The sequence below is a fragment of the Dermacentor albipictus genome, chromosome 8, assembly GCF_038994185.2.
Source record: "Dermacentor albipictus isolate Rhodes 1998 colony chromosome 8, USDA_Dalb.pri_finalv2, whole genome shotgun sequence".
Taxonomy (NCBI): domain Eukaryota; kingdom Metazoa; phylum Arthropoda; class Arachnida; order Ixodida; family Ixodidae; genus Dermacentor; species Dermacentor albipictus.
In genome coordinates, this window is record NC_091828.1 from 95,148,778 (window position 1) to 95,415,000 (window position 266,223).

Sequence of the window (266,223 nt, forward strand, 5' to 3'; positions counted from 1 at the left end):
TGTCAAGAAAAAGACATCTAGAACTTCCGCTGGCTAAATTGGGGTTAATGTTATCATCAGAAATCGTACTATCTTTCGCTGCGTCAATTATAGGGGTCAGCCACAGGGACGCGTTTGATGCCTTTTGCGGTTACATACAATCAACAAAACGAATAACTTTTTGATCGTTCTTTTGTAATGTAATTTATTAGTTTTTGTAGGTTTTCTTATCTTTCTTTGTTCTTCCATAGAATAAGAAACACTTGAAAAGAATAGGTAATCGATGAAACCATAGTTGGAATTCATGCGGTTTCACAACTCAAGCAAAGGATAGTTATCTCAATGCAGTAGTTGACAGTGACATAGTGACCTTGCCACTAAAAGCCATCAAATCGACACTACCAATTGGGCGCTTCTTTCTGACCTGCATTCTCTCCCCTGTTATCCTGTCGAGTGTTGAATGATCTGTTTTCGCAGCATGGTCATAGTGTGTGTGTATGCGTCCGTTGTGTCTGGTACCATGAGAATATTCCACACCGAGTATTGGAGACATGAATAGACTACTCTTTCACATTCAAAACCGTACTACACTTCGTGCACGTTTTGAGCTGTAACACTAAAACGTAATGTATTAATTAACATTTCTATATTATTAAAGAAGTAATTGAGGCTTCATGGCATAATTACTGAGTTCACAGCTGTCCATTCTTGGTAATATAGAAACGAGACAAAACTTTTGCGGTGTACTCGTAAAAAAACTAAGTACTCTACCGTCAGCACAAGCAATCACAAACAAACTTATCATCATTGTTTTGATGTAAAATTAACATTGGATATCGTAATTTCAAAATGGAAAGGCCATTTTTCTTACTGACAAAAAGCAGAACATAAAACTCCCCTTTTCTGATGACGACTAGGCATTTAAACATTGCCATTTAGCGATGTAGAGTTCAAAGTCATATTTATAACTAAATTAAGAAGCTAGAGCTTCCCCACCAATTAATTCAAGAACAGCTCACTTTCATGTATGCCAAAAAGCACTAAGAATTTTATGTAATCAAGGTTATAAAATGCATAATATTTACCTTCGAGGCACAGGTGACATTCAAGCAGCAATGTTGTCAGGCAGTGTGCCACTGTTTTGATAAAGTGTGACAGCATATTAGCTCACATTTTGTCATTCCTAGCCACCTCTGAAATTCGGAAAACATTGATCAGCTGATGCAGGCAACACTGTGGGGATGCGCGACTCTCGCGCGTCCTCTGATACGTTTTTCCCGCATAGCGCGTCTCCTGTAATCCGGCTTCGCCGCGTGGCCTGGCGCCCGCGGCGGTCGGAGTGGTTGAGGCGCAGTACGAGAGATGGCGCGAGTGTTGCGCTGCTAACGCCGCCGACAGGCGGGGTTACTTGGGCGCAAGGGGGAACACGCTCGCTCTTGGGCGGCGGGCCGGCGAACGCGGTGCACGTCCCGCGCGTGCGCCGATCCATGCTTCTGCAAGACCGTCTCGCGTGGCCGCCTTCGAACGCGCCACCGTTGGCGTGACCGTACACGCGAACGACCAGGCGTTGGGATCCAGCATGGGGCGAACATATTCGCTCGCTATCTGGTCGCGGTGAGTCGGACTTCTAGATTTGTCGCGCGCCCATCGACATGTCTGTGGATAGCAGCTCGGCTAGCAGGCACTGATCTATGAAAGGTGCAATAAATGCCCTTGTGATTGTTTGCACTACTGTGTTGTCGTTCCTTTGTCCCAAGAGCACGGAGGAGAATCCCACAACACAAAGGACTACTTAAATTAGAATGGCAAAATAACAGCTCGTTGGCTATTAAGAGGCTTAAGTTGCACGGGCTTATGTAAAGTAAACAGTTTAAATGTGATAGCACACTATTTAAAAAAAAGAGGACCTTGTTTTTAGCCTTGTTTCTTGTCTCAAATTTATTGTCATTGCTTTCCCTATACAACCACATTAACTCTACATTATTTCAAGGTCACATTCAATTACAGCTATGAATCGCTTCATCTAAGGTTTTCCTCTTGCAATGAGAAAGGTAGGATGTCATACAGTAATGGGACGTCCGTGTGAAGACGGGTGCCCCGAAAGAAAAAAAAAAGAAAACGATTCATACGCTTGGAACAACGAAAATGGAAAGAGATGCAGACTACTACACACTACTCTGTGGCAACACTGCAAGTGACACAGCTGTCCTGAGTTACATGGCTTAGTGCACGCAAAAATTAACCAGTAACAACAGAATAAAGGCCAACTGGTGGTTGTCTTATTTAAAGAATTTTTTTAAAAACAAATTATAGTCATTCAACCCAAACAATACATGCAAAAGTAACTTAAATTTCACCACGATTTGCGCATAGGCCTTTTACATTTCACAGAGGAAAACGGAAATCGCAAGTTTCGTTTAGCTAATGTGTAAAAGTGATAATGTTGTTGCCCTCAAAGTAGCATGCAGTGCCTGCCAGATTATTGAATTGCTTTAAATGTTCAATTTTCGTGAAATGTCGCATAAGTATACGCTTGTGAGCTGCTGCTGATCCTGTTTTACTCCCTTGTGGCTTCCCTTGAAACAGCATCATAATCTTCTGGTCTTTAATTACTGTCATCGTTGTGCAGATGAGACCTCAGCTGCAGGAGGCCGTTACCTTCGGTAACCGCACTTGTTTGCTGTCTGCCGTTGACGTCATTTGCATTGCCGTGATGTCTAATAGTGGAGTGGACACATTTCCATGAGCTAAATGTGGAACCAATAACAGTTTCCTTTTCCCGATTAGGAAGGTCAACGTACAGTGCTGAGGCGGTTTTCATGCGATATTTTTGTGCTTTCGCTTAGTTGCCGTCTGTAGTCGCAGCCCGCGAGTGTTATTTTCACGATCGTGTTTAATCACAGTGCACAGTGGTGAATAAAGTATCGCAACCGCATATCGAACCGGTAACTGAATTACACAGCTCCCGTCGTAGCCAGAAAGCCTGGGTACCACATTCAAGTTGCAAAGAGGCAAAAGAAAAAAAAATCCCTGCTAACAAACTTAAACAAATCTAGCAATCTGTAACAGGCTCCGTCAAAAAATTGCATGAACGCGACAATCCGAAATGTTAAGCGCCGTTCGTGCAAATGATTTCCAGCAAAGTAGGAACCCTTAAATCATGATAAAATGACTTACCGAACCGAAATAAAGCGTTGTTGTTGCTGCCGTTCTTGCAAACACGATTTCTAGTTCTCCACTCGAAAACTCGCTTCACTTTTAGCAAGCGAAGGCACGAACGAACCTGCGCCAACGCTTCCAGAAGTTTCAAAATCGACGAAAAAGAGCGCGAAGCCGCACTGCTGCGTGTGACGCAACCTTCGCTGCGCTTGAATAAAGCTGTCTAATCTTCTCTCATTCTTACATATTTTCACTTTTAAAACAATGTTATTGCACGTCAATGTTTTTGAACAGAATACATTTGTTTTACACGCTCTTTATGTTGATTTTAAATTGCGCGCATCTCTGCGGGCTGCAAGTCGCAGCGTGCTATCAATGTGGCGCCAGATTTGAACCGGAGAAGGTGCGCGTTTCACGGACGGGAAAAAAACTTTAATGGGAAAAGGACCTGCGAGGTTGCCAGCCCGGGCTCAAGCCACCCGGGCATTATGTGCGGTGAGGCATAGCCTTTCCACCGCTGCCCGGGCCCGCTGGATAGCCCATAATTGGTCGTGTAGTTCTGAGCTAGTCAGAGCGCTTAGCCATCGCTCCTCGAGAAGGTCCGGTTCTATCTTGTCCTCTACGTATACGGATCTGATCTGTGTGCACTTCCATGAGATGTGTGCCATGTCTGCGTGTTCGCGTTTGCAGAGCTTGCAGCTCGCGTCTGGATATTGTGTTAAATTTATTCTGTTTAAGTGCACTGCATGGGTTTCGGAACGTTCTGGTTTGCAACCTTCTCCAATCTGTTTCTAGAGACCTGTCGAGTTGTTTGTGGGGTTGTGGGCATGCTTCTCTTTGTTTCGTGTAGTGTGTCAGTATGTCGTGGTACGTGACCAGTCGGTCCCTGTCGTCTTTTATCGCTTCTTCGTCGCACACTCTTAAACAAATGTACACCCTTTGAGGTGTATATCTGCCACACAACCACAATCGTCATCTGTCTTGCTTGCGTTTCCTTTCTTGAAAACTCGGCGCTCGCTACTTTCCTGCAGAGTATGCCCTGTCATGCTGATAACGCGCATGCCGTTCGTGACTTGGAAGTACCGGGCTGGCGGCGCTGAAGAAAGAAAATGCGGTCAAGACAGATGACGACTATCGTTGTGTGGCAAGATACGAACCTAAAGGGTGTATATTTTTGTGTGTGTAGGAAATCTATACGATGGGTCGGTTTCCATGCGCTCTATTTGTGGTGTTAATTACGCTACAAGGGGTTTCATGTGCCTTGTCAACGTAACTATCCCTGATCAACGCCACTATCCCCTCATCTTTTCCGAAGCATGAAGACAACATCTGCGATCAGAAAATTGACCGTGTCGATCCACCACCACCCCACCCCCCCTCCCCCTCACCCCCCATTTCGTTGAGGCTTCCCCGGACTCGACATGTTTTTCTAATTCTCTTCACAATGGCTAGAAGCGTATGGCTTGGAGATATCAAGTGCTGGCCATCTTGAAAGTGTCTAAACTTCTGAACTATTGATTGGTATAGCTCTAGCTGCTTCTAGCCTGCTCAAACTGTATAACTAGCTGCTAGCCAACTTCAGACTCGGTGAAAATAGGAGAAGTGCTAAGGGGATAAGCTTTAGCTCGGGCCCAACTCCGCCGCCTATTCAAATACGCGTAAAACGCAGAGACGCTTTTCTGAGATAACCACTGGGCCGATTTTAATGAAGTCTGTTGCATTTGACAAAGAAAGGTGAATTCTAGTGACAGTTCAGAGCGAAATTTCCATTTGGATCCTTGAATTAAATTACGCGGTTTTACGTGCCAAGACCACATTATGACCATGAGGTACGTACGCCGTAGTAAGGGACTCCGTATAATAATTTGGACCGCCCGGTGTTCTTTAACGTGCACCTAAATCTAAGTACACGGGTGTTTTTGCATTTCACCCCGTCGAAATGCGGCCGCCGTGGCGATTTGGGGACTGAATCTTTTCAACTGAATTTTCAAAAATTGGTAAGCATGAAAAAAAAATATGTATAGAAGCCCCAAGTTTACAAATTTGTGACTCTGAACCTAGAACAGATATCGCACTCCTGTGAACTCTATCCATTAGAGCATACAAAGCTGACAAATCTGATATGTCAATATATATCTTACTGGAATCAGTTACGTTGTTCACAAACTCCTACTCGCATATTACTGGTCTATTTGAGAACCATATATAACGCATGAGTTTTGTCCGTTTTAGATGTACTATTAGATACAATTGACAGCCTTGTGATATCGTTTTGCATTACTGAGTCACAGAGTTCTAAACCTTATAGTTTCGTTTTGCAAAAATTTTATATTTTCAACAATTTTCATAGAAATATTGACAATCTAAATGAAAAATTCGCCACCGAAAGTCACCAGATTTTATCTTTTTCTTTCAGATGCAACAAACCTCATCAAATTTGGCGCATTAATTGGTTGCCGAGGAAAACGATTTCTCCTTTCCCATGTGTTTAGATAGGAGATTAAGTGTAATGTGTGGAGAAATTTTCTTGTCCCTGGCTTAATGACTGTTGTCGCAAATAATTGCCGAAGCTCACCCCCCCCCCCCCCCCCCATTAACGTGCGTTTATCGTGTGGCTTTCTCTGCGGTGTCCTCGGTGAAATAAACAAGGCAGGTACCTCGTTCACATCTTGCGAAAGTAAGGGGCACGTTATGAGTAAAGCAATGAAGGGGGCTAGTTGGTGGACGTTCATGATTACATTGCGCTTAGTGTTACACTGACGATTTAAGTGAAGGACACCCGCCGTGGTGTTGGGCTGCTGAGCACGAGGTCGCGGGATCGAATCCCGGCCACGGCGGCCGCATTTCGATGGGGGCGAAATGCGAAAACACCCGTGTGCTTAGATTTAGGTGCACGTTAAAGAACCCCAGGTGGTCGAAATATCCGGAGTCCTCCACTACGGCGTGCCTCATAATCAGAAAGTGGTTTTGGCACGTAAAACCCCAAATATTATTATTAAGTGAAGGACAGGACGTGGACTTACGTAACACAATCGTCAGTGTTGCACTAAGCGCCATATAATCATGCGAGTAATTTGTAGGCAACGTTGGAAGCCTGTGTGGGTCAATTTCGGCCTTTGCACTAAAGTGCATGCCTATATACGCAAGTGCAGCGTTACGAGTGCGTGCACTGTAAAATAATTTGCACCTTTAAAAGTGAAAAAGGGTGTAAGTGTGTCTATAACTCGCACCCTTAGGGTGTTATCTATATAACGGACACCCTAAGGGTGCGAGTTGGACACATTTACACCCTTTCTCAGTTTTTAGGGTGTAAATTATTTTACAATGTGCGTTTTACCAGCGGCGCAAAATTTAGCCCGCTACCCTGGCGCCTAACTATACAAAAGCCACCGAGATCCACCTTCATTAACGAAATCGAGGGGGGGGGGACGTTATGGTAAATTTGTTTGCGAAATGAAATGCACGTGGATCAAATACAGCCTTTAGAAATGAATGTTTTAACACTGCTCGAAAGCGTCATATATATGGCCATCTTATAACCAGAGTCCCGAAAGAAGCAATATACGTCATACATATAGTTCATATTTCATGGTTCATATCCCCATTACAATGTGTCACAATATTTCACACTTTCTGCCTTAATTAGGAGCGTTGAAAATACTTACCCAACTCTAGTTACTCTTCTTTTTTTACAGTTTGCATACGTCGACCCATACGCGAGATTCGTAGTTGGTTTCTCCAGTATCGCCGGTGAACTATAGGAGGCATCTTCTATATATTTGGCAAAAATAAGGGGCGCATTATAGGTAATATACAGGCCAAATTCAAGGTGTGAGAAATTAATGCGACTTCTGCAAAATAAAAAAAGTTACTTATTAAGGCGCTGCGAAGCGTTATGGGCCCGGTGTACACCCGTGAGCAAAAGTGTACGGACCAAGGATCACGCGATAAAACTAATTTTCTCCTTTGTCTGTGAATGCAACTTGAAAGTAAAGATTGCAGTCCAAACTTGGCATTACGAATTTTCTAGTTCACTCGTCAGTTTCCTTTTATGTGTGTCAATTACGAAGAAATTCAGTTTTTCTCGGCGACCCTGTGATGCGTATACTTTTGCTCACGGGTTCTCATGTGTTCTATGAGAGGCGCAAAATTCTGCCCGCTGCACTGGCGCCTGACTAGAGATGCTACCCAAATCAAGTTTAACAAACATGCAGGAAAATTTGACGAATTTGTGCGCCGTTATATGCCTGGCGTTTCTTCTCGACGAAAGGTGCTTCAACGGCGAGCGTCCAGTGGCGTAGCTATATCGTCTGGCACCCGGGGCCCATAGGTCTTCTGTCACCTCTCCCCCCCCCCACCCCCCCCCCCCCCACCCTTCCCGGGTGTAGCCGGCGTAAAGAGGGCTGTCATTGGCCCCTTGCACCCGGGGCCCACGGGCCCCCGGCCCCCACTGTTGCTACGCCACTGCGAGCGTCCATCCTCGCCTTCTGTTCTGTTCTGAATGCGATCCTCGCCTTCTGTTCGAAGCGCAATGCTCCTCCATTAACAGCAAGGTTTTTATTAGCAGAATCCTGGAACTGCCCTGAGAACAGGTGCTACAACAACAACAACAACAACAACAAAAAAATGCGACGTATACGTTTGGACGTGGTAAAAATGTCTTTTATTTAAGCTCGGTCAATGATCACGCTTGTTTACAGAGGCTGGACGATAACGTTCGGCGTCGTACATTGTTCGGCCAGTGGTGCGAACGCCTTCACGGGTGAATCGGCGAAGCGTTTCTCGGTCATCCCAGCTGGTTCTTTCAGTCGCACATATTCGACTCGCTTTCGCCATATTTGTCATTGCTCTCGGAAAAAAACCAAAAAAAAAACCCGAAGTGAGCACAACATTTAGCCGCGACGTGCGAACACTGAGTGATAGTTGGTGCACAACCATCAATAATGCCCAAACACAATAACATGCCAAGGACAATTGAAACAAATTGTTGACACTTATTTCTGGCCATGGAAAAAAAAAAACATACTTCTAAAATTTTTTTTTTCAGTTGTGTAACTTTACTACTTAATTAGCACATATATACCCAGTGGCGTAGCAACAGGGGGGGTGGGGCCCGGGTGCACGGAGCCACCAGGGGGGACGGGGGGGTGTCATATACGTCTGAAGACAACCGAAAATTGTCGATATCCTCGCCTTCCTCGACTACACCTGGGGGAGGGGGGGTTGACAGAAGAGCTATCGGCCCCGGGTGCCAGACGACCTAGCTACGCCACTGTATATACCTGCTTTGTTCGACCATCAACTGCTGAAACTGCAATCCAGCATTTCAAGAACGCAACTGTGAGATTTGCATAAAGTATCCTGTGCAGCATTTTGGGGCATACAACATATTGGGGCGCATCATACTCGGCGTGGCTGATATAAAAAATTTGGGCAGTACTTGGACAAAAAGTATTGAGCAGAAGTGCTGTGTGCAGTGCATATTATTAAGCCCAGAACTGTGTCAGTCAATCGGTATCCGATGGAGAGAGCCGGTGGTGCATTTCGATGAAAGGCGCCTTCATCGAAATGTCCATTGCACGCATGTGATCCCTCCATGATAATACCATTCAGCCGGCATCACGAAGAAGGGGAGATCAACGGTGGAGCCGTTCTTCAGATTCTCTATACAGCAGTATTATCTGCAAGTGTGGGCAGGTCCATTTCGGCATGCTGCTGAAGTGCTCATTGGATGGGCTAGGGGTACGAGTGAACAGGATGGCAGGCGCCCCGCCCCCTTGCAGCCAGTCTCTTTCTCGCCTGTATAGCTCCAGCCAATCAGCAGTGGCCGCAATGGACAGTCCACTACGCGGACAGAACACTAACCGCCCCCCACCTCCGGTTTGCTGACACGAGCCGTAATCTTCGTTACAATGCACGGAGTTGGCGAGACAGCTGTACTATGTGAAACATTAGGTACTATGTGTACCTAATGTGAAAAAAAAAGCAGGATTTGAAAAGCACGTTGCGCAATACGATATTAAGACCTACAGTGTTTAGTCATCAGATCGCTAGCGACCAAATACCGCAGCTTTCATCATTGTACCTTGCACCACATACTTTTATTCTTCAAATACACTTTTTTTCTTTCGTTGAACAGCTAGGCTAAAATTAACTGGGACACCTACATGATGTATCAGACAACAGGTAGCGGCGGTGTCGTCAACTGCGATACTGCCATGTCAGCCGGAATTATAAAGGGACGCGCTAAAGAGAAAGAAAAAGTATGATTTGAGCATGGTTAGTAACTTATACCATACCACAATAGCAGAAAGAGACGTTATACTGCGAGTAGACACTCAATTGGCATACTGGAAAAAGTTGCAAGAATGACCAGAGAGGTGGTGACGTCGCCTTGAAATTCCTGCACCGCTTGCTGCGACGTCATGGATTTTTACGACGCCTGCTCGGGCAAAGTTAAATTTTTATCGGTAAAGATTGTGTTGTAAAACAGCCATGGACGAAACCTAGCTAGCAAGCTTCAAGAACTTTTATACTGAACCACAACAGCCAAAAATGTGGGGCGGGAAACAATGGGCTTTGTCATCCGTGACATGAAGCTTACACACAAGGCCCGAGGTACTGGCGGGAAATAAAACTGACCGTCGTATTCTCAAATATAATAGACAGCCCACAAATGCGAAATCAACGGAGCTATGGAGTTTTTAGTAAATTTCCATAATTACAAAATTATGCGTAACTTTAACATTCTAGACCGACTCTATGCTTCTCCTTAGAGTCATTTCAACGGACATGAAACATCATTCTGCTGCAAGATTCCTTCATTTCAAAGAGAATCAATGCATAAAAATACCTCTGATCGTATGTCCTGCCAACACGTTTGTATGTACACCATCATCGTTGCATGTCATATTGAGGCCGCTAATAAAAGACGAAGACAGAGAAAGAAAAACACAAAACGACGGAATGGGCGGTAGTTTCAACTGATTTATCATGGATTTATCATTGCAAATGACACATTAATGGAACACACTGTCTGCGTGCTTTACCTCTGCCCCTTCTACAACGCATTGGTTAATGGAATACTGACATAAAAAAAATTGGACACCGCTTTTTTCGTGGTACTCTCATCAGGTAGCTGTGGACCCTGTAGTGTTGTAGCAGAATTCCTCTCGAATGCGCAAAAAAGAAAAGAGAAAATGCTCGTCCTCTTTCAAGGTGACCATTTCAAAATGCGCGGAAAAAGGTGCGTGCCTTAATTCTTGGTGTAACAAAGCATCTCTACATGACATGAAAAATCGGAGGGGGCTGCCACCAACCGCCGACACAAGCTTGCGTCAGCCTCTTCCAAGAATCGCAATAACACTGCACAATGACAGTGTCTTGCCGAAAGCTGGTTTGATTTATGGCTCAACCCACTACGGGGGGGACCGGCCATGAATAGGGCGGCAGTACGTAAAAAAGGGAAGAAAAACCTATATGTGTTTCCTGGACGTCGTTCATCGGAGGCAACAATCTTTGCAAGCGGCCATGCTAGATTTGCAAAACGTCCACTTAAACAGTTTACCTACTGTCCGCTAAACAGTCTACCTCTTAAGGTAGACTGCTGCAGTCGCTAAACGTCCGCTAAACAGTCTACCTGTTAAGTATCGCTTACTGTAAGTGCCCATGAAAAAAAAAGGATAAACCACGTGACATATGCCGCTTGCGCGCCGCGATTGCTGTGCTCCCAAACGTTCCGCATACAAACGAACATAGCATTTGGCTGGGTGGAATGCGTTTGCATTTTGCTTTGCATTTTCAAGGTGAATTATAAAATACAAGTGATGTTTTCAGGTGCTCTTGTAGTCCGAGATAATGGGCCGTTTATAACCATGATGCACATTTCACGCAAAATGTGCTCCAACAATTGTGCAATACGCACCAAAGTTGATAGACATTTTATAGACATATGTCTCAACCATCACAAAACCTTCTGCAGCAACCAACTAAACACATCTACGATAATTGTTACATGACCCAAGGAATGGCAGTGATATACAGTAGTCAACAACTAAAATACAAGTTAAAGACCTGCCGAGGCTGCTTAATGGCTTTGATGTTGCTCTGCAAAGCACGATGTCGCGGGATTAAATACCGGCCATGGCGGCCGCATTTTGATGGGGGTGAAATGCAAAAGAACCTGTGTACTTAGATTTCGGTGCACGTCAAAGCACCTCAGGTGGTTGGGGACCCCACTACGGCATGCCTCATGATCAGGTTGCAGTTTTGGCGTGTAAAATCAGAATTTAATTTTTTACAAGTTAGGGCTAGTCAAGGGTTAGTCAAGGGCTAGTTAGGGTTAGTCAATTTCCAAGGCATTTTTGCCACTTCACGTAAAGTTGCCATAATTTCGGCATGGCAACAGGACAAGTGGCAGTGTTAGATGTTTCTCTAGAGTTATCACCTGGGAAAGGTGCTCTACACTGTGCAATATTCTAATCTTAGCATTTCATTTGTCCACGACTGCATACCAAGTCACGGCTTCCTACAAAGCGCTATCCCCTGTATTGTGAAATGGGCCTCAGTTCAAAGCTCTTCAACTTCAAAAATGGAAATTCCCACTGCTCCTTGCATCACCGATGCGTGATGAGCCGGTGTCGTGGAGGCAATTAGACAAACACATTCACACACCGCACACGATGTATCACATCCTGTACCCTGCACGTCATCCATACGCTGCAACGCACTGGCCATGCTATACCATCCCACATGGGCATACCATAACAAAACCACACCCGAACCCACAACAATGGGAAGCTTTGCTGTTCAGCGTTGATTCCCAGGACAGCTAGATATGCTCAAGAGAGTACGCCGGGCGGCTACGACTTGCAGGGTCCTGAACAAAGGACACCACCCAATACTGAAGCCTCCAGACAGGGAGCGCCCCAGTAAGATTTTGTACACCTATTAAACTTTCTCTCTCTCTCTCTCAACTTCACCAAACGAAGCATGGCTCTGCCTTTTGACTAAAGAACACAATGCATTGAGATACCACTCTCTCAAATAACTTATCAGAGCTGTTCAAGAAACACGCATTCATTCCTGTGCACCTTTGCAGACACCGAGAGAATCTGTTCATAGAAAACTTTTGCTCGGGAATCACTTCGAGGTGCGACTGAAGCAGCGACCACTTCACTTAGCAGGCGGCAGTGCCGTTTACTTCCCCGAGTAAAAGTAGCTTGCCAAGTGGACGAACGTGTTCTTCTCTGCCTTGCCAACTCCATGCCCTGCAGTGAAGGCTAGGGCTTGTGTCGGCCAATCAGCAACATGATCCAGCTGTGTGTGTGTGGCTCCAGAGAAGGGAACAGTGGGCACCCACTGTGCACTGCTAAGCCTTTCACTGTGCACTGCTAAGCCTTTCACAATGCATTGATTCAGAGTGCACAATGAAGAGCGTGATTAGGGGCAGACAGAAGCCCTCCTTTTGCGTATCATTCCTGGCTGGCTGATGCAACTGTCGGCTCGCGCTGCAATGTACAGAATTGGCGAGACAGTATAAGAACACAGGGGGTACGACTCGCCATACATAGCCACAGCCTCATGCCCATATATGGACAAGTGCGCGTGGTGGCAGGTGGATGAACGAAATGCAAAAAAAGGAAGAAAGAAAGCACTACTGACAACTCGGTACAGAACTTTCGATTGTTTTAATAAATGATATGACAAGTGCATGTGCCAACTTACTGTGCCAAGCAAAGAAACAGTGCGCGCTCTGCTGTTTGCCGTGCAATACCCTTACCCCCCCTACCTGCTCTGATAGACATCCATAGTAGACAGACTAGAACATGCCACAGGCTGGGTTGCAAACACACTGGTATACATAAACATACTTCACTAAAAATAATGCAGGATCTCTGTTCTACATTGCACCAAAGTATAAAGAGCTTTAAGCACCGTACAGACTAGGAGGAAAGAATATAATGCCAAGAAAAATAAAATTCTAAAAGCCATAGATTGAGATGAGGACAGTGGCCACTCGTGGATTCAGCGTGTGGAAGGGGAGTACGAGAGGTTAGGCTGCTTAAAGGTGACCTTATATGTTCGGTTTCTTTCGAAACTCGAAAACATTTTACAGTGAAAACACGAAGTTGTTTTTCCTTGGCGCTAAATCAAAACTTGAGTAAACGAAGGTTATATCTTTGGTTTTGAAGTGCTACCACAGGCGAAGCTGTGCTTTATATATGAACCACGCGGTCCGTGTCACACTACCTAGAAAACATCCGTAAAGTTTGAAACTTCAAGGCAGCACAGGAGTAGATTTGGAAAGAAATTCTGCAATTCGCATAGCTCAACTTGCTTTCTGCATTACAGTCAAAATATTTTCCATGCAGAAAAGCAGTTTCCTAGCTTTATCTACAGTCCTCATCATAAGTTTATGGGCAGTGGGACCTGGAAAAAAATTAATACCCGTTTCCATGGCTTGGGTACACTGCCTAGAATTTGGATTTACATCCTATACAGTCAAATTTTCTTATAACGAAGTTGCATCTGATACTAGGTGCTTAAATTTTATTAAATAGTCACTAAGCGTATATTTGTTACACAGTGACATCAGCAAGAAAAAGTGTTTATATTGTTACACCTGATAATTCGTTTTATCTGTTTGTTATAGCAAGTTTCAACTGTACTAGTATCTGTAGACAACACGGTGTTTTTTACGGTTTTACTGGCTACGGCCACAAACTGCTCGGAAATTTAACGTTTCGTTAGATATCACAGTTCGAAAACTTCCCATGTTGACTGTACGTGTGGCTCCATCTTTTAAAGTGTGCGAAATGTAAAGCTTTAGGCAAATATAGAAAAAAAAAGCAATCAGACAAACCAAATGACACAGCTAGGCAGCTATCTTTGCAAATAGAAAGGATACTGCAGAAATCTTTGAGGCAGTAAGGACAAGCAAATTTAGGGGCAAGCTGAAGTCTAAGCGCCAAGTGCGTCCCGACGGCAGAGGATTCTTCCACACGGCTGCCCGAGTGGCCAATAGTCAGCCTAACGAGCTGCAACCAAGAATAAACATGGCTACAGCGAAAAAGGAATGCATTCAATATAAAGTCGCACTTGTGCCAACAGCCTCACAAGCTTCGGACGGAACAACATGGCATTTCTCGCCAGACAACCTCAGCAACTTCAATTGGGAAAAAAAAAAAAAAAATCTCGCTTCACAGCGTACTCCCTTAAACCACCTCCAACATCCAGTGATGCAGAGAGCCCAGATCTCGTACCAGAAACACGCGAGCGTGTGGTCAACGGTACCATCAGCACCGCCTGCCGACAAGCTTGACTGGCCCGATCAAGCATGTCTGCTGGCTCAAGCCATGGATACTACTCAAAAGTGGGCACCTGGCTTTTGTGCCACATGCTACCAACCTCATCGCCAGTGCCCATGGTTATCAGCAGACGACACCAGCAGCAGACGACAAATCGGCAGACGACATCGGCCATGCTGTCAGCCATGCGCTTGCATATTGCTGTTAACACACCTGCATAGCCCTCGTCAAAGTTGTCAAGGCCACACCACAAAGATCGAAACTGCAGCTGGGCCATTTGGTTGGGCTCCTCCAACACTCCAAAGGTCTCAAGAATGAAGACAGATTTTTTCTGCATCAATCTCTCTCTGGCTTTTTAGAAGAGAGCCCACGATTAAGCTCGGCTGCACACATCGCGGCCCATACGCCTTTGACGAAGGCCGCACGTGTGATCTGGGCACCAGAGAAACAAAGTAGAGGCCTACGTAGCCTTGCTTGGAGCCACAAGCACAAAAAAAAGAAAAAAAAGAAGAAAGTACACCACATTTAGAACAAAGAGGAGAAAACGCACGCTATATATTAATTATAAATACATATATTCCTCTACTGACATCAATTCTTCTGTCAAGATCCACCGAAGGAAGCAATATATTCCTGTTTGTCTTGACAGGGCTTAAACAAAAAGGTGTACTTTCTAATTGTGCATGAAAGTGCAACAGACTACAACAAAACAGCCGACTAACTGAGCAGGGCACTGCTTTATACTCTTGATAAGGAGGGCACCAGCATCAAGATATGTTAAGCTCGGGCGTCATCAGTTGCATTGATGACACATTACATTTCCGATTTGCTTCTGGCACAGTGCAAACTGATATTAACCTTAAATCAATGCAGCCTAACACCGGATTACAAATCATGAGAGCTCAACACTCACACCCATGCTTATGAATCTGAAAAATATTACGAAACAATTCGCAGTTAACACTCCCGAACGGGCCCAAGGTGTGCTGCGACAAATGAGGTACAGTACGACGAACTCAACACGAAGTAAAAGCTGTGCACTTTTTTTCTTTTCTTCCTCAAAACAAGCCTTCGTGCGACACGAAAGCGCAACGTGAGCAAAGCTTTCATGTAGTGTCATCCACCTGATTTCGGTATGCAATAGAAAAGTACAAATTTGAATGCGCACATTTTTTTTTTTTTCGGGGAAACTCGCTCATAATGGATAGTGGGGTTTAAAGGAACGGAGACAGAATCTTGGGCTATGTATACAGGGACCACATCTAAGCACCATCGATCACCAGAGCCAACATTACAAAAAAGACAAAAACACTTCCTGAAAATCTCAGATTTTTTTCTCTTAGTTTGCGAAGAGTATTTTACCACACAATAAAGACACACACACCAAATGCAACTGAGCTGACACCTCTCAACCGATCGCTGCGAGGGTCCTTGAAAATGTGTCACACAAGAAGCGCAAGAAGTTGCTAATTGCTTGACATTGCAAGTTGCTTGAAGTATGCACAACACCCAAGATCACGACACACAAATCACAGAAACAACACCAAGAAAAAAAAAATTAATGATGAGGTACATATTAAAATGATGCGACATCTTCGGGGGGAAATCCTCAACCACGCAGGCATCGGCAACAAGTTCACTTTGTCGTGGCTTAAACCTGAGAAACCTGCAGTAGAATGCCACGTGTGCATTCGACGCCGTATACGGTGGCCGCGATACACACGGCTTTTCTTTCAGAAACATTTGTGGAAGACGCACTTCATTCACTCACTTCTCCCAGCAGTTTAAAAAACCTAGTGGTAAAAACCTTTCACCGTGCAAACTTCGTTCTTCTCCTGTAATACTACTTCAGACCATCACCTTGTACTGTCTCTCCTCCTCTCGTTCCCAGTGCAGTCATGTGGGACAAAGTGCCAAGCTTATCTAAACTGCACAGAAGACTTCTGGCAAACATGAAGCTTTAAAAGGTCATGAAAGACTTTGTACGGAAAGGCCCGGCCACCCAAGTGTGCCCTCAATTTGCTTAAGTCAAGCTCAACAAACCCTAGATGTTAGGCTTAAGACGACCTTGTCGTTAGGCCTAACAAAGACCTTGACGTTAAGCCTAACAAGACTGACATCAAGCCTAACAAATGCAACATCACGCACACAACATTCAGCTAATGGGCACGTGAGTGTCTTCAATTGCGAAAGTTGCCGATTGTCTTCGAAAGGATCGAAAGAAAGAAGCATATGGCAATAACTAGCAGGAAAACTCTTTTATATCCCCATGAGCTCTGAAAGCAGAGTTCCCTCTAAAGAGTTCCTTATTTTATCTGAGTCTGCAGCAAGAACATTGTTTGAATAACATTTTGGTTGAGGAATAAGAGCTACAAAAAAAAAGCTGCACAACAGGCAAAGCAACGAAGAAAGAAACTCGAACACAACAAAACCACTTTTGCAGCCATCACAGTTGTTCAGATGCAAATGCTCCTTCCGTCTTAGCTTTTTCTTTCCTAAACATGTACAACAAAGAATTGTATGGCGGAGGCATCCGCAACACTGAAGTGAAGGGTTATGTCAATAAAAGATATTAATAATAAAAACGATAACGCAATAACTTTTTTCTCCTGCAGCTACAGTAGAGATGTGCGTTGAAAGAAACTAAACTCAACACAATGGTGTTCGCAGATCTGTGTTTACAGAATTCTAAGAAAGCCGTCGATTAAAAAAAAGAAAGAAAGAAAGAAAAAGATGAAAACTGTGCAAAGCGATGGCAGGAAAATGTACATAAAACACCAGGCAATAAAATATCATTAAGTGGTTCAAAAACAGTTCGTAATCTCCGAGTGCAAGGTGGGCGTCCTCTCCGAAGTGTGCAAGGACGTTGCGTCGCTGCAGCAGGCGACAAAAGTGCCATCGTCTGTTAGCAGTCTCACTCTCCTTTTCTTTTCTCTCTCTTTTTTTGGTGGGGACGGGCTGTGCAAAAATGCACCTCACGATTCCGTGATGTCGCTGAACATGAACGGCACCACAAAGTCGTCCATGTTGGGCATGACGAAAATCCTCTGTCATGTTTTTTTTTTTGAGAGACAAGAAGAAAGACAGCATCAATATACCAATTACTGTTACAACGTAGCAACACTAGCAGCATGATTAAACACAGCCATTTAACATAAATGCTGAAAGACAGTGCACGACAGTTCCTGGCACTAACATTTCTGATTTTCATCAAATGTGCCACGAGAACCTAGGCTGGCACACATTGCAAAGTTACCTCTTCAGTAGAGGTCATCATCATCATCAGCAGCCTGGTTACACCCACTGCAGGGCAAAGGCCTCTCCCATACTTCTCCAACAACTCCGGTCATGTACTAATTGTGGCCATGCCATCCCTGCAAACTTCTTAATCTCATCCGCCCACCTAACTTTCTGCCGCCCCCTGCTACGCTTCCCTTCCCTTGGAATACAGTCCGTAACCCCTAATGACCAGCGGTTATCTTCCCTCCTCATTACATGTCCTGCCCATGCCCATTTCTTTTTCTTGATTTCAACCAAGATGTCATTAACTCGTGTTTGTTCCCTCACCCAATATGTTTTTTTCTTATCCCTTAACATTACACCTATCATTCTTCTTTCCATAGCTCATTGCGTCGTCCTCAATTTGAGTAGAACCCTTTTCGTAAGCCTCCAGGTTTCTGCCCCGTAGGTGAGTACTGGTAAGACACAGCTATTATACACTTTATGTTCACCCACCTCAGTAGAGGTGGGTGAACATAAAACTTTAAAATACAAATTTTAACACTGAAATTTCAATGAAGACAAACATTTTGTAACACAAATGCTGTCAAAATTTAATTGAAAATAGAACTTTTTATAAAAGAGATGTGAAAGAGCACTGCAGAATAATAATGCATGAGATTTTTACATTCACCTCACTGTATATATTTGTGCACATGGAAAACAAAAAAGAATATGACAGTGGAAAGAAAATATTACAGTTTTAGTAATGCGTAAGCTATACCATCGCGTGCACTATAAAATAGCGGGTCATCACTGCGCATGCGTAGAACGCTAAAGGAACCATACCGTATAGCGTACGCATGCTATTTCTCATATTTAGCATTAGTGTCGTTGCATGGTTTGCGGAGTTAACGTGAAACATGGCGGTGGTAGCGGCTGCCCGCTTCGAATTGAATTTGGCGTTGCTTTAAAATGCACTTCGTTCGTAGCAAATTATTGTGTAAATAGCTTTCGTTTAGTCTCAGGCTGTTTCAATGACAAAGTATTATGGATAACTTTGTGGTGTTTTCAAGAACGCTTCTCGCTTCGAACGAGTCGAAGCCTAATGAAAGAAACATTCGAGATGTCAGCGCCATCTATTGCTAGAGTCGGGAAATAACCGCAACGACGGCATATGGCCTCTTAGATACAATGATCTCGCCAGCCAACTAAAACTAAAAGACGTGTGCTACTTAGCGTACGCTACACTATAGCGTATAGCGTACGCTAAACTAAAACTGTCTATTACACAATTGAACTTAATGAATTCTGTAAAAGAAAACTAGAGCTGGTAGTCACATTAAAAAATATCAGGCGTGCTCTTTTAATGTCCCATACCCAACAGTAAAGAGAGGTGCTTTAGGGGCACTCAAGTTTAAAGGTGTGGCAAGTTATTTTCTTGCAAGAGAGGGTAAGCGTGAGTAACTCCAATTGCTGTGCTTGTGCTGTTAAGATATATTAACAACCCAGTTTGTGCCCAAGGCAGATCACGTCACAGTCTTCACATGCAAGCTCAGTCAACTCACCTGGAATTCGATGAAGAGCATCTTCTCTATGCGCTCTGTGACCCGGGCAATGGTGACCTCTTTGGCTCCAAGCTTGGGTCGTGCCACCAGCTGCATCTTGGGCAGCGTGCGGAAGCCGTACCTACGTGTACAGAACAGCAAATGCAGAACAGGCTCAGAATTTTCGCGTGCCGCTTGGAAACCTAGGTATAATGAAATGGGTTACAACAAACTAATGCACATAACCAATTGCGATTTTCTCCGAAATTTATATTGGAACCCGTGCATTTAAGAACTTGCTTTAACGAAGCAAAGATTTGTCTTTAAATGAATATAACGAACTTGTTTTCATTCAGGATGAAGATTTATTGATCATTATGTGCAGATTAGGGCAACATCTGGTGGTGTAGGATGCTACCTGTAACTGGTCCAATTCAACAAGTACAAAAACTTCAGCAAACTGTCAGCTACATGGAAATGTAGCAAACTGGCTTTGCTGGAAAGTGATCACACACACTATTGCTGCCTCAGCTGCACTCTATTAATGTGACTCCATCATCATCAATCAGGTTTCAGTCAAGTTTTAGCCACCGTTCACAAAAGAGCTGACCGGGTTTTGCTTAATTCCATGCCATTACGCACTGCAAAATTATTCTCTTCAGGGGCATTTAAAGGCAGAGCTCTTTCGATTCTTTTCCCTTGAACAGTCTGTATGACCTAAATCTGCATTGCTATACAGTAAACCAAATTTTAAGTTGAACTCCGATATCTCGAAAGATTGGTTAAGCCAAATTTCTCCTTTCCGGCCGTGGTGTCAGCCCATGTGTTCACGACCTGTTATCTTGAAATTCTTTGCGCTCGAACTACAGAGCTTGAAATCTGAACTTCGAAAATACCAAGGAAAAGGCAACAGTGCAGTGTGGGCAGTCTCTCCTGAAGTCGCTTTTCACCAGGTGGCAGCTCGCTAGCCAAGCCAGGCGCCGTGCCAGGCAGCCGTGTCCCCACCCATCTTCTCCTTTCTGTCTATCAACCACTTTCACACACTTGTTCAGCTACTTACTGCGACAATGCTGCGGTCTCACGCAGTAGCAGTGAGCTGGTATGTTAAGTCTTTGATTCCTCCCCACCCTCCCATTTAGAATGCTGGCAGCGATGCATCAATGTGGTCACTAGTGCATTAATCGTGACCTTGAGCAAGATGATCGCCACTTTTGAACAGGTGCGACCAGCTTGACCAGCTTACTACGCACCGTGTCCAAAAGAAGCCAGCATGCCAGCTCACAGGGTTTTGAGCGAGATCGCGGCTTGAGAAGGATGCTCCCTTCATGCTCGCCCACCTGGGAGGCCAAAATGCCGCGTCACTCGTGGGTGACGCAGCATTTAGGTGGGTATAGGCCTGACCTGACAATTGCGCTCGCTCTTCCACAATTCAGTTTCGGTTTTCGAAGTGAATTAGTGAATTTGTCCCCAATTTATTACGACACAGAATATAGCAGCACCAGCTTTTTGGATGTCTGGTAGAGGTTATGCTTGTACGATCTGCTTCAAACATTGCATTAGGATCAATCTTCTTGACTCTGTCAAGCACACTGTCTTGGTGCAGTACTATTAATGCTGTTGTGCATAGATGCCGACATGTCTGGTGCCAATGCACGTGCGAGTGATTGAGAATATTACTTGGCAGCATTTTGGAAAGGTTTCATGTAGTCAGTGTGGCGAGTGGGCTTCGATTTTCTTTTTATTTTGCTTATCTCGAAACTCTGCTCATCTCGAAATGTTTTCCCGTTTTTACACCTTCGAGTTGACGGGCTGTACTGGATTTCGACGTTTTTAATACTACAAATGTTCAGTGTGCGTGTTCTTTCGATGCATGTTATCTGCTGCATTTATATAGTTGCCACTAATACTGTTGCGCCGTTTTTATGCCATAATATGCATTTATCTCCACTCGGTTACCAACAGGAGGTGCTGCATCAGCTGTGTGCTACGAGACCTCCTTTTCCAAGACACCCATGCATGTATTTTCTTTACGACGTGAATAAAGTTTGCCTTGCTTTCAAGTTCTACGAGTGACCGCCCCAAAGCATGACGCCGAGGGCTAGTGAGCAGCACCAAACGTGCCGGTAAGCTCTGGACACACCAAAAAAAAAACTCACCAGACGCGGTCTGTAGGCGGAGGAGGGATGTTGATGGCCACCGTGCCCACCAGGTGGCTAATCTCGACGGTGAGCACCAGGGGCGTGTTGGAGACCTCCTCCATCTTGCGCTTGATGTAGCGGTTCTCGGTGGCCTGCTGGAAGTAGCGAGACTGGGCGATCTTGTCCACCAGCTCTAGCAGCTTCTTGCCTGTGCCCGTCGCGGAGCTCCTGCACGCATGTCACGGCAACGACAAGTCTCGCTCCACACTTCGCGGCCCAACCACAACTGCAGCAAAGGGGACAAGCCAGGCAGGCAAGCTGCCGGGCCACTTGTCCCGCGGCTGACCCATAGATAATGAGAGTTTGTCCCTCTTCCACTTTGAAATGAGATGGCTGTGCAATCTCTTGCTTAACCAACAAGGCAGCTGCCGGCAGACAGACGTCAGTACGCAATTCGAATTACAGTTGATGGAACCAATTGTCACGTGAATGAAAGAATCGTTTGATATGTAAAGTTCGTGTCCTGGCCAGACCATGGTGGCTGGTTTGAATTGTCCAAAAATTCTAATTTGCGACCTCTCAGTGCAAATAAGGAACATCATGACAGGTGAATGAAAGGACAAGAACGAGTTGACATTGAAGCTGGAACTACGAGGAGTGGGTTGAAGGTCAGCATGACGTCTGACATACCTTGCAGTGATGCAGAGACGTTCTAAATAATGTTGGCTTGTGCCCCGTTTGCATGGCATTTTGCAGATGACTTATGCTATATGCCAATAGCACTTCCCTTGGCAGACAAGCACTCCCATTGTTGGGAATCCAAACCAACTCATGTAAGCTCTGGAAGAGCCGCATTCAATTTCCAAAAAATGAAGTGCCAACAATAATGGCACATTAAGAAGGAACAAAAAGACAGGACAAGGCGCCGTGTCCTGTCTTTTTTTGTTCCTTCTCAGTGTGCCGTTACCGTTGGCACTTCGTTTTTTGAAAGCTATGCACCAACTAGCCTTGCAACTTATTTTACTGCAGGAGCCACATCGCTTACTCTGTACCAACACTAATACTTTACGATCACGAATTATGTATCGGCCGGTGTGATCGCATTTGGACGAAGTTAAGAAAGTGCCGATTCTCGAGCAGCGTGCACTGCCATCGGCTAGGGACAAACGGAGCGAAGTGCAGAATCGTGCGTAGTACCCAGGAAAAGGCAGATTTTCGAGAAGCAAAACCTCCAGATTTTTCTCTCGCAACTCGCACATGTGCACAAGGGTTGGGCAAAGGTGGTGCAGCTCTAGCATGTCTGGGTCCTTTACAAAAATGGAAACACGCTTGCTTGTCACTGTGCCAAGAATGCAGGCGCGCTCACAGGTGCCGATTCCTTTTGCTCTGGTTGTGCGAAGTTCAAGGTATCCCCGAAAGCGACGTCCGAGAATGCGGTGCACGTTTTTTTGGCCACTTGTGGAATAAAGTCGCCTATTTACGGGTGAATCCGGGGATGCATTTTTTAAATAAAATACGCCCTCGGCACATGCATTTTGCAGGCTACATGTACACCTTATTGATGACTGTTTACTTTTCTACGCAACACGCAAGCAGCAGCAATCGTGGAACAGCAGAGACCAACAAGCAACATGTTTTTAGATCACAGTGACTTGTAGCGATTTCTATGCTGCAAATTTTGCCTTCTTTAGGAAATTGTCTGAATAAGCTTGCTTGAGGCAAGTACACCCTCTGGTACATGTGCCATCCTGCACTGCTGCCACAAGAGGGGGTGCAGATACCACAATTTCTTTTAGCACGCACTTTCTGAAATTTGCACTGCCCCATTTTTTAACAGCTTTAGAATGTTATCACGAACAGAATTTGTTTTTTGTAAATCTTGACACAACATTAGCCAAGTTGTGCAATGGGCCCAAATTTGTAAACATTACAAGATATTTCGAAGAGTTGTCATGTGTGTATCCTGAGGACACATCATCAACAATGGCCAATGGACAGCATGATGATGGCTATTACGAAGCTACTTTTGTCATTATTATAGTCACTATCAGATTGATCACTACAGTGGACAACAATGACAAGATGACAGCATTGTGATGGCCGACAATGATGATGGGCTGACGTGTGAAACCCTTGAAGTTGAAGCTGGGGTGGGGACAAATACGAGTTTTCCTTTGAGGCTTCTGCGAAGGAAACATGATGGCGATGACATCTAGTGACACCCTATGAAAATTGCCTGAAGTACTTGCAACATCTATTGCTGTGAAGTATAGAAGCCAGACAACACACAACTCTATAATTGCTAATTTAGAAGAAAAATGTGCTTTCATGAGCACTCACGGGTCTCGAGAGATGGCGCTCGACTCCCCCTTGTCAGCAGTGGCCCCCTCATCGTCCGATGAGGAGGCGGCACTCTCGTCATCATAGGCATCATGGTTTATGGCAAGGCTGGAAAAAAAAAAAGAAAAAAAAAAGAGAAGAAAGAAAGAAAGAAAGGAGAGAGAGAGAGAGAGAGAGAGAGAGAGAGAGAGAGAGAGAGAGAGAGAGAGAGAGAGAGAGAGAGAGAGAGAGAGAGAGAGAGAGAGAGAGAGAGAGAGAGAGAGAGAACTGCCAGTGAGAACCTATTTCTCTGTTCCGAAACTCTCCAACATGCAAGAGCCAATGTGCCATGTTATGTTTACATGAACAGCAAAGCCCCTCTCACACAGCACATACTGTTTGCTCTTGGGCAGCAACCACGTGGAAAGCATTTTGTATGTATTTTTGGTGTGGCATCAACCGGCATAGTGGTGCACATCTCACGTGGTAGGACACGAATGTGCCAATGCCAGACGACTTGCAACAAAATCCATCAAAACATGCTCTGCATGGCTACTGCTTTAGGCATGCTTTTGCACATTATGTATAATGAACCAAACAGACGCAACGACATGACTTTATAAGAGCCTATTTCAAACTTCAGGTACTGCTTTGCAACAGCAAAAGTTTGCTTGGGAAAGTTCAATGGCAGTTGCCTGCATAGGCTAAAGGTCAGGTACAGTTGAACCTTGTTATAACGAAAATACATTTGCCATGAAAATACATTTGTTACATCCAATATCCTTTATAGACATGTTTTTGTTACACACTCATACTGGCAGAAAAACCCTTTAGAGCTACATTATTACATCCGTATCATAAGAAGCCAACAAACACTGACACCAAGAACAACATAGGGAAATTACTTGTGCTTAATAAATGATGAATATCTGGAAAATGAAAGTGGATGAAAAAACAACTTGCTGAAGGTGGGGAGTGATCATTGGACCGTTCCTCTCTCCTCTGGTGGCGTTTTACAGCTTCTAGCGCATAACCAAAATTCTCAGTGGGGCTAGTTGAGAAGGCCTTTCTATCCCTATATTATGAAGTTGGTAAAATCGGCACTTTACATTGTTATAACCATTTGAAATTCGACCCTTCTATGCAAATAAGTGCACTCACCACTGGATTTTTTCTTGCATGGAAAGGGCCGTAAAGTTTTCCAAATTATTGAGTAAGCAGAAAAAAACTAAACTCGCCCCCAATGAGAAAGAAAAGAACTGTGTTGCTGAATTTGATAGTCGGTGACCAGAGGAGAGGTTTTGTGGTACGTCGACAATATCTTCACATCAGTGGTATGAACCGAAGCCTGCAAATCTTTTGCATCCACTCTGTCACGGTGGCCGATAGCGTCTCCCATGGTGGGACACTGCTATCACGAAGAGTGCAGGCAGAGGGGTCTGCCTCTCAGTTTAACGCGTCTCCGAAACTCGACTTTACGTGAACTCCACCACTAAACGAGTGGGAAGACAGCGCACACGAAGTTATGGCCATCTCGCCTTGCCCTCCCTTTACACTCGCCGTAGATTACGTCCAAGACGGCGCATAGGCCGCGTATGCTGCACTGGCAGCCACGCATCGCTATGGCTGGGTGAGAGGAGAAGACGCACGCCCACCTGCCCCCCCACTTCCCCCTTCCCCTAGCGCACACTTGACCACATTAATCTGTGCTCTAGCCCAAGTGAGCGGAGTTGCACTTTTCTGCTAGCAATGGCCATGGCGCATTGTTTGCACTCACAACTAAAACCAAGTATATGTTGCATAGCAGAAGCAGAAAAGTACACAAATGTGCAATTTGATTAAAACCTGTTTAAAACTAAAGTAGTTGTTCCACAGAAAGCATTGCAGATGGCAAACTGCTCTGCGAAATGTGTAGAGCAGGACCGCTGCGACTTCCCCACTCATGCAGGTTCCACAGCATTTCCTGCCAAGAATGCAGTGGAGTAAAGGGGCCGCACTTTCGCAAAAAAATCGATGTGGGAACCTTTCCCGACGACAATGATGCGCGAAACGAGACGTGCATTACGCACCTCTGCATCTCCTCAGTCTGCGAGCGCTTGAGCCGCATTAGGTTGAGCTTGGTACTGAGGGTCATGTAGAAGGCCCCGTTGTAGGTGACGTCCATGTCGACCCAGACACCCCGCTTGTCCACCATGGCCTCCGAGGTGCGCCGTATGTATGGCAATTGCGAGCCGAGGTGGATGTCCGTCACCATGAACTCCTCCATGAAGAACGGAACCTGAAGACCCAGAAGTTTTGCAAAAGCAGAAGTGAAGAGACGCCAGCTTGTCAGCTGCGTGTATTGGTGTAACTACACGTGCAGCTGTAAATTATGGTCGACTGTTGATAAATGCTTGAAATTTGTGCAATTTTCTGCCAAGGTGCTGGAGACTCCATTCAGAGCAAATCAAGGAGGTAGAATGACTCCGTGTGCATTTTAGAACAATTCTTCATAATTGCAGAGTAACTGAATATCTTTACTGTACAGTCATTCACGCTACGTTTCTTCATACAAAGACTTGAATCACCCACTCGAATTACATGCAGAAGTTAATTATTGGATGTGAGCATTACAAGGTAGGAAATAAATCTTTTGCAATTGCTACTGAAATGCCCTACCTCAAATGTTTCATCAAACACCATAGTGCTTTCACCAAAGCAGTTGCCTGTAGCGATACATTTTTCCAAGAAGTAAAATGGAGCTACTTTAGGTAAGCAGAATGTTCCAATTTACCCCAAGATTAATGTTCGTGGCCAATTACTTGCCACCACTGCGCAAAAATGGCAAAAATAGGTCGCACACACAAATGTGTATGCCGAGACTGAAGGGGGCAATGCAACAAGGTAATGAGGCAGGTACAAAAGAACTACCTCGGCGGAATAACATCACGCAAAATGCGAGTAGAAAACAGCCATGCAAGTTAATGTGCGAATTTTGCCTTTTTAAACCTGCCATTTCAAAGCTCAGCAGTTCTGAGCCTGCAGTTAACGGATTTCCTGCTCAACAATTTGAACATCAGATATTTCAAAACTAACCTTGTTCATCTCAGTGTTGAAGTTATGGACCATTACTTACAGCATGCTAGAAAACAAAGCTAAAGTTTTAATTTTTATTAAGGACATACTGTCATCCAAGGACCAAGCAGGGCAGCATAACAGGAGGCAATTGGCAAGATAAGCTCAAACATAAGACGGGAACTGGGAGAAGTTCAGACATGATTCAGCACTAGTGCAGGTTATGGCAAAAAAGATAAGCAAAGTTATTTCGAGCATACTTCAGTCCAAGAGTGAAGGTGCTTCAATTAACACCAAAAACAGCTTTGCGCCTTTTTCCTATATTTGGTTTACATGAAGCTCCACACTATTTGACAACAGTGGTTGACTCTGTGGTTGAATCTTGGCGCAAGCGCATTCACCTTGATACGGTTGAGCTTCTTCTGAATGCGACGCCTGACGACGTCGGCCCACTCGTTCTGGGTGAAGACGTCATAGAAGAGCCGCCCAATCAGCATGTTCAGCCACTGCGTGTCAGACTTGATACCCTGGGTAGGCGACGAAAAAGAAAAAGAAGGAAATAAAAGGTTCATTGTCAAACTTGCAACGAAAAGCTATGCCTATGTTGCACAATAGTACTGCATTTTTCTGCTACGACCTTCCCTGACAAATGAAAAATAGGAGATTCGAGATTTAAAAAAATTCTTTTTGCTTACCAAGTTTCATAGCAGTAATGGACATCAAAACTTGTGAGATCATCGGCAATATGTTTACTACTGAACAAACATTCAGTCCCTTAAATTTTTAATCATTTACTTCAGGAAGGCATGTCGTGATTTCAGAATTGAAGTTGGCCAGTGCTAAAAGCATAACATTCAGCTAGAAGCCCGTGTGTGCCTTGCACCACTACTGTGAAATAAGCCCGCAAAATCTCCAGCAACAGGTACTGTAGTTCCAGTTAAAACCTTTCCACACTGTGGAAAAAATTCAGCGGAGCAAAGTTGACAGGGATAGAACATGTATGTTTCTCAAAACATGTAACTTGGCACGCAGTTTTTAGCAGAAGGCTACGATTTCAGTACTGGAGTGGTATTCTTGGACGATTACTTTCAAGGATACCTTCAGTTGCGCGAGATTTTGTGCCTCTAGCACCGGACATGCCGGCGCCTATGGGTGACAGTGTTCCTGGCGTTGTGCCAGGAATGAGGTCGCCCGTAGATGCCGATGCATCTGGCTTTAGACCATGTGAAACCTCGACAGAGTGAAGGTGTCCCTTAAGAGGCGATATCTCGGAAAATCGTCCCTTGGCTAACTTGAACTGTACAATTAAAACATAAACATTGCCATCTTTGTATTTCTCCGCAGCGACGGATGAACATGACGCCCCGTTGAATAAATGACAGGCGCGCAAGGTGCATGTGCTCCAGCGCCGAGACCGTACCTGTGAGAAACCGGTGGTCGGCGGGGAAGGAAGCAGCGAGGCCACGGCCGTGCTCTTCGGCATCGCGAGGCACGACGGAAGCCACTGCTGCTCGCGATGCCGCAGCTGAAGCTCCTCCATGTAGGCCTCGTACGTGACGAGCTGGCCGGACGAGTCGTCAAACTGCATCCGCCTCACCTTTGAGCTCCTGCCTGCAAAGGGGCCGCGGATGGGAAAGATACTCGTGGCCCTATGGTTTCCACAGAGATTTCGTGCACTATTAGAAGCATTAAAGCTGCACTGATTACGTCATTGAAGGAAATTCTGGGGTTTCACGCGTCAAAACCACAGTGCGACTATGAGGCACGTCCCAGTGGGGGGTACTCCGGGTTTTCACCACTTGGGGTTGTTTAACATGCATCCAAAGCGCGGTAGGTTTTCATTAAGCAAACACGCTCGTACTCGGAAGCTCCATAGCATCCAAACGTTTAGATGCTGGGGTCGGCGGTGCCACACTGCGTTTGTTCACTGCCTGGGCTCAAGGTCGCAGGGTGTGTTCATAGCTGAATTCCGTCGGGCATCTCTTACCGAGATGCACCGTTTCCCCAAGCCTGCTCACCAAAGCTTCGTTTACACAGACTAAGGGGAGGCGTGGGGGGTCTGCATGACGTTTTTCGCTACAAACACTACGCCATTCATTGATGTACTTCACTACACAAAGCGTCACTAGAACTGAAATGGAAAACTGAACCGAAGCTCACCACCACAGGCGATGGCCTGCTGGAACCTCCGGAACCACTCTTCCTTCTCCCGGCACGTCCGTGCGAACAAGTATAGCACCTCGTGCTCCAGCCTGGCCTGCGTGGCTGACGTGCACGCCTGCTGAGAGTCCTTCGACACAGAGCCGTTCGTCTGTGCCTGAGCCTTGTCCTGGCTCGAGTCCTTGCCGGCCACAGCAGTTTTGGCTAGAAGGTGCACAAGGTGGGCACGGCTCACTCTCGAGAGAACGCTCACGCTGAACGGCAGTGCTAAATCAGCATGGACTGGCAAAGTACTTCACAAAAGCTCCCAAAATTTATCAATTTCCAGGAAGGAGGTGGACTGTTACTAAAGAAAAAACAATGGCCAAAAACTTCCATTCTTGAATTTTTGCTCCGAGATCTCTATGCCAGTAGGCCGGCGTGACGGTACGAATTTTCAAGGGCCATATTTACTTGGGCAAGACCCATGCTTTTTTTTTTTTTAATTCGTATAGTGGCAGGGCGTACATTGTCCGGGCCATATATCTGATAAAACCACAAACTAGATCGCGAATGACATAAATAAAAAATAACGCAAACGCTGGCTACACACAATACGTGCACTTATTTGACATTCAGCACCACTTATCAAGCTCTGTGTCACTCATCGCTCCAGGTCATGTTTGCTGTCATTGTCACCGGAGCTCGCGTTGGATTGTGGCAGGTAAATTTGGCGAAACCTTTTTCTTTTTTTCTTCAACTTTTTTTACCTCAGAAATAGGGACTGTAGGTTTTAAACAAGTAAATAAAGCATTCTCTAACATTTCCGCAATCCAGAACAGAAAACATTTTTAAAAATTATTAGTTTGTACTCCTGCTTAATTGAGAATGCCATGTATTTATTCTGCTATGATAAACATTGAACCAAACATGAAGCGACGCTGTCAAAATCCACGACGTTACTGCAAACCGATGCACAAACTTCAGGATGTCGTCGCCCGCTGCCTTTCGCTTCTCTTACGGTGCACCAAGCCTCGTCCTGCAGCACGAGCTGCCAATCTATTATTGCAGGAGTGCGATTTTGCTAAATGAGCTCAGCTTGCTACAACATATGAAACAGTACAGTATTCATCTCTGGTGCATCTCCCTCCAAGAGTGGTGAACCAGGGAGGCCGGCATCGAATGAATGCTGGAAGGCGCACGAAACCATGGACGAGGCAGACAACAATGTCAGTGCACGACTCCCGTTTGTGCTTGCGATCCGTTTTCAGCGAGGGTGACGTCGACATTGTACTGCGACAGTACTTTCCCTTCCACTTTGCAGCAAAACTGCCAAGCGATAGACAAATGAACTGACGAGGTTTTACACCTCAAAGCCACCCAGTGGAACATGACAGGCATTGCTTCAGAGATTTTCCTGTTAAAGAAGTCTGCTGTGGCATCGGTAGTGGAGGTGAAAGTTAATAAGCCCTCCACTATTGATGTGGCATTTCATTGCCCTTAAAGTAGTCTTGGCATTGTAAAACAGCAATTTTTGAAAAACAAGGAACAATTGCGGGAAACTGCAGGAATTAATGAACCTAAAGGCAGCCAGGGAGAGAGCCGGGTTTGTTCTGCTCTGCAGAAACAGCGCCTTTTGGTTTTGGCACTTGCAGGATTAAATTCGGTGTTGCTTAATTAAGAACGGCCACGATTGAAGTAAAGATTCGAGGAGCTTGATTTTTGTTATTTACAACAAGTCAAGGAAAGCGCGGGGAAAATTAGCTCGATATTTCAATTGAAATTTGCAAGTTATAATAAGGAAAAGGGAAATGAAAGTGGAAAAAAAAAATAGATTTCGCCACAGGCAACTGCCGAATCCCGGACATCCGCATCACACACATAATGCAGAGATTTCTCAGAGAAATCCGCAGGGGGGTTTTCGTTGCAGTTTCACGCTACAATCAAGTGAATGACAATTTTCCCTTTCCTGTTGAGTTCTGTTCTAGCAGTTCAGAGGGCAATTCCAACAACAATCAACTTCGGGTAATAGCAAACACATTTTGTTCATTGAAGGTGTTGGTTGCATCTGCACTGCGCTATACAAAATATAAAGCAGCCAGTATATATATATATATATATATATATATATATATATATATATATATATATATATATATATATATATCCAGCATGAACTCACAACTTGTCAGGTCTTCCTTGGAAGAGGCCGGGGCAGCAGCGGCAGCAGTGTCGGCCTCGTCATTGTTGGGGTCCCTCACGTAGAGGTCCTTGACCGTGTCGTTCGTGTCGTCGTCGGAGTTGAAGCGGGTCATTGTGTCGGCCTGGCTGGAGTCAATCTGCATCTGGCGCACATGGTGGTCCTCGGACGGTATCAGAAGACAAATCGGGTACTTCTTGTTCCACAATCTGGACGGGTGAAGACAGAACAGTTGAAGGAAAAGGCATGTCAACGTCTTTTCTTTTTGTTTTTGCTAAGCAAGAAATTTGTTAGACAGGTTATTTGTCCTGATTACTTTAATCTAGGTAGTGCCCCGAAGCTGGCAAGGTCAGAAAAAGAGAAAAAAAGAAAGCATGAGAGTGTGAGCACACACATTTTATTACGACTGGCTAAGTAACATGTCAAAGTAGGCAGCCATCTGAATTTGTTGCATGCACAGCTTCGAACATTTGCAACCTCCCTCGTCTGTATAATATCTATCTTTACAGGCATTCCTGCTTCTTGTTTTCTGTAAAAATATGCAATGTCTTTCCCCACCCTGTGGTGTCGACTTTTCTGTGTTACAGTGAAAGCCATGTGGTTAGCAGCAGAGTTGCAAAGTTTGTTGCATTGTTTCCAGCGTTAAGCGTCTGGTGGTTGTGGTCAAGCCGCATCCTTCTATCTAGATGACCCCCAACTTTGTGTGTCACTTGCCCTAAAAAGCATTGGCCTACATTAACGTAAGTGCCGTGTGTGCCAGATGTACGAAAATCCTGCGCTACTGCGAAAAAAAAACTGATACAGCCACTGAAAGAAAAAAAAAGGCCAGTGCCACCATCAAATGCTCACCTGTCCCGTGCCAGTTTCTCTGGAAGCAACATGACCTTGGCATCGGTGAGGCTGAAGTGCCGCTGACTGATAAACACGGGCTCTGGGCGCTTCTCATTCCACATGGCTCGGCGCGGCACTGGGTGCTTCGGCCAGCGCAGCCGCAGCACGTTCCCGGTCAGCACCAGGTGCACCGACTGGGTGTTGTTCATGTGATGTGTCTCGATGTGATACTCGCTCTCAAAGGGCAGCTGGGACATCCAACCCTGCAAGGGGAATCGAGAAAGATCACATGAATCCTCCGAGTTTGTTCCCTGGCGGGACAAGAAGTACGTCGAGCAGCCGTGGCCAGTGGAGTCCTGGAATGAGGACACCACCCACTCGACCTCAAGAGCAACGACCTCGATGATCCAATAAATGTTTTCTCTCTCTCTCTTCCCATGCCACAAATCAATAGCAAAAGTGCTAAAGATGCTGAAGTTGGCTGTGATACGCTTTGTATCATTGGGTTGTTCAGCAGCACAGGCAGTTCTCACACTGAAATGACCAGAAAGTTATTAGTGTCGTGCCCGTCTGTCTTTGTAACGTGGTCCAAACACTAGAGCCCCACCCAGAATACTTAACGCACCAACTTCCTATAGGTCTAACAGCACATAATGCATCGGATACAGTCAACATTAATGAGAATGGACCATAATAATCCAGCTGGAAGGTGCGTCACAGCCAAAGTCCGTGCTATCAAAAAGTAGGGCCGCGGTGTGCTAAGAAATAGCGGAACTTCGCATATACTGCTGTTTAATCCGAAAGCGGTCATAAAGATGATCAAAAGATCAAAATTACAATAGGCAGATACACGGGTTTACACGGAAATCGAACAACCATGCGGCATGACACCTTGCTGCCCATCACTTTCTGGACACTGGTTGTCTCACAAATGGCAGGTTTCTTGCACTAGAGTGTGTGTGTGTGTGTGTGTGCGTGCGTGTATATATATATATATATATATGTATATATATATATATATATATATATATATATATATATATATATATATATATATATATATATATATATATATATATAAAAACCTGCATAAATGACGATATTAATGACCAGCACAATGGCAATGAACCGGCTGCGCAGCCCGAGCACATCACCACCACGGGTGGCAAAAACACTGGCTATAGTTTTTCTCACAAAACAGTGATCGGTCAATAAAGTGGTATCCCAATTTTGTCTTTCGCAATAAGTGACGACCACTGTCGAACCTGCAGCACAAACGAGAGCTGCAGCACGATGGCAACGAACGGGAGGCACCCACCTCGTACGAGTTGGCGTCCAGGCGACTCGAGTCGCCCATAGGGTACCGCGGCACCTTCAGCGGCGGCATCCTGGCATAGTTCGGCACCTCAAAGGGGAACCGCTCCTGCGTCGGCACCAGCAGGTACCACAGGAAGCCGAAGGTGAAGAAGGACACGACAAAGCCGATGACGAGGCCGCTCGAGAACGACGGCATGGGCAGCACCATGGCCAACAGCCCGATGACGCCCGCTATGAGGAACGAATTGGTCTTCATCATGGTGTGCACGAGCGCGGTGAGATTCGGCGTCTGCGAGGCGCGAAATGCGGCCGAGAAGTCGTGAGAGGCCGCGGGCGGCTGGGCCTGGACGGGCTGCTTCAGGGGCCTCTCAGGCTGCTCGACAAACTCCCAGGACGTGAGGTCGGGGTCGGGGCCCTCGTCGCCACCAGTGCTTGCAAATTGTACGGTGGCCCTGTTGGGAGTAAAAATTACTTTGTGAGCTATCGCTTCTTCGGTGAGCTTTTGAACAGAGACTACCAGAATTTGTCTTTTTTTGGGGTTTTCGGTTTTGCGAGGATGTCATTTCTTGCCAAACAAATATGCAAGCACAATCGAAAGAAGCGGGTTGCATTGTCTTGCCTTTGTAAAGCTGTGACACAAGGTCCACAAGTAAGCAGATAGAGTTGCTTGTTGTTGTTCGTAGTTAAAAAATGACATTTCGCTCTGCTATCTATTGAAAAGCTGCACAACGTTGCCTTTCTGCTATACAGTAAAACCCCGTAATAATGAAACGGGATATAACGAAATAATAGATATAGCGAAGTGAAATTCCCATTGAAATCTTCATAGAGATTCATGTTAAAGTACATGCAATAATGGATACAACGAATTAATGCATATAACAAAGTAATTTTAACTGCCGCTTCCACTTCGTTATAACGATGTTTTACTATACATTGTTCAACTATCCGAAACACAATGCCAGAACGTGAGCTCTGTCAGAGGCAAAATAGTCTGCACATGATTTGACCGGCGCTTAAATGTGGGCCACATATTTTGGTTAGCTGCACAGGGTCTACAGAAACAAGGCACAAGAAAGCTGTGCTTACCATGGAACATGAAATGCGTGTGCCGGCACAGGGTGCTGCTACACCAAAAGTGCATTGCAGACGTGTTTGGCCACTGGATAACTACAGTTACCTGGAACTCAGCCCCACTACAATCATCAGTGCACTTGTAATTCCAAAGCTCAAGACGTCACAAGCTAAAACTGAAACAGAAATGGCATGGAAGGAAGAACAGGAAGCGCAAAGTGCTGAACACAACCCTTCCGTTTCATCTCATTGCTGTTTGAGTTAAAAAAACAGAGTCAGCCCAGAGTGTGCCCGATTGTGAAGTTACACCAGCCCCTTGCTGGTGTTGCTGGGTGTGGCACAGCACATGTCCTCATGGTATTTTCGGAGCATACAGCAGGCTGCACCACATTCTTTTTCGTAAGAAACCCCCGGATCTAACGCACTGCTGGAATTTAAATGATGCAAAGCTTTCTTGAGCTCGCAGCAGCCGTATGGGACACAAGTACCGTATAGACTTGTGCAAGGGCCACGCTTTTTTTCTTTTTTCACAATTTCACGGGACTGAGCCTTTTGGTGAAAATGGTGCCGGTGCATCCAGCGACTACTGCACACCCAGGATCCCCGGATGAACGATTGCATCAGAGGTCAACGCTCAGCTCTCACCATCTGGTAGCAGTACGTGGAAGTACGCAGCGTGCGAAAATTCGCCGACGTGTGCGTGGTGCATCGGGACATCCAATTCGATTGCTTCTCTGACGGAACTTTTTTCTAAATTTTGGGCTGCTAAGTTGGGCGTGTGACCCTTACGCGAGTCTATACAGCACACTGTCTTCGCCTATTGCTGTTAGCCGTTTGTGTCACGAGGGCAATAGCAGTGTATGACGCTTGCCAAGTGTATGCACACAGAACTACCACACATATCCAAGCACATCTAAAAGGGTCTCGAACCACCCCTTAAGGCATGGTGCAAAAAACGCAGTCTAAGGATTGCATACACTGCTGTGAACATCTCGGCCAAATTTTGCAGTCATGTGGAGCATGTGGAACTCGTAAGCAGAGCATGAAGTGACCTTTTTGTCAAACACGCTTTTCAATGGAAGTATTCTCACACTTTTTGGTCTGCCATATAGCAGATGCCCATATGCGGCTGCTATTGGCCAACAGCTGATGTCATCAAGAAGGGTGTTTGCATCAGTCTGCTTCTTCCTACTCTTACTTTGTATGTTTATTGATGCATTTTAATAAACAGGTTGAAGTAAGCAAAAATCTGCTTTAAAATTTCAATAATATGTAATTACACACTTCCGGAAGAAGCAGACTACCATCTGCTCACGCTTGACCCCGGCCGCTCGCGTAGGAAATAAACTTTGGCCACCCTGCTCATCAGTGTCCTAGCCGTTGGGACTCGCTAATTTTGACCAACTCTGAATACTCTACTAGCCCCTTAAAATTCGGACCCTAAACATGCTTGCCAGCACGTGCTCACTCCTGGCCGCTCCTGGCTAGACGTCTTGACAGACTTCGCTTCGGTTGAGCTATTCACAGTGCTTCAAAATACATGTTGGATGTGGCTACAATCTGTGAGTCAAGTCAGTGTAAGACAAAGTCAGTCCGCACCACCTAATAGGGTAAGACTGCACCATATGAGTGCGAGCACACACTCAAACCCTGTCGTGACAAAGCAAACGCTGCGGATATGCGCTACAGTTGCACGTAGCTGCAGTCCGCTACGTACTGTAGGAACCACAGCCGCCTCGGGATGTCGTCACGAGTCCGCTCACCGAGAGCATTACGGCTTGTTGAGGACAACCACGTTTAGCATATTGTAAGCACCAAAATCAGAAATAGTGCCGTCTATGCAAACATTCACAATAACATTTGAACTGCCCACCACAGTGACGTTCAGTAGGCGGAGTGTTGCGGGCAGGCCCCCCTCTGCCATAGCCTTCACAGTGCAAGGTATTGAAGAAGGAACAGGAGCATCGCGAAGGGGATTGTAGGCGACCTTTGATTGCCAATATCTTCGCTTCTGCTGAACGTATTGAAGTACTTCTTGCGTCAAAGTATTTCTGAAATAGTCTATTTTAACTTCAAATGCATTTCTAATAAGTGGTTCAGGGCCCCTTTAAGGCTGTATACCCCTTTTGTCTCAGTGGCGCACTCATTCTGTGCGAGTGACCAAGAATGTCCATATACCAAGTGGCGCATACGCAGCGATCCGAGTCGTCTACTTGGCAAGACAGCCGCCAGCATATAACCAGTGCCCCCCATGTCGCTTACACATATTCACAAATATATCCGGCCAAGAAACAATGCCAAACGCCAAACCCCGGAGAAGAGGCAAAGAAATTTTGCTTTAAGAAAAAACACTAAGCAGTGCTAGACAACGTGCCGTAAAGTAGAGAACAGTCGGTGCTTCACCTGGTGCTGCCCGTCCTAGTCGTGCCCGTGTCTTCGCCCTTCTCGGTCGCCTCCTTGCACTCGTCCAGCGTGTGTCCCGTCGTGCGGGCCGACGTCTCATCGTCATGGAGCACAATAGAGGAGGCGGTGGTGGTGCCGGTCGTCGTGCCAGCGGCGTCGCTTGTGGCAGCTGCCGACTTCGAGTCATCGTCTCGGCGTAGCAGCCGCGTGCCGTGCCGCTTCTCTTCCAGCCGCTTGGTGAGGCGCCCCTTGAGGCCCATGAACCAGCCGTCCGTGCCTTCGCTGGGGCCAGCGGCAGTGGTGTTGGCAGTCCCGCTAGGCGACGTTGGCAAGTTGGCCTCGGCCGCGGAATGCGACAGGGAGGCCTTCTTGCTGAACTTGGAAAGGTAGTCCTTGACAGAGTCCTTGACTGGCGATGACTCCTGGGCACCAAGGAGCAATTGAATGAATGGGGGAGGGGTACGATTTTGATATTGTTTTTCCATATAAAGAGCAGGCCTGCTCAGGGAAACTGTTTAAATTTAACGATTCACTGAGTGGTCCCAACCACCAATATTATGTATACTTAGACTGATAAAGCATTCTTTCAAATATCTGCACTAATTTCACGGTAATAGGTTGGTTACTACAAGAGAACATGAGTCAAAGCTCAATTATTTTTATTTTCATGCACCAACATCGATACGTCATTGTGACATTACCAAGCTTAAGGTATTTTTTTTTTGTACTTGGGTCATTGTAAATGTTTTTGAAACTTTTGAAGTTCAATCATTGGCTTTTTCTAGATTACAGCGCGTAGAAATTGAAATGCACCCCGGCGCCTTTGTGCTGGCCTTTCACCTGTTCTGCCGTCCTTACCGCCTCAGCCTTTTCACTTGCGACGGTCGCCGCTGCTGGCACAGCGAGTGTGAGGGAGACCTCCACCGGACAGCACCCGGTAAGTACACATTTTCCTATTGTCTGCCAGCCCCTTTGTAAGGGTCTCGGACTTGAGCTCGCCTATGGTGCCTTTGCACCTATGGCAAAGGCATACCTTGTCTTGAGGCGTTTCTGAAAGGTAAGCCTAGTTCTTGCGCGTGGTCGTACTGCACCGAGCTACACTTATCGGAGGCCTAAGCCGACGGACGTTGCCCGAGCTCTCGCGAGTGGTTCCACTGGTTATCGCGAGAGCAAGCAGTGTAGCTGCGGGGACTTTTCCTAGCAGCATGTCGTGGAGAGCCATCCTTTCACAGCGACGTGCTAACGGCACCCGTCTATTTTTTGTCCTTGACGCGGTAGCCCTTTCATTCCCACGCCGGCCAGGGACTGAGGTTTGTGCTGTGTTGGGTGCCGCCGGAGACAAACGGTTTCCACTAACTTAGGGCAATACTGTGTTCTCATGCGTGCACAGTGCTTGTTGGTAGCCCCCTTCTGTGGCTCGAGTGCGTGAACAGTGACGCATTAGAGTATGTGAGGTGATGGCTGACACGGCTTTGTGGCTTGCTAAGCCTGGACCCACGGGGGTCAGTACTCCCGTGAGATAACACCCCTCCCCCCCGCTACCCCAAGCGTAGTCCACCTTTACCCACAAATAAAATTGACTATGCCCAAGCAGACAACATCAAATTTTTCGATGCCCCGGCAAGCTGGAGCAATACTTTCGAGGCACCATTGCCACCAATCTATTGCACCTCTTTTCAGGTTTACCAAGAATTTTTGTGTGAAAATGGCGATGTTCCTGGCGCTGTAGAAGGGTTATTCGTTAATACAGCTTAATTTTCTTTTAAGAGTTTCTTTAAAGGGAAAGTAAAGGCAAATAATTAGTCTACGTGTACTGTTTAAATACCATTCCAGAAACCTCGCAACACTTTTCTCGTGCCAAGAGAAGACTTAACTTAGGAGAAAATTGCATCTGAAGGGTCCGAACGCCTTTTTTGAAATTCAAATCTCCCGCCACCCCACCAGGGAAGTGGTGACATTGCATACGCCATCACCACCTTTTGCTGCCATCGGTGAGTAAAACGGCACTTGACAGATCGCGCTACCGAGCCAAGACAGAGTGGCGGATTCGCCGCTGCGGCTGCTTTTTGGTCAAGTGGCGTAGACCATTGGGGCATCCCACGACATTACATGGAAGTTGAATACTCCGCTACTTGCAGTTTGAGTTTCACGAGCCAGCAATTACTAAAACGCTAAAGCGTGGGCGGTGCAGACTCGAGTGAAAATGAAACCTTTCGACTGCCCGCATCGTTGTCAAGGGTAATTTCAATTATGTAGTTATTTTTTCTAAACATGATATAGAATGGGAGAAGTAGCATTTTATATCGTCTTATAGTATCACACAAGAATGGTTTTTGCAATGAGTGGTTGAGTACCAGTGACAAAATTTAACTGAGGAGTGCTTTCGTCATTGGGCAAGTACTTGAATGTCCCGGGGGAGCCTAATCATGTCCTGCATTTACCTCAATTTCTCGATTATTAAGGCGCTGTTTGTGATAATACTGACGCTTCAGAGATTCTTGAGCACTAATCTATCACTTTAGCTTGACTTAATATTTGCCTTTAGTATCCCTTTAAGAAAGCAGAACATTGACTGATTACCAACAACTTTCTCAAACATTTTCCCAGGATCCGCATATAGTGTACAAAACCTCTGACCAGTTTCTTCAGCATCACTTTCACAAAAAAAGAGGCAATGCATTTTGTAGGTTCAATTTTCTTTTCTTGCGCCAAGTCGCCAATGCAAGTGAAACAGCAGCACAGCGAGATCCGAGCCAATTAAAAAGGCTAACAGAATTTAAAAAAAATGAACTGGTTCAATGGAAAATAGAGTTTCAGAGTTGTAATATTGAGCACTGTGGTGCAAATCAAAGCTTGCACTGCTTAATGCGGGCAGTCAAACAAAAGAATAATCCGCACCATTTGCTGCGACAAAAGCAACAGCGATGCATTCAGTAATCTAGGCACGCCTTGACGCAGTCTGCATGATCCAAACAGCAAAGCAACAAACTGTCAACGTTTTTTGGACAAAAGGCAAGTGTAGGAAAGAAGACATGGATAGAAATATCTTTCTTATACTTACCTTCTGCACCACTAATGCATTGACAGCTATGAACCAAATAATGCAACATGTTTAACCCTTTCCGGCAGAAAATGTGCGTCCACAAATGTGTGTGCAAAGATATTGCATCAAAAGCAAGAGCACTGATGAAAATATTGATGCCTACTATGTGTCGCACACATCTTGAAACACTTACAATTTGACCTGTTCTTGCAAGTTTGAAAATTATGTGTAAAGCCTTTGATTAAAATCGAGTTTGAAAGTAGGACAGCTAGATGTTTGCTTTTGGGGTCAGGATGCCATAGTGTACCGTCTTTCACTGTTTTTCACAATGTTTTTACATCGGACATACTTCTCAACTGGCTGGACAGGTGCACTAAAAGCATGCTAGACGTGCAACAGTTGACATTCTCACGTCGGACCTTACTGTAGAGAGTTCTTGCACAGAGTCCACGTTCTGTAAGCATGACAAAAACTCACTGAAGAATTGTGAAGTCTTAATCTCTCCTACAGTTGCACGCATTTTGTGATTAAGATGCAAGAAATGTGGTGAAACTACATATTCAGTGGATAGAATTGGCCCCTGTGCAGGGTTAAAAAGCAGGCACGCAAACACACACACAAGGAATCAAAAGAACAACACAGATGCTGTGTTGCTTCTCTGTATTTGTGCTGCATCCTTTTGTTCCTTCTGGTGTCCAAGCCTGCATGCCTGCCTCTAAGCAACACCAATCCCTGCCAACATGCTCTATTAGTAAAGGCAAGGCGCAGAAGACCAGGACTCAAGAAGAAGAACACAAATTACAGGACCGGCGCCTGAACCAACTAGCCGAAGCGAGAGGCACCAGTCCTGTTGTTTGTGTTCTTCTTCTTGAGTTCTGGTCTTCTGCACCTAGCCTTTACTAATTCAAGCATGAACCAATTAGCCCAAGCGAGAGTTTTACTTTAACATGCTCTACTTTCAGTCCTTCTAAGCCAAAACACCTTTGCTAAACGACCCTTACAACTCACCACTTTGGTGGGCTCCGGTTCCACTGGCGATGCAACCTCAGACACGTGCGTTGCTGTGCTGGTCCCACTCGAGACTTCAGGGGGCTCAGGTGAGGGTTCCCTCTCGATATTTGCGAGCGGGTGGTCCAGGACGTCCAGGTCCGGCGCGCTGGTGGCTCGCCTTTCGGGAACTGGACCAGTGGAGTGCCTCCTTTCTACGGAGGAGTCCCGGGAGCTCGTGCTGACACCGGAGCGCTCCGCGGCCTGAGTCGATGTTCCCGGAATGGAGCTGCTGCAGCTTTTTTTAAACACAGGGAAGTTAACGCACAACCAGCGCTAATTGAGACGTGAACAGGAAATAACTGATCAGAATGCCTGTTACGGATAATTACATGAAAGCACAACGTGTAACTTCTTAGTAGCCAACACACTGAAGCAGTTAAGGAATTGTTTGCATTTGAATTTATGAAGATAGTAGTACACTTATCAAAGAAACGTGAAAATATGAAGTGAGAAAATGCACAATGCAGATGTTCCACTACCGGTTCACACTTTGGTGTCAATTAATGAATGTAGGGTTGTTTCTCTTTGGTTTCGACTGGCAATGTTAGTAGAATGCTGGCTGACGTTGTCATTCATTGGTTCCCTCTTCTGACCTGCAAGTATCTGCAATGCTTTATGGTGAATAAACTGGAAAACTATGTTGTAATAATATCTGTCCACTATAGAGACTGAATGATAGAAAGTGAAGTGAATGAATATATTAATGCTTCTAAGCACCAATTCTGGCAGAAGCGCAATGGTGACCTTCCTATTTTTTGGAAGCATCAATTTCCAAATACATTAAATATGTATAACCTTTTGTATTGTTCCTTTTACTTCTCTGCCATTAAATAAGGGAACTGTAAAAAACATTTTCACAACAATGCTTCGCCATAGTGGCCAGGTGAGTGAAAGACTGATTATGTTGATCAGTGCTTTGAGAAGCTGAATGCTCAAACAACTGTCATTAATGACTCCTTTAAATGCATGCAGCTCATTTTAAGAGTTTTTGACAGATATGCAAGGTAGTACAATGGATCCACTACCTCTGGAGCATTACTGAAGCCACTCACTCAGCAGACTTTTCCTGTTTCTTGCAGGGATGCGCTCTAGTGTGGCCATAAAGAGGCATCATACCGAGTCCCTTGGCAATACTACAGGGAGCCCCATAGCTTCACCAAAAGAGAAGTTGTTGAAGACTGGCTCAATTACCAACCAGCCAGTTGGTTCAGCAGGACTTTTTTTTTGTATTTGTTTAATGGTATGGTACCTTCCAGCAACAAACTCAGGGACCCTTCCCGGGAGGGACCCTTCCCTGAAATTTGCTGTTTTTCTGTTGCAACATGAGTGGTAATCCAACATACTTGCTAACTTGAAAACACTGGGTGATTAAAGTGTAGGTGCTGTCTGTGGTGTGGGTGGCAGCTGCCAAGTTCACTCTTCAACCGAGGAACGAGTCTAGAGATTTCAATCTGTTGCGATTGAAAAACTGGAAATGAGTCTTTAAACGTGCCACAATATATTGTGACGTAGGTAAGACATCTCCTCAATGCATGTGTTCTTGCCATGAGTATAAGCAAGAATTAGTACGACACTATTGCAATTTACATTGGCCAGATTAATGTGCGCAGATCACGTGCAAGTTAGTGCGCATCTGTGTACATTCAAGATGTTCTAGTCTTTCTTTTGTGCTTTGCTTTCATTTGCTAAGGTGTAACCAACAAGGTGTGGTTTTATGCAAGCTGATAATTCATTTGAAACAACTTACAAAGCAGCGTGCTTAGGACGAAACAGCAGTGAAGAGGACTTGTAAAGCAAGCAAAGCTGTGCTTCCAACTGATACTTACTGAAAAATTCACAGAAAATGTTGTCCTACTGCTGACAAAGAAGATGTTGAAGCTGGGCCTGACTATACCATTCATGAATTTCTCGGCCTACCCACCGCCTCATCGGCCGCAAAGTATTCTGTAGATGTATCTTACGCATCTCTTCTCCCCATAAGAATCTGTACATATTGTGGAAAAAGCAGCAAGACAACCAATCAGAGCTAGATGACAGGGTGTGAACTTAGGTGAGTTGGTAATCCGTCGTGAAGTAGTGCAATAGAATATATTAGTACTAGTATACAATATAACAGCATAGTATAGAACTAGTAGTAGTAGTACAGCATAGTAGTTTACAATGGATAAGTTTACATTGAAGTGAAAATTTACTATAGCTACATGAACTTGTAATCAAGTGATTAAAGCATGTGTCAGTGTAGGTAAATTCCCGAGAGATGAGAATGACAAGGTCAGAGTGCTGATGAATGAGTGCTGAAGGAATGAATTTATCACTTTGACAACTTCTTGCATGCACTTGTGCCAAATCTCTTTCACCACTGTCCCGTCCCAACCTTGGCATTGCATGTTTTAGTAACATAACAGCTACATAAATGAACATAGGGGCCGAGAAGAAGTGTGTTCGATGCATGGTAACATACCTGCTAGACTGGGTCTGCTGCTGCTGCTGCTGCTGCTGGGTGGCGCCACTGTCCTTGGAAGAAGAGCCAATGGGCTGCAGCTCTTGGATGTCCTCGTCGCACGGATTGTAGCGGAAGGACATGACGGGCATGGCCGGCGATGTTGCCTGCTTGCCCGTCAGCTTGGACAGGCTCAACCGGTGCGCCATGGCTGCTCTCTGCTGGGCGCCGACACACAGCACTGCACGTCAGACAAGAGCAGTGTTGCACCAGGTTTGCTCTGCCGCCGTAAGCGTCCCACCACGCGACGCCCCCCTGCACGAAACCCTTGTACACTGTCACAACTCCCACTGGACGACCCAATTTCAATGCGCTGATCTGTCAAACTATGCATTTAACTGAGTCTTCTTAACAGGTCAATTTGTCACAAAAGTATAGTGACCCTAAAACACATTGCAGCGAAAATACACTCCCACATACCATCCTTTCTGTGGCCCACTGGCTAGAATACAACGTACCCACCTAGTGGCTGGTTTCGACAGTCTGATCTAGATTGCCTTGAAAAAAAAATTGAACTATATTCTCGGATCTCATGAGCCAGAACCACGACGTTGGCAGGTTTCTCATTAAGATTGCTGTCCGGCGTCGCTGAGAATTTGCTGGTATCCTTAAAATCTCCAAAAAGCGAAATGAAAGAAAAGGATCAGCATACAATTAGGCACCACCATCATTCCTTACATTCACAAGGTGTCGTTTAACTGGAAAAAAGTGGTACAAGAAGCTAAAGTATGAATCATCTTAAATGCATGCAACAAGCTTTTCCACCCTTTGCAAGAGGGTCAAGATAAAAGGTGCAACATTTGTCAAAAGCTGGAGTGCTGTGATCTACCGGATACCATTTTCCTGCAAGCGCTGCTACATTAGCAAAACAGGCCAATGTATTAATGACAGACTTCACAAGTCGCGAGTATGTGTGCATGCAAAAAGTTTGGTTAGCAGCCATCCGGCCGAGCCCTGAAAAATATGTAATAAAGCCATGCTTGCTGTGTGAGCAGTTTCAAGTAAAAACATTGAACAATGTTAATGTGAAATTTTCAAAGCCGTAGCCATCTATAAAAGTGGCGAGAACTTTGTCAACCTGGCTTCGCATCTGCTACACTGCAGTGAAACCATGTTAACAGTCTCATCTCACGCCCCTGTTAGTTTGTTGCCTTGCACTGATTACAATTTTAGTATATACTGAGAATGACGGGGAATAAAAATCTGTTAGTCAATGCGTGTTTATCTGCCCTGTTCATGGTGCGTGCTGTTTATTATTTCAGGTTCAGTAATGTCAACCAACCAGCCCAATTCAACATGCTACAACATTTTAAGACTGGCAACTTGACAGTGTAGCTTTTCAAAGGCATATGTATCTGTTCACCAAAGCTGGTATATGCCACAATCTAAGCCTACAAGTCAAAATTGTACTCTAGTTAGGCTTAACTTGCTTCTTTATTTGATTTGTTCATTATGGGAGAGAAAAAAAAAGGCAAGGTTTACGGGCATCATGGCTCCAACAGGACAGGTGCATATGTGCTCAGAGCATGGCAAGATCAATGCATTTCTCATCCGAATAAAATTTCACGAATATTTAGGCTTAGCAATGCAGCAGATGCACACTAAAGGGGAAGTACAGACAGGCTTTAATGGGTATTTTTTGCACGTTTACAATCTGTTTTTTTGGTGTCGCATAGCAACGCATTATTTTGCATCTACAAGTTCATTTCTCTGTCATGTGCATGCGTGGTGCATATTAAAACCTCCTGAAAACCTAGCAAAAATAGCTGTTTTTGATAGCAGAACTGAACCGAACACCGCCATTACCCCTTGCCCGGTGTGACGTGTGAACAGGTATGCGCGGTCCCTTGAGATGAACTCTCAGGTAAGCAGTTCCACTGGAGGCGGGGAGCATACTGGAAAATCTCCGAGGCGACAAGCTGACCGATGTTCGAGTGTACAGCTCTCTGATGACATCTCCAATGTGCTAGGTGTTATTGTCGAGCACCCAACATAAACCGTCATCGCGCAAATCCATGATGCCCTGACAACAGGCTACCATGGCCTCTCACGCAAACCTGTACACGCATACACTCGCACGTGCACAACCACTTACGATGAAGTTTGTTCTCTTCCCCATGCACCGAGCTCCTTTCTCTGTACCTTTTTGGCTGCCCAATTCTATTCTACTCTCCAGTAGTGCATGAAGTATGCGAGTTTGTTTTCAAAAGATGCCAATTAAGCCCTCCATTTTCTCATTTCGGCACGCCCGGGCAAAAGCAGCTATAGTGCTGCTGCGGAACGGAATGTGCAAGTATGCGACATGGCTGAGGTATCGGTCAATTCATTCCCATCAGTTCTGAATGCGTGCCTTTGACAGGTAACTTGGTGTGATCTGCTATGGTGATAACCAACTGATATGTCACTGACACAGAAAAATCTAATGCTGAATTTATCACCATGGTGTTGTCTTCCTTTTTCTTTTTTGTCTGTACCGATGTGGCACTTATTATCCATCCAGTAGTTCGCACCTTCTTATATGCGTGCAAACTTGGTTTTATCTATATGATATTGTAGATAGTACTTTGACATTTCATCAGACCCGCCAACCTTAACTTTTAAAATTTACGACAGTCGAAGTTGTGAAATACTAAAATTTGATGAAAAATTGTAAAAAAAACTTGTTTTATTAATACTCAAGGTGCTAACTGTTTATAAAAAATTTCACGGGGTATTCATGCAATGGTGGCCGAAACTCTAGTTGCAGTCATTGTTTCTACGGAATGAGTGGGTGCATTTCAGGTATGTCAGAATGATTGAGTGGTTCCAAAAAAAGACCAGCTTGTCAGAAACTCGGCAGCAGTTGTTTGTATCCTTTTTAAATCCCTTTCATCTAAAGCAGTCACAAACAAAAAAACTTTGAAAATTATTGGCATCCCTACAACAATCGTGAACAAGCTCAAAAATATTTAAAATACGAGAATAAAAAAAATTGTAAAATTCGGCAGGTATGAGTACACTTTCTCTTTAAACTGCTGGTGGGCAGCTCATATTTATTGCAGCTTTCATGGCTGCATTTTCGTTTTATGTGCAGTAGTACTTCTGTGCGCTGTCTACACAAAGATTGCTAACGTGCACATTTTTGTAACCTGCCACGCCTTGCTTGCGAAGCGGCCAAATATAAAGCACAAATAAAGAAATGGAACAAGAAAACAACCAAACAGCGAAAAGGATTACAGATTACATCCAAATGTGTGTCAAGTACCCCGTGCTGTACGCCTAGCCCAATGGTTGTCACTCTTTCTACCCACGCAACGAGCCAACCGGTGTGGAATCTAAACGCCGATAAAGGTTCGCACAAGGAAATTCCCGAAAATCAACAAGCCTGGTCTTCTGCAGTAGCATGTTGCAGATGTATCTAAGGCACAACCAAAAGGTGCACTGAACGCAGTACGTGATAAGACTACCTCTACTACAAGCGCAGTCTGTTTGCCAGACATGCAAAAGAATGTCCTGCACTTAACTAAATGTAAGCACATCCTTTTATTTTTATACTCGCAGTGAAATAGGGAAGAGTGCCTAAATTTGAAGTAGGTCGAACAAATTAACATAGATAATACATAAATATAACTTTTGTTCATTCTTCTGTTCGGTCTTTTACAGAAATTGCCAACAATCTGCCTGCTTCAAGTAAAGTGAAGCATAAAGTTTGCGAGAGTAACTCTGCACCAAAAGCACATGCGATAAATGAATTTACAGCTTGCGTGAAATTGTTAACATGTTCACAAGGGTTTTGCAAGAACCCTACTCACAAATTAGTTGTATACTTTAGATCAATACTTCACAGATCAACATTTGTCTACTTTAGATGTCTCAGCGTATAGTTTACAAAATTGTGACATTGTTTTTCTTACTTCCGAGTTTAGCTATACCTTTTTTGTTAAGTTTTTTATTTCCAGCAATTTCTGTAAGAACGCTGATGGCCTAAATATAAAAAGAATCTGTGTCTCATAGTTGGTAAATTTAACCATTTACATTCAAATGCGACAACCCTCACCAAGATCTGTGCAGTGGCACTGAGAAAAATGGTTTCTCCATATTCCCACGCATTGGATAAGAGCTCATGAGGTAAAGCTTTGTCCTAAATTCAGGGTGTGCTTGGCGACTAGGGAGAATACAGCATATTCAACTAAGATTTGTCCTTAGATTCCAACTCAGATTCAAGTACGTTCTCATTAGAAACTTCCAGCTTGTCCACTTTTTACGATATTGCAGGGTTATGGTAAACGTGGGTGGCCGCAACAACGTCGGTAATGACGTCTTGTGATGGTTTGTCCAACAACAGGTAAAGTGTTTTTGTGTCACATGGGTGTTCTTGCCAAAGCAATATAATGCAAAAGGGGCTGCATGTTTTCGATTGTAATGCTGTAGAAGCTTTATACCAGAAGGTAAGCAGAGTATAATCGGTTATTGCAATAATGACTCATCACTTCTCTGGTTAAGTGCTCTGCACCACAAGATGGTGCCACCAACCCAGCTGGCTCACAATTATGCCCACGGAAATCCAACAATCTATTACCCACTGCTATGTTGCAAACGTCACACATCCATTTTTCACATTTTGCCACCAACAGGTTGCTGAAGGCGTCGTTTGCATCTATGTGTAACAAACTGACTGTCTCCTGAAATTTCCTTATCCAAAAAAAAAAAAGGAAAACACTTTCCTTTGCCTAAACACAGAGAGGATGGGGTAACATTGTGCTGCAGCTCGGCATGTCGATGTTACCGCCAAGGTTTTCATGTCAACTCCCAGTTCTTGAAATGCACTTGATGGGTGCTTTTCGTTACCTACGACTACACGACAGTCTGCGTCAAATCAGTTTCAATTTTCACGAAAGCCAAAGGCAAGATTATGCTTAAATCACCTCCGCACAGTTCTGCATGCATTATACTTTATATTCGAGCTAAACACTTTATCACCATAATTGCTTCCAAGTTCATTCTGAAAAAGACTTATGCACATTATTAAGTACAGTGCAGTCCACTGTTAAAGGGAACACGCAAGTGATGAGCACACAAGAATTTTCATTTACAACGAGTGTAGAATAGCTGGGCTCTGCAGCAGAAGACATGTGGTTGGTAGCTCCGGCACCTTTCCACGCACCTGTACCGTGCATTGACATAGCTTCAGCTCACACTTGCAGCTCGATCACCACCAACGCGAGAGCCACACATTAGCGCGTTCCCTCCGACAGTGGGTTGAACTGTAAAAGACTGTAGCGATGAACGAGTGCATGCAAAAGCCTGCTGTTCTGGGACAAGTGCAGAGCTTGAACACATTCCAAGTTCATGCACACACCGGAACACAGAAAAACAAAACGCAGATTCTAAACAGGAAGCCTGCACGACGTTCACAATGCCCCGACCCCCGGCACACTATCTGAATCGCAGTTTGTTAGGGCAAGCATGAGGCTACAGCTATTGAAAAACATAACAGAGGAGGAGCCACCACAATAACGACTTTAGTAGTATCCTTGTAGCATGTACACAGCTGTCAGAGGAAACGGATGAACGTGTGAAGCTGCGTTAATAACCCTCTCGGCTGCAGCTTTACAGGCCGGTAACTGAAAGAACACACAGACTATCTTCTGGGTTCTGCTTGCTGTCCTCTATAGAAATCGATGCAGGTACGTGGGAGGCAGGCGAATTTGCTGCATTCACTCGTGTAAGAACCACACTTTTGGAGGGGGGGGGGGGGTATCTTAGCAAGATGCGGCTCTTATACGAGTCTGCCTATGACTGCCAGCTAAAACTGTTGACGGCGTCACAACTGATGTACAGCATAACAAATATTGGCTACATGTTACACACGCTATTATTTAGGATTCAGCACCACTGACCAAGCTGGGCCTTCATTCTTCGTCGCTCTATCTCTCAATGCACTGTCACAAAAACTTGGCCACTCCCAAAGATGGTTCTCATGCGAGGCGCGCATTGTATAGAATACTTCTCGTAAAACTTCAATTTTGTTTCTTCGAGATTTCTACGTAGGAAGATTGTGGGTGCAGGTTTACACTATGGCAAGTTAATATGGTATTTTGTTAAGGAAGCAAAAATTAAAAACAGAAAAAAGTGTTCCCTGACAACCATGGGAGAGCACTCCCACCCCATTTCAGTGTTACACTGCATTTTGACACGATTCTTAATCCTTTCAACGTAGTTTTTTTTTTTTCTTTCAAGGGCAACACACTTCCAGCATCATTATTTTTATATTGTAAAAGGAACACAAGTTTATTCTTGGGTGTGCAGAAATAAAAAAGAAGATGACAGATAATGGCAAATGCTATCTGACAAAAGGAATGTCAAAAGGAACATGGCGGGACAAGAGTGCGGAAACGTTCGGCATGTCATGAACGCTGAAAGGGTTAACCCTTGAATCCCTAATCTCAAGCTGTACATGGAAAGTACGTAGTACCAATGTCGCCAATGATGAGTAACATTCGTTCAGCCCAATGTTATGCTGCTCCCGTTGCCAAAGACGAGTTACAGTCGGCACTGATGAAAAGCTGTCAGCTAAAAAGCAGCTTTTCTTATTTTTACGGTAATTCTAACCAGGAACCAATCAAGTAACATATTTTCAGAATCAAAAGGCACAGAAAAACATTATGACTATGATACATACAAAAATTCGTGAAATTCAGAATGTTTTTCAGGAATTATTTCAAGGGTTAAAGGAGTACTGCACATCACATTTTACTTTTTCCATGTTACATGAAGGTCCTGGATGTTGAAACTCTGACACAGCTACGCACTGCACTTGAGTGCTGCACCATATGCCAGCGCACCACTACAATTACAGAACCGTGGTAATGCTGTACAAGCATCACTGTGTAACATGCCATGCACCAGCATATGGTTTCGTGCAGAGGCCTGGCCTTCGGTGAAGACATGTCACACACACACACATGCATAGCTCTGCCAAAGCTGGCACACCCAGCTGCCCTTGCATTCCAACGAGATAAAACACTGACAGCAAGATTATCTCTCTCAAACAAAGTCCAAAAGATACTACTGCAATCTGTGTTTCCCCCATTCTGTTAGCTTTGCCGAAAATGGTCCTGCTTTGAGTGGCACTACGAAATGACACAGTTTTGGTGCAGCTGCCAAACATGGTCTTCGAGGATAGCTAACTGACCCGAGTAAAATTAGGTTCATGATGCAGCAGCATAACGTCCCTAGCCTGCTCCTTGTGCTACTGCGTTGTGAATGGTCCCCGAGACAACAAACTTTTTTTTTTTTTTTTTTTTTTTTACTGACGACCAGTACCACGATTAGGTAGCAATGCCTTCTGCTTCGATTCTGTGCCACTCTTATCACCCACTGTTCACGGCCGACTGATATTCCATTGATAACACCAGCCAAACCTTTGTCTGACCACTAGCTGACAAAACACAAAAAAAGGAATAGCATCGGAAAAAGCATCGCTACAAAATCGCAGCCCAGAAAGCACACCATGGAAAAATAACAGCATTAATTCAGATAGACATCAGAAAGAGATAAAGGACAGTTAGGCCACAAATGAGTGCATCCTCATTTGTAACCTAAACTATGAAAGTGTTGGGTGACACACCTAACAATTCTGCTCTATCCCTTGTTTACATTTGCAAATTTCCTAACCTCATCACCTCATCTAATGTATTCTCCTTAACTGTTGTGTCCTTTTCATTGGCACACTCCTGTTGTTCTAATAGACCACCATGTTTCTCCTTTATGCATTGCATGACTTGAACAATTTTGCTCGTTCCTATATATGAATACACCAAGAACAACATCATCTGCTTTCTCTTCACCCCTAATACATACAGCCATCTTTCTCTCCCTAAAGTTGCACCTATTCTTTTGTTTTCCATTGTTTGTTGTGCAGTTCTTACCTCCCTGTCATTAACATTTTGACAAGAGAAGTCACCACTGACAGAATGCAGCAATTATCTACCTTTTCAAGCATATCAATAAGCTGTTGTTTATGGGAGCAGCTTCATTTATATTCTTCAGTGGCTTAATTTCCTGCTAGTCCAGGCACCAAACTACATGCTTAAGGTTTAGTAGTTATGGATTAAAATGAGCACTTCCATCCTTCAGATATCTATTTACCTTGGTCTTAATTTTGCAGAAGATCTATAATAGGGACACCTAAAATGAATGTGGACAAGAAAGAGCAACACCAGAGTACAGCTAGAATGTACACTTCGACAAAGTTGGCTGTACATGCCTAGAATGGGAAGTGAAATTGACTTCAGTATATACAGAATTAAGTGAAATAGACTTAAATCAATTTCATTTCCAGTGTACCGCACAGCCTGCAGTTCTCATTAATTGTGAGCATTCCTGACATACAGCGAAGTATTTAAAGTGCAGGACCGATAAGCTGAGGTCAAGTGCTTGGCTATAGGCACCGTATCTTTCAACTGTGTCCTAAATGTTAAACACAAAAGGGATGGAGTAAGCAGACTTCTCGCACCCGAAGATAAGTCTTCTCTTGACGCTCATCCGGCTTCTTCATACATAAACGTAGAGCTAGCTAGTCTGCCTTGAAGCCGCTGACACAGCGCAGTAACTTATGCATATGCAAGCATTACGCACTACATCCATGTTGACACACAGGCATAACTTTGGCAGGACGTGCTAAACAGCTTGCATATGCTTGTAGGCGAGCTTCCATACAACTGTGTGTCAGCAATGCACATAGAAGCATTTGCTAAGGCAAAAGTTACAATTAGTAACTTATGCATATGCAAGCATTACGCACTACATCCATGTTGACACACAGGCATAACTTTGGCAGGACGTGCTAAACAGCTCGCATATGCTTGTAGGCGAGCTTCCATACAACTGTGTGTCAGCAATGCACATAGAAGCATTTGCTAAGGCAAAAGTTACAATTAGCTAGGTGAACTGGATTACCGACCAAATTCAGCTAACTGGTTCTAGGTTGTTCCAAATAGTAATGAGCTAATTATGCAGTTGGGACCACACGCAAGATAGTATACCCCGTATAAAATATATGCGTGGTACGCAGCTGTTAGATAGTGCGCAGTCCCGACAGCAGTTGTTCCGCAGATTTGTCGCTGATTCGTAACAAATGGGTGTGCGCCATTTAGGGAGCGCATCCAGACTGTAGCCAAGCCTCCTTTCTACAGCTGATGGCAGAGTGACGTCCGTTGCGAAGCGTCACGTCAGTGACGCTAAGAAAAACCGGCCTGATGTCGTTCGTATATAACGTATATTTCTTTTTCCTGGTCACAGGCTAGCTGCCACAGCACGAACTTGCGCGCTCACGCTCGCTCCGCCAGTTTTCCTTGGTTCCGGACGCGTATGATTCATATCGCAAGTGAAACGACCTGCCAATCGCACGCAGCCAGCCAGCCAAAACGCATTCGCCGATGCGGCGCGCGTAATGACTCAAAAGAGCGCATGGTGACGTAAAAGAACAAAAGAAACGCTTAACGCAAACGCGTGCGTGCGCCGGAGACAAAACACAATCAACCGCAACGAGAGACAGCTAGACGTACGGGAATTGAACAGATGATGATATTTGGGGTTTTACGTGCCAAAACCACTTTCTGATTATGAGGCACGCCGTAGTGGAGGACTCCGGAAATTTTGACCACCTGGGGTTCTTTAACGTGCACCTAAATCTAAGCACACGGGTGTTTTCGCATTTCGCCCCCATCGAAATGCGGCCGCCGTGGCCGGGATTCGATCCCGCGACCTCGTGCTCAGCAGCCCAACACCATAGCCACTGAGCAACCACGGCGGGTCCGGGAATTGAACAGAAGAAATACCACCCGGTATGTTTACAGCGCGCTAATCGCAAGAGCGAAGAATCACATACGGGCAGCCGTGTAAGCATTTCACGGGAGCTCTACGTTCGCATAGGTTTCGGAAGCAAAATGCCAAGAACCGTGCAGTACGCACTACGCCGCCTTCAACAACAGAGCGTTCTCGCTCGAAGCATTGAGAAACCGGGGGGTCTACGCAAGGGGACGAAACGCGACTGACCGGTGACGAAGCACGCAGCAAAGTGGCGCGCGCCAACTTACCAGCAGGCTTTCAACGGAGCTGCCGTGCACCCCTTGACAGGTAGCGTCAGCACGCCGTCATGCCGCTGGCCTCCGCGGCTTGACCGGTAGCGCGATCCGTCCACCACACACTGCGCGGCGGCTCAACAGGTGCGATTCAGGCGTCCCTCCCGCTGGCATGGCCTGTACGGCGGACCACCGGACGGGTTCGGCCGCGTTCGCAATTGAGGGACCGGCGCAGTCACCTCGATGAATGACGGAACAAGCAGCTCGCACCGCCCGCAAAAACGGCGAAAACAAACCTCGCGGTAGCCTCTCAGCACGACGGCAACCCGCACACACAGCGGCAGCTGTGCCAGTCAACGCGCCTTGCGACCATAGAGGTACGACGCTTGATGCTCATCGCCGCATCTCCCAGCTGATGACTGTGTGCTTTCGCCTGGGGCGACTCGTGCGAGCACCGCCGTCCGGCGTCGCGAAGACGACGAAGGGCCGGCTTGATTCCTTTATCGCTGGAGATCGCTTCCAGAGATTAGCCGCTGTGTTGTGCGGACGATGAACGGCGCTTGCATGTCCAAGATAGCGCGGCCGCAGCTACGAACAAGCAAAAAACGTTAGGTTTTTCACCAGCGAAAGCGGAACCAAAAGCGTTGCGCCGCAAGGTTTTACGCTACTCACGAAGCAGAACGATCTATTCGTCAAGCAAGAAAAGCGGCGCTAGTTACCAGTCGACTTCCTTGTTGCGTTGTACTCGTTGAGGGATTAAAATATTTAAAAAAATTATTCCGGCTGATATATTTTTGTAGCTTGCAATATTGAAGGGTAGCTAAAGTACGCTCGTAAAGAAATTGTTTCTGCAACAAAATGTTTTAGCGCCTCTAGCGATTTACGAAGCTGCGACGAAATTAGCGAGCACGCTTTTAGACACACCGTTGTTACACCACACCTACACCACGCTGCACCAAAAAGTTTGATTTGCTATTACTCCGGGCCACTCCGGGCGCTCTGTTCCGAAAAAAATCGAACGCACTCAATGCTCTGAGACTGTCAAACGGAACGCACTGGCTCCACAAGTCAACTTTCGCTCGCGCATGTGTGTGTGTTCAAGTGCGTGCTTTCCCGTGTGTTGTGTTGTGATGATGGGCCGCTCACGACGCGAGTGAAAAAAGGAAGGAACAGCAGGAAGCGAGGGAGCATTCCCTGCCCCCTTCGTCGCGAAGCACAGGACGGCTGACTTTACTATGGGAGCATGGTCTCGCGATCGCAGCCGACATGCGACCGCGAATCATGCGCTCAGCTACTGCTGCCACACGCGCTGCTGCCCTGCTACAGCTGTTGCCGCTGTTGGTCGTCGCCGCGCTGCTGCCCGCGGTCCGCACCGTGGGTGCCGACCACGGGCACTCGGAAGCGTGGTCCGGAGCCGATGGCGCTGAAACGCCGCCAAAGGTATAGCGACGCAGTTCAGCCTGTGTCATCTGTCCGTCTCGATTGTTTACGTGTACGCGCTGGGCGGCGTGTCGCAGTTCGATCCGTTTTATGTGACGTGCGCCGATTGCAGGGAACCGGCTATGTATCGATCCCGCCGTGTTGCCTTGAGGAACGACGTGTGTCCTTCTGTGGCTTACGCAACGTTTGGAACGCAATCTAAACATCCCGCGATGCGCTTGGGCAAGCGCGGTTCTTGATTTTTCGCGTTTATTGGAGCGTGACCGCGGGCGTGAACGCTTGCTTATTTTTTTGGAAAGTGCACAGTCTCTGCAAACAGCTCACGTACGTAGCTCGCGTACGCAAATTGAGCTTTCGGCGGCGTGTTCATTTAATCAGGAAAAACAGTCCCTGGAATTGCCTTGAGCGATAACGTGTTCACGGCGTAGCGACGCATGCGAATCGCAGCTGCGAGTTATAGCTTACCGTTTTTTTTTTAAAAGTCGGTCTAGCAAAAGATCGACGAGTCGGTCGCGTGTCAATCAACTGATGACATATTTTATGCATAATGCCTAACCTTTGTATGCGCGATCGTAAACGCAGATGCTTTAGTCACCAACGTCGCCTGTGGTGGCGGTGTCGTTTGCCTTGACTGTCCGTTATTCGATCGTCTTCCGCTTAGCACACTCGGTCGATGCCGACAAGTGCTGCGATGACCCGATCCCGCGGTCGCTAGACGTGCTTCTTCGATACATTGTCGCCCTGTCGAGACTGCAGCATCAACAGGGAAAAAGTGCAGCTAAGATATAGGTATAATTACTAAACTAACGTCTCGGCTAACGGTTTCTCTTTCACTAATCAGAGCTTGCTTTTTCTATTCCTCTAAAATGCCTTGTTGCCGCGTAAAGAACCAGCAGCAGTGCTGAGCAAATCGCTCATTTGTGCAAATTCGCGAGCACTTTATCTTGACAATAGGGAGCATGACAGCTGTATTTCACTTAATAAGCCTCGAATCACCTACGCAGCTAGGCGACAAGTGTAGTTGAAGATTGTGGAGCTGCGCCTGTCATCGCGCAGATGTACTCGTGACGTTCAAGTCATCATCAACGCGACATTTAAACGCGACGCGTCATCAACGCGACATTTAAACTCTCAAGCGTGGGCATACGCCCACGCTTGAGAGTTTAAATGTCGCGTTTTCCTTCATTTGCCAACAGCACACGCATGTTAATTTGTGATTCAAAAGCGTGCGTGCACTAGGTTTCAACATGCTTCTTTTAAAAAACAAAAGAATATGCTAAGTTGAGCAAGAAATATAGATTGCACATCTGGAACAGCAGATAGTTTATCTTTATCTTTAATTTTATCTTTATCGTACATTACCAGCATACCCCTGTGATGTCACTGCTTGCGGCATTACCTGACCAAGGCTGCTCAATTCGTCTTCAAAGAATTATTACATTGTAGCAAGAAATGAAGGAGAACCCAGTCCGTCAACTTTTCTGTACTCCTGAAGAAAAGGGGCCTGCATATTTGAAAGACTGCAAATTATTGGATGTCACACATTGGCATGGTCACTTCCACACCTCCAGTCATAAAGAAAAAAGAAACTTTTCATTCCATTGCAATTTTAACCTTTACTAAGTAATCTTTCTTCTCCTTCTGAACATAGTCACAAGAGTTCTAAAAAAGTAACGTACTACAATGGAATGATTGACTCTTCACCATTAATAGAAAGGTGTAGTCTTGATGCATACACATTTTCGTTACCACATTATCCTAACGCTGGAAGTGCGAATAGGAGCATCACTGCTAAGTGGGGGTGCATCTCACAATGCATTGTTTAAGGCGTTTGTATCTGCTAGAATTGGAAAAAGAAAAAAAACTTATGAGGTGTACCGACACCTTAGTTTGAGTGCAAATTAGATAACGTAGACATTTGATATAAAAAGGAGCAATAGGGTTTTTGTACACTCAGCTTTCGATTACCCTCATTGAATGCGAAAAGTCGCTGTTAGGAATGTAACCACTCAGTGGTTATTAAGGCAGTCTCACATGGTCACTTTTGATAGTTATGGGATTCCTTTATCGCAATCAGTGATGATTGCTGCTACACAAAGTATTCATGCTGCTACACGGTCCAACAATCTGGATCGAGCTTGGGTGAGCTCAAATGCGCGAGTGGTTGTTAGGAGGTCCAAAGCACTTATCATATTTGTCTAATATGCGGCAGCAATTGTAGTATAAATCTACTTTCTTTTTTCAATAATATATTATTTTGCTTGTCGTTGGGGGTGTGGCTATTGTCGTATTCGACTCTCAGAACTACATGGACGTCAGCACCGATGTCACTGGCCTATGATCACAATCAAGAGGCCCGATCACGATGCACAGATTGTGATTGTCTGGATCTGGATCGAGCAACATCATGATTGAAAGTGACTGCGTAGCAATACTTGATCCAGATCGGGCCCAATCGTGATTGAAAGTGACAGTGTGACATCGGTATTACACTAGGATTCTTTTCGTATCCTGTTGCTTGTTGCAATGAGTAGCTGACGCTAGTGATAATGTAGGGTAGAAAGAATGGAAAATGCAATGAATCGTTATATAGTATGGCTTATGGTAATCCCCTTGTTCCTTTTGTGTTGGTGGCATACAGCCCATTCAGTGGAGTACACTGTTGTTTGTACAAAGATCCCATTCACCGGATTTTATGAAAGCCCACTTGTTTCTTATTGGAATGGCAGACATGCCCAAGCGTGACTCGGAAAGAGGCAACCGAACACGTATTGTGTTTTTGTTATCTTTAGAACATCGAGTGTGACTTTCTTCGGACAGTGTTGAATGGGCTAGATCGTATACCTTTTTTCGAAACAAAACATTTTTGGGCCACTACCCTGTGCGTAGCAGTCTTACGAAGCAAGGTGGGCATTACTTCACTTTATGAAATTGCCATAATGACCAAGTGTAGGCATGATTCACACCACCCCCCTCCACACACACACACGTTTTCTCAGTTAATGCTCCCCCCTCTTTCTCTACTTCGTTGCTTAACCCCCTCATATCTGTGCAGGGTAGCAAACCACATGTGCTTCTGGTTTACATCCCTACCAATCCTGTCTTGCTTCCTTCTACATTCATATTAGGGAACATTCATTTGCCAGTCTGTATATCGTACCACTCATACCTGTTCTTTTTTGCATTGGTTTTGTGCATTGCAGTTGGAGGTGAAGTCTTGTAATGTCGCATGCTGCCATAACGTGTTTAGAAACATGCATATTTACACAAATTTTCTCATTGAGAGAAGAGAAAGAGAAAAAAGGCTGTCAGTATACAATTCTTCATCGGTGATGCTGTTGTGTGGAAAGGTGGGCACGACAGGGTTGCTCATTGCTGTAAGGGTTCTGCGCATTCTGGTGTGGCAAACTGTTTCGAGATGTACGTCTGCGTCGTCTCTGTCTCCCTCTGTGTGATAGCACCTCCGGCAAGTAGTTTAACTAAGCCTTATTCGTTAGCTTTTTAAAATATGTTACTTAAGGGCACATGTCTCACTTGCAGAGCTGGTCAATGGTTGAGGCACATCCACTTAGCATGAATACCACTACCAGCCCCAGTTTTAAGTTTTTATGGCAAAATCTGTTGACACACTGCGCAGCTTCATTTGTGCTGCCGTGTGTAAGCAGAAAAACGATAAGTGGAACATTGTATTGTGCTGCATGTTTGGTAATGAATGCCTCTAAATTGGTGCTATGATGCCTACTAAGTGGACATACTTCGGATGATGTCCAGCTTCAATTCCATAGTTTCCATGTGTTCCTGAAACTAAATCAAAGTTCATTTGTGAATTTTTGTTAAGTAGCCCCACTGTAGATTATGACACAATGTTTATTATCTGGAGGCAGGTGTTTCTGAAGCAACTGCAGCACCAAAGGTGATGTGGTTTATATGTTATCACCAGGGTTGTATTCCATATCTTGGGTTGATACAGTGTAAGGATCGCTCTTGCTCAATTATGTTTTCCTCATTATCATCCACCATTCAGGTTTGGCATACACCAGTGAAAACACGGGCAGGATGCTGCTCAGACCATTGATGAAGTATGAAAAGGAATAGCATTTGAATAGAGTTACTACATTATCCCTGCCTTTGCCAGCCTGTTACATTACTCAGACTTGGACCAGGATAATGTGGTGGCAATTCTACTTCAATTCTCTTCCTTTTTGTGCATCATCAGTAGTCCGAGTGGCTCCCCATTCACATTATCAATGTCATCCTGTTAAGCGCAAACGTTTTGCTAAATTTTGCATTCATATGTATTGAGATCTTCATTTGAATTGCAGCTGCTATGTTTCAAGTTACCGTACTATTATATGCTTCCAAGCTATAAAAGTCGGGCACGGAATGAAATGTAAAGGGTCGAGACACAAAAAGGTGAAAAGTTCAGTTTCTGTGACACTTTCAAGAAAAACAGGGGATATATCTCTTCTCCGAGATATGTAAATGCTCTAATGTAGTCGGGCCTTGACCCACATGGAAATGTTAGAAGTGAATGGCCCCGGGAGAAAAGTCGTATTCATATTAAGGAAAGGAAAGAGAGAACATTGATCAAAGTGTCATGGACAAATAGGTGTTATGTTTCAGCTTGTACACAGAAGCTGTGTTCACTGAACAAGGCTTCCATATTGAAGCTAGATTGTCCAGTGCATTAAACGAGTTTATTTCCCACTTCTTGAAACAGATAAATGTACAATCATATCGTTGTACCGGTACTAATACACGAGGTAGAAGCTGTGAGGGCAAGAAAGATACTAAGTATTGGGCAATCAGCGATGAAACGAAAAATAATGTGCTTAGCATTAAGAGCCGGAAAGACAGAGTAGAGAGCAAACGTGGGTGGCCGATATTCTGGTTAAGATTACGAGGAAGAAATTGAGTTGGGCAGGGCCATGTAATTCGTAGGGCAGATAACCGATGGTCTATCAGCTTTACATAATGGGAGCCAAAAGGAAGGAAACTGTCACAGTCGGGGACAGCAGAGAGCTAGGTGGTGCGATGAAATTAGGAAATTTGTGGCCATGGGACAAAATTAGATAGTGCAAGGCAAGTTCGATTGGAGGTCGCTGGGGAAGGGAGGCCTTTGGTCCTGCAGCAGGCTGATAATATTGGCTTCCCGGCGAAACGAGTTGTCCAATGAGCAATTTCATAAAAGTCGTACAGTCGAACCCGACTATATCGAACCCGTTTACATCGAATTATTCCTTATATCAAACAATTTATGGACACGGTATAGTTACAATGAGTATATATAGCAAAAATTATGCATACATCGAACAAAACTAATAGCGACTCCCGATATATCGAACGTCAAGCGGCGGAAAGTGCCCCCGGAAGTTGGCTTTCCCTCGTGGTGAAGGGAAAACCCGGCGGCGCGGCTCCATCCAACCGCTCCCCCTATGCGACCGCGCTACCTCGGAGCCGCCGACACCTCCCTACAAAAAATGATCCTGGCCCGCCCGCCTGCAGCGCTTGCCCAGACAGCCAATCAGAGGCTCTTGTGCCCTCGTCATGCAAGTTGGCGAAAGTGCGAGTTGTCTCGCTGCTTATCTGATTCATTGTGTGCGCCTTCTCCCGCAGTGTTGCCGTGATGAAGCGTCAGAATTCGCCTTTCGTCGTGAAGCTCGAAATCATAAACCGGGTCGAATGCGGTGACAAGTCGGATGTCTCTGCAACGTACAAGATTCCGAGGTGCACTCTCGGCACGATCTTGAAGGGGGAAATTAGGGCTAAAGCGGCCTAACTCGCGACCCGGTGCCCGTAGTGCCCGTGGCGCCCGACGCGTATGCACGGCCGTGTACGAGTGGTTCATCCAAAATAGCTTCAGCCGTACCGACTTCCGCGTGCTCGGTGATGACTGTAAATTCTGATTAATGCGACGAAGCCGTTGTCGTTGTTGCCGAGGTTTGGAGCCAGCTGTCAGAATTTCCGGAAGCTGTTGACGAATCAACGGTGCGCGAGTTAGTGAGCGCAAATGATGGTGTCGCGACCACGGTAGAGCCCGGAAACGAAGACTACATTGCCGACATCGTGCCGAGCACAACTGAAAATGGGCACAACGAGGAAAGCAACGACCGTCTTTGGCCCACATCCTCCGAAGTGCGCTCGCACTAGTCCGGTGCTTCTGTGCGAAAGCGGAATGTTGCGGCCTCAGCTGCTCCGACTCCTTGACAATGTGGGGAAGTGCGTGCCTCGCATGCAGCGAAATTGCCCAAGCAGAAGAAAATGCAGGACTAGTTTCATCAATGCAAGCTAGTTTCATCAATAAAGTGATTTTATAAATGGTATGTGCATTTATGACATCCAATTATTTAGCAGGCTTATATCGAATTATGCTCTGTATCGAACTGATAGGCGTTTTTTTGCGAGTTCGATATAGCCGGGTTCGACTGTATTCATTTTTGAATGGCCCATTTGACATGAATTTTTCTGAGCAAGCAAGGAAACGAAATTCAGGCACAGCTCACGGGATCCATGTTCTGTCTTGAGTTATGGTTTGAAGCGCGTAGCTGTAAGGAACTGGAGAACATCTGGAAATCAGTTGTTTTGTGCTTGACGAGACGGGACACTGTTTTCTACATTGCGCGAGGCACTGAATATGTTGTTTCTGGCTAGTTATAGTCAAGCTTCCACAAGAAAATTTAGCATTAGTGAGCACAGTGCCATTTAAAGCATAGCAGACGTCTTTCTTTTCTGTTCGTCAGTGGATCTCTAGTGAGGAGAGCTGACATTTGGGCGACTTAGTATAGACGCAATGTGGAAAAACAACTCAACTTAGGTGGACAAAGATGGCGCGCCTCTATTCTTGCTTCATTCGTGGAAAGTTTTTTTTGCTGTGGATCTATAGTGAGGCTATTTAAAATCACGGTGGTTTCGTTAACCCTTTTCTTACTGTGCTGTGGAAAATCGCATCAGCTTGAAACGATGGCTCTTTGGCATACTTACTGGCTTCGGCCCAGTTTGGAGGCTCCTGTTTTGGTTTTGACTGAATTTACTTGCTGCTGCGGTGTCTCAGTGGTTGTGGCATTCTGCCGCTGAACTTAAGGTTGTGGTTTCGAGTCCCTGCCCCAATGGCCTGGCCGCATTCCGAAGGGGGTGGAATGCAGAAACGCTTGCATACTTTTTAGGGACATGTTAAAGATCCGAGGTGGTCATATATAATCCAGAGCCGACGGGTACACCATTTCTCATGGTCCACACATTACATTAGGATGTTAAACACAATAATTTAATTTTTGTTTTGGTTAAATTTGTTGGATTTTTAAACCCTTTGCAGCATTTTCACTGCAGTCTGTACAAGAAGACAAAGAAGTATACACTGAGTGGATGAGTGTTGAGTGGTTGAGCACACCGAGCCATCATCGTGAGTCCTGGCAAAGAAATTCTGTTGAGTAGCAGGAGACATCATGCCATGATATAAAGTGAATATGTGCCAGACAAAAGCAAGGCATAACCCCCCTTTTTTTTTGCACGGAACATAGGCTGGTGGCAAGCTGTCCTGTCTTCCATTGAAATAGAAATGCCCGGCAGGATGGTAAGAAACAAGCATTGCCTGCAGCCTGGCAATCTTTTGGCTGTGCTCAAAGACGAGGAATACCTATTCTCTAAGATTGGTTGCCAGGCGAGTTGTTTGCAATCTGCCGGGTACCTGTTAGTGCAAAATAATTCACGTTATGAAAGCTAGACACAGCCAAGTCTTGTATGGTGTTCTGCCCTGAGTGTTCTGCCACTATGTGTGTCTTTCAACTCCTTGTCTCATCCATTGTGCTTTTCATTGATGAATGAGTGATGCACCAACCTGCCTAGTACAGGCACTCATCTGTGGATTGCCCGCTTCCTTGAATTGCCATTGGATGTGTTATGAATATTTGGTGACCGTCAGTATGGTGTAGGAGTCTACATGTAAATGTAAAAAGAATACTAAAGGGAGTACTGACATTACATTTTTTCCTTCTTTTTAGTTATTTATTTTATGGTAAATGAAAGTCCAAACCCACTAATTCTTAGAAGAAATATTAGCAAGCATCAGATCACCTAAAGGAATTTAGCATAAACTTGTTTGTGCAAACCAATTTGCACTTCACTAACCAGCAGATGCATGTGTCAGGCTGTCAATATATGCTGGATCACTTCTACCTTACTGTGACGCTCTTGTTTATTTTTTCATGATGTGCTAGTGGCGGTGGTGTGTTGTAGCAGCAGAGGTTTTAGCCTGGTGATTGAGGTTATTGTTCAACTAAACGACTCTTACAGTGCCGGTGGTTTATGTCACACTTTCAGCAAACCAGTCTTTCTTAGGAATGCAAAGGGAAGACATGACGGTTTCTTGCAGTTTATAACTGACCCTTCTGGAAACACAAGGCGTCGCAGGCAAGCATGCGGAAGACCCTTCTCTTGCAGGTCCTCGGGAAGGGCGTCACTGTCACGACGTGTAGCCTTATTGCTATGTGAAGTCAGCAAATTTTGCTCTGTATCATTACACTATAATAATGTCAGTGATGCAGGGTCGGATGTTTCGAGAGCAACTTTATTATCAAATTAAAGTGTAAGTGCTCTTTATGTCTGCCAAGGGCTACCTTTTTCCGTTCTAGGAATGTGTGTTAGTACTCCTTGAGAATCTAACTTAAGAAGGACTGACTGTTGGTCTAGCTTTGTCTTTCATTTTAACTAGGCTATAAGTGACACTAAATGTCGGAACGTACACAAACACGAAACAGACAAGGACGAGCGCTACTGTCAATGCTGATATACCCTCGTTAGAATGTGTATGTTGCCCAAGAAACGGCAAATAAATGTCACTGTTGTCGTTTTTTTTTCTTGCACTGTCTGCAGGATGACAGGCACCTTGCTGTTGTCGAGCCTCTGATTCTGGTCTCCACCTTGGATGGAACCCTGCACGCCGTGGAAAAGAAGTCTGGTAGCATACGCTGGTCCAGGAAAGAAGGTTGGTTGTTGTTGTTGTTGTTGTCGTCCAGTACATATATAAATACATGGCTCATACTTACTATGGTGGTGATTCCAAGTGATAATTAACAATAAATTTTCAAAAGACTGTTGAATGGTGACATGAAAAAGACAGCAACAGTGAGAATCAGTGATCATTGGTAATTGAAAAGTAGAAAAAGAGAGAAAGATGTGCAAGTTTAGAAGTGCTGTTGGTTGGTCTCGGTAAGGAGTTCCTGGACAGTGAAGCAAGCACTCCTCTGGCTAAATGAATAAAGCCTGCACTCATTCTTCCTCTGCACAGCCTTCTCCTCAGTCTCGTTGTTGTTGCAATTGTTGCTGCCGTTGTCGTTGTTGTTCGCCAAGATGTTCCTGAGACATAAACACTAATTAACCTTAAGGCCTGTATCTTCTGGCATACTTCACCATTAATGTTTTCTTTTTATGGTGGTTTCAGAGCCAGTTCTGAAGGTGCCTGCTGATGTATCTAAAAGGCAAGTAGCAGCAGCTAGTGCTGTACTCTTTCATATATACTTAAGTCAAATCACGGCAATTTACATTTGCATTATTCAACATTTAGGAATGCAAAGACAGTCCAAAATGGTGAAGGATTCATTGGCGTGGTGAAAGGAGAAAATTCGCTGACATAATAGGACATAGTCAGGAGATGCAAGACAGTGGTAATTTCCAATTGCTGGAAGAGGGCTTCATATTGTAACGAATATAAATTAAGCTGCTGCTGCTGATAATGATCATGATGATGATTCAAGGTATCGGTGAACTTAAATGAACCTAAGAATTTCAGTTGGCAAGAAATAATTTCAAATCATTGTGATGGTGCTTAATCCAAACGATTTTCAGTTTATAGAAAAATTGTGGTTTTCTAGAGCAGGGCAGCATCACCAGGTTTAGGTACCGAGAGGACATTTGCAAAGCACGAATGGTTAAAATCTGCCCACTTGTGATCATCTGGCTGCTGCTGCCTACGCTGGCAGACACCACTTCTACTCGGTGGTGACACTGACCTGGTTGTTGATGTAAAGCCAGGTTGACTCAACTGTAAATGGGTGTGCATCAGTTTTGGTGCAGTAACTTACGGTTCTGTTTTGTACCACATATGTAACCTTTGGTTACACGACTGTACAGTAATTGAAGCAAAGATTTTTGTTCCTGAAAGGGTTAGAAACAAGACAAGTTGACAATAGCATTACTGCTCTAACAAGTTTTACGTGATCCTAATGTAATTTCTCCGCCTTCAGCAGAACAAGTTTCCTTCCGGATCCAAAAGATGGCAGCCTGTACATTTATGGCTTTGGCGAGACCAGTGGTGAGGACGCCATCAAGAAGCTTCCCTTCACCATTCCAGAATTGGTGTCAGCATCGCCATGTCGAAGCACCGATGGAATCCTTTATACTGGTGAGAAATAGCTACTGTGGGGGCTTTGAACTCGCGGTGACAATAGGTCTTGAGTCTCTTGGCGTCTGTGGCAGCAGCAGTGCGCTTGTAACTCGAGAAAACTTCTGGCCACATGTTTTTGGCACCCAAGTTTGCCATGAAAAGAAATGTTTCCTGTCCCACATTTGACTGTACGTGCACATTAATGATGTGTTCAGTCATGAGAAACATGCTTTGTGAGTGAAGCTCACGTATTTAGCTTTCTCGTCATTAATTTCGGTCGGGATTCATCGATCGACTTACATTTTAACTATGCACAGAAGTTGGTGTCATCTAGAGGGTCATGCTTATTTTGCTCGTTACTGCGACTTGCTATTCTCCTCGTTAACCGTTAATTTAGGGGGCTGTGCCCAAGGGGAAAATTTGAAGTCTTTGGGTACCTCTGTGTGCAAACAGTATATATGCAGGCACTGTTTATGAACTCTCAAGATGCAACCTTGTCTCGGTTATAAAGGATGTGAAGGAATTTATGTTGGCAGGCCATTCTGATGGCAACACTACACAGTGTGCATAGTTCACGGGACTAGCTGACAAAACAGCCGACTCGAATGCGTGTAGTGTGCAGGATTTGCAGGGGTTGTTGTAATTGTGAGCTTTTGTTTGCCCAGCACTCTCTTGAGATCATACCGTACTTGGAGCTCTTAGCATTTGGTGTCGGTGCTGATTGCGATGAGCACTAATCATTTGTTTTGTTGCAAGTTGTAGCAGGTATTGAACCTGTGGCTAAGAGGACATCTGCTTCGTTAAAAAAAAAGAAAATAGTGTCATAAAAAGTTTGCTCATACTGGTTAGCGGTTCTTAAAAGTTAGACATTGACTTGCATTTGTAGCTGTTTGCAGAGGCCTAATGTCAGATCTCATGATTACATGCCACCGTCCTGGCAGTGTCTAAATCAGTGCTGAGCCTGAGCATGCTCATTTCGTACATGAACATTATGGATTCATGTTTAAAGCATGGAAAAAACCTTGCAAACACAGCTGTCATGAGTCTGCTGCTATAAACTGGCATTACTTTTTTGTCGTTAACCTTATCCGTTGGGCGGCTTCTTGCTGTAGAACCTTGCATGCGCTTTTCGAGTTGTAGTTGTATTGGTTGCTTTGGGTTTATAGCCAAAACTGTTGTTTCGGGCTGGTTCTCAGAAGGCATGGAGCAAAAGTGCCCCAACTGGATCACGAACTGTATCATTCAGCTGTTTCCTGTTTTCGTTATATTTAGTGGCTTGGTGTTACGTACATGGTTGGGCAGGTGTTTCTGCTCGACCATGTTTAGTTTCGCTTCAGTTAAATTTAGCTGCACCTGCCCAGACTTGTATATGAGATTTTGCCTGACTAGACACTTTCCTTTAGTCCGGTTGCTGGGGAGCATTGAAAATCAGCCTGCTGTTCACCAGCAGAGAGGTTACCAGGGTGTCTGCCAACCGGGAAAACCGGGAAAACCGGGAATTCTCAGGGAATTTGAACAGTCTGGAAAAACTCAGGGAAAACTCAGGGAATTTGTGCTTCCATCAGGGAAAATTAGCTGTAACTTTATTGAAAGGGAACGAAAGTCGTGTTAATGCTGGCTCCAGTAACAGAGGAATCGCAACGAATCGTCATTGACGCCGTGTCATCGGCACGATGTATTGCCAGAGTAGTTAACGACCGATTTTCTAGACGCCCGATTTTTCGGACATGCCCGATAATTTGCACGGTTTTGCGGCACCACACGTACTCCATATAGTCAATGTATATTGCCCTGACCGCACGTCTGAAATGGCATTAATCAAAGCCGCCACCGCCGCTATTTTGATTATCTCGCCGCCTCGAACCGGCACTCTCGCAGGCAGATCCGCTGGCAGCCGTAACCACCACCGCGGCAACGTTAGGCCTAGCTGCTTCTATGTTCGCTATTAAGCTTCTTGCCATGCGGTGCCGTGTTTTTCATTGAAAGAATTCGGCGCTTTCACCAATGGCACCGACTCCGCCTTTGTAATCCTCGCGATTGGCTTTGAAACTCGCAGAGCACAGCGCGTTGCGTAATGCCAGTCTCCGAAAGTTAGCTTCGCCTCAGTGCACTAGTGTTAGGCGGTGAAGCATAACAAGCGTGGGAAGGGGGCAATTGTCACGGGACATAGTATGTATTCCTTAATTACACATGCGTGCACCACGTCTCCTGTCACAGTACAAGCCCTGATATGCCTAATAAGCGTACTGTCAGGCCTTCAGAGCTTTTTCAGACTTGCCTGTGGTAATTTTAGCCCTTAAAGGCAGTTAAAGACATGCATTAATTTTTTTCAGACTGCCCGTTTTTTTTGTTTCTTTTTTTTTGCGGCCCCTCGGAAATCCGAAAAATCAAATGTTGACTGTACAACTGACCAAGAGGATGCTTCAGATGATCCATGTGGTGAAAGCGTGGTAGAAGGAGGATGAGAACAGAAAGGACCGACGCACTGAGGAATTAACGGGAATGGAATTGCAGGCGCCTTTTTGAAGGAGCTTGAGCTAAAGAAACAAAGTGTTGGCTGACGCTGAGACACAGGTGTCCCTCATCCAAACCAAAATAAATTGTTTAAGCAGTGAAATCCAACACTGAGATGTTGTGTACGGGCTGAGAGTATGTCAGAACAGTTGAGGTTGACTTCCCAGCTGCTGAGAGAGAACCTTAGTTGTGCAAAGTTCAGGACCTCATACAGATGAGCTTGCTATCAGTTGATGGAAATAGCTGACATTAAAAAAATATTTACTTATGTATGCATCTCCTTTTCATTCGTATTTGAAAATGTTCGACTCAATTTGGAATGGGCTTTACCATTTCTTTCTCTGTGCATTTTACTAACACCTTCCTTCTGTTTTCTTTTTAAATAAAATAGATATTACTCCCTACTATTCAAACTGAATTAAGTCTTTTTTTGTTGTTTCAGCATGCTTACTAGAGAGTGACAGCATCGGGCAACGTGGTGTCAGCCTGTCTTGACATAAAACAATGTTCTGGCTCATTCAGGGAATTTCGCAAAGGTGCTCAGGGAAAACCTGGAAAACTCAGGGAATTTGGAAATGTCAACTTGGTAGACACCCTGGTTACATTAATTTATTTATTTTTGTTTTGTTTTCATTATTTCTTTAGAAACGTTGTTAATTCTCTCTTGAGGGTCATTGCAGGGACAAAAGCGACATTCTGTATCCAGAAGTTTGCACAAGGAGTTGACCAAGGGCCTCCTGGCTCTAAACTTTTCTGCCTAAATTTTTTAATGTGGCTGGGTACAAGAAAATGCACTTTGTTGGGCCAGTTCAAACACGGAGAAGCTGCATGCTTAGGTCCTAAAATACTCGCACAGCTTTGAGCAAGAATGATAAAGGGATCCGTCTGGCTTATTGCTCAGTGAGGGCTTCGACATTGATGGCCACGATGCCATAAAGTAGCGTACAAGGGTTTATTGGCCCATTGCCTTCTCCTAAGCTCACTCCCTACTACGTGACATCTGTGGTTTAAAGGACGTTCCACTTACGCTCCCACAGGCTAATGCTCCCGGGGCTAACCTTGTATTCGTACGTGGTGGCTTAATAATTGGCAAGGCACAACACGCGTAATGTGGAAGATGGGTTCGACTCCAGCATGTGGCAGGCTATCTTCTTGTGCACTTTAGTTTCCCTTTACCTTATTATTTCTTTGTTTCAATTAAAATGAAACAGTAAATTCTCCCTATTTCTTCAATGGCTTCAGTGTCAGTTCGTCTCGTAAGATATCACTGTTTTTGCAGTTCGTGTAGCTTGAATGCTTTTGTCGGATGGTTTACATTTTATTGTAGAGCAGCCTGGTTATATCAGGCTTAAGTGAATCAAGAAATGCTATGATTATAAATGTGATTATAAGGTAATAAAGTGAAAGTGTATCATTGTATTCAGGCTGCCTTTGTTCGCCTTCGAGATGCGGTAATTAGTAGACAAAGTCAATCCTGTAATTGGCTATCACCACAGGTGTTTTTTTTACATTGCTCTGCATTCCTGATGTCCAATAGACCATCTTTTTTAGATCCGTCACGGACGCTCTGTAAACAATATTTTTTCAAAGATTTTGGGTGGGGATCCCCACAGTCATGACACTTTCCCACCTTGTTCAGGCCAGAAGCTGGATGTCTGGTTTGCCATTGACCTATTCACTGGGGACAAGCTGGAGACTATTTCGTTTCACGGCTCGGACAAGGTCTGCCCGGTGTCTTACGAGAAGGCAATCTTCGTTGGCCGTACAGGTACGACATGCCACTGCGCTGGTCATTTCAGCTTGTCTTTTGCAATCTGTGTCTCTTCAAGTGTTTTCTTCCGCTCTCTTATTTTGTTTTTTTCAGCGTACATGGTCTGTAATTCTGAAGCATGTATTGACCCAATTCTACCTTCTGTGCGATTCCTTCATACCTTTCGTTGGACAAAACTGATATATCAGCCCTTGATTGAAATAACAAAGGGCAGACTGTCGATTCCCTCTCGGGAAAACTTCATTAAGGAGAATTGTCAGATAGTGTGAGCCCTTCGAGTAGCTTTTTCTTTAGTTTCCGAGAGGTCGAACATATTTCTGTTAGTTTGAACTACTAAATCACAAATGGACGTCCAGGACAAGATACAGTTACAGATACACATACAGTCCAATCCCCTGTTACAGAGAACACCTTGTTAGTATCCTGCCATCAATTACAGCTGAGATATGCTATGAAGGCCTGTAGACAATTTTTTTTTTATCCAGGAATTTCAGCCTAATGCATCATGTTGGTCAGTTCTCGTTGGCATAGTTAAAAAATGATTGCAGCTGTAATACATTTATGACAAGTTATACGTTCCCTTTAAGAATAGACTGCACTGTACAGCTTAAAAGAAGTCTACTGCACTACCATAACATTGTGTGGTACGCTCGACGTAAAAGGCAGCTGATATGGTGTTGAATAAGTGCTGCAGAGTGTAGGATGGGTGAAATATTCTCTCTGTCGAGGTCCTTGTGTACCACACTCGATTTAAGCATATTGATAGCATGCAGCCTGCCAAAGGCGTGCTTCTAAGACCAAGCAAATTGAAAACGTCTGCACACTTCTTCTGCATCTTATCTCCTGAGTGGCATTCCATGGCTGTTTGTGGTTTAGCGAAGCATTTCCGGCTCTGTTTTCTCTTTTCGCAGAATTCCAAATTGCCATGTATGACAGCAAGACGGGTGAAAAAAGGTGAGTCTTTCAGGTGGACTCCCTCTCTTAATTGGATGCATGTTGTGCATCCTTATCCTTTCTTTACCGAAACGCTGCCACGTGCAATCTAGCATGTTCATTTGCTTTTCATTTCTTTTTAATTATGTAAAGTATGCATTAATTGATTAATTATCCCTCAGTGGTCTCGAAGGGACATCACATGAGGGGTTGGCAGTGAAAGCTGCGGTTCTTGGTTAACAGGTTGTACAATGACTCCCTATGGCTGTTTCAGACTGGGTACAATCTGTTAACATGGCGATGGGGTCGGTAAGGTCCACTCTTGTGATGTATGTAGGAAAAGGTACTTCTGGAAGGTCTTTGTACGGGTTCATTCAGGGTATTCAGCGTTTGGTTGGCTATGGTGAAATGTTTGATGGGTTAGTCTGATGAACACATTGCTTGGTACCAAGGAATAGAAAAATTTATGACAGATGCGCAAGCATGCAATTTCATAACAGGATGCAAGAGGAGGAAGGCCAAGCTGAGATTTTACTACAAATATATTCATGCTGCTGCATAATTTATATATGGATAAAACAGAAAATTTAAGAGACAGGAAGATGGCAGCATGGGCTAAGCAGCAAACAGGAGAAGGTTAGCTAACATTCTAATTGAGATTAAGAGAAAGGAGTGGTATTTTAGCAGATTATGTAATGGATGGAGCTGATAACCATTGATCTTTCAGGGCAACAAATAAGGCAGAAGTAATTGAAGGCAGCTGGGATAGGTCTTCACCCCACAGCGGGCGTGAAATAGGCTGATGATCGGGATTATGGCAAACGCATAAATCACATAAAATTATTGAACTTGCTTCAGAATTGTTTAGGCAGGGATTTGACGCGTGCTTTGCCACTAGTCCCATAATACTTGCGATACTTGGGGGACCAAACATAGAAGCACGCCTATGCTAACCGGTGCTTGGTGTAAATTTAACACGCCCGTCCACATGTCTATCTGAACATGCTTATTTGTGTGGCACTCTCCAACCGAAAAATTTTAAACCTGTATGCGTGCTACACCTAGAAGCTGTCCGGTTATGCTGCAGGTAGAATGTTTATATTTCTTTAGAGCTTGTAATTGTACTTACCTACCTTCGTACCTTTCTGTTTTCATTCTCTCCTTTTTTTTGTACATTTGCATTTGTACTGCACGATGTACTATGAACATGAGAACATGCAGGACAGCGAAAGTTAAATGCACTGTGGCATGCTTTTTTCATGACCACGTTCACAACTGATGCCACGTTCATGAAATTACATCACCTATTTGCCTAGAAAGCCTTTTTGCTTTCAGCTATGCATGGTTTGGTGGGGGGGGGGGGGGGGGGCGTCAATCTTGCTGCACGCCTATTATTGTAGGCACACTACAAAACTGCACTCTTGTGAAATTTGCATCAACTTATTTAGTATTTAAGAATACTGTCAATCTCATCAGAGATCATGGCAGGAAAGACCTAAAACTTTTATTAACAGATATTGCTTATACATAATGAAACATATTAATATGAAGAAAGATCAGAACATGAAATAGCAGCAGTCACTTCAGTTACAATAACTATAATGATGAAATTACCAGTCTATATGCTAGAAATCTGTCCAATTTTAACAACCGAAGAGGTGCGCAACTCAGTCATACAATAACAAAAGATAAAGTAATTTTGAAAACATAAAAGTGTGGCAGAACTTCCAGTCATATTGTAGTTAGGAAATGAGCCGAGAAAGGAAGAGAAAAAAATAAATTACGCATAACACCTGTGTTCTCTAAAGATGAAGGAAAAAAAGATGTGCATCGTAATTTAAATTATAAATTCAACGATTCTACAACAACAGTCAGCCTATGCATGGTGTGCTACGTTCTCTTAATGCTCAATTTGCTTCGCTTTTTTGACGCAGATGGAATGCCTCCTTCTTTGACTACGCGGCCCAGACGGCACCAGACCTGGCCAAGGATTACGGTGAACCCACCTTTACCATTCCTCGACGCTCGCGTTTGATTGTTTGCCGAGATCATCCTCGCCGTCGCGCACTAGAACGGAGCGGCTGTTGCAGTCGTCCATCATTTGCCAGCTGCCTCTGTTTGACTTTTTCTTTCCCTTTACCTCTTGTCTTTTTGTGTTATTTGTTATTGCTTTTTCTCTTTCTTGAATTTGCCATGTACAAGCAGAGAGAAAGCACATCTGTCGCATTTGAACGGCACAAACTGGTTGTGGAAGTTACAGATGTGGCAAATATTTCTATTCGTTTATTGTAACGTGCGTTCCCCTGCCATCTTTGCTTCCTGCTCACTTGCACCTTTTTGTTTCGCAAGCAAATAAAACTTTATGGCGTTTTTGGGCTCTCTTTATGGGAAGTTCAAATAGGTCAGTGTTCCAGATGGCGGCTGCCATAAAAGAAGGCCTTTGTGCTAGAATTGAGTTCTGTGGAGTAACGTGGTTGTGCTTGGAGTTTATGTGTTATGACCTATTCTTTCTCCTCGAAAAGCACTAGGTGTTACTTTCATTGTTGAGCGCCTTCTTGTCGGTGATGTGGACACGTCTGTTGTTGTCTTCGGCTTAGGTTCCAACAGGCAGCTGGTCATGGCTCAGTGTTAGCTGCTAGTTAATAATCAATTAACCAAGTCACTTTTTCCATTATATTTACAGAAGTTAAAGAAAGCATTCAATTAAAGGTACCTGCATTGCATTAATTGCATTAAAAGCTTCAGGACCATGTGTAAAGAACTCCCTGCTCAATATTGGCGGCATCTGCACAAATGCAATGTCATTCATGATATGTAGGCATAGAGTGAAATTACAGTCATTTTTGGAACTGTGCTGTGCTTCAGCTGTTTTTAGGGGAAGGTTTAGCGCGAGGACAACTCCAATTTCCCTATTCAAATACATGCAAAATGCAGGAATGCTTTTATGAGGTCGACCTCTGGGCCAATTTTAATGAAATTTGTTGCACTTGAGAAAGAAAGTTAAGTTCTACTAATTCTAGGAAGCAGAATTTTGATTTGGGGCCTGCAGTTCCTTACAGCAATGCCCGAAAATTGGTAAGTTAAAAAGAACTTGAAGTTTGATGTTTCCAAATTTGTAACCCTGCAACAAAAATGGGCAGTTTTTTAAACTCCATCTGTTAAGCATCGAAGCTGACAAATTTCATACATAAATTTAGAGATTATGTGAAATTGTTGCAGTGTTTATGAGGGTTTCGCAGTAGTAGTTACTAAGTTCGTCGTACATTTCAGAGTGGTGCACAATACATAAATTTCGTTTGCTTTAGCTGTATTATTAGGTGGAGTTTACTGAATTGTGATATCATTTAGTACTGACTTAAAAGAGTTGAAAACTTGGTAACGGAGTTTCTTTCAATTTTGCGATTTGCGAAAATTTTCGCTAGGGAAATTACAGCCTAACTAAAAAAAAAAAAATCTGCTTCCTACAGTTACTAGATTTTGACTTTTTCTTTTGACTTCACCAAACTTCCTCATAATTGGCGGAGTGGTTGCCGAGGAAAACGATTTCTCCCTTGCAATGTATTTAAAGGGAAGCTGAAGCGGTTTTCAATTTCCATGAATTGCTGGGATTGGGAAGAACAGACCTAATAATTTACGGTTCCGAAATTTTTTTCTTCGTTTTGTTAATATAAGGGGCGGAAATTGCTTTCTAAATCACCCCCGCGGACACGCCCCCATCGCTTCCCGGAGCGCCGGGTGAGGAGGTTACCAGAGGAGAGAACCGGCGAGAGTGACGTCACTGGCGGGGACCGAGCTGCCGGACCGGCGTGCAGGCATGCGCTGGCATGTGTTCCTTCCGTCCTGCGCTTTACTGAACGACGCTACGAGAGATTTGCCGCCGCCGCCGCTCACGTTTGTTTTGCGATTTTCGTAGACTGTTCTTTCCTTCTGTGCTGCGTGAGTGCCTACAGCCAAGGGCGCCCAACATGCCCTCGTTCTGTGCAGCAATCGGCTGCGCGAACACACGCGGGCGAGACGATGTGGTGTTTCACAGGTTCCCGAAGCACAAGAAGCTTGCAGCGCAGTGCGGTGAGGAGAGATAAGTTCGTGCCGACGAAATCAACTGTGCTGTGCTCGGACCATTTCCGCGATAGCCGGATAGCCTTACGACAAATGCGGAAACGCGTTGTTGCTAGCGTTGCTATACTCCGTTTCATACATCAGGTGCAACGCTGTGGAGGCTTGAGATACTTCTTGCAGTGGCTGCGTTCGCACTTAGAAAAAGTTCGGTGTTTCTTGACCCGATTTTTGAGAAAACTTTTCATATATAAGCTCAGTTCTGAATGAAAAAAAAAGAATTTACCCATAGAAACAATCCGTGTACTTATACGGCTGCTAACACGTTCTTTTAAATCAATTTTCTTTTCGGCATTCTTTAATTGCAGCCCGTCGCGGCAGCTTCACGTGCATGCTCGCGTGAGCAAATGCCGCTGGCACGCTGTGAACCATAGACGGAAACGCGCGCAGTAATAAATTTTGGTAACCGGACTTCGTGCGTAGCGTCCACAGCGTTGCACCTGAGGTATAAATTTGAGTATAGGCTTGCCTAGTGACATTCGACGTACGGTTGCAGTTATCATGTTTACCACACGGCGGTGCTAAAACTGCCTAATATCTTTATGTCAACACTAGCATGGAGCGCGCATACCGATTCTTGATCGAGCCACAATCGCAAAGTCGTCGAACCATATTCTGAATAGTGCACATATAATCCCCCTGACCATCTCGATCTGGATGTGTATGATAAGCAACTTCCATGACTGTACCTCGCAGCACTGCATGTGCGCGCTTTGAAACGCGGCACTTATGTTCGCGATCGTGTATCAATGCTCAGAAAACCACGGGACTTCAGACAAGCAGCGGCAAGGTGCTTGACATCGCGGAATTGTACCCGTGTTTACAATCTAATGAGAAGTTACTGCTTCGGCATTCTTCCAGCAGCAAGTTCCCAGTGACACTTTAGCGCATTTTTTCTCCCGTCATTGGAACGTGCAGCTACATGAAAAAAAAAAAGCATACGTAACAGCTAAGATTTCCAGCGCGCGAGAAGGTGTACACATCGCTCTCGCTTTTGGCACACTCAACATCGTCGTTGCCGCCGTTGCCGCCATCGTTTTCCGTATCGGCTGTCGGTTCGAACATGTACGGCGAAAATACAAGCTGTCCGAGACAGCGAGCACGTTCCGTAATGCTTACAACTCAGCTATGCAGCCAGAACAGAACAGCGTGCTACGCTCTCAAACGGCGGCGCCGACCGGCGACTGCCGCCACTGACGTCACAGCGGCTCCGACCAATCACGGGCAACAGCGGCGTTCGCGCGATACCCTGAGGCGCTGGTGCGCGTTTTCATGAAAAAACAGCCGCTTGCGCTTGTTTCCGCCCTTTTTGAACGAGATATTCGTGTTCAGGGGACTCAAAACTGTAGAATGCCGCAGAGAACTCATTTTTTTCGAAAAGTGTTTCAGCTTCCCTTTAAGCAGGAGCTCTCAAGATAAAATGCCCTTTGAAGTTAAATTGCTTGGATACTGCAGTAGAGATAAGTGAAACATTTTCCACACTTTAGCTGTAGGCAGAATTAGTATCACAAACAACAAGCTCAAATGCGTATGCTTCTGCAGTTCGTTTTCCAGCAACCTGTAGTTTGTGGCTGTGATTGTCAATGGTTGACTGATGCACACAGATGAGTTGGGTAACAAAGGATATTTAATTAAGGTCTTGATTTATTACTTTAGGCAGATGCCGCTTTTCCGAAATAGAAGTCGTTCAGTGCAGCAGCTACGTTTAAACATTTAAGACAGATCCCAAGATCAGTTACAGTTTTAGAATATGCATCCCTGAAATGCGTGGGCTCTCCTATTAAAAAAAAAATAATTATTGAGCTCACCTAGCTAGTGCCCCAACATGCAGTTGGCCTTTACTGGTTAGGCCTGGTTTCAGTCGGTTTGCGTTTTGGAATTGGACCCAGTGAGATGTTTGATGTAGGTTTCACATGTTATTTTCACCAAAAGCCTTTCCATACACACAGTGAAAGAAAATTGTGTAGACATTGTTTGTCTTAATGCGTCCTGTAGGAGTGCTTGGCATCTAACCTGGCTTCGTTCTGACGCAGCTTCATTAATTCACCAATAGCCCATACAGGAGACATTAGCAGAGCCCATACAGGAGACATTACAGGTAACCCGAAAACACCATACAAAAGAGAGGTTGTTTCTGGCAAATCAGTTCCACGGAAGCCCGCAAGATGGAGGGACATGAAAGAGAGAAACTGTCATCCACCTGAATTGTAGCATGAAGCTAAAGAAAGGAAACTCGTATGGGTTTCTCAAAAAGAAAGTCTTGTACTTGAAGAAAAATACGTTCTGGTCTGCGATAGATGAACCTGGACAAATTTTTCTTAAACTGCAAGGCTTTCTTTCTGAGAAACCCATATGGATTTCCTTTCTTTAGTTTCAGGCTACAGTTCAGGTGGATGACAGTTTTTTTTCCTTTCAGAGACTGTTTTATCGCCAAACACAAATAAAGGAACCTTGGACAGTTAAATTGCATCTAGAACATTGCAAAACAGTTAATTCACATCAGTGACGTAACAAAGCGTTATTATGCATCGTAATTAAGCAGTGAAAACCGCTGCTGGTCAGCCTGGTGTTGCCCCGACTCTGGGATTGTCTCAATCGTTTTAAAGCAGTCCCCTTGACAGCTGCAGCGGCAGGTGGTAGTTTCACATTCTTCTGTTCAGGGGGCGTTAGTTGTCTGCTCGGCAACCGGACTTGTTGAAATAGTGGCTTGTTGCTGGCTTGTTGAGGTAAGGGAAGCGTATAAAAACAGAGTGCTCGTTCCTCCATTTCTGCGCCTCACACAGTGTGTTGTGCCATTGCGTGTCATTCTTTGCGTGGCAGTGAATGTATAGCATTGCATGTCCCTTTGCAGTGCTGTATAATAGTTGCGTAGCGTCCATTGGCTCCACCAACACAAGTTGCTCAAAAGCAGCGAGAAAACAGATGTAGCGTTACATATGTAAAATGATCAAATCTTCTTTGGCTGCAAGTGCTTGTTAAAACAGGTGCGGGCTGAAAAATCGTGACATTCAGAATACAGCAATCCACGGCCTATATTAAGTGTCATGCCTATGTTTGGGACAGTGACGATGCTCAGAGGTGCTACTACATTTTGCTGCAGTGACGCTAACAAACATGTCAGCTGGCGTTCACAGAAATTCGCGTCCTTTTGTTACATTCGTTTTCTTACTTTATTAATTTTCAATGTTTTTTTTTTTTACAGACTTGGCCCACTTCACGTCGAGTGAAAGTGGTCGGGTGCTGACATTTAATAAGGACACTGGTGAGATCGTTTCTTCTTTTTTCTGAATGGTGGATTGGGAGTGTGATAGTATTGATGAGTCGGTCTGCACTGATCAATGCAAACTAAATGTACATTTGTCAGGATGTTAGCACCAGGTTGGCACTCCTGCCTCGTTTGCTTTTGGTTTTTACTTGTCTACATCTGTCTAGGAATCGCGTTATAGCACCATTACCTTGAGTGACATGCTCATTGATGAGCTAGTACAGTTGTCACATGTGCATACTTAGTGTCACTTTGAATGAGGACACTGTGCTGTCGGTGTCACTCGCAAGTTGTCACATGGAATTGTTTCGTGACACTTTGTAGAATTGACTTGCCAGCGAGTGCATTCAATGAACTCGTTTCATTGCGTTTTCTTTTTTCACTGTGCTTTGCTTGGCTTTAACTTTTCTTTAATTTACAGATTCCCACGAATTCTTGTTTAAGAAAGATTTGATAATCTAAATTGAAATTTTGCTCCCGGAAGTCAGTAGAACTCAGCTTTCTCTCTTAACTGCAACTAATTTCATTCAGCTCGATTCAGCAGTTGTATAGCAATAGCATTTCTACGTGTCGTATGCATTTGAATAAAGGAGAGTGTAGACCTTGAGCTACACCTTGTGGGGAATTCTAGAAGAGTTGATTGTTGGGCTAGTTGGTCGTCCATAATTGAAGTAGTAACTTAGCGCAATAATAACACAGAAACAAGAAAGGTGGACAAGGACAAGCGCTTGTCCTTGTCCACCTTTCGCTTGTCCTTGTCCATTTTTCTCGTTTCTGTGTTTTTATCGCACTAAGTTGCTACTTCAACTTGTGGGGAACCCTCGGCACCGGAGATGTTGCTATCCTCAATGCATACCTACAGTGGTGGGAAATTAATAAATTGGTAATTGCCACTTACAGATAAAAATTTTAGTGTGCAGAAAGAGGTACAAGTAATAATAAAACATGCCCGCAGCTGGGACTCCTTTAGTGTTATACTGGCTGCTCTTTTTTTTTTCCTCCATGCCACGCAAGGTCACTGGAGTTATTTTCTCTTGCGCACTTGATTGACACTGAATCCCTACAAGCTTCATTGTACGATTAATCAGTATGGCACTTTTCTTGAGAACCTCAGCATAACTGCGATCAGAGCTCCTCAAACGCACCATTTGTGAAACTCCAGAAAAGAGTGATCGTCAGAAAATTAGGGGAGGGGGTGGTCTCCTGGTTGCGGTGCTGCCTGTGAACTGCAGAACTAACTATAATAGGCCACTTTATTGAAAACAGCATCTGGAAAGTGACCACAAAGTTAACAGCATTTTCAATCAGCACCTCTTTTTCAGCCAGACTTGCCATTTAGTAGAGCACTTTTCAGAGGGATGGCAAACAGTAGAAAACTTATTTCGCTGCCCACTGGTGATGCTTCTGTCACTCATAAATCTGTTACACGGCTGCTTTCAACTGCCGTCAAGTCCAAAGACAAATTAAAGTTGCAGAAATTGGGCAGCTTAACAGATTCTTCCAGATATTACGTGGTGCATTTTAAGTTTAGTGATTCGCATCTCTCCAAACACCTGATCGCACTTTGAATGTAGGTCGAAAAAAAGAAAATCTTGTGTGTGTTTGTGCTTGCACCATTTTATTTTGCTAATGAATAATGTCGACATGGTCTTTTATGTACGTGCAGGAATTACCATTTGCACTCATTTTTTTTTATCATTCTATTGTCAGAATACAAAACTGAATCAACTAGTTTCACTGGAGGCCACCGTTTTGACAGTTGACCTGCCTCAACTTGCATTGCTGGTTTCAGTTGAATTCAACTGCCGTTCTGATGTCAGTCACAGGCACAGTTGCCAGGTAACACGACTCAACTGCGATTGAGTCCGACAATCCTTGAAAAGACTCGTACAAGAGAGATATCAACTCCTGTCGACTGATTTCCGGGAGCATGCTTAGAGTTTGAAATTGCATGATGTCGAGTCTGATAAAATCTGCTCTGGTTCAGATGAATCATAAAGAGAACAGACGGGGATTGAAGGTGAAGTTATTAGAAACTTGATGTTCCGGCCTCGACATAAGAGCCTTAACTGGGAGCAAGGTTCTCGTGTGGGGGTCAAAGTGTCAGAAATTTTCAATCATTTGTTATTGAAAACTTGAGCAGTATTTCGAAGCTGGCACGGTTGATGAACTCCGAGGGTTCATCACCGACCAGACGTTGACCGGTTGCGGGTGTGGACGGGGTGCGTTGCAGGTGATTTCCTGTGGGAGCGGGAACTGGGAAGCCCCGTCGTCGCCGTCTACGATGTCGGCGAAGAGGGCACCCTGCGGCGTCTGCCGTTCACACCCGTTGCTCACCGCACCCTGGAGGAGATCACGGGGCGGCTCAAGCGCTCCTCCTGGAACAAGAACCTGCTTGAACCTTCGCAGCACACCACACTCTAGTGAGTGGTGACCACCACGCCTTGTGATGTCAGTGCAGTTGTGTGAATATTTGAAGTTCCGAATATGAATCAAATAATCTTGTTGGTTCTGCTCTTTCTGATGCAAGAATTTGCCATTTGAAATTGTTGAATATTCGTTTTGTTTGAATACTGCTAAGTGCAAGAGAGAACAACATTTGTAGCAGTCTACATGGAGAAAGACTGGTGCAGGCTGAGACTCCACCAAATGATTCTGGTGCTGGAGAATAGCGGTTGTGGCGCTGATGAACCAGTTTTCCTAGTGAAGGTACGGAGCAGGTTTCCTCTGCACAGTCCAGTCATTAAGTAAGCATTTCTAGCATTAGGCAGCTACGAACTTGTCTTGATTTTTGGCAAAGCATATTATTATTTTGCCAATCTCGCCGTGTTTGCATTTCATTCAGCCGATGTGCCCGACTGTGGCATTGCGCTCGCCTCCTTTGGCCAGCACTGCACTTGACGACGCGCGTCTGGTGACACAGCTGTGCCTTTGTTTCACAACTGTCGTTGTCGTGGTGCAGCAGGTGCAATCACTTTTCCTTTGTTACTGGTTTTTTTTTCATTAGCAGCTTCTCACTGGACCTGGCATCGATTGTTAATGGCATCAAATCTGTCACATGGTGTAGCTTAGCTTTCTGTTGCCAAACAGACTGCACAAGCTTTGTATTTCACTTTGTTTAGAAATGAAAAATATTGGGTATTTGATTCAGTATTGAAAAGCTTTTGTTTTTTGGTTTTAAATGCACATGTAAGTGTGCGGTAACGTCATCAAGCTTGTGCTCAAGAAAGGAGGGCAGGTACCGCACTGCTTGCTCTGCTTTGTCCTCGGCTCCCCGTGGGTCTTCTTTTCTCGTCATTTCTTATGGTGCATGATGTTGCGGTAGCTAGTGATGCATGAAACTTTCATCTGTGACGAGAAGCGGTCCGTGGAAGCGAGAAATTTTGTCTGAGGTAGCCGGTTGCAGCATTTTTGGCGGTTGAATTTCCAGGAGTCTTGCTCTGTTCAAATACATAGGGCTTTGCCAGTACCAACAGAGCAATTCAAATTATAAATCAGTTTGAATGAAGAAATTTCGAATTATCGGGCTTTCACTGTAACAGCCATATGAAGCCAGCAGAGAATGAATCCAGGAAAACATAGGAGACATTAATTGTTCTTTTTCATTGAACTGTAGGAATAAGGAAAAGGGAAATGAACATGGAAGAAAAGATAACTTCCCACTGGTGAGTGCGAAGCCCGCAACCTGAGTGTGATGCGTGTAAGGCTGTAACTTGAACGGTGGGGACGGCGGATGTTCCTTAATGCACTTTATTGAGTATCCATGTACATAAAGCACTTAGGCATTTCGATACGTGCACGGAGTGCATTGGGTATTTGTACGTGTATTTGTGTTATGCGGAGATTACGGTTTCAGCTCCCAGGGGTGGCAAGTTGTTTTATCTTCGACATTTATTTACTTTCTCATTCTTATTTCTACGTTAGACTGAAAAAGAAAGCAGGGATAATTTCTCCCAGGCTTCCACTGGATTCGTTTTCTCTTGTCTTCATGTGGCTGTTATATAGTTACGTCATTGAAGTGATCAGACATACCGTGTATGTGGTTCTTTATTTACTTATTTATTTATTTATTTACTTGTATCTCTTCCCCCAGCCCAGCACTGTATGTTGGTGAGCACGCCAAGGCAAGCTATGCCCTGGCTGCTTTGGTGGACAAGAACATGCCGGTGATGATGGTGAGTGCCACATGTTGTTTTCTCCCAACCTTCTAGTCTCGCCTCTTTAGTGGTACACACTGAGGCAGAATGAATGGTAGCATTTAGACGGATGCTTAGGAGCAACACTAAATCACTTAAGTTAACACATAATTTCTGGCTCGTCATTTTTGTTTTGTTAAATGAAACCCCATGCCTTTTAAGCTGTATAAAAAAATATACTGCTAAGTGCCAGAGTGCCCAAAATAGTTTACTGTAATAGTTGCGTCTACGAACCAGTTCCTGTTTTTGTATCCGGGAGGCGAATGCTTCGCAACGTCACAATACGCAGGCTCGCTTTGTTTCCGCTTGCGAGTGCAGCCAAAGGAAATGTGTGCATCACTCCTGTTCATTTTTTGCTTACCTAATTTATTCTACTATAAGGCGGTCACAATTATGAGGCGAAGGTGCCAGTTGAAGACCCCTCCCCAGAAAGTCGCCTTACATTGTGGCTTCACGGCATTTTCGTGTGCGCTGCCGCGAAGCCACACCTAAAGGTAAAATTTGCATATATAGTGGGAGGTGACTTCGAGGCTAAAGATTCTGGAAAAAAGAATAAATAAAACTCTCATTATATTCGAATGAATACGGTACTTATTTCTGGTGTGTGCAGTTTAGTGCTGCCTGCCCCTTTGTTGGCCTTGCAGGGTTGAAATTTGTTGATCATATCACACTTGAGAAAACAAAAGCAAAAGTTATTTTGCTTTTAATTTCCTGTTAACCCTGACAACAGTCACGGGACCGGAGGATACCTCTCTTGGAAGGTCCCACTTCGCCAGGCGGCGGTCGTGCAGTGGAGGGGACGCCTGACGACTCTGAATCGCCACAAAGTGGCTCAAAAAAGCGGTCCTTCGTTTCTGGTAAGCAAGCTACAGCTTACTGCGCAGCTTTCTTTTTCTTCCTTCTTTTCAATTTTCCAGAGTGCCTTATGTAGTCGGCTGTTTGGTTATAACCTACTGGCATGATTCATAGCTTGACATAAACACACCAAGCACGAACAAGAAAGTAAGGACAGAATTAAAAGAAAAACACAAAGGCAAGACATTTCGGGTCCCAGCACAAGGGTCTTGTTCACAGTGAAGCCCGACAGAATGAGTAGACGATTGTGTACGCATTAATAAATGTTGCAAGCAGTGAGGGTAAATGGGAAAAGGGTTGCATTACTGCAGTTCTGCGTGGCATCAGTGGGTTCATGGCTTCGTAACTGCCAATCGAAAAGACCAATGCCATGCTGAACTGCTGTGACGTCAACTTTATTTTACAGCAACAGCTGTTAAGTGCTCACCTCCCCCAGTTGTTTCGACGTCCGCCTTGGTTGCGTCGATGTGTGTTGCAGGAATGCCAGATTGCTTCAGGAGAAGCTTATTATCAAGTAAAAAGATCTGCAGGGTCGCACAGGGATTACTACGCAAGAACCAATGATTGCCAGTCAAAAATTTTATCTCTCGGCCACTTCGTCAATGCCGCAGCAGAGAATACTGCACCTGGAGAGCACAGTAGTGCTGCCAGCTGGAACGATTAGCTGGTATGCTGTGATTGGCTGACACCATGCTGTGGTGCTTACTCATATATAAGGTCCTTCGTTTTTGGGTTTTACATTTCTTTTAAATTTAGGGGGAAAGATTTGGGTGCTAGTTTTAAAAAGAAAAACTGGGGAGAAGTTGGGGCTTTTGTTGAACGGCAGCCCAAGATACGGGACTCTTGTGGTAACCTTTACAGACAATTAATACAATCATTCCTTTGGCCACGTCAACCTCAGCGCAATTTCATACACTTTTCAAAGAGGGCGTGGCCTTCTAAGACCTTTGCTAGTCTCAAAAGCTGGGATCATCGGTACGAGTCGGTGTAATGTTGCTGCCACGCTGGAGTTCAGCGCAGCATTGTAGAACTCAGACTCCATGTACAGCATGAAAAAGCAGGCCTCGATGCTTGATTAAATGGCTTGGTAATTATGAGAAGGGCCTTGAAAGTCCGGTGTGAGTGTGAGGAGGAATGAGAACGCGGTGCATTGGCTGTCTGGCGATCGGAAATCAGTGCTTGTGGAAAACTTGCTTCTGAATCGCTGTTCGTATGGATGCAACCACCACTTACAGTTCTGCAGCCAAGATGCCTGGACCTTCTTATGCACGTCGCCTGGCTCAAGCATAGGTATCAGAGGCGAGAATCAGAGGCGAGACACGGGTGACGGAGCTCGAATGACATTGATGCAGCGACCACAACGACATCACAAACATGAGCCTATACCCAGCTGCTCAAGTGGCACTGCCAATACCGCTGCGTGGGAGGCTAGATATAAAGATAGATAGACACAGTCAAAGGTCCTGAAGTTGTCAAAGAATGCTTTGCATTAAAAAGCTGACAACGCACTCGTACCCTTCTTTGACGTAACAGGCTAGATTTGGAGACATATAAAGTAACATGCGCATCTTATCATGCCTGTCAATATCATCGTTAAGTTTACAGAGTCCATACTAACTACCGTTTTTGAAAGCTAGGTCACCAAATACCTAAATTCTTAAATTCGTACCATGAAATGCTGGACCTAGCTCAACGAAATCATTTGGAAGTGCAGTTTAAATGTGCTATTCATGCACTCCTAACCACATAATTACTACCACAATCTATTCGTGTCTGCTAAACATTTATGTTCTCTTTCATAGATTGTATTCTTGGATGTCTTTTTTCCCTTTGGGCTGATACTTTTTCTGTACTCATGTATTTTCTTCCATGTACTGTAACAGTTTACTCTGGTTTGCATGCTATGTCTTATGCTAATGTTAAACTGTAAATAATCTGAATGTACTGCCATTGTTTGCTTTTTGCTCCTTATTCAGGTGTGAACAATGCAGTTTGATGGTGTTCACAGCGCACACATACTGCTAAAGGAAAAGCACAGGCAGAGTGAAAGAGTGCCAACTTCCAGCTTTTCATTAAGCACTAAATATATACACGGGTAAAGAAAGGAAGAAAACGAGGCATTGTAAAGCAACTGATATACATAATCTTCCATATTTCACGCACGTGCCCACTGAATAACGCCTCTTTGCATGCCCTACCAGGATTTCTTCTTCTTGTAGCTGAACTCAAACAATGAAAAATTATTCTTCTTCTTAGTATTATTAAGAGTCTCTAGTCGTGCTTTCCAGTGTGCACATCGTACGGTGCTGTGACCGTGCTACTTGGACAAAGTGCACTCAGCTTAGAAGCTTACGCCACGTTTACATGTCCTGCGAAGCTTTGGTTAAAGTTTTGTTTCATTCACCCAGTCATTACTGACAGCCATTGAAACACCAGCTTACTACGCCACCCCGTAGTCAAATGGCGCAACCGTAAATAGGTAACGGAGGCAGGCTGAGGCATGCAGTGAAAAAGTCACCATGGGACACAGGAGGGCAATGAAAAACATCCACAGAGTCGTCACCGTGTAGTGTTTTGTTCTTCTTGAAGGCTTGTGTGTGGTAGCTGAAACATAGCTTTCTTTTTTAAATCTTTATTTTTGTTCATTTCTATACAGGAACAGAAACTACTGGAACAAAAAGGCTTAGCAGCTTGACAAAGTCCTTTGCTCCAAATTCAGTGCAGCACACAGGCCAGCGTGCACGCTTCTGTGACAAAATCGCATCAACTAGCACATTTCAGTACAAGAAGACAAATAGCATGAGAACAGTAAATAGCTTCGTATGCATTTATAAAATGTGATGGTGATGAAATGCGTGCGCTGTTCCAACCCTATTTACTGGCATTACACATTTTCGCTCTACTACATATATACTACACTACATTTAATGGTACAGTTACTAGTCGCTTGTCATCCATAATCGAGACAAAAAAATATTTCACAAGCACACAAAATAAAAATATATGTCAGTATACTGTTATGCAATACTCTTGTGCTAAACATTGTCAAGACGTAATAAAGCGCATTACAAAATTGGCAAGAAATGCATTCCTTGGTTGGAGTCTGCACCCATTTCTTGCACTTTATTTAACCATTAGCTTCTTTGATGCTTGTTGCTTCACCCACATCTCTTTCCTCTCAAAGTGTGATGAGGAAAAAGAAAAGAAAGAAATTGAGAGAAACAAAAAATGCGATTATTTGCATCGTAAGTGGATAAGTTCAGTAGACAATCGTAATGTGAGTGCAACGTGGCACATGATAAGTGTTGTGTATTCTCACCAGGCTACTACGAGTACCCAAACACCATGGTGGCGGTGCTCTTCTCGAGGCTTCAGATCGGGTACCGAAGTCCACCGCAGTCCGAAGATCTGGCAAGCCGTCACACCAGGGACCAGCACGACCTGCCCTCGGATGAAGTGCACATCGAGGAACGGGTACGCACAAGTACAGAGTGTCTCCCGCGATAACTGCCGCATCTACCCCGATTCTAATGTACACACAGAGTTTTTTAGGAGTTCAGAGAGAGAAGATGATGTGCACCCAAATGTAACTTGCGTCCATTTTTCGAAGAAAAAAAATTATGCACGCTTTCAGCTCTCACAATCAGACTAAAAAAACAACCTGCAGTATTTACGTTCACAGAATGTAAATTTATTCACACTTAAATCTTTATTGCAGTTGTGGCCGTCTTCATTGCTCTTAACCATCTTTCTACAGGTATACCTATGTAGATGTATGTTTATTGATGATGTTACGGAGGAGCATTCCATAATTTTCGAGGTGTGATACGGAAGACGATTGCTGCTCTTGAACTGCAGGTTATCCCAACCAAGGACGTTGACAGTCCTAGCCCAGGAGGGGGGAACTGGGAGATCGGGGACGACGGCAAAAGCTGGAGGCCCATTCCCTTCTTCAACCGCAAGGGGGACGATTGGGGCGGCAAAGAGGGCGCCAGGACCAGGGGGGACAGCTCCGCTCGTCAGCGGCGCCGGCGGGTTGATGCGGCAACCGAGACGCCGGCGTGGCCTCCGGAAGACACGTTGCTGTCCACCTTGGGCCAGGTTACCTGGTCCCAGATGACGCTGGTGATCCTTCTGGCAAGCATGGCGGCAGCGGTGGCCTACCTTTACCCACAGGTGAGGAGGAGGTCTTCTGCAGGCTTAAAAAAAAGGAAGCTGTTATAAGAGTAATGTGTTGAAAAGCATTTGGAAGCTACAGTTTGAAGAATAGCATGGGTGAGTGAGCGAGCGAGCGAGTGAATGAATGGATGCTCGACTGAGTGAATGCTTGTGTGAATGAATGAATGGATGAATAAATGAGTGAATGAATGAATGAACAAAGAAGTGAGTGAACAAGTGAAGAATGAATGAATGGATGAATGGAGAAGGAAGCGAACACGTCAGTGACTATCTTGATTACTAGCTTCACAATGCAAAACTGAACCACCAGTGATAAGCTTCAACATTGTAGCTTGATTGTCATTGCGGTCCTGTGCAGCGCACAGCAATCGAAACGCCATACTCGGAGCGCATGGCTGCCGGCACTTCTTGCGCCATTCGGAGATAGCTGGGAACCCCGAGCTGATGCATTGTGGTACTATATACGATGAAAGCAAAAAGCCTTTGAGCCAAGTTCTGATTACATTTGGTCCTCCTGGGATCAAGCGCCACCCGCCGGGGGTCCGAGTATGGCGTTTAAATTTTGAGCACCGTCCATGGACTCAGATCCGCAGTGTGCTGTCTGACACGAGACAGCGCACTGATAAGAATAGCTTAGCCATACGGTGGTTTGCAGAGTACCAACAACCTAACACAGAAATACCATCCGTGCACATGTGGTATCAAAAAGAATAACAGAATAAACTAAGGTGCAGAACTTAATACACTAATGCTACAGATTGGCAATTCGCATGGTGTGGCTGAGACTTCTGAAACATATTGTAACTATATTGCAAGTATTTTTGCATTATTTGTTCAGCAATACTAGCAAAAAGAGCTGTAATGTTTGCTTAGGACAATGGAAAATATACAAGTGCTGTATATAAGTAATATGATATGATATATATGTAAGTAATATGATATAACATGCAACAGATACAGGTTGGACAGATAGAGATAGCTCCCATGTGTTGCCCCTTCTTCTGTCTGTATGTGTAAGTTTGTACTGCAAACTTATCATAACTGAGATTGGCCGTTTGGCCCAAGGTATGATAAGAAGAGAATGGTATCTTAGGTCAAGAGTCATGAGGCAGAACAACAGCCCCTGATAGCCACCTCTTTGACCTTCACGCATTGTCCTTTCCAGGCGAGAGAGTACCAGCGCTCGTCCCGGAGCGGGAACCTGAGGGTCAGTGGTGGCAGTCAAATTCTGGGTAAGCTTTCATTTTTTCATCATCATGATCATCATCATCACCACCACCACCACCACCACTACCACCACCACAACCACCACCATCATCATCATAATTCTGGGTAAGCTTTCATCCTTTTATTACTACTACTATGTATTATTATTATTATTATTATTATTATTATTATTATTATTATTATTATTATTATTATTATTATTATTATTATTATTATTATTAGAGAGTTTTAGCCCAGCGGGTTTACGGCCAGCGGAGCGGAGCGGTCTCCACCGTTGCGCCAGCGGAGCGGCTCGCGAAAAAAGAATTTTAGCCCAGCGGATCATCCGCTCGAGCGGGGTAAAGAGCGGGGCGCTCTGCTGCCCCACCTAGTGGTTCGAATAGGAGTTACTGAGAAATGAAATTGAATTACGCTTGCTTTTATTATGCAAGAAATGTTGATTAAAGATATATTACATGTTCTCAGTGCATTATTTGTTAATAATGTACTGAGTACTAATGTGCGGGTCAGCGCGGCAATCGCCGTCTTCGATGCAGAACTGCCGGCGTTTATGTTCGCGGCTGCCGTCTTGCATTTCCCATACACACCCGCGCGCCCTTACGCATGCTCGCGCGCTGCGTATACCCTCCGCTGGGTAGTGCTTTCCAGCGGGCGTAAACGCTGCTCCGTAAAACCGCTGGCCGCCTCAGCGTGGTGCGCATGCGCAGTCGCATCTCCGCTCGCCCGCTCCGCTGGCCGTAAACCCGCTGGGCTAAAACTCTCTATTGTTGTTGTTGTTGTTGTTGTTGTTGTTGTTACACCTATAGCCATTAGGACTATTTTTTCTTGTTTTTGGAATGTCTATCTCTGTTATCACATGTAAGGTATGCAAACAATCTCAGAGGCTTGATTTCACCTCAACTGCCAGCCAAATGTGACAGCTTCATTCAACATTAGACCACGCCTCTACTTTCAGCCACCAGCAGCAACCTCTGCTTGACCTTGAAGTAGTGTTAGTTCATTAGTTTGAGGTTTGGCACTAAGTGTTGAATGTGCCTGGTCATTTCTGTTTCATATTCATAAAGCTGCGTAAACATGCTCTGATGCCTCCGATATAGAATTATCAAAGCCATGATACAGTGAATTAAGCGTAATGATTCAAGAAAAAGTTTGTTCAGTACATACTTTTGGCAGAGAAACATGCTACATCAAGGTGTCCTGCGGCTTAGGTAAGCTGCAGTAAAACCCACTTAACTCGAAGTTGTAAAAACAGGAAAAAAATTCCAGGATAAGTTGAGTTTAAGGAAAGTGAGACCAGAAAAACACAAGTCCGCTGGTCAGGCATAATATACCAAATATAGCTTTTCCAGAATGACGTCGGTAACCACTAACATCTTGACAAAAGCTCAGTATACCAGGAGCAGCATAGCTGGTTGGTCACTTTCAGTGATACAATCACTTTCACGAGAGTTTGGGTGACTCTGCATTCGACACGTTGACATCCATGGAACAACAGCGTTCCTAGCACTGTGACAAGACAGCTTGCTTGGCACTGAAAAAGTTTGACCATTGATCCTGACGCAACACTTAAAGTCTGCCATCCCAGGTGTTCAGAACCAGTTCCAGGCATGGAAAATATGACACTGCTAATTTGTACAGTGAAATGAATCTCCGACAATTTGAAAAGGAACTGCGGTTAGAGCACAACTATCATGGCTTTAGCAGATGATCGTCAGTGACCTGACTGTTTATGCCAGTCAGGTAGGAAGCTAGCGCCCTTAACAAACTGCAGTCTTGATTAAACTATGCTGGGGGCTCGCATGTTCCAATCATGTTGCTCACATGCTTCGATTGCTCGCAGAGTGCTGATCATATTGCTCTAGGCCACGATTAATATGCTGTAACCACATTTATACACTAATGAGAGCGTCCGAAATGAAAGGGCGATTAGTAAAGACTCCCAGCTCACCGCTCCTGAGTGAGCAAGCTCGCATGAGGAATGATATAGAGAAGGGAGGGGAATAAGTGGGCAGCGCAGTGCCTGGCTTTGCCAGCGAGTTCAGTGCAGTGTGATCACTCGCTGCTTGGTTTCATGCAACCGAAACTGGCACTGCTTCGTTGCCTAGGCAACCTGCTCATGGCAAAGCAGAAGGCACTGAAGAAATCCGGGTCGGAAAAGAAATCTGTTTGGAAAAAATGCCATAGCAATGCAAAATACATTGCGAGAAGTTTGTTAAAAGTTTCTTATCATTTCCTTGTTTGTGGTGCAAATGGCAACAGTTGCTGAGGGTGCCGGTTGCTCACTGTGATGTGACCTTGGTTAGCATGGCACATAGTGCGGAGGTGTACTTTGCTGGAAGTGACATTAAGGCCTCTCTTGCAGAATGCACAGTCCGGTGCAACCCCAAGGCGCGAAGGAAAGTCCTCGTGGCCGCAGAATTCTGTTTTCACTTTTTGATGATATTGCAGCTGTGCGCATAACGTGGAAGCTTCTTGGTTGCAACGTTTCTTTGTTATTGGGGCAGCTGAGACTTCGAGATATCCAGAGTCCAGGAGAAAACATTTGTAGAATAAGAGGTGAAAAACACATCGAGTTGACATCGTGGCTGGAAAGAAATTCGACTTATTCGTTATTTCAAGATATCAGAGTTTGTGTTAATGAAGGTTTACTGTATACCAAAATGTAGACATAAAAATAATCTTACTGAGTATTGCCAGCTCGTGCATTCAGGGAGAGAAAACCTGCACCTTTGATCTCAAATCTCACCCTCGCCAAGCATTCAAGCTCGCTCAACCTTAAATGCACAATTGAGGTAGAGGTAAAAATAGTTGGTCTTACTGGCAGTATTTCCAGCACTTCACATTCTCAGGTTGAGGTCAGAGCCACCTTTGTAAGCATCACCATCACATTTTCTTGGCAGAAATTGCCGTAAATGAAAACTGTTTATCCCAAGTGGCATTCCATCCCAAGTTCACAATGTGTGAACACTTTTGCCGCTATTGTGCCATCTGTGTTGTTGTGCCAACCATTGTTATTCATCATGCTGTTGACATTTCTGCCGTCATCTTTCCATCGTTGTCGTGGCACTGCTATCTTTTCTGTCATCTTCACCGTTGTATGATTAGCATTTGAAGCACTCTGTTACCAACAACCTTGAAGGGCTGTTGGTAACAGAGTGCTGCAGCCATGGTGTCATATCCTACTCTTGCTTGTTCTTTTCTCCTTGCAGAAGTTACAGAAGACGGGGTCTGTCATGTGGGCAAAATCAGCTTCGACACACGAGACGTGATTGGTCGTGGCTGCAATGGAACATTTGTGTTCAAGTGAGTTCATGCTCTTCGTTGTGATTTCACTGCACTTGTCTTGCTCTACTCGCTCCACTAAGAAAGAATGTGCGTTCATTTTAACCTTCGTATAAAATAGCAGCGGTATGTCAAGTAGAGATGGCAGTTGCCTCTGAACATCAATAGCATTGCAGATGGCTGCTCAGAGAAAAGCAATAATGTGCAGTCCGTATCTAGCCGAAACGTGACCTTTCTTTGGATCATTCATTGCATTTACTTCATCTGTTAGCTATGCTTTGCTTCGTTCGCTATGCTGCTACCTCGCAACAAGTAGCAGCTTACGAAGCGGCCAAGTGAACTGAAGCGAATGTCAGAATATGGCAGTGTCCTGCTCCCACGGGACCACTTTCCAAGTCATGACGACGTCACAACACAGTAGAGACGAAACCGAAACTGGCTGTCGAAAAGCAGTTATGTTAAGTTAGTCAGGTCACTGTGAGATTTTACACTATTTTTTCTTGAGCTTAGAGGTCTAGGACCTCCAATTAATGAAAAATAAAAGGTGGAGATGTGTCAGTGCCCCTTTGATGTGAGGCCAGAGAACAGCAGCTGCTGAAGGGGGTGCTACCATACGAATAAGCACAGAGCAGATTTCGTGTCACCATATCTAAGAAACATGAAGAGATGCATTGTGGACGCTGTATGCCTACACTCACCGTGTGGCTCTGTTTAACTGTCTCACTGATCACACAGTCTGGCACAGTGGTACGTGGCTGAAAGATACCACGTTCATTTTGATCCCCATAGAAGGCACAGCCTGTCGCTTTCAACCTGTTAGCAGCTCCTGCGAAAGGGAAAATAGTTTATTCACACTTAATCCTTGCATTCGGCCACTTGTATCTGCTGTGCAGACTTACGAGTGCTCACCACCCTGCTTGTGACGTTGCAGTGGTGGTACTAGTGATCCACTATTAATATGAGTTCTAGCAATGGTATTCCTCCATGTTACAGCAGTACTTCTACACCTATGAGAGTTTTGTGCCCCGGACATGTTGATGGATGTATCAAGAGGTGAAAGAGTCCAAAACAGTTATCACTACAAAATAATAGAATAGGTATAAAATCCATGCTCTGCATACTTGAAAGGAACAGCGCAAAAGATAGGACAAGCAACTGGCAAACATAAACACACAGGGTTCACCTCCAACTGGGTTTATTGACACCAAGTGACCAGAAAAAGGAGATAGTAGAAGCGATAAATTGCTTTGTCAGTGTGTGAAGTGGTTTCAACTGTTGTCTGTAAATGCTTAAAACAAGGGGTCAGTCACCTGGTATCAATAAACTTCGTCGAAAGTTGGCGCTCTGTATGTGGGCTAGCCATTTGCTTATTCGTCGCTTGTGCTGTTTCCTTTAAAGATGTTGCCTTACCAACTAGCTTGAATTCAGACTTTAGTCCATGTTTTGCATGAATTGCATGGATTTCTGTTACGATACAAAGGGGCTGGTATTTTAGAGACTTCGCGTGCATTTATCAGCATTGTGATGCATGGCACTCGTCGTGATGTTATGTCTCACGCTTATTTTTGTTGTCATTTGTCATCTATTTCCTGCGGCAATCTGGTTTTGTTCCATGGTCATCTGTAGACACCAATAATCCATTAAACGCAGGGGCACTTTCGAGAAGCGCCCCGTGGCGGTCAAGCGCATCCTGCCGGACTGCATCAGCCTGGCGAGCCGTGAAGTGGACCTGCTGCGCGAGTCTGACGAACACCCCAATGTGGTTCGCTACTTCTGCATGGTGTGTGCTGCTGCTCTCTTCTGCTTTACGGGTTCTCTGCTCTTATGGGCTCTCTTAGGGGTTCTCTGTTCTTACGGGAAATGCTCTTCCCTCAGTATTGCACCATGCATACGTGGACATGTCAGGCTTCCTTGATGTAAGAGTGAGGCTCTGAAAGGAACGTTAGTTCTTGGCAGTCATGCTCACATTTGCACAGGCTTTGCAAGGTCTCTTAAGGGTATCTGAAAACCAGTTCCTTTTAAAAACTTATGCGAGTGAATGTTTCGACTTTGTGGTTATCAAAAAGTCTTGAAGGAGCTTTTGAGACAGCTGTCAGTGTGGCTAGCAAGAAAATTGGTGCAAGGACCAAAAGAAGGGAAAAAGCTGCTAAGAGGAAGAATTGAGGATAGGAAGATAGATGGGATTGGATGGCAGGATTGAAACCGGAAATACAGTACAACCACAACCATTGGGCGGCGGACAAATTTCCACAGACGTTGCTGCAGCACCTGCATGACGCAGAGCTGCAGGCTTACATATGATCTTCTGTTTGTGCAGCGCATGGACGTGACTAATGAGGCCAGTGAGAGACCAGAGACAGCTTTTTCTTATTCTCTGCTCATGCTAAGTTTGTGAGCCCTGCCTGGGCCGCACACTGCTCCCCACTAGTGTTGGCAGTTGTGTTTGCAGATGTGGTCAACGTGACTGAGGACAGTACCTGATGATGCTGCTGCTGCAGATCTTTTTTCTAGTTATGCCTTGTAGCAGTCTGAAATGTAAAGGAAAAAGAAAAAAGAAAGTTGTCTCCTTGGTTGTTTGTCTCCGTGCGCTGGATTTCTTGCCGACACCATTTACCCAGTAAAGCTATCCAAGCTCTAAATGGAGAGAAAACTGCGAAAGTTGGTAAAGATTTGTGGCGACGCTAGCTGTGCAGCAGAGCAGAGGCGAGGACGAAGGCAAGTGAAGTGAGTGCCGACAGCGCTTGCATTGTGTTGCTCACCTTCGTCCTCGCCTTTGTGCTCGTATTTGCGGCCCTGTGTTAGCTGAGCTTGCAGTCTTTATTCGGTGCATGCTGCATGCTTATTCATCTCGGTTTCTTGCCTTCTCGCGCGTGCGTGCGTGTGCCAGGAGGAGGACCGCCAGTTCTGCTACATTGCCCTGGAGCTGTGCGAGGCCACCCTGCAGGACTTCGTGGAGTGTCCCGGCTCGGAGGACTGGGGCCACCTGGAGCCCATCACGCTGCTCCACCAGGCCTCCTCCGGACTGCACCACCTGCATTCGCTCGACATTGGTGCGTGCCTAGAGTCCGTCTTTACAGTTGAACCCGGAATATATAGAATTCCGAGAGGATCGCGGAATAGTTTGGTATATCATTACTTCTATGCACCAAATAATGTCAATATAGGCCCCTAGTAAAAGCTCTGCGTGTCTCTGGTAATTGGCTAAAACTGTCACAGACAGGAGCTTACTGATTGGCATATCCAAAGGCAGCAATGTTGACAAACACACCGCAATGATTTTAGGTGTAAGAAAATAAAAATGTGTGCAAAATTTACAAATGCCACTCTTTGGGAAGCCATTTGTCCATGTCGTGGCTGCTGGCAGCCTTTCACCTGAAACTGCTTTGGCAACGATGCTGTAGCAGTTTTTGAATCGCTGGGAGCCAGCCAGTCCTTCCACATTCCTCTTGAAATGCTATCGCAAAGGCATTCTCAGCTGGCATCGGCCCATCCACAGGGATGGTTTTGGCGTGGACACCGAGAAAGCGCTCGTAGAGGGCGTTTTAGGCTTTTACAAACATCAGAACTTGCTCATAGCGAGCTCCCAAATGACTGTGCCCCGCTGCCTTCATTGCAGCCTGGGCGACTCAACTTGATACTGCGAGATAGTGACTGATGCTGCTGCTGTTGCTTCCTCTATGTGCTTGCTGAATGGAATGACATAATCAAACATGCCAGGTCACACAAAACATGCTGCGCAGAAACGTTAACAAAGAGAGTCCTGCCAGTGACGGCAGAGCTGGCACCCTCCCTACTAGTATGCAGGCCCTTCACCTTGCTCCTGCCATCCTCCTTCTTTTTTTTTTTTTTATGGTTGCCCTAGTCTCTTTTCCGCACAACTGCTCTTTCGCTGTCTGTCGTGCATGCTGGCTTGGCAGTCTGCCAGCCACTCGACATGAGCTATGGGCTCGCCACCAGCACATTCGAATCGTCGAAACAGCAACGGGTTGCCGGGCAGTGTTCACTGTGTCGAGTGTCTCTACCACGGGAGTCCGATAAAAAAAAGCTGTGATTTTATACAATTACACGCGATTTTCAAGGGGATGTTTGGAGTGTTCAATATTAACAATGATTCGAAATAACCGAGCGTGATACGACGGAGCCCAGCTGTATACTTTTGCATATGGGAGCTCTCTACCAGAGAGACCAAAGGGCCTCAGTCCAGAGAAACTGAGGTCCTTCTGAGCGCTTCTACAGCACTTAGGGCAACAGACTTGCGTACCTGACTGTAGGCACACATTGTGTTTGTCTGGTGTACGTCGTGGATATGAACTCTTGCCTTCTCCCTCTGTTTTTCACTCCCCCTCTCCATGTGTAGGGTAGCAAACTGGACAGTGTCTAGTTAGCTTCCCTGGATTTCTTCTCTTTTCCTCAAAAAGATGCCGGCAGCTTTAACTGATGGCCTGAATGTTTTACCACACCTGTATTTTCTTGCCTTCCATACCTCGAGAGTTTGAGCAGAGCCATTTAGGGGGGAAGAGGGGGGGGGGGGGGGGCTGAAACACATGGCTCGTTGGGGACACATGCAAATAGTGCTCATGTAAGCACTGTGCTGCACCAGAATCAAGGACGTGTGTCATCTATGGCAATGCCAGGCAAGAAACGTAGATTCTCTTGGTGCAAGGATTGGTGGAGCCATTTACTGACTTGAGGGTGAGAAAACCACTACGCATTTTGCCGTCTGGGGTAGCTGTGTTGTTTTCCTGAGATATGGCGCCACGGGTGAGAAAACCACTATGCATTTTGCCGTCTGGGGTAGCTGTGTTGTTTTCCTGAGATATGGCGCCACTGTTCCTTTCCGTGAGCGAATTACTTCTGGAATCTGGCATTGCTGCAGACGACGTGTACTTATGGCATTTTTCTTGGCAAAATAGACAAGTATTGTGTCCATGCATTATGTACAAGAAAATGCAGCAAAAAAGGAAAAAAAGAAAGAAAATATGGAAAGGACAATGTGTTAATGCGGCACAGGAATCGGTTCACCAAAGAACCTGCCGAGGCCTTTCAATATACAGCGCAGGCCAAGTATGTGGGTCAGTTCTCCATCTGTATCACTTGGCAGAAGTGAAGTTCACTTTTTTTTGAAATCTTTGAGCTAGCAGGTTCCGTGAATCTGCATTCTTCCTTCTGGTTTGAGAGTCATGGTGGTTATCTTGCCTTCTTTGCACACCCTGTAATCATGTGATTTAAGCATTGTATAAGAGTGGCTGCGCGTTGCCTTCATTAAACTTTCAGGTCGGAGTGCACGTCTGTGTTTTACGTCTTTTTATCCCTCCTCTATCTTTTTGCAAATATACAAGATGACATCACTGTGTAAAGATTGAGGGGGAAATTAGCTGTTTTTTTTTTCCTAAGCCGGAAGAGTTGTCTTTATCAGCTTCACTTATAGATGCACCACACAGCAGACGGCGCTGCGAGGCATCAGAAATCTAATCAGCGAATGAGATAAGCAGACGTTTAGAGTATTGGTGGAAAAAAAATATGCAGGGAAAAGATTGATAAAACCAGGGTTGTCACAGGCTTGGGTAACTGTACAATATGTGGAGCTTTCAAGGGAGAGAAGATAAAGGCGATATAGGCAAAATGCTAGACTGCAATAGATGTAGCGACACCTGATTAGCTCAAGCAGCTTAGGTGGCTATTTGTCGGCATCCTGTTCCAAGGGTGATGCCAATAGAAATTATCATTGTCATCATCGTTTCTTGCTGAATGGCTTCAAGAAGGCTGTGTGCTTGTGCAGTTCACCGAGATGTCAAACCTCACAACGTGCTCATCTCGCGACGGAATGCCGCTGGCGAGGCTAAGGCCATGATCTCAGACTTCGGCCTCTGCAAGAAGCTGAGCCACGGGCGGCTGTCGTTCTCGCGAAAGTCTGGCGTCACCGGCACCGACGGCTGGATCGCACCGGAGATGCTGTCGGGTCACGGGCGAGCCGTGAGTGACCTCGTCACCAACACTACTTGCTGATGCTTTTAGTGCTGACAGCCAGTTGGCAGTAGCCGCTGTACACTTAAACCTTGATTTAGCAGAACTGTTTATATTATAAACATCCAGGGTTAAAAGAAAAATAGCACTTCTCTGTGTAAAGACACAGAGTCAAGTGCTATTTCAGTTTTATGAAGTTTGTAATAAAGATAGCCAAAGTAGAAAAAGTAGTTTGAGTTGCATTGGTAAATTATCCTTCTGCAATACCAGAAATAGCCACTCTTACTATGTGAAGCTGCTTAGTAAGCCAGAAAAGGCGCAAATATGAAAGATGGGTGGCAACGTTGTGTTGAAGTTTTCGTACCAGCTTGCTGTGATGTCGTGAATTTTTTATGGCATCCACTCGGGCCTCGCTAAGTTTTATCAGTAAAGACAAACTATACATTGTATTTGAAAAGATCCAAGGACTGAACCTCCATCTCCACTTTCGGCAATGTGATGGGTCTTTTCTTTCCCGTTCAAAGCAGTGCTGCTCTTGACGCATCTTTTTAATGGGTCGTATACAAGCGTGCTGTGGTTAACTATTTGTGCCGCTTTCAAGGAAGTGAAGCTTCATACCATAATTATGAAGTCAAAACACAAAAATGACAGGACACAATATTTACTTTAAGAAAATCTGGAAACCCCCTTCATGCCAAATCCTTCTTGCGCAAAGTCTCTCTTTGCTTTCCTGCACTATCATCAACTGTCCCAGCATTCTGTTATTTGTGTAATGATGCCTGAGAACAAATACCAATTTTCTGCATAGACATACTAGAAGCTAAATTATGTTCTACATTGTTGATTTTAAACATAACTTCGTTGGGCATTCCAGATTTCAGTCTCTTAAAGGCAGCTGACAATGTTCAGTATATTAACATTTTTCGTTATGTTTGGTGGAGTTTAATGCTGACATGGGGCAATAACAAAAGAATCACCGTGTACAGGCCTTGTTTTCTAGTGTACTCGCCAGTGAACGAAGCTTATATCTAGCGCTGTGTTAAAAAAATATATGTTCTGGCAAAGTTAAGTCTTACAGAGTATCCGCATCAATCACAACCTGTTTGCTTTATCTGCGCAGACAAAAGCTGTGGATGTGTTTTCGCTGGGCTGCGTCTTCTACTATGTGCTGAGCGGAGGCCGGCACCCGTTTGGTGACACCCTGGAACGGCAGGCCAACATCAAGCATGGACGACACAATCTCTCGGATGTTGGGACACATGGTGCGTCACGGGCGATTGCTGCGGCACCTGTACTCATTGCTTATTTAAAGCTAAATGGTTTGAGTTATGATTCTGAAATTGCAGTTGAACCTTGGTGTAACGATGTCACAATTAAAGCAGTATTTAGTGCATTACAGGCAGTATTCATTGCCAAAGTACACACAAGGGCAGGTGCTCCTGTGTTTCCATCCACGGGTAGCATGTAACGGCTCACACATTTTGTTCTTTACCCTTTTTACGACGAGGGGGTAAATTCTTTGCTTGATCTTTGTTTGATGTGAGCGTTGTTTGTTGTTCACATATAGTGCAAGCATCAAAAAAGATGTATTGCTGTGCATTGGATGACTCAAATCTATGAAACATCTCACCTGTGATTTGCTTCTGAATATGTTTAGAGTTTCTGCTGTTGTTTAAACATGTTTGCCCAAATGCGTGTGAGCGAGTTTGCTTCTAAGTCAAAGTGTTGTTCGAGAGCAGGTCGTCACTGACGCTAACTAACCGCATGTTTGAAATAAACGCCACAACTTTTGCTCACTGCAGGTCCCCTTGGCCAGTCCCTGATTGAACAGATGCTTCACACAGACCCCCAGGAACGCCCCTCTGTCTCGGCGGTGGTGAAGCACCCCGTCTTCTGGGGCCCAAAGAGGCAGCTGGACTTCTTTCAGGTAGCTGCCTCAGGATGCATTTTTTGTTTCTGTGCTTGTGGTGTTTCTTCAGCATGCGATACGTGTTTGCGGCATGAGCTTGCATTTGTAGTATGAGCCAATCTCCAGTGGTGCACATGGTGTGAGTTTGCGGCCCTGTATTCTCAGGCGCCATCGGAGATCCCCCGAATGTAATTGGTGTTGCTCAAATTCAATATCTGAATGTAATCACTCTTATTGCATCCTCCATGATGGGCATAAGAAATGAATAAAGACCTTTTGACACACTTGCTCTGACTAAAGAAAGTGGAGTCACTACTTGAATGCAGGGGAGAAAAGGCACGTTCCTCAAACAGCACTATATTGAAGTACAGTGTCTTCGTCAGTCGAGGGGCAGTTCTATCCTCCACTTGGCTGAATTGAGAAGGGAAACTTCAAGTGGGAAACTCGTGGTGCTTGTTCTTCAGAGTGCTTTGCTAATGAAGGCTAGCCAGAGTGACCGCTCGTCGTTTTCTCTCGAAAGGACGTGAGCGACAGAATTGAGAAGGAGCCACCGGACAGCGCGGTGGTGCGGCGTCTTGAGCGGGGCGGCTTCGTAGTGGTGCGCGGTGATTGGCGGGACCACATCACCGAGGAACTACAGAAAGGTAATTGCCAAGGTGTTGCCACCGTAATTTTTTTTTTCTTATGTGCAAAAACAACGAATTTGCTCTATGTCTTGGCACGTAATGTGAAGCTGAAAGCTGCAGTTTAGACTTGGTATGGAAATGCCACAGTGCGTTTGTCGATGTCCAATTGTTGGTCTACAATTGTCAGTCTGAGCTGCCGAGAAATTTTAAGAACCCCTGGTTCGCATACTTTTGAATGCGAATGTAAAATTTCTTATTACCACTTACAAAATACTGCATAGTCATCTTTTGCAGCTTGCCAACCTCTTCTTTGCTCATTCTTGTGTGTTCTTGTCACGTTTGCACAGATCTACGCAAGTACCGTACTTACAAGGGTCATTCTGTTCGGGACCTGCTAAGGGCCATGCGAAATAAGGTGAGCTATTTTTTTCTTCTGGGTAGAAGTGGCACCTGTTCTTGTCACGCCATATTAGCCACGCTTATCTCAAGATTGCTGTGTTTCCTCAGATTGAAGCACCCCTTTTACTTGAACCCTGTTACCCCACCATTTTAAAGATTGAAGAGCCCTTCCCACTTTCCCCGAAATATTAATGCCAATTTATGTGCCCTGAATTTAAACTTGCCTCCCACTTGAGTCATTTGAAGGCATTACGAAAAGGGGGCTATCTGATTCCGTGGTCATCATGGCGTGAGAAAAAGAGAGTGAGATTTGATCTAAGTGACTGTGGTAATTTTGACTCTTGCCAAATCACTTTTCATTTCCTGGTGCTACCGCATCACATTAGTATCAAGTTAGTACTAGTACCATTCTTATTACTCATAATAATATTGCCATGTAATAAATTGCTTCTGGCATTAGCTGTAGTGGTAGTAGTAGTAGTAGTGGCTTTAGTAGTAGCATGATTAGTAGTACATAGTAGAACCAGCAGCAGTAGGAGTAGGAATAGTAGCAGGTAGCAATGGTAGCGTGAGTTAGTAGTCGTAGCAATAGTTGGTAGTAGTAGTAGTACTAGCAGTTGCAGTAGTTAGCAGTAGCACCAGTGTTAGCGGTAGCACTACATTGTACTAGTAGCACTAGCAGTTGCTACAGCACTGGTGGCATTGGCTACGACGACTGCCACTGCAGCTGGCTGCGCACTCATAGCTGTTTGTGTCATTGGCACAACCGCGCGCTATCTTGCATCCTGTTTTGTGCTGTCTGTGGCCGATGACATCAGCTTTGGTTTTTCTTTTAATGTGGGAGCAGACCAACAGCTGTGATTTTGTGCCCAATGAGAAAGGAAAAAAGAAAGAGATGTCAGGATGCTGGGAGTCATGTGTGTTCCCTTTTGTTACACTGTGTGCATGTCCATTATTGTAACCTTCATCACTAAGCACACGAAACGTTTTTTGCGGGGCATGTCTAGCCGGCAAGTATGAAATTTATCTCATTGGGCAGTGAAGTTCCTCATTAATTTTGTTGTAATAAAGATTTCTTAGCAGCTCATAGCCACATCGTTGAGCTTGGCGGGTAAGTAGGCTAGCGTACAAACTTGTGCACAAAGCATGCACACTTGTAGTTGTTGTTAGACTGCTTTAGTATGGCATTTTGGCCAGTTTCAGTATCAGTTTATTATTCGTTCATAGCAATTGGTTACAAGAAATGATATACAAGCAAGGGTCCCATATGGTCAGCTAGAGATTGCACCAGGACCCTTATGGAATCATGGACCTTCATGGAATGCAAAGTGGATATAGTCTAATATGTGTATGTCTTTGCCGAGAATTGGAGTTCAACATTTTGTGTCGCCATCTAGCTTACAAAAATATAAGCACTTTTGTTGCAATGGAAGTGTTTCCTTAGGCCTAACTGAATCGAAACGGACAGCTTATCTTAAAGCAGCAACAAATCATTGCAGACGCATAGGCTAATCTCGAACTGAGATGACGCTAACTGAAAGCCAATTTTGCCATTCACTCCATGGGAACGTACGAGTGGACAAGTAGGAAAGACAAGTTCAGTTGGAAGGGCACCACCATGTTGCCACGCTAACTTCGAAAGCTATGCAATGCAACGCCGAGTTTTAAATACTATACTGTGTCTTTACCTAACCTGTAAGAAAGCTTCCTGTTGTGTTCTACACACATGCCTTCCGGTGTTGTCTTTTATAGCGTGTGTAAGCATTTAAGATACAACGCACTACGATGGTCTGTTGTCCCATTGGCTGTTCTTTTGAGTGTGCTGCAGCCCCTGCTGTCTGTGTATCAGCTGCATTGGGTTCACCTCTTTGTTGTTCTAGTGGGCTGTTCTCAACCGCTGCTCATGACCTCTTGCATCTGTATGGCAGCTGATTGTACCGAAGACAATAATCGGCAGAGGGGGGGGGGTTGGACGGAGATTGTGGAATGCTCAAAATATATCAACTTCATGGACATGCCCTGCCCACGTTTCGGTCAGCAGGCCTGGCGAGGGCTACGTTTCGCTTTCTGCTGCTGGCATGAGCATTGCACGCACGTGGAGTAATGTTCCAGCTTTGTAATTTACGCAACAGGATAGGACACACGGGTCTGAGCTAAAATGCCTCTGTTAGCACCAGTGATCATCTAATAAGAGGGCGTACAATGAAAGATGTAACATAGAAGAGGTATACACAGCGCTGACTTCGAACTGATTTTCTATGTTTGTTTGTCACAGGGTGCGCATTTGTGGTTATTGAGACAGCACGAACAACACAGTTCATATTACAGTTCACACCGAAAAGGAGAAGCAATGTGCAGTGAGCACTGCGTGTCCAGTCCTTCTGTCTTCCTTCTTGATAAGGAAAATGAGAAGAAAGGGGGTTAACCGAGGGGCCCGATTTTTGTCAATCATATCATAAGAAGCCAACAAAAACTGACACCATGTCAGTGTTTGTTGGCTTCTCATGATATGATTGATAAGGAAAAGGCATTTCTGCGCATAATGTGAACTGTGTTCATTCTACTGTCACAAATTCAAATGCAAAACCTTCGAATAGGAAAAGAAACAGTTGGGAGTTGGCACTGTGTATGTCTCTTCTATGTTGTGTTCTTAGCTTTATGCGCTGTTATTAGGCGACCATAAGTAACCAGCTAGGTTGCACTTGCGCTTTCGCGTCAGCGAATGTTTTCGAAATCCAGCGACGGCAACCGACAAGCTTGTGACAACACTTTTACTAACGAACCTGACGACAGCGTACCTAATTGTTCATCTTGGACCATCGTGCCACACCTGACCTTGCCTCTTGCAGAAGCACCATTACCGGGAGCTGCCGCAGGCACTGCAGTCCGAGCTGGGCACAGTCCCGGAGGAATTCGTCGGCTACTTCACGTCGCGGTTCCCGCTGCTGCTGCCGCACACGTACCTGGCCATGCAGGACTGGCGCACCGAGGCCACCCTGCGGTCGTACTACGCGCACGACGGATCGGCCGAGCTCCGGCCGTCGCGGGCGCAACAGCCCCCGCTCCAGGGGGGCCCTTCCTTTCCCTGGCAGTGGCGGCGGCGGAAAGCAGACGCTGCCAAGCACAAAGACGGGGAGGAAGGGGGAGCCGTCCCGGCTGCAACTGGTGAGAACGAAGCGACGACCTGGCGCGCTGTCGAAATCGACCGTGGCGTTGTTGCTTCAAGTGCTCGTTTGAAGGAACACGTCTCTTTTAACCCTTTGTAGTCGTGAACACTTGCCAATGCTTTGCAGTTGTTCTGGTCAGGAACCGGTTGCGCGTTTTGGTTGCAGCACAGGAAGAGGAGTTGTGTGAACAGATGCTTACAGTTTAACGTCGTTATGATGAAGGCACGTGCGAGATGCAAACACCTTGGCCATATCCGATATTCTTTATAAGCATGTATTTGTTACACTCTGATCTCTGGGAGAAACATTTTAAGTTCACTTCATCACGTCCAGTATATTGTAGTATCCATGTTTGTTATTTGTAGGCTTCATCGCAGTTAATTTATCTGTATCAGAATCATTTTTTTTTACTCCTGATGTTCTCGTAGAGTGTAGCAGCCTCCAGCCAGCACCACATGGGTAAATCAGACCCCACATTTTCTCCAGGGTCCTCGTTGCTGCTTTCTCCTCCAGTGCACTCATTTGGGGTTGTTTTGCTTGTTGTCCAAAAGTGAACTCGACACTGAAATCATCTTCAGATTAAAAAAAAAAATAACAGTTACACGGGTTCTTCCAGTAAAGTGCACGCCGAGAAAACATCGTCATTCTCTTGGTGCAGCGTACCACGAAAAGCGCGTGCGAAATTTTTTGAGTGTGTTGTTTAAAAGATGCAGTCCTTGTTTGCAGACGCTGTGAAGTGCAATTTTCAGTAGTTAAAAGAGTTCCTGATTGGTGCTGTAATGAAAACGAAGAAAAAGAAGAAAAAGAAATTGGTGCACACAAGCACGGGCTTGTCAGGCACTTCCCAACATCTTACCAGGACCAATGTTTCTGTGTGTCGAGAGGGGCGCGACTTAGGGCTGCGGAGAGTTTAAGAAAGGGCCGCTCCAGTGATTTTTTTCATCAGTTTGCAAAAGCGGTTGTCTTGGATTTCTATGCACCTCCTGTCACACGGAAGGTATAGTTTGGTATGTTTAAGGAAAACAAAAATTTTGAACTAAACCGAAATGCGCCAGAAGCAGCAGCACATCGAAGCCAAAACTGAACTGGACGGCTCAGAGGGATGCTCCTCACGAAGTCAGTGGTGATATCAGAGAAAGCAATTGCTGGAAACTGTATCGCTAGTCTTTTCATCTTGGGACAGTGCGTTCAACAAAGCACGTTCCTAATGTTCTTGTGCTACGCAACTCTCCTTGGCAACAAACAAACAAACAAAGAAAGAAAGAAACAAACAAACAAACGAACAAACAAACAAACAAATAAATAAATAAATAAAAGAAAATAGCCTTTAAAAAATTGTGTTGCTACCAAGACCTGTAAGCCAGTACATAAATGTTACGCAGTCACTCATATTCAACAGTTGATGTTGTTTGGCATATTCTGTATGCACCACAACTCGAGTAAGAGTAGTCTTTGAAGGGTTCGCCTGTGTTTGAAGCCAAGGCAGGTTGCAGAACCCGCAAAACAGTAACAGTTGTTCAAAGGGCAACGTCCTCACCCCGTATATGTCCAAGGGAAGAAGGGTGATAAACAATAATAGCAAGTTCCACTCTTCATCATCGACGCCGCCAGCCCTAGATTGTGCACCACCTTTGTTGTCCCAACCTGTCAGCAATAACAGGAAAGCAAGCTTACCAGCCTAAGCCCTTTATTGCAGCAAAACCTGAGTTTAACGAAGTTGCAATAACACAAAATAATTTCATTATATCTCAGTGAATGACTATTTTCTTCACTGCAACCATTAATTGTTTTGGATCTTGTAATTTTAGTTTCAATGTTTCCTTATTATTATTATTTTTTATGTGAGAACACACACAGAGGGAAATAGGGACAGAGCAGGATGGTGACTGCCACCGAGAGGGTCACAAGGGCTGCTTAGTCTTTAGGAAGGAGAGGACGGAAAAGGAAGTGAAGTCAATAGAATGGTCATTGAAATAAAGCACAGCCAACCAAATTTTGGATTTATACTTTGTTATATCCATTTTAAGTCGAGGTTCGAATGTGTCAAGAACTTCTGTAAACCTTCACTCTGCTACCATTCATTGTTTAACCTGAGAAAGGAGCCCAGTTGGCGCTGAAATGTGCCAACTAGGCTCCTTTCTATAAAACATTACAGTTGCAACTAGGCTATGCTGTGCTCCTTTCAAATAAAGCATTGCATTTCAATACCTGTCTCTGCTAAGCCATGGGAACTGGAGTTAAAATTTGATAAAGCTGTATCTAATCGTCCCCTTCTTGTTGAGGAGGGGAACATTACGTAGCTATGGCAGAGGTGACATTTCACTCATGCAAGAAACATTCTTTTTTTTTCTGGAAAGTATCTATGACAGAGGGGAATGTACTGTCGGTTGCAATTTTGTTTGCCGTATGTGCTGTTTTTCAATGTGTACAAGTGTAACACTGTGTAATGCCCTTTAATGCCAGACACATTCTGCGCCACCATTAAAACTTTTTTGAAGGACCCATTTGTAGGGCCCCAGTTCCACCTCACTGGCAATCACTAATGTGCCAACAGACACGAGCAGCTGCTCCATTTTACCAAGTAGACATTGCACAGTGCGAGGGATAGCGCAGTGTGGTAGAGCAGTGTCGTTAACTTTTTGCAGCTTACATCTCCGATTTTTCTGTTCATTCTTAGGTGCAGAATCCGCAGCACCATTTGACCGTCCACTGGATCCCACAGATCCTCGCCTGCCTTCAGACTGGGCCAGCCTGCAGTCGGCCGACGGTGTCAAGGAACACCGGAAATCTTCGCCAAGGAGATCGTCTCCCAACAGTGCCTGGCGAGTTGACGTTGCCGACACCATACCCCAGGTGCTCGAAACCATTCCCAGCGGCGAGTACCTCGAGAGCACAAAGGCCGCCATCTCGGATGACCGCGCGGAGGCCTCAGAACCTGATCCCGTCAACGTTGGCGCCCGTGCTGAGCGGGCTAGTCTTGGCACGCCGAGAAGCGCCACCGTGAGGCTTTCCAACAGCGGCAGTCCCAAGCGACGTTCACCAAGCCGCGACACCAACTGGCGTAGCCGCAGTCCCGTCACGGGCGGGGAACATCGGGATTTCAGTCGAGACGCTGACGGGTCTCGCGCGGCAGACGACGCGGTTGAATCTGATGATTTCTTGAGGCGCACGACGAGACGTAACAGTGCGAGTCCGAAGCCGACCAGATTGAACCGGAAGCACAGGTCGCCGAGTCACAATACAAATTGGCGTAGCCGGAGTCCCAGTGCCGCCACAGAAAGCCAAGAGCAAGAGAGCAGGGGCGGCGATGACGGTGCAGTCCTAGGTAGCGCAACGTCCGGTGCGGCCGAGCTGCGAAGAGCCTTGGCCAAGCACATCAACAGCAGTCCCAGAACGGTTGAAGCGGATAAGACACAATCTTCTCCGAGTCGCCGTACAAACTGGCGTAGTCCAAGTCCAACTGTTTCCAAGAAATGCCAGGACTCGCAAGAAAGTCCCGACGAAGGTATCACTAGGGAAATGCCCGTTGATGACGCTGCTGCGTGTGAAGTGGCCAGGGATGAAACGGTTGCCAGCAAAGCCGCTACCAGCTCGATTAAGAAGCCCATCATTCATGTTGGTGACAAAACTTGTAACGGTGACTCCTCCCCTCCGAAAGCTAAGGACATTGCTGGTGCACCGTATCAGCAACAACCCGGTGACGTAATGAAGGACATCGGAGAGTTGCAGGAAGTTGTGCGGAGACAGTCTCCTTCAAAGCAATTGGTTCGACGGGTGCTAACCGTTTTGCCTCAGCGGCGCCGTAGTTTTTCAGCCGGCGAAGCTGTTGCCGATGTTCTTGCTACGGTCACGTTAAAGAAGAACTGAAGACGAAAGTTGATGTGTTTGTGCTTTTAAACTGGTTGCTTGGCATCCATTTAGGAACCCCTTGTCGACGGTCGAAGCCCCTTGACCTTGTCTGCAGTTGTTGCCTTCAGAAATGCATCCAGATGTTGAGAAGGTGTGTTTTGAAGGTGGGAGGTGTCCCTGAAAGATAAGATAGGGTTATCTTTTAGAGGTGTCCAAGCAAGCCTTCAGCACAGTAGCTCGTTGTTTGCCTCCACGCTTTGTGATAGCAAAACACTAGAGCCACTGGTGCACAGTAACAAAGCACTCAACTGCAGTACAACACTCAATTAGTCTCCTGCTGTTTGAAGGCTGCTACTGAAGGCTGAGAGCGATAACTGTATAAGGAAGCGGGAACTGCTTGGGGCACCCCCCATGGCATTCCAGCATGCCGTAATGAAGTGACTTCGCTTAAGAACGTTCTTAAGTGCGTTCAGTGCACGTTGTATCAGGTCTTTTCTGAAGTAGCGTGTTAAATACACAGTGCGTCATACAGACTGAAATGTAGTGCGGGTTGTATTTCGATTTAGTGTTTGTATAATTTGTCAACGCGCACATAGGCAACACCGTTGAATGCCCGAAGTATTTACAGGCCTGGGCCGCGTTTGTGAAACTGCCTTTTGCACGAAATCGACGCACATTGCCTTAGCTTTTAAAGCTTGCATCTATTCCAGTCATTTCCTTTTACCTCTGTTTCACTTGCTTTGAGCTGAATTGTCTGTTCAAGGGAGATTGATCGGACACTAATAAATTGTACAAACGCGTTTTTAATAGTGCCTCTCCCACCATACTTTCCTGAGGCTTATTACAAAGGTTTGATTTCTTCAATCACCTGTGTTCATTGTCGCTTTTTTTTTTGCTTTTGGGACCAAGAGGTAGTATTGGTAATCGTACACAAGTAAACATAAGCTCAGGTAGAACTAGAGTAGTCAAGTCTGATTCTTCGTGCCTTTTAGCTCTTTCATGAATTCTTTACAGGTAAGTAGGTGTTCTATACCACAAAGAAAGCTACAGGTTTCAGGCTGTACAGAAGATGTGTTGTAAGTGTCTTAACATACCAAATCATGCTTGGTGGGATTGCACTAGGTGGAACAAGTTTCATAAAAAAGGAATGCTGTCATTCAACTGAAATCGGAATTGTAGCTACAAAGTAAACCTTGTACATGTTACCCAGAAAGAAAACTTCGCAGTTGAAAAGAAAAAATTGTTCTGGATTGAGGATTGAAACCAAGACCAACATCGTTTTGAAGCAGTCACTCTACTAGGTGATCTAGCCAAAAGCCGTATCGTCTCTTGATCACTCTTGGAGGTACGACTGCTTCTGCGAGGTCTTGCTTCACTTGGCTATGGATGCATTGGTGTCCACGGGTGACAACATTCCTTGCACAGTGCCAGGCATGCCGTCTTGACCCAGTGCCTGGGACGCTGTTGCCCGTAAGTGCTAATGCCTCCAATTTCCAAGTTGCACAAAATCTCGCGAAAGTTACCCCCAAAAGTTAGAGAACAAGAGCACCACTCTAGAAGGTTAGGAGCAAATAAATCAAATTCAAGTTGGTGCGAGGATACAGGTCCATTAATCCAATTGAGAACCATTTGGCAGAATGCATGCCTCGTAAAAATGATGATGCTTGGTTCGGTCCCCAGACTAGGACAAATTTTTCTCAACTGTGAACATCTCTTTCTGGGAAGACTTGTAGGGGTTTCCTTGGTAGGTTAGAGCTACTTTCATACGTACGGCGACGTTTCCATCAGAAACAAGTTCCCTTGTGCAACTCTTTGAACTGCTAAAGCCATGCCTTTATCCGCAGTAGCCACACGAGCTGAGAATACTCTCAAATTTTTATCATGCACAAAGGAGTGTCCAGTTACAGATTGTGTATGCCACCTTAATTACTGAAAGCTTCGGTTTGACACTTGCACATTATTTTACAGGTCAATGTTATTATTATATCAAACTGCAGATGTAAATATTGTTTGACTAGCAGGCTTTCAAGTACTATAGTTTTGCGAAGTTTACTATATATAGCGAAGATTTAGGGCACTCAATTTCAGGATGTACGCATAGCTTAATTTACTGTTTTTTTTTTCTAGTGCAGGGGTCATAAAAACCGTGGCATTTTGACTACAACCCAATTTCTGTGCTATGCCATTATTGATAAAATCTTTGGGAGGCTGTTCTTGAAGCAGATGCAAACACTGCAGCTATTAATATATAGCTATTGTGTTAGCTATTGTGATAGCTATTGTGATAGCTATTGTGATAGCCACATGCTTGACGCTATGCCAAGCATGTGGCTATCACTCTGTGCACAGAACAGGAGAGAACGGGCTGTTGCATATATTTGTAGCCATTGCTTGCGCAATTAGAATGTCACATTTGGCCTCATAGGCAAGTCTAAACTGCGGGATCCTTCTACATCCCTATATTTTGTGTCGTCATTCTAACTCGCCGATGGGGTTCATTTGTGAAATATCAGGTGTTGCTGAATGGCCACCTTTCCAGAAATGACTCGTGAAGCTTGACTTTAGGAACCCGATGTTTACAATCACTTGTAATCACTTTTTCTCTGCATTGTCTTTTGGTTCTCTTACAATATTTCATCTTGGTGATTGCTCAGTTTGACTTTATAGATCCAGTATTTATGATTGCTTTGAGTTACTCATTCTTCACATTTCTTGGTTCTCTAATATTACTTCCTCTTGTAGATTGCTCCATTGTAACTTGGCCATGTGATGGTTACCATAACATGGCCAAGTTACATGTAACTAAACCAACATGTGGCTTTGTTACACGCACTGAGTTGTTGAGATTTTTTTGGGGGGCCGCATTATTATGCCTTGTCAGCTGTTGACTCCTTGTATATACCATGTCACTGTATTTTCACACATATGACTTGTCCCTGCTTATAACCACACCCCCCAATTACAACCCAAGGAAAAGAAATAATGGAAATCCTTCATGTCCTTTTAAAAGCAACAGAGCACAACCGTTGGCTCAAAGCAATGCTCTAGAAACAAACTTTATTTTGTATTTTCGCTCACTGACTCTTTCAGTGGCAATATCTGTTGAAGCACGGTTTGGCTTCACGATAATGCATTTGCACTCAAGTGCGGTTTTATGGCAACATGCGTAGCATTGCCGTGAAGCAACGCCACAAGGCACTTTGTACTTACGTTTGTCTAATTTTCGGCGTGAGTTATATGCTGGGAAATGTGGTGTCCCATCGGGTTCTCTTCCTGCCCTACATCTCGTTTTGGCTTCCAAGACGGGTATTGTTTTTTTTTCTTGTGCATGACTATGTTGCATCAAGTTGTTTACTTGAGTTGTATACATCAACCCACCTGTTCTCTTGACGACTGGCCATTCAATGTGTTAGCACGATTGACTATGCACATACGAAACACAAACTGCGGAAGGAAACAAGAACAGGACAAACGCAAACTAGCGATCTTTTTTAGCACTTGCGTGTCTCTGACTATTACAAAGTCCTTCCTTTACATCATGTTTGTTTGGGCTTTGGGCTTGGCCAAGTTCAACACCTGCTTACTGTAGGTCCTCCACCAGAACTCGGTGTAGTTACACCATAATAGCTCTCGTAACTGATTGAGTTATGGTTGAGTTATGTTGAGCTTTTGTAACCCATTTGAGCTCTTAGAACTTGCAGTAGTTGGAGACGCACAGGTACGCATCCCGTCTATGTTTTCTTGTGTGGCTTGTGCTCTTGTGAGCAGTTAATTATGCTAACATAAGTGCACCCACTAGACCACCGAGGCATCTTAGCCATTTGATATGGTTGATGTCTTTGCAGAACCTCCAGGAAGGTGTGTATATTGCCTTGTGAAAAGATGTTACTTTTTTAACTGTTGTCACAGTCATTGCTAACATTTAGCTTCCGCCGCGCTTCTGCTTTGGACAGTGCGTGGTTTGCACAAACTGCATGGCGAGAAAACTATTTTTGGTGGCCGAGTATTACCAGTAATATTTGTGGCAACATATCCACTGAGAAAACCGAGATGTCCAAATTTCTTTTTGCCTGTGTTTATGAGCCCCAAGCTCACTGAGATCTTGGAGATTCGGGGAAAGTTCAAAAACACATTCTGATCCCAGAAGGTCGTGGTTGATGCTGCCGTTTTTGGTTTGGAAAACAGTTCCAGTCTGAACGCTTCATGTTGCTGGTATTCTGTGGGCAGTTCTACATCATCATTTTTGACTGTCTGAAAAGTAAATGCTTTGGGAGCAGCTGATGGCCGAGATTATGTACAATATTGTCTTTTAAAGGAAACCCATGGGGTTCTATGGTATGGGTGTTTTTACCCGACATCATGCCTTGACAGAGAATGGCAAAAACGAGTCTGAAGTGTTTTTATTTTTTGATATTGTTTTAACCCTATCAAATTGTCGTGCTTTATACTCGGCAGGTACTCACTGACAACCAAAACCATTCACTTTTTTTTTCTCTTGTGTGAGTTACACCATTGAAACTTCTGTCAATTTGCAACACATGTACACATGATGCACTATGTGCAGTGATGTTTTGTCTACATTATTTGGATGAAAAATCGTTGAGGCACGAATGGACAATGTTCAAAATGATCTGTAATGGGGTCTAGTGGTATAATGTTCGCATATCTTTTCTTTATCCCACTGTTATCATGTGTACAACTTCACTGCATTACCTGTTGTGTGATGATCTTTGAACACAATTTGTGGTGTTGTGTGAATCCATGTGGAACGGCATTCATCTCTCTTTCAGTTCGCATAGGAGGCATTATAGTTACAGTCAAGATTTCTTTAGTTGCGTCAGGGCTTGCTATTGAGTGTTGGTTTCAGGTTATGAACTCCGGAAAGTTGTAGAATCCTTCAAGTTGCATAGTCACAGAGAGTTACCTGTTGCATAGTAAAGAGGCTTTTTGGAGAACTGTGATCGTGATATAAAACATGTGGTCCGTGCGCATGTGTTTTTATTTTTGGATCGGGGTCTTCGATTTGAGGTCGACGAGGATGGCAATATGGGCATGTCGGTTGGTCATCATGGAGTGGTATCTGGCATAGTGCAGCGAAACAGGGACACAAGAAGAAACGACAGACGGACACAAGCGCTATCAAAAATGAAATTTTAATTTTGGGATTGGTCGTACTTATACTCACACAAAACCATGTGTGCAACGATATGAAACCCTAAGATACATGGTGGCTTGAAGACAATTTTAAAACTGGTACGTCACAAGAACGTCAAGGAAACTTAACTTATATGCACTAGATAAAGTCAGCTCTCAAGGCATGCTCAAATAATCCATTTTTTTCGTGGACAATGATGCTGAAGGTTTGCTTATACATTGGTCAGCGACCGAGAGGATGTGCTCGGTTCCTTTATTAATAATCTTACGCATTCACATTTATTCCTGTCTACAATAGCGATGTCTTCTAGGAGAGGATGACATGTACACATTTTGCCATGAAATACCAGAAAACCGTCACCTGATACACTTTTCACTTTGTTTCTGTGCTTTCTTAAGCATTCATCAATGCATCTTCTGGTTTGACCCACACAGCATCTACCGCATGACAGCAGAATGCGATAGACCACCCCTACAGCACGTATCACAAACTGATCTTTGTGCTTCTTATCACATACTGGCTTTTTAGTCCTCATCGGGTAGATGGGTTTACAGAGTCATTGGTGTAGAGCTGAAAAAACCTGCCCGTTCAGGATCCTAACCGTGATCCGCATATGCCTCCGGTATCGCATAGCCTGAATGAGATAGGAAGCCGAGAAAACGTGCAGGTTTTTTTTTTTCAGCTCCAAACGAGCTAAGTACTCTGTGTAGAACCACTAACCCGCTGAAGAAAAGAAAGTTTCTATGTGATAAGAAGCACAAAGACCAGTTGGTCTTTGTGACCACTCCTATGTGCCATAGGAGTGGTCCATAGGAGTGGTTTTAGACCACTCCTATGTGCCATAGGAGTGGTCTATCACATACCGCTGTCATGTGGTAGACGCTAGATAGATCAAACTAGAAGATTCATCAGTGAACGCACAGAAACACAGAAGGGTGTAGAAACAGAGTGAAGGGTGTATCAGGTGACGGTTTTCTGGCGTTTCATTGCAAAACGTGTACATGTTACCCTCTTCTGGAAGACACCGCTATTATAGACCGGAATAAACGTGAGTGTGTTGGATGAATAGTACGAATCGAGCACATCCTATCGGCCACTGACCAATGTATAAGCAAACCTTCAGTGCCATTGCCCGCGAATGAAATGGTTATTTGTGCCCGCCTTGAGAGCTGACTTAATCTGCAATATATCATTTATGTTATCTTGGCATTTTTGTGATGTACCGGTTTTAAGATTGCCTTCATGCCGTCATGCATCTTAGGGTTTGATAGCACAGTGCATGTGTGTGCGCATAAGTATGACCAGTCCTGGAATTAAAATTTCGTTGTTGACAGTTAGCACTTGTGTCCGTCTGTCGTTCCTTCTTGTGTCCATGTCTTGCTGCGCTATGCCAGATACCATTCTATGATATTATTTGAGTGTTTCTTTATTATATTTCTCCCAGTCTGCTAAACTTTTGTGCGGCACTGCATACAGTGAGAAGGCCATTATTTTGAGTAGAACTGCTGCTCAAAGTTTGTCATATTGAACGCACACTTTCGAGTCCTAGCTGTAATTACTGTAGCAAATTACTTTGGCCTTTATTGTGCGAGCTACTACACAACATTTTTTTTTCTCTAGTTCTTGTTCACTTATTCCGTGTTTGTCATTGAAAATGAATGTTATGTATATATATTTTTTTTGCCTCATGTAAATACAACTCGTTATATGTATATCTCTTACTCTTAAAATGTTTCAGTCATTATTGGTGTTGTATGCACATTATGGGAGATGGCCATGCATAAATTTCTTTTGTTGAAGAAAGTGTGTGTTTCCATTTATTGGATCTTGTAAGTATAGTCTGCTGTTATCTTCTATGACTTGCATGTCATAAATATTTTTAGGAAAAAAAAAATGTGATCAGGGGTGTTCTAAAGATACTGAGATCCTCATTTTCCGAAAATTTAAATAAGGAATTATGTTAACATGTCTGTTAAGGTAGGCTTATTATGGCCCTAGTATGGTGCATGCCATAAAACATTTTTAACTTGAGGACATGCTTAGAAATTGGTGCGGGTGGAAATTTTAGAAATTAGTTATCAGGCACAACTAATTATCTTTGAGCTTATTTCTGTCATTATCTCCCAGTGCAACTATATTTAAGTTTGTGTATACAATCAATTTTAGATTGACTTTGATTGTCATTGTTGCATAGCATATAGATTTAAAAAAAAAAAATAAATAAAAAAAAATAAAGTGCATTAGGGGTTAAACTGCCAAATAGGAAACAAAGGTAAGTGTTAAAGATTAAGTCGTGAAATGATAGTTTATTTTGGTGAATGGAAAAAAATAATAACACTTTTCTTCTACTATTGTAATTTCTACATTACTGAGCCATGATTATTATTGCAGTGTTGACAAATCAAAACGTTCACTGGTTCATATGACTGCGTCTCTGAGCACGATTTGGTACGATTCAGACTACGCCAAACCACTTATCCTTTTAAAGGCCTTCCTAGATGTGTTAAGTTTGTGTCCGGCCATGACCTTTTTCTTGGCTTTTGACAAACTGGACCCGGAGAACAGTTTTGTGGCTACCATCAAATGCAACAGACGGCAGTACAGGTTCTGGAGAGTGCCTATAACTATCGTACTTGGGACTGGCTGCATAAAAAGCGTAGTTTATAAATTAAAGCCCTGAAAGTTGAGGACCATTTTGGAGCCGTTTTTGGTCGCAGGTGTTCGCCATTAATGGGTTCAGGCTAGTCCTGCAACTTTAAGGCGTACTGACACAACATTTTCTATTTCTCTCTCTCTCTCCTGCCCTGAAATTAGTTATGTTATCAGCGCAAAAAAGTTTGGAGAAAAGCAGTGTTTGCATTGAATGCAACTTGGTGTAGCATGGCTGTCGCTATGTCAAGTTTCACGACTATATTGTCCGTTGAAATTCGAGAGAATGTCTTGCAGCATTGCAGCCTCATTTGAACAACTTAGCATGCAGTGTTGTCCCTGGAAATGCACCAGTAATGAGCTTCAGAATTGCATTAGAAGCGTAGAATCATTTTGCCAAGTCTTGACTGAACTGATCTTAAAAAGGGTTGTTGCATTAAAAAGAAGAGACAGAGAGAAACCTGCCTACCACTGTAAGCAGTTTTTCTTTCTTTTTTTTAAATAGTTGGGCCTTTAGGCCTTCAATCCATATACAAAATTGATGAAGCTGAAAGATAAAAGGAAATAATCATGCATCAAGATTACAGTTCTCTCACATCAGTCTGCAATTTAAACAAATGTCTCCAATACTGAGAACAGCATTTATTAAGAATTCCAAAGCACAAAATTATATGAATAGGCACTGCATTGAAATGTACTAATAATTGATGAATAGAGCTTGTGCAAAACTGTCATAAACAGTGTAACAATGTCACATAGTATGTAGACTAACACATCACAATGGTGAGCTTTAGACATTGTTAACAGATACAGTTTATCAGTTTTTTGGTGGGGATATGCATAAACTTGCTGGTTCAATAAAAAAAATTAACATTTAGCAATTTCTGTAATGCATTTAGGTCCCTAAATGTAAGTTCTGATGGTTAATGGTATTTAACTTAACTGTGAGTGAGACAAATATGAATTAGGGATTGAGCATAATTAAGTATGGAATGTTCTAGTTGAGATTAGGGAAAAGGATTGTGTAGTTGGGAAGGCTATTATGAAATGTATAACTGCACAGATTACCAGCAGTCATTTAATTGGGTGCCAGTTGTGAAGGGAAACTTAGTTGACAGTTGAAGTGATCATCATCATAATCACCATAATTTAATTTACCCTTAATGGTTACCACCGCCAGGACGTATTACATAAGGGGGGAGCATGATCAACAAATTAAAGTACAGAAAGTCAATAATATGAATAATGAGAATGTATAATAAATAAAGGGAAAAAAAGAATTTAGAAGGAGCAGTACTGTACAAAAAGTTATAAAAAATTATCAACAAATTGCTGGATGATTGTAAACAAACAGGAAGGGCATAACGATGGCATCAGTTAACTTGAAAAAAGAATGAGTACAGAAAGCAATAAATGTCATGAACGAAAAGAACTTGATACTCGAAATGTCCTGTTTATAAGCTAACTCTCTAAATATTGAAGGCTTTAATTCAGTGATAATTAATTCAAGTAGTACGTCTCGTTCTACTATGGTGTTGGGCAAAAATTAGTTGTTCATTCAAGTTCAGTCAAGTGTTGGTATGGTACCATGGAGACATGGGATGCTAAGGGAATTGTAAAGAAGCAGAGAACTGCACCCGGCGGGAGAAGAAGGGCACCATGTAAACTTTGAAAATTATAATATGTCGTGTAGAGTAAGCCGAGTTGAGCTATTCTGCGTCTGCACTATAAAAGGAGGGAGACTGAGGGAACATTGGATGGCAGTAATGCTACATGGTAGTTATAGTGTAGTTAGAAGTGATAAATTGGGCTGCTCGATTTTGCATCGATTTGAGAGTGTTAATGAAAAATTCGCTGCCGTGTATTCAGGTTTTGTTCTAACAAAGGTGCTAGCCGTTAGTCCGACAGAGGGAGGCAGGAATGGCAAATTCTTTCTGATGAAGCCAAGCGACCTCAATACGTCCAATACAGCCTTTAGTACGTGTTGTGGGGTACTCTGTAAGTGTCCACCTGTAGTAGACTCCATTTTGGCCGCCACTGAGTGTCGGTTTCATTCTCGCTGGTACCCCAGCCCAGCGAATCAGCTCTTCAGCAGCAGCCGAAATGGGTATGTCCACTAGGTGGACGTTTACAGACCACAGACAGAATACTGCTATCTTGGTGATAAGAATGCCAAGGTACCCATACTCTGTCACGGGTGATAAGGGTGTTGAGTATATTCAAACGAGTAAAAGTGGAAGCAGTTCATAGGTTTGTGATATACATGCATGAATTTACCTTGGGAAATATCTATAGCTTCGTCATCCACGGCTTGCACCGGTTTTCTATTAAATTCAAGTAAATTCGTTGCTATAGTTGGTCCTGATAGCAGTGTATACATGTGGCGATAGAAAGAATGCATTCATCGGTGCGACGACGAAGTGGGGGGTGATATTGGTAAGTCATTAATTCAGAAAGATGATAAATGGTAGAGGAACAACTTACTGATACCTGAGGAATGCTGGATGATACTTTCAAGATTAAAATATGGTGTTGTGGGAATTACCCAGTGCTGGTAGTGCAATATACTTAACTCCACTACTGGACTACTGCCTAACAATGTGTACACACATTATTAGGCAGTGGTACAGTAGTGGAGTCAATTAGTTTAATTTTTTTTGTTGATCATTAAGTGTTGTTAACTATTATAAAGCTTACATCTTATATGAGAGTGCAAGATTTGCACAAAGGAGGAATTTTGGTGAGGCTGAAGTAGATCTTAATGTGCTGGACACATAAGTATACACAAATTACTACAGTAGTAATGTTGATGAGCACACTACTGTTTAACAGGAAAGAAATTCAACGAGCCCCACTGTTGATTGGAAACAGTTGATAACCTGCTGACCGATACATGATAAAAATAAATAACGTCAAAAAATTAAAAAAAATTTATTGCCGAAACCCGGGATCGAACCAGGGACCTTTAGATCTTCAGTCTAACGCTCTCCCAACTGAGCTATTTCGGCTGACAGAAACTGCTCTTACAAAACTATTTATATCCCATTTGCACATTGCAACCATCTTTTTACTTTTTTTTTGACAATTTTAGTGACGTTTGCATAACAGTAAAATATTTAAAGCTCTCACAGCTATGTAAAATGTTGCTTTAGTTTACTGGTGTCACACGGGGCACTTTCGATTGCTATTGAGCCTGATCCGGATCGTATTTCGCCATCGTGATTGGCTCCTCAGCGCAATCGGTGAAGGCCGATCACGATCCAGAAATTCGATCCGAATCAGCCTTGATTGCGATCGAAAGTGTCCCGTGTGACTAACATAACTTTCTCCAATAATTATGCCAGGTTGCGTTCGTTTATTACTTGAAGCAATCATTGTCGAGAGCCTGAGGTCATGTTACCTGCACCGTAGTGTTCAAATTATACACCACCAGCGCATCAAGTGCACGCTACACTGTGTGCGTAATGAGAATGCACCGTCCACGTGTTCAACCAGCGCCTTGTCCAACGCATGCGAACGCGCTCCATCTGTTTACATCTGGCGCATGTGGCATCAACACAGCGGGCCTTGCGGGTCTTGTGAATCTTCAGTCGCGTCTGTTATGCGTTCTTCGCGGCGCAGGCCGAGGTTTTAGTGTGTTCGTCAATCTTCGTACTTAACCGTTCCGAAAGAAGCAACATGATCGACTTCCAAGCCGTAGTTATGGCCGCCGGTCGCGGTTCCCGGCTCACCGAGCTCTTGACCGCGGACTGCTTCAAGTACCAGCTGCCCGTCGCAAACTTGCCCATGATATACTACCCGCTGCGGGCGCTCAAGAACGCCGGTTTCTCCGAGGCCATCGTCGTCCTTCCGTCATCAGCACGCGCTCGAATCGACGACTCGCTGTCGGATCGCGTCGGGCTTCGAATCGACTACGAGTTCGTCGCCGCTTCCGCGGGCGAAGAGGACCTGGGCACCCTGCAGAGCCTGCGCCAGATCGTCGCCAAGGGCAAGATCAAGAAGGACGTGTTCGTCGTCGGCTGCGATCTGGTGACCGACTTCGACTTCACGCGCGTCGCCAACCTGCACCGCGTGCGGAACGCGACCATGACCGCGCTGCTGGCGCCCGTGTCGCAGTCGCTCCGGGAGTCGCCGGTGCCGGGGACCCGCGGCAAACCGAAACTCGAGCGCGACTTGGTGGGAATCGAACCCGGCACCCAGAGACTCGTGCTGTTCAACGCGGAGGCTGACTTCGAGGAGACCGTCACCGTGCGGCGGAAGGTGCTCAAGGAACACCCGGTCGTGGACGTGCGGTCGGACCTGGTGGACGCCCACGTTTACCTTTTGAACAAGTGGCTCCTCCCCTACCTGCTCAGGGATGACGGCATTACGACCATCAAAGGGGAGCTGGTGCCGCTGTTGACGAGGTATCAGTTTAAGAACGCGCCGCCGAAGCCGGCGTCGGAAGACGTCGTGGACGGGGAGCAGACGGAAACTGACATATTCAGGTGGGGGCTGGTCCACGTACGAGTCGACCTCGTTGTAATCCGGCTGTTACTCATATGTTTTGCGTAACGACCTGTATGCCAGTGCTTTAGAGCACGCAGAAATCGAGTCGACTGAGTGGCAGTTTCCCGGGCGTTCACGTCGAGTTTGGTTACGTGACTAATGTGATGGGTGGACTTGACATTACATCATGTTATTTCATTCGTACGCAGGATAAGCTATCTTTGCTCATGTGAAGTTTAATGGCAGTAGTGACAAGAACGAAGAAAATTTGTAAATATTTGTTGACGTGACTGTTAGATTTGAAACTGTCAATTTTCGGTTGCATACAAGGAAGGTTACGATTATCGCTGCATAACGTCGTGTTGGCTGGATCATCTGCCAAGGAGCCATTGACACTGCCTTGATGTCTCTCGCATGAACAAAAGCTAGCAAGGAAGTATTTATTTACGTGTTGTTCTCGCACAAGTGCCTGTATGAATGACACATCCACTTTGAATTTCACTGCATTTATCATATCTTTGTAATCACTTTCAGTTCAGGTTATAAAAGACTGATTCTGATTTTTTTTCCCTCTCCAAAAGGTATGCTCCACTCAGCGGAAGTGACCTTCTTGGTGTGGATCTCGGAGACGAGTTTAACTTGGGTGACATGGGCACCCAGAAGAACCCGATACATTGTTATGCATACGTCGCTGAAGGAGCATTTTTAGTTAGAACAAACACTGTTGCTGGATACATGGAGGCGAATCGACAGGTGAGTGGTAGTCCTTAGTTTTCTTGCTGTGAAATGAAAAGATGCCTCATAGCTCTTCCTTGAACAAAACTTTGTCAGCAAGTTCCATTCCAACTTCAATCTTTAGTTCAGGTACAGCTGCACTTGCTAGAGTATCGCAAAGATTATTTGGAAATAACCCTTCAAGCTCTTTGCATATTTGCTATTTGCGCAAGTTATGCGCAGGCCAATGACATATAAGTCTTAGAATAAATGCAGGAAAAAAAAAACATGTCTTTATACTGTCTTTTTTTTGGACTGCAGGCTCATCAGCTGAGCAAGGAAATCTTCCCACATGTTGCCTCCGGCCGTTTCGACAACATTGTTGCTGACAAAGTTGAGTTTGGTGAGAAATCGTCCGTCCGCCACTGTGTTCTCGGACAGAACTGTCGGATCGGAGCACAGGCCAAGGTGTCAGACTCTGTGCTTCTGGACGGTGTAATAGTCGGTGATGGCGTGAGCATACAGGGTTGCATCGTCTGCGGGGCGCAAGAGGTTGGCTCTGGCGCAGTGCTCAAAAACTGCATAGTGGCCCACAAGAAGAATGTCGCTTCCGAAGCCAAGCATGCCAACGAAGTTCTTGGAACCTTCGTGGAGATTTAGCGATGACATTAAAATGGACAAAATGTTTGAATAGTCTGAGCTGTCTTTATTTGCAGAAGTGCTGTAGGCTTCACAACTTAGCACTGCAAAGAAACATTATAGTAAAAGGAAATACTCATTGGAAGGCCAAATAATGTCGCACAAAGCATGTTTATGAAAGGCGGAGTGGGTTAGCACTAAGAGGTGTCATCTGGTAGCGCAGATTGTAAACTTGCAGCAATGTTATCAGTTGTAATGAACAAATTGTGGTGTTCAATATTCTGCAACTGCACATTTGGGCTATGAGGCACGCCATAGTGGAGGGCTCCAGATTGATTTTGACCACCAAAGATTGTTGCATCTCTAAGTCTGCGCTTTCGCATTTCGGCACCATAAAAAAATGGCCACTGCAACCGGGGATCAAAACTTTTTTGTAAAGGGCTTAAACCTACAGTTCAAAGCAACAGGGCTGATTTTTCAAAGCATTGGGGTTTAGGGACAATGGAGGCAAAATAGACATTAAGCGGGTAGAAATAACCAAACGAAGGTTGTCCAATTGGTGGCTAAAATCTAGGTAAGAGTGAAATTTCAACCTCCACAAAGTACAAAGTAGTCGCGACTAGGTGGCATGAGCTGCCACCCGATTTAAAGCGTTCAGCCTTATCTATCCATCCATCCATGCACCCACTGTATTAGTGTCGAATATTTATGGCTAATTAGACTCCTCTATAATTATACTATGCTTCATTTTTTTTTCTCTCTCGTGCATTTTTGCTGCGCGGCATACTTCCACTGACGGTTATGCGTGCGAGCTCTTGCATTTGTCTCATTTCACCCAGCGCACGATTCTGCGCGCTCTGCATGAGAACACCTCGTTAGCGGTATAAGTTGGTGCCACAGTTACGAGCACTGAGGCAGACACGAGAGGATGAAAAAGCGTTATCGGAGCACTGCAACATGGTAGAAAATGACAGTTTCATTCTCTGCGGACAAGAAAGAAATACAAGCAGACAAATAGAAATACTATGGTTAAGTGAAGAATCTTAAGGAACAGAGTTGCCGCTAAATTTCTTTTTTTTTCTTTTCAGTCTAGGCAAAAGGCTGAAATCAAGTGTACAGTCCACGTGCGTCTGCTTGATCAACGCTATGCCTTTATACAATTTCACGTTGCACGGCTATGCTATAAGAAATTCATTTTTTTTTTGCATATGCCATGTTCTCTATACATTCACGCTCAGCTGTACATCTCTTGCTATGCGCGCGGTATGAAGCAAAACAAAAACATGCAGACATTCGGTTTGTATGTTTTATTATTTCTCTAAACTTTAATTGGTCTATTGAAGCAACAAATAACTGATGTTGCTTTGAATAATTTTCAAAGTCGTATGTTACTGCGAGCGAAATCACAGCAATGCCATGTATGTAGGCGCACTCGTGCGATTGACATCGACTCTTCCGCTGCGCTTCGCATTATGTGGACGTCAACAATAAGTGAGTCTGTGAAATTTTTTTAGTTACTTCGGATCGTACGTTTTCCCAGTTAGTACGTTTTCTCTCGGGCCTTTTTCCAAAACATATAAACGAGGTTCTGTACTTTGCAGACACAATCATTTGCGCATATAATATTGTATACACTGTGCTTGTCAGCTCAAAATGGCCACACCTAATGAGGGGCCCTTTTAAAGGGTTAACAGTAATGAAATTTCACTCTGGCTATATTGGTCATGAGCAATAAATGCTACTAAAACAAGCTTTGCGAAGCTGCAGGGCTGGAAATAGTCAAATTTTTTTTCTCATTTGCAGTCTTCAAATAACATCTAAGCAGATGGTGTGTTCACCTGGTGGTTGCCGGATATGACGCAAGTTTCAACACAATGCCTCCATGATTTTTTCAGCATGCCGCAGGCAGCAGCTAATCTCGGAGCTCATGCTGAGGAGTTGCGCGCTCTTAGTCATATGTCATTTCCGCTGAGCGGTAATGGCATTGTTTTCTCTGCACTTCATATGCAACAGGGCTCCACCCATCGCCTCTTGAGCTACAACTACCTACATCATCTGGTTTCAACAAAAAGCAAAGAAGTAGAGCTAACGCCTTCCGTATACACCAAATGATTGAAGTTTATTCACTACTTGTATGTACAAATGGGGAGGACAGGTGGAGCACCGTCGTTCATGGTTTCGCAACCTTGAGGAAGCCCGCCGTGTTGGAGAAGTACTTCGCGCCACTGTCGCCGGCCTTTGATTCAGCCGCCTGGGGGTTGACGATTTCCAGGCCCTGGAATAGCGTTTTTTGGCAGTGAGCAACACGTGTGGTACGTTTGATCTGGTGCGCTGCACTCCTGAATGCGCACAGTGACAGCGCATCTATCTGCACACTGCATCTGTACTACAGCTGGCAGCTGTAGTAAAGATGCGCCGACAGATGGATGAAACCAAGGAGAGCTTGGGTTTGCTGTCTGTTGGCTTCATGAGCAAAAAAGCAAAAATACAAATTTGTAACTATATACACTTGCCAACCCATGTACCTTAAGATTAATAAAAGCATGCAGACACGACATAGAGGGGAAAGGGGGAAAATATCCTCCATTTTTCTTGCCTGAGCATGTGCCTTTTGTGGAACACATACGCACTTTATTAACCACGATCTTGCTTTAGACTTAGCACGCTAGCAGCAGCAAACTTTGAACAGTTGAGACTGAAAAGCAAGGTGTTTTTTTTTACGTCACAGATACTTTTTCAGTGACTTTCCTGTGGACGATCTCGCCTGCTTCGAGAACTCGTCTGTATTAAACTTCCTTAAAGCAAATACCCTTCTAATATACTTTTCACCATCACACGACAAGCAACGGAAGATTCGGGGGCTGAGGTGCAATATTTATTCCCGAACAGAATTAATAAAATTTTTAATGCTTGACCCAACATTCGTATAGATTATGGAAAATTTTCAGGAGAGTTGGAACACATGTAATTATAGCCTGCTAAGGTGGCCTGATCCAGTTGGGCGTAAAGCACGAGATGCATGGCACAAAACAATGCCCAACGTAATGGCACCATGTCACAAAGACAGCTGCCCTAAATATTGAAAACTTGCTGATTTACAACAGACTGCACACACACAGTCTCTTGTCGTAATTAACCCAAACACATTGTGCTTTTTTGCTGCTCTTGTGGTGAGCGCTTGAGCTTTTTGGTTCGGGTGCCTAGAATGTGCTGCCTTAATTAATGCATCTCCCGTTCAAAGCATTCGACATTTGCTCCTCAGAGCCCGTGTTTGTTAAAGTTCAGCCGCTATAAATGTGGCTCCATAGTCTTTCTTGCATTGTTTTGTTTTCGTTCTTTAAGCATTCTCACCACTAACCAATTATGCCTTTCAAAATACTCATGGCTGCATGATTATTAAAAGAAAGAAAAGCAAAGGCTACTATGGCACAGAGAGTACATGAAAGTTCTCCTTATGGTTAAGAAAGCTACGTAAAATAAGCAGAATGCTGTTTACATCACTTACGGGACCACATAAACACCAGAACAACCATGACATTTGCATGCCTGTTAATTGTGCATTCATCTGAGGTTGGGATGATGTGCTAGCACCCTCCTATCTTTGGGAAAATGGAACCACCCCGCAGAAGACGCTTGAAAACAATAAAACCTGTGGCGCTTCCTTGAAATTGCCCATCTTGCTCCAATGGTTAGCAAGGCCTTTAGCGCAATTCCCAGCAGAAAGTGAAGACAACGAAACAAAAACTACGTCTCGCGCTACTCCTAAACAACTTGTGTTGGCAGAGTCAGTGGATGCTATGCAGCTATGCAGTCGCCGACCGATAATTCAGACTCGACAGGGACTGCCGAATCGTTTTAAATATAGTAGGGAGTCCGAAATACCGAATCCGTCCCAAAATAGGCGACCTTGTTGCACAAGTGGCCATAAAATGTGTGCTGTATTCTTGGATTGTCACTTTTGGAGATGCCTTCAATTTCGCGTACCCGTTGTGGTTGCCTAGTGGTTGTGCTGCTAAGCACAAGGTTGTGGGATCAAATCCCGGCTGCGGCGGCCTCATTTCGATCGGGGCGAAATGCAAGAACGCCTGTGTACCGTGCATTAGGTGTGCCCCAGATAGTCAAAATTGATCTGGTGTCTGTGCCTCATAATCAGATCATGGTTTTGGCAAGTGGAACCCCAGAATTTCATAAGTTTGATTTCAAGTGACTATAGCGCAAGATGCATCAATGTCTAGGAGCGACGTCATTCTTGACACAGTGCAGAAACGCGAAATATCCTGAAAATGGAAGTACCTTTTGAATTGATTGTTCAGGAATGCATAAGATTAGAGAGCAAATACAATAATGTACATTCACTGTGACACAAAGAACAACATGCAACAATACAATTCACGGTGCAATGCGTTGAGGCGATGGAGCGAGCACCGCACCTTTATTAATCTTTGTTGCATCTTCTACGTCCTCCACACGTGCAAAACTAGAGTGCAGTGCTACACCTAACGCCTCATAGAGATGGTGGCACGAAACCGATGACGATGTACGCGGTTTTGTGGCGCAAGGGCCAATGATGGCCAAAGAGCACCAGATATGAAACTCATTCAGAGGATCAGCTGTCAAGGACACTACTTAAGGCTTGTGGGGCCAATTCCAGAGTTCTTTCTGTGCACATTTTGCACTCAAACAGCCTCTCCCACTAGTTCTGTTTTAAATTAAAAGACATATGCCGGCAGATTACGAGCGGTGTGCTGTCATATCACAGACACCCACACCGTGCTTACCTGAAGTGGTGTAAATGCAACGCTCGAAGCCGTACCGGACACGTGTCTCCGGACTGTTGTGCTGCCTCCGTACACTTGTTGCCGCTGAAGGTTTTTCTGTGAAGCAAAACGCAGCAAACGAGGTTGGAACAAATCAGATGTCTGCCGCTACTACAAATATCGTATTTGCTCGTGTGAGGCTGGCACTTTCTTGGATTTTTTTTTACTGCTCATGAGTCTTGAGGCAGGCTCATGGCTGCTCAAGCATCGAACTATGTGCAGACTGCTATGCAAAATAAAGTAGCCACTGGTGGCCGACTATGAATACATTTAGACTGTTATAACATCTGTTATGAACCTACATGCTGACGTTGCCAAAAGAAGTTAGAAAAGTTTAGATTTATTTCCTTATATCGATATTTGGAGACCACGAATAATGCAACAGAAGGGTTGGGGTTGTTGATTCATATATATATATATATATATATATATATATATATATACAAATCAGGAGAAGAAGAAGAAAAAAGAAAGGAAGAAAGAAAAGTAATCATAACAATTGTTATGTCAACTAACAATGCCCTATAAAAATTAGTGGTGGGCTTGAAGTATAATGTCAAACAGACACCATCATGCAGAACCTGCTATAGTGACACGCATTTACACAAGTCTGTCTATAGGCCAATGCACCCCCCCCCCCCCTCCCGCACTATCTACCAAGTGACCTTAGTGAAGCCCCAACAGAATGCACACACACTACACATTTCTCAACATGGGGCAAAAGAGCACCAAAAGGGTAAATGGGGAAAAAGTAAAGGACTGTTGGCATCAACCGTCTGCCAGTTGTTAGAAGAGGGGGTGCAAATTAGCACATACTACACACACAAAGTAGACAGACTGTCTATGAATGCGTTAATTTGCACCCCTCTACTGACAGCAAGGTATGTCTCGTCAACTAGCCTAACAAGAAGTACTCCTGCCTTCTGCTAAGCACACAGAGAACTACAGGCATAAAGGCCACTTCTGTACATAACAAGAATGCCTGCATCGTCACCTGTAGTGTTTTGGAGATGCGGACTTTGGTCTTCTCGTCCACCTGAGCTGACCTGATCCGACCGGCACCAGACTTGCCAATCTGCCCCGAGCTGAAGCCAAGGTCTTCCTGGTAGGCATCTTCTTCAATCTGCAAGGGAGACGAAAAAAAGAAAAAAATTAAGAGAAGGCACAGGAAAGCTCATACAAGGAACATAGCATGACTATGCCCTCCAAGTCAAAACCAATCCTGTTCAGATAGAGCTTACATTTGAAGGAAGCTGGTGACACGAGTCAACAGAAGTTTCCTGAATACCACTTTACCGGCACTGTTAATTGATATGCATTAGTTCTTGCTCAGTTTAAAAGGTAATAAAATAAAATAAAAATGCTCACAGTTAAAGCCATTCAGAGTTAGGTTAAGGTAATTGGCAGGGTCTGCACTGGTAAGATAGGCAGTGACAGAGGTCTAACTACTGTAAGCAATTTATTTAATGTACTGCAACTGGCAATTATCTGGTTTTGCAAACATTTTGCTTTGTATGTTGCCCTCCATCCTACGATAGCGCATGGGCTTCCATAACAAGAAAATAGACAATGAAGCCAGAGTAACCGCAGGGGAAATGAACTGTTGCGTTTAACACAGAAACAATGAAACTGCACCAAACGCCAACATGCCAACACGCCACCGCGGGTGGCAGCTGAACCCACATCTCCTGCATTATGCCATGCGGTGCTTAACAATCAAGCTCCCGCGGCAGCCGTTCTCCCATCAACTTTCGTGGGTACTTGTGCACAAGATTAGCACTGGGAGTGTTAGCCAGCGCTACTTACGACCAGGGCAGTGAATCTGAATAGGCTCTGGTTTCACGTAACTTGGTGCCCACAAATTAGTTCAGAGAGCTTTACTACAAGAGCCTGTTTCTTTTTTAACTGCTTCAGTTTCAATGCTTCTGCACATGTCTAACAGTAAAGCAACCCTGAGATATTTCATTACGAGTCCTCGAAAACATTGCATTTTTGTACTACATCTACACCCACAAACAGGCATTTTCGTGGGCACCGAGACAGTACCAAGAGTTTTCGAATGTGGCACGTTTCCAGGGTATGAAATATGCCAGATGACAATGTGGCCCAATGAAGGGTGCACCATGAAAGCTGGAGTAAGACGGTGATCAGAGCTTGAACCCAGTGGCAAACTCCAATGAGCCATGGTGTTGTGCAGAAAGTTGAGAACGGCACAACAAGATTGACAAATGGGCCCACCTCTCCAAAACTCATTCGGTTGGCTTGCTTGCGCAGCTCAGTCACGGCAAATCGCTCCTTCATTCGTCGGACCCTGCAGGAGCAACAAATACACTACAATTTAGGACAAGGTTTGCGATAGATTGCAAATGAGTCTTCCGTACTGCTGGTGGTGTAAAAAATGCTTAAGAACTTGCGTTTATTGCACGAAAATATCTGAATCATGGCACTTCAAGAATACCTGCTTTTTGAGGTGAAGCTGTTATGTTTGCAAGTAAGTCACCTTTTTTAATAGCTGTTTACTTCTCTGTGTTGTGTTTAGGCTAGGATTGCTTTGCAGTTATTCGACGCTATTACTATTCACTTTGAACTAAACAATTTATGTTCGTGCAAGCCTAATGTATTGTGATGCACAACTACAGAACTCAGCCAACACACATCCACTTCTTTCTTCTGGGGGAGAACAAGCAAGCTTTGAAGTTACTCTGGCTCAAGTTTGAAATAGGATATTACGATCAAACACAGAGCCAAGTGCGTACCAGTTTTCTGCCTATCCAACAGCTGGATAGGTTGGCATTAATACAAAAAAAAAAAGAAGTTGGAAACAGTACAAGAACAGTGGACAAACAAGATGTTAAAGAAGAACAGACACTGTAGCCACAAACAAAAGTGTGAGGGAACAAGGATAACCGGCAACAAAAGTGACTAGACGGCAAGTCTGTGTCATACCTCCTGTTTGTCAGACATCACTGTGCTGCCTCGGATGCACTGATCGATTCACAGGGTCCAACATACCAAAGAAACACTCAGTCTATGATAGACACCACAGCAGACGGCTGTGAATTAATTTTCACAGGCTGGTGTCCTTTAACGCACAGCTGAATATTAGTAGTAATGTGTTTTTTGCATCCCCCCCCCCCCCCCCCATCAAAATGCGGGTACAGTGGCCAGGAATTAGAACAGTGACCTTGTGTTTCAAAGCAGCGTACAATAGCCAACAAGCCACCTCTGCAGGCGCTTCCGATATGCTGTTTGCACCAGCTGACACCTGTGCCAATGTCAGCTCTCTGCAGTGCATATCTTCAGACAGACCTGCCAACCTTAAAATTTAGATACTACAGTTGGAGGTTCGGGAAAAAAAAACAAAACAAAAAACTAGACTGTTCCATCATGTAAGATTTGCTGAAGTAATTTGCAGTCTCTGTTCTAAGAGAATGCTGTGAACAGGCAGCGGGATTAATTTGTGCCATAGAAGAATAGAAACATTCATCAAATATTTCAAAAGCTTTCAGAAAAGTTGTAAGTCAAAATCTTGATTGATGTCATTACAATGGTTCTATGGATTATAGGTGGCGGTGCTATGGTAGCTGTGAATAATTGAGTGGGCCCAAGGGGTCAGGCTCTGAAAATTTGTCAGTGACTGTATTTATATTCTTTTGAAGCCAGTTTAGCCCTAAACTTCACATAAATAAAATATCACAAAGTTATTGGAATATATACACAACAATCGAAAACAAACCTCCACAAATTGCGTACCTGCATTACAGTAAAGCGATAAAACTTGTCAGGCACGCATGTTTTTCAGGACAGAAGGAACATCTAGCGATCCAGACCTGCGTCCTCCGCGCTTCTTCTTGTTCTGGTCGATGGGCGGAGGCAGCGGCTTGACCTGCTTGACGGGCGGCGGTTCCTGGAGCTTGTCCAGCTTCCGTTCCACCTCCTCGCGGAGGGACACGCCCACTGTGCCGTCGGGGGCCTCGTGGAAGCTGTCCACACGCGCTGCCAGCACGCACTTGGCTGCCAGCAGCCGGGAGGCCTTTCGTCGCAGGTCCTGCGATTGAGACATACGAGGAAGGGGTGCTGTAGTTGAATAATGGCCCAGTTATATAACACTGAAAGCTCGTTGCAACTTCCAATGTCACTACAACGGAGTTGCATGCGACACGAAAATATCTTCGTTATATCCGATTCTATGTTCGTTATGAGCGTACATGCTGATATCGGGGAAGGGGAGAAAAGCGACAGCGATAAGGTCTATGCGAAATAAACATAAGCATGATGCCTCCAATAAGATAAGCCAGCAAAGGGTCTTCTGTTGATTTGCCAGCATAAGCGAATGGGGTATCATACGAGGCTGACGCGATGGCTCGCTGGCAGCAAGGCAGCCAAGCCACTGTCCAGAATGAGTACAAGTGCCGAGAATGTGCCTATTCAATTGCTCTTGCTGGGTATCCGGCATTTTTTTGCTACCAGAACACTTTGAGCTGTCACTGTGGCTGATATTCTTTCGGATTCTGCATTTTCAGTTACGAAAACCAGTACAATACTCAATGAAATAAAGCATGGCTAATCATGTTAAATTTACATTATTATATCCTATAATTTGCTATATCAAGATTCAACTGTGCAATAGACATTCACAGCATGTCAATATAGAGATTACAATTCACGGCATGCGCGTGACATAAACAACACAAACAGTTCTGGTAGCGGCATCTCGTGAGATTGAGTTCAACCACAGCACACAGAACTACTAATGCATTGTTAGATAATGTGCTGCTAAGCTATTGGGATAAGGATGTTCACAGCAACATAGCCATTAATATGCAGTAATGGCTCTTTTCTTTTTCTTCAATGACAATAATTGTGTAACGTAGAAACATTTCTCATGCGCTTGTGGTTGAAGAAAGTGTCACAAGATGTCCTCACATTAATGCACATTAGTGACAGGCTAAATCTCCCTTGTACTTGCTTGATTCCAATGGCCTCTCCCCAGGATGCCACAATGAATGCTTCCGGACTGATTTTCACTGCATTGGGCACATCAAATACTGACTGCATGGATACTTTCATGTTGCATCACGCTGATATTATGCTTCCGCAAACTCGAACTGAACCCGCAACCTTGTGTTCAGGATCAGAATGTGCGCGTGAAAGCTGAGCTCAGCGTGAAAGCTGAGCAGCTACCATCACCAAGAAACACGAGTCATTGCCTATAAATTCTTACAGCCCACAATCAATTGGGGGCGTGGCTCTCTAAAGCTTATATGGTCATTCGGAAAAGGTAAGTAGATCAAAGGGCAAGGTAAAGAACGAAGACAGGACAATGTGCGCCGACTACAACCAAGTGGCTACTGAAACGTGGATGACAGTGCAAGAGCAACATACAACAGTAATATACAGCACACACGTAGCTGTAGTCAACACACGTGGCCCGTCTTACTTCTTTACCCAGCCCCGTGACCCCTCCTTTAAGATGAACGGATGCTAACCTGCCCAGCTCCCTACGAATTTCAACTTACTATACTATACGGTTAAGTGTGATCACAAGCATACAAGAGCTGCGTGACAACTCACCGCAGGTGTGTTCTGGACGATGTCTGTGTAGTAAACGAAGCCAGTGTGCGGCATGACGGCAGTGGAAGAGAAGCCCGAGAGGGTGCGCTTCTGGGAGCCCAGCACGAGCACATTGCAGGCGGGCATCTTGGACAGGTTGGTCAGGCCGCCGGCCACACCTAAGGTTGAGAGAGTAAGTGGTTGACTGACAGCGATTAACTCCTCAAGAAAGTAACACAAGGGCTCCCAGGAACACCGTGCGGAGAGCTTCTGCAATACTGATCGCCTGGGGTTCTTTTAACGTCCACCCAAAAGGTGGCACACAAGCACTTCTGCATTCCACCTCCAATGGAATACGGCTTCCCTGGAATGCTGGGAGTCAAACCCACGACATGTGCTCGGAAGCAGTATGCCACAGCCACTGAATCACAGCAGTGGGTAAGTTGAGAGAGTGCAGTGACGAGAAGATGACAAAGTTTTTGACTGAGTACCGCTTCATAAAATCAAGTGAGCTGACACTCTACCACGAATTTTATCATGTCACTGCCCGCTGCTGAGGCAAGCCACACCTTCTAGCAATAGCCCTCAGTCGAAGGAATGGCAACTATGGCGGCAAGCGATTGGCTCGTCAAGTGATGTACTCTCCCACTACCATCAACTGTTTTCCGTAACTTTGCACATGACACATAACAGTGACAAACAAAACCGTACAAAATGTTTCTTGCTGTGTGTGAAAACGCAATTGAAGGGATAACCAGTGGAACTCGCAGTATGGTCAGTCTATGCATACGAAGGAAATGTTGCGGCGTAGAGGCTGGCTGGCTGCCAATCAATGAAGCTGTACTGTCCTGCTAGAGCAAAGCACAATACCGAGAAAAGAAATATGCGCGCATGCGCATTGCATGTTCCACACACACACCCACAAAAAAGGACAAGCTATGGATGAAGCACTGCACCCAATGTGTGTGTGCATGTGTGTGCATCTTTTCCATAGCAGTGTGCTTTTGTCTCCGCAATTCAGTGAAAATTCGCTTCATTGGTTTGCACCCAACACACGGCTGCCTTACATTTACTTAAAGATTATTACAAAATCGTGAGACCTACCTGACCTCTGTACTAACAGAGAAGCACAAGCACGGTGCTGCGATGTGGTTAAAAACTTACATAATTATAATTTTGGTACACAGGCACAGTCCACTTTAGTCAATTTGTACTGCAGTTGAAGCAGCTGTAGCATACAATATATAGTTTAAGCGTCAGTTTGAAACAATTCAATGGTTTGACACAAGTTACGTGGGACACCCTTTATACATAGTATGCACGTGACGTCACATCCGCTGCTGTCGTCTGCTTCCGCCACCTTCCGCCATCTTGGGGTACCTTATCAACAGACGAGCGCATAGGCCTACAGGTTCCCCAACATGGCGCTGCCATAAACTGGAAGTCGCGGAGTATCGTTGAATGATGTACGTGCATACTATGTATACTTTATTAAATGTTTTGCAATGTTTGCTACAAGGTTGTCGGCTACCCATTTGATGGTCCTGTTTCAATGTCATGCGTGGACTTCGACAGCGAATTCACATTCGTGCCCCACCTTATGCATACCTGCATGCTCAGCCCTTCACTAAGTGCTTGAACATCCAGGTGCGCTGAATAGGCAGAAGCCACACTACGAATGAAGCTGTGCAGGGTGACACGGGCTGGACAAGTTTGGAAGCAAGAGAAGCTCAGAGTAAAATTGATATTGAAGAACGGCTGAGGAACAGAAACAGTGTTCCCAGTAATGGTTCAATAAGTTTGATGCTATAAATTCTTTGTGTGTTTTCTAAAAAATATAGGTAAGTGATTAGGCAAAATGAAAACAAGAGCTTGGTGGAGCAACCCACCATTCCGTTTCAAAGGGGACGCTCATACTATCCATCCATTTGTTCATAAAAAGAAACAGTGGTGTCACCTGCAATATGATTGATAAACACAGTGCCGTATATAACTAAAGTCCATAATAGTTTAACGTTTATTGCATTTAGAAATACAAAGGGACACACTTAAAACTTTCAAGGCCTTAAAATAACACTTAAGTATCCTAACAGGAGGTTATAGGAAGCTCATGCAATATAGCAAAACCATGACATTATAATGCTGTAGTAACTAATTTATAAAATTCTAATTACTTTCGCCGCTTACCCATCAACTTGGCGGCGACAGATGCTCCGACAATCTGAGAGAGATTGGGTGCTATGAAAGACATCCGTGACTCGACGTACGAGTAGATCTCCTGCTTGAAGTCATTCAGCTCAAGAGCCTGCAAAACATCGCTCCTAGTCACAAGGCTGCACAGAACTAATAAACAAAACCCCAATTAAACTTTTCTCAGCCTCATTTTTTCATTTCTCACAAAAGTTCAACCTCTTCTTAGATCAGGAGGTGTATTCTGTAAGTGTCCACCTAATGGACACGTCCATTTCATCTGCTGCTGAAGTTCTGATTGGCTGGGCTGCAGTACACGTCAGAGGGAGACAGGCACCCCCAGCCAATCAGCATTTCAGCAGCAGATGAAATGGATGTGTCCCCTTGGACACTTGCAGATTACCCCCAGGCTTCGTTAACATAGACATTCTCATTACACGGGTTGCTTTTCGAAGTGGTGGACTTTAGGGGTGCGATCTTGTATGCGTTCCGAAATAGAACGGAGGCGGTCCGTTCCACCGAGACGCACATGATTGGTCCATTTGAACCGTGACGAACACCATGACGTAAATTGTGGCGTGATATCTGCTGTCAATCATTCCGTGTCATCTGCTATCAGACGAACGCAACGCAACGGACCGCCGGTTTCGTGACGTAAAGAACGGACCGCCTCCGTTCGATTTTGGAATGCATACAAGATCGCACCCTAGGTGCATGAGAAATCTAGATGCATAATTGAATAACTAAAAAAAAGTAGGTAATAAAGCTTTTATATAATTACTTTAAGGCACATATTGCATTTATGAATTGCAGCCATGATAAAAGTGAACTGTTGTTCCATTTACTTTTTTAACAGAACAGCGTTTTGTGTACTGAAGCAGAAGAGTAACTGGAACGCGCATGCAATTCGTCACACCTTGGGATGACTATCTCGAAACTGGTGTCATCCTGAAAATTCGTTCCAAGTGGGATGCGCCTTGTAATCTCACTGGCTACAATTAGTGAATTACAATATGCGCTGTAAAGTAATAATAAACAACTTAATTGTTAATTTTTGTTACTTAGTCGGCAATGCATTTCAATCTCTCGTGCAAGTAATGCCCGGCTTTCTTCAGTAATCCAGCTCAAAGACTAGAATCGCGCAATATGCCACAGGCAATTGTGCGATAGCTTAAAAAAAAAAAGAAAACACCCAGTATATGGCAAAACCTTGCTCATATAACTATGGTTCGTAATAATGTCCTCACTTGCACGTGCAGGGCCATGAAAAATGAAAATACTACCCCACTCGGATATTAGTTTGGATTCCTATTATTGACAGATAATTTTTTTTTCTGAACATATCAATGCAAACTGACGTATTCATTGATTCGTCTGCATCATGCACACACTGCTTCATGTTAGGAAGCAGTAGCGTGTATTTATCTTGACGACCTCCCCAGTTACGTAGCAAATTAAGAGTGCACTAACGTTTGCTACGACCTTCATTAATGATCATTTACAAATGGTGATTACTTTCCCCGTTGGGATTTACAGTAAACTGTGCCGTTCCGGTTTTATCAACTACAGAAATTTTTAACTTGCCACCCACATTTCTACATTCTTACTGCCCCTATTGTCCTTCACATTCTGTCCACACAGTCATACACCATGTCTGTTGTTCCCCTAAGTTTTTGGCTATGGGTCTAGAAACAGTTGTGCACGTTATGCTGCTTCCCTGGAAATAAATTCTTTTGTTTTCTCTCTCTTTTTCTGTTTCACTGAAGTCACAGAAGTTCACAACACGCTGCTGTCTGGCTTCACCGTCAGTGCTCACCATGTCGCACGCCTCAAAGATGGTTGCCAGCTCCTCTTGCGAAAGCAGCTGCCTGCATGACCACGCAACACAAAAAGCACACATGTGTGAGAGCTAGACTTTAGTCACATCTGAAGACGTTCTGACTTGCCACATGCAATGACTGCTACTTCAGGAGTAGGTGACATACACAAACACACACACAAACCAATAATACAGAAGATTAATAAGAACGATAACAGAAGTTATAAACTAACTCCTGAAGTACAATATGCCAAAGAGCACTTCACAGCCTTGCCAGAACATTTGTCGAGCTGTATGCGCTGCTCACCCTTGTGTTGTTGAAGCTGTCACACTGACGACCATTATCGTAGCAGGTGTCAAAAAACTCTGCAGTACTTCGTTGTTCTTGGCCTTTTCCAAGGTGTTGCCAAGTTCCTGCGCAGACAAGACACCCCAAGAAATATTTGAAAATACATGCAACATAACACCAAGTGCACAACAACCTTGCATGATTGCTAATCTACCATAAAGTAACCAAGCAAGCACCTGCGATTGAAAGGGTGCTCACTCCTCTATTTTAAGAAAAACTTTCAGCTTAATTTTCTGACATAGAAAGTGTCCACACCTTCTCTTCTTCGAACTGTTTTAAATATCCCAAACTGACAAAATACGCCATTATATAAATGAGACCAGTTATGTGCCTTGACAAAGGTAGATTAACGTGATGGAGACGGGTTACTGGAATGATTAGATTTAGATAATCTAATCTGGATTGGATTTAGATAATCTTGATTTGCCCATGTTACAAGCTTCAGTGCACCATTACAATGCACAGTGTCAGATTTCGTAATGTTTGCGTTCTCCCTATTTGTGTAGTTTGTAGTTTGCGTTGCATCACTGTCTTGCTGATGTCATTGCACAGCATTTTCACCAGGATCAACTCTCAGCATTATGTACGAAAAGAAAGGTTTTGAAAGAATTCTAACAAAATAAAGCCCCCAATTTGCATTTCATTCGCTTACAATGTGCACTTCAAAGTACATTGACACTTTTGCGGCGATTATTCTAAAAAAGAAAGAGAAAAGGAAAAAAAAGATAGGGTATATCTTGAGATGCGTTTGTTCTTTCCTTCTTTAAAAGTAAACTTGCATAATTAAGAAGTGCAGTTACCTACCTTTACAGTAAGAACATAATCCAGGGCTCCTGGAACGAGGGACTCGAGCTCAGGGAATCGCTTCTGGTAGTTGTCTCGGGTGAACTTGTGAATGATGTCTGGAGCAGAAGGTTGGTGAAGACACGGCATCAAACAACGGAGCCACACAAGCATAGGTTGGCATGCTCACTCCTACACTCACTTCAACGACATGAATGTGAATGGTCGTGAGTATGAACATGAGAGGGTGCCAGCAAGTGCATGCTTGAACACAATCGAGCACTGACGGCTGCGAGTGCAGAGGATGAAAACATATTGGATATATTGATGAGTGAGTGTCCACTTATTTTGCCGCTCTATGAATACAAGGCATCTGCCTCTCAGACAAGATTTTAAGGAACCCTCAATGGAAAGAACTGGATGAGTGTACAATTTTTTTCAATGCAGAGAAAATGGCATGAGGCTAAAGCTGATGCTCATCAACTTTAGCCTCATGCTATTTTCTCTGCATTGAAAAGCTCTCATGCTTCAACTCTGATGTTAGTATTGTTAGAAGCAATGCAAAAGCTGCTGGCATGAATGAGGTGCATAGGCTCACCTTACAAACACCATGATCATGGGTCAAGGTGAACATTTAGGCTTCTGCATTTATTGACATTCGCATAACACATTTTTGTTGATAGAACTCGAGCGCCCTTAACTCTGGACTAATAAATAACTACTACACAGGACATCAGTCAACATGTGACACACTCCCCAACTTGTGAAGAAATAGGCCCTGATACCGACCAGTGGTCATATTTTACTTGGCACAGTTGTGAAACATTTATGTGCAGGTGTGCACCTGCACATAAATGTACACACAATGCACTATTACAGCACAGGTAAGATAAAAGTTTATGCAGCAAAGCCAACATGCAGGCATTTGCGATTTCTCTGGCTAATGTGTTGTATATTGTAAAATAAACAATGTTATGTTGTAAGACTGCAGTGCGCAATCAATGATACCTATTTATACAACAGTGCTTAATGTTTCTTTTTGCTTTATCTTTGTGGGAAGAAAGTAACATTGTTACTTTTAAAGGGGACACTGTCTTCAACAGTTCACTCACTTATTTCGTTGTCAATCTCAACGGCGAGGTTGTTGGCTTCCACGATGAGCTGGTACTCCGGGTCTGCTTCGACGGGGCCGGTCACTGAAGTGCGACAAAAGAAGGTCAGGAACCCGACAAGAAAGCAACACACTTAATTAAAATCCAGGAAACTGCACATACCTTCTTCCTTGCGAGGCTGCACCACTTTCTGTTTAATTTCTCTCATGACACGTCCCAGCTGCCAGGGAAAGAAAGAAGTTTTGCGGTTTGAGTAACTGAATAGATGTGCCACCAAATAGATGTGTTAACCAACATTATGTCTCTATGCATGTCTCTTGATCCCAGCACAGTAGCTATCCCACCTACCACTACACAAACAAACCAAAATGGCATCCTTGATGACATGTCGCTACAACGTTGCTACACATGGCACGGCAAACACATTCCAATGAGAATGTGATCCTGACACAAGGCACTATTACAGCACAGGTGAGATAAAAGATTATGCTGCGAGGTCGACATGCAGGGGGTTCACGATTTCAACACAATCATACGCGGTATCATACATCACAGCACCACATTTTGTTATGCGATTTTCTGCCGACAGCATGGCTAAATGCTTGGCTATGTGAATAGAACCAGCCCAAAAAACGGGCAACCAATAAACTGACAGCTACGAATGCGCTGGCGTTTTGACAGTGTTCCTTAGATGGTTACCCACTGAGTACTTTAACACGTACTCTATTCCGAGATGAAAACGCGTGTTGTGTTCAAGCAACACTCGGACTGTTCAAAAGTCCACAAGATTTTCTTTAAACAGCACGACAGGCCCATGACAAACGAAACTGTTTGTGCCAGTAGAGCGGAATAGCCCAACAACGCGACGAAGCAAACAACTTTCAAAGTAGGCGAACAGAGAGACGCTCCAGATATGAATTTTGTTTAGGAAGGCCCGCTAGACACCCGACACATAGAAGTACAGATACATAACCAGCATGTTTACCACGTCTCACGCGCATGCATCTCACCTCTTCGGAGTCCCGTAGTTTGGCGATCGCCCGAACCGACTTAACCTTCGTGTCGATTTCGAGCGGTATGACATCTTCGACCTCCTGAATGTGCGTGTCCTGCTGATAGAGCTGGTCTTCCTCGAGGTCTCCCGCATCTTCCAGATCGGCGAGCAATTCATCTGCTAAAGACATTTTTGCTCACGCTGCAGGTAAGCGGCTGGAAGACGACGTTACCCAGACAGGCACCAACTGGGCGCAAACCACGACTTGCTTGCGCAAAGTGACGCTGATCCACGGCGGGAAAATATGACCGGAAGTAACAAGCAGCAGTTTAAATGGTCACACTTCACGCAATCTAGACAGAGTAAGCTTTTTGCAAGAAAGTACACAAACGTTGAGACGACGTTCAAGCCAACGCGTGGTCCCCCATGCTGCAAAAGCGAAACTCAATATTCCGCAGAGCATGGTGAACTTTTCTTTCACAACAACAACAACAAAAAAAAAACTAGTTTCGATAACAGCGCCACCAGCTACATAAAATTTACTCATTTTGAAAATAAGGTTATGGTAAATAAAGATAAAATAAAATAAAGTAAGTGTACGCACTGTAATATGTCAGTAAACACCAATTGACAAAATGAGAAGTCGTATTTCTAAGGCTTTATCTAATTTTCAGCTTCAAAGTATGGCGGGAACATTGTGCAGCCACAGATTTCTGACACATCGTTCATTACTGCGTTAGTGGAAATCGCCCTAATGAAACAGCGTGTAATGCGCGATCGTTGGTGTTAGAAAGTGTCAGGTACGAAGTACTTCGTATCGGAACTGAAACAGATGGCGGTGCAATTAATCGATGATGAAACACGGGTCCCAGGCTACGCATACGTAGCCTGGGACCCGTGTTTTAGGAAGGATGTTTATAAATTGGTAGTGACTACAGTGACGGGGCCCGGCACTTTAAGATCTGTACTACAGTGACGGGGCCCGGTACTTTAACATAATCGTGCACTACAGTGACGGGGCCCGGCACTTTAACATCTGTACTACAGTGACGGGGCCCGGCACTTTAACATACACACTACAGTGACGGGGCCCGTCTCCTTAACCACAGACGGGACCGGCACTTTACGTCGACACTGTAGCGACGTCAATGGCCGCACTTCTTTCAAACATTCTATGCAAACAACTTCGAGCACTTCACGGCAGGCAGTGAACTTTATTAAGGTCCTGAGGAGCGACTCCGAAACCCCCTTATGAGGGAGGGGGCCGCCGCGAGCCGTTCCGACGTTGGGACGGGCAGGCCGTGCCTGACCGCCTCCTCCCACTCTTCATCCGTGGTGAGATGACCGTGGTCCCCGTCACCGCCAGAGCATGTGTTCTAAAGTGCAGAATCAGATCTCCGCAATCCGGACACCTGCCCCGCACGGACGCGGCATTAGGTTGCCCCGGTGATCCACCACGGCCGCCGCGAACCGGTCGGACGAACCGTATTGGGCGACGTCGACGAACGCGACCGATCGTTGTTCGTCGGCGACGGATCCGAGAAGTGCGGCCCGGGCCCGGCGTGTGCCTACATTGCGTTGCGGGTGCACGTTGCGCGGGAACGGCGAGACCGTGACGGCCTCCCGCGACCACGCGTCGAGCACGCACTGCCTTTCCCTGACGGGTTAAAGTCCAGCGGACTAACTTCTGTGACCCAACCTCATCGAAAGTGTTGTGGACCCCCAGCTGCATGAGCTTCTCGGTGCTGGCGCCTATGGGGATGCCAAGCACTTTACGGACCGCGGTATTTTATTCCAGTACTGTCCACAACACCACGTGAATTTCACGATGTCAGCAACTTCCGTGCAGTAATCGAATACATGATTGCACACATACGGATCGAACGACCGCAATGGGTACTTGTCCACGAATGTACAATCTTTTGCGTATGCACTGTAACACGTATGATGATTATAATAAAGAAAGTTCACTCTAATGGAAGGGGAACGGTAAAAACACATTTAAAAAGTCACGGCCCATGTTCCTGCTTGTGAGCACCTGACAATCAATATTCTACTGAATTAAGAAAAAGAAGCAGCGGGTAATTGCTCGCTTAGAAGACCGATAAACATGCAGTTCGATGAAATTTGAGAAATAATGATATTGAAGCTTCCAAGACTTTAGAAGAAAAGAAAAGAAAATTAAGACTGAATCATCGCGACGGAACATCACAAGTCGCTGTAGGCGTCGAAGACCCCTGGCTATAACGAAATTATTTTTGAACAGCTCCGATAGTGTCCATGCAACAATGGTAGCTTGCGTACTGTCAAATGCTCATATGCTGCGGCATAAAGCTCACGGCACGGTGCGAAAACGTGCTCGGAGCGAAAGCGAAACATTGCGCGAGGACATGCATCATGCAGACGCGAAGTCTGTCACCGCGAACCCGTGCGATCGCTGCATTGCAACTTCATTCTGTTATGCTACATTTATTTACACAGACAGCCATCCCACTATAAGAACATATTTCACATAGTTTTCTCAGCGATTGCTTACGTTTCACGCAAACCGGTTCGGTGGAATCGATTGCGGCGACCGCTCGCAGTCCCAGCTTACTGTACGTAGTAGGCAAAGAGATAGCGTTTGTAAACCATTATGTGCTTTCTGTTTGTCCAACATGATTATTTTAAAGGTAAAATACTGCCATTTCGAGAGTACTTGCAAAATTGTTCAGGAGGGCTGCCGCGTAGTATGTTTATTTAACCTTTATTTAACGCCGACGCATATGAGGCGCTTCCGACAGATGGCGACTCCGTAAGTCGACCTCGCCCCCAATACCGACATAGTGACGGCCCCGTCGGTGTAGTGTTGTTGTTAAAGCGACGGGCCCCGTCACCGTAGTGAGGATGTTAAAGTACCGGGCCCCGTCACTGTAGTGCAGATGTTAAAGTACCGGGCCCCGTCACTGTAGTGCAGATGTTAAAGTGACGGGCCCCGTCACTGTAGTCACTACCTTATAAATTAGAAATGGTTCAGAGGAGAGCAGCAATTAAGATTCATCTATAATGCCTATCACAAACTTGATTTACCTTCGTCACTGATGGCTAGTAATGACATCCCATATTTTGGAAAAGCGCAGCGCTGTCCCCAGGCTCAAGTACACTCGGTGATATAATATCAATCCTGGTAAATACATTTCTCCCACTTTTTCCCGGCGGACCACACATAGTTGAAATCGCTATCTGACGCGACACTTCGCACCCAATAACCCCTTCAAACACTCGCTTTTTTTCCCGCAATTGACCATCAGCGAATGGAACACACTGCCTCCAAATGTTTTTTCAGAACGCTGCCTTCCTTTTAACTAAAGACAAGAGATATTCTGTCGTATATGCATTCCGTCCCTTATGGACAAGTAATTGCATTCTCGGCAACAATCAATTACATTTCAATTCTAATTGGTAACTTCTTTGCCATGAGGTGGTGCCCTTCTCCAAATTCCAAAATTCACGATGTTGCAGCGACCGTTACCATAGTTGTATTCCTTTCTCTATGCCGCTACGCAGAAACAACTAGATACAAGCACATCACATGGGAATGCCCCAGGAGGCCTCATAGACAGCCCCATATTGAACCAACATCCACTAATGAGGAATAGGCACTGGGAGGCATGGCTTGCATACGAGGGTCGGGAGAGCCAGTTGGCTCTTCTGGACCGAGCCCAACGAGCCGCTCGTGCCAGTGGGGCCTTGGAATAGGTGCCCCAACTATCATGCCTTATTTTATTTATATTCAATAAAGTGTTTTTACTCACGCTTACCAAATTAAACAGTATTGGGGAAATGACAGAGCCTTGTGGTGTGCCCGTGCTGCCGAGGGAGAGTTCCTCCGATCGAATGTCTCCGACCGACAGGAAGGCCTTCCGATTGGATAGAAAGTCACTTACGTAGTTGTAAGTGCGTTCTCCAAGGTTGAGCAAGGAGATGCGCTGAAGGATGGTGGAGTGCCTTATATTATCGAAGGCGCGCTCGAGGTCGAGGCCCAAGATCGCCTTCGTGTGACGGGATTTGCCATCTAGGATCTGATGCTGAAGTTGGAGCATAGCGTCTTGGGTGGAAAGATGCTGTCGAAAGCCAATTATCGAGTGGGGATAAGCACATGTGTCTTCGAGGTGAGTGTTTACACGGGTTAGGAGTGCGTGCTCCATGACCTTGCCTACACATGAAGTTAGTGATATGGGCCGGAGATTGGCGAGGCTAGATGGCTTACCGGGTTTGGGGATGAGAATTACTTTGGCTGTTTTCCATGTCGGGGGAATGGATCCCTGGCGCCAGCAGGTGTTGATGTATTCGGTGAGTTGCTGCACCGAGGGGTCATCTAGATTTCTTAGTGTTTTATTCGTAACACCATCTGGGCCTGGCGCCGAACGGCTGTTCAGCTTATGTAGGGCAGCATGAATCTCTGCCAAGCTGAAATCTTCATCAAGGGCAGGGTTGGAGGTCCCTGTGTATGGGCCGTGAGGTTGAGTGGGCCCAGATGGGATGTACTTTTGACATAAGCTATTCTTAACGTGGTCCTGGCCATGCGTCTTGCTCTCTGTGAATAAAAGCTTGGCGAGGCGATCTTGTTGATATGAGCGGGTGGTGGTGCTATCAATCAAATGTCTGAGGATTTTCCACGAGCGGGGTTGGTGGAGTTGCCCGTCTAGAGAGTGACATAGCTCTGTCCATTGCTGTCGACTTAGAACTCGGCAGTGTGCTTCAATTTCCTTGTTGAGAAGTGCGACCTTCCGTCTGAGCCTTCTATTGAGCCGTTGTCCCTTCCATCTAGAGAGGATGGATGATTTGGCCTCGATAAGGTGGGCGAGTCTACTGTCCATGCGCTCAGTCGGGGCGTCTGTTGTGATAATGCGGGTGGCCGATTTAGTATCAGACAGTAGATCGCATGACCATGCTTCTATGTCGGTAATGGGAGTGTCCGTCGTTGCTGTTACACGGCGTTTACGGAACGCATCCCAGTCCGTCCAAGTAAAGTCCCTCGTTCTTCCCATAACGGCTGTTAGGTGTGGGAGAGTAATTTCGATGATGCAGTGATCACTCCCGAGGTCGTGTTGGGTGTTGCGCCAATGGGCGTTGTCTGCGTTTTTGGTGAACGTGAGGTCTGGCGTCGTGTCTCGTTCAGTAGAAGTGCCGAGGCGAGTGGGGAAGGCTGGGTCAGTAATGAGTGTAAGCCCGAGATCATGGGAGTCTTGCCATAAGTTACGACCTGCAGCAGAGCTGTGTCTGTAACCCCATCCTGTGTGCGGGAGATTGAAGTCACCTCCGATGATAAGGGGGCTGCTGCCTGCGATATTAAGGGCCTTTTTGAAGAGGGTTAGAAATCGGCTATGGCGTTGAGATGGAGTATTGTAGATGTTGAGGATAAATATTCCTTCCTTTCGTTTTCTGTGCGGGATGAGCTCAATGAAGAGGTGTTCGGTGCGCCGATCGTTGAGATTGTGTTCGATTGCCGTAATTCTTTTTCGAACGAGTGTGGAGACTCCGTGTGGAGCGTTGTTCGCAGTGAAAGAGTGATATCCTGGAAGGCTGACCGGAGTATTGTGCGTTTCCTGGAGCAAGATTACGTCGGGTTGACATGAAGTAGTACGGAGGTGTTGACGGAGAACGGGCTGTTTATGGAGGTAGCCTCGGCAGTTCCACTGCCACAATGTTGTGTCAGTTTTAGTGTGGGCCATGATGAAGGATAGGGGATGCCACAGGTGGCAGGGTGGCGGCGACGGCTCCTGTGGTGTCCATGGCTACGGTTTGAGCGGTGGAAGCGGTTTGTGTGAAAAGGGTTTGAATATTAGCTTCCATGGCGGTGACTCTGTGCATAAGGGCGATTAGAGAATTCTGTAAAGCTTCCACCGTGCTTTGGAGTGTTACGAGCATATCCTTGACCTCGGAGCGTACTTGGCCCTGAGCTCCTTCTTGGAGGGCACGCTTTTTGGGGGCTGGTCTTGAGAGTTCTTCAGTTTGGCTGTTGTTAGCGGGTTCTGGGGTGTTAGGTGTAGGTTGGGTTTTGGGTTGTTTGAGGCTGTGAACCTCCTGGGTAAGCTTTTGGATTAAGTCACGCATAACTGCGTTTTCTTTCTTAAGGTGTTCGATGTCGGTGTTGTCTGTGTTGGGTTTAGGCAGTGGGGGGGATTTTACGTGACCCTCTCGCGAGACGCCCGTCAGGGCCTCTGCGAAGCTCACCTTTTCTGAGGTATGTCTGGCTCCTGGAGTCGACGTGGATCTTGATCTGGACCGACCTCGATCCGACCTCGGTCTGGAGAGGGAGCGGGACCGGGACCGGTGCTTGGTCTCCATGGACGGGAAATCTTCTGATTGAAGGGCTGAATTCTGTGCTACTCGGCGTTCTCCGAGGCGTCTTCGTATAACATACGGCGTTTTGTATCTGGCAGTACAAGATTTGTCCGCTGTGGGGTGGGGTCCACCACACAACACGCACTTGGGTGTACACTGATGCTCTTGATCTGGGTTGCGAGCTCCGCAGCCCCGGCAGATCTTGTTATTAGGGAACGGGCAAACGTCCATGCGGTGCCCGAGACGGCCGCAGTGGTAACAGATATCGATCTGCTTGCGGTACAGGGAGCATGGGATTAGTGTTGCGCCATACCGAACCATGTATGGTACGTCAGGTCCGTCGAAGGCAATGACGATGGTCGTGGTGGAACCGATTCGCTTTGCGGCCAGGGCTAGAGGATTGCGATCATTTATGATGTTAGCATCGACTTGTCTGGCGTCATCGGTGAGAGGGATGCCTCTGATGACCCCTTTGGTGGTATTATCTGGGGCGGCTTCGTACGCGCTGACCTCGTGGGTTACCCCGTTGACTTGGATGGACTTGATTCTTGCGTACCGGTCCGCATTTTGCGGGCTGGGCGTGCTGATCACCATGATGTTTTGCTGGTTGTTCGAGCATATTGTGCCGTGTTGACTGTCTTCTGAGCTAAGTTGCGCTGCTTGAAGAATAGCTGCAGTCACTGTAGGGCTGCCGACCTTGGAAATATTGAGTGCTCCTTTGGGTCTGACGATGATCTTGATCTCATTTGCTGGTAGTGGGAGCATGTGCCCGGCCTTGAGAACCTGAGTTTTAACTTGCTGCCTGGGTCTATAGCGAGAGCGAGAGTCTTGCGTCCTAGGTTGTTGTTCTTGGGATAGTTTTCGGCACCGCTGCTCGTCTGGGCGACGGGCGGTACACCGACGGGAACGGGCGGTACACCAGCCCATCTCGGTGGTTAACTCTTCTGGGGAAATATCTTTGCCACATACTTGGACTTCCATGCTTCGCAGATTTGGCCAGGGGCTTGTGCGTCGTAGCAGAGCTCGCACGGACACGCGCGGGAACGTGCCAGGTAGCCTATGTAGGCCGAGCACCTGGCGCACGCGCTTAGCCTTAGCGCGGCGACGGCGTGATCGTAACACAAAAGTGGTCGCGGTCCCGGAAAAATAAATGTCCCACCTGATAACTTGGTATCTACAGGGTCCTGGTGGTCTCACAGTTCGAATGGTACAAAACTAGGGCTGGTGTGCACAGAAAATCGCGGCGAAAACATTTCGAGAAGACGGAGCCGATGAAAACACAAGCTATGGGCGCTGCACTTCTTCTGGTTATGATTGGATTAGCCCAAGAACGACAAAAACTCGACGGCATTGAACACACCATATACGCCGATGACATTACAATCTGGGCTGCAAAGGGCAGTGACGGCCAAATCGAAACTGCCCTACAAGACGCCATTGACGTCGTAGAAAATTATCTTGAAGGCACGGGACTCCGCTGTTCCCCTGAAAAGTCGGAGCTTCTCCTATATCGCCCCACACTCCGTGGACGCCCCCCGCGGGGCTCCACAACTAAACGCCAATACGAGGAAATAGAGCTCAACCTGAGCGATGGCAGACCTATACCCGTGGTCCCTTGCATCCGCGTTCTTGGTATGACGATAGAAGCCAACGGAGCTAACTCTACGGCTATCTCAAAGATCCTTCGACAGACCGCCAATACATCCAGACTGCTGAAACGAGTGACCAACCGGCTAGGGGGTATGAAGGAAGACAGCCTCATCCGCCTTGTCCAATCTTTTATCGTCTGTCAGATTACTTATGTTTCGCCCTTTCTCAACTGGTACAAAGCTGAGAAGTCTAAACTGGACATCATCATTAGAGGAGCCTATAAGCAGGCCTTAGGACTACCCAACCACACCAGCACGGAACTTCTACTACAATTAGGTATCCACAACACGCTAGACGAGTTAATCGAGGCCCAACGTCGATCTCAACTAGAGAGGCTTACTCTCACGGAAACGGGCCGCAGCATTCTAAACAAGCTTAATATAACCTACCACCGTCAACATGGAGATAAACACCCAATACCACGCGACATTCAGCAATGGATACACGCCGACCCTATTCCAAGAAACATGCACCCAGACTACAACAAAGAACGCAGGAAGGCACGAGCTACTTCCCTCATCAAAGCTTACGCCAACACCGCGGGCGTCACCTTCGTCGACGCAGCTGAGTACCAAGATGGACGGCGCTTTGCGGCGGTTACCACAGCAGGCGGCTTGCTCCGACATGCTGCCAGCATCATTACCAAAAATGCCGAGACGGCCGAGGAAGTGGCCATCGCCCTGGCCACTCTTGACCCAGCCTGTCACACCATAGTGAGCGATTCTCGCGCAGCAGTCAACAACTACATCAAAGGTCGCATTTCTCATCAATCACTCCGCATCTTACGACAAGCCCCGCATTCATCTGAAAATCAGATCACCCTCGTCTGGATCCCAGCACACGCCGGCGTTGTCCACCCGCACCTCACCAACCTCAACGAGGTTACACACTCCGTAGCACGAGGACTAGTCAACCGTGCCGGAGACGGTGCAGGTGCACCCACAGGACGCGACCGCCTTACAAGATACAACGACCTTGTAAAGTCATTTTACCTCGCAAGAAGAACCTTCCCCACCCCTCACTGCAAGTTAAACAGGGCACAGGCAACCACCCTTCGCCTGTTACAGACGAATACATACCCCTCCCTCACACGCTATCACACTATATACCCCGACATCTACCCGAGCCAGACGTGCAAGGTCTGTAAAATTGAATCGGCAACACTGCCCCACATGCTGTGGGAGTGCAAACACCAATACCAAGACCTCAATCCCGTGACCCTCTCGTCGAGATGGCACGCCGCCCTGCGCAGCTCCCACCTCGACGACCAACTCTGGGCGACCCAGCAGGCCTACGAAGCGGCGAAGAGGCAAGACCTCGACGTCCCATCGTGGGAGGCCTAGGCCCAGCCGACAAAACTGCTGGTGCTTATTAAAGTTCACTCTCTCTCTCTCACGCTTACCAAAGTTTGCACAGAGAAGAGATATGACCATATGGATACAAGCTGCCAACCGCAAACTTTTACACATGAGAGGAGTTACTGCCAATATGACATAAATGTACTACATGTAGGGCACCTCGCATATATGGGTTGATAAAATTATGCATATCCAACGCAAACATTGGAATCTAAGTGGCGCGAAGCTTGCGTTAAGCGGTTAGTTAAATGTTTTAAAACTAAATTCGGTGCGTATAACTGTCTTTACTGTTATCTATGCAACGTTTATTAAAGAAAACAGCATTTCGCACCCAAGCCACACGGACCGCGCAGCGTTGGGTTACACCACTAGCCAATCACAGAAGCAAACAAAGTCATCGTCATGCGACGTTTTCAAAATGGCGTCGTACTTGATACCTCCGGAGCATCTGCTGTTCTTGGAGTCTTTTCATCGGTGGAAGCGACGAGGTTAGCACACTTTAACGAGATGTGCAACAGACATGGACAAAGTGTATGCAGTCTGAGCATTTCCCTCTTCAAAAGTCTGCGGTACAATTCATTTCCCTGCTGAGCCCGTTTTACTCATGAAACTTCAATGCCAACTGAAGTGCAACATCAGTGAAAGGGAAACTTGACAGTAAATAGTTGCAGCGAAGCAAGCATTTTATCTCAGTTCAATAAAGAATTAGGCTTTCACCTTTCCACTGTAATAAACAACTGAAGACGTATAAAATTACGCACTTATAATTTTATTTTTGTGGTTACCGCCTTATTTAGGAAACAGGGAAAGCTTGAAATACGACCAATTAGAAGCCTCGCGGAGGAACAGTGGTGGGCGGTTATGAGGGCGTGGGTGGGGCTTCACTGCAGACTTGAGTTGTATCAGCATCTATGTACTGTACGGGTCACGACTTTATTGCACTCTAATGTTTATGCTTATGCGCTACACGTCACGCACGATGTAAGCCAAAACGGAAACCGAAATTAATGTTAACGCACACTGTGAGATGTCGACGCACTAACGTCATGAGGACGAAGGTGACGTTTGTCGAGAAAAGAATCGTGAAGGCTGAGAAACCTGCATGCTGAGAAACTTACGTTCTGAAAAAACTATGACGCGAAAGACATGGGTAAGGTTGAGTTTTAGAGCGATAGCTCTACTACTCCAGGTACAAACGCAGAAAATGCCTGGTTCCGTAAATCTGACCTTTAAGCACAGCCAAGGTCAAACTGGGACCCACTACCGGCGGCTGTTCCGCACGCCGTTTGGGTTAAGCCCAAGTTTGACCTTGGCTGAGCTTGAAGGTCAGACTTATGCAGGGGTCTTCTGGGTTTTTACCTAGAGTAGTAGAGCTATCACTCTAAAAGGAACACAGAAAAAAAAGATATAGTGAGTCGAAAATAAGGGAGAAGTTAGGGAATATGTAAACATATTTAAATTTTGTTTTGCAAGCACCACCCTATTGCACGCACGGTTAGTCGGTATCCAGAACGTAAAACAAAAACTGCTGGAGTGAAGGGAGCGCTTGTCAATGATGAATGGATGGATGTTATGAGCGTCCCCTTTGGAGCGGGGCGGTGGGTTGCGCCACCAAGCTCTTGCTATTATACTGTCTAATGTGACCGCTGTGCAGACGTCTTCACATTCTAATAAAACATGCTCCATAGTTTCCCTAGCTTTACCGCAGCCAAGCACATGCTTCTTCTTTCTTCTTATATCTCGCTTTACATCTCGCTTTATGTAAAGTGAAGCCACCTCGTCGCCATCTTACGAGGGGCAAAAGCACGCCAGTCGCCGCAGCTTGCGTGTTTCGGGTCGTCATCTCTTGCCGTGCGCGGTGCTATGCGAATCCCAAAATGCGCTGTCGCGCTCGGGTGTTTCTAGGGATGTTGACGTAGAAGCAGTTGACGTGTTAGCGTTGTCCTTCTCATTTAAATAAGGTTGCAGATTACCGTTAACAGTTTGCTCGGGAATGAAGGTAAGTTTTACATATAAGGCCAAGAGGAAACGACAGCCGCCAAAGTTCCGAGACCCTCCGCGTAATGAGGATGCTGAAGCACCGGAAACACCTGATGCTAATGGAGATAATAATGAATAGTTATGTTTGTTGCGTGTACTGCTATTTCTCACGCTACATTTTTCAGTTTTTTATTGCATTTTGTTCCGACAGCTTCTATGAATGATCAATTTCTACACTGCATTAAATAAGGTGAATAAACTCTAATTACCGCGCGATTTTTTTTCTCTGTTTTGCGGCAGCTGCATATTCACGCCGATAAAATGGAAAAAGAATGCCCCATTACTCGGATATTTGCGATCCGGAGACCTCCAATATGGCTCACCTCTTAGCTTTAAAGCTTACCTCATAACTCTAAAATCCGTTAAACAATTGAAAACCGCTGGAAAAGTCGGCGAACAGCGCTGCGAAGTCCTTGGCAGGCCGCTTCTTAGCCCCCTGCAAGATGGCCGCCGCCGGCTTCACCCGAGCCCATAGGCCAGTACATGCCACTTCCACTACATGCGGTATGCCACAGTCATTGGTGCAATCATCGTCGTCATCATCATCATCATCATAATCATCATCATCATGAGATTGAGAAGAAGAAGAAGAAGAATAAGAAGAAGCAACGCTGCTGGCGAGGCCTTTGTTTTCCTACCAAGGGTGAGTCCCTCGTTCTTAACTTTCAAACTTCTGTCTTAAATATATTATTTATTGTCGTCTGTGTATAGTACTCCGCACAACTTGCTTCAACTGCACTAAAATACCTGCATGTCTGCAGCGCGTTCTCCAAATCTTATAACTGCGGAGTGAGAACGTTGATGATAAGATAATAAGATAATTTCAGTGTTTATCTTTTTTTTTGCAATTCGCGTTGTTACTCGCGCACAGGCACGTCAGGCTGTGCCCGCATATCGGCCGCATTGGCCTTGAGACAAGTTCTCGAAAATTTCCCAAGTCGAACACTCGTTCCTTTAGAATGCAATTGAAAACAAACAAACAAACAAACAAACAAACAAACAAACAAACAAACAAACAAACAAACAAACAAACAAACAAACAAACAAACAAACAAACAAACAAACAAACAAACAAACAAACAAACAAACAAACAAACAAACAAACAAACAAACAAACAAACAAACAAACAAACAAACAAACAAACAAACAAACAAACAAGCAAATAAACTTCATGAAAAATGATGAACCAGAGAAGGAACAAGACAAAACTTTGGGGGGGGGGGGGCCCTTGAGAACAGGTGCACTGTCTTTCGAAGGGAAACTAGTACATCTCGGAGACTCTTTTCAACTTGAGCTTCTTAGCGCCCACCTAAATTTGTAGCAGGATGCAGATATCATGTCTTTACCACATGCACGAAGACTGTCGATCATTAGGAAGTTATTATTATTTAAGGGAATTCTCACAGGTTTGATTTTTGCTTATACGTAGCAAAAACGAACGAGCAGTAAATGTTCAAGAGTAGATTTACTACACAGGTTGTTTTGTTCGGAACGGCGCACTCGTAAGAAATGCATGTGTTTCACGTTCTGTGTATCTATTTTTTTTTTCAGGATCGGCTTACACGGCCGCGGGGGTAAGGCACTATTCAGTTTCAAGAGAAGTCCCACCGCCGGTGCCGCTTAAAGGCCAACCGCAAAGAAATTTTGGGTCAGTTATAAAGCCTATAGTTTCAGGCAGTGCAGATATAGTAGAGCAGCATTCCGTGCGAAATTTTACGTTTGAAATACGAGTGCATATGTCCCAAAAGGCTCGAAAAGGTAGACGTTTGTGACAGCGAAATTGAAAAAAAAAGAAAGGGACAACTAAACGTCGACGCTAAAGACGATAAGGCTGACATAATGGTGGTTCAAGTGATTCGATGATTAAATGTTGATTACATCTCTCTACTATGTCGCTTTCTTTCTTTTGTGTCTATGAAAATTACGTCGACCTTGTCTTGTTTACAGTCGACAGTCGTAGCGTCAGAACTTGGTTGACCCTTTTTTTTTTGACCAGGTGGCCAAGTGGGCCGATCCCGTTGAGATCATGCAATCTGTGATGCAGTGTGGCTGTTTTTCGACTATGCTTATTTATTTATTTATTCGGTATACCTACATTGCCTGTACGGCATTATCGGAAGGGGGGGGGGGGTTAAAATACAGGTGGTCACAATGGAAACGTATTCAGCAACATCAAAAGAATACATCAGTAAATACAACATTGTTTAAGCACTGAAATTCGTAAAAGCGGAAGACAAACTAACAAAGTAAGTAACAAAGTAACTAAAAAAAAATCAGAAGCGTATGCGAAGAGATGAATAACAGAACAATCGAAGAATATGGCTCTCAATAGCATTTTCAATACTAGACGCTGCCATCACTTCATTAGGGAGCTCATTCCAATCGTTAATCGTGTTAGGAAAAAATGAATACTTAAACACATTGGTACGGCACTGATAAGCTCTAATTTTGTTAGCATGGTCTCTTCTAGATGAAACGTAATGCGGCTCCTCGATGAACAGTGTTTTGTCGATACCAGTTTTACTTTTATATATATAGTAAAGGAGTTTCAATCTTAGGATTTCCCTGCGTGAAGAAAGAGTTTTCCAACCCAACCCTTCCCGTATTCCGGATCCTGTGATAGTAAAATTATAATTTCCTGTTACGAAGCGTGCTGCTTGCTTCTGGACGCGTTCTATTTTGTCTGTGAGGTGTTTAGTGTACGGATCCCAGGTAACGCATGCACGTTCTAGAATAGGCCTGACGTTTGTTAAATACAAGGTTGCCTTCAATCATGAAGGAGAATGCTTAAAAAAAAGCGCATTGGCGCTAGTTACGGCCGTACCGGTAATTTTACCTACTGTGTGACCAATCCCCGCTTCTTGCGGGCATGGGCGAAGCCGACTTCAGGACACCATCGCCTTTTGCGAGCCCTGCTTAGTCCAATCGAACTCGCTCCATTTCCGAAAAGTGTGCCGTACAGCAGCTTTGCCTCAACATGTCTATATCGACGGCGGTGCACCCTTTACAGGAGCAGAGTGTAATTGGGTTAATTTTCGACTTTATTAGCGCTAATTACTCGCGTACCGCTAAATTTAGATACTCTGCAACTAATTTTCACGTTTCATTTCGTCGACATATGCATTCTGACAACTTCTGCAACTGGCTACGACGCTCTGGAGGAGCCAAAGGGCCATTTTAGAGCGCAGCTCTTATGCGCGCGTTCCCGCGTTTCGCGTCGCCGTCGTCCCTCGATGTCGTCCCTCGGCGTAACCGAGCAAATAAGCACCGCGTAGGATGAAAGAGCGAACGCGGAGTGCAGCGGGGAAGATTGCGACAGCGAAGAGAGGGCGAAGAGGATGAGGGTATAGCGAAAGCGCGAGAAGAAAAGCGCAGTGCCGCTCAAGACGGGTTCTGCGGCAGCGACCGCTACGAGATGGCGCCAGAGTAGCGCCCCGTCGTCTGCTCACCGATTGCATGCAGTGAGCGCGTCGACCAATGTCACATATGGAAACAAAGCGCTGCGTGAGCGGAGGTCTGTCTGTGGCGGCCGCTGTGAATCGCTCCCACGCGTCACCCACGCGCTGCCTCTCCCGATCTCCCGAATGGCGAGGCAGCCGCACAACACTTCGCTCCGTTTGCAACGGGCCGCACGAGACGGATAGTCCGCACCAGCCAATACATCGCGAAATGAAAACACGTATGGAGCTGCACTCAAATTTCGCATTAGGGAGTATCGTAATCGTCGGCAAACTTGTTTTTATTTCTTCTGGAGGTTGTCAGACGATAATCGGACCCCAGATACGCCAACCCGTGTGAAGCCAGCTAAGACCTTCAAGAACGCAGGCAGAGCAGACAACGACGATGAGCCAGAACGTGCAACCCGGGCAACCGCTGAACGCGTTCGCCGGTCTGGCATTGCCTCAGGGATTCATGACTGGAGACATCCGACATCTGGCCAACTCCGTGCCGGCTCTCACGGCCATCGTCGAAGGGCAGATCGACATTGAGAGGTGAGCGATTTGGATCACGATCAGCTTATGTGTAAAATAACAGTGAAGATAGAAATGTATTAATAAATTGCCCTTCTACCGTTAAAAAGAATGTGTAGAAACTATCGACCATAGCTATCGATGAAAGCGAATAGCACGAAAAAACGAACGAATGAACGAACGAGGGTAAGCGTGAGAGAGAGTGAAACATTTCGTGACGTCATGGATTTCGACGGCGCCTGCTCGAGCCTAGTTTATCTTTGGTCGACAGAGGATGGGGTGCACTGCGTCATAAATAAAACCAAAGACTCAACTTAGCCAGTTTCGAGAACTTTGACTTACTCGCGGCGGCCCAAAATAAGAAAAAAGAAAGAGTACCACGATATTCGTGACGTCACCCTGATGTGCAGGCACTTGCGTTCCGGCTCGAAATTCAGAAACTGTAGCTTCGACCTTCATTTTCTTCCTTCTGGTAATAAACGTCTCATCGCCAAGTCAACGAAAATACGTTTTTTGAAGTAATACTTTATCAGTAAAAACTGATTTAGTATTTCGTTTTAGTGCCTCTTTATCTGCGACTGAATGATCAACAACAACGATAGTCTTCTGAACGCCCAAGTGGCGCCCCCATATTGTCGAATTCGCCACCTTTTGTTTGACGTGTACAATTGCCTCAAGGGGCAACTACGCCACGTCAGATCCGCCAAAAAGGCCAAGGTGGTGGAATTCGACAGCACGCCGGAATGGGACGGTCTCCAGTGCATGTAGCAGGGTGACTGTCGACGCGTAAAGCGGGCTACAGCCCTTAGCCCACAATCATTACTTCTGACCGTTGGCTTCGCGCTGATTTGCTAAACGCTGCTTGAAAAGGCTTCGCACTGTCAGTTGTCAATGCTTCATATCACTGCTTACTATGTTTTTGCAGGGAAGCCAGTGCCCGGCGAGAGAGCTGCTACATTTGCGCGCTGTTCACACTGGTGACCATGGCCCTCATCGTCTCCCTTTGCGTTTTTCTCTACGTGGGTAAGACGGCCATCGCAAAGGGAGTAGTTGGCGCCACCTAAAGGGAAAAAAAAAACACACGTTGGAGGGCGATTCAACCTCTAGTTGACGTCGGTCAAAAACAATGTCTTCCCGAGTGAGTTGGCAAGTGAGAATGGGATGGAGTCAGGCATGGGAGGCAGCCCTACTCAATTGCTCGGCGCTAGAGTCTCAAAGGGCCCTAGTCCAACGGGCGCGGGTAGCAGCTTCGTCCAGTGGGGTCCCAGACTAAGGACTCCACCTATGTAAGGGGCCATTTTGGCCTGCAAACTCCCAATCTGTTGAATAAACATTTTTTTCTTATTCTTCTTCATCATCATCATCATCATCATCATCATCATCATCATCACTGCGCACGACACTCTATCGCGTCGCCACTCGCACGAGGGGAGTGGCAGGAGCGTCGGACCACTTAAATTTTTGGACTGCACTACCTTCGGGATCGGGCCACGAAAAACGTTAGAAGCCCAGATACCCGATATACGGAAGAGGGCGAGGATGCAACTCGCCAAGGAAGACATTGCTTTCGATATCTTTGGAGTCTGCTCAAGCATTTAACAAACTGCGGGTCTGAGGCACTGAATAATCCCCTTCGGGCTCCGAATCCGTAATTGTATGCACGTCGAGATAACGCCTCAAAGTTCGAAGCAACAATTAAAATAATCACGCTTAAATATGCTTTGCACGCACCTTGAACAATGTGCACTAGTGTCAGGGAAAAGATTTAGAAGACGTTGTACGCGCGTTTGATGCGACGACAGTACGTCAGCAGTCATAGTTTGACGGTAACGCATTTCACTTGAGCAATTAGACGCGAAGTCAAGCGAAGTCAAGCGAAGAAGTTGTTCGTGATGTGATCGTTGTTCCTGCACTTCAAGTATTTTTGGGAGTTCAGGCGTGAAGTTCGTATTTTTGCGTATGCGACAAAACTCGTAGAAATATTCTAGATTCTTAATCTAGGCTCTATTGATGTATACGTTTATATTGATACTGAAGATGCAGTAACTCACAGAACTGAAATTTTAGCATAAAGACTTAATTCACGCCTGAAAGGGTTATTATCCTCTTCACGCATTTCTGCCATTACGCTTTGCTCGGTCTCGGTCTGTCTTCAACGTCCCAGCATTTCTTCCAGTTTCAGTCTCAAAATCGTCTACTTTTGCGACCTTTTGGTGACGTATTCGCTGGTACATCAAACGCAAAATTTGGCACCGAAGTCTGATATATATCTATACTATCGGAATTTAGTCTTTTTTTTACACAGTCTAAAATTTTGATGCAGTAGGTCTTTACTGACTAAAACTCCCTCCTGGGGCCCCCTCACGCGTTTTACAAACAAAGCACAACGCCTATACCTATCGCAGTCGACGTCATCACCTCACCCATAAGCACCGTGATCATCTACATCACTCAGGAGACCATAGTCATTGAAGAGGTGACCGACCAAACAAGGCTTCGGTGACGCCCGGACGTTGCCTACTATACGGTCGCCACCACAACAGGACTGCGATCACGTGCCCGAGTTCTCGCTGCCTCCGAGAAAGGTTACAGCACGAACTCCGAGATTCGCGCGATTTTGGAGGCCCTGGTTGCCAAACGGGCTCCATGACATCGTGCTGACCAGACTGCCAAGATACTATGATGACTGACCAAAGCGGGTGTCTGGTATCGATACTTTTGAACTGCGCTGTGCCAGTCATTTTTTCGTATACGCTTTTGTACATTTCTTTGAGTGCTAGTATTTCCCATGAATTTGCTATCGAGTGTCCAAAGACCAATGTTTTCGTGCTTCGCCCGTGACGATTCGAAGCTTTCAAGGTACCTGCCGAAGTGCTGCAACCATTTAGTAATCGTAAGACTGGAGAGAAGCGCTTCGATTTTATTTGATGAAGTTTCAAGTTCAGCGCTTTTGTTTTTGAGAGTGGCTCAGTGAACACGTAACAGCAATGTGATCCTACAGATTGCGTACCGATTCAGTTTCTAACGAAAATGTCCGGGAATTCAATCAAACGACGACTAGAAGAAATTATCATTAAGGGGTTTGCTGAGAGCTGATGTATGCCTACTAAGAGCTTGCGTTGATGTTGCCATTAAAATTGCGACATATGTGTCCACGACCATAGAATTTCCTATAAAGGAATACTAGGAGGGGGCGCTTCAGTCGTTCAGCTACCACGGAGATGGTGTGTTGTACACGGATTTCTTGAATCGGGGTGCTTGTGGCTTCACAAGTTCTTTATATTTTTAGATATTCAAGCGCTCATAGTTTTTAAACATAGCATGACAAATACTCTCTCAACACATGCGTAGTCATTGCAATATCTTGAACTTATTAGGCAATATCTTGCTGAAAATGATGAACATTCACAAACCTGGTCGACGCCATAAGAACGAAGTTTGAACAAATCCAAATGCACTGCCCACATGTCCCATGCTCTCTGAACCACCTTGCTTGCAGCTTGCCTCCACACTATAGCGCCAGAGTTCCCTTTAGTAATTTTATTACTATTAGCCTATATTTGGGAACCTAATCCAGCTGGTGGTGTGCGTGTGTGTGCGTATATCTTACATGCGATCTTACAGATTACACTTCTTTCTCGCTAACTTGGTTCATTGGGTCACTGCTGTTCTGAGGGAGCCGAGCTCAAAACGAACCACTGGACCAACCTGGGTCACAGGGTATCTAACACTGAGATGCGGTGTTCTTCAATGCACGTCTCTGACCCAAACTCGGTTCACTGGATATGTGACACTTGATGTGTGCTGCTCTTCAATGAACCTCTTTGACGCCATGTTAGGTGAGAGTGTATTCGCCGCGTGCTTCAATAAACCTATTTGATGCCAACTTTGTCACTGGCTGTGTGTCACTGTTCTGCCTTATCATAGCACTAATTACATAGCATCACAAAATACAGCGCTATAGACGAGCACACGAAAAAAAAAGTTTCAGTGACGTTTCACTTCGCGAACGTGGGTGAGGCGCAAGCGTATGGGCGCACGCGACGTAATCGGCCCTCGGTGCGCTTAGACGCCTACACTGTCCACATCGCAGATCGTATTCAAGACAGGGCTCGCGCGGCCACGCCATGCGGAGCCTCCACCGGAGTAGAAAGCCCTCTTGTAAACATTCGCTTATCAACTAAAGTAATCTAGCATGGTGTCAGCGCGCAGGCAAACATGAACACTTCACACTGGATGACGGCGGATACTCGCTGTCAAAACGCTGGTGTGAGGAATCGCGGCAGCAGCAGCTAGCGAAGTCGCCTTGTGCTGTGTATCGCTTCGACGCAAACTGAGGGGGGAGAACACACCACACGCAAAAGCTACGAGCCGCCTTCCCACCTAGACTGTGCCCCCAAAGCGCATCGCTTTCAAGAAAGTTTCATTCATTCATTCATTCATTCATTCATTCATTCATTCATTCATTCATTCATTCATTCATTCATTCATTCATTCATTCATTCAAGATAGAGGCCCGGCCGAAGTCCAACGCCCCGCCTCTCTCCCCTGCTCTAAAGCCCCTGCATCCACGCGCCACCACCGCTTTCGGAAACGTGTATGGAGGGGTTTTACCCTGCTCCGGTGTCAGGCGCGCGACGGAATTCGGCGCGCTTCCTCCCTTGCGCGCGTGATAGATTGAGCCGCCATCGTCGGCTAACCGTCGCACGCTTTCACTCGCGCGCACAGCGCACGGCGCGCGAGGACGATGTTAACCCAGAACCTGTAGCAACTGCCAGAGGAGGTCAATCAGGCGCGCCTCCGCGTGCTTTCGTCCTCCGCGAGGCTTCGTCTCCGTTGTCCTTCCCGCCTTCGTTCAACGTTACCTACACTTTCTTCTAGATGGCGCTACTTTGCCGCGCGCTCTAAAGCATAGAGTTAGTAGAACAACTCTAGAGGAAAAGCTGGGCCGGAAAAGTGGGAACCTCTAGGGCGCCGCCCTGTTGCTACTGGTCAATGTGGCCAGCGCAATTACTATTGAAAGAGCTGAGAACAAGTACAGGTCACCTTATGCTTTGTCACCTAAAAACGCATACCTGATGGCTTTATGAAGGTGGTACGTTAATATTAAGTTTACAGAAAGCGATCGCTAAGTCCGTGACTTATGTAAATCACGATGTACGCATTCATGCAATAAAGGATGACGCGAATTTCGGTTTCGCATCTGTTTTTTGGATGCGTAGTAGTTTCGTTTGACATGCGATCGCGCGTCGACATCGGACGCTATGACACACTCGTGCCTTATGTGCTACTGAAGCCCCGAAGTGGTCTGGCATATACCTTCACATGTAAGTAAACGAATGTATCTCCTTGTTGAGAATATCACGCGAGTAGGCAGCTCTTGTGATACATCACAATCGTTCGAGAAGCGTCACAGTAGAGCATTTTTCTGCATGCGGAGCGGTGTTTTTATTTGCAGGTTTCCCTTCAGTAGGAAATTGCTGGACAGGCGGACCAGCGCACCGGAATTGTATTGGCGAAGCCACAAGCAACTCAAAGAATCTGTTTAATTGTTGCACTTTGAACAATCATGCTTCTACAAAGGCCACAGCAGAAAAACAGCCTGATGACCGAGTATTTCTGTGCCACGAAGTAATCAAGAGGCGAGTGCCTAATGCGGACGAAATAGAGTGCATGGAGACTTAGAACGACAGAAAGCTGAGCTAGTTCGTAAGGATTCATTATGCAAAACAGAGGTGAGGCGTGCAGACAGGACACAAGAGTAGAGAACTGGGCGGCGCGCGTGTTGTTTGCTTGTAAATACTCTACTCTTGTTTCCTGTCTGCACGCCTCACCTCCGTTTTGCATAACGAGTGCATCAACCCACATATTAATAGCTTAGGCGTTTTATTAACTGTGGAATATTTTCAACACTTCCTTGCATGCCATTTCATGTCACAAATTTGTGCAGCGAATCTATTTGCATGATCGACTCCGGGCCTGTGGGACCGTTCACTTGCACTTGATGCTGAGTCTTTTACATGTATCCATAAACTGCAGATATGCACATCAGATCCCTGCGAGCACTTTCAAAATTCAATTATTTTCGACAACAGGCACATATGCAATACTGACATAATCTGGAATACCACTAAGCAGCTGGGACACATTTTTGTTGACCATACTCGCAGGTAAAATAAGTACATCATGTGGACAGCTCCAGCTCATTTTCCTTAAGTCAGTGTGTACAAGGGTTATGCAAAAATAATTTTTTTCTCGCGCACCGATTATTTTGCTGTATAAGCAAGAGAACCCACCATGTTAGTGTAACGTATCTTGTGCATCACACTAATATGTGCTTTCATTTACCAAGTGAGATGAGTTACTCTTATGGCTCATTCAGTCATATCACACTGCAAGCTGCATTCATCAATCTTCAATGGGATTTTGCAAATGTTTAATGAAACATGTTTCCCTTTTATGCAGATATGCAATGGCAAGCCCTTCCGTGTGTTCCAAAGGTAAAATTTAAGCTCTAAATTAAAGAAGATATTTCTAGTCAGAAACAAGCAAAAATGGTGACTGCAGAGTATCAGAAGCCCAAGGTACAGAAATTGTGAGAAGTGTCGAATCATTTTAAGGAAAGAGTCGTATTTGAAAATGCAAGACTCTTTAGTGGAGGTCAAGCAAGTCAATATAGGTAGAATACTCTGCAAAATTATGCGAGTGAGGGGATGTCAAGCAATGGGTCAGGAAATGCATTGTTTTTCTGCAAAACAAAAGCTGATTGCCATTACATAAGTCACTTTAGCATCATGATAAATTCAGAAATAAACCAAAAAACAAGACACGCAAAAATAAAAAAAAACATTTAATGATGCTCTCTCCACACTGGGATAAATAAAAACAAACACATCACATCTAATGTGGACATATCAGATGCCTTGTGAAACACTAAAGGAACAATTCAGGTTCGAGCTATGGCACTTGCCACATAGATGTGGGGGGGCCTTGCACCAATAGTGATAGTTACCACTGCATTTAGAAATTGAAAGCATTCGTGCAGACAAGGATGATTTTTTATAGTCTTGGCTACCACTTCAAATGCCTCCACCAAGTGTTACAATGCTGTACGCAGCCATACTAAGGATCTCACAGCAACACCTGCAGGTAAAAAGCAGAAGCAGTCAAAGTGCTGTGTTCTGGACACTATGTTTGAAAACATTTAGGCAAGAAGAGTGCAAGAAGCAGACATAACAACTGCATTTATTTCCATAATTCCCCATTTAAATGGCCTTTTCTTTTTGCTTAGACAATGCCTACGCCTAGCCACAGCAGCTCCCTCATACAGACTTCGCAAGCCAAGAGGCCGTGGAGCCAAATGCAGGTAAGAGGCAATAAGCAATAGCACTGGTATCGACATTCATCTAATTTCTTTTTATTTCGTTTAGGCAGCCAGCACACCTCGAACAGCCACCTTGACTGCGGGTGTGTCACCCTAGTCGCCAAGGAAACATTTGAGGGAAAGTGACAGGCAATGTGAACAGCCACTTCTCCATGTAAACAATACTCTTTCTCTCGGATGACTCCTACGCCTCACCACGCCAGCACACTTGTGCACAAAGATGCCGCAGAGGCACGTGCAGGTCAGAGGCAAGAAGCAGTGGCACTGGTGTCGACTTTTACCCAATTTCTTTTTCTTACACTGAGGCAGCCAGCACACCTCGAACAGCCACCTTGACTGCGGGTGTGTTAGTAGATACCTGTTGTACATATGCTCATAATAAACTTCAGTAAACTTGAACTTCATAATAAACTTGAAGGCAAATGGGACATTGATGCATTGTATTTTTGAACATTTATTGTACACATACAATATATGTTATACTTTGCAGTGCTACAGAGCGTATTTTGAAGCTTCCCCCTATATTTTGCACCTTTAATTACGTATGTGTTGTGTGGCCCTCAATGCAGTTCAAGTTGTAGCAGCTGCTTTGTCTGTGTATCGCACATTGGCTTAAGCTCGTGATATCCACATACTTCTCTCACATATACAAAATAAAGTTCTATGTAGTCCTCAGTGTTACAACAAAAAATGAAAGTAAACAATCCGATCGTGGAATTGTGTTTATTACAGTGATTCCTACGACAGTTACTGACAAGTTGACAACTTGAACTGGTCAATCGGTCCATAGCCTCCTCTATTTTTCAAAAATAATGGAGGCTATGATCCGTCATGGCAAGGAATTGTATGTATACATAAAAAAGGGAGTATGTGTGTGTGTTTGCAGTGAGGGGTATAAGATTAGGGCGGTACGAAAAAATGTACCAACACCGTCCTCTAGACCCATTCCGTTAAGGTACCGTAACAAAGCGTATTATGCATAAAGTCTGATATTTTTACAGACGCCAGGCGACGCGAGCTACATTTGTCATGATGCATTCGAGACTGCACCGGATGCCCTCCACATTATTCTCGTTAATCGTGCTCACTGCGCCGAGGCAAAAGAAAGATCATGGGTGCAGGTGCCTTTAAGGTATCTCGACCTTGCGAGGCACGGCTGCGCGTGCCAGGGGAGCTGTCCGTGCGAACACTCCCTGGCACACACCAGCCTCGGCGGCCCCTACCTACGTACCGTTCTGCTTCGAGCTTTGATCCCCCCACTGTCCCTTGGGTGCCCTGGAGTTCCTGCGCGGCCTGCTCTACTATCATCTCAGGTGCTCTCCTGAGACTTCCGTTTGTCGGTTACATGTGCCCTACAGCTGGATCATTACTAATAATAATAAAAAACCCGATCTATCGTCACGACGATAGATCGCGAAAGCGGCTTTTGCAACATACCGCGCCCGTGCGAAGAGAATTACGGAACGCCAACGAGGAATCTGACCACAGCTTCGAGCTCGTAACGTCGTCGAGTGACACTCCTGCAACAGGCGTGACCGCTGAAAACCGCATACCGCCGGAAACTTGAACAGGGTCTTCCCTCGGTTGCATAACTGCCAGCTGTACGGCCAACATGGACCACACCCACACCGTCCCGCAACATAGAATAAAGAACCAACTTATAAAGCCCAAACACACGGCTGCACGCACACATCACAACGCCATGCTGCTACGCTGCTACTGTTGCCGGATTAAAACTGACTACTGTCACCAAGTCTAGCAAGCGTCTCAGGAGCTGGCAACCTCGGCGCGTAGCAACATGGCGGCGCTCTTGAGGTTCCCGATTTTAATGCATGGGCCCTATGGGTAGCTTGTCCTCTAGAGTCAGTATAGTAACTCTATGCTCTAAAGCCCCTTGATAATTTGAAAGTAGCGCCATTCTGTGAACTTTGCCGCCGCGCCGCCAACCCTCGCACATCCTCCTCGCCCGCCTCTCCACTCAGCGCTTTTCTGACCGATGATTGGCCGCTGCGGCCTGCCCCAGCCGTCGCCTTGGAAACGCGCGCGAAAGCGTCGCTTTGCTTGTGTTGTTGTTTTTCTTCAGCGCCATGGGCAGGCCGTGTTCCTCTGTCGCGGGTCGAGCTTTATTCATCTAATTCGACTCTGCATTTCGTGAGCGCCGGACGCTGGCGCAAACATAAAAGTTTTCTCTCTCTCTCTGCATTTCGCACCGCGTTATGCCGGGCTGCTGCGCATTTCAGTGCACAAGCCGGCGTGAAAATGGCTTCATGCTTTTCACGATTCCTCGAGGGAAGAACGACATCAGTCGCAGAAAAAAGTGGATTCACAACATCGGACGTAAGGAGTTCACTCCGACGAATCACACCGTCCTCTGCGAGGTACTGTGCATTGATTGGTACATAAACTAGTCTGTATACTTCAAACTTCTTGCGAGCTCGTCAAGAGGCTGACAATCTTGCTTAATTCGCTCGTCATTGTGTGTCGTTTCGAATGTTATCATTTCCACTTGATGGCATTGCTGTGTGTTGCGCCTTAATTTCCGAGTCTCGGTGTGGGTTTCCCGCTAAAATGTTTCCATGGCGTACGTATTTTTTTTTCCAGTATATACACGTGCTTCTAACGGTGGCACAGAATAGGAAGCATGTCGATTCGTAGCGTGTAAGGCAGACTATCTCCCGCGTGCCCAAGAGCTTTGGTGGGGTCGAAAAAAACAATGCCGTTGGGCACTATATACGGCAGCGTTAGAAGTTTCTTAGCGCGCGTACACATGACCTCAAATATTAATTTAGGCTTATCAGTTTGGTTTATTTGATCACTAAAAACCCTGAAACCCTTCTTTATCACGCGTCTGTTCGAGTGGGCCTTAATAAATTACGCAGCCGAGTATTAGCTACGCTTTAAAAATTGATTCAAGCGAAAGTCTCCCTGAGGTGCATTGGAATTAACTTTATAGCGTTTTGTGAATTTTTCTGTGCGAGTATATTTTGCTAGCACGGGTTTTCTTAACAATATTGCATAACATTGCAGCTACATTTCGATACTGAGTGTGTGCTATCCTGGATGTTTTGTGCGTTTTCCGTGTAACGTTTCAAGAGTCACCTGCAATAAAAATTGCGTCTGACCAGATATGTGCTGGTGTGTCACAGCGGCTGTGTATTCTATGCTCCAGACCTGTACTCTGCGTCTGAAATTTGTGTTGGGGTGGCGCGATGTTTTCAGTAAGTAGCTGAAAAAACTGGCAAAACCCTGCCCCCCTCTCAGATCTATGGTAATGGCTGCGGCTGGCAGCTTTTCCAGCTCTTACGAAACAGCTTTATTGGCAAATTGCAAAAGGAATGACATCTGGGAGAGTCATTAATGCCACAGATTGGAAGAATAATGTGCAAAGGAGGACCAAAACTTCGCGCAAATAAGCTTTGAGCATCTTCTTGCCTGCTATGGATCTTTAGAGCGTTGAAGGCCTTCGTCTGACCGCCGCGACTGTGAAAGTCTACCGCGATACCGAGGTCTAGCGGCACGGGAGGAGCGAGTCAGCAGATATGCCTTTTAAGGCTGACTTTCATTCGCCATAGGTGCAATCTTTACAATTTATATTTAGTTATGCTATCAAAATAACGTCAGATTCTTAAGCTCTGTTTCTAAAATAGTACGAATTGTTTCCTTGAAACCGACCCAGCCACAGAATGGCTAAATCCTTTCTTATCGTCCTTTACAGCGCTGAATATTGCATCACCACGGGCGTCTGAGGCACTAATTGAATGCATTCGATGGGCTACACTGAATAAGTCACAAAGACAGCACCACCTTCCCATCTCTTAATCTAGTCGTCCGTTGCCGTCAGCAATCATTCATAAATTTCAAGCCAACCCTTGGCTACGCTCACTTCTACAGTAGTCAATAAAAATATATCTCTCTTGAGAGCACGAAAAACTAGAAAAAAAAATGGTTCTCTTTCAAGCAGGAATGAAATTTCTATAGCCCAGGTATTAAATGCGCGGCATATGCATTACACCGAGGCCCCAAGCCTTTTAGGACTGAACCCCTCCCCCCATGCCCCCCCCCTAAAAAATCCATAATCACGTTAAAGCAAATTTCGCATCATTTTTGCGGCCACTGCCCTACTTCTGAAGCTTCACGCACGCAATGACGTCCAACTAAATTACCGCAATCTCTGCCTGGCTCGACTGCAAAAAGATAGTGTCATAAAAAGTACTTCTGCGAAAATGCAGCGCTAGTTGAAATTGGATTTAACGGAGCGCAACTGCGTCGAAAAATATTAAAGAATGTACAAATTTAAATTAAATACTGTGCTAATTAAAGCTCTGCCCTGTTGAAGTGACCAGTATAAAGATATCAAAGCCAATGTGGGCTATATACAGTACGCTGCGATTGTTAATTCATGCCGCAAACGCGCACGTTTAGCGCTCTCATTGTTCAAACGAGAAGGTGATAAATGTGGGTCATGGTAGAGTCAAGCACACTGCATCCCTTTCTAGTGCTTTCGTTTAATAATAGAGCGAGAAAAAAATCCCGAAGTTAGGTGCGATCACGGGTGCCAGCTAATGCATCGGGCTGGCGAGCGCGCGATGGCCTGCGGAGCGTGCCGTGCGCAGCGCGCACAGCCGGCGGGCGAGGAGAATCGAGGAGGAAAGCGCGGGAGTGGAGGAGAGTGTCGCTACTTTCAAATTATCAAGGGGCTTTAGCGCGCTCGCGTTCCTTCGTACTTTCCCCTAAAGCCCCTTAAACTTCATAAAGTAGCGACACTCTCCTCCTCCACCTTAACCCCTCTTCGTTCCTCCTCTCTTTCGCACTCCCTCCTCGTCCGTGGCGCCGCCTACACTGCTCGAGCGTAGCAACGGCGCCAACATGCGCTTGTCGCCACTCCGTAGACGCTTCTCGAGCAAAAATGGCGCTGATGCACGGCGCGAGGGCTCACGTGACGCTATTGGGCCAATAGCGACGCCGCGTCGGCCTCGGCCAGCGCGCGCGAGGAGGAGGCGACATTCTTCAAAGCGTGGCACTACTTTACGAAGTTTAAGGGATTTTACTTTTCCCGACGCGCTATTTTTTTCGCTTCCAGACGCCTTCGTCGTTCGCTTGCTTGGCTGCCTCAGACAGACAGCGCCGATTTGAAGAGCTGGTGAGTTACGCTTGCGCGGAAGAAGAAGAAGAAGAAAAAAGAAAGCCGGTGCCTTTACAATTCATACAGCACATCATCTTGTTGTTTTTACTTTCCTTCTGCTCGGGTTTGGCGCTGTTTTCTTTTTCATGTTACCACTCCAATTCACCCAGCGGTTTCTAATTTCGCAATAATTAATGAAACGAATTATTAAACAATTGCACGGTAATTACAAGTGAGACTGAAGTCGTAGATAATCTCTAAATGACGGATGCGCCTGTCAAGATATTGTAGCAAACAGTATGACTCACGCGGGTGGTTTGCCAAACAGAGAAACTGGATAAACTTGAAAGTATAATGCCAAATCCTGCCAAAAATCAAGTGAAGAAAATTATAAAGACGAATTGATACAGATTCGCGATAAACTAATGAGATACGTATGCTGATGCGACAAAGAAAGGTTACAAAAGGACGTTGCAGCAGAAACCGTGCTCACGGCAACCCAACAGAGTAGAATCTTCGACGAATTGGCGGAGCCCAGCCCAAACACGCATGTGGCTACACCAAAAGCAAACAGCACCAAATTTTTTTTTCAAATAGCAACATTCGGTGTTGTCGCCCGAAGTCACAATGTCACGATATAATTCGCACAGCTTTCTCAAAAATTCGTTTCGCATTAAATACTTGCGAACGTTATGGCTATACGTTTTTTGAGGTCGTCGTAAAACAGGGGACAGCTAATTGTGCTAATGTAAAGAAAATAAAGAAATAGCAACTTTTGTGCCGTTGCAAATCTCCTTCGTAACGATAATATTCGTAAATTGCTTTTTTTTTTCGTATTTGTTTTCGAAATCGTCCAGTCTTTGATCTCTCGAGAGTCTGTCGCATGTCACAGACAACACGAGCCTGCCTCGCCTGGAAGAAAGACGACGAATTGTGACTACAGACCCAAAATTGACGCCGTGCTAAGGTAAGTGCGGCGCCTGCTTGTATCTACTAACATATTAGTGGTGAAACCTTAATGTATCGTTGTGAGCTACCACCGCCAGCAGTTACGGGAACCTCGTTTTCTGCTCTTGTGCGTATCTCTTAGCTTCGCGGGCATAGGCACGTTGCTCTGAAGCTACCCGCAGCTGAGAGCAGAGCCAGAACATGGCAGCCTATAGCGAGCGGAAGAAGCGACGTTGAGGAAGGAGATGCAATTCAGATTGGCGACGACGATTCGGGGAACCTATCGCGAGGTCATTGGATCCTGGCTCCAAACATCCAATTCCCGAGGTTGGATTTTCGGACTGGGCAAAGCTCAGCGTGCTTAACACTCAGACAGGCCTCTCCTGTATGTTGGAAGGCCGTTTCACATAATTCGCACTTGTCCTCGCTGGCGTCGGGGACACTGGTGCGATAAGTGAAAGGCGCAGCGCGCTGTGGCTGACGAACCGGGTCTTCACTATCGCCATCGAACATCGAAGCATGTGAAACTGTCTGGAACACTAACACTTGAACAGCCATGAACTCAGCACGGAAATGTTTACCCTGTTGTCTGCATCCCGGCGTGGAAAAACGTCACCCCTGTAAACGTTCTAACAATTGATATTTTTTGAGTAGAATACCATCATTCGCAAAACGCGGTTATTGAAGGTTAACCTGACTGCTGCCGATTTTATTTTGCATACTTCGAAATGTAGGGAAAGAAATGTGGAGAGAAAACGTTGAAAAGAAATTACCGTTTATTTAATAAGCTAAGGGGCTTTCCTAAGAGGGGGTCGTCTGGGCAGCTTACATTGTAAGTTAACGAAAAATAGTATTCACCAGATTTCGCCACTGCCGTACGATGGGGAACGCTGCCATGCATGGACTTTGTTTCCAATGGCAGACTAGGTGGCATTTGATCGTAATGAAGTATACCCACAAATTGAATATAAAAAAAGTCGATTCCAGTGAGTCAATTCGACAGAGAGATGATGTTCGAAGTTCGTAACATTGACAGATTCCTAGCGCTCATCCCCACGGTGACGTCACCATTACCCGTGCTGGCAGCGAAAACTGAACTGTGCAGAATTCACCAACGCACTTCGTACATGCAAAGCTAAACGAGGAAAATATAAAAATATTCAACGTCACATCGAATTTGTGTGCAGACCAAAGCACTCACAGCAGTAATTTTACATTGACAAATAGAAATCATAGCTTTTTTAATAAAACCTTCTTTAATCAAATCATAAGATTTTAATTGGAAATGGCGTTTACTATCACAGCGAAATAAAATGCGAAGCTTCACTTAGGTTATGGCAGTTGGCAACAACTTCATTACATTTAACTCACAAAAAATTGTTCAGAAGCTTGCAGAAGTACAGAAATGTCTTAATTGAATTTTATAGACTGTCTAAGACGGATTGTGCACGTCAAACGATGTCTCTCTTTTATGAGCTGACGCATGCAGACTATGTGAAAACCCAATCGAAAGTATACAGACCACACTAGACAAAACGAAATATACTTTAATGATTTTTGCCGATTTACTTATTATTTAAAGGGACTAGCCTACCGTATAAGAAGGCACATCAAACTACAAGAAGTGCAAATAACGTTACCACTACGCACCCCGATTTTCATACACCTCGAACATCGAAAAATGCAATGCCACTGATTGTTGCCGCACCAGGTTTTCATGGCAAGAATGAGAAACGTAGCGATTAGTTGTCACTGCGAACAAGATAATTTACTGAGTCCGAGCCAGATGGGGCATTAGTCGTGGTCGCGCTGTCTGACATTACAATGTGGGATGCGAAATTTGTGGGTTGCGAATGGACATCAGCTTTTGCAGTTTTGGTTCCGTACAGGGTTCTAACATGGGAGGGCGTATCATATTTCAGTGAATTTTTTTCCCGGTATAAAGTGGCCCGTTAGAATAAGTTCATACTTATGGTAATAACCTGTCTAAAGTCAAATCCGCGAAAGCTTCCGTTTACGTGTGGGGCGCACTGTTACGCGATTCTTTACAGCTCGGCTAGCGGGGTGGAAGCATGGCCTCGGTGACCAGCGTATGCCGTCCGTCCAGAGCGCAGACGTCGTCGTCGATCACGCAGATGGCCAGCCTGCTGGAGTGCCCCGTCTGCAAGGAGTACGCGCTGCCTCCCATCATGCAGTGCGAGAACGGCCACCACCTCTGCGCCCCCTGCCGGAGGAAAGTGGCCAAGTGCCCCGTCTGTCGCGCGCCTAAGGGTGAGCCTAGAGTGCAGCACGTTTGAGAACACGCCGCTACAGCGGGAAGCCTTCCACTGGGCACGCCGCAATCGTGACAGTTCTCGGTGTTTGCGAAGTAGTGTCGGTCCATTTCGAGGAGTCGATTTCTAAGACTGGAAAAAATGCGCTAGCTCAACCGCCGGCGGTAGCTTAGTGACCATGGCCTTGTGCTCCGGAGATCGAGGACGCGGGTTCGATTCCTACCGCGGCGGTTGCATTCCGATGGGGACGAAATCCGAAAGCGCTTGTGTGCTTAGGTCCAGGTGGGTAAAATTAACGTGGAGTGCGCGCCACATAGGCGCGCCTCATAATCGTATCACTGCCACGGCACGTGCAAGCCCAGTACTTTTAAAATGCTTATCCCGCTACAGAACGAGGACCCTATTCTTGTTAGTCACAATCAACCAACAGACAATGAAAACAAGAAAAGCATCGGGCGATGTACTTGTTTCAATTGAAATGTAGAAACGATAAAGGAAAATTGAAGTGCACGAAAAAAAAACACTTGCCGCACTTCGGATCGGAATCACGTCTCTGCAATACGCGTGCCATGCTCCTAACAATCGAGCTACCTCGGTACTGTATTCTTTTCAAAGCCAACTTGGGTCGCTGGTTATGTGGTATGTGCCGCTTTTCAATGACAGAAAATATCCTTTGAAATTTGTTCAGCTCTGGGCGGCATATACGGTGGGTCGCAACATTGTTTCTGTGCTAATCGCATTAAAGAGGCCCTGAAACGCTTTTTTGAACGTGGTAAGAAAAGGTTCCTCATCTGTCGTAGATGCTGTTCTGAACATGTGAGCCAAATATTACTGCGCTGTAGGAAGCATGGAATTTACAATCTCCCGTCAAACACAGCTCGGAAAAAAAGTCACTTGCTCTCGCTTCCGCAATGTCGTCATGCATCATCATCGAGAGCAGCCGAACCCACCAACGCTAACGGCTGAGTTCGTGATCACAAGAGCATTCTCAGTAATATAATATGGATAATCTTGAGTTAAACAAGTTGAAAATATGCACGTCTGCGTTCTTAATAAGACAGAAAAAAAAGTCGCAGTTTCGCCCAAAAGGCGAAGCATCGATTGCAACAGTAAATTAGTAGACAGCTATACGAAGTAAGGATAACAGTATTATCGGCCGTATAAACTCGTATACATTCGCTGACTAACTAAAGCAAGAAGCATGGTGTCGCCCGCGCACAGCCAAACATGAACGCATCTCACTCGATGAGCACGAACACTCACTGTCAAAAAACGCTGGCGTGAGGAAGAGCGGCAGCATCAGCGAGCGAACTGGCCTTCTGCGCTGCCCCTCGCATCAGCGCGACCTAAGCGGCGAGAACACAGCGCGCACGAAGCTATCAGCCCTCGGTGCGCTTAGACTATGTACCCATCGCAGGTGGCTTTCAAGATGGCGCCCGCACGGCTGCGACCAGCCGCGCCACACGCAGCGGCCGCCGGAGTGGAACGCCCGCAATGTCGTGCGTTAATGCGCCTCGAGTGTCCATATAATTGCTATCGCAATGAAATTATTTCATCCTTGCACTGCGCGTAGCTGCGTCTGCTGTGCGTGGCCTCCGAGATACCAACGGCGTGCTGCGTAGCATAGTCTACCGTAGCCGCCGCGTGGTGCCGCGACAAGTGACACTAAACTTTCTGGCCTGGCCGGTACTTTGTCCTCCGGCCTTCTCCGCTGTGTAGCTTCCAGTGGGCTAGCGGAGACGAAAAGAGAGAGAAGGCCAGGTATCGCAACGATAACTCCATTTGTAGGTAAAGGAGTAAAAAAAAAACACGTTTGCGGCATGACATTCGCGAGATTACGTCCTTTAATGAGGAGGTCATTCTACTATTAGTTACGGCAGCATTTTAGAGCTCTTCTAATGTAGATAGTCATCTTGATATGGTGTATGTCGGATTTTTTTTTACTTCTTCGTCATGCGGTTCGGATAATACGATCGAGGTGGCCTAAGTGACACGATGGCGCAACGGAACGGGCGGACAGGCTTAGCAAAGCCAGTTTCGAGCTCTCAACTGCTTTCGCTTTCTACGAAAACAGAACAGGCCCGCAGCCTGCTAAACTCACCCGCGTACTTTTGTTCACATTCAGGGAAGAACAGGAACCTAGCCTTGGAGAAGCTGGCGGAAACGGCGATGTTCCCATGCAAGTACAACCCAAAGGGCTGCGCTGCCGTTCTACTAATTGGCGCCAAGAAGAGGCACGAAGACTCCTGCGAGCACGGGTGAGATTGCTCTTCACGTATAACGGCTGTATTGGGTCGCAGAATTGTTTTTTTTTTGTGCAATCAATCCTGCTCACTAGAGCAGGATTGGTCGCCCTGGTGCAGTACTTGGCCACAACCTCCTCTATGAATACAACAATCAAACCCCGGCCCTCAGTCCCCAGCAGCTGCGAAACAAGTGAACACGGTGGCGGTCAGACCTGTGACGCAGCAGAGGGTGCTAAGAATCCCTGGATCCGGACAGGCCGCAATTGGAATCTGAACCTGGCAACGTTTAACGCTAGAACGTTATCTAGTAAGGCGAGTCTAGCAGTGCTATTGGAGGAATTAGAGGGCAGTAAATGGGATATATTAGGGCTCAGTGAAGTTAGGAGGCCAAAATAAGCATATACAGTGCTAAAAAACGGGCCCGTCCTGTGCTACCGGGGCTTAGCGGAGAGACGAGAACTAGGAGTCGGATTCCTGATTAATAAGAATATAGCTGGTAACATACAGGAATTCTATAGCATTAACGAGAGGGTGGCAGGTCTTGTTGTGAACCTTAATAAGAGGTACAAATTGAAGGTCGTACAGGTCTACGCCCCTACATCCAGTCATGATGACCAGGAAGTCGAAAGCTTTTATGAAGACGTGGAATCGGCGATGGGTAAAGTCAAAACAAAATACACTATGCCGATGGGCGACTTCAATGCCATGGTAGGCAAGAAGCAGGCTGGAGACAAGGCCGTGGGGGAATATGGCATAGGCACTAGGAATAGTAGGGGAGAGCTATTAGTAGACTTTGGGGAACAGAATAATATGCGGACAATCAATACCTTCTTCCGCAAGCGGGATAGAGGAAAGTGGAGGAGCCCGAACATTCTGAACCCTTTCTAGGAACGTTGCTTCTGCACGCCTCCGTTGTTTGTAGTTTCCCTAGTTTTCTTCCACCAATCTTCCAGTCACCTCTTACTAAACTGTATTGCGGACATGCATACTTTCCCCCTGCTCTAGCTGTACCCAAGGGCTTCAAGGAGGCCAGAAGTGCCTAAATCAACCGTTTATACGAAGCCTCGCAACGCCCCCTGGTGGCGTCCCTCATAACGCCCTCGTTTTGAGACGCCTGGTAGCTGCCAGGGCGCTGTTTCTTCTGCCCAGCAGCAGTTGCCTAGCTCGATACGCCACGCAAACATGTCGCGCTCGCGCATAGTTCGAGCACCGTCCGATGAGTTCTAAGGGCAACGCCATACCTTGTTATCGCTGTCAATGCTTCACCTCTTGTCTCCAGGTGTTTCCTGTATTGAGAAATCTATGGGTGTGGTTGAAACTGCTTACCGTAAACGCGGAGCATCCGCTGACTGCTCAGTTCACAGCGACACGGCGATGTGCTTTGGTGGGATTTTTTTTTACCATGCTCCTCAGACCGTGTCCTTGCGTGCTCGGCTTGAAGCCGTGCAAGTGGCGAGGACCGCTACAAGAAGTGGTGGACCACATTCTCCGCACGCACGAATTCGTTCCAAGATTGCAAGGTGAGGCACCGAGCTATACGAGTGCACTTTTGTGGCACCAGTCCTTATACACCTGCGAACTGAGATTTAAGAGTAAAGGGAGTGCTGTTTTTGACAATTTGGTTTTTAGTTTGTAGGTTACATAGGGACGTAACGTAAATCGCACTGAAATTTACGGGAGCCTGGAAGATTCTGCTGCAAGTTTTACTTATCTTGGTCCTTGCATTTATACCAGGTGAGAAGCGCGTCAAACGCAAGTGCATGTCTTTACAGACTAGACCATCATACATGTGCTATACTGTAGAGTTAAACTGAGTGCAAGCAACACTATTTCAATATAGTGCTTCAATATGTTTGAATGGCAAGTGACTCGGTAAGTGGCTCTTGCTGGTTGATACGATAACTTTGCTCCGTTTTTTTTTCTTTGTGACCGAAAAGTTCACGTTGCCCTGAGTGGCACTTGCAACCCTGCGGGCTTTTCTGTCGGTGGTCGTGATACTTGTCGTTCCCGTGTCTCCTCACGCGCGTTCTTGCATTGTCATCCTTGTGAGCGCACATAACTTTTTCTTCAGAAACGTGTTATGCCTCCATGGACGGACGCCATAACGAAAAAACAATATCGATGGATCCCACGCATGCGTGACAATAGGTGATAAGCGAAACCTTCCTTGATGTTGCTGTTGCTGGTGTCTTCAACATAGGGCACGTACTCACGAGGAGGAATTGGCCATGGTTCGCAATAGAAACGTAATGTTAAGCAATCTGTTCTCTTTAACTTAGTGGTTGGTACTAGTCATATATAAATAATTAATGCTCATAAGTTGTTTTTTTTAAAAGTGATCATGCCAATTTTTGGAGAAGTTGCTAGATTATGAAAAAAATGCAATCTAATGTTAATAACGCGGAAAAGGTGTTTAACACGACAGCCTCCCTGTAGCAACGACGCACTCACGCACAATAACACGTTTCTTTTCGGGATCCACGCTCGGCTCGTTGTGTTAACACAGCCGCTGTGTTAACGAGCGCCTTAGAGAACATGAGCGATCCATACCAACAGGCACAGGTTCCCATTTGGCCCAGCATTGTAAAATACGCAAGTGCAAACCCATGTTTCGTGATACCACGATTTTGAAAAAGAGCCGTGACACCACCACCCGAGAGTTATCTGAAGCATTTTTCATTCAGTCATTGGGGTCACAGTGCATTAGTGTGCCTTCCTTAACCTTGTACAGCGTTGAATTAGGTTTTTTGGATTCTGTCGCATGAGTGCGCTCTTGGGATCGGATGTTGGTGGCTCCACCGCATGGTGCTCACTGCGCATGTTCCTCTAGTTTGAGCTGTCTATAAAGGAGTGACGCAATAAAATGATGTCAGTTGAGAGTAGCGCCTTGTCCTGTCGTCTTTCTTGTGTCTGTTGTTTTGCGCTAAACAAAGTATTCATGGATTCGCACCAACTAGCCCGCCAACGCATTGTGCTGAACAATCAGCTGTTAGTAGCACTGTCCCTTCGTCTCCCCCTCTGTCCTCCTAGCTGCGCGCTCTTTTGCGCTTTACCTCAAGTTATGCAGTACCAAGTGGCCCACCAGTCAGTTCTTTTGAAGATCTCCTTCATTTAAAGCGCCTTCTCGCGTGCTTCTGAAAGGAAACTTTCACTCCGATCTTGCAAATTTACCGCTGCGTACATTGTGTTGGGTGTCTCTTTCGTACATGTGTTTAAAATATGCCATTGATCTCTGTGTTCGTACATGTGTTTAAAATATGCCATTGATCTCTGTGTGAACCATATCTTCATTGCACTTTGAATTCATCAAAGCTAACGGTATTTTCAATGTTTATCATTTGTGTTTTAAATTATAAGATTATGTGCAGCGTAGGGGGTTCGTACTGTGTACATACAGGCAGTAGTGTCTTCACGCAATATTCTTGTGTGTTATACCCGCTCATGTGTTGCTCCTCCTTCTCTCCTCTTACTCGTGGTGCTGAGAGGAATCGTTAACTAACTAACTAACTAACTAACTAACTAACTAACTAACTAACTAACTAACTAACTAACTAACTAACTAACTAACTAACTAACTAACTAACTAACTAACTAACTAACTATCAAGTCCAAATTCATAATGCAGTACATGTACAAGGAAAGAGGCAAAGCAGGGAACATCCAGAGCTATACGTATATATACCTTCTAATACCGTTCGTTTTTTTTTTATAATGGATGGATTCCGACAGGTCCATTCTGGACTCGCTCTTGGCTTTCGCCAAGGACGCACAGCTTCTAGGACGGCTCTGAATACGCCTCCCCCCTGCTCTTCCTATTCCCCATTATAGGCCTTCGCGCCATCCCTTAATAAATACATTTTGTCATCATCATAATGGACGTCCTTTCGTTTTCCTTGCGCAATTGTAGGCGAGAACGTTGTCCTCACCGCGACGCGCTACAACCGCGCCGGTGCCTTCTGCTGGGTGGCGCTGCAGTCGTGCCTGGGCCGCGACTTCGCCGTGATGCTCAAGAAGAGGAACAACTACCGCGACCGCTTCTTCGGCGTCGTCCTGCTGGTGGGCTCGAGCGAGGACGCGCGGGGATTCGTGTACCGCCTGCAGCTGTGCGGCGCCGAACACCGGCTCACCTGGGAGGCCAAACCCAGGAGCCTGCACACCCGGAACGAGACGATCAGGACCGGAGACGGCCTGACCTTCGACATGAGCACCGCCGAGCGACTCAGCAACGGCGCCGATCTCAACGTGGACGTGGCCATCCGCCTCGCGTCCTCGAGCGGCGATGCTGCGCTGTAGGCACGCGGGGGCACGGCCGGCTGACAACAAACCGATTACCGGGATGACATTCGGAACTGCGTATATCAGAATCCTACATGGCGTCGTATGCAATCGTCTGCTGCGGATGGATTGACGCGATAAATTTGCGTACATAGAATAAATTTAAGCGCCCCTTGAATGGTTCGTGACCTCGACGTGGACATGAACGCCGTTCGCTTTCGAGCGCAACTGGCGAGGCAGGCGGCGGAATCGCAGCCTGACGAAAATTGGGGGACGGTGTTCGGGACACCGTGTTTCGGAAGAATGCTGCATGGTGGCGTTCAGCCACATTTAGACGTGTCCGATAAAGCAGTGCGCGTTAAAATAAATTCATCCTGACCTCTGCCGGTTGTTGTGGATAAAATAAATCAGTATCTTTGAATGCGGCCGACGAGGTGGCACAACTTTAATGATCTATGTATGCGATTAGCAGTGCGAGCTTAATTGGACATTCACTCTTGCATGGTGGGCTTTAGATGGCAGCCAGCAATAGAGCCTGCGACGGAGCCCCGAAGCAGCTGTGTGACCAGGTCATTGGTTAGGACGCGCAGCTGGACACCAACGTCGGTGATGCACCACGAGTGCACGAAACACAGTGCTCATTACAATGAGTAAAGGAAAAATCGGACATCCACCCGTTCGTAGCAATTGCTGCAAAGGAAAACCCATGTGTTGTCCCGGACCAGGACGAATTTTTCTTCAACTATGAGGCGTTTCTTTCGAGGAGCCCGTATGGGTTTTCCTTTGTAGCAACTGCCACGAACGGGTGGATGTCCGATTTCTCCTTTATTCATTACTTCTCTCCACATTGCGGGTTTCCGCAGAACTATTACGTCAAACACTTGCCTTTGCTTCGTGTTGTCGACAAATTCCACTTCGTCCTGCCATCTGCTAGCCGACTGGTTAGCTCAGATGGTAAAGCGGCTGCCCCGGAAAGGTGGTGGTCCCGGGTTCGTGTTCCGGACCAGGACGAATTTTTCTTCAACTATGAGGCGTTTCTTTCGAGGAACCCGTATGGGTTTTCCTTTGTAGCAATTGCTACGAACGGGTGGATGTCTGTTTTTCCCTTTATTCATTACTTCTCTCCACCTTGCGGGTTTCCGCAGAACTACTACGTCAAATGCTCATTACAATCAGCAACACAGACCCACCAGGCGATCAAAATAGGCTGCTCGGCGCCGGGACACCGGCACATCATACAGGGAAATGCATCGGATGTAACGTATAGTATAGAAGCGCTAAGCTCAGATATAGTGTGGCAGTTGAAGGGACACGGTAGAGCGAATAAATTGCACCGGATTAGCGCGTGGGGTGGTCCGTGTCCAAAATGTGGCAAAGTGGGAGCAGGCCATGGCGATGAGTTGGCAGTCACTCCGGCTTACGCGGTTGCCTAGTGTGCTGCGACACCGGGTCGATCAATGAGAAGCAGCATGGCAGACGAGCAAGCGACTCGGAGCTACATAGTGCGAAAGCGTCGCGATGTCCTGATACCACGTTACCACCTCCTGCGTCCCGATGACATGTGGGTACGATTTATCTCAGCATCGTCAGGAATGTACAGATCTTTATCTTCATTGTAGAGCTGCACATTCCTCCAAAAAAATTAAATTGTGGGGTTTTACGTGCCAAAACCACTTTCTGATTATGAGGCACGCCGTAGTGGAGGACTCCGGAAATTTCGACCTCCCAGGGTTCTTTAACGTGCACCTAAATCTAAGTACCACGGGTGTTTTCGCATTTCGCCCCCATCGAAATGCGGCCGCCGTGGCCGGGATCCGACCCCGCGACCTTGTGCTGAGCAGCCTAACACCATAGCCACTGAGCAACCAGGGCGGGTCTGCACCTTCCCAGTGACACGTGACTAGTCACCCAAGTTGACGTCAAAGACGCTCATTGAAGAGCGGCACAGACCTACTGGCAAATACATGGTGACTCAAGTTGGCGTCAAAAAGGTTCACGGAAGGCCAGCGCAAACCGGGTGGCACGCACCAAGTACTCCAAGTAGGAGTCAAAGTGTTTCTTCGCACAGCGGTACCCGCCCAGTCCAGCATCTTGCAGTGATCAATATCGGCGTGGTAGAGTTTCATTGAAAAGCGATACGTATGTCTGCTTTACCGCATATACTCAGTGATCCAAGTCGGTTTGATGCTTGGTTTCGAACCCTGTTGCCTAAGCACATTAGTCCGGTGCTCTACCCATTCGACCAAGGTCTATGAGCTGACCCAGGTAAGCAAAAAACGGTTAGATACAAACATAGATCGCTAGATAGACGCATGAATAGCCCCCGAAAAATGCGCGACGTACCCCTAGAATACTAACAAATTAGTAAAAACGTGAATTTTGCATTTTGTTTTCATCTGTCACCCTGCTGCTCTGCGAAGTCAGTCTTCTCGAGAGATTTGGTCTACGCCGGTAATATGAGGGCGCACACTCAGGTTTGGCTCTCGTGTCCGGTTCTTTGCAGGTCTTAATAAACTGTCAGTTGTTATTTCAGCGGTCGTCTCGTGTCATTCAATTTGCGTGTGCCGCCACCCCCTCTCCACTGCTTTCATAGCGAATCTTGGTCCGATCCGGCGGTCGCTTGGGGTGATACTCCTAGTCGAAGCTGTCAAGTGGAAGTCGCTGTGGCAGGGTGTCAGTGAACTTTTACCTGAGCTGATCGCTTGCCGCGAACTCCCACAATACGCGATGCGGTCTATGCAGTGTTCACGCGGTGCCACTTAAAGCATGACGGTAGGCTTGAAGCCCGAGGAAATGATAATTTACAGGGAGTTTCTGCTAAGTCGGTCGAAACTTAAAAAAAAATTCACGTATGAGTTACGAGAAAACAACCAAATTAGTATTGTTCGCTCGCTGAAGCGCCATTTTTGCAACTGCCGCATTGACACTAAGCCCCACAGTTTCATGTAGTAATATTTGCAGTAAATTCTGTGGTTCACTTAGGTGGTTGGCCAAACATCGAGAAATCGGATAAAACCGTCAATTGACGCGAAAATCAGTAAAGAAACAATTTTGGACGGAAAAGTAATTGGTATGTATATTTTGAATGAAATGAGACAGTACGTGCTAATTGAAGGAACATGCTACAAAATAATATAAAAGGACCCTAAAAAAGGGCAGCCTAGTAGAAGTCCCAATAAATTGGTGGATCTAGGTACGAACACACCTGTGGCTACAGCCAGAATAAAGAGCATAGATGTCCCGATTTCTTGAAATCGAAAAATTCGCGTTGTCGCGAGAAGTTGCTAAAGCAATGTTATTCGTAGTACTTTCTTGCATATTATATTGCAAAGAACAGCGTCCGAAGATTTTCAGTATATACGTCTTTTGAGGTCGTTGTAAAAAAAGAGGAGACAGAGAGAATAAACATTTTTATTAGGTAAATGCAGCTAGGGAGAGGCGTCCTCATTCCAGAATGCCTTGAGCTCGGGCCGCGTCCTGGGCCCTCGCAATCAGCCGTTGCTGATCCTCGAGGTCGGAGCTGGCCAAGGCTCTCTCCCAAAGCTCGTTAGTGGGGTAAGGGTTCGGATGATTTAATGGTGCCGCTCTGCAACCCCCTACTATGTGCCGGTGGGGCCCGGGCTCTGCGCAGAAGCGGCATTGCGGAGAGAATTTTGTAGGGTCTATGAGGTGATTTCTGGTTGGGTGGGGGAATGTATTAACCTGTAGAGCTCGGAGGAATCGCTCCTGCTCTCTAGGTAGTGACTTGTGGGGGGGTGCATATGTTCTGCGGGTTAGCTTGTAGTGTTGTGTGATGTCTTGGTAAGAGACTAGAGGGTGCATGCGCTCGGGTTCAGATTCCTCGGCGTCGGCTCGGTGGGTCAGATCTCGAGCCACGTGGTTGGCGACCTCGTTGCCAGGAATGCCTTGATGAGCTGGCGCCCAGATGATCATGACTGATCTCGTTGGCGGCTTTTGATTGATGATCCGGAGTGTAGTGGCATGAATTCTGCCGCTAGCAAAGTTGCGGCACGCCTGTTGGGAGTCGGTCACTATGACCTCAACCTCTGTTTGGGAGAGAGCGAGGGCTATGGCCGCTTCCTCGGCTTGGAGGGGATTGTTTCGTGTGAGCGAAATGCAGCTCCGATGTTCTGTGTTGACAACTACGGTGGCTGTTGTGGCTGCGCGTCTGGAGTAAGAAGCCGCGTCAGTGTAGGCTGTAGAGGGTAAAGTTCCGTATCGCTTGTGTATGGCCAGGGCGCGGGCCTCCCTTCGCTCTGCGTGGTGCACTGGGTGCATATTGCGAGGTAGAGGACGTACGGTGATGTTTCTCCGGATGGCATGGGGTAAGCTCACAGTCTGAGGCGGCGGATGGCTCAGAGGGGCAGAGAGCCCCAGGCGTAAGAGAATGGACCTCCCTGCTTCCGTAATCGCCAGCCTTGTTCGCTGACTGGATAAATGTGCCTCGATCAGCTCCTCGGCCGTGTTGTGCACACCTAGTCGTAGTAGGCGTTCTGTGGACGTACTGATTGGCAGACCCATCGCCTGCTTATATGCCTTTCTGATCATTGTGTTAATTTTCTTGAGTTCCGTCTCGTTGAGTAGTGCGTACGGAATAGCGTAAGTTATTCGAGACACGACGAAGGCTTGGACAAGCCGAAGCGTGTCCGCCTCCCCCATGCCTCTTGTCTTGGTTGTTATTCGCCGGATCATGTGCGTAACTTGGGCTGTTGTATTCTTAAGCTTTTGAATTAATATTGTATTGGTGCGATCCGACTGGAAAACCATTCCCAATATCTTTACGCTCTGAGACGGAACGATGGTGTGTCCCTCCAGTTGTATGTTGATAGTGGGCGAGTCGCATCTGTGCTTCTTTCGCGGTGAGACCAGGAGTAGCTCCGACTTTTGGGGGGCGCAGCTGAGCCCGCATGACTTAGCATAGTCGCTCACCACGTCTGCAGCTTCCTGCAAGCGGTTCTCCATTTCCCCAATGGACCCTGTGGACGACCAGATGGTAATGTCGTCAGCATATAGGCCATGCCGGATCCCTGGGATGTTATCGAGGAGCGGCGGTAGGCCTATTAGGGCGATATTGAAAAGGAGAGGGGATAACACTGCGCCCTGTGGTGTGCCGCGCCCGCCCAGTAGGAAGGGGTTTGTGGCTTTGTCCCCGACCTTTAGGATGGCTTTTCTATCTGAGAGGAAATCTCTGTTATAGGAGTACGTCCTGGCCCCACAGACCAGCGCGTTTAGCCTCTGTAAGATTGTTGTGTGCTTGACGTTATCGAACGCCCCTTTAAGATCTAAGGCGAGGATAGCCGTGGGGGAGTTGCGTGTCGCTGGTACAATCACGTCCTCTTTCAGCTGAAGTAGGATGTCTTGAGTTGAGAAAGAGGAGACAGATTAAATGTGCTAACTAAAGGAAATAAAGAAATTGGGCAGACACCATGGACGATGGTTGTCAATGTATATCCGAACAGCACGAACGAACGAACGAAGGAACGAAAGTTCTCCTAAGAAAGCGTTACACTTTCGCATCTAAAGCTTCAGAAACATCAAAACTTATCACAGAGCTCTAAAGACGGGGCTCGGCGTTGAACGCTCCTCGTAAATCGGTTGTCCGAGAGCTCGCGCCATTTTGTCTTGTCTTGTGTCCCAGACAGTGGCGCGTACCCACTATGGGGGATTGGCCAAGAAGCAGGCGGTTTTCCGTATGGTTAGGAGTAAAGAGAAACTAGATTTGTATAGTGGAGCGTGGGACGATAGTACTGTAATTTTCCACCAGCGCCCCATGCAAGTTCGACCACTCATAGCCGACCAACCACGAAAACTGGTGAAAGAGGCACAAAAAACTGTTCGCTTTAAGATAGGAACCTTCGTGCCGTTGCCGTACGAAGTCACTACGGAAATGTTTTTTGACATACTTACATTTTGCAAAAAAAAAATACATGCAGTCTTTGGGCAATCTCTTGAGAGGTCGTCGAACTAGAAGTAGCACGAGCCAGCTTCACGCGTAAGGAAGAAGAAGACGAGTAATATATGAAACCAAAATTGAAGGCACAGTAACAACAGCCTAAATTGACCCCGTGTTAAGGTAAGTACCGTGTCTGCTCGTATCTAAGACCGTATTAGCTTGAAACCTCAATGGCATACTTGTAAGATAACACCACCAGCAGGTACGAGACCCTTTTTTTGGGCTTGTGTATCTCTTTGTGGTTATAGGCACCTTGCAGTGAAGTTCCGCACAGCTGAGAGCAGAGCCAGAACACAAAACTAGCGAGAAAAAAAAAGGAGCAAAAGCGAAGGAGTATGGACTAGATTTGCGATGTCCATTCGAGACGCTTATCGCGAGGTAATTGGATCGCGGCTCGAACTCTCTATCACGAGCATTCTGAAGCTGGGTTTTTTGGACTGAGCAATGCTCGGTTTGTTGAACACTCAGACAAGCCTCTACTGCCTATCGGAAGGTCGTTTAGTATTACTCGCAGTTCTCCTCATTGGCGTCGGGGACACTGGTGTGATAAGTGAAATTCACTGCATAATAATAATAATATTTGGGGTTTTACGTGCCAAAACCACTTTCTGATTATGAGGCACGCCGTAGTGGAGGACTCCGGATATTTTGACCACCTGGGGTTCTTTAACGTGCACCTAAATCTAAGCGCACGGGTGTTTTTCGCATTTCGCCCCCATCGAAATGCGGCCGCCGTGGCCGGGATTCGATCCCGCGACCTCGTGCTCAGCAGCCCAACACCATAGCCACTGAACAACCACGGCGGCATGCTATGGTCGACTAAGGGAAGCCTTCACTGTCGCTGTCGAACAGCGAAGTGTATGAGAGTGTTTGGAACACTATCGCACCCGAATACCGTTGACTTAGCAAGAAATCTTTTGACTAAGGTCTATATAAATCTCACTGCGAAAAAAAAAAAGCCAGTGCTAGTACCGTTCGAACAAATTTTTTTTTTCGAATACCGACATCAGCATTGAATCGAATGCCACATTTCTTTTGTATAGTTCAATATGTACGTAAAGAAATATGAAGAGAACATCTGAATTATATTGTTTAGTCGATATACACAGTGGTTTTTGAAAGATTGGTCATCTGGATGCTTTAGTTTGTAAATCGACGAAAAATAGTCACCGTAGTTCACAATTCGCACAGAACGGGAACCCTGCCCTGCATGGGCCTTTTTCAATGGCATGCAAGGTGCCAATAGTTGAAGCATTGGCGTGTATTTGGCAGAGGTGCAGTTTTCCGAGAAAGTGAATATGGAAAAGCTTATTCGATTGCTTTGATTCGATGGTGAGGTTGTTTCCGAAATTTTCAATACTTGCCCACTTCTAGGACATATCACCACCAACCGCCACTAATCTGTGCCCACAAACGCACTGCGTGTATACAACCGTAAGTGAGGAAATCAGCAAAGTAATCTATGTTACATCAAACTTATGGGCAAACCGATACACTCGCTGCAATAATTACTCATTCACAAATACGCAACGCAGCTCTCCTAATGAAATTTTCTTCACTTCGATAAGCTCTCAATTGGAATTTAAGTTTACTATCGCAGCGCAATAATATGTTAAGCTTCCTTTTGTCGATTGTGATTCGTTAAGGGTTCACTAGATTTTATAAAAAAAGAATATAGTAACATGACATAAACATTCATTTAGCAGCTTCCATAAATGTATAGAAGTCTTGAAGTTGAATTTTATTGATTGCCTAATGCCGCGTTCAGACTACGTGCGCTACGTACGCATCGTTCGCACGGATCGTAAGCGTAAACGCAAAAAGCGCAACTACTTTGCTCACACTACTGCTGCATTGAGCGGAAAGTACGCAACAATCGCAACCAGCCTGGGCGTAAGACGGCTTGTGTACGTAAAACTGTACCTCTTTTTGATGCGAAAGCGCCAAATGACCCACCCGTTGAGCAAAAAAAAAAGCTGGTGGCGTGTGTAACAGCGAAACTTGCCATTGGCTGTGCGACGCCACGTCACCAATGCGTCTCGCGCGCTCGTGACGCTGGCTCACGCTTGCTGGCTCGGACCTCGACGGAGAAGAGCGGGCGAAAGGGAGCACCTGCTACCACGCTATTGCGTCAGCAGAATCAAGCGTCCTTCCTTTCTTTAGGTCACTATCAAGGGGAGAAGGCATCGCGGCGACGCCATGGCACCTTCGCTCTCGCTCTCGTCACCATCATAAAAGCTTTATTGTAAAGACTGAGGAGTTTGCAACACGCGCGATCCCGGGCCCCCGCACGACCCCACTGCACTCAAGGGTTCATGTTGCTTCGGTCTCGGAAGCCCGCGTTATCCACGCGTTCCTTGTCCGCGCAAGCTCGCGCCTTCGCTCTAAGGCCCGTATTCACAAACCAACCTTATACTTATCTTTTGCCTTCCTTACCTTTTCAGCGCCTTAACGCGTTTCATAAACAAACCTTATGCTTAAGTCGAACCTTTCCTTAACCTTACCGGCTCGGAAAAGGAGCGTTCCTTAAGGTAGCCCGGCAGCTACCTTAAGGCGCCACTTATTATGGCCGACCACGCAAGCAGCTTTACGGAGCTAGTCGATTTTGTCGCCCTATTAAGGGAAGCCGATGTTCGCGAAGCCCTTCCTTATGTAAAGCTCATCCGGCGTGTACTCAGGGACCGTCAGAATGTCATGGAGATGTACAATGACGGCGAGTTTCTTGGCAGGTTCTGCTTTTCAAAACGAGCGGTGGTGCACCTTCTCTCCATCCTGCCACTTGCCCCGAGCCCAGACGATCGCGGTTCGCCCGTGCTGCCACTTCTCTTTCAAGTTGTCCCAACACTTGCGTAGCTGATGCTCCGTGCGCGGGTGGACTCCGTTCTTACTGTTGAACTGTTGTTCTATCTGCTGCCATTTCTTTTTCTTCTCGCTCAGGGACACCGCATCAGTACGCTTGTTCTCCAGCACGTTGCTCTCTCTCGTCACCAAGTCAATCAAAATTCCCCGGTCCTCCTCCGTAAAGTTGATTTTCTTCCTCTCAGTGGCCATTCCCACAACAGATCTTACAATAAGCAAACGAACACTTCAAAACACAAATAAATGAACAAATAAGGAAATAAATAAATAAATAAATACGCGCAATATTTACAGCGTCTAACGCAAGTTATAGCTAACACAGAAGAGAAAAAGTGAAGGAACTGCGCTCGAGCACCGCAAAATGGAAATGGAAAATGAAGCACCGCAAATGGAAAAAAAAGGACGGCAACGCGTGTTGCCATGGCAACACGCGTTGCCGTTCTTTTGCGCGTCTCTCGTCTGCAGATGAGAGACGCGCAACAGCTTGAACTCGCTCTTTTCCCATTGCTTTTTCACAACGCGTAATAATGCGCCATTCAATTTATATATATATTGTTCTCAGCGACAAAAATGTGTTTCCTTTTTAATAACTGAGCCGTTTAAGGCCAAGAAAAGTTCATAGCCTCGCAACCATGCTCATCTCTTATGACGATAAGGCCGCCTTCGATAAGGACGCCTTTTCACGCAATAAGGGACGCTTCTGAATCATACCTTGGCCTTTTCTCAACCTTATACTTTCCTCGTCCTTATAAAAGGGCGCCTTATAGCGTTAAGATAAGGTTGGTTTGTGAATACGGGCCTAAAACTCCGCCTCGGTGAGGTCAAATGAAAACGCGCCAAGCGTCTCATCGCGCTCGCTTGCCCGCGAGGAGTTGTTCATAACTCGAGGGACCGCTCAGCGGCGTTCACGCTATGGGTCAACGCAAGCGGATGCCTGCGACGTCAGCTCCGGCAAACGGTACGTGCTGTACTCCTACCAAATCTCTCATACGGCCACCAATCTGCTCGAAACGCGACATAAATGCCTAAGGTAGACAGTGGAACCGCCCATTCTGGGCAAAATCCGACAATTTCTGCGCTAAAAACGCTTATCGGATCGGGGCACGCAGCCGCCGAGCTAAGCCTAGTTCAAATTCCCCTTCCTTCGACACCAACGGCGACGCCACCCTTTATGTGGAAGTAACGGTTGAAGGCCCCACTATAGCCGCACAAGAGCTACAGTCATGCGATTGGATGCCGGTTCTTTACAAAGCATATGCCTCCCGACCAGCCAATTCGCCGAGACTACCTCATCGGTCCAGCAAAGCTGCTTCCGAGGCAGCTAACTCGAACGCCAGGAACGCGGCGCGTGATGCAGCAGTCGCAGCTGGCAGCAGCAAGACGCTGGCCTGCCTACCAGCTGCGACCAAGGAAGCTCGCCTCACAGTGCAACGCAGCAAGCAGTTGCCATCGTTCCCACCCAACGCTATTCGGGAAGTCGTTCGCCTGCGAGGTGAACTACGATTCCGAGTAGCCCCAACACTTCGACTCTGGAAGGCAGTGCAGAGCCAGCTACAAGTCACTCAACTGAACGACTTCTGCCTGCACATCCACCCGACTAACACTTTCACCATGGCAACAACGCACTTCCCAACAGCAGAAACTCTCAAGACGCTGACCTCCCTCACCTTTGGAGACCAAACCTACCCGTGCGCGGGCTGCGTGGCACCCCCACAGGGGCTACCAGAGGAGTCATCACAAATGCGTACAAGGAGACCCCAACGCAACTCTATCAAGACCTGGTTAAAAGAAACCCGGAGTACACCATACCAGCAGCCCGACGTATGGGAAAGCTTCATTCTATCTTAATCACCTTCGGCGCGAACACAGCCCCGGGCTCCATCAAATACACGGACGCCATCCACCACTGCACCCCATACCGTGGCAGTCCAGGTGTCTGTACCAATCGTAGATAGCCGGATCACCATCACGACGTATGCCCAAGCCCCAAAACCAATGTTTGCTCCCGCTGTGGAACACTACATTCGCAGCATGACCATCCTTGTACTCCGAAGTGCATTTTGTGCAAGGGCTCTCACCTCACCGGCACGGGATCGTACAAGGTACGAAACCTTCAGCAGAGAGGGGAACAGCCAAGCCATTGACAAACTCAGCAGCAAGAATTGGTCACACCCATGGACAACTTTCCCCAGTTGTCGTCCGAACTCAACCAGCCAAACCAACACAAGCAAGCCTGGACGATACCGTTGACACAAGCCTTCCTCTTGTAAGCTCTGTGGCCAACCAGGAGAATTTCTTCACACCCTCCTGACCGGCTCCGCCTTCCCTCATCCCCCGTCCCCGGCCACGGTGGAGTCCTACTGGGAAACTCTATACTCACCAGCACGGCAGCTAAAGATGAGCGCCGTATCATTGCCAATGCAATGAAGAGGATAGCTTTACAAGGACCACCCTTTGCTATTATGGGAACGGCGCGGTCTCTCAGTCCACGACAACAAGCCGCAGTCCTGGCCGGCCGCGCCCTATTGAGAGCGCCTAGCCGTGCTTCGAACCACTATTCGCGCTCATGAGTCACTTTGTCCACTTGTTCGACTGCTCGCTCCGATGCCGGGTCCCATACTATGTAAGGGCGTTTTCCCCATGGGGACCACCCAACGGCCATGTAGGGGGTTTTGCCCCCCCCCCCCCCATCATATATTTTGGCAATAAATGTTTCTGCCACTTCCACCAGTGGCGTTCAATTGAACAGTAATGCTTAGATTTCGCATTCACAACTCGTAAGAAGTGCTTATACTCAAACTCAAATTCAAGTTTAGTTACCCGACAATATGCTGGAAGGTTCGCTGGGCTAAAAGCCCAGCGGATCCTCCAGCGATTCGGCAGCGGACCGGCAGCGGACGTAGCGGACCGGCAGTGTTTCAACCACCGTATCGTCACGTATCACTGTACAGTGTCATGTAACAATTAAGCAAAAATGAATCTCTCGAGTGTAGACAATAATCAGCCAGTTAGGCCCCAAACTATATAGCGCTGTGCAATGATATTGCCTGTGTACGCCTCGTACCTTTGGCAGTGCTGTAACCAGCTTGTGAGATGGATTATAGGCTTCCTCAGATTTTTTATTAACTGGCCACTACCGACTATCTCCAAAACCATTCGAAACATACGGAGCACACTAGACAAAGTGAAATATACTTCTTGGTCAAATTTCCCGATAAACTTAATTAGTTAAAGGGATGAGCCTACCGTATAAGTAGACAAAGCAAACTACGAGAAATGTTACTAACATTGCCGTATTTACTCGATTCTAAGGTGCCCTAGATTGTAACACTCACGCCGACTTTTGTACACTTCAAACATCGAAAAATGCAATGCCGTTGACTGCTCGCCCACCAGATTTTCGAGTCGAAATAGAGAAATCTAGCCATTAGTTTTCACTCCCAAAAATAAAATTTACTGCGTCCGAGCCAGATCGGGCATCGCTCGTCGTCGCGAGAGGGACGAGCGGAGGAGTTCTACTCCCCGCCGATACCCGGATATTAATTACCCCGTTAATTACTCCATCCGTTACCCGGCGTGTACTGCATGTATGCGTTTCTTTCCAGTCCAGCTAACGCGAGGAAGCATGGCCTCGGTGACAAGCATATCCCGCCCATCCCGATCCGCGAGGACGTCCTCGCTGTCCCACATGTCCAGCCTGTTCGAGTGCCCCGTGTGCAGGGAGTACGCGCTGCCTCCCATCATGCAGTGCGAGAACGGCCACCACCTGTGCGCCCCCTGCCGGAAGAACGTGGCCAAGTGCCCCGTGTGCCGCGCGCCCAAAGGTGAGCCGGGGTGCTGCATGTTTCGAAGGCGGTACCAAAGGAAAGGTCGTGGGGCATGCCATAATTTTGGGGGTGTGCAAGCAGTGTTGGCGGTCTAGTTCCCAGACCAGAAACGTGCTAGCTTACCCAACACACTAGCTTAGTGGGTATGACGTTGTGCTGCTGAGCTCGGCGGCCGCATCTATAGGAGGACGAAAAAAAAAAAGGCTCTCGTGTACGTAGATTGAGGGGGATTACATTAACCCGTAGTCCTCACTATGGCGCGCCTTGTAGTCATATTTATTTGGCAGGTAAAACCCCATTATTATTAATGTGCTATCTGCTATAGAACAAGAGGAACGGGAACCGAGGGACCTGATTTTTGAAAGCAATAGATAAGGAAAACAAGAAAACCATGTAAAAACGCTAAAATAGAAATGCTAATGTAGAGGAAAATGAAAGTAGACAAAAAATTGTAGGTGCATCCATCCTTATAGAGGTTGAAAGCCTCGGCGGCGAGACGTCTCGTGGCGGCACCTCGTGGCGGCCGTGGTGCCTATGCAACATGTGTCAGCGGCACATGCCGACTGACACATGTTGGCGTAAAATAGGTTCATTGAAGAGCACCACGCACACAGAGTTACACACCATGTGACCGAAGTTGGTCCGAGGGTTGGTGTTGAACCCGATTCTCCCAGCACCGCAGTCTACTGCTCTCAATTTTCGATCATGGACGGCCTAGTGACCCATATTGGTGGGAAAGAGGTCAGGCATGGACATACATAGGCACACAGATAGGCCGCTATACATAGACACATAGATAGCAAGCTATAGCTCAGGCCGGCCTCTCTGCCTTTCTGAAAATCTTTTTCTCTCAAATAGTGTGAAGTTCCTAAAGAATGCTAACAGCACTGAAACAACTTGCCATTGTTTGGATGCCAACCGACATGTTCTCATTATGCATGCGGTGCTTTTATCAATCGTGCTACAGCGGCCGTGTTTTCCTTGCACTCCAAGTTGTGTCACAATGGTTATGCTCCACTGGGTATGTTCTGCTCTTCAACGAAAAACAAGCAAAAAAAAAATCTTGAAACATATTTTTTGGGTGGGGCGGTATATGATTTGTCGCTACAGTGCTGCCGTGCTTATCAAAAAGTTAAATTTTGGGGTATGACGTGTCAAAACTATGATATCGTTATTTCAACGCTTATCGCCTTAACGTCAACATCCGCTCGGAGATGGTTACCGCTATATCTTTTTTTTGTTCTTTGCCATACGGCCAGTGTGATCCCGAGTACGGGGATGTGATGTAATTGGCTTGGCGTCGATGTCGTAGCGGAATGAATGGCCACGCAGATGAAAACCAGTTTAGAGCTTTGAACTGCCGTCGCACTGAAAGAAAAAGAAACTATAAAAAGCACGCAAATCTAACGCACATCTTAGAATTTACGTGAAGCGAAGCTGTAATAATAATAATAATAATCATGTGGTTTTACGTGCCAAAACCACTTTCTGATTATGAGGCACGCCGTAGTGGAGGACTCCGGAAATTTGGACCACCTGGGGTTCTTTAACGTGCACCTAAATCTAAGTACACGGGTGTTTTCGCATTTCGCCCCCATCGAAATGCGGCCGCCGTGGCCGGGATTCGATCCCGCGACCTCGTGCTTAGCAGCCCAACACCATAGCCACTAAGCAACCACGGCGGGTAAGCGAAGCTGTAGTGAAGCGGGTAATAAAAATGCTTTAAATTTGCGTCTTTAATTCATGCCTCTTTGGCTTAAATTAAACTCGCACACGCCGTGCTACGCATTGGGACACATGCGGCGATCGTCTCAAAAGCTCTAGTTGTTGGTACGGTAGAATTGAGGTTGTGGCCTAATGGCTAGAACCTCCGGTGGCTGGTCTCAGTGATCGGAAGTTCGATCTCCCCGCTGGGCACAGAATTCGGTTATCTCATTTAAGTATGAGCCAGTCGACGAGACGTCAGCATCCAGCTGTCACGGTCAGGAGAGTCCCCTGCACGTTTATTTGCACCCAGGAAGGAACAGGAACCTGGCCTTGGAGAAGCTAGCGGAAACGGCAACGTTCCCGTGCCAGTACCGCCCCAAGGGTTGCACTTCCCTTCTCCTCATCACCGCCAAAAAGAAGCATGAAGGCTCCTGCGAATACGGGTGAGATTGCTTTTCTAAAGTACCGGCAGTATTGTATTGCGGCATTGTCTTTTTTGGCAGCGTTCTATTCTACTGGCAGTCAGGAAAAAATTCTTAGACAAATTCCTCTCGGCACTCACCTGCTATTGGCGCTCCGAAGTCACGTGACAAACTGCTGGGAAACTCTGCCGGCAGGTGTGCCCGAGAGCCTGCAGGCGCGTCCTAACCTAACCTGACCTAACCTAAGCTCACATAACCTCACCTAACCAAACCTTACTTTCCGAAAGCCAATATGAACTGAGTGAAGGGAAAAATTTGTTTCACATATTCTCCATGCTGCCTGAAGACTAGACACTGCCTTATTTTTTTTTCTCGCGCTATCATATCGTGTGTGCTCCTTATGACCCAGAAATATAGACCATAATTTGCTGCACTTCCAGGGGGCGGCCATCTTTTTGCCGGGTAATTGCGGAAACAACCGCGAAAACGCTCATCCTGCTGTTAGGGTATGCTTACGGCCAGTCTTCGGTCGCCGTGTCTCTGCTGTCAGCTTCCCCGTCATAGATTTGGCAGCTATCGTGGTCTGCGCAGACAGCTGGTGACTGGGATCGGGATTAAGTTGCGTTTGTTCTAAAACGAATGTTTACAGAGCAACAGATTCTGGTCTGTACGGTGGTTGGATCTTCTGTGAAAGTTTGCAAGGGATGTAACACCACTGTATATAGCAAGTACAATGCATTCTCAAAAATCTAGAGTAAATATAAAGCAAGTCAGAATTTTCTTCACAGATGCATGGAGATGAAGATGCTAATGCTCCCTTTTTTCCGGCAGCAAGTTATATTGAACAGCAGACTTTCAGAAGTTGTGTGTTAATGGATAACAGTGTGGCTAAGTGCGTAGGTTACCTAATTTACACGTTTTAATTTATTACTTTAGAGCGCTATAGCAATTGTTGACTGAAGTAGACTCAGTTCGGCGATCGCACAGTCCAAAAAATTTTGATATTGGTAAACAATTTGGTCATGACAGTAGCGCTATTAGGAGAGTCCTTTCCGTTAGGAAATGCAGGATCACCGGGTACGGGGACAGAGGTGACGATGCAGGTAGCGTCCTGTTGTTAACACTACAACATGACGCCGTGTAGTTGTAGCGGTAGCGCTGATTTTAACCGAAGAAGACGCATTGCTATTGTCGTAGTTGCGAGTTATATTCAACTAAGCGGCTGGTGCAAAGCGTTTCAAGGAAATAGTGACTAACATGCAGCAAAAAAACATTTTTTTTTCACTAGAAAACTTACATAAGACAAAAATGTGTCTAAGCCATCGTGGATGATCAGTGCATCACAAGATGTCACCACGAGCTGCCACGAGCGTTGCTGCTTCCATTCTCGCCTCGGGCAACTCTCCATTCTGTGAAGGGCAATAGGTTATATCCCAAAGGTAAAACTCTTTTGGAAAGTAAGACTATGCACTAAAAGCAGAGTAATTCATTAAAACTTCTTTCTGGGCGAGTTGGTACATACTTGACATAAAAATTGTTACAGCGCAAACATGTGCAACCACAAAGTATCAACGACGAGACACAAGCACTGTGTCTCGTCCTCGATACTTTGTGGTTGTATGTGTTTGCGCTGTAACAATTTTTATGTCAAGCAGAGTAAACCACGCAAAACGCAGTTGCCAGCCTCCCTGTTTGCTTTTAAACTGAAGTGTTTGAATGTGCAAACGTTAGTCATCCTTCAAGTGTGTCCTGTATTTAGGATTCTACAGAGGTGGTTGAAACTCCTTTTCGTAAACGTGGAGCATCCGCTGACAGCACGGTTCAAAATGACACAGTGGTGGGCTTCGGTGTGACTTGTTTCCATGCTCCTCAGGCCGTGTCCCTGCGTGCTCGGCTTGAAGACGTGCAAGTGGAGAGGACCGCTGCAAGAAGTCGTGAACCACATTCTTCGCTCGCACGACTTCGTTCCACGATTGCAAGGTGAGGCACCGAGCTATGCGAGCGCACTTTTATCCCACCAGCCCTAATAAACGTGCGCATTGTTTTTTCCAGATTTGAGGGTAACAGGAGAGCTGCTTTTGATGATTTGACTTTAGTTTGTACGTTCTATAGAGAGGTAACGTAAGTCATACTAAATTTAACGGGATCCTGGAAACTTCCCCCGCAAGATTTACATCGATTTGATTTGCTTCTAGACCGGGTGATCGGCAAGGGAAATAACTAGGCTGGTACTTCTATATGTGAAAATGCATGCCTTTATAGACTAGTCCATCATGGAAATGTGCTATGCTGTACAGTTAAACTGAGTACAAGCGACAGCATTAAACCACTGTTTGAACTTGTTTGAATGGTAAGCGATTCTGTAGGTGGCTCTGATTAGACGATACGGTGCGTTTTCGCCGTTTTTGATTTTGCGCCGTTTTCTCTCGAAAGTTCGCCTTGTGATAAGCTGCTCTTGTATGCATGTGACATTTTCTGGCGGTGGCCATCATGCTTGTCGATTCTGTGGGCCCTCGTGCACCTTCTGGCACTGCCAGCCTAGTTAGCATGGATAATATTCCTTAAATATCTTACCTACCATGCCTACAAGGGTGGACAGCATTGCGGAAAGAAAATAGATAGAATAAAGTACAAATGCACAGAAGAAAATGCCACAATGTAAGTTGTACAGTGGCCCTGGATGTTGATTATTGGTGAAGTTACTGAGAGCCATGGAGACGATAATACGAATTCTGTCGTATCCGGTCCTGTACGAGCGAACAGAAAGAACAAGGCCTTAATGGCGGGGATAGGTGAGTTGCCTAAGCATGGCACAGCGTGAAATGGTAGAATCTTTAAAAAGTTTAGCATGGCAAACTCCAACTTTGTGGCGCCAAGAAACTGGCGTGTTTATTAGCCTTTGGTCTCGCTAACCTTTTTTTTATTATTGTTCCCGTTGCACATTAAGAAAATATCTATTTGAAATGCTTCTTTTCCAGTTATAGCCTAATTACTGTATCAATTATTTATTTGTAATCGTAATCATAAAACAAAAACAACTCTAACAGAAACCGGCAGTTTCGTTTGGTTTACAATCTGTACAAGACTAAATTCACAAGTCATATGATGACAAAAGAGTCTACCTGCATGTAATTTATAGTCAAGTATCACTGCGCAACAAAAAGCACTGACGTAAGAGAAGACACACCAAGCGCCAACTTTCAAGTAAATTTATTGTACCACTGAATTGTTTATACATGTGAAGCAGTATGGACTGCGCATGCGCTTACATGAAAACGTACTGCACATTCGTGTAACATGGTTATGAGCCATGTGATGGTGTCTCCAACTGGCTGGCTGGCTTGGCTTGGCTTGGCTGTTCAAAGTCATAATGCAGTACATGTATTAGGAACGAGGCAAAGCAGGGCCCAACAGAACTACACACTGATCGACCGTCTAAGCTCTTTCACTTTTTTTATAATGAATGTCCTATTCGTTTTTCTGGCGCATTTGTAGGCGAGAACGTAGTCCTCACCGCGATGCGTTTCAACCGTGCCGAGGCCTTCTGCTGGGTGGCGCTGCAGTCGTGTCTGGGTCGCGACTTCGTCGTGATGCTCAAGAAGAGGAACAACTACCGCAACCGCTTCTTCGGCGTCGTCCTGTTGGTGGGCTCGAGCGAGGAAGCACGGCGATTCGTGTACCGCCTGAAGCTGTGCGGTGCCGAACACCGGCTCACCTGGGAGGCCAAACCCAGGAGCCTGCACACCCGGAACGAGACGATCAGGACCGGAGACGGCCTGACCTTCGACATGAGCACCGCCGAGCGACTCAGTAATGGTGCCGACCTCAACGTGAACGTGGCCATCCGCCTCGCGTCCTCGAGCGGCGATGCTGCGCTGTAGACACGCGGGGGCACGGCCGGCTGACAAGAAAAAAAAGAAACTTAAGATAAAATTCGGAACTATGTATTTCAGAATCGTACATGACGTCATTTAGATCTTCTTCTGCGGGACGATTCACGCCGTAAATTTGTGCGCTTTCGGATAAATTTAAGCGTTAACCACCTCTACAACGTCGCGATCTCGACGTGGGCCCTTGATCGACAATAGGGAGAGACACCAGGGAATCGCCGCCAAACGAAAATTGGAGGATGGTGTCTGGGACGCGGTGTTTTGGATGTATTCCGCGTATTTCAAGCACAGATTGATGCGTGCGATAAGTTAGTACCTGTTAGAATATATTCATTGGGACATTTATAGATAATGTATATCAGTAGCTGAACGCGGCCGTGAAGTGGCACATGCTTATAGATTGATGTGTATAATTATAGTGCATATTATAGTGCTGACCAATTAGGCCAACAATTTTCGCCAGTGTTCATGTTATTATGCCATGCGTTTTCAAATAAACGCCATTCGGCAGTTTGCTTCACCTGTTCACTATCGTTTCTTTACGTACGTTCTTGGCAACGCGCTGCTGCAAAAATAAGACGGAAGTCAGTACAGCAGCGCATTGTATACAACCAAGCGAGCCGGAACCGGTGTCGAAACCTTGCGCAGTCTTGATCCCACGTGACCGCCGTCTGCGTTATGACGTAGCGACACGCACCTACCGGGAACATAAACTGTTACTAGCTGGTTCATAGAAAAGTTATCACAGTATATTATTGAAGCGGCTCTGGGGGCTAAGTCTAGGACAGTTTCCTAGCGCCGGATTGCTGTCCATGATGAATCCTTGTGACGCCGGCTTCATTCCGCTCATCGTCGGAGAAATTTAAGGGATGTTTTTTGTGAATCTAGTGCAGCACATTCCCAGTGACATATACCTAGTTACCCAATTTGGCGTGAAATAGTTTCAGTGAAGATCATCAGTGACAAACTGGCGCAGTCGCAGTGCTCCAAGTCAGCGTCAAGATGCTTCTTCGAACAGCGCCTTACCTGCCCAGTCCCTCATCTTACAGCAATCCACGCCGGCATAAAAAAGGCTCGTCGAAGGGTGACAAGTTCGTGCACACTGCCACATATTCAATGACCCAAGTTGGTCCGATGGGTGGTGTCGAACCGTGTTGCCTCAGTACAGCAGCCAGCTGCACTGTCAAGCGGGTGACCAAGATTCTGTGTTCCGAACTGTGGCGCAAGAATCGTCTTTGAACGATTGGTTAAAAGTCTTGCGCTACACACGAGACCCAGGCTGGCTAGCCTCAAGAAAGCTAAAGGGCCACATGCGTATTGTTCATGAAACGACAGGGGCTGTTTGGAAGAGCATCTTAGTTCAATTACTGGGTCAGCTTAGGAATCCTCAAGAGAAGGACGCTTGTGTGTCTAGGCTACAATTGGTAGGTGGTGCTTACATCCCTGAAAATTTTGCAAGGATACTTCGGAAAGGCCCGAAGTTCGGAGTGGAGCCTCAGGGTACAACTGTGATTAGGAGGTCAGCATACAAGCCTCACCCCGCCAAGCTACAGCGTGACATGATTCCAGCACACGAACTGGCAGCGACGATGGGGAAAGTGTCTTGAAAAGCGGATTCGGAACGACGGAAAAGGTGCCTCCTTGAACATATGTACTGCCTCCAAAATTGAGCAACAAAAGGCAAAGTTAGTGAAATGTGTGCCTTGCAGCACTTACCTGCTTACTTTAAGCGTAATGACTTATGTCTTTTACAGGCCGGTAAAGAAGGCCATTTCGTTGTAATGCCGAAAGGCAGATTTAGTGAAGAAGCGCCAAAGGCCATTGACAAGAACTTTGTAAAGAAGAATAAGAAACATTATTAAAGAATTGTCCGGCAGTTTTTGTTGTGGTGGCCTCAGGTGGCGGCTCGAAGTCCTTGGACTCGGGCGGCATCTTCGGCTTGCCGGGTGGCTTTATTCGAGACAGAGTAAACTCTTATTTTCAAATCCACAAGATCCGAGTCCGGCGTCTCTTTAGTGGGTGTGGGCAGCCGCCGCGGACGCGGTTCCGAGACCTTGTCTCGAAGCGGCTTCCTCGGCTCGCTGGACGGCCCGGAGTTGTGCTGTCAAGTTTGAGCTGAGCAGTGCGGTCTTCCAGCGCGAGCGGAGGCTGCCGGTGGAAGAGACGGAGGAGTCGGCGCTACCAGACTTGTGTGTTAAATCCCGACACTCTCATAGCATGTGATTAAGTGTGGCCACCTCGCCACATGATGTGCATCTATTTGTAGTGCATATGCCTGAAATAATGGCGTGCATGAGTGTGGGGTTTCTGTAAGAATCCGTTTGTAATTGTCTGAAGTGTACTGCTTGTGTCCTGTCTAACCAAGCGTGAGGGAATGGGTATACGCGTCTTTGTAACTGGTAGTGTATCGTGATGTCGTGGAACCTGGTCATACGATCCTCCCACGCTCAGACGTTTGCAGTACCCCGCGGGGGCTCTTCTTCCGATGATTCTCGGTGAGTTAGGCCTCGAGCAACGCGGTGAGCCGCTTCGTTGGGGATGCTCAATCCAGTGTGTGCCGGGATCCGCAGCAAATCTCTTCGGTTATCGAAGTCGGCCTCTCCCTGGTGTATGGGATGTCGCTGAAGTATGTGATAGGCCTCTTGCGAGATGGGCCCATTTGCAAAATTGCGAATTGCCGTTTGCGAACCGCAGATCACGTATGTAGCTTTAGTTTGTGTGAGGGCCAGTGCTATGGCCGCTTCCTCTGCCGCTTCGGCATGTGCCGTGTTCACGGTGACGCTCGTGAGGAGGTTGCCTCGGTGGCTAGTAACTGCCGCCACGAAACTCTTCCTGTCTCGATAACGGGCTGCGTCGGTGAAGACCGCCTCCTTGTCGTTGGAGTAACTTTTGTTCATGTGTCGTGCCCTGGATTTACGCCTCCCCGTGTGGTGTTGGGGGTGCATGTTGCGAGGCAATGGGGGTACGTATAGTACGTGCTCACGTATAGCTCTTGGAATTTGTACTTTAATGCCGTGCTGCGAGTGGTATGTAATGCCGAGCTTTTCAAGCACGTGTCTACCCGGGCGGGTCTTGGATAGGCGCGCTCGAGTTGGGGCACTTGTTGCGCCTCTACGAGTTCTTCGAGCGTATTGTGTTCTAAGAGCTTGGTGGTGCTAACTCCAGGCGCGAGTCCCAACGCACATTTGTACGCCTTGCGTATGAGGGAGTTGAGCTTGTTACTTTCCGCAACCATCCAGTAGTGAAACGCTGCCGTGTACTTTATTTGGGAAATGACAAAGGCTTGTATGAGTCGTATGACGCTGCCTTCGCGCATGCCCGCGTGTTTGAGCTGCATCGTGCTTGTGGCCTTTGCCGCTATCTAGCGAAGTGCTTCGCCATTGCCGCCCTTAGCTTCTATCATCATTCCTAGCACCGGGATCTTGTCTACAATCGGGATGGGTATGCCGTACGTTTGATGCCGTTAATTTGATTTCTTCCTTTTCCGGGGGGGGGGGGGGGAGGTTGTAGCCTTTAGGAGGGCGCCCCTTTCTGACCGGTCTATATAGCAGCAGTTCGGATTTTTCGGCCGAGCAGGCGAGTCCCGTGCCCACGAGGTAGTTTTCCACGCATTGAATGGCCTGTTGTAAACGTTGCTCGATCGCTCCGTCGCTGCCCGTTGTCGTCCAAATCGTAACATCATCCGCGTATAGCGTGTGATGCAGTCCTTCGATTTGAAGCAATCGGTCGGGTAGCGCCAGCACGACGAGGTTGAAGAGCATTGGCGAGATCACCGAGCCATGCGGTGTGCCCGAGCTCCCGATGTTGACTTGATGTGACTCTAGTTGCCGGTAATGGTACGGCAGTTTTTGTTGTGGTGGCCTCAGGTGGCGGCTCGAAGTCCTTGGACTCAGGCGGCATCTTCGGCTTGCCGCACGGCCCAGAGCTGATCTGCCAACTCTGAACTTTTGAGAGCCGCCTAGCAGTGGCGGCGACGCCGATAGAGAAAGTCCCCGGCGGCTCCCGCAGCCTGGGCGGTGTCGGGAAGAAGCGAGCTCGAGGCTTCCTGTTCACTGATAACACTAGCTTGCGAAAGCTAAGAAGGCTTTTTTGAGACTTTGTAAAGAGAACGAGCTGCAGCAGCTCGTCAAGAGCGTTGACAAGAGCGCGTGTGGGTTTTTGAGTTTGTTCTTTACAGGAAAGACCTACAAGTAAGACGTTCCTTTGACAACGATCGCGGCGCATGGCAACTTCAAGTTAGTAGGTTTTTGTTAAAGGGCTTGAAACAACTTGACATTCATGATCATTTTATCGTAGTAAACTCCGATGAAATCAGCAAATTCTTCCAGAAAAATGAGAACATAGGTTACGCATTCTCTGTGGATATTGAACACGTGTTCTATTCTGTGCCTCACAATGCGGTGTTTACTGCTGTTCGCAAGTGTGTTGAAGTTAACGGGGATGTTTCTTTTCAAAATACTATTGGTATGTGTGTGGACAACTTTTTAGTTTTACTTGAGACCTACCAGAAGAGTACTTTTGTCACGTGTGACAACCGGTTGTCTTTGCATAAGAAAGGCATATGCATAGGATCGTGCGTAGTACCTTTACTGTGTGATAGTCCTGTCGGAAATGTACAAAACTCTTGACAGCCTTCACGGTTCACCTGTTTTTAATGTTTTTAGATACGTTGATGATTTTTGGTTGTGATGGAGCATGCATTCCAATCTTCTATAGCTTGACTCTGGGGTTAGGACTCAAGAGGACCTGCGGACAAAGATGCAGGACAGTTTTTACAAGCAGTTCATTAGGCTTTCAAAAGCTGGCTACCTCGTTCAGTCCCGACATCAGTGGTCGAATCCCTGCAACAGAAGCCAATAGCGGGCACTCCAGCGAATGAGGCAAGAGCCGGCGAGCGGAGTGCCCTAAGGCCGGAAGTTGTGCCGTATGTGCATAAGATGAGCCACAATCTGAAAAAAAGGGGTGAATAGGTACGGAGTGCCTGTCGTGCTCTCCGCTCCAAACAGGCTGGCCCAACTGTGCCCCCGCAAAATGGGCAGCTCGAAGAGAGGCTGCCAAGTAAAACACGTGAAACCTTACGTGCATTGCGTCACCTGGGTGGTTAATGAAATTCCCCTGTCTTGTGGAAAGTCTTATATAGGACCTACAGGCCGCTGCGTCAATGACCGAATGAGGGAGCACGCTAGTGACCTGAAGAAGGACTTCACTGCGCCTCTTTCATCACACTGTAAAGCTTGCCCTTGTAAGCCAGTATTTCATCCTGGGCAGAAGATAAAAGGGCACGTGAGCTATTAGAAGCGTTTCACATAAAAGAAAAAAAAGTAGTGCCTGCGCATGCCAGACTTATGTTTTGTACAACACAAAGCTTACTCTCGATCTACCAAGTGATCTTGCCAGCCCTGGTAATCGCCCTCAGTAGTGGTAGGTGCGCCTGCGCGTTCGGAACAGTATATATACTCTTCTCGCTGTTTTTCAAATGAAGTTGTTAAGCTCCTGTGACGTACGTGTTCTGTGTCTCTTCTTTGTAATTGTGCCTTCGCGCTACATAAGGCTGATAAGCAAACACCAACTAGCCCGACAACAAGTCGTTCCACAGAGAACGCTTTGTTACGTCTCAATACGGCAATGAGCAATCCTTCGACATTTACCACGAGGTAACCCTCCCCATTCATCAGCGCCCACCCAGAAGTCGACGCAACGTCGACGTCGTCTGTTGACGGGTCAACAAAGGACCTCTCTACATGAACCTGACAAGCTGAACTAATTGACGAAAAGGGCCGACGTCGAATGCAACCGTAGGAACGGCTTCGACCTCGGATTCCCAGATTGCTGCGCGCTTGCGCCACATTGGGGGCGAAGGTGCAACATCAGAGGCGGTGTTCGGCGGAACGGTGCGATAATCATGGGTGGGTTATTGCGACCGATTCGACGATTGTGATTGGCCGCCATACATTCATCAGATTCCCTAGTCTAGTCTCCTAGGGATGACGACGATATTCAAAAGTGGATACCTTTGGTGTAGTGAAGGGCTGCTGAGGGGTCTTGACGTGAACCGTGACGTTTGCTATGCTCCTACATGGAGTGGGCTTCCGTATCTGGAGCCGGTGGAAATAATGTGAAAATAACCCCGTTTTTCTTCATTCCGACTACCGGACACACTCGTCGATGGGCTAAGTATTTTCCTGGCCCAAACGCCACCTCGAGCCGCAACAACTTGCTGCAGTGCTCCAGGGGTTGCCTGAGGGGAGATGGCGTCGCCGCGTCGGTAGCATGCGGCGTTGGCACCGCAGGCCGCTGCTGCTGGCTGGCTCGGGCGGCACCGTACCTCTATGGTACATTACTCGCAGCGCTAAACTTGAATGACCGCTCAGCTCCATTCAATCGGACATTATTTGCTTTGGCATTCACAACTCGTGAGAAGTTCACAACGAAGGCGCCAAATAAAACGACGGATGGAGGAAGGAGACACGAGACAACCACGTAGGCACCTACGTGGTTGTCTCGTGTCTCCTTCCTTCGTCCGTTGTTTGTCGCCTTCGTTGTAATCATTTATAATGAACTCGCCCACCAGCACGTACTCATGAGAAGTGCTTAGGTGTCCTTGTATTTTTATTGTGCCATGAAGTGGTCGCCCGCTTGCTTGACTCGAATTTCGATGTCCTTATTTCTAGCACTGGTCGTGGCGGACGCAGTCGCCGCATGGGGGTTTTGTCCTGAAGAAGCCTTCCTTGCAGACGCACGTACATGACATTCTCACGCATTCAGATCGATGGTAATATTGGCAATTCATACCGTCACTGTTGCACCATCGCTCCTTGAAGTTCCCTTTGCTGCCACACACTGCCACCTCGTTTTGTGCACACCTTCGGCCTCCAACTGCACGAAGAAAGGAAGTCATTGGACATTGTGCAGTTAAGCTTTGTTTTATATAATTGCCTCTGCGAAACAAAAATATTGTCCTCGTTAACGGTTTCCTTCAATCATTCTCTATCACACTTCCACAAGCTATATATATATATATATATATATATATATATATATATATATATATATATATATATATATATATATATATATATATATATATATACATACATATATATATATATATATATATATATATATATATATATATATATATATATATATATATATATATATATATATATATATATGTCTCGCGAAATTAGGGTGTTCTCGAAAAATAAAAAAAGAGTGTCGTCCACCCTATAGTGGAGCACCGATCTACAATAGAGACCGGCACGGGATTCTCGGAAAGGAAGCTTCGCATTTAAAAGAGAAAGTTATAATCTACGCACGCAAAACTGCTGCGCGATGTGGCCGTTCGAGGCACTTTGCGCGTATTCGCGGGCTTCTTTCATGCCCGTAAAAACACTTTTATGTAGCACGTGGTGAACAACAGGAAGCTGTATCAGGAGTTTTTAATGTTGCTCTACAATTTTATTATTGACTTTTACCATCAAATTATAATATTTTATAAGTTGATTATTTCTTAGAACTAATTGTGTAATTGGGTGCAATGAAAAATAATCCAAGTATCTCCAAGCAAAGGCAAACAACATTACCATGGTTCTGTCCAGCTACGTGGCACTCGCATACTTTAAAACTCTATCACGACGTTATAGTTTGTGTAGTAAACCTGCTTGGTATGCCACTTTTTATATTTTATTGGTTTCTTTATATATAGAGAGAAAACTGCGAGCAATACACGCATCCATTGTAGAGCTTCTGAATGAAGTTCAAGGCGACATGTAACTCCTGACTGGAGTTCATTTATGAACGAAAAAACCACTCAAAAACACAGAGGACAAGAGGAGAGGTTCACACCACAACGACTGGGTGTGACTCGGTGTGACTGGGTTCACACCAGTCATTGTGGTGTGAACCTCTCCTCTTGTCCTTTGTGTTTTTGACTGGTTTTTTCGTTCAAGTATGTACCAACTGGCCCAGATTTCAACCCTTCTGGACTTCATTCCCTGTGTTGCACACGCCACCACCAAGAAAAAGAATCGTGAGCTATTTGACTGTCTGAAGATGGATGACCAACGAAGCTGTCTAGCGTACGACACAGAGGTGACACAGAATTCCGAACATAAGTACGGACTCATTTTACCGTGATTTTTATGCAAATTCGTGTGGACGACGGGACCGCCACCGTGAGGAGCCGGAGGAAACTAGACACGCGCGACGTTTCGACGGGCCCGCCACCAGGGGAGAGCGGAAGGAAAAGAAAGGAGATACGCAAGCGCTTGGAACGCCGACAAGGAGAGAGTGGTGCGACGTTCGATATGGCCGACCCGGGACAAAGTGTAGTATCTGTTCCTATCAGCTATCCTATCTGATACAGGTTGTATTTGGAGCCAAGATATTAAACTTATTTTTGCAAGCTGACGGAGTGCTTGAAGCCTGCTTCACCTCCGCCATGAGTCGGCCTGGTATAGCCCTATTCGCGGGATCGGCCCAGGGTTTCTGGTCTACGGACATCGACCCGCTGGAAACCACCCATATACAGCTTTGCTGTAAAAAAAGAGAAAAGAAACGAACGACTGCAACAATGAACCATATTTCAACAAATATCTTATTCTTATGCACCTCACAACTGTGGGCCCCGAAGTGATCATAGATCTGAAACTGGTTGAAATAAATTTTACCTACCTAAATAAAAAATTGAGGAATTCCTACAGATATTTCATGTCGCTCACACTATGCTGAACTTTAGGTTCTCGTAAAAGAACTCCAGGCGACGAAAATTAATCCGTAGACCCTGACTATGGCGTGCCTCATCATGATATTGTGGCTCCTGCATGTAAAATCCCAGAAAGCTTTTTTTTAAGGTTATACTCAACCCGACTGGTTGCCAACGCTTCTTTGAGCCACCGACATGCGCTTTGGAACATCTAGCAGATGCATCGTGGCATACAGTGATAGCGAGAGCCCTGCGTAACCCAATGTGACTGCATTTATTCCCCCCCACCCCCCAGCGTTTTCCGGTGCCGCAAAAAGCACAGCCCGCTGCGCGGTCCAATTATCGAATTTTACTCGCTGAGCGCTGTTCAAGAGCTATACGTGCTACTTACATGAGTAGGTCATTTCGAAGACGACCATGACAAGGAGACCATGCGTGAGCATTTGCACGCTCTTTCGGCCACGTACCATGTGTTACTTCGAGAACGAGAAACCTATTTTTCGCATCGTGGCAGCGCGCTGCTCAACACGGGGTGAGCTGCATCTTGCGAAAGATTGATGATCGTATTGTACTAATACACCTGCGTATGGCAGCAACTTGCGCACGGTGTCGTATCATAATGCAACATTGCGGAAAAAATTCTACGCAAGGAAAAAAAGAAAAGCCACATATACCGCGCAGCCCCGCGTCAATGATTGTGCAACACAGATTCAATGATGCTAATTCACTTTTGAAATGACCTACTAAGCCGCGGTCACCTACCGACCGAACGATCGCATAATCAACGGTCAAGATTGTTTTGTTTCTTGAACGGCTGGAATGCTCGTGGTGCGTCCTCTGACGGCAGCTCCGGACAAGAGGGAAAGGCAGTCGAGACCATAGATGACGAAAAGTCAAGCTGTGAGCTGCTGACAAGCAAGTGAGTGCTTTCCGCAGCGCGTCGACGCATAACGTGAGCTTCGTTTCGATGCTCGCTGTAGAAATCTAAATGGTCAATTTATCACTTTGTCTGGTGCGTGGTGGTGGTTGGCTAGTCACATTGATATTGTTTCAGAGGCTAAACATACGGGCATAAAAAGGAGCACATGACACACAACTTCGTGCATTGTGCCCTTCCTTGTTTCAGGGCCTGTGAGCGCTAAAACGACGTCACTTTCTGGACTTGTAAGCGCGCAAATTCACCTAAAGAGTGATGGTTTGGAACATCCGTGCGTGGTCCCTTGCAATTCGAATTTCCCAGGAGCGTTATTTATTTACTTATTTTTTTATTTATTACCGTATCAAAGGCCCCGGTGTGGGTATTACATGAGGGACGGGTAATTACTTCAGTGAAGTGTGGGTTCTACGGCAGCCTTGAATTAATGTGGATGGCATTTGTGCACGGCGTTGACGGAAGAAGTCATTCCAGACCCGGGCAGTCTTTCACACACGCACAAAAAAAAAAAAAACGAAGATGTGTGGTAGTCTGAGCAGGCGAAGGGAACACGTGTTTTTCGTGACTTAATACGGTTCGATTAATAGGGTAATACGGTAGACGGCGCGCTGCTAAAGCAAATGAACCCCTACCTATTCGGCCTGGTTGTGAAGGTTACTCGGACTCCCAGCACAATATGTGGCACTGCCAACTACATGCTCCTTCTCCCTCTCTTTTCTTGTCTCCCCGCCATACCCTCTACCCCATTGGCTGCGTGGCTGACACGAGCCACCTCCTTACCGGTACTGGAGTACCAGGTGGAGTGGCATTGAGGAATTGTACCAGGGAAGCCGTGGACCGAGGGCGTCCACCAGCTCCATGATTGATTTCAAATATAGAGTTTCCCTCCCTCTCTCTCTTTCTAGTGGAGCTGGGAGGATCACTTTATCCTCTCTCTCTCTATCCCTCCTCCATGCTGATGGGAGCGTTATCTTTCCAGGCTGGAGATAAGCCAGAATTCGTTAGCCGTATCGGTGAAATTTAACCTTGGCACTCCCAGGAGCACGTAAAGGAAACGGCCGGAACGGAGCATCGAAGACCGTGCCGGCATCTCTGGAAGAAGAGAAAGCTGAGGCGGTCATCGGAGGCCAGAGCGTGCGCGCTCTCGTGCGCCCATGCGGCCTGACGTCAATATCTGCCTGCACCTGGAGACGAACGCTCCGAGCACGAACTGCACGTTCTGCTCGCGGAGAAATCGTTCCATACCTGCCGTCGGAAGCTGGCTGCCAGAAGGAACGCTCCCGGAGCCATCGACTACCTGTCGCAGCGTGGCCAGCTTCGACACAAGTCCACCATGGTTGCTTCGAAGCGCGACTGGATGAAGAAGTCGAAGCTGTCGTTCTGTTCGCCGAGCAGCGGTCCCAGCAGCTCGCCGTCCATCAAGCGAGCAAAGCTACCAGAAATCCTTCAGCATCTCGCGACGCTACAGACGGGTGACGAAACGGACCGGCACTGCGACGTTGCCGGGAACCCGACAGAGCTACGAGTTTCCCAGCGTTGTGTGAAAGGTGAACTTCTGATGACTCTCATGACGACTACACGTGACACGCGACATGTGTGCTCATCATCAGAGCGTGGGAAGCATTCAGAGAACGAATGCGAATCGAACGCGTCTGGAGAGGTCGTCCAGGAGGAAACGACTTTTACAGGGAAGGAAGAAGCCGTCGTCGACGAAAAGCTAGAGAGTAAGCGTCTCGCCGAGGCAGACGCGGTCGCGAGGAAGGTGCGAATAGTCCCGCAGGAGAACGGCCCGTCCGAGGAGAGCGACCTGTTCGAGTACCTGCGGGGCCCACGCAAGGCTCAGCTGATTGTCGAAGGCACGCTCACTTCTTTTCTGGACGGGCGGAACGTGGACTTGCACTTGTTCCTATATTACCACGACCTCGTAGACGAACGCGGCTGCTCATCTTTCGTCCACGAAGTACCTGCCACCGGGTCAGGTCCGGCTTGTTTCGCGAAGGACCGCGGACGTCAGTACGCCGTGACTCGCAGCGACAGACCTCCTTGCGCCCGCGCCAGATCGTCGAGCAGCACTTCTTACGAGTCCGTCACGGCAGTAGAAACTGAAGGACAGATGAAGGGTCCGTTGAGGACGACCGGAACCTCGAGTCCTCACCATCTCGCTGTCAGAGGCAAGCCGCGCAGCCGGTGCGGCAAACGTGCGACGACGTGGAGGCGCCTCACCAGGGATGCCACACTGCAGCGCGGTTCGGCGAGTTGGTGTCAGCGTTACCGAAGCGAGACGCACAAATCGCGGAGCTCAAAGAGAAGCCAGAAGCTCTCCGAAGTAGCCTGCGCCCACGAGGTCCATGAGCATCGTGACAAGATCTATACAAGCTGCTCAGCAGGCGGGCTGAGTGCAACTGCGGTGAGGGACAACCACAGACCCGTGAACGAGGTACCCGCCACGGCCACGGCTGAGTTAGAGGTATCCATCACCTTGCGCGTACCTCTGACGGAGCAGAAGACGCGCGTGCAGCCCGCTTACTCGAGGCACCGGCCAGTGGCCCCGGTTGACGAGAAGGTCGGGAGGTTGGCAATCCGGGTGCCGGTGCCTGAGCCACATGAACTGGCCGGGCGATGGAACGGTACTGCTGCTCTCTGCGCTAACGCGTCGTCTAGCCACAGACGATCGCCTATAAAAAGCAAGTGGGAGCAGCAGATATAAAAAAAGAACGTACGGTGAAGAAGCAGAAGGCAGACTACACGGACCAGGAGATCCGCCAGTCGGGCGGACCAGTTGCGCCGGTAACTAGGCGGCTTCTCCTGCACGACGTTTAATGACGTCTTGGTGCGGATTCTTCACCGCCTGCCGGTCGCATCATTAGAAGAACATGGGCTGCACGAGAAGACAACGCATCTCGAAAAAAGATATTTCGGCATCCGCCAACTACTTCAGGGCAACTGCAAGCTGGCTTTGATTTTTCTTATTTCTTTTCGTTTGATTTCTTTCTGTCGCGTATTAAACGTAGCGTTGTTCGGTTATTGTTGGTGTGCTTGTTGGTACTGCGAAGCCGGGAACGTAGCTGCGGCAATGTGTTGGAAATTGCGGTTAGGAAGAGAGCGTCGCGCGCGTTTGTGTTCGTTCTTAAGTGAAGCAGGTGTGCTAAAGTTGATATATCAATGTTCGCCCTTATGCTGACGCATAGGTTAGTGAAGTGAAGGCACGACTTTTCTATGTGCGAAGTTCACGTAGATTCGAACATGTGTGGTGGATTTACATAAGTCATTGGTATGCGAGTATACCTTCGTGTTTCGCAGCACGTATAACTTTTGCGGGCCTCCTCAGCGAAGCGCCTGCTCTTGGCCGGTATTTTATCAGATGTTAGAACGCGCTGTGGTTGCATGACCCGCAGCAAGTACTAAACTCTCGCTGACAATGAAAGAAGGCTGATAACCCAATCCTACTTTTGTCCCGGTAATAACAAATTGTGTTCGGCAGACATTTATTTCTCGCGGGGTTCCAGACTTTAGGGCCCAAACGGTTACATCACATTGCAGAACGAGAGAGAATGCACTTTTATCCACGACATCACGCGAGCAAAGGCAGCGGGTGTAGCTCCTTCGCCTTGGAGTAGGTGATCCGCTCAGTCGAGGAGTCCCGTGGCCTTGGCGGCCCTTCTTGCTGGGGCGACCAGGCTTAGCTGGTCTGTCGACAGTGCTGACTCGCATTGCCCCGTAGTGGCATGTGGTGTGGGCGTGAGCTCTGATGTGCTTGCGCATGACCATACAATTGAGTGAGTGAGTGAGTGACAATTTTGTTAATCGAAGGGGTGAGAGGTCAGGGAGGCTAAGCTGCGTAGGCTGCCAGCCTGTGCTTCTCGATGACCTCTTCAGCTCGTGCCAGGATAGAGCATTGCGCATTCATCGCGTGGTGTGGGAATTTACATCGAATCAAACAACTCTGGGGTTTTACACGCCAAAGACACGAGTTCATTATGAGGCGCGCCGCAGTGGGGACTCGGGGTTAATTCTGACCACCAGGGGATCTTTAACGTGCCCCCTATGCTCGGGACACGGGCGTTTTTGCACTTCACCACCATCGAAATCTGGACTCCGCTGCCGAGATTTGATGCGGCGAACTCGCGGGAATTTATGAGAATACAGGATAGCTGTTTAAGAAATGACAGGGCTGCGCTTTGGCACTGTCATTTACGCGAGCGGTGTGCTTCTCTTGCAGTGCTTCATGATAGCGATAAGCAGGCGAGGCAGCAGTTCGTTCATACGCGGCACCTTTGAGAGCACTGCAATCGCGGGGCTCTAACGGTCGGATTACGTGCTTTTCTATTGTGACAGCAATTGTATGGACACTCCAGGTGAATTCCTACCGGCGCCATAGCCGTGGTGTTCCGTATAAAGTACGAGGACCATAACATCGTCGCCGCGCGCCGTATGTTGTATGTGCGAGTGAAAGCGTGAGAGGGTGAGCCCACGACGGTGGCTCAATCTCGGGCGCACAAGGAAGGAAAGCGGCGAGGAAGCGCGCCGTCTTGCGTCGCGCGCAGAGCACTGGTGTGTGGGGAGGGAAGGGGGTTCTACTCCGGCGACTGCTGCGTATGGGGCGGCCGCACGCCCTATCTTGAAAGTGATCTGCTATGGGGACATAGTGCACTGAGTGCTGATAGCTTCGTGTGCGCTATGCTTTCGCCTCTTGCAGTTCGCGTAGAGGCAGCACGAAGGTCAATTCGCTTGCTGCTGCTGCCGCGCTTCCTCCCTTCAGTGTTTTGACGGCGGGTTTTCTCGGTCGTCGAGTGACATGTGTTTATGCTTGCTTGTGCGCGCGTGAGACCATTCTTGCTGATTGAGTTACTAAGCGAATGTTAACGAGTTCACAAGGCCGATAAATCTACTATCCTTAGTTCGTATCGCAGTCTACTAACTTAACATGCGAATAGATGCTTCGACTTTCGGTTGAAACTGCGACTTTTTTCATAATTCGCGGGATGTCTTTAGGACGGAAGAAATGATCAGGGAACAAGTAGAAAGGTAGAAAGTGCTGAAATAGATGTTGCCTAGAGCGCTATACAAATGTTTCATTCGAAGTTTTGCCCTTAATTTATTACTCGCGAAGTTGGTCAATTGACTAAATAGGTAATTACGCTGAATAATAAAAAAGTGCGACTTGCTCGGTACAATATCCCACAATATGCACTTGGCCGCATTCTCCTAGTGTCGTTCGGCATATTTTTAACCCTTTCGGCCCTGGTGTCCTCAAATGAGGACAAGACATTAAAGCCGTGGGTTGCGCGATAAACAGCAAAATGAAACAAAAACAGAAACCCAAATAACTAAGCAGGCATCTCCATCGCTAGGGACAACAGTTCTCGTGCGCTCACGTTTGCCAGAGCACCGGCAAGAAACAACAAAGATGAAAGACGACAACGTCGAAGCTGAACCAGGTAAGTGCGTTTTCTTTTTTTTTTACTTGTGAGGCGCTATTACTGGCGATTTGAGAATTTAGGAGAATGTTTTGAACTCCCTATAGAATATATAATTATTTAAAACATCCCGCACGTATGCGTAGTTGAGTCACCACATGCATAATAATGTGTGTACTCATTTGAGTACACGAGGGCTGAGTGGGTGCCGCGTCTCGCATGTTGGGCTAGGGTGGCGCCTTGAAGTAAAGCGACTTCTGTTTATTTTTCAGGCGCCGGAATGAAACCTCACTACTTCTACTCAGCGACTGGGGCCTGCAGGTCTGGATTTGTGCCGCTCGAAGACGCAGATGAAATGTTCGCCCAATTTAATGATGGAAATTTATCAGACATTGGGGAGAATGAAGAATATGACGAAGCTGACGACTTCATTCCTGTAGAAACAGGAAGCGATGACTGCGTCCTCGGTTCGTCGGAAACTTCTGGATAATCAGATGAAGAGCAACCGTGTAATGAAATGTCATGGTCCAGAAGAGCCTTTGACAAACCATCTGCTGATTTTAGGGGAGTTTTTGACGAAAATGAGCATTGCCTTGACGAGCTGCCTATTCGGTACGAATATTTCTCGCGCTACGTGCCAAAGAACGTGTTTGTTGAGCTGGCTAACAAACTTGTATTTTGTGTTCAAAGAAGGAAAACCGGTCCAAACAAATGCAGAAGAAATAAGGAAACCTATTTCTCTACGCTTGCTAATGGGAGTTGGTAAATAGCCCCGTCTGCGCTTACACTGGAAGCAATCACGGAAAATGGCATATTGCCAGTAGCTCAAGTATTGGGAAATAGAGATACCAAACGAAATAACGGAAAATTGACGTCAGCAAGGAAGAAGTGCCAGCAGCGCGTCTGGCTCCACGCGCACACATCGCGTGAAATCAGCAGCTGTTAGCCTTCATTGACGGGTCTGCTTCTTTGGCTTAGATATCATACCAAAATATGCATGCGACACTGCAGCCTCGAGATTAGCAAGTTTTACTGCAGGAAATATGTTTGTAACATGGAAAATAAACTGTTACAAAAGATCCACTTTTGTCTCTTCTACACCCACTGGGCCCTCATGTCCTCATTTGAGGACATGATCCCAGACACTACATGAGACTAAACACAAACGTTTTTTTCATAAATTTCGGTTTCTTATGTGGCAAAGAACCAAAATAACATGGTAGAAAAAATATCAGTGCGATAAAAAAAATTCAGGGCCGAAAGGGTTAAACATTGGCTAAAGTAAGGTGATGCACCCTGTTTAATAGACCAGCACACTTTACAAAAATAATAATTACAGAGCAAGGAGGGATAAATGATTACTGTCATCATTGTTATTTTTCTAAAGATCGCGCACAGAGAAGCGCAGAAGGTAAATTACATGACAATGTTTGCTGACCATAGCTAGTGCCGGGTGATGACATGAACCATTCACTGCCGGTGCGAGTGTTGACTTTATGGTGTTTACGTCTCAGATTCGCCAACGCTGGAATAAATAAGTTGCCATCCCTGACCCCTAATTTGTATTTTCTTAGCGGCATGTTATTGTGTAGCACTGTGACTGGAATTATGCTGACGGTTCGAAAAATCCTGTGCATTACGAGAACTGGAAAAGTACGTTCCGGAACCGGAAAACCGGAGAACCGGAAAAGTACTGGATTAGCACGTTTATAAATTTATTATGTAGTTGCCTCATGTTAGTAAGAGTTGTAGTGCCCCAAACTAAAAAAAGGGAGTGGCTAATAGCCGAGTTAAATGGAAGGTTTTAGAAAACATTTTTAATATGTTGAGACAGGATGTAGCGCATTCTTGGTAATATACAACGGCAACAACAAACTGCTCAGGTATTCTTTCTAGTTTGAAGAAGACTGCAAAAACTGACGGTGGAAGCAATCCTTCCTTTTAGAAAAAAAACCGTGTTATTTGTCAGAAAGTGCAAGATAAGATAGGTTCAGGTTGCTTACACAAAAGTCATTGACGTTATAAATTCTATTCATTTCAGTCCATTTACGCTCACTCCTTGACGGAGGCTTCCATCGACTACACTGTGAATGCTTCAGGTGACTGCAGCCTAATGGAAAATATTTCTACTCTCTCCCCCTCCTCCTTCTCACTAAGCTATTGTTTTCAATCGCTCTGACGTATTGCATGCTGCTCAGTAATAGGTCAACGATTTAAGCTATAGCTTCAGAATTACCTTTATGTGCCCCTATAACACCTTTGGTATTCTTTGGGTATCAAAGCCTTTGTTTAACAGCCACGACATGCTTTGTGAATCTCAGTCGAGAGTCTTAGAATCGGTGATCCAAAAAAATAGCCAGCCGTCACTGGGGATGCAAAAAAATCTAAACCACACTAGAGTTTTCGATTCGGGGTTAGTGTCTACCTAACGAGCTCCTACAAACCCACTTCTCCTATCTCGAAAACAAGAAGAAAGAGGGAAAGATAGAAATGGCGTGGCTTCTCAAGCTGCATTTGATCGGAGGAGACAAAAAAAAGGTGTGATAGCCGACATAGCGAAGTGGATGCAATTCTTGCCTGAGCGCCTTTTTTTCCTTACATCCTCTGATGTCACCACTATGGCTTTCGAAAAAGAAACCTTTCCTCTTTCGTCATCATCATCTTCGTGTAGTGTACGGACAGCGGCGTTATCGCATAGCAGTCAAAAACAATAGCGCAACAACGCACGGTCAAGGAAACAATGCGAACCTCAATGTCACTTGCCATAAACGCAGCCACAGTAGAAGTAAACAACGCCTTTAAAACAATAATTTTTTTTTACATGCGCTTATAACGCCTGAGAATGCCGTTGTCTTCAAGGAACCTTTTTTTGCGATATCTTGAAAGCTGACTTTTGCACGACTATTGTTGTACGCGGCCACAATATGCCACGCCTCGGGCCAACAGCTCAGATTGATAGATAAGCACAACATTGTGACGTGGCGCCAGGCATAACGAACGTACGCAATGCTGCTATAAAGAACAACTTAGCGTGATAGGGCTAGAAAAGAAAGACCATTTAATTAATTCATAGACAGGACTATGGACAAACTTTGGTGTGTTTTAATTTCCATCAAGAAGAACGCACTTCGCGCGTATGGTATATTGGGAAGGTAATGTTGCGTGGCCACAGGATTTCGGAAGACGAGAGCGAAAATACACCCCCTTAAACAGCGCGAAATAGCTGCAGGCGGCCAGACTTGTACGGTATACGTCGTTGTATGCGCACTCATTAAATTCCTCCGGTCATTGAACTTCTGAAGGAATTTTTCTGAGGAAATGGTATGTGCGCCGTGCGCTTTCCCGCTTTGGCAAACATGTAGAAGGGATCACAACGACCTCCACCAGCTCACTAGTTAAGCAAAGTTAGTTCCTCAAAAATTAAACACCAAAAATATAGCTGCACTGTCAATAAACCCTTAAAATCACAGCAGCATCGTACCGGGCCGCAACCGCAAGAACGCCGTACCTGCCAGGTCCTGTAGCGGGCTTGAATGTCTCCGAACCCGTTTCACAATTGAATCCCATTTTCGGGTAGGATAAGTATAGTTATGTTTAGAGTCAGCGATGTGGTCAGTACCATTATTGTCTGCGATTGCCGGGAAGCCCATATTATATCCTAGGAGGGTGCTGGTTTGGGTCTTATATCCGAATCTTATTAATGGATCTGACATCTGTTTCGTCAATGCAATATTAAAACTTCAATGGAACTTAATTTTTGCTCGGAACTTGCGCGACGACGCCACCCCGCGGAAGAACACGGTGAGGCGCACGCAGGCCTGGTTTCTGTGGTGGTTTCGGATGTGCGAGAAGCGGTGGCATCGTCCCGGGTTTTCATCATCGGACCTTGCTGCTGCTGCAAGGTCCAACCGTGCAGCGTTGTGGATTCTCCGGCTCCTGTCAAAGGATTGCACGGTAAGTTCGAATGAACTTGAATTCGTTGTTGCGTCGGAAAGCTGTTTGTCTACGAATCACCGATCCGCTGCCTGCCCGTGGGCCAGCCTTTCTATATGGCATGCTTCCTTGCTTCAGGTTAATATTCTAGACCTTGCTAGTATTTTAGACCTTTTATGACGTTCAGCCCGTTGCCATTCTTTCTGGGCATGTAATTTAATGGAGTAGCTTGCTCTATCACCCCTGGAAATTAAAAATTTGTCGCCAAATCGCCGGCGGCTGGTGCTTGCTTGTCGCTTGGTCTATCCGCTCACACAGCCGATGTAGGTAGTTGATGTTGCTGTGCGGTGGTGATTTGCATGTGGTGTTGCGTTGCACGAGTCTGTATTGGCATTGACGGCGCGCTCATGTCTAGTGCGTACAGTACCTCACAAGTGCTCATAATGACGCGCAAAAGCGCGGCCAGAGATGCCACCTGTACCTTACACTGGCACACAGACATCACATTACGCACCGCTGCTGAAGACGCGTTCGGCTAACGCGGGAAAGAAATTCGCAACTTAGCTGCGGTTATCACGGCACGATTATCTTTTGTTGGGGCATCGCACATCGTCTTCAACGCTGGCCGGAAAGGGGGCGCTGGGAAGACTGCGCTACTTCGACGGAAGCACCACTCGTAGTCGCGGGCCAGCCGGCACGGATCGGATGTCTTCTTTATCTGTTTTTTTTTCTTCTTTACCTTGTTTAGCTCGATATTTTTTTCACAGATAGATCAGCGGGCGTCGTTTCGCACAAGGCGAGGCGTAAGGGAGGAGTCCTAGCTTAGCCATGGCTTAGCACTCCCAGCAGCACGTAGAATAGACGGCCGGAACGGAGCAACGAAGTGCGTGCCTGCATCTCTGGAAGAAGAGAAAGCTGATGCGTCATCGGAGGCCAAAGCGTGAGCGCTCTCGTGCGCCGATCCGGCCTGACGTCATCATCCGGCTGCACCTGGAGGTGCACGCTCCGAGCACGAACTGCACGTTCTGCTCTCGGAGAAATCGTTCCATACCTGCCGTCAGAATCTGGCTGCCAGAAGGAACGCTTACGGAGCTATCGCCTATCTGTCGCGGCTTGGCCAGCTTCGACGCAAGTCAACCGTGGTTGGTCCGAAGCGCGACTGGATGAAGAAGGTCATGTCGAAGCTGTCGTTAGGTTCGCCGAGCAGCGGTACTAGCACTGCACCGTCCAACAAGCAAGCAAAGCTACCAGAAATCTTCGAGCATCTCACGACGCTACAGACGGGTGACGAAGCCAGTCTGCACTGCGACTTTGCCGGGAATCCGACAGACCCACCCGTTTCCCAGCACTCTGTGAAAGGTGAGCTTCTGATGATGACTCTGACGACGATACGTGACACCAAATATGTGCGCTCATCATCGGAGCGTGGCAAGTATTCAAAGAACGAATGCAAAGCGAGCGCACCTGGGGAGGTCGTCCAGATGGAACCGACTTTACATGGGAAGGAAGAAGCCGTCGGCGATAAAATGCCAGAGCGGAAGGGTCTCGCCGAGGCAGACGCGGCCGCGACAAAGGTGCGAATTGTCCCGCAGGAGAGCGGCCCGTCCGAGGAGAACGACGTGTCGGAGTGCCTGAGGGACCCCCGCAAGGCTCAGCTGATTGCCGAAGGCACGCTCACTTCCTTCCTGGACGGGCGGAACAAGGACCTGTACACGTTCCTCTATTACCACGAACTCGAAGACGAACGCGACGAAAGTGGCTGCTCATCGTTCGTGCAGGAAGGTCCTGCCACCGGGCCATGTCCGGCTGGTTTCGCGAAGGACCGTGGACGTCAGTACACCGCGACACGTGATGGCAGACCTCGTTGCGCGGGCTCCAGGTCGTCGAGTAGCACTTCTTACGAGCCCATCATGGCAGTACAAAGCGAAGGACAAACAAAGTGCCCAATAAGGACGGCCGGAGCGTGGGGCCCTCACTTCCTCGTTGTCAGATGCGATTCGCGCAGGCGTTGTAGCAAACGTGCGATGGGGCGCCTCACCAGGGATGGCACACTGTCCCGCGGTTCGGCGAGTTGGTGTCAGCGTTACCGAAGCGAGACGCACAAATCGCGGAGCTCGAAGAGAGGGCGGAAACTCTCAGAAGCAGCCTGTGCTCGCGGGGTCCAGCAGCGTCGTGACAAGATCTGTTCAAGCTACTCAACAGGCCGGCTGAGTGCAACTGCTTTGATCAACAACCACAGCTCCTTGAACGAGCTCACCGCCACGGCAACGGCTGTGTCGGGGGTACCCACCGCCTTGTGCATACCTATGACGGAGCAGAAGGCACGTGTGCGGCCGGTTGACCCGAGGCACTTGCCAGTGACCCCGGTTGACGAGAAGGTCGGGAGGCCTGCAAACCGGGTGCCGGTGCCTGAGTGACATGAACTGGCCGGGCGTTAGAAGCCGACTGTTGCTCCCTGCTCTGACGCGTCGTCGAGCCACAGACGATCGCCTACAAAAGGCAAGCAGGAACAGCAGATATTAAAAATATTACATACGTTGTAGAAGCAGAAGCCACGCTGAACGGTCCAGGAGATCTGCCAGTCAGGCGCTACACTTGTGCCGGTAACCGGGCGGCTTCTCCCGCATGACGTTTAACGGCATCGTGGGGCGCATTCTTAGTAACCTGCAAGTCGCACCAGGAGGAGAACACGGAGTGCACGCGGAGACAATGCATCTCGAAAAAAAAAAGTATTTCCGCATCCTGTGACAATTTCATCGGCACTGCTAACTGGCTACGACTTTTTCTTCTTTGTTATCGTTTGATTTTTTTCTGTCGCGTATTAAATATGGCGTTCTTTGGTTATTGTTGGTGTTCTTGTTGGTACCGCGAAACCGCCCACCCTGCGCCGACAACGTGTTGGAAATTTGCAGTCAGAAAGACAGAGCGTCGCGCGCGTTAAGGAGGTTTGCTCAAGTTTATCAATTTTCACCCTTATGGTGGTGCACATATTTGCGAAATGAGGGCACGAGTTGTCTATGCGTGAAGTTCACATAGATTCCAGCGTGTGTGGCGGATTTACATAATTTATTGGTGTGCAAGTATGCATTCGCGTTTCTTAGCACATATAACTTTTGCCTCCCTCCTGGCTGGTATTTCGTCGGCTGTTGGAACGCGCTTTGGTCCCATGACACGCAACTAAGCCTAACCTCCCGCTGATAATTAAATCTCCTCAAAAGGAAGGCCTAGTTCGAGATATTTCACTCTCAAAATGACGCCAAGTATACCGGTGTTCTAGATGGTATTGCCGCAAAATATGTGGCCTCGATATCAACCTAAATGCTAATCTAGTTCCCGAGCCAATATGCCTGATCAGGCGCTATAGCTCTCTCTCTCTCTCTCTCTCTCTCTCTCTCTCTCTCTCTCTCTCTCTCTCTCTATATATATATATATATATATATATATATATATATATATATATATATATATATATATATATATATATATATATATATATATATATATATATATATATTTATATATATATATCAATAAAGCTATAGCGTCTGATCAGAAATATTGGCTCGGGAAATAAATTAGCACTTAGGTTGATATCGTGGCCACATGTTATTTCGCAGCAGTGTGATATAGAACACCAGTATGTTTTTTGGCGTCATTTTGAGGGAACAATATCTCGAAGTAGGCCTTCCTTTTGAGGAGATATAACGAATGAACTGGCTTTAGGTGATTGTCTCTATTTCTCGAGTCCCCAAAAACGTAATAATTCAAAAAGTAATTCATGGATTTTTGTATCTTGCGAGCCGATGGAGGTGGTCACTGGCCATTCTGATGTCCGCTGATTAGAGAAATAAGTGGCGCATATGCCTTTAACACCGAGAAAAGAAAAAAAAATTCTCTAAGCTCATTGGTGGGCCGACTTGAATCACTCGGCGTGTCCAAGTGGTGCTGCTTGCAGCGCTTTTCATAGGACTGAGAATCATACCTGAGCAAGGGCTGGACTGCTCCTGGGTTGTCACGCGTAGACCAGATTCCCTATAGGCTGGCTCACTCCATGGCTCGCTCGTTCTTTATGAAAAAAAAAATGGCTCAAAAGATCCGGCTCGCTCTTAAGCCACCCATCTCGAGGATTGCGGGAGACGGTAGAAAACGGCGCAACCTGCGGTGTGTGTTCGCATGTTGCGGTGTGTTGAGACGTGTTGCTACTGCGTCTTCTGAGCGGGATGTACAAAGGCTATTCGTCCGAGCGACGCTGTGCCGTCGTCGGCGGCACCAGCAACCAGTTGTCGAGGGAGCTGCTCATGCAACAAGAGCCCTGCGATCGACGTTCACGGAGACACAAGACACGTGTGTGTGTGTGTGTGTCCGCGCGTGTGTGCGTGCGTGCGTGTGTGTCGAGTGTGTCGAGTGTGCTCGCTCCACAAGTTTTCCTGCGGCGCCTGGGAAACGGCTCTGTAGGATAGTGGCTTTACATATGAAAGACCGTTCCCAGTAAGCTTGCTCGGGTGGGTATTTGTTTTGCTGTCGTGAACTGCGCGATAGCGTGCGTCTTGCCTTTTCGCGCTGCGGGCCTGCGATTAGAGCATAACAGTGTAGTTTAAGACATTTCGGCGTCTCCATTTTTGGGTCTGCTCGATTCACTTGTCGAACGAAAGGCCCCACGGAGGTCGATTCGCACCCGAAACTGCGTTTTGGATACGAAAGAAAGGTGAGCGGAAAGCTTTCGGGTGAGCATGTGGACTTCGTAACTTGCGCAACGATTGTTCGGTTATGGGAAATAAGACTGCACGGAACCTTTCGGTTTTCGTGTCCTTCGATCATGCGCATGAATGAGCCGCATTCGAGTACTCGCGTCCGCAAAGAGAGAAAGCAGCACACGAATAGCGTGCACAGAAACGGGGCGGCGCACGTGTCAGTGCATCACTTGATTTTTCTTTCATCCTTTCGCGCAATGTGTGGATGATTGAACTGCTGTTATTGTGGGATGCTTACGCTCAACCACACGAGAAGCATGCTCAGCGGTTCCTAATAGAGCTGGTGCCCACATTCATCGATGTCGTACACGGACACGCAAATTACTTGTTGTGTATTCTCTTTTTACTGCGAGGAAGGAAAAAAAGCGCCTGTAACTGGCAGCCCATTCGATATAGAATGTAGTGCTTCCATTTAGTGCACACTGTACTGGCCCACTAAATGGTTATATTACCGAGTGTGTCCGTTGTCAGTGGGAATTGATTCTCATACTTGGGAGCCTCACAGTTCAAGAGCCCAGAAGCCATTCGAGCACTTCTTCACTACCTGAAGGCGACAAACTTGAAATGCCCGATTGTAGACATGCTGCACCTAGCTTTATAGTGCATGGAAAAGTGGAAGAAAGACTCACGTCTTCTCTCTCTCTCTCTCTATCTCTCGTTCTTTCACTCCCCCATCCCTCTCCTGACGTGTAGGGTAGCAAACTGGACTAAGTCTGGTTAACCTCCCTGCCTTTCTTTCCTTCCTCCTCTCTCTCTTTGCTTGTACTTGCTCGCGTCAGTCTTGCGTGAATAAGGCTGGAGCTAGAGCCTTTCCTGCGACTGTGCGCAGCATGCCAAACACGGAAAATAACTTTATTGTACTAATATTAATCGTGGTACACCTAACTCACACGAGATAACAAAGCACGGTAAACATGCAGCACAATACATGGCGGTAGCGCGCGGCACCATTATGATACTCGTCTTTAAAAATAAACACAGTATAATGTACTAGACGTCTCCTATCTTTGGTACAATGCATCAAGCCCTAAAAACCGTGTATTGTTAGGTAGGTTTCGCAGAAAAAAAAAGAACATCCAACGTGCCACGCTGGAACGTACAAACAGCGAAGCTTACGAGGCTGTGTTTCCGCGCGCCTTCTCATCTGGTTCAACGGTGCCCCGAAGGAGCAGCTCTGCAATGCAATGCGCCTTTGAACGCAACCGGCGGTTGGAAGAGGCACGCTGGCTTTGTGCGCCATTTGTTTGGGATACCCGACCTCCCCTTGGAGGCGCAGATGCGACCGTCCACACGGTTGCCAGGCGGCGCAACGCATGCGCAACTCGAGGCCCTCTCTTCCGGTGCCCTTTCTCCCGTCTTAACGCAGCTCTCCGCGTGGCGCTACCTTCGCCCTTTCTACCAGCGGCCAACCACCCACATGGACAGGCCGGGATCCCACTCTGCCTTCGACTATAGGAGAGGGTTCTCTGGGAGAGGGTTCTATGCTGCAGCTAGTCTTCAATCGAGTTATGACGTTGGTGATGATCACGATGACGAATAAATTCTTGATATCACGCAGGCTGGCTCTTCAAAAACGCCGTGGCATGTTGAGCTGCATATTTGGAAAGTGCATTGACGTATGAGTTTGTATAACCAGTTGGATACTGTGTCGACTGTCGTCTGGCTTTAGGTGATGCTATCTGCTATAGGCTTTGTGTCCTGTAATCCAAACGTCACAAAACAAGCGTAACTCGGACATGGGTCATTTTGATACCACCTTTATTGCGAATGCATAATGCTTGATTACAGGGAAGTACGCTACTGTAGAGTTTCTTGACGAGTGGAATCTTCACGCATCCGTTACATCGATCAAGGGGTGTTGTCGCTTCAGCCGGTGGTAGAACCTAGAAAGATAAAGTGAAGCAATTTACTACAACTAACGAAAAATTGTTTTTCTATTTGAATATATTTTGGATTAATCAATCGACAATGAGATAACTGTAGGGACGAAGACAGGTAATGTATTATACAATGGTTTGTTATACAGAGTGTTTCAACGAACACTTTCAAAAAGCTTCAAAGGTTGTCTGTCGCAGATATCATAATTCTAGTTCACGAGCTGTTCTACTCGAAGTGGCGGACACTACTTGGCCCAAAAAGTGAAATACAAAATCTACTAATTAACAAAAATCCAATAATTAACTTTGAACATCATTACATTATGGACCATATCGAAATTTACAGAGTCTAGCCGTGGAGTTCGCCGGGCAGATCCACTTGCAACAAGTTCTCAGGATGACACCAACTTCGAGATATTAATTCAAGAACTATGCGGAGGAATGCATTGGCGTTCCAGTTAATTTGTTAAACAAAACGTCGTTTTATGCATTGAAGCGCACAAGTAACTTTAACACCAACGCATTTCTCCGCAAAGTTTCGGAATTAATATCTTGAAACTGGTGTCGTCCTGAGAATTCGTTCCAAGTGGATCCGCCTCGCGAACTCCACGGCTAGAATCTCTAAATTGCAACATGGGTCATACGGTAATTAGTTAGAAGGTTAATTAGTGAATGATTAGTGAATCACACCCACCCGTGTGTCATGGGCGTAAACTAACATATATGTGACGCTCGCTTACCAACCTCCCCCCCCCCCCCCCCCCTCACACACACAAAAAGCATATGCCGAAACACGTACGACAGAATCGACGGTTACAGGGCCGTTTCGTGTCACAGAGTGCCAAACCGTAGCGCGAACACGAATGATAAACAGCTGCAAAACATCGGCAGGGTGATTTTAAGTGCGCTGTCCGCTTCGTCCCTCGCGATTTCAGGCTAGGCCTGCACCGCGGCAGCTGCTCGAACGAGAGCGTGTATGTATTGCGCACTCACAGGTGGGCACGAGGACGCGCAGGCCTGCGCTGAACGACGCGAGCGCAGTCTGCAGGGAGGTGCCCAGCGAAGCGTTGCCCGCGAGCGAGCTCAGTATGGTGAGCAGGGTGCAGCCGGCGCCCGTAACGACTTGCGTGAGCTGGCTCAGCGGGATCTGGCGCAGGATGCACTGGAAGAGGGGCAGAGAAGGGGAACGTATAAGTAAAACTCTTGCTTGGGCTAGTTGGTTCATGCTTGAAGTAGTAAAGGCAAGGCGCAGAAGACCAGGTCTCGAGAAGAAGAACACAAACGACAGGACCGGCGCCCCCTGTCGTCCTGGTCTTTTGCGCCTTGCCTTTACTACTTCAAGCGGGGAACGTAAGTGGCACTGGGATTGAGGGCGAATTCTGTGCGGATCTTGGAAGGAGAGAGAGAGAGAGTGAGATACAACGCGCATTTAGATAATTGCGCATTCGGAGGTTACTTAAGGTGCCCTACAACTTTGTAATTGATATGTTTGCGATGTAAGCAATAATTGAGAAGTTCACGAATTGAAAGCACTTAAGTAATACTTCGCGATGAAACTGGCCGTAAGTACACATGACTACGGCTACTATGCAGTCGGTACGATTCCTCTAGGGCGTCAGGGCCCGCGTCACGGCGCCATTTAGTCATGGTGTCGTTCTGCAGGCGACTACATGAAGTTGTTTCTCTCTCTCTCTCTCTCTCGGTAGCTTTAGAATCTTGGTCCAAGTTAGCTACCGAAACGTTGAAAATAAAAACAACGTTTTCTGTTCGTGCGTCTACAAACTATAAGCGCCTGTCAAACTACCGGATCCAGGAAAGCGCTCGCCATTTATATATATATATATGTGTGTGTGTGTGTGTGTGTGTGTGTGTGTGTGTGTGTGTGTGTGTGTGTGTGTGTGTGTGTGTGTGTGTGTGTGTGTGTGTGTGTGTGTGTGCAAATTGATATTGAAGATAAGGGATACACATTAAGAAAATAAACTAATAGAAGAAAGGCAGGTATGTTAACCAGGCAGAGCCGGGCTTGCTAACACCGCACGCGAAAATGAGAAAAAAAAAGGAAGAGTTCGCTATATGCATAAACGCACAAGGATGCAAATCTTTTCTACAACGCTATTTTAGAAGTGAAATTCATGCCGCTGCTGAATAAGAGGTTTCTTATGCAGAGCTGTCGCACCACGAAAACGACCTTATTATTATTAACCTTATTAACCTTATTAACGAAGCTTATTAACGAACCTTATTAACGAACCACATTATTTGCTCAACAACCAAAACTTTCTCGGAAGTGCATCTTCGTACTGACTGGACGATGTTTCCTGTAATGTATCTTAGTTTAATGTATTCTCGTATGCATCGAGGCACCCGCAGCTGTGTCGTTCACTGGCCATGGTGATGTACTGCAGAGCCAAGCGGGCGCATACTATTGAATGACAGGGTCGCCGTCAGCGCTGGCTGAAGCGCACAATGTAAAATAAGTTACACCCTTAAAAGTAAAAAAAAGTGTAAATGCCTCTATAATTCACACCCTTAGGTGTCAGTTATATAAATCACACCCTAAGGTTCAGCGGCAAATTCAGCGGCACCGGGGCCAGTTACAAGGACTAAATAATAGGATGTGATAATTTTTGTCTTAATGCGCTTCACTGCGATATTTATTCGAGTATATGTCCACCTTTCTTTTTCTTCTTTTGAAGGATGGGCTCAGAATCGGCTACCGACCGATGTTCGTTGAACATAGCCGGCTAAAGTGCCAAGTTATTAGAGCTCCTGCGTGGAGCCCCCTGTAAAGCTAATTTGGAGGTTATCGAGACTGAATTTTTAAGAAATGCTGCGTATCCAATGTGCTCGACAGCACTGAGGACGGCCTCATTTGTGGTGCCGAGGAAACCTGCAACACATCCGACGAGTACGACTTCTCTGAAGATTCTGACGAAGATGCAGCTTGTGGCATCGACTAACGTGATTCAGTAGTCCAGCTTACGGTAAATGAAGATGCATCATGTTCAAAATTCCTCGATTTCTGTTCAAAGATGTGGGTGGACCTATATTAGAATTAGTCTTTCTTGTGTGAAATTTCTATACGACTTCTATATATCCGGGTCGATTTACATTCGTACTCGACACATATTAAAGATATTATGGCACGTGTTTCCTTCTGCGGGCGAAACGCATCATCGCCTGTTTAGTGACAGACCTCGATGACACGAAGAAGAAACTGACCGACAGGCCAGAAGAAAGAAAGAAGAATAATAATCCCTGCGATTGCAGTACAATCGCGGGCACACCGTTTCCTTGTTTCCCATTGAAGGAATTACATAGTTACAGACGCAGTACTTACAGTGAGGGTTTGGAGCAACGATTGAACCTGGTTGGTCTGCAAAAAAAGGAGAGAAAAACAATGTTACACCGCGATTGAGTACGTTTTGCTAAGGCATTTCCTGAGGCGCACGCACTGCAATAAACAACGTTGGGATTCGAGACGCAAGAAGGTACTAAATGAATGCCACAGTTTCAGACATGTGTTTGTGCATGCGGCGCGACGATTGGCGGGTTGTCGCTGACATTTGAGAAGACGAGTTGTTTTATGTTTCTTTTTTTTTCTGTGTCTTTCCTCATAACGACCGAATTGAATTTCTGTCCAGTGCTGGCAGTCCTGTCACGACTAATTCTGGGATTGGGGTGGGGGGAGGTATTTTTCAACCAGTCGTCTGACCTCTTCCTTAAATAGACCTTAAATATTATTATCAATGTGCTTCTTGAGAGCCTGTATATAACTTCTTGAGAGCCTGTATATAAGTATCTATGTGTATGGTCAGAAATGATGATTACTTATTAACTGTGCGTACTGTGCTTTTTTGTCTATGTACCTGTGTTTGGGGCACGCACTCTCACAAATTGTATTTGCCTTGTAACCTTGTTTAGTTTTGTTATTATATTTTCTGGATGTAAATTATAACTTCCCCATTGTTGCTGATCCTAAGGCATAGTGCTTACTAACAAATGTATGTGCCCTCTCCTACTTGGACCGATCCGGTCTGCAGTATTTTGTAAATAAATAAATAAATAAATAAATAAATAAATAAATAAAATAAATCAATAAAAATATCTAAATCGGTTTAGACCTATGAAATATTATTTCGAAAGTATATTGTCGTTAATATAGCGTTAATAGATCGATTATTAAAACATATCATTGAAATATAAAGTTCTATTCATTTTCTCGCCCGGTGCCGTGACATCACTGTAACGCCACGGATTTCTAGGAATATACATATTTTTTGGGTTCTATGGCTGCTACGGCACCATAAATGCTCTCAAAGCTTGCTTAGTTTAGACTTTGTGTTCTTTGGAATACACTGTAGTCTATCTTTACTAGAAAAATTTAACTGGACCCGAGCAGATGCCTTTAAAATACTTTACGACATGGTGAGCCGGTGTGGAAAATTGCAACGTAACGTCCCCACACGTCTTTAAGAGGAAGCTTTAGCTCGGGCCCAACTCCGACGCGGCCTATTCAATTACATGTAAAACGCAAAAACGTTTTTATGAGATAACCCCTGGACCGATTTTGATGAAATTTGTTTCATTTGAAAGAGAAAGTTAAATTTTAGTGACTGTTGGAAGCGGAATTTCGATTTAGGGTTTGAAGTTTCTTAAATCGATTTTCAAATATTTGACCGCTTGAAAAAAATAGAAGCACGGAGTTCACTAATTCATAGCTCTGCATAAAAATTGATATCGCGGTTCTGTAAACGGCATCCATTAGATCATTCAAAGCGGACAAATTCAATATGTCATTTTACATCTTACGTGAATTTGTTACGTTGGTTACAACGGTTTTGCAAAAGTTCTATTTCTGTATGATTAAGTTTTTTTTATATTCATGTGTAACATATCAATTTTGTCCGCTTTGGATGTACTACTAGATGCAATTCACAGAATTGTATTATCATTTTTAGTAGTTGAGTTATAGAGTTGTAAACTTGATAGTTTCGTTTTCTGAAAATTTTTGATTTTCGCCAATTTTTAATAAAAAATTGACAACCTAACTCAAAAATTCGAAACCAACAGTCACTAGATTTTAAGTTTTTCTTTTAAATGCAACAAACCTCGTCAAATTTGGTGCAGTGGTTGCCGAAAAAAACGAATTCTCCTTTTACATGTATTTAGATAGGAGCACTCGAGCTAAAGCTTCCTCTTAAGCTTATGAGTCTTTCCTGGCATACGAACGGTAACTTTTTGTAATACAGCCACAAATATCTTTCTGTCTTTAGCATCCCTTTAAGTGTGTCTTGTGTGCCTTTACCATACATTGGAGCCGAAGGTTAGCCGGAACCGATATCTCCACGAGAAAAAAAATAAAAGGAGAGAGAGAGAGAGAGAGAGAGAGAGAGAGAGAGAGAGAGAGAGAGAGAGACGACATAGAACACACTATTTGGCATGTATGGACAACGGAAAATCAATTAAGAGAAAGCTGCTTGGTGCAAGGATTCGAGCAGGCATTAGAAAAAGTAATAAGATTACCGAAAATGGCTAATATAAAAGAAAACGCATCGTTTTCGACATCCGCCCTAAATTATAGCGCTAGAAGATCGAACTAGCAGCGGTAGAAAAAGAGAAAAAAAGAAAGAAACAGAACCTGCCAAGTCACTTAGAAATTATTTTGTGCACTGAGGTGCTCTACTGGACGACAAATAAGAAATTACGCTTGATAAAAAGGGCAACGCGATACATTTTACGTGCTTTTCTTTTGTCAAACAATGCCACCTGCTCGGATTTTCTACCTACTGATTTCTAACGAAAGAAGCGCGATATCATATTCTTTTATTGCAGGAGCTTGCTCACTGGAAGCTTCAAACGAGTGTACCCGGACCAAGCTCCAATGAATGAATTAGTCTGGCGTGAATGAGGCGTGAACGTTTGTATGTAGGCGGAGTGCCCCAGATTGAGAAGGCATCGCACACCGGAGCGGCTGCCCCGAAATGTTTGAACTCACGGTGGTCGGGGATCCCGCTGTGCAGAACATTGCAGTGTCTCCAACGCACTGCGTGGGAAAAAAGAAAGTAAAATGAGGTACGCCTACTAGGACTAAAGGGGAGATTTTGAACAAGTCTCGCAGCCTGTTTTGACAAACCCGCGGGGTATGGGGTATCGTCTCAGTGACTTTACGCCTCCCCTCCACTCCCCCCCCCCCCCCAAGGAAACAAACAAACAACAACAACAACAAAAAAATCAACATTGTTCAATGCACCTTGCGTGAGCTTATCTTTTCTAACATTGAATACACTCCATGCCTTCGCGCTCTTCCGCGGTTCTTTAGTAAATTTACTTTTATTTAAACGTTTATGTGCAAAATGCCGAGGTCTTCCCCCTATGGTACAAACAGATTAGGTGCATTGGGGTAGGACAGAAACAACTTCGGATATATACAAGGCGGTGCATCCTAACGCAGAAAGTTACAAACGAGTTAAGAAAAAAAAGAACTACGATACATAGGTGAACTGGCGTTAACGTTGTAAATTTAACGTGAACTGCAACGTCTGAGCAAGACGTTATTGAAACCGTACTGTACACGCCTAGAACCATCTAAATCAGCGCGGCGAGGCACTGACCTCAGTGATTAGTATTCTTCCAAATGTTTCGCAAGTTGCAATCGCTTTTTGCCTGTCTTACTTATATGCCTGTCGTTTCTTTCGTTACATAGTTCGCTGTATGGTTCTTAGATTTTTTTCTTGAGCTTCAGTGTTAGCCATCAAGCGTATTGATTTTGGTTAATACTAGTAGAATGCCATCATTGTACACTGATGAATACATTAATGAGTGAATGAATGAAAGGTGATGAACTCCCGCGTTTCGTGAATATACGTACACTGCTGACGTTTTGAAGGCCGGGCAGCTGAACGGTGATTTGGCCTTGGCAGGTGTCATTTTGGAGGAAGAAATTCTGGCAGGAAGTGGAGCCGCACAGGGAGAGGTTGCCCAAGATGGGTAGGCTGACCGCTGAACGTTTTGTTGGAGCCAAGAAAAAAGAAAGAAGAAAAAGAAGCACTCATTATGAAAACACTTGCCGGCGGTACTAATATTGTCATTGTGCGTTGGTGGTGTTGAAGAAGCAGAGGACACTACGAGAAATAAGCAAACTTGCGTTTTTCCCGCGCACCTTAAAATATTTTTTTTTTGCGATTACTGTTGCTTTTCGACGTATTGGTACACGCATTCATGGTGAAATGAGGGTACCGCAACAAACTCCTGCTACTACGAATTTACTACTGCTTGGACTTAAATACTGGCCTGTTTGTTCGAATAAATTCATTAGTTTCGAGTATAAGCGTTTGTGGCGTCAACTTTTCTTCGTCCTTGTTCGACGCGCTACCCTTGCTTCACCACAGACTGCTGATTTGTTCTTGCACAAACTCCGCAACGTGGTCGCATATTATGGTACATATTGTTCAGGTATGACAACTTGTTCTTGGGATAGTTGGTTGATACTTTCTCAAGCCAATATAGCGAAAATAAACCGAACACGATGACCGAACACAATACCGAACATAGTACCGGACACCGCATGCACATACGTGTTGTCCGGTCTTGCGTTATTTGCGTTCGTTTCATTCCCACTATAAAGGCTTCAGAAAGTATCAACCAACTAGCTAGACCAAAGAACAAGTTATCTTACCGTACATTGAACAATTGCGACCATACCTTCTAAGAAAAGTTTACACCCTTTGAGTCGCATCTTGCCACAAAACCACTTTGGTCATCTGTGTTGTCCGCATTTCCTTTCTTTAACGCGGCGAACCCGGTACTTTCCAGCAACGAACGGCATGCGCGTTATCAGCATGACATTGCCATCCCGACAGGAAAGTAGCGGGCGCGGCGCTTTCAAGAAAGGAAACGCAAGCAAGGCAGACGACGATTATCGTTGTGGGGCAGAGATACACCCCAAAGGGTGCAAACTTTAATTTTTAGAGCGTGGCCGAGCAAGCGTGAAATTTTCTCTTGCCACATAATGCGCATTTCTACGCCTTACAACTCCCGTTAAACACCAGTTTGAGTTTGGTTACCTGTGCCCACTATGGCATAGCTCTCTCTCTCTCTCAGACGCGACCATTCCTGCTCGGTGGACAAACGTTCGTTATGCAAAAAAGAAGTGAGGCGTGCAGACAGGACACAAGAGTAGACAAGTGGACAACACTTCTCGTGTTGTCCACTTCTCGTGTTGTCCACTTCTCTACTCTTGTGTCCTGTCTTTTTTTGCATAATGAATCCTTACCAACTAGCTCAGCCTTCTGTTGGACAAGCGTACTGCCGAGCTATCATCGTCGTCATCATCATCATCATCATCATCATCATCATCATCATCATCTATACGCCTCTCCGAACGCCGCGCGCGAGGCCTAAATTTAGTTCCGACTGCGTCACGGTTGCCGAGGCAACGGCGCCATGTGCGTACGCATCCATGGTCCCGTAATGGCTTCCTTTCACTACGGAACGATATCGAAGTGCATGGGCGCTACGGATGCAAATGCATAAGAGATAATGCTACGGCATGTTCTTATTGTTCTACATCGGTCTCGGCAAACGGGGATGGCCTTCGAGCCGTTCTTAAAGAGGTTTCCCGTTCAAAAAAATCCAAGTTGCCTTCGCTTGCTCCCCTCGTGGTGCCCACGTCGCACCCCCTGACCAACCGGGGCTATATGACACTGAGCTTCTGAGATCGAGGTCACGGGATCGATGCTGATCAAGGCGGCAGCTTTTCGATGATTGGGGAGAAATGCAAAAAAAAAACGTTTTCTGTAATTTAGGTTCCCGTTATATAGCGCCGGGTAGCCAAATTAATCCGGAGTCCCCCCGCTACGGTGAGCGCCACATAATGACACCGTGGTTGTGCCACGTAGAACACCGGAATTTATTACGATCGCGCTCCTCAGCGAGCGAGTAGCGGAAAGCAATCTCGAAGGCCGTGCTTTGCCGTACAGCAAACGACGGATGTGGCCACGGGGCGTCATAGCCGTCATATTTATAGCACCACTTACGCGGAGAGGTAAAGAGGAAGGCAATTTCGCTTTTTAAAAAATAGAAATGAACGAGTACCAGTGGCAAATGCTGCACTGTACAATCCAAATCATAACATTCGATCTTGCTCCGAAGTTTGAGCAAGAACACAGCGTCCCCCAGCCACTGTTTCCTTATATACAGACAAAAAAAATTAAAGAAAAGGAAGTTTCAGAAGAATATTCTAGCTGCCTGTTAACATTTCGTGCTTTGCGATAAATTCTCTGCAGAGCACCGGGCAACACAAGAGATATAGGTAGTAAAGGTATCGTTTTTAGCTTACGCGAAAATGCAAGGCGCTGGGCGAGGAGACCCAGCAGGGGTCCCAGTGCATTGACGATTCCCTGGGGTGAGCCGAAGGTGTAGACGCCTCGCAGGACACACTGGAAATAATGGTTTCGTAAGTTTTTATGCGTAGCATATTGCAATCACTCAGTTCAACCCTTGGGCGCGGCCGCGCAGCCACCATTGAGGGTATGAGCCATTGTTCATTGCTGCGCGTCTCATATGTGGGTCTATTCTCTTTTAAGTTTGCTATGTTTGTTATTAAGTTGCTTCTATTTTTATGCGTTGCATATTGCAATCACTCAGTTCAGCCCTTGGGCGCGGCCGGGCAGCCACCACTGACCTTTAGCGCAACCACGTGACGTGACGTCACGACGGCCGGTGGAAAAGCTGGGCCCCAACTCACGCAATATGCAACGCATTCTTGGCTTAACCAAGCTAAGCCTGGCCATTTTTTCATTGAAGGCGTCCCAGTGTGCGGTGATCCTTCTTGCGCGACAGAGACGACCGGTGACGAAGCCACGAGACCGATGCTCATGTTAGAAATTTAGCCAACTCCTCAAATTTCATAAATTCTTGTCACTATTTAGCTGGTGTAAGCCATACGCAATAGAGGGACACTAAAGAGCAAATAAAGGTGACTTCGTACTCGTAAAGTGTTTTTTCAGAAGTCTGTTTTCCTCCGTTCGGCGGGAAAGTGTTTATTATTGGTGCCGAGGTCGAAGGCCAAACCTTCACCATTTGTGCGCCGAAATGACATTGTCAGCACGTCGGAGTGACGTCAGCGGGTTTTAGGAAGTTGCGTATTTCGGGCCAATATGGGAGCAACGGACGTTCTCCTTTAGGTTCATTAGATCCAACCTGCAATTCGTTAACTATGGCGCCCTTCAGTTCCGTGCCGATACTTGCTTGTGCAGAGACGGCAGGGCACCACTGGCACGATTCCTGCACTACATCTCTGACGAGTGCAGGGTACTAAAACTGCACGAACCCTGGATCACACCTGCACTGTGTGAAAGAACTAGCAACGAGCAGATGCCGCCATGTTGAACTGGTGAAATGAACAAAGAAGCGTAGCACCTGCTTAACCGGTACAAAAGTTTAATCGAATGGGCCTTAAGCTTTCTTTAGTCAGAGCCCTCGGTTCGTTTAGAATGAGATATAGACGTACATAGTCCTTCTTTACCTATGAACAGTTAGCTGGACTCGAGCGTACGCTCTTTCAGAATGCATGATGTTGTCCCGTCAAGATGGTAACGGGCCTTCGGGGCGGGCTCTTCACCTTTCATGTCGCCTTCTTTCATTGGTGTGGTAGCAATTTCGCAATATACCTAAAGCGCAGTTGCTAAAGCACCGTAATATCACAGCCCTCCTTTGTGCTCCTTTATCCATCAAGTGAGCAAAACTCACTCCGGTTTCGTTTCAAGTAATACGCGGTGCCGATCAGTTTCGCTCCGAAGCATGCAACTATTTTAATGAATAAAGAAACCGAAATGCCCAACGGAAGGTTTCTGCCACCTCTTCGAAAGACCACTTTGTTAGGCTTTTTTTTGAGCGTGTTGAATGTGTCAAGGCAGCCCTTCATTAACTTATAATTTCTGTTAAACGAGCAGCAGTACATAAGAAATGGTGGTGAATAAATGTTAAGATGTTGCCAGGAGTTCTAGATGAGCAATAGTGATTCGTCAGCATTGTGAAGTGTGAGGAGTAACACGACCTTTATACTATGTATCTGCGCGTGAACAAGCAAAAACGATGGACAACGATATCGTACCTGATGCTCGTGCGATCACACTTCCGGCCGAACCAAGGGCACTCAAAGGATTCAACAATTCGTCCAGTGGAACATTTCGCGGACGAAACTTACCGTGAGCACTTTGACGAGTCCTGTCACCAGGCCATTTGTCTGTTGAAGGATTAAAAAAAATTGGTTGCTAGGGTGTATGATGATACATCCTTATTGGTTCGAGTAAAGTGCAAAAAATATACGTTGGGCAAGAAAGAATGGTTTTACAATGCGACATCAAGGATGTACTAGTTTAATGTAAACAGCATGCAAGATTTTTTATCCAGCTTATCTGTACAAACAAGGAAGGAGTAGCGCAATTCATTTTTCTTGGGACTGATCACAGATGTCGACAAGATATTACATAAGCTGATAAACGCAGTGCGACTACCTGCGGTGAAATCGAGAACTTACCGATGTGCCACTGCAGAAGTTCAGGCTGGTACCCAAGCACTGAAAGAGGAGAGAAATTTTATTTCACATACTCTCAATCCCTCACGGCATTACTACAGGAAGGGCTAGTACAGTGCTAGGAGCTGCGAACAACAAAGCGAATATAAGTAGCATATTCATGCGTTTAGGTGAAGCGCAAAAAGAAAAGGAAAGAAGTCTGCGTTTCAGCAATATCGATAACGGTATGACGAATTCCCTGCTAATGGTTCTGTACGTCTCAGTCACCCGTAGGAATCGACTGTTCTTGCGGGGCAAGACATCGACGACTTTTTTTTTTCGCTCAAGAACAGGCATATCTTGCACAAAAAATCTCGACGTCAAAGCGCAATTTCAATTGGGCTAGTGCTTGAACGCATGTTGAAGGCGCAAACGACGGGACAAACTTTTCAATCGGGGTTGGTAGTCAAGGCTGTGTCTGTCGCCAACACTTGGTGCTCAACGCTGTTCGATTTCGTTGCATTACAACTAGGATCATCGGGAACTGCTTTGCGCATGATTTTGAGAAACGGTTAATTGTAACGCCCATCTATACTATTTCATAGCCATCTTTAAGGCGGGATGTCTCGGAAGCTGTGCGAGTCTTAATGAGTTCTGCTAAGCGAAAATGACCTCAATACTGCACAGCTTCAATTTCGCATTTGAAACAGGCGTCCGAAGTTATTATTTAAAAAAAGAAGTTAGTGTTTTTTTTGTTAGCTGGCGGCACATTGCAATTTGTTTTACAAGTAACGTCCGCCTCTTCCAGAAATTCACCTGAAATATTGGAAAAACGCTATCTGTCACAGTCATTAAAAATACTGTCTGAATTTAAAAAGAAAACGACAGGTGGTGTTTGTAAACGTTCTACGCAAAATACTACTGTGGTTTTCGCAGACATCATTTTAAATGTGTGCCTGCTTTGATGCCGCATAATGAGCACAGGGTGCCCGCTCTCGCGTTCTTTGACTTACTCAATCATGAGGTAGGCTAATGGTATCAGAGGAAGCATTTGTGTCACTTACGCTACTGATGTTGAGGATGTTGTTGAGGGTAACGTTGACGCAAGGCACTGAAACACCACAAAATGTATCGATTAGGCAATTTGTAAAAGCATAACCTTTCTTAAATTACACGAGATAAACTTGAGCACGACTCTAGATCGCACGGTGTTGCCCGGTACATTAAAGTATTTCTCACTTCTAAGCAATGAAAGTCAGCGAGAACATGAGACATCCGATGTGATTCAGGGCAGGCCATTAGCCATTGTCCAGATTTTGTTTACGCGACAAGATTTTTATCGCAGCTAACGCATGGTCTTGCCAGAGTGTGATATGTTGCAAGGTAATTGATACATTAGAGCACACTTGCGGTTTGGTTTGGTTTGGTTTGGTGCCTTTAGTTATAGCACAACCCACTACGGGGTTTGCCCTAACATGACTGTGAACGGCAGAGATCGACTTCTTCTTTGGCTCCTGTTAACAGCATGCCGTTGAGTGACAAAATTGTTGCTAGGCCCTTGGCCGGACACAAGGTCAACGAACTGAGCCATCAAGGCTGTCAGCATTTTTAGACAACGCAGGCTTAGATTAAATGCTGTGAGCAGGCTCTTTGGCCACAAACTTGTATGTAGCCGCACCCACTGTCTAACTTCATCCCAACTCCTTGTTTTATCTTCGCTCCCCCCTTTTTCTTTCAACAAAGTAGGATAGGGCTATTACCACAGAGGCCTCTTTGCGTTTCCTCGATAAGTTCTTCTCTCTCTCTCTCTTTCTTCAGATATCGTTGCCTTGCGTGCCCCAGCACATAAGACATTGTAACGGGGCATTTGATAAACGTACACTGAAGGTAATATTGAATCGCGATAATGTAATCTAACGAAACAGTGGTTTCACATGATGCAGCGTTTCTGACGTTAGGTTTTAAATGTCTGCATAGTAATGCTAACCACTCTTTCTTAGTGGAACCTTAGTGCCCTTTTTTTTTCAGAGGTTATACGTCACTGCACGTGGCTGGTATGCTGAACGTGACTTAGGTGGCCACTGTGTAGAAGGGAGAAGACCCAAGTTTGGTGCACATGTCTCTGAAGCCTCCGCATAACTAAGTGGGCATGATTTTTTTTTGCCTCTTCGTCCACTTTTATCGCCAGTGAATTTACTTTTGCTGGTTTCAGCCTTGCCTTTGAAGTTAGCAAATTTATATGCTGTTAACCTGAATGACCGAGAAAAAAAGAATAAGCAAAAGCGCGCGGTTGCCCGAGGCTCCGAGTCTGCCTAAATTTTGCTAGAGGGGGGCCGATACCCTCGCTTTAACGTTACTAACTACGGCTATCGTTTCTCTGCCTTTTTTCAAATATCTCAAGTAAGCCATTACGATTCGTGCGGGGAAGTCACTAAACCAAGCGGGGTTATTGAGAAAGCAGCTCGATACTTAGGGGCGCTGCAATAACGAAACTACTTACTCGTCGTCGAAGCGGTGACTGCTGACGTCATCGCAGCGAAAACTAGCAGACCGGCGAAAGCGTATGACAGACCCATCTTGGCGTTTTCGCTTGGAGTTGGTTCAGGGATGCGATGTTGTCTTCGCTGGTACGGTCGACTCTGTTTTTGAGGCATGAAAACTGGTGGGCTTTTATACCCAACCCATCTTCACATCCGGGAGGATGGAGTGACGTTATTAGAGCAATCCTTTCCGCTACGGTGGCAAGGGAATGCATATCCGGCACCAAGGACGTACGCACCTGTTATTCACGCCGTGCCGGGTGCTTTATTGATACTTGTTTTTCGGCGCTAACACGTGGACATGTTCAAAAACTAAAGCGCGTGCAAAAGAAAGACAGTGTTGCAAGGCACCCACGAAATTCTAAAAACAAATGAAAAGAGATGGTGCGCGCCTAAACGCTGTGATCATTCGAGAGGCAACATGCCCTTCACCCCCCCCCCCCTTCCCGCAAACACACACACACGCTTTTTTTTTGTAGCACTCGCTTTTCCGCTTGTGGCAACAGCTTAGAGCTGTGGATGTACCACGCTCGCAAAAATATTGACAACTACAGGTGCACGAATATTCGTGGTTTAGAATACGAATCGAATACCTCGATCTTTTGTTTCGAGTCCAAATAGTCAGTTAGGAAGTCCAATGTTGAATTTCATCTAATGTATTTACTATGTTTTATATATACTCCTAAACGCCCTGTTGAGAAAGTAAGGGGATAAAGTACGCATGGGGGGGGGGGAGAAGACGGGATAACAATGCCACGTTTACTTATGGAACAAACAATTCTTACAACATGAGCGGAACATAGACAGGGACGCATAGAACGTGGAAAGAGAGATAGAATGAACGTCAACCAAAATGCGCAATAACACCCTCAATAACAGGCGGTAGTTATTCCCATAGTTCCACTGTGGCCGAATACGCGGTATTACGAAATCCCGCTTGCCACGTGGACCATGCGTACGCTCCACGGGCAGCTTCTGGCGCCCGTTTTATGCTAACCAGGGCGTGTGGCGACCTTACGTCTTTGCTATCTTTTGTTCATTCACAAGTTGTCCATTCGAATGGACTATCACATATCGTGCTCTGTGGCGAAAGAAATTCGCATTGCAAACACATTCGCAATCAGTTTTACGCAAAACATGCAACGGATGGAACGGTCTGCCACAGGGGCGTAGCCAGGAAGGAGGCTTATGGGGCTTCAGCCCCCCCCCCACCCCCCCCCCGAAATTTTTTCGTGCTGTCCATGCACCGCCGACCAAAGGAACCCGGCGCCGGAAATCATTCTGGATTTTGTCTAGAATGTCTTTTTCGTGCTCGAAAGGACATTTCACCGCGAACATTGTGAACTCGGGCTGGATTTTGCGGCAACGCCCATGCACCGGGAGTCACACAACCCAAGCAGCCCCATCCGAGCACAAAGTTTCAAAGACGTTTTGATGACAAACAGGCTCTCCTCGTGGAAGCCGCGGGATCTATGGAGCGCATGGATATCAATTCCGAAACTTTAATATTATAAAGTTCTCACAAAATTTTGATGCGGAAGGTGCATTGACATTTCCAAAATTGTGCTTTAGATTTTCAATTGCGGAGCTTTGTGGGTTTAATGCTGTTATAAACATTTGGCGCCAAACGTGCATTGACTTTTCTAAAGTCTTACATCGGAACATACAACGAGACAAGCCAAATCAACACACTATTAGACAAGTTGACAAAGCACGCAGCGAGGTCCGGTGAGACGAAGCGTCGTGGTGGTTCATTTATGCCGTTATGTTACATGAAAAATAACATTTTTTTTTCACCTACGCCAAAGCATCCATGTGAAGACACTAAAGCCAGCCAAGGTAACTACGTTCTTATTTATTTTTTTATACTTTGACTTTTATTCGCGAGGATACATTGAGCGTCTGCAAGTTTATTGTTTTCGCTACCCTACCCGCGGGCTGCCAGAGCCAGCCAGAGCGCATACTTTTTTCTCGTGTTGCCCTGACCACCGCGCGGCGAACTTCGGTGCGCGTTCGGTTTGCTGTGGCCGAGTTTATTTTCACCTGGCAGAGTTTTGGACGCTTTCTGGCTAGCAGGCCAGAAAAAGAAACAATGGTCGCTCGCCACCATCACCGTGGGGACTCAGCGGATTATACCGCGTTCGCTTGAGCGCAACCTCTCCGGAAAGTCTTGCCTCGCCGGTATAGGATACCCAGCAGTATGCGTGGGGTTCTTGGTGGACCAAGCGTCTCACGTTTTTTTTTTTCGATATTCCTTCGGTAGCCACATCAGGTACGCAAAGTAGGCATTCGACTGTGGCCAACACATTTTCCTTTTCGTTCTTTCATTTCGGTGCCCCCACCCCACAAAACGAAAAAAAGAATACATTGTTGCGGCGCAGCGAATTGTCGCATGGTGAAAGTTCGATTTTGTTACTTCTTCATTTGCGGAAAGTAATGGGCCACGGGACGCTTCAGTTGCCGGATACTCTTGTAATATTATTGCGATAGCAATTATATGGACGTTCCAGGCGCATTCCTGCCGTAACCGTCGCCCTCATGTTTCGTTTAAAGTCCACGGGCGATAACATCGTGACCGCGCGCCGCAATAAATGTTTTTCAGACAGACAGATGATGTATGTGCGAGTGAAAGCGTAGGGGGATGGAATGAGTGAGCCGACGATGGTGACTCAGTCTTGTGTGCGCAAAGGAGAAAAGCGGGGAGCAAGCGCACTGCCTTCCGTCGCGCGCGATACATCGGGGGGAGTGGATGGAATGGGGGCGGAATCTAGGATTCTGTGAATCTATGATTTCACGACATGTTTATTTGCCTCGTTTTACGGACTATGTATAGTGACTTTTTCTTAGATCCGTAGATTTATTGGAGATTTATACGTATAGTTAAATATCTTGTCGCGAGGTATTGTGTATACGTGAGGTGGACTTTGCTTCCAGTGACACTTTCTTGCCCTTTATTAAGCTGTATCTTCGCATTTGTATATTCCATTGTATTTTCGCATTTCTAATGTACGAGTGCGAGTCAAATGGAAGTGAGCCTACACACCCCGCGCAATGATGGTTCGGTTCATTATCTGCGAGGCATGCGCGTAGCACACAGGCATCTCTCATTTACAAAAGTGACCCGCAGGTGTGAGGATAAAGGTTCTGTAATGCTCTCGTACATTGGGTTGAACATGGTCGCGTGACATAATGGAAAGTTCAAAAGTTGAACAGCGTACTACCGTGAGGTTTTTGACTGCTGAAGGTATTTCCCAAAAAGAAATTAGTCGCCTTAAGGCTGCCGCATAGGTTGAACATTGCATTTCATTGGCCACTGTGAAGCGTTGGAGAAAACAGTTCAAACGTTGCAAAGACGATCCAAGACCGTGCCAAAGCCACCGTGCAGTCACCCCATCACAATTGCAAAGGCCTACTAGAAAAGAACGGAGGATAAGCATCGATGAATTGGCAGGGCGTGTGAACATCAGTCATGGTTTGGGTCACACCATAATTCATGAACGCCTCGGTTATCGGATCTTGTGTGCGCAATTTGAACGATTTGAAAAATTTGAATGATTTTGAACCACTGCCAGCAGACGGAGAAGTTCCGCGCTGCCTTGACTCATGTGATCCGCTATCACAATGAGGGTGACGACTTCTTGTCTGCAATTGTGATCGGCGACGAACCATGGTGCCACTACTACGAGCCTGAAACACGACGGCAAACCTTAAAGTGGAAACATTCGAATTTACCAGCCCCAAAGAAAGCAAAGGCCCTCATTTCCACCGGAAAGGTGTTGTTGACTTATTTTTAGATCGTCAGCGGCCATTACGCATAGAGTTTGCTAAATTTTGAGAGACTATCAATTGTTTTCGATAATGTGAAACGCCGGAACGGCTGTGTGTTGCAATCAAGAACAAACGAACTGGAAAATTGACCATTGGGGTCATCTTGTTCCACGACCATGCCGTCCCCACATCGCTGATGTGTTTAATACAACACTGCCAAATTTCAAGTGGGAAGCGCTGCAACATTCGCTATACAGCTCGGACCTGTCGCCTTGCGACTTCCACATCTTGGGGAAACCGAAAAAAAAAAACAGCTCAGAAGAACCAGATTCGTGTCGGACGATGACGGGAAAGAGTCAGTTGCAGACTTTTTGAAGCAGAAAACCAAGAAAGGTTATGAGACCGGAATCACGCGACTCCGTAGTCAATGCGACAAATCTCTAAATGCTCATGGAGACTACTTTTAAATAAAGGGTCCCGTTTGTCATATATTCGCATTCGCTCACTTTCATTTGACTCGCCCTCGTATATTTTGCAGAACTCCTGCTTTTTATACGTGCTCGCTGTTGCGACTATAATTTCGGTGCAATTACTCACGATACATGGCCGGTGACAGCTGCTCCTGCGTAATACATTGGAACAAATGCCAGCGTCACTGAGATTTTTCACTGGCCGTTGCATACGTACATGAATGTAAACACGGTTCTTGAATGACAAAGTTTCATTAACATGTTTGTCCTCAACTTGTTCATTTCATGGCCTTTACATTTTTCATATCAGCGGCATACACTGCTTTGATGATTTCGAACTGATATAGTTCTAAAATTCATGCGATATTTTCTTTACTTATTAAACAGACAAAACACATGCAAGCATTCATATCATTTATTTTGGGCACAATTTTTGGCACATACGAGTATATTCTTTTATGAAAAATGACATATTTTACTTGTCTTTACAGTGCGCAGCGTTCAAGAATTCGTTTGCAGCATCTTTGGCAATGATAATGGAATTATTATTCATGTATTTGATCCCTCGACAAATTGTTTGAGAGGAATCTTTAGCTCGGGCCCAACTCCGACGCGGCCTATTCAAGTACATCTAAAACACAGAAACGCTTTTCTGAGATAACTTCTGGATCGCTTTTAATGAAATCTGTTTCATTTGAGAAAGAAAGTTAAATTCTAGTGTCTGCTGGAAGCGGAATTTTGATTTAGGGCCTGAATTTTGTTTCGAATATTTCGAAAAATTCGGAAAAGATTGAAGCACAACGTTTACGAACTAATAGTTCTGCATCAAGTACAGATATCGTGGTTCTGTCAATGGCACCTATTATAACAGCCTAAGGGGAAAAATTTCGTATGTCAATTTGTATCTTAAGTGAATCTATTACGTTCGTTACAAGGGTTCTGCAAAAGCCGTATTTCCATAATGCAAACTTTTTTCAGTTTCATGCATACCATATCAATTTTGTCCGCTGTAGATGTGCTAATAGTTGAAATTCACAGAATTGTGATGTCAACTTTCATTGTTGAGTTACAGAATTTTAAACTTGATAGTGTCGTTCTCGGAAAATTTGTGATTTCGGCCAATATTTAATAAAAAAAATGGACAACTTATATGAAGAATTCATAACCAGGAGTCACTAGAATGCAAGTTTTTCTTTTAAATGCAATAAACCTAGTCAAATTTGGTGCAGTGGTTGCCGACAAAAACGAATTCCCCTTCTGCATGTATTTTGATAGGAGCACCCGAGCTAAAGCTTCCTCTTGTGCCTCATAATCAGAAAGTGGTTTTAACATGTAAAATTGGAGGACGCTTAAGCTTCGCCTTCAAGAGTGGAACGCGATAGCGTTCCCGTCGACCCGCCAAGGGGTGTAAGACAATGGGCTACGGCGCAGCGACTACGCGCCCCGCATTGGACGCGGTGAGCGTCGAGCAACGCAGCGTTCGGCGCGGCAACGAAATGTGCGCCTGAGCAAGCGACGCACGCCTGAGCCTTAGAAACAGCTCGTTTCTAAGGCAACACGCATTCACTAGAGGCGCTTTTGTACCGCTTTCAAGCATCGAACTCGTGGCTCAGTGGTAGCGTCTCCGTCTCACACTCCGGAGACCCTGGTTCGATTCCCACCCAGCCCATCTTGCAAGTTGTGTTTTATTCATGAAGTGCCCGCTGGGCTTTATCGCTCACGGCGAACGCCGCCGACGACACCGGCTTTTCTGCGACACGGGCTCCTTAACGCTGTCGCGTTAAAAACCCCATAATTTAATCTTTAATGCTTCCCCTTCAGGAGAATGCCGAGCTGGAACGTGAGCACCCCCCCCCCCCCCCCCAAACGAAATTTCTGGCTACGCCACTGGTCTGCCAGCATCTATTGCTGGTATAAGTAATCCTGTTCAATTTAGAAATGCTTTAGGTAACTACATCTCAATCATGAAACTTGCAGCTAATATATCATGTGACTTTTTTATTGTATAAATACTATATTTGCAGCTTAACTATGTACATATTGACCTATCATTCCTAACTTGCGTATTGAGAAGTGTATCATCAGATTATTTTTTTTGTTTATTATGATGTGAAAATTAGTGAGCTAGTATAATTTTTGATTTTTACTTATATCGTGCCTTTTGTGTGTCATTTTTTACCTCCTTTATGTAGCCTCTCCCCTCTAAATGTATACTTACTCTCAGAATACTAAATAAATAAATAAATAAATAAACAAATAAATTGTCATTTCGACGCATTTGGTCTGAAACTCTCGTTTTCTATTTTCAGAAAAAAAAAACTTACGTTTGGCCCTCGGGAGAACACTTCGAAGCCAATACAAGTTTTCCGAAAATTCGTATTCCATCCTTTTCGAACATTCTCCCAGCTTGCAGATTTGAATAAAAAAAGAAAATTCAGAAAGCTCGTAGTGTGAACATCGGTTTAAACCGTCGCCGTTCGTTCTTTAGTTACGTTGGTTAATATTTTTTTTTAACGCAAACTACTGAAACGCGGCTAGGTAATCAATCGCACCTGCGTGCTTATACGAGTAGTGTAATATATCATATTTTTTTCTTTCTAAGCCAAAAGTCGCCATGTTTCGCTCAAAGTAGACAGTACTGCTATTCCACGCGCTTTCCCTACGCACGCTGCTGCATTAGTGATGACTCGCGAAAAAAAAAAGAAAAGCACGAATTTGAACGATGCAGATGGCATGCATCAGTGCGACGGGAGCGTACAGCCACCCAGAGATCACGATCCATCCACGCAGCTGTTAGCGGCACAGGAAAAGCGAACACACTGCTGTGTATGACAATGCTTTCGCCGTAAATCTTTCGCTTTGGAGGAAATGAAATGGCCCTAAAATAGCGAAACTACTCGGGAAATATTTGGCCGTACCCGGATCCGTGTTCTATTTCTGCGTGCTCGTTCCACAATAACAAAGGAAAGAAAGAAAAACAGAAACATGTTTACAGGCGAAAGAGTGGCAATAGCGGCGGAAGTTCAAATTTCAATGCTGCTATTTACCGCTATCCGGTTGGCTAATGAGCTCCATGCGCGCAGCATAAGCTTGGCGTTCTAAAACAGGCGTGACGTATGTAGTGGGCTCTCTCGGTGAGAGTCTTATTGCTATGCCGACATATAGCCGGATTTGCCGGGCTGTTATTTCTGCCCCGATCTCCTGGCGGAATTACCGGAATCTGCTACATGGCCTTCTTCTTTATCACCCGCGAAATATGCCAAGTTCGTCAACATGACCGAGTCATGTGGCGGATGCGTGTATGACTAATTGGAAAATCATAAGGTTGCTCATATGACACGACCCTTGCTCTAAGAGCAGTATGCGTTAAGGCCTCTAAGAACATTCTGAAAAAGAAAATCCACAATCTTACACCCAATAAAGAAAGCGAAGGTAAAGGAATCCGCAGTTGTGACTGCTTATACAATTAATTTTTTAAAGAGACTGCGGTTCCCTTTTACTTTCCCTGTCTTTATGGCCTGCGCTCTATTTCGTGGTTATTGAAAATCGAGCCGCTCGGTTTCCCAGACTTATTAACAGTCATTAATAGCAATTTGCCAAAGTTATAGAGTAGGCTGCCACCCGTATATAATTTCTTGCGTGTTTATGAGATCGAGGCATTCGAATAGGAAATGTGAAAGCAAGCCGTAAAAATTGACGCAGCCTGAAATTCGTGAGAAGGAAACTCGGCATAGTATGAACCAAGATGTATGCACTGAAAGATAAGCTGGGTAATATCATCAGCAATCTCGAAGGTACAGTAAAAGCAGCGGAATAGTTATATACTGATCTGTACAGTACCCAGAGGAGTCAGGATACCTCCATTCGAAGCAGTAATGAACAGGATACAGAAAATCCTATAACTAGCGATGAGGTCAAAATGGGCTTGCAAGACATGAAACGGGGAAGAGTGGCAGAAGAAGATGGAATAACAGTCGATTTAATCAAAGATAGAGGAGACATAATGCTTGCAAAACAGGTGGCTGTCTATACGAAGTGTCTATCGACTGCAACAGTCCCAGAAAACTGGAAGAATGCAAACATTATACCAATCCACAAAACGGGAGAGGTTAAAGAATTGAAAAATTGTAGGCCCATTAGCTTACTCCCAGTATTACATAAAATATTCACCAATATAGTTTGCAATAGAATAACGGCAACACTGGACTTTAGTCAACCAAGGGAACAGGCTGGCTTCAGGAAAGGATACCCTACAACGGATCACATCCATTTCATTAATCAGGTAATCGAGAAATCCGCAGAGTATAGTAAGTCTCTCTATATAGCTTTCATAGGTTACGAAAAGGCATTTGATTCGGTAGAGATACCAGCAGTCATAGAGGCATTGCGTAATCAAGGCGTACACACCGCTTACGTAAATACTCTGGAAAATATCTACGGAGATTCCACAGCTACCTTAATTCTGCACAAGAAAAGTAGGAAGGCACCTATAATGAAGGGGGTCAGACAAGGAGACACAATCTCTGCAATGCTATTCGCTGCGTGCTTGGAAAAAGTATTCGAGCTACTAAACTGGGAAGGCTTAGGAGTAAGGATCGACGGCGAAAGTCTAAGCAACCTTCGGTTTGCCGACGACATTGTTCTATTCAGCAATATTACAGACGAGTTGCAACAAATGATTGAGGACCTTAACAGAGAGAGTGCAAGAGTGGGGTTGAAGATGCAGAAGACAAACACAATGATGAATAGCTGGCAAGTGAACAAGAGTTCAGGATCGTCAGTCAGCCTCTAGAGCCTGTGATGGAGTACGTTTATCTAGGTCAATTATTCACCAGGAATCCTGATCATGAGAAGCAAATTCATAGAAGAATAAAAATGGGTTGGATCACATACGTCAGACATCGTCAGCTCCTGACTGGAAGCTTACCATTAGCTTTGAAAAGGAAAGTGGACAATCAGTGCATTTCACCGGTGCTGAAATATGGGGCAGAGACTTGGAGACTGACAAAGAAGCTTGAGAACAAGTTAATGACCGCGCAAAGAGCGATGGAATCAAGAATGCTATGCATAACGTTAAGGTACAGAAAGAGAGCGGTTCGGACCAGAGAGCAAACGGGATAGCCGAGATTTTAATTGACATAAAGAGAAAGAAATGGCGCTGGGCAGGTCATGCAATGTGTAGAGAAGATAACCATTGGACCATTAAAGTTACAGAATGGGTACTAAGAGAAGGGAAGCGCAGTCAAGGACGGCAGAAGAGTAGGTGGTGCGACGACGAAATTAGGAAATTCACGTGCGCTAGATGGAATTGGTTGGCGCAAGGCAGGGCTAATTATAGATTGCAGGGAGAGGCCTTCGTCCTGCAGCGGACATAAAATGGGCTGATGATGGTGATGAGGATGAGTGTCAATGAAACATGGAGAGCGCAGCCAAAGTGTACCGCCCGCTCCACCAAATGCGTTGTCCAAGCCCTAATGTTTGGAATTGCTATTTTCCCACATGTTTAGGCATTCATGCCTGAAGCAATGCCTAAGAAGGTTGGTCGAGTCTCTAATGTCATGCTCACTCGGCCCCATTCAGGGCGTTTGCGTGAATCCGACATAAATGGGTGAAATCTAACTTGTCGGGCAGCGATGTTGCTGTCCTGTGAATGTAAGCGCTAGCCGTTTAGGCCGAGCGAGCGTTCCATCGGGGAGCGCCAGCTGGATCGCACTCTACTATAGATGCAGCCCGATCTACATGCAACGCTAACGTGAACGCGGATGGGTTGGATCGTCATTTCTTAGTCAGATTCGAATAACGGGAGTCGTTGTGTACACTCTCGCGCCGTCACAAGCCGCCACAACGATTTGGACCCGTAGGCACTGGTATGCGAGGTCATACCAGTGTGAAGTCGGACAGTCCGACTTCTCTCTCTTAGTGTATAATTTGCACGATTAGCCGCTAGGCATACGTGCTAAATATTCGGCAGAGACGTGCGGGAATGCGAAATCATTATAACGTTTGTAAGCCTCGGAACGCCTTGAACGCGCTCGTGTTACATACCCGTGACGTGGCGCCACCTCCTCGCCATTGGCTGTGACGTCACGTGCGCGATGACGCGCGCGCTGGGCACACCTTTGGTCAGCCAGAACCGCGGAGCCGTCGTGGAGCCGGGGAAGCGCGCTCGCCCAGCGCCTCCTAGATGGCAGGCCTGTGCAGGCTGCTGTGTGACGTCATGCTATTCGGACCGAAATTTCCATTGCTAAGTCCGGCGTGACGAAAGCGGTGATGTAAAAAATCACCGCGGCTTACTCGGGAGCGTCCCCATGAGATTCTGTCGCAGTCGTACAAGGTAGCATGACGTCACGGATCGAAGTGCACCGGCCTTGGGCTATCTAGGAGACCTTGGCTCTTCTCACACCCCAGAGGCCCGGGTTGGATTCCCACCGAGACCCAAGTGTGTGGAATTTTCTTTTCAAAGGTATTAATTTACTCTGTTTACAGCAACATCCCTGAGAAATTTGACGTCAATCCGAGGTACCAGTTTTCGGTGACGCCGACTACGACAGATATTCGCTCAATGTGGCATATAATGCTTTCGCGTTAAAATGACAAAATGGCACCAAATGGATGCACGAACTCTACACCGACATCGTGAGCAATTTCACTAAGGCATTGCTGTGGCAGCCCCGCGAAGTGCGTTGTGGTCTCAGTTGTTCCCGTCGCCGCTGGGGTTTGCATTTGCAGCCGACTTATCGGCGTTTCAGCTCGACACTGGGCGTTGTTTATCGAGCGAATCGACCTTCACTTACGCTCGACTATGGTTGGGTTCAGGTGCTGCGTGCATGGGTGATGTGGAATAGCAACAGGGCTAAACGCGTCAGATTCTACAACTTTTCAAGCGTAAACTGCAGGAAGTATGAATCCAGAAGGGCTGAGGAAGAAAGACAGACATCGAGTGCTTTTATTTGTGCTTTTGTATGGATTTTAAGTATATGCAATTGAATTTATTGCTGGGGGCGCTGTGTAAGTCTTCCAATATAGTCGCAGAAATAAAATATGGTCACCCTGCACAGTGAAAGCTGTAAGGTTGCTATCGACGTTTCGTGGCGTCTGCCAGAGGCGTCATTACCATCATGTTAACGTATCGCCGTCATGTTTTCTTCGCAGAAGTCATCACAACAAGAAAAATTATTCGATTTGTCTTCACCCAAGATTAAACTCTCGCCGTCGTAATCATCTCGACACCGGCCGTTACGTCGTCGCCGCGACTTCGTTGTGTTGTTTGTCGTACCGTATACGTATGCCCAGGGAAAACACGGGGAATGTGGGAGATGGAAATTCAAGACGATGAGCAAAACGAGAACAAGGTGAACGCAGAAGCACACGTTTCGACAAGTGGACTTGCCTTCTTCAAGGCTACGTATGCTTTCCTTGCCACAGTATATATAGGTGGGGTTCCTCTAAAGGGGAGAGGGTGCAAGGAGGGTGGCTGTGGCAACGAGGGAAAGTGTGTTAGCGTGTCGAATTGAGAATAAAGGAATGCTGTGCACTTAGCGTGTCTTAATTCGACTCGCTAACACACCTTCCCTCGTTGCCGCAACCACACTCCTTACACACTCTCCCCTTTAGTATAACCCCACCTATATATACTGTGGCGAGGAAAGCATGCGTCGCCTTGAAGAAGACTAGTCCACTTGTCGAAACGTTGGCTCCTGCTTTCACCTTGTTCTCGTTTTGCTCATCGTATACGTATGTGACATTCTTATGCGGCCGTCGTCATTGCCATGCTCGAGGTTTTTGTTTTATCAGGATAACAATTATGCGGATATTCCAGGCGAATGTCCATCCTTGTCTTCGACGTCGCCATGAAGTTCTGCATGAAGTTCATGTGCGTTAAGATTGTGGCCGCGCGCTGCATGCCGTAGGTTCGAGGGAAAGGCTGCGAGGGAAAGCCGAAAAAAGATGGCGGTTTCACGCGCGGCGTCTTCTCGAGCGTGAATGGGACAGAGCGGGATGGGGAGCGCGCACTAGATGGGAGGGGGGGGGGGGAGGGGGGCAGTTTAATGCTCGTTTCCTGTTCTAGTGCGGCCGCGCGCGTCCCTGTTATAGAGGCAACGTGCGGTGGGTGCAAAGTTTGGACGAGCCGTGATGGCTGTGCGTCCGCTGCGTTCTCGCGCCGCTAGTTCGCGCGGAAGCGGGTGGCAGTACGAATTCGCTCGCCACTTTTCGTGACGCCAGCGTTCTGACATCGAGTGTTCGTGTTCGCCGAGAAAGGCATGTTCACGTTTGCCCGTAAGCGCGTGACGCAGAGATTGGTAATTTAATTAGTAAGCGAGTGTTATGTTACTGCAATTCTGCGGCCTATGGAACTACTAAATTGCTTCGAGTGGTTGTCTGATATTTTGCTATCGCTATGAATGCTTCGCCTTTCGGGCGAAACTGAGGCTTTCTTTTTTTTTTTGAGTGGTGGAGTAGAACTTGTTTGGACACGCCATCGGCCTGTCCTCGGTAATTACCAATCCACAAAATTGACCGACTATATGCAACACTGTAAGCCGAAGCAACAAAAATAACAGGCATTTATTTTTCTGTATTTCGACAATCGTTTGTAGAAACGTCTTCCTTTTTGCCGCGGCATCTTGATTGATATGTGAAGTCGCATGCGGTAGACATCTTGCGACGCAGCGTAAAAGGCTCTGCCTTTGACCACAAGAAGCATTCTGAAAAGAACAGTGAAAGTGAAGAGACAGAAGGCAATAGCGTAAAAAGAAATGAAAAAGAAATGAAAAAGTGGCTTCCCGTAGCTTTTGCTTTGTTCAACGAGGCTCTTGAAATTAAGTGCCACGATTGCGTACTCAAGGCCTTTTGCAGCGCTGTCAAATTCTATAAAGCTGCTAAAAGCATCTCTGTTCTTCGTCCGCGGAATGAATGTCGGCATTGCCGGGCACGAAGCACCGGCTAATGAACGATTTACAGCAGTGATTAAAGATGCTTCGTTCATACAAGGTGCTGCTTAACTTTCCTAAATTACTTAATTATGCCACTCAAGGTTGAAAAATATTTCAGCACTCAATTGAATAACTAGAAAAATCTTCACTGCGGCGCTTAAGATAAAGAAAGAATAATTTAGTAATTACATTAATGGCTCGGGGGGGGGGGGGGGGCTTACCTTTTCTGCTTGACTGCCTCCCCATCACAAGGAAGCAAGTAGTGTAGTCAGTATAGATAAGTCGGTAAATTGGTGATGCTGGAACTGTATAAGAAGGTAAGCGAGAACTGAACGTTGATTTTTTTTTACATTTCGTGTAGTTTCAGCAACAGTAATCTTACACTTAGTTTAATTAAGCGTGATTTTAATACAAAGCAGCAGTGCCTGAGTTGGCTTCAAATGAAAATTCTACTCACCAGAGCGTGTACCATTGTCAAAGTCGATGGCTGTGAAGTTGATTACAGAGCGAGACGTAGTTGCGCAAAGTATATCTGTAAACCTTTAGAAAGATTCGCAATACATGAGGATATATCTGAAGTTTTGTATACGTGGTCTTTCAGGCATCATGTACCGAATTAAAAAGAATACACGTGTTATTTTACCGGAATAAGACCAAGTGCATCTTGATTAGATTATTCTTCAGAAACCGGCGGTAATCTTGTAATTCCTCACATCTAATTGTTTAACTAAAAGTAATTAATTACCTCTGAAATGTTCTTTAGTTGTGAATACGCATATTACGCGGTCATAGAGAATGAAATGAGAAGCAAAACGTCGTGTTTTCCGCAAGGCACACGTCACGTGTTTGCTTTCTTCCAGCAAATCAAGGAAGCTCACAAAATACGGATATATTATACCACGTGATTGCGTACCTGTTCGCACGGGATAGCAGCGCTATCAGACAGCCTCAGTCGGGAATCAAGGTGCTCATCCGTTACTTGGCCGAGCGGTGGCTGTAACAGCATGGGTGTTCTTTTCGCAATGCGTGAACAGCTCCTGGCGATCATTGCGCATCGAGATCAAGGAAATGTCACTGCCTTGAATGGCGAGCCTGAGATGCGCAGCTTGCTCTCTCACTGACACTGTTTGACAGTACTGACGTCGCCTGCGCACAGGAGTGCTGTCACATGGTGCATTTTTCACATTTCGCAGGCTTACTCTGTTTGACAGGAAAAGTAAACACCACGCACTGTGTACCTCGCTCGAAACGCGTCATTTTTAGGTGACTTGCGACTCTTTACAAGTGCCTCATTGGCATCTTAACAACTGGAACGGCAATTAAACAAGTTAGATGATTACATTGAAATAAATAACTGGATGCCAGGTTTCTCAGCAAGACTGCAAACAACGTGGATTTTGTCTTATTGGCACAGGGTAACCCGCGTTTCCTTAAAACTTGGTGCATAATAGTTGGGATGCCAATTAGTAAATGTACACACGTGCAAGCCGTCTCGAGTTTTTTTTTCGAGGTGTTTACCCGTGAACATTGGGCACTCAGTCGAGAACAGGCCTGCATACTCTATGATGATATCTCATAAGGCTAAATGCCACCGCAAGCCCGTTGAATACGGTGCATTGGAAAGAAGACAAGGACAACCTTCAGCTCCGCCCTCGTCCCGCACTAAACTGTGTGGCCTGCATGACGTCACTCCTGAAAACGCACGGGCATTGTGTCGTCTTGTAGATGCTGCTGCTTCGCGGCTGGCAGCCGTTGTCCTCCAAACGCCCTCATCGAGTCGACGAACTTGGGAGACATGTGGCCGATGTGGCACTGGCACTATGAACTGTCATCTATTGCCTGCTGATTTCCTCTCGAGCATCTTGAAATGTTTAATCAGCGGAGTGAAACAGCTTGACTACTCCAAGGCACAAGCGCGTTCGCCTTTAGAAATGTAAAAAAAAAATTAATTATGGGGTTTTACGTGCCAAAATCACTTTCTGATTATGCGGCACGCCGTAGTGGAGGACTCCGGAAATTTCGACCACCTGGGGTTCTTTAACGTGCACCTAAATCTAAGTACACGGGTGTTTTCGCATTTTGCCCCCATCGAAATGCGGCCGCCGTGGCCAGGATTCGATCCCGCAACCTCGTGCTCAGCAGCCTAACACCATAGCCACTGAGCAACCACGGCGGGTGCCTTTCGTTATGTTGGTTGTACGAGTCTAATAATGAAAAATTAAGAAAAAAAATCCATGTGGGCCAATAATTCTCACTTTCCGCCACCAATCCTGATAGTTATAGAAATCTGTAATGAAAACGCAATTTGTACTAGGTCGGATATATCTAAAGGGAAATGGCCGTGACAATCTACTCGAAATAATTATTCTCGGGACATATACGTGACGAGATATGCTCAGATGTATCTGGATATTTAACACAAATCCTAAATTCCCCTTCAACGTGATAGTATCAGTTACGCTATCACTTACGCTCATTGAAAGAATTACAGTATCTCGGAGTAGATGACACCAGTCCTTAAATGTAGCTTGACGTTGAGCTGACTCTTTAAGTTTTACTTTCTTGCTTGATGACACCTTAAATATATTTGTTGCCTTCCCGGGAGAAATCATTTCGTGAAGCTTAGCGCCGTGCTTCAGCTATTCGCCTAGTCTTCTTTTTTTTTTACTTTTGCGGCGTGTTAGTGTATCCATAAAGAGTGAAGTTAGGCCAGCAAGTGGTGGCAATCTACTACATTAGCCACTCGTCTTTAGCGAAACAAACAGTGCTTTTGAAGCCGAGTGAGTAGATGTCTCTGGAGGATGCAGGAACCTAGAACTCTGCATCCGAAAAACAGGCAGATGCCAAGGATGTCGTGGGGGCAGCAACCTCCGCCTTTGAAAAAGCCCGGGCACAGTCACAGATACCATATCTTAAATGCCTTCATCACAATCAGATGTTTCACAAATATGGCTGTCAACCACAACAATGCGAAAGACGCATGCTTGTGTGGACGTCTGACTGATAGCGTGGAGAGTTTCAAGGCACAGAAAGGCATTGTACTGTTGATATATAATAGCGACCTCCTTTTCATAACAAGTTTGTACAAGTTTGTTTAGGTAGATGCGAAAGGGCAATGCTGCTAACTTTCGACTCGCATTTCTTAAATAAAAAATGTTCAATATAAACATGAACACGAGGAGCAGTTAATTTGATCTGTCCATCCCATGATAGTCGAAAGAACCGTATATTATATACCAGCTCTCCCAACTAAATATGACCAATGACAAAAAAAAAACAAAAACAAAACAGAGCGCTTTACGCGAATGGCAATCAGTGTAAGTAGATGGCGTTATGTTAGTCAATAGCACTTTATAATTTTTCAACAGTAATTAGGTTTTCAAGCTTGATTAGCCCACTTTAATAACTTACGTAATCGATAAGGTACCAATGCAAAAGTTTGGGAGTATCTTGTGGAATGACTGATACCAGCATTTAAAGTAAGTTAGTGCGTGTGTAGTCCATTTTCCCGGATGAGTAATGACAGCCCCCTAAATTAAAAATTTTGTTTGTGTATATATATATATATATATATATATATATATATATATATATATATATATATATATATATATCTATATATATATACACGTGACAGCGTGTCCGTGCTCCGTTGATAGCAGTAGTTCCAGACGTAATCTCCATCTGTGACACCGTGCATCTGACGCACGCTGGAAACCTGAGCTTGACGTTCAACAAGGGCCAAAGATGTGCGCCGAACGCTTCTGACGCGTCGACGAAAGAGCACAGCCGCTCTCTTTTAGTGCGTGAGGCTGGCGTGGTATTGGACGAGAGTTCCGCCTGAAGAGGGCTGCAATCCCTGGCGCGCGGACATGTTCTGACGTGGTATTTTCGAAAGTTCGCGTTTCCTTTTTTTTTGTCGTCGAAAACAAAATCACACGTGGCAAAGGGAGCCTTAAGCAATGCTAGCGGTCATTTCTAGGCATCCTCTGTGTCTTTTGTGTTAACGTCTTGTTGACCAGGTAATTACGTTGAAAGCAAATGTACCGATTAAACTTGATTGCCAAAATAATTTCGCAGAATGCAATAAAACAAGAAGCTCAGGATGGGTTCGGACAGCACTCATCAACATTCAACGATTGCCGCTCGCGTAAAGCCTTCCACCATTTCATTGTTTATTGGCAACGTGTAGTTGGGACAGCACTCATCAACATTCAACGATTGCCGCTCGCGTAATGCCTTCCGCGATTTCTTTGTTTATTGGCAACGTATTAGTTGGCAAAGCCGGTTTAGACGTATTAAAGTACAATTAACAGTTTAGCAATAATATGTAAGGTCACCGTAATACATGAAGTGGTGTGCAGTAGGGTGCACACTGTGTCAATAGAGCTCCCACAGGAAACGCTCGAGTCACCAGGGCATTAACAAATTACGTTTTTAAAGGAAAGGAATTGGCCGAAACATCATAACGTTGAGGATGTACGTTTTGATCAATATTGGCTTACCATTTGTTGTCAGTGAAGTGGTCGAGAACTGCGATATATTCACCGCTCCCTCCAAGCAATTCTATGGTCACGCACCTCGAGCTGGCGGTGTACCCAAGGAAATTTGCTCCTTTTGTTTTCTGTGACAGCACAAACTTCGGCACGCCTGTCACAGAGAGAAGCTGCAACCATCATTCACGTTAATATTCAGCGTTAAGCAATTTCCTTATAAATGCTATCGCTGTAACTGAAACTGCAACGAAGTGTGACTTAAGCGAAATAGGAAGCTATCATCACTTATCAATCGCAATTTATTATTCCCTGCAAAATAACCTGACCGCAGATTTCTTTAGAGGAAGACGTGAAATGCGCACCTTAAAAAGAGGCTTTCGATATCACCAGAAAGCGAAACGACCTGTGGAAATATTATTTTGCCTAAGATTTCTTTCAGTCAGAAGACTGCAAAGTAATACTTACATCCACGGAATCATCATGCATAGACTGTACCCAACACTAAAAGGATACCCCTGCCCAATGTGCGGCGTACCGGACACCTTAGCGCACCTGATCATCGAATGCCCATGGCATCTAGACAAAGACGCATTGCCTTCACCGAGAGACTGTTGCAACGCCACACAAGAAAGCAAAGACCTCGTAGAAACGTGGGAGGCCAAGCTCGTCTCCGAGGACCTGGAACAAAAACGACGCCTCGTCGCCAGGGCCAAGGAGGCAGCGAAGGCCAGAGGGTTCCTGGAATGAGGAGACCTCCCACCTATAGAGTAGAACCGGGGCTAACCCCGGAATACTGTTTCCAAAATAAAAGTTTATTCCTCCTCTAATCAGCATCAGAGGGAAGCTTGGCCTCCCATGTTTCAATTGTTGATGACCTGGACGACCAACGCAGTCTCGTCGCCCGGGCCAAGGAGGCAGCCCAATCCAGAGGGTTCTTGTAATAAGGAATCATCCCACCAAGGGTGAACCGGGTCCTGGCTCGGATTACCGTTACGGAAAATAAAAGCTTAGTTCTCTCTATCTCCCTCCGTTCGGCAAGAAAATTAGTCAGAAGTGTTGGCTTGCAGAGCTATGAAAAATGAATTCTGAAGATGTTGAGGCTCAGGGCCTATCCTACATTTTCACAAGCTGACGCTTGCCTGCACATACTTATACCAAACGTATCCAAAGCAATAGACAAACCTACTTGTTTAGCATTCCTGGTGCTATTATGTTTCTTTGCAACGACACCGCTGTCCACAAAAAGAACTGCTAGAAATAGAGCGAGTACTTCCACGGACCGCATCCCGTATGAAGCCGGTCAAGATTGATTGTCAGGCTCGAATGGTAAGGACCAGATATATAAGTAAAATAGAGAGCTGCTCGCGCAGCAGGAGCCAGTAGCTCCGTGATAATTCAAAAATAACATGGTATGCGTCATTGAACCTACACCGCAACGCACGAAGCTAAATGCTAAATGATGGCGTAGCAACTGCTCTTACGCAGAGTTTTTCGTGCCTCCTTTTGAAAAAGGACTCGCCATTACGCAGTAAAATCTCTAGGGTCAAGAACACTGAATGACGGTAGCAACGAACTTTGTTAGAAAGTAAATATACAGTAGAATTCTGCTGATACGAAGCGTTTGCGGTCAGATGACATTAACTACGCGCGCGAGCGTACGTGTGCTTCTGAGATTAATGCAAACACATATGGGATGCTATAGCATCCTATCTGTAATCGTAACTGCATAGTAATAACAATAGTAGGAATAGTAAAACTAACCAGAACTATAGTTCTGGTTAGCTTTAGGTTTAGTTTTGTTCAAAGCATTTTTTTTTGTAGATTTGCACTGCTTCTGCGTTTTTTGTATGAGAGCGCACAATATATATAAGGGAAAGGGGTAGCTTCAAGCTTTTCGAGAGAGGTAGATTTTATTTACAAGAAAGGCAAAGAGGTTGGCCTCAGCTAGTACGCCCCAGACAGGTACAGTGCACTTAGAAGCATGGAATGGGAGTGCGAATACAGCGATGAATACTAAGCAATTCTTTTTTTTACGAAATAAAAAATACGTGTTTTTTGGGTGTGCGTCTAACGTGCACGTAAATCCCCACTTACGCCGCGGTATGGGCGGGGCTGAAATAGACGCAATAAACTGTTCGCAAACTACAATCTGTTTATGTATCAAACACTTCTAGCTCTTCTTTTTAATGGTGTAAAACTGACTCATCGTACACTCACGAGGTCTGGAAGGCAGCAACCAGTTTGTGTAAGCTATTCCTTCACAGCGCTCTAACGTGATTCAATCTATAGTCAACAGTATTTCGAAGTTACAGTCTACAGTACGCCTTTCTCAAGACGCTTTGCTTTTCAAATACCCGCCTGCAGTGTCATGAAGTTTGCACTACTACTGCGGAAACACTACTGCGGAAACAGACTTTTTTTCCTAATAATTTTCTCTGTGATCGCTGTCAAAAGTCAGGCAGATAGTGAGAGGTCCTCGAAAGCACCACTGACGTTGGTAATGCAAGCGCTCACGCGCTAGGTGAAATAGCAATGTGCGTTTCCACTAGCAAGAGCGTGGTGCTGGGTATTCCGAAAATATGCAAACGAACGTTCTTTCGAAGCAAGAACAGCGTACCCCAAGAAGAATTTCTAGCTGCTAAATGCAAAAGTGGCCGTATAGATACGAACAAAGGACTGAAATAGGCATCTATAGGCTCCATAAAATCCTTATTATGCCACTTCTTAACCAATAACTTGTGCTCACATTTCAAAAGGGTGGGGCCCTGGCTAGCGGCATCAAATAGCTATTTGCCGACATTCCTGCCTCTGGTGATGAATGATGATGCGAGAAAGGGAAGAAATTTATTTGTGGTCACGGTAGACAGCAGTCATATGAAGCCTCTGGCACAGTCCCGTGTCATACGGAAACTTCAACGATTTTTTTTTTGCCTCGCAGTGTCAGGTCGTGGGCCAAGAACAACAGCGCGCTCCAACATTGGTTTCTACCGACGCTGGCTAAGAAAGTGTCCAGCGTCCATCTTTGCGCCACATATGCTGAGCGATCACACACGTGTTTCAGAGTTTCACGCGTCCGGCAGGGTTTGCAGTCAGGGCTATTCGATCGGCTGACGAGTTCTGCGTAGCGAGAGGCGAGAGCAGCGCCTAGACCACTCCTGCGCAGCAAAGATGCTTAGCTTCGCGTAACCTTTGGAGGCACACGGCATTTCCCATCTGCGTCAAATACGCGAAGGCATCTGTGGACGTCGTCAGCATGAGCCCTGTATGTCATTTTAAGGTCTTGTGCGATATTGGCACTAATTATGAACTGAAAGCCGTGTCTGCTCTGTTCGTATCCGCCCGCATTATCTGTTACGTCGTAATCAAGCTGCCGCCATCGTCGCTACTGCTTCGCTCGTCATCTTGTCGTAATTAATTAAATAATTATTAATGAATTCATTCATTCGCTTGCAGGAGCTGGTAGCAGCTGCGAACTCACCGCGCACGAGACGACGCGCCAGCCTCATTCAACGACGACGAAGTGCATCATCTTCTCGCGACCGCAATACGTGGCAGTTAAGGAGGCGGGCCAGAATGCATACATTTAACAATTGATGGATTAAATAATGGATTGATGAATTATTAGGGCGTCAGCCTTAAACGGTTCCTAGGAGGAAAATTTGACCGTCCAAGGTTATGGCGTAAAAATTCAATGGCATCAAAATTGATGGCGCCACCATTGATGGGAGTATAACACACGACCACTTTTCGGAGTCGAATCCTCGACCTTCGGTGGTCGAAACCGAGACCATCGATAGAAGTCGGACCCAAAAACTTTGCTTTTAATTAAAGCAAAGTTAATTAGGGCACTTCAACCCACAACCTTTGACGGGAGTCGAACCCTCAAACTTTGGTGGGATGAAATCGCAGAAGTCCAATCATGTTTGGTTTATTTGTGTAGTGTAAGCGTGAGTTGCACTGTTTGACGATGTTGTAGCCTATGTGCTGTGGTGAGGACTGGATTCTTAATATGTTGGAAAAAGTTAGTAGCACTCTGCGATGCTGTAAAGGAGGCTCATTGCATTCAACGTGTAACCTCTAGACAGGTGATGTTCTGTAAGCACCACTTGCGAGTCGTAGTCCAAGTTTATGAACCGGATTAAGTCGTCCGACGTAATAATGTTTGGCTGAACCACATATGATGCTACCATAGTCTAATATGCTACGTACCAAAGTGTGGTCAATTACGGTCAAAGGAATTTACGGTGAGAGCCCCAGGGCTTCCGGGACAGCACTTTGAGGATGTTAAGTGCATTGTTCGCATTAATTTTAAGGCTATTTATATGCGCGAGAAAGTTCAACTTTTTATCAAACAGAAAACCCGGAAACTTGTGTCCTTGTCTTACAGGATATGTGGCTTCCTGTAGCGTGACGATGGGATCTGGTTGTAGGCCTCTTCTTTTGGGAAATGACAACACTAATAGCTTTTCAGTTCAGAAGCTAAAACCATTTTCAGATGCCCACTGCGTGAGTTTGTTTAATGTCACTTGAATTCGCCGTTCGCAGGTTGCCAAGTTCGATGCACGACACACAACTTGTAGATCATCCACATATAATGAGTCCATTACAGAGGGTGGAATTACATTACCGACTGAGTTAATTTTCAGCAAAAACAGTGTTGCTTATTAATGCACGCGCCTGTGGCGCACCATTTTTCTGGATGAATGCGCTGGAAAGCACCGTTCCTAAACACACTTGAAATGTTCGCTTAGATATGGAATTGGCTGACATTTGAGCACTCTACCGCGGATACCTAAATCCACTAAGTTCCTTAGAATGCCAAACCTCCATGTTGGGTCGTACGCATTTTCTAGATTGAAGAAAACAGACAGTATTGCTTGTGAAAAAAGGCCGCGCCTACAGTCGCTTTCTGCGAATGTCAATTCTAACCGGACTAGGTGATCTATTGTACAGTAACCTTTATTGTACACACACTGACGGTCATCCAGCAGGTTTTCAGTTTCAAGGACGTATGTCAATCTTTTGTTTATAATGCCCTCACTTTGCAAGACAGCTTGTGAGTGCTATAGGTCTGTAGCTGATTGCCGTTGTAGGATGCTTTCCAGCTTTCAAGAATGGAATTATGATGGCTTTCTTCCACTCATTCGGCTATTTCCCCGCTTCCAAGGTTATGTTAAAAAAAAAAAAACGAAGCAAGGTTTAAAGTGCTTTAGGTGATATGTGAGCGAGCATTGCGTAATGTACTCTGTCAGGATCAGGTGCTGTTTTTTTGCCATTAGTGAGTACTCTGTTGATTTCCCGGAGTACTAAGGGGGCGTTATACGATCTTTCTGAACTTCGTATGGTCGGAAGCTTTAGTTATTCTGCTGATTGCTTATATTTTGAAAAGTAGCAGAATAAGTTACTGAGCTTGATATGCCATGGAAATGTTGCCCTAATATGTCTGCTTGTTCTTCTGAATTTGCTTCCGTGCCTGGGGGTGAGGTTATGGGGATAGTGTAAGGACGGTCATCTCTAAAGTTACGAAGCTGATACCACATTCATTTGGATGTTATCGAGCTATTTATCGGCGATACACAGTTTTTTCCAGGACTGTCTTTCGCCTTGTCTGCATGCGTGCCCGGCCTTCGCGTTTGCTTTTTTGAAAGATAGCAACTTAGCTTGTGTTGGGTATCGCCGAAAAATATCCCACGCTTTGTTTTGCAGTTTTGTAGTTTTTGTCCATTTTCGTCTACCACGGTTTTAATTTTTTTCCCTAAGAAGACGGAGTGTTGCGGCATCGTCTGTTATGCTGCAGTAATATTTTCATTCATTACGTCTATCGCTAGATCAACGGATATGTCATCCAGAGTGGCCTTTCGGCTGAAGAGAGGCGACTCTGCTAGATGGAGTTTCCGACGAGAGGAGATAACAAAAGGAGATATTTTTTAATGACACGAAGCATATGATCACTACCATAGGGATTGTCGATAACACTCCATTGAAAATCGATAAAGAGAGAGCGAGAGCACAGGGCCAGATCTAGACAGGTCATAGCTCCGGTGCTTCGGGAGCAGTAAGTTGCAGTACCAGTGTTTAGAATGCATATGTCATTGGTTAGAATAAAATCTACAAGTGTTTGTCTTCTGGCGTAAGTTGTTTTGCTACACCATAACGTGTTATGTGCGTTAAAATCTCCCGATAATAAAGAAGGTTCAGGTAGCTGGTTTAACATTAACTCCAGATCTCTCACAGTAAAGCGCGAATGTGGTGGAATGTATACTGAACAAAAGGTGATGGTTTCGTGTGCTAAAACGGTGACAGCAACGGACGGCTTCTATGTGACTATTAATGGCAACTTCTCTAGCTGCAATACCGCTCTGCAGAACGATGCCTACACCACTCGAAAGCCGGCTCGCCTGACCACGGTCGCGCCGTACAACAGTGAAGCCTCTAAATTTTTGTTTTGTTTTTCGCCAAGGTTTGTTTCTTGTAAGCACAAGGCCACACGAGAGAGGTTACTTATGACGTATTTGATGTCACCTAAGTTGTGTAGGACGCCTCTACAATTTCAGTGGATAATAAAAGCCATATTGCTAAAGGATCTGCACACTCGATCGCTTCAAACTTCCAAAACACAATCCGAACTAGCTGCTGACGTAAAGTCAATCAAAAATGGCCAGAAAAGCATTGAAACAAAAATTACTGGTCTCCAAAATCGCTTAGATTTACTTGAAGAAAAATTTAAAAACGTCGACCAAGTGGCCAAAGAAATCTCAGAAGTGAATGCCAAGGTAAACAGTACGACCTGTCGCTTGGAAGCGCTCGACTTACGCCTCGTTGACATTGAAGACAGATCGCGCCGTGATAACCTAATATTTCGTGGTATCCCCGACACAAAAGAATCATGGCAAGAAACCGAGACCAAGTTAATATCAACGATTAAATCATTCTTCGATACATTTCCAGATGACACCCTCCATCGCGCACATCGCCTTGGCCCTTTCGATCCTAACAAGCGTCGCCCCATAGTTGCAAAGTTTTCACATTCGAAAACCCGGGAGAAAGTGTTTGCGCTGCGCGATCAATTCAAACAAAATAACCTTACTATTAGCGAAGACTTCTCGGTTCCCACCCGCGTTGCTCGCAAAAACTTAATAGAGTTCGGTACCACTCACCCCGGTTCCCCCAACATTAAACTCCGCTACAATAAATTGTTTCTGAACAATAAGTGTTATATTTACGACACGTGTACCGATAGCGTCCGTGAAAGAGCGCAGATTGCATCTGGCACGTTACAGAATCATTCGGTTCCACTACGTGCGTCACAATAGGGAAGCGTAAGGGGTAGTGGCCTAACATCACAAAAAGCTTTACCTTACTTGCCTATTCTTTTTACAAATATAAGAAGCCTTGGGAATAAATTTCATTCTAGATCTTCGGCAATCGACACGTGCGATGCAAAAATTATTGCCTTGACAGAAACTTGGCTTCCTGCACATGTGCGCGATTATGATACTTTCTGTGGCGCCGGCAATTTCGCTGTCTACCGCTGTGACCGATCTGCACGTCGAGGAGGAAGCGTCCTTCTCGCAATTTCTAAAGATATTCCATCATTTCATATAGATATTAACACTGAACTTGAAACCACGTGGGCTTGCCTAACTCTCGGTCACACAAAGATAATCCTCGGCGTTTGCTACCGCTCACCCTCGTCATCTGCTACTTTCACTGAACAGCTACACGATGCTATTAATCTAATTTTTTCCCGTTTTCCTACAGCACCGTTATTCTTACTCGGCGATTTTAATTTTCCAAATTTAATATGGAATACGCATCCACCCACCATAAAGCCTTTTTCCGTTCAGGCTAAAGATTTCTGTACACTGTGTTCCCTATTTTCATTTTCCCAACTTGTGACTCAGCCTACCAGATCATCATTCAGAACCGCTAACACGCTTGATTTAATTCTAACTAATCGACCAGAACTTGCTTCCTCCATAACATACCTACCTGGTATTAGCGACCATACCTTACTGACATTCGGTTTAAAAGTCTTCCATCCCAAAAAGATAAAAGTTAAGAAAGTAATACGCGATTACAAGAAAGCCAACTTTGAAGCCATTAACAATGAACTATCGTCATTTATTCAAACATTTTTTGTTGATTTTGAGAACCGTACGGTCCAGTCAAATTGGGATATATTTGTAGACCATGTACGCCTATTAACTGAAAAGATTATTCCTAATCGCATTATCACTTCTAATCCTCAATCCCCTTGGTACAACTCTTATATAAAGCGCCTATCTAACAGAAAAAACGTCTCTATCGCTTAGCTAAATCATCTGCAAGTAAAACAACTTGGAAAACCTATAACGTTGCCAATAATCTGTACTTAACTGCACTAAAAAATGCTAAAGACAATTACTTATCCCATACATTACCTGACATGCTTACGACAGATATCCGTAAGTTTTGGCGCGTCATTAACCCGTCTTCTGATAGCTCGATCACCTTGAAAGATGAGTCTGGTGAAGTTATTTTAAGTGAAGCTTGCGCAAACATTCTCTGTGAATCATTTGCAAATAATTTTTCCACTTCATCTAACATTGATCTACCACACACAGAACACTACAACTATCTCATTATGCAAACCATAGCTCTTGACTTTGCAGGTATTGCTAGGCTGATTCATGATTTGCCTTTAAACTCAGCTCCCGGTTATGATACCATTAATAGCAAATTTTTGAAAAACACTACCACATACTGTTTTGTAATACTTGCTAATATTTTCCAGCAATCAATAAACACTTGTACTCTGCCAGCTCAATGGAAAATAGGGAAGGTGGTTCCGTTGCATAAGTCTGGTAACAAAAGCTCACCCCTGAATTACCGCCCGATTTCGCTTACCAGCACCTGTTGCAAACTTCTTGAAAATGTTATATTTACTAAGCTCGTTGACTTTCTTGACTCGAACACACTTTTCACCTCTGCTCAACATGGTTTTCGCAAAACATTCTCATGTGAAACCCAACTAATATCTTTCACTCATAGATTATACTGTATTTTAGACCGCGCCTCCTGTGCCGACTGTGTATTTTTAGATTTCAGCAAAGCATTCGACAAGGTTTGCCACAAACTGCTCCTATTCAAGCTGAGTCTTTTAAACCCTTGACAGTAACCTGCTGAAATGGATTGAGTGTTTTCTTACTAACCGTCATCAATTTGTTACTGCGAATAATTACGATTCATCGTTGACTGAGGTTCGTTCTGGTGTGCCTCAGGGATCAGTACTAGGGCCCCTACTGTTCCTGATTTATATTAATGACCTACCTTCTTCATTGACATCTCACATTCACTTGTTTGCTGACGATTGCGTGATATATCGTGAAATAATTACTAACGACGACACTAATACTCTTCAGTTTGACTTGGACTACGTGATTGATTGGTGTAACACTTGGCTTATGGAACGTATTATTAATAAATGTAAAGTTATGCGCGTGCAGAGGAACACCTCAAGTACTCTTCCTACTTACTATCTAAATAAAATTCCTTTAGAACCCGTTAACTCATACAAATACTTAGGAGTTCATATAACAGCAAAACTAACCTGGAACATTCACACTGAGTACATAATAAGTAAAGCTAATAGCATGCTCGGTTACTTACGCCACAAGTTTTCCAAAGCACCATCATCCTTAAAATTACTACTTTACCAGTCATTAGTGCGCCCTAAATTAGAATACGCTGCAGCTGTGTGGGACCCATACCATGAAAACCTTATTTCCTCACTCGAGCTTGTCCAAAATAACTCAGTCCGATTCATATTTTCAAATTATAACCATACCGCTAGCATAACATCAATGAAGGACTATCTATCTCTTCCATCACTTGCATCTCGCAGAACAATAGCACGTTTGACACTGTTTCACAAATTTTATTACCCTTCCTCCCTTCACAGTAACTTCATTTCTCAGCCTCATTACCTATCGAGCCGCATCGATCATCGCCATAAGGTCGGACTTCAAACAGGCAACACTAACACTTTCAGTCAATCTTTCTTTCCCAGATCATCACGACAGTGGAACCACCTTCCCCGTGAAATGGTATCTATTGTCGACAACATACTATTTCGTAAGGCTTTAGCTAACATTGTATAATTAGGAATTATTAACATGTTATTTCATTTACTTGCCGTACTTACAGGCGACTAAGGACGACACTGGTTAACATTGTACTAACAGGAATTATCAAGTTGCTACTTTGTTTACATTGTCTGTCGTACTTACAAATATTGTGCAAGATATTACATAGTATTGTATAATTAGTAATTACTAACACACTGCATTGTTTATTTTCCGTACTTTATTGTTATACTTCCCGTTTTCCCACTCCCCTCTGTAATGCCTTCGGGCCTTGAGGGTACCATAAATAAATAAAAAAATAAAATATTGAAACTGATCGGTAAAAAATGGCATTAAAAGGGAATGAGAATAAAAAGGAAATTAGATGACACACATATAGAAGCAGCTAATACAAGGGAGCGATAACCTTTAGGTTACCGCTTTCTTGTTTAACGTGGTTATTGGGACCTTGTCCTACTTTCTGCGCTCGAGAAAGCGCTCGTCCTTCGGCGTCGCTGACACCGGGCTTCTTGCGTCGACCTCCGTCGCCCTCTCTCAGGCGCTGGAGGACCGAGAGCTGGGCGCCGAGAGACATGTCTCGGGCTTCGGGGTTCGTTTGATTTTAGTACCCTGCGGGACTGGTGTCTGCAAGGCCTTTGAAGAGGATCGAGCAGCATTGGCTGCTTCCACCATGGGGGCGGAAGGGGTCACTGCGAGATCACTATGCGTGGGCGCAAAGGACTCCTTAGGGCTCTATAACACCGCCCCCACCGCCCCCCACTTGCGTCGCAGCGGCACTTCTTCGCGAAAGGCCTGACAATCGCTTTCTTGCTTCAAAGAACGAGAGTTTTTCTTTAACAGTTGGTGTAATTACTTCTTTTTCTTTTTTACAGCAAGGGAAAAGCCGCGAGTAAGCTGGATGGTCTCCTTTGCAGTTAACACAATGTGGGGAAGAAGTGCAATTGCCAGATTGGTAATCATTGGAGCTACATATAGCCCATGTTGTTTGTACTCAGCATGGATGTGAAGCATGTCCATACCTTTGGCATTTGAAACATCATCTGGGGTTTGGGATATATGGTCTGATATTTACTTTTACGTAACGTGCGTCCAGCTAGGTAGGCATTATGCTTGTTCCAAAGGTGAGCATAACATGTTTTGTGCGGATTTTTTGGTCATTTCTGCAAATCACAATTCTTTTTACTTTGGTAGCGTTGTCTTACTGGAAACCTTCCAGCAGTTATTCATCGCTCAAGCCAAGAAAGTCCTCCTAATATATCACGCCCCTGCTTGTATTTAGTGTTCTGTGGGCTGAAATTGCCACTGTCGCGTCGCCTATACTAGTAAGTCCCGAGAGCTTTTGTACTTGATCTTTGTCATTTAGTTCTAGGAAAAGGTCCTCGCTAGACATTTTTGAGGCTTTGTATGTAGGTACAACTTTGACTTTCAGGCACTTCGCCACCAGGAAGGGAGAGAACTTTCTTACTGGTTGGTTGTTTTCGCTGTGGACTACATAGTACTTGGGAAATGATGGAGCGTTGCTCCGAAAAGGGAACTATAAGGCTGCTTCGGTGCAGCATCTTTTCAGACGCCGGTCACAGACAACAAAATCTGCGCTGTTATAAGATGTGTAGTTCGGCAGCAGCGCCGACCGCCTACCACGGAGCTAAAGGAGGGGACACGAAAGAGCTTGCATACAAGGCTGCACGACTCCAGTAGTACGCCATCACTATAACCAAATATCGTGTACGCAAGGTACGATAGCCACACAGGGTTAACCCTTGCCGCCAAGGAGAAAGGAAGTAAATGGAAGAGATGAGGAGACAGGAAAGGCCAAAAAGGGAGAGAGACGAAGATTTGAGAAGAGAGAGACAGGAAAAGGCGACTGCCGTTTTCCTTCAGGTGGGTCAGTCTGTAGGTGCCGTCTGCGTGAAGCAGAGGCCAAAGAGGTGTGTTGCCCCCACCTGGTGGTGGTGGTAACAACTTTATTGATATTCTGCTCAGTTATCTGGCAAGCCCGAGTCCTAGAATGGCCCCTCACGAGGAGCGACCCTTTCGGCCCAGGCAACGAGGGCTTTTTGTAGTTTTTCATCCGGTGTTCTGAGCAGCTCCTCCCACGTCTGTTGTGAGGGAGCTGACAGGAGCGACCTGGGGGAGGGGGTAAGCCCTCGCACACCCAAAGAATGTGATTTTGGGTAGCCAATGTTTGATTTGTGCAATTTTGACATATTGGGTTCCATTGCCCGTTAGTACTTATGGCCAGCCAATGTGGGCTGGGGAACGACTTAGTTTGGATTCGACGGAAGATTGAGGCTTGCGCTCGCGTGAGGCTTGCGTTTGGAGGCGGGTAGATTCGCCTTTTTTGCTTGTAGTAGTTTGTTATCTCGTGGTATGTCGTCAGTGCCTCATCCATGGGATCCGAGTCTGAGGGGCACACCTCCCGGTTGATTAGACCTCGGGCTATCCAGTGCGCCTCCTCATTCCCTTGATTCCCCGAATGGGCAGGGAGCCATGCGAGTTCTACAGTATTTTCATTTGTAAAGTCCCGTAGGACTCGCGCTGCACAGTCGCCTATGCTGCCTCTCGAAAAGTTGACTATTTCCCTTTTTGAGTTGCTTCTGATAGTTTGCACGGAGGGATTCATGATGGGCAAAGCAATGGCAGTCTCTTCCGCTTCCCCGGTGGACAGTTTTTATGGTCGCGGCGTTGAGGATGCTTCCCTCTCCGGTCACGACGCTGACTACGTAAGTTTGATGATTTTGCTTTGCTGCATCGACATAAGCGGTGTGCTGGTGGCTTTTGTACCTTTCTTGAAGGGCCTTGGCTCCGGCAGACCGCCTCTTGTCGTGTCTCCCAGGGAGCATGTTCTTGGGTAGCGGTTTTATAACCAAACAGCATTTGACCGTACCGAGTAATGTTGTTCTTCCTGCTGAATTCATGACGGGACTCAGCCCGAGTTTACTTAGAATGACTCTGCCAGTTGCGGTGCGGGAGAGTCGTTCACGTTGGGCTGTTTTATGGGCCTCCACGAGTTCGTCTAGGGTATTGTATATACCTAGCTCAAGTTATTCAGTGTTCGCGCGTACCTCGGGAGACCAAGGGCAGCTTTATAAGCTGTGCGAATTGCGGTGTTAACTTTTTCCTTGTCAGAAAGGCGTAGGTGGTAGTAAGGGAAGGAATACACGATTCGACTGATGAGGAAAGCCTGCGTCAAATGGCAGATATCAGCCTCCTTCATACCGCGGTGTTGTGTGGCTACTCGTCTGATTAGGCCACATATTTGGTGGGCTGTCGTCTGTAATCGGGCAATAGCTTCAGAATTATGTGTGTTTTGTTGAATTAGCATGCCCAGAACTCTTATAGTCAGTACGGGCGGAACTGGGCCGTCTTCCATACTGACTCGTATAGGTGAGGTGGCGTCCCTTTCGGCGGCGTGTTTGGTTGATTTATCTCGGATGACGAGAAGCTCCGATTTTGTCGGCGCGCACGCTAGACCATTCCGTCACTCAAAATTTTGTACGGTATCCGCCTCTACCTGGAGGCCTTAAAGGTCCGAACGCACGGCATTGGCTCAACCCCCAGGATCTCCCTTTCCCCAGACACCGCTAAGCCGCGCACGGCTGCACGCGGGACGGTCCAACCCTCATGTGCTCGGGTACGTGGTGTCGCAACGCACGTAACGCCCGCGGATGCAGACGTCCCTGTGGGGCCTTTGCGAGAACGTTCTCACTAATACAACTGTGGTTCATTTGAGTTATATGTTTACTTCATTTATACATCTGCGATCTCAAAAATAAAAAAGAAAAAATTAATCACCATTTCATCTTTGCCCTGCCGGTCCAA

General features: G+C 45.7%; 9 protein-coding genes, 1 long non-coding RNA gene, 1 other non-coding gene and 1 pseudogene across 21 annotated transcripts; 7 read left to right on the forward strand and 5 right to left on the reverse strand.

Moving 5' to 3' along the window:
- Positions 1-12,808: 12,808 nt before the first annotated feature.
- LOC139048875 (testis-expressed protein 2) lies at positions 12,809-54,017 on the reverse strand. Of its 2 annotated transcripts, none has more exons than XM_070523768.1 (15): positions 53,361-54,017; positions 43,243-43,462; positions 40,740-41,016; positions 36,689-37,110; positions 33,213-33,663; positions 31,913-32,157; positions 31,046-31,272; positions 28,885-29,088; positions 28,145-28,335; positions 27,126-27,251; positions 25,740-25,948; positions 23,692-23,799; positions 21,370-21,579; positions 19,235-19,355; positions 12,809-17,494 (listed from the first exon to the last, which is right to left on the reverse strand). In XM_070523768.1, exons 2-15 carry the CDS (start codon positions 43,428-43,430, stop codon positions 17,423-17,425), a joined length of 3,051 nt encoding a protein of 1,016 aa, XP_070379869.1. In that variant the 5' UTR covers positions 43,431-43,462; positions 53,361-54,017; the 3' UTR covers positions 12,809-17,422. The 2 variants fall into 2 exon arrangements, with proteins under 2 accessions (XP_070379869.1, XP_070379870.1); XM_070523769.1 differs by having other exon boundaries at positions 43,243-43,536.
- Positions 54,018-54,398: 381 nt separating this feature from the next.
- On the forward strand, positions 54,399-108,279 carry LOC139048877 (serine/threonine-protein kinase/endoribonuclease IRE1-like). Of its 7 annotated transcripts, none has more exons than XM_070523771.1 (24): positions 54,399-54,785; positions 63,654-63,765; positions 64,222-64,258; positions 65,024-65,181; positions 69,317-69,445; positions 70,360-70,402; positions 72,316-72,377; positions 77,700-77,759; positions 79,996-80,185; positions 81,856-81,937; positions 82,689-82,815; positions 86,136-86,287; positions 86,672-86,989; positions 88,158-88,224; positions 91,429-91,522; positions 93,152-93,281; positions 94,389-94,551; positions 97,281-97,474; positions 98,586-98,727; positions 99,268-99,392; positions 99,895-100,018; positions 100,348-100,415; positions 103,249-103,564; positions 106,244-108,279. In XM_070523771.1, exons 1-24 carry the CDS (start codon positions 54,612-54,614, stop codon positions 107,431-107,433), a joined length of 4,257 nt encoding a protein of 1,418 aa, XP_070379872.1. In that variant the 5' UTR covers positions 54,399-54,611; the 3' UTR covers positions 107,434-108,279. The 7 variants fall into 7 exon arrangements, with proteins under 7 accessions (XP_070379872.1, XP_070379873.1, XP_070379874.1 ...); XM_070523772.1 differs by having other exon boundaries at positions 65,027-65,181; XM_070523773.1 differs by lacking the exon at positions 54,399-54,785 and adding an exon at positions 59,994-61,105.
- Positions 108,280-118,154: 9,875 nt separating this feature from the next.
- On the reverse strand, positions 118,155-118,227 carry TRNAF-GAA (transfer RNA phenylalanine (anticodon GAA)). Its single transcript has one exon. It is a non-coding gene; the product is annotated as a tRNA-Phe (tRNA).
- Positions 118,228-118,590: 363 nt separating this feature from the next.
- eIF2Bgamma (eukaryotic translation initiation factor 2B subunit gamma) lies at positions 118,591-121,114 on the forward strand. Its single transcript, XM_070522911.1, has 3 exons — positions 118,591-119,706; positions 120,289-120,460; positions 120,743-121,114. Exons 1-3 carry the CDS (start codon positions 118,898-118,900, stop codon positions 121,079-121,081), a joined length of 1,320 nt encoding a protein of 439 aa, XP_070379012.1. The 5' UTR covers positions 118,591-118,897; the 3' UTR covers positions 121,082-121,114.
- A 2,044-nt stretch (positions 121,115-123,158) lies between these two features.
- On the reverse strand, positions 123,159-139,148 carry Prp31 (pre-mRNA processing factor 31). The gene is made up of 13 exons (XM_070522912.1): positions 138,694-139,148; positions 137,846-137,903; positions 137,684-137,767; positions 136,593-136,690; positions 135,747-135,853; positions 135,437-135,488; positions 133,618-133,735; positions 131,452-131,609; positions 129,708-129,925; positions 128,116-128,188; positions 126,872-127,000; positions 125,839-125,934; positions 123,159-123,335 (listed from the first exon to the last, which is right to left on the reverse strand). The coding sequence occupies exons 1-13, from the start codon at positions 138,865-138,867 to the stop codon at positions 123,231-123,233; spliced, it is 1,470 nt and encodes a 489-aa protein (XP_070379013.1). The 5' UTR covers positions 138,868-139,148; the 3' UTR covers positions 123,159-123,230.
- An 11,509-nt stretch (positions 139,149-150,657) lies between these two features.
- Positions 150,658-157,875, forward strand: LOC139048513 (uncharacterized). The gene is made up of 5 exons (XM_070522914.1): positions 150,658-150,695; positions 151,605-151,627; positions 153,879-154,045; positions 154,950-155,047; positions 156,430-157,875. The coding sequence occupies exons 3-5, from the start codon at positions 153,897-153,899 to the stop codon at positions 156,525-156,527; spliced, it is 345 nt and encodes a 114-aa protein (XP_070379015.1). The 5' UTR covers positions 150,658-150,695; positions 151,605-151,627; positions 153,879-153,896; the 3' UTR covers positions 156,528-157,875.
- A 9,524-nt stretch (positions 157,876-167,399) lies between these two features.
- Positions 167,400-176,450, forward strand: LOC139048514 (E3 ubiquitin-protein ligase SIAH1B-like). Its single transcript, XM_070522915.1, has 5 exons — positions 167,400-167,497; positions 169,530-169,749; positions 171,877-172,009; positions 173,411-173,517; positions 175,905-176,450. The coding sequence occupies exons 2-5, from the start codon at positions 169,551-169,553 to the stop codon at positions 176,288-176,290; spliced, it is 825 nt and encodes a 274-aa protein (XP_070379016.1). The 5' UTR covers positions 167,400-167,497; positions 169,530-169,550; the 3' UTR covers positions 176,291-176,450.
- A 5,798-nt stretch (positions 176,451-182,248) lies between these two features.
- LOC139048515 (E3 ubiquitin-protein ligase Siah1-like) lies at positions 182,249-195,455 on the forward strand. 2 transcript variants are annotated; one of them, XM_070522917.1, is made up of 5 exons: positions 182,249-182,345; positions 188,690-188,908; positions 190,929-191,061; positions 192,914-193,020; positions 194,536-195,455. In XM_070522917.1, the coding sequence occupies exons 2-5, from the start codon at positions 188,710-188,712 to the stop codon at positions 194,919-194,921; spliced, it is 825 nt and encodes a 274-aa protein (XP_070379018.1). In that variant the 5' UTR covers positions 182,249-182,345; positions 188,690-188,709; the 3' UTR covers positions 194,922-195,455. The 2 variants fall into 2 exon arrangements, with proteins under 2 accessions (XP_070379018.1, XP_070379017.1); XM_070522916.1 differs by lacking the exon at positions 182,249-182,345 and adding an exon at positions 185,927-186,042.
- Positions 195,456-199,521: 4,066 nt separating this feature from the next.
- On the reverse strand, positions 199,522-204,158 carry LOC139048516 (uncharacterized). 2 transcript variants are annotated; one of them, XR_011507745.1, is made up of 4 exons: positions 204,029-204,158; positions 201,723-201,806; positions 200,010-200,190; positions 199,522-199,879 (listed from the first exon to the last, which is right to left on the reverse strand). XR_011507745.1 is itself a non-coding variant. In XM_070522918.1 (4 exons), exons 1-4 carry the CDS (start codon positions 204,105-204,107, stop codon positions 199,641-199,643), a joined length of 339 nt encoding a protein of 112 aa, XP_070379019.1. In that variant the 5' UTR covers positions 204,108-204,158; the 3' UTR covers positions 199,522-199,640. The 2 variants fall into 2 exon arrangements, 1 of the variants encoding a protein (XP_070379019.1); XM_070522918.1 differs by lacking the exon at positions 200,010-200,190 and having other exon boundaries at positions 199,522-199,676; positions 199,740-199,879.
- Positions 203,240-203,420, forward strand: LOC139049357 (U2 spliceosomal RNA; annotated as a pseudogene).
- Positions 204,159-204,392: 234 nt separating the features above from the next.
- On the forward strand, positions 204,393-227,722 carry LOC139048518 (uncharacterized). Of its 2 annotated transcripts, XR_011507746.1 has the most exons (4): positions 204,393-204,556; positions 223,246-223,533; positions 226,385-226,624; positions 227,473-227,722. It is a non-coding gene; the product is annotated as an uncharacterized lncRNA (long non-coding RNA). The 2 variants fall into 2 exon arrangements; XR_011507747.1 differs by lacking the exons at positions 204,393-204,556; positions 223,246-223,533 and adding an exon at positions 213,802-213,942.
- Positions 220,426-234,699, reverse strand: LOC139048517 (uncharacterized). The gene is made up of 10 exons (XM_070522919.1): positions 234,568-234,699; positions 233,132-233,178; positions 232,092-232,130; positions 231,759-231,797; positions 229,890-229,989; positions 227,421-227,551; positions 226,548-226,595; positions 223,890-223,925; positions 221,543-221,711; positions 220,426-220,555 (listed from the first exon to the last, which is right to left on the reverse strand). The coding sequence occupies exons 1-10, from the start codon at positions 234,641-234,643 to the stop codon at positions 220,539-220,541; spliced, it is 702 nt and encodes a 233-aa protein (XP_070379020.1). The 5' UTR covers positions 234,644-234,699; the 3' UTR covers positions 220,426-220,538.
- Between the last annotated feature and the right edge of the window lie 31,524 nt (positions 234,700-266,223).

Coding starts and splice junctions, on each gene's coding strand:
- LOC139048515 (XM_070522916.1), top strand. CDS start 185,997: ATGGGTCAACGCAAGCGGATGCCTGCGACGTCAGCTCCGGCAAACG. Junction 188,909..190,928: donor CGTGTGCCGCGCGCCCAAAG/GTGAGCCGGGGT, acceptor ATTTGCACCCAG/GAAGGAACAGGAACCTGGCC. Junction 191,062..192,913: donor GAAGGCTCCTGCGAATACGG/GTGAGATTGCTT, acceptor CATGCTCCTCAG/GCCGTGTCCCTGCGTGCTCG.
- LOC139048877 (XM_070523771.1), top strand. CDS start 54,612: ATGCGACCGCGAATCATGCGCTCAGCTACTGCTGCCACACGCGCTGCT. Junction 91,523..93,151: donor AATGGAACATTTGTGTTCAA/GTGAGTTCATGC, acceptor CATTAAACGCAG/GGGCACTTTCGAGAAGCGCC. Junction 100,019..100,347: donor CACCGAGGAACTACAGAAAG/GTAATTGCCAAG, acceptor ACGTTTGCACAG/ATCTACGCAAGTACCGTACT.
- LOC139048516 (XM_070522918.1), bottom strand. CDS start 204,107: ATGGTACGTGGCCGAAAGAGCGTGCAAATGCTCACGCATGGTCTCCTT. Junction 201,807..204,028: donor CTTCGAAATGACCTACTCAT/GTAAGTAGCACG, acceptor TTCTTCGTGCAG/TTGGAGGCCGAAGGTGTGCA. Junction 199,880..201,722: donor GCGATGGTGCAACAGTGACG/GTATGAATTGCC, acceptor CCTTTTTTTCAG/ATTGTGGCTCATCTTATGCA.
- LOC139048517 (XM_070522919.1), bottom strand. CDS start 234,643: ATGGGTCTGTCATACGCTTTCGCCGGTCTGCTAGTTTTCGCTGCGATG. Junction 232,131..233,131: donor ACATCCTCAACATCAGTAGC/GTAAGTGACACA, acceptor CTCCTCTTTCAG/TGCTTGGGTACCAGCCTGAA. Junction 231,798..232,091: donor ACTTCTGCAGTGGCACATCG/GTAAGTTCTCGA, acceptor ATCCTTCAACAG/ACAAATGGCCTGGTGACAGG.
- LOC139048514 (XM_070522915.1), top strand. CDS start 169,551: ATGGCCTCGGTGACCAGCGTATGCCGTCCGTCCAGAGCGCAGACGTCG. Junction 169,750..171,876: donor CGTCTGTCGCGCGCCTAAGG/GTGAGCCTAGAG, acceptor GTTCACATTCAG/GGAAGAACAGGAACCTAGCC. Junction 173,518..175,904: donor ATTCGTTCCAAGATTGCAAG/GTGAGGCACCGA, acceptor GCGCAATTGTAG/GCGAGAACGTTGTCCTCACC.
- LOC139048875 (XM_070523768.1), bottom strand. CDS start 43,430: ATGGCGCACCGGTTGAGCCTGTCCAAGCTGACGGGCAAGCAGGCAACA. Junction 31,273..31,912: donor GAGAAACTGGCACGGGACAG/GTGAGCATTTGA, acceptor TCACCCGTCCAG/ATTGTGGAACAAGAAGTACC. Junction 25,949..27,125: donor AGAAGCTCAACCGTATCAAG/GTGAATGCGCTT, acceptor CTGGGTCTTCAG/GTTCCGTTCTTCATGGAGGA.
- Prp31 (XM_070522912.1), bottom strand. CDS start 138,867: ATGTCTTTAGCAGATGAATTGCTCGCCGATCTGGAAGATGCGGGAGAC. Junction 137,904..138,693: donor AACTACGGGACTCCGAAGAG/GTGAGATGCATG, acceptor TTTCCCTGGCAG/CTGGGACGTGTCATGAGAGA. Junction 133,736..135,436: donor TCTTTGAGGCGTGCGACATG/GTGAGCACTGAC, acceptor GATGTTTTGCAG/GCTCTTGAGCTGAATGACTT.
- LOC139048513 (XM_070522914.1), top strand. CDS start 153,897: ATGAGCCAGAACGTGCAACCCGGGCAACCGCTGAACGCGTTCGCCGGT. Junction 154,046..154,949: donor GGGCAGATCGACATTGAGAG/GTGAGCGATTTG, acceptor ATGTTTTTGCAG/GGAAGCCAGTGCCCGGCGAG. Junction 155,048..156,429: donor TTGCGTTTTTCTCTACGTGG/GTAAGACGGCCA, acceptor TACCTATCGCAG/TCGACGTCATCACCTCACCC.
- eIF2Bgamma (XM_070522911.1), top strand. CDS start 118,898: ATGATCGACTTCCAAGCCGTAGTTATGGCCGCCGGTCGCGGTTCCCGG. Junction 119,707..120,288: donor ACGGAAACTGACATATTCAG/GTGGGGGCTGGT, acceptor CCTCTCCAAAAG/GTATGCTCCACTCAGCGGAA. Junction 120,461..120,742: donor ACATGGAGGCGAATCGACAG/GTGAGTGGTAGT, acceptor TTTGGACTGCAG/GCTCATCAGCTGAGCAAGGA.